We start from the raw sequence: 288,358 nt of genomic DNA, 5'->3' as shown, positions 1-288,358 counted from the left end.
CTCCATATAAGCAACTGCCATTACTGCTGCAAAGATGGTTTTGAAATACAAATGGAACCACTAATTGGAGATGAGGTAGTATGTTCCTGAAATAAAAAGTGTGGATATGAAAGGGTATGTCTCTAAGCGCATAGCTATAGCACACAAGGGAGCAGGCAACAAAGCCAGTAATAACTCACTACTGGAAGTAGCAGCACAGCCAATACAAGGTTGTATGGCTGCTGAAAGGAAGGCCCAGTGTGCCTCAGTACAGCACCACATGAAAGAGCCAGCACATCAACTGGTACCTTGTGTTTCTGTGTAAGATAGAGATACCACAAGTTGTGGTTCACAAACAAATTTGAAAAACAGTCTCAATTTTGCCAACAAAACAGACCTCACCCTAGGGAAATTGGAAAACAACCTGATGAGGGAAAGGATTGAAGCAGTAAGAGGGACCAGAAAAAGGTTTTCACGCTCAATCTGCAAGAACAAAAGAAGCAGCCCCAGCAGAAACTACATTTGCTCTAATCTACTGCCAAAAAGACAGCGTGAACACTAGAATGAAAAATATCCCAGATAAAAACTACAGTACAAAGGTAGAAGAAAAAAAAAGATTAAATTAGGCGGTCACAACTAACAAAATAAGGAGCAGCAGTACACAGAGTGACTGTGGATACGCAGACATCCAGTGAAAGGAGAGGATTCTCATGGTGTGGCTATACAAGGGGTAGGAAAATCTGCCCTAGTTTGACTTTAGATATTACCAGACACAAGACAAGATGGCATCCATCTCTGCACAGGTTGGAAATCATAACAAATATCCATAATCCCTGCAAAACCGAATACCAGCCTGCTACACCTTCACGGCTGTAAATACCTGTGCTAGCAAAGCAAAAGTTTACATATTTATGTAAGAGTCACTCTTTCCCGTGCATTCAGAATATACTCACTACAGCAAAGGCTGCTTGTTTGCAGTTACTCTGTTAGATCACTAGGTCGTTGTCAATTTTATCTGCAGTGCATGCCAAATACAGCATAATCCCAACACCTATCAGTAAGTAGCAATAACAGAGCAGAGAAATATGGCCAGATGCTTTTAAAAACCATTCTAAAGGAACATCTGTGTGAAGCGTAGGCTGTAAGTGCAACAGGAAAGTGAAAGGAAATGTTGCCACTTTGAGCCGGTGGCAATGGGTGGACGTGTAGGAGTTCCACCCACAGCTGGGCAGTGCAGGCAAGGTAATGCCGCAGAATACATTCAGGGTGAAAGAAGAGTAAGAATGGTCACTTCTCTGTCAAGCAGAAAAATAATTCAGATCAAAGATCTTGATTTGAATCAAGGACCCTCACTGAATGGGCAAAGTGGAGTCAGCAAGAGACCCTTCTGTCCTCCTCACAGAAGCACAAATATGCAGAAGTGCCAGAAGAGTCATTGCATAAAGAACCCTTACAGGGAGCTTTACAAGGATGGTGTGCAACAGACTCTGAAAAAAATAAACACCTTAAGTTATTGTGTAGCACCAAAAAAAGAAGAATTTAGTAAAGGCACTATTTTGTGAGAAGGGGAACAAGACATTCCCCTGGTACTCTAAGAGCAGACATCTCAAGATGTGTGTGCTTCCCACACATATTGAATCCTGCTCACAACAAGTAAGGGGGTATAGCTAGTAACCATCTGTAAGACCAGCTGTAAAGTGTAAGGAATGTATGGAGATGGGTATTAGAAAGACTGTAATAATAGAGGACAGAGCATTTCATTCAATCCAAACCAAATTTTAGGGATAGTCAATAGTAAAGGTGTTCTCATTTTCCCATCTTTCAAGCAGAGATAATACTGCCTTTTATCTATCTAACCCATTTATATTTTATGCTGTTTGGAGCATGGAATCTGCTTATATGAGAGAGAGAATCTAATATGAAAGATATATTTGTATTGCATAATACCATAAGACAACAACAAGAAAAAGAGAGAAAATGAAAATTAGGATGTGTTTATATCACAGACAGTATCTCCTCACACTGCCTAGCAAAAAAAATTTCTAAGATTAAACTAAAATTAACATACAAGTTAACTAAAAAAACCTTCTTACACTTAAGAAAAAAAAAAAAGAAAATAAAAGAAAGAAAGGTCTGCTCTTGACATTTAAAAACATATTCTAACATTCACACAACAGCACGATACAGATGGATAGCATCCTTTGTTACAGGAGGCCATGCAGCTTTCATAGAAAACTGGCATCGTTTGGGCATGAAATTTCAGCACTTGTTATCAGCTACTGACATCTGGCAGGAGCACAGTTCCAGCTTCAGAGACTTCAGGTCAGAGGTAAAGTATTAAAAAATAGTTTAAAAAGCCACGTTTCTACTTTGTTTAACCTTTCTCTTTTTTCGTCTTCTTGTTTTTTCAGTTAGTAGAATGAAGCAGATATTGTATTGTAGAAGGACTTTTAGACAGAACATTGTGTTCAAGTTCACATAGCAATTACATATTATATTTTTCTATTTTTATCTGCCAGAGTCTTGAGCTGTGAAGGGGTGGGGTTTTTATTATTATTATATACTATGTGTATCACAATAGTAACCACAATTTGATAATTCTTCTCCAGCATTATAATAGCCTATAACTGCTAAACTGACTGTGATCCATGAAGAATAGCCAGGTAACAGCTTTGAAGAAGCACTGGTTTTTCAGCTCAAGTGGTAAAATCCATCTAACTATGCAAAAGCATTTATGGATATACACTGCACAGCATGCTCCCATGCTGCCCAAAGCCTACTCCATACAAGCTAGCTTGGCTAGCCAGAGCCACATAGCTTGATTTGTGCTGTGTCTGTGCTACCAGGTGACAAGCTTGCTTGGGTATATTTCAATAGTGCTGATAAGAATTGAAAGTTTCTAAAACGTATTTTCTTTGTGCAGTGGATTATAGCCCACTATAAACAGATGCTAAACATGTTTCCTGTTAACAGAAAGAAAGGTGGTCTCTTTTAAAACAGGTTTAAGATGCTGCATCTAGAAAATTGATAAATGAGATTCATTAAAAAAAAAAAAAACAAAACCAAACCACAGCACAGTTATTAAACCTGTTATGAAGCATTGTAGTGACAATTGACAGGCAGTAAAAAGAAAACTTGTTAGTAAAAACAAATTGTTCAATAACCAAGGCTCATAATGGCAGTGGGAAAAAGCACAAGGGAGAATTGCTTGAGCTGTAGACGTTAATGCAATATAGGCGAAATCTCCCATTACTTGGCTCACAGGAGGAAGGAGACATGAAGAACAGGAAGTAAGTGTAAGTAATTGTAGAATTTAATCCTGGATATATACAGTTATCACATTCATCAACATTATGGAGCACTATATACATTGAGAGAACAGGTGGAAAGACTAAATGGTATAAAATCTTTGAATGACTGATAAAGACATATCCAGACACATTTCTAACCAAATTTCTTTATATGTGCAGATAAAAGTAAACTGCTATTAAAAACATCCTATATTTTATACTTGTTTTGCTTGAGGTTTGACCAAGGCTGTTTAAAATATTCATATTTCACATTATACATGCACATGTGCACAGATAGGAAGGAATGTACTGCAGTTACTACCTTTAGCTTTAACCTTATTCAGGTCACCCTATACCCTGTGGGTCTGTGCTGTTGTTTACTGTCTAGTAGCTCAGACATGATTTTCTCCGGAGATAGCTGCCCAGAAAGAGCCTTTCGACAGAATAAAAACTCTCTGCCAAGAAACCCTCAAGGGAACATTTCAAAGATCTCCATGCTAGCTGCTGAAAGGATAAAAATGTATAATAATAGAACAGTGGTCCACTCCTAATTGAACGCGTGAATTTGTTTGGTTTCAGTTTATTTGCTCATTTGTTTGCAATGCAAACTGGCATTCTTACAAAAGCAGTGAACACAGAAATTTCGGTTCAGAGATGCACAGCTTGATAGAATTGCATAGAGATCTTTTCTTCTCGTGCCCCTTTGCAGCTTCAGTCTAATTGCTGTATCAGCGGAAGAACAAAGAGCAGAAATATCCATACATATCCACAGTGTGCAGCTGCTTGCCCTTTAACATCTTGTAAATGGCACTGCAATGAAAAATAAAGCTCTCACATTGGAGGAGGTAAGACTGCAATGTAAAGTAAGGAGAGTATTGGGGTTGGTCGCTGAGGGAGTATTCAGCAGTGACAAGTAATGTAGTGTAATCAGTGAAGTTCAGAGGAAAAGAAATTTTAAAGCATTTACTTTACAGAATGCTACAAAGTTTTATACATGCTCGTGCTCACCTAGCCAAATCATAAAAGGTGTCCTAAAACACTAAAGGGGCTCTCACACTGCACTTACAGGCTGACAGGAGGAGTAATTTCTTTCTTAAACTGATTTATTGTTGTTATTCATGACCAACAGACTTTATAATAATTTAAACATTTATTTGAAATTTGAAAGCTTTTAAAAATCCTTCATGCTGATTTAGAGTGGAGGAACACAGTGTGGTTTGACTTACCAGCTGTGAAAAAATCTTACTAAAAGCCCATGCCTCCAGGGGTCTTTTTCTCAGGGTCACTATTCATAATAGTAGTCATAGAGTATCTTGTGTATCATATTCACCAAAATCACACTTTTTGTCTGCATTAGCATCAGGAATAGCTTTTTGTTTTAACTGTGCATAGACTCACTACTTTTGCTGCTTTTTTCCCCTTCACATGACTTTTCTTCCTATTACTTACTTGTTCTCCTGCAAGGGAAAATTAGAAAGGAGTAAGCACTAAATCATACCTTAGAATAACTTATTCCTATATAAATAAAAACACAAGCACCTCCACAGAATTTTTTTTTCTGGGGGTTCTAAGCAGCAATTTAACATTTTTCTCTTAAGTATGCAAAAAAAAGGATTCACCTCAGAGGTGAAAAAGCTTTCAAGTCAAATGTGGGGCGTGTACAATGAATGACAGAGAACAAGTAGTTCATGAAAATGTACTCAGACTGTAAGACAGGAACAAATAACTTCATGCAGCAAAAGCAGCTAAACACCGCTACAAGCTAAAAGTGAAAAGCATGATAGTTTCCACAAACTGAACAGTTCTAGCTACGGTGCCAGTCTCAAAAGGCTTATATACTGTCTGGACACATACTGTGTATATAGAACCTTACACACAGCTTTGAGAGAGAAATCTAAATGTAGGCTTTATCACCATTAAGGGAAACAACTGTACGTCAGCTTCAAAGAGTACAAAGGATTTGGTAGGGGGTATTCAAAGAAGCGAAGGTACCTTACAGGTGCAGTAAGAAGTCTTTCAACAAGTCAGCTTTAAATTTTCAGCCTTCTGGCCCCAGTAGCACCTCCACTTTCCTTTGGTGTCCCAGTATGTGAACAACAAACTGCTCTGGCTCCTTGTGCTGAAAGATCAAGTAAGTGTGAGGAGGAAGCAATTGTTAGTGGGCTTAATGTAGCAACTTCACTAGAGCCAGGCTTAGACCAACACGTTCCTCCATGATCTCTTTTTAATCAAATAGCTACTGGTGACAATTAAAGGAGTGCAGTAAATACGTGTGCAGCAGCTGCTGCATTGGCCAACAGACTGAATTGTCAGGATTAAAACCACGAAATATTGACTGGAGCTATTATAGCTTTGTATCTTTAGTGGATCAAGGGCAGAAAAGGCACCATGACACTGCCGCAGCCTTCAGTAACATGCATATGATTCACAAACCCAGATTAATGTGTTTTCTGTGCCACACATTGCTTCAGCCCACAGCAAAGATCAAATAGAAAAGGGAGAGGACAGACACCCAAACAAAACAAGGAAGCAAGACTACAGATGAGGAAAATAAATTAGAACAGCTCTTTGAAAAAAATTAATTTTAAGGGATTCAATGATTACTAGGACACATGGTGGATGCAGGGACCTAACCCAGGCAAAGGGACTGCATAAAAGAAAGTACTACCAAAGACTATCGGGAGACAAAAATGGGCATCAAAATGGATAGTGTCAGGAGCAGAGAGACACCAAGGAATAGAAGCAAAACAAAAGCAAAGGGAAAATTTGTAGAGTTCAGGGAAGCATGGTACAAGTGAAGTATAATGCCAGGGAAGACATACAAGAGGGTGGTGGGGTAGGCCAAGCTGCAGAATATAAGACCTTTAGCAAAGCTGCTGCCTCACATGGACTGCGAGAGCAAGGCTGACAGGAACGCAAAGTGAGCAAATAACTATTGCATGCACAGCAAAGACATCTTTAAATGTTTCAGGCAGAGATGGGGGAGGGGAACATCCTGTTTTGACAAATTCTTCTTGCTTGAGACAAACTATTATCTTTGTGTAATGGTGGATACCACTAAAACCTGAAGGTACTGGTAACCTAAAAAGCCTCTTCAAATATTCCTCTGTACAGCAACTCTGGAAAGATAGCCATTAAGACTGTAACCTATTTAACTTAAATAGGTTAGCTCACTGAAGTAGTGTCTCACAGAATGAATATTTGAATTCTGGTTTCATCTTCTAGATGACCTTGGAGTGTCAGTGTGAATACATGAAGCTGACAACAGGCTACATGCTGCAGAATGAAGTGTTGCAGCAAGCCTGGTAAAAGCATATGGCTTTTATAGGCCATTTTTCTAGCCATCTTTGTCTCCTGACACTCTTCGATAGCACCTTTATAATACTCTACACAGCAGTATTATTCCCAGTCATTCAGATCTTTAAATCATGTCTGTGTACACTTTTGCCTTCATTGCCTGTAGAGATCATTAGGAAATGCTTAACTGTGATACTTCAGCTCTACAGATTATCTCTGGTGCTACCTCAGGAGCTACCTGGTGCTACCTCTCAGAACAATGAGTTTGTGTTGTGTGTTTGTGTTGTGTGTCCCTCTCCTTGAGAGTGAAACACAAGATGATACCCTTTTAAACAAGTAAACAGAAGGGTGTGAAATGTTAAAGGGTTTCTATATCAGTCATGTCACTAGAAAGCTTTTCCTGCCCCCCGCAGAATTTTATACAAAATGCATTTCGCCAGACAGTGCAGTTGTACCTCTTCCTATACCTATATACCTATATAGGTATCTACCTATGCTAATACCTATTATTAAAGGCAGCAGAAAACAGCTGATCTGGGCTTAATATTAGAGCCAAAACCAAGCTAGTGAAATTCAACAAGAAAGCCATGTTATGCACTCTAGTGACAGGCAACATTTCACTTTACATCTTGTAAATAGAAATACTAGACTGCAATCAGGGACTACTCCTTACTCAACCTTTTTCAAAAGAAATCAGCACTAAAATCCCAAATGTTAAAGCACAGAGATTTTGATGGTGTCCTGCAGGGGAAACATCAGGGGCAGGAGAATGTGAAAGTAAAACTAGGTCAAAACCGCCTATCATTCATGCCCAATTCAAAAAGCAGGCAGCATTCCCTAGCCACTGAAAGTTTCTTGGGCTTCATGATCCATGCAGCTGACCTCATACTACAGGGCTACACTGTCTCTGTATGATTTCCAGCAGAACACTTGAGTGCAGGTCTCACTTATCAGTCTGGCAGCCACAGAAGAGAATTATGGGAAACGTACATAGAAAAAAATTTAATTACAGCCAAAAAATTCAAGGCAATTTGGCTCTTCCACAGTGTGTTGAAATCATCCTTGATTCCAAGACCTTTTCAAAGCCACTCCAGGTGCCTGCACTGGCCGCTGCAGGGACCCGCTGGCTGTGCTCAGCTTAGTGCTCCTGGCACCCCCAAGCCCAGCCAGGACTCTCGAGCTAATGGATCTTGCTGCTGATGTGGGGGCTAAAGCCTGTAGAACTGGGACTCCCCAGCCCCAACCTCACCCTTCTTCCCTGCAAATTAAATGAGTCATAACTAGTTTAGCTGAAGTGTCTCACCTTAGACTTGGATTTACAGCATTAGTAGATATATGAGAGACTAGAGGTTTTCCCTGTCAATATTCTTTAAGAGGAAATCTAAAATTTCCTTTCCTCTGAAACAAGGGATAACGTGATCTAGTTCAAGGCAGTATACTTTCTATACATGGCCCAGAAATATGTGACAGGTTTTAATGGTCTTCAAATCAGACACAATATATACTTACACTGACATCATTTTAATTCTGATTAAAAGTTTCCAACAATATTTCCTTTCCAACTTTGCCTTCCTTAGAGTGTACACAATGCACATATCATTCAAATATGACTATCATCTTAATTAATTTTCAGGTTGATTTTGTGTGTGTGTCTGTATTAAATTGATGAGGCAAGAAGCATGGAAGGAAACAAAATTGAGAATGGGAGAAGCTAAGCACCTCCTGTTTCAAAAAAGATCTTCAATTTACATAGCTCCTTATCACACCAAAATGCGTTTGTGCAACAGCATCATCAGTGATAACAGGAGCACAATGCATAACAGATTGGGGTTTTTTTGGCTCTACCGAGCTTATGGCCAGTACTTTTCTCTTGTTCAAGTTCTTGCTAAACAAGTAATGGCTATTTTAAAGATACATCTGGCAGACACTTAAAGCGAGGTTTTCAGAGTGCTGAATACCCACCCAAGGAAGAATCAACAGGGCCTGCAGGCACTCAGTCTCTCTAAACAGCAGAGCTGTAAATTTCAGTAGATTTTCCTCACTGTGCTATTGTAACAAGCAAAAGTAGGTCACAGGTTGTGCTTACATTGTCAGTGACCTTATGTGTTGTTTTTGGTCTTGGCATAACATTTTTTTAATCCAAAAAGCTGAATTTACTGCAGTTGACACAGAGAACATATATGCATATTGTATGTTTATGTATATATTGAATATATACACAAAATCATTAAAAAGAACCATAAATATTCTTTTTAATATATATAACCTTGCTGGAATATAAATATGTCTCATGGAGAGCTTAGTTATCATACACCCAAAATTTTATTTATTCTCATGGAATACAGAAAACTGATAATGAACTAAACACAGATCCTGACCAAATCTAGACTGGCTCTTTTCAAAATACAGCTCTTGTCTCTGTAGGTACAAATTCTATATAGTGGCTGAGATAAGCTGCTGTTAGTACAGCCTGTTCATCAGGGCACTTGCAACTGTGAAGTGTTGCTTTCTGTATGGAGAGATATCAGTACAAGTGTCACGAACAAATTCATTCAAATGCTGCCTCACTTATGCCTGAGGGACCAGAGATATTATAATGCAATGTGAGTTTCTCACAAAAACTGCCAAGCCTTGGTGCACTAGACAAGTATCAGCTGCCTGTGCAGACAATAAGCAGCAGATCTGAAGCCAAGACTGACAGTGAAACAAGATAGAATCATAAAATCCTAGAATCAACTAGGTTGGAAAATACCTTTAAGATCATCAAGTCCAACGGTTACCCCTTAAGTATATTACTTGTAAAAAGTATATATAAGCCACATCAATCTCACTTCTCACTCTTCAACGTCTCCCCTCAAAAAAGTCCTATTGTTTTTCAAGAGCCCAATAGGCGAGGATGTGTGTATCCCTGCACCTACACTGCCTCTTACTCCATCCAATGCACATAAACTGCATTTACATTCTGATCTGGTGACATTGTCACTGTCATCATGCACAGACAGGTATAACTAGGCAGGGTATTTGTCATTGGGAAGATGCCACAGCACCTCAAACTACCAAAGAGCTGCTGAGAGCTGATGTTAGACGGGAAAGAAAGAGAAGGAAAGCTCTGACCCTTTTATAAGTAGGTGAAGCTGCAGAATCCAGTATGGCCAAGTTGAGCTTTTGCTTTCAGGTCAGTTCCAAAAAGCTCAGCATGTAGTAGGGTCCAAGATAAGAGAAGGTTAGGAACATGGGAAGAATTAAAATCTGCAATGGAGAAATGTTATGGCAGAGCTGGAAAATGTTAGTGCCAGATCAGGATCAATAACAGAACCAGAGAGATGGAGAAAAACAATTTCATAGGGAGCACTGGTAGGCCAGAGTCAGACAAGGGAGGAGCAACGTCAGGACATGGTCAGTGGGTAAAGGAAAAAGTTCAGCCCATGCCACTGCAGCTACATGCACAGAGTTATGCAAGCTGATGTGAGAACAGGGTAACAGTAAATACCTTGTTCTGCAACACTAGATGCTGTTTTCATTCACAGGAATTAGAACACTACCAAAGTATGACAGTTTTTGATGGACCAGAACTTTATTTGCTGGTGCCCACAGCTCACTGATAGCTGAGGAACATCTAAGCAGAGCTCAAATGCCTTCACTAGTGATCTTAACCAGCCAAGAGCTTGCCCACTGCCAGCTTATACCATTTTGCTGTCAATCTCACAGCTACCATGTGGTCCAGCACATATCCCTCAAGTCACCATGTTCCCTGAGCAGAAGGGGATGCAATGTCACGAGTTACCTTCCTGTTGTCTCTCAATTAGGAGCACAGACAACAGAACTGCACTGTCAACACTTCCCACACACAGATTACGTGGTGAAGAGGTGCAGCAGGAACATCTTCCCTGCACCTAGAGAAGCTGTCAAGTTACCCTTCCTTACCATGCATCCCACCACCAAAGGCTGGCAGTGGCCTTCTCACGTTTGCACTGGGAGCAGGGAAGCTGTAACTGGTTAAACTGGCTGTTGCGGGCTACAGCTGTGTGCTTGCTTAGGCATTCAGGCACAGCATAGCAACACAGCTATGACGTCATGTAAAAAAACTATGTCCAGGGCACAAAAGCAAAGGACATGGCCCCTGGGTAGTGACTTCCTGTTTCTGCATGGAGAAAGGAGAAGATGTTAAATTCAATGGTAAATCTTCCTTCCATTTTAGACCAACAGAGAAAAGACTTCAGTTATGAAGACCACACTTCTGCACCTCATGGCACCTGACACTTACCTACCTGTGGTGTACTTTGAGACCAGAATTACGTATTGCAGGTCAGATAAAGCTTTCCACTCTTCTCTGCAGGTCTTCTATTTTGTACTTCTTTTTCTGTTTATTGTTATGCTTAAAGGCGGAAAAATCCTGGTATGTGTAAGAGCATAAGTTTGTGTGAAATCTATCTAATTAATTGCTTGAATAGCTGTAGGCAGAGTTGATGAGCACTAGCAGAATAGATAGGAATTAAATCCGGGGGTGAAGGGATTATGTTCTGAGGAAATCAGTGTTTTGTATTGATGTATCTTCAGGCTTTGCAGCTATTATTTGTGGAATGTATTTAAATCATTCACAATGTGTTCACATTTAACTCTCAAAGATTTCATGAAAACATTCAGCTCAGGAGACTGAACAGGTTGTAAGTTTCCTTTCCATGCAAATCACAGTTGTGTATTAGACCCAGACAGGCAGTGACTTTTGCCAAACCCTTCATTATTGCTAGCTGTTCTGAGATCAAAGTGAAGTGAAATCAGTTTTTCATGAACATTGTTCCTTTCTTTCATGACTGCAGTTCATGGTGCTCAAGGAATTATGCATGAAAAGGCAGGCTGAACAATCCCAGCCCCAAGGAACTGGCCTCTCCTGAATAAGACATTTTGAAATGTAGCATCACCTTTCTTGCAGACAGGTGAAGAAGAAAGATATTATTACGGCATATTGCTGGCCCATCCTAGTAGTGAACTAAACTAGTTTCTGCTCAGCTGTACTGCTCACTTGTACTCAGCAAGTGAGGAATAGAGCCCACAGTCCTTATGTTGCCAAATCACTGACTATGTTGCAGAGATCACAGTATGCCTGGCAACACACAGAGAAACAAAGACAATTCCTCTACCCCTTTATTCTGGCAACATAGAGTACTCGAACATACTTACACAAAGACTGTGTAGCAGTGTAAGTTTCACCCAGAAAATGTGACTTTCCCCTAATGAACAGTTTTTATTCTAAGATCTTTATCACACTGGTCTGAAAACATTCTGTTACAGGCAAATTAAGCAAAATATTTTGTGATTTTAACATCCATCTTTTAGATACACATTTTTCAGAACACAAAATATTTGCCATGTCCCAATTCTTGTGTCTTCTATCTTTCTCTGACGATTTATGGATTTCCCATTAAAATTGGCAACCAAACATCTCATGTTATGTTCTGAAATAGGAGGATGTTACACCTATTTTAGTAAAAACTTTGTGTTGAGTAATACATTTTTAAGTATTATGGGGAATATTTTAAAATAAAAATCACACCTGCTGTACTCAGTTCTCTAGGAGGGGCCATATCTGCAAATAAGTTTTCAGCTACAAAAGTGGAAAAATCTTTACAGATGTCAGTAGTTAACTCTAGGTTTGTTAGAACTAGATTTAGGACAAATTCTGCAGTGAAACGGTACATAAAACTCTTAGAGGTAAATGGACAATAATTTCTTATTTAATGTCAAGTGTCCCCGCACTAACAGCAAAACAGGCCAATAAAGAACTCTAAAATGCCAAGAAACACAGTGGAAAAGAGGAAAGTGCCCAGAGAAAGAGAAGAAATTAACTCCCAGGGAAGAGATCTCTTCCTTCATTTGCACTTTCATCCGAAGGGTTCAAGAAGGAAGAATGCTACTTTAATCTAGAATTCTCATTCCTCTTAAAAATAAAATGAAACAATACCAAAAAAAAAAACCCAAAACAAAACAAACCAAAAAAAAAAAAAAAAAAAAAAAAAAAAAAAAAAGGTGAACAGAGATGTAACAAGAAGAAAAGGAAAGAAGACTTCTCTTAGAAAACAACTCCCTGGACTGTTGAGAGCTAAGCTAAGAGCCCTGCAGGCTAGCTGAATCAACTGAGCAACTGAGGATGATTTTTTTTTTGTCTTAAATTATAACTACATTTCAGTTCTGTAAATTGAGAATTTAAGCCTTCTTGCTTTTTGTCAGAAGAAACTTGTTAACATCTTAAAGTAATATTTAGAGTATATTTAAGGGATTCCAAGGGGCACAAACACAGTTTTTAAAAGAGAAGAACTGCTGTTACGGAAAAACATTGTGAAGAAGAGGGGACAACTCCCATTAATGACCACCACAGGCAGCACCTTACTGAAGATTAAATACAATTTCACATCATCATATATTTGGAGGCTCTTAGACACAACTTCAAAACTATTAAAAAGGGACCCTATCTAAATGGAAAGAATTAATCATTTCTTCAAAGCATAGAATCACAGAATCACAGAATGGTTTGGGTTGGAAAAGACCTTAAGATCATCCAGTTCCAATCCCTCTGCCATGAGCAGGGATGCCTCATGCTAGAGCACGTCGCCCAAGGCTCTGTCCAACCTGGCCTTAAACACTGCCAGCAATGGAGCGTTCACAACTTCTTTGGGCAACCTGCTCCAGTGCCTCACCACCCTAACAGTAAAGAACTTCTTCCTTATATCTAACCTAAATCTCCCTTGTTTAAGCTTGAACCCATTGTCCCTTGTCCTACGACTACAGTCCCTAGCGAAGAGTCCCTTTCCAGCATTCTTGTAGGCCCCCTTCAGATAGCACCCCTTCAGACACTGGAAGGCTGCTATGAGGTCTCCACGCAGTATAACAATAGTTATTCCCTATATATATCATCATGATAGTCCTTCCCAGGTAAGATGCTTTGAAGTATTTTGTCCTTTTGAGAGCTTTATTCCTTCACATTTACTGTCATAGTCTGAAAAATATTATTTTTACAGTGGCTGTGTTTAGACACATTGTAGATACTAGCCAGACACTTCTCCATATTGTCTGAAAATTGATACAGCCCCAGTAGTTCAGGCCTCCTACATGTTCATCAAATAGAGAAATTGTAAGAGTTGACCTAACAACCTATGGAAGAAGTCCATTCTCTCAGCCACATTTAAATTTCTACATCTATCTTGGGTCTTTCCGTAATACATTTTATATTAAGGGTTTAGATCTTTTTCCTTACAAGATTACCTTCTCTGGGGAAGCAAAATTCAGATTGTAAGTGCATGCACTCCTATGTATGTGCCTGAATTCTTGCTTTTCAGCAGTCAGGACAGGTTCATTTGTATGCCAAATCTATATCTGCTAGTGTTAATGTTGGTCTGCTCCAGACCTCAAGCCCCAGAGTAGCTGACTACAAGGGTGATAATAAATCACCTGTAATAAATCAGAGATGAACCAGATTGTTAGGTCAGGAAGGCATCACATCTCTGTTTGGCGATAGAGCGATGATAAATTTCACAACCATTCAGGATGAAACAAATTAAACTACCTGAAAGGAGGTTGTAGAAAGGTGAGTGTTTGTCTCTTTCCCCAAGTAACAAGTGACAGGATGAGAGGAAATGGCCTCAAGCTGCACCAGGGGAGATTTAGATTGGATATTAGGAACAATTTCTTCTCCAAAAGGGAAGAAATTGGAACAGGCTGCCCAGGGCAGTGGTGGAATCACCGTCCCTGGAGGTATTTAAAAAACACGTAGATGTGGCATTTTACGGTTTAGTGATGGACTTGTCAGTTTATGGTTGCACTTCATGATCTTACAGGTTTTTTCCAACCTAAATGATCCAAGGATTCTAAATGCTGGGCAAAAGACAACAGCCCTAGACCTCAATCACACTGTGCGTGCACAAGAGCGATTCTAGGCTCCATAGACATATCCCAGTCTTTTCGACATGGCTGAAGGTTTCTGAGTACACACCTGCATCAACAGGAAAAACAAACTTATTTAACCTCAGAGCAAACATATTTAGTTGACTATTTTGGCTTTCCACTATTTTTTATTTATTTCTAATATACACAGCAGAAACAGGAAATTATAATCTGAATACAGAAAAGTATACAGCATGATAACAGATCAGTTTATCAAGAGATTAGTGAAGACAGTTCTACTGTATAGGAATTGTTTCAGCTGACCTAGAAAAAGATTTTTCAAGCAAACATTTAGTTTCCAAAATACTGTATGGATCTAACTATAAAAAGTACTTTAAACTTTCATCTGGATTTTAGAGTTTTTGATTAAAAAATTACATTAAAAAAAGTCTTTACATTTTAATTTTTTGTTTGAAAGTTCAGTATTTAATTTATAAAACATTTAAATGCTATCAAAAAATAGGAAATATTATCTGAGGTTAATATTTAATTCAACAATTTTTTTACAATTTTTTTTTTTTTTTTTGTCTGGTTTGTGAATGGTAAAGAAAAATAAAGAATAGCCCTCTACTCGAATGCTAGGAAGTGATTTATATCCAGCATATTCAGTACTCTATGAATCTCACACTCACCTTTCTGTTTACTAAAATCCAAGAATATGCCTGTAAGGTTGTATTTCAACTCTTCCTCTCACTAACTGCTCCACTTGACTTTGATTTAAATCAGATAGGAAAACTGCTGTTCTGCGGATCTGAATGAAAGCAGGAAATCCCTACCTAAACATTTACAGGCATAAAAGAATGACTAGCAAAAAGCTTCACATTAGTTTAACCTTACCCTAAATCATAACAAATATTCAAGATTTTTTGAAACAAACAAGTAAACTTTCTGAAGATGTGATTTTAAGTAGCTCCTGGCTTTCCACCTAAAGCCATAGCATATCTCAGCTTAGCTATAAACCTAGCATTCATTAGTATCTATCTTCTGCCTGCAGACCCACACTTTCCAGCTGTGATGTGAACAAGCGACTCGAGTGCTCTGTGTCCAGTGAAACTCAGGTTCACTGCACACCTTCAGGAGGCCTTTGCTTTTTCCTTTTCCAGATTCCCCATGAATCTTCCAGACACTTCCTTCTGTTTGTGGAAATACCCTGCAATTCTCACATGATGAGCTCCCCGCCAGGGTTCAAAGTTGGGGCTTAAAGTGCTCTTTTATCTCACTTTCATAAACCACTGTTCCCCATTTGACCCCCACTCCCATGCGACGGGCTCTGGATACTTCCTCATTCTTTCAAGCACAACTTACTCCTGCCCTGCTCACGTCCTCTCCTGTTGCCAGGACTGTATTTGCCCCTCTCTTTCTAACTATGCTATATGTTGTTCACATGTAAGTTTTCCATGTGTTTGCATTGCATATTTGCTGCCACACCAAACGTATCATTTTCTCCCACACCTCCCTTCTTGCTGTTCCCTGAGCCAGGACTCCCTGGGCACAGGACAACATGCTTCCTTCTCTGTGATAGATTTCCTGCTTTTTATTTTATATCTTATCTTTCTACTCGAGTGAAATTAACAGAGTTCTTCGTGGTGCCAACATTTCAGCGTGGTGTCAATGATCTTCTGGGCTGCAGATGACAACCAGAATGGGAGGAGGTGGGCTGGTCAGGCACAGCACACACCCCAGTGCTGTTTTCTGATTCCTGCCAGTCTGCTGCTACGTGACACACACATAAACAGCCAAAAAAAACCATTAGACTGACTGCACTGCAGGTCCTCAGCCCCTGGCCACAAAGCAGAACGTGGAAGCTGATATCTTATGCATTAGCAGATATTCTCAGCTAGTAGGTGAAATAATTCAAAGATCGCAACTGCATAATAATGTGTTTTCTTTATATGGCAGTGGCCTGGAGTAAACTCATTTTTCAATGTGACCTTTTTCCCTCGTTATCAGGAACAACTACATCCTGCCCAAAGACACCTCAACTTTCAGGCTCAATCCTGAGGTGTTTATTATCCTGGTAAGATGCAATTATGAACAATTTAACAGGAAACTCAAGTTATAATTATACAGAGAACTCTAGTAATTACATCTTTTGAGACATAATTGGCCTAAAAATAATAGTGATATTTCAGCTGTAAGAAATGCTAAAATTGAAGCAGCCAAATTAGTTGTGGTTTTACAGATGATTAGTTGTGAGAGAAGGAGTAAATTTGAGCATACCATTTTATGCAATGTATCTGGCAAAGACACTGTAACACTGAGTGTGAGTAATTACGCAGTGGTCTTAAGCAATAATTGATCAGGGAAATAATCTAAAAGAGTACTGTGCTGTGGGAGAGTGACATTTATTACAAGATGAAATCATTTCTTTTGGCTATTTTTAATTTAACTCACTTATTATTTACCATATGAGGATTTTAATTCTGTTCATGCATGTATCTTCGGTTTCTTAAAAAAGAAATCAAAAAAGAAGTGTCACAACTGAGATGAGAATGTGTTATTAGGAAGCTGTTGAAACCAAAAATTCTAATTTCTGATATCCAGGCCAAAATACTTCAGGCCTTTCTAGGGGAACAACTTTTCTTCACATCTAATCAATCAAAATAGTCTTGATCTTACTTGTATGTTTCCTGAATGCCCTGATTTCTAGATTGGACAAATAGAAGGGAAAGTTGAGAATCCACCTGTGATACGTAAGATGTTAAGAGAGTCAACTTCTTACTGTCTGGCCAGGCCACAGAGTCTGGGTTCCCCATTCCTCCATAGTTTTGAGAACAGAAATACATTCCTATTGGGGATTCTCCAGCCTTCACTAAATATGCTGCATTCAACCCCCAGTTTCCAGGAAAAACATTTCAGCTGGTGACCAGTGGTCCATCTAACAATCCCTCCACAGCACTAAACCAGCTACTAGGAAGAAAATTAACTCTATGCCAGCTAAAACCAGGACAAATTCCAATAATTCTTCATTGCCCTATATATGAAATTTGGATGCATGCAACATCCAAGACAGAGATTGTTTTAGTTGAGTTTAGATTCAACTGGGAAATAGCTATATTGTTCTGTTAATAGCCATACATTTGAATATACCCTTTCGATGTACAGCTCCTTCTTATTTTGATGCATGAATCCTATGATGTTCATTCCACAAAGAGAGCTGACATGGATTGTTAATAAAACTAAATATCACTACAACAGATAATTCTGACATTTCTGGTGAATGAAGTTGCCAAACCATTATCCGTCATATTTAAGAAGTCGTGGCAGTCAGGTGAATTTCCTGCTGACTGGAAAAGGGGAAATATAACCCCCATTTTTAAAAAGGAAGACCTGGGAAACACTACCAGACCAGGTAGTTTCCCTCAGCAGTCAGTTTCACCTCAGTGCCCAGCAAGATCATGGAGCAGATCCTTCCAGAAACTCTGCTAAGGCACATGGACAATAAAGGGGTGCTTGGTAACAGCCAACATGGCTTCACTAAGGGCAAATTGTGCCTGAAAATTTGGTGGCCTTCTGTGATGGTGGATAAGGGAAGAGGGACTGACGCCATCCACCTGGACTTGTGCAAAGCGTTTGACACTGTCCTGCATTATGTCCTTGTCTCTAAACTGGAGAGGCCTGGATGCGATGGATGGACCACTCACTGGATAAAGAATTGGCTGGATGGTCACATTCAAAGAGTTGAGGTCAATGGCTCGATGTCCAAGTGGAGATCAGTGGTGAGTGTTGTTCCTCCAGGATCGGTATTAGGACCAGGGCTGTTCAACATCTTTGTCAGTGGCATGGACAGTGGTACTGATGCACCCTCAGCAAGTTTGCCAACAAAGCCAAGCTGTGTGGTTCAGTTGACACACTGGAGGGAAGGGATGGGATCCAGAGGAACCTTGACACGCTTGAGATGTGGCCAATGCCAACCTCATGGAGTTCAACAAGGCCAAGCGCAAGGTCCTGCACCTGAGCTGGGGCAATCCCAAGCACAAATACAGGCTGGGTGGAGAATGGATTTAGAGCAGCCCTGATCTGAGGATTTGAGGGTGTTGGCTGAAGAGGACCAATTTGAGCATCTCAGTATGAGCTGGCAGTGTGCACTTACAGCCCACTGCCAGCCAACTGTATGCTGGGCTGCATCAAACAAAGCGTGACCAGCAGGTTGAGAGAGGTTCTCCCTCTCTATTCCAGGACTAAATTCTTCAATTTTCGTTCTGAGTTCAGTTCTGCTAGAAATTCTAAGGAAGAGGCAATTTTCCTCAGCCTGTGAGGCATGATTCCCTTTTTCTATGCCAGGGAGCTTTTGTTCTGTCCCTCGAAGTACCCTCACCATCAAAAACAAGAATGCTACAATTCTTACATAGAAAGAATGTAAAAACCCAAATATATAATCTCAGCACAGGAGTAAATTAGAAGAGTTGATTAACTGATTAACTAATTACACCACCTAAAAGGAACAACACAGACAAAAAAAAAAAAAAAAAAAAAGGAAAGAACAAATGAAATTAACTTGCTAGAAGCCTGAGAAGCCTGCAGCAGAAGAGATGCTGTACAAACGTGTGAAAAGAGATAAGCCCCTTAACCAAAACAGAGGTTATAACTCCAGTGAAAAAGAACAAAAAGTAAAGGAGAAATAAAGCCATGGAATATGCTGGCAGTGGACAAGAGAAGTGAATTGGCTCTGCTGACCTTTGTATGGACTAGATTTGCAATAAATAATTAACTACATGTGATCTCACTAAAGCTCAGAAAAATAGTATGGCTGTGTTCACCAGCTATGTTAGTAGGACTTGTTATTTCAAGCACAGAATTGGAACGAAGTGGTTAGGTTCACACTTGGTGTGCGTATCATAGTAATGTCTCCATCACACTTCTGTTTCACACCTCTCCTGCAACCAAGTGATATGATTTCTGCAAGACTATACAGGAGACAGGGTCATAGGCAGAAAAAGAATGCAGCTCTGCAAGATGCCTTCCCAGATCATTGCTAGTTAGCTCTAGAAATTCAGTTACATTCACACTCAGACTACACTTTTGGGGAAGTACCAAAGAAAACTTATGATTACCTTTCTTCATTGTGAGCCTCTTCATTTGTTGTGCTGACACCTGCTCCCTCTGAATACCATTTTAAAATTTAGAACACATATAGAAACATCACTTAAGAGCAATAGATTATTTTTTTTTTCTGTGCCTTAATAAGCTTAATGGAGCTGTTCAGTAGCTTGACAAAGCAAAAGGAACTTTCACAACAAGGTATGTGTTAGCCTGTATTATTGCAAAAAACAGGGAGGGATGATAACATCTAACAAAGAGACAAGTTTCATACCATCAAAGCAGAGAAATTATCCAACAAAATTCCAATTAACAGAAATCATGCCTGCTTTGGCCTACATTTTTGTAGCTATCCCTAGGCATTACTTGCTGTTAGTATCAAATTAATTTACAAATTTACTGGAACAACTGAACACACTATCTAAAGAAGGAAATGTTATCATAACTCTATGCCTTCTTATAAACCCTTCTACACAAAAACCCTAGGGTGCTTTTTTTATGCTAATAAAGCTCCCATTCTGTTGGTTGCTACAGTAAGTATGACACTAGTTCTTTAATTTATTTATTTTATAGATTTACTAGCGTTACTTAAATATAGCACTGAGAATCAAGTTACATTGTGAAGAATTTAAAATTCAGGCTCTGATCCTCCAAGATGACCTGTGCATGCACTTCCTGTCTCTCTTAAAGAACTTGTTAGTGGGTGAAAATGGAGCACTTCTTCCTTCATTTTTGTAAGAAAGAGATCACTTTCAGCAATGTTTTAATTTAAAACTGTTCGGTAAATTCAGGCTGAGCTCACAATTAGTTTGGAGAATGGCTAAAGGCAATTACCAATTGGTTCAAATCTTTCAAATAATCGTCTCTTGTCTTTAATTTCTCTTCAGAAATATGCCCTTTATTTCACAAGCATCAACTATCATGCCAAAAATCAAGGCAAAGAATACCTCCAGTGGGTGGGCTTGGGGTCATCTATATGGTTTCAAAACATAAGGAGAACCTGGGACTCCAACTCTGCTCTGAAAGATCAAAGTTTTTCAGCTTAAGTCAATCACAGTTTTCAGACATGAATGCCTAAAATCACCTAATTTGCACCCATGGTTTGCATTTGAACCTGCTAGCTTCAGTGGGAACAGAAGGTATTCATATCTTTTAATAAAGATCATTCACATTGAGGAGTAATGGCTAATTTCACATACATTTAAAATGCTGGCACTTAGCTTCAAAGAGCTTTTTTTTTTTTTTAGAGGATTTGGGGGAAATGACTGAAAGCAAAGCAATTATTTCAGCAATTATTTAAAGAAAGTGTTGTGACATTCAATTTTCACAGAAAGTAGAATAAATTGTAATATCCTCTGAAACCAAGTAGGTTGGTTGCTAAGGCTGTGCTGAAAATAGCAGGCTTTTTCAAGTTCCCTCTAAATTTACTTTTGTCAACCAAAAAAGTGCTGGTCTGCCAATAAAATTGTATCCAATAGCACATTTCTACAAGTTTCACAGTAAAAAATGTTTTGTTATTTTTTGTGAAAAATTATCATCAGTGAACATAATTTTTATTAAACAGATCAGAAATAGATATACCACTTTGAGCAGAAAATTCTTGCAAATGTGCTTTAAAATGAATAGTAGCCAGATGTCAAATAATAGAAAAAATTGAAAGCAAACTCATTGCATTGATTGTAGTCTCTCTTTCTTTTTTTACTATGAATAGGTGAAATATTGTATTCTTTCCATAGTTACTAGAGTGAAAATCTATGAAATTGTTATGTTTATACTCTTTTTGCAAATGCTGATTTTTTTTGCTTTGGATTTCTACGAAATCAGACTGAATTATAATGTGAAGCAGGATCACACAGCTCAACATTTTCCAGCTATTTTATTCTGCTTAAAGCATTTCTGCTGTCAGCAGGAGTAAAATTTACTGCCACAGAAAAGCACGGAAAAGTTAAACATGCTTTTCTAAGATTCAACATAACTTGCATGTAAATGAGGCCATACCTTGCGAAGGCCTCTCTCTGTTTGTGAAAGTAGGGGTCAAACACTCGTCATGCATTGTGTCCACAAAAAACGGGCTGGAAGTGGAGTGCCACTTTTCATCCCTTTGTTCAGCAAGAAAAAAAGGGAAGAAAGAAAGGAAGGAAGAAAAAACAAAAAAAAAATCCTGACTTAATAAATTCTTATACTCAGCATTCACATGATGCTAGTTACCCTAGCAACTGCCATATCATGTGGGACTCAGTTTGCCTCCAGGCTCCACAGCATATTACAGAAATTTACTGGCTTTTGATTTTGAGAAATAGTTTACATTCACACAACACAGACACACATATACACCAGAAGATTGATACTCATGCAAGGAGAGTGCTTATATTTTTAAGTAATGCTTCATGTACTTTCTAATTTTACTACTTAGTTCTGAAACCCTATCTGAGAGCTGACTGCATTATTTACTAACTCTGAATTTGAGATTAAGTTAGGGCTCTGTTGATGAAGAGAAAACCAGCACTAACTGAGACCATCAGGGTAATGGGAAAACAAGAATTTCAAATAAACAATGGAATAATATGTACAGGGCTATTGCAGAGTACAAGCATACGCGAGGGCCACTTGGTCCAAAAGAATTTATCCATAAATCGATGTTTCCCCAGATAGTTCCATCTAATTACTGTAAGTAATCAAGATTTTACAGTATAAAATCAATACCAGATTTTCACTAACTTTTTAAAAATAGTCCCTTTTATTTACAATTTTGTTGTTATTAAACTTACTGTGCAGGATTCTTCACTTATACGGTAATAGCTAAGACTGTACAGACATAACTTTACATCTATCTCGTCCACTCCTGCCTGGTAAAGCAAAATTTTTAAGGTACTTAACCACATTAGACAACTTTGAAAAAACTGCTTTTACTGATCTCCTTTCATCCATTTCTGCATTTGCCTTTCACGTGATACAGATGTATTGACAGTACTCTGAAATTATTAACTTACATTAGGTCATGTTCCATAGATACATTCACCAACTTTTTGTAGCGCATATATTGCTGATAAAGCAGTATGAAGTATCATTGTCTCTCTTCATCTAGGTATAACCTAATTGCAAAAGCTAATGAAACCAAAAGCAGAGCAATTCTAGAACCCGCAAAATTAATTTACACTTCTTTTTTTTACAAAAATTTGACACTAAATTTGAAATTTATAAAAACTGGTAACAGTTTAATGTTGTACATTGCATGTCCAGAATCTACTCTGAAATTAAAGGAAATGGTGACGGTGGTGAAATCTCCTATAATAAACTCACAAAACAATGACTACTTAATCTAAATATATGTTTGAATAAATATAAAATATATCTCAACTTCATTTGACTTTTTATTCAGTGCAATCACATGCTTCATTATTAACACATTTTTTCCTCTGTGTGTTAGAGATAACAAAATCAATTTATTTAATGATATGGGAGAAAATCTAGAGTTGATTACACTTACTTGCAGTCCAATATTAACCAAAATCACCTAGCATCTTTGCTAGTAGCATCTTTGCTATCAGTTGCATAACAAACTTTTCTGACCTTGTCTCATAAACTGTTTCCAAATTCTTTCTTCAGGGATTAAATATCAAAGCGAAAATAGCACTAAACCAGAAGTCATGACAGTCCCTCACAGCAAGGATTAAGTAATAGAAACACAGCTATTAAAGTACTAAAGGCGAAGTTTTTAAGGTCATCAAAGCGAAGAGTCAAGTGACAAATGAGGCGTCAGTACTGCAGCTTGGCAATGCAGCAACCACATGTAGCATCTGGCCATGAGTTGCAGAATCTGGAGTTCCTGGTACTAATTACTGTGCAGTGACATGGACAGCTGGGCTGACCTGACAGCTTGCTGCTGCTGAAAGCCCCTGCTTCCCCCTCCCAGCTCCCAGCTCCCTTTGTCTTTTCACCAACTCCAGTTGGACTCTACTATTAGCTGATCTAAGCCACCACAACCGCAGAAAATGTGCTATTTTTATTCCTAGATCTATTTTATGTCATCCTAGCAGGACACAGCAACTCATAGGTGATTGAGCAGTGTGATGGCTCACACAAAATGAGTAGTGGGAACATAATGGAAGGGGCAGTGAGTTCAAATCTTAGTCCATGAGACAGGGACTAATCCAAAGTAAATAGCAAAACTCACAATTTTCATCATTTTGGTAGCATAGAACACCAAAACTTTTGTGTTCTAACAATTTTCTTAAGCAGATGTGTGTTAAAAACCAACCAAACAAACAACTTTTTAAATTATTAATGTCAGCAATTAGTGCTGACTTTCATTTATAGGTATTCAGTCCAAATTTAAATTAACACAGAATATACAATGAAGCAGTATTTCACACAAGAAATTTTCTTTAAAATATTGCTGCCTCCTCCCAGTAAGCAGAATGGGAGCCTGGAAGTAATTATTACATGAGAATTAGCCAAAAGAGACTATCTTGAATCTTAAACTTCATCCTTAAGTCTATGCTGTAATAGTAGTTTCTACATAATAGGGAGGTTTTGAACATGGAACCATGTCTCTAGCAATTTAGCATGCAGACTGCATTTCCATGTAGCAAACTCTTGGCTACATCTTGTTCTCCATAAATATCAGCACAATGATTCAAAGAAAACTATTCAAGTAAACTAGACCATGTGCAGTCCCTTGTTCAGTCTATACTGTGCCAGTCTAAGAAGGCACAAGGGCACAATGGCTAAACAGCTGAACGTGCAGTTCAATCAGAAGTTATGGACCTGATACAGATATTACTGGGTGATATATTAATTTCAGAGTGGTCATTCTAGTGGTCTCTCATGTTCTGAGGTCTTTAAGCCTGAGAATTGGGAAACAGCAAATGCAATCTTGAAAGTTCACTTTCTAGGCTGTCTCAGAGAGATGGCACTGTAATATAAGACTTCAGTCATTTCTCACATCTTTATAAAAGCCTTCTCCTTTTTAGGATCATTCAATTGATTTTTAGGTTTTGCTTATTCTTTAAATATTGGGAAAATCAAAAAACACCCACAGTATTAACTTTCCAAAAACCTAACCATAGACTTTGCTTTCAATCAGCTTATGTTTACACTTAGCAGCCAAGTCACATACACCCTTCATGGATAGCTACCAAAAAAAAGTATTTGCTTCTAATAAGTACAGTTGAAAGTGGACAACTCTAGCTTAAAGTTTTCAGTCATAATTACTTTTGGACTGGTAACAGGACAAGATGGATTGCAGTACAAAAGAGAAACAATATAATTGGGAAAGAAAGAAAGAAAAGCAATCAGTCTTCATTAAAAACAGTTTCACCAACCCAAGGCTCAAGCCAACAGAAAACACATTTCAAACCACGAACACCTTTAAACCCAACCAAAATCATTATAAACTATTACAAACCATGGACCTAGTTTCAACAGGCCAGCTTGAATTAACATGTTTCATCCAATGTGTGTAATAACAATTATTGATTGCTCTCTCAAGAGTATTTCCTGCATCTTCATCCATCACCAGAGTTCAGGGTGCTAAGTGCAAATAAAATTTCAGGATGTTGAAATAATTTGAGTTGTTAAATCTGACATAAGAGAACAGGTACAGACTAAAAAGTTTCATTTGTCATTTTCCATCATAACTGCCAAAGAATGCACCTGACATCAATAATTACCTCTTTCTCATAAATTGTTATCATATTATCACAAACATCCCAAAAAAGATATTTTTTTTCAGCTATAGCATTTAGTCATGGTTCATGTTAATTAGATATGATCACAGAATTATAATAGGCAACCTTTTAGTTTTCCAATTTCAGGACCAAGTTTGCATTTTATAGTCAGCATTTAATCTTTCAGACATCTTATAGCATCCCAGTGATACCACCTTATCTGGATGATTAAGGACATATTTAATCTTCTGAACAGAGAAAACAGTCTCAATGGAAGCTTTAATTGGAATGATGACTGGCTGTGTTGAAATTGCCCAACTGAACAGCATTGCCGACCTTCCCTTTTGCAGGAAATTTAAGCTTCTATCAATTGATCAGCCAGAATTACTACCATTTCACCCCAGATGAGGATTAAATACCGGCTTCTCAGATCAAAGATACAAGAAAACTTCTCATTTGTGCAAGTAGAATACTACAGATAGCTACTCTTCTTGGTTTCTTTTCCTCAGTTGTCTTTGAAAGATACCTCGGGTATGTCCTGTAGTTTCAATTACTGTCTGGAGTCATTGCCATCTCTCCTCTGGTTAATCACGTACACAATTAGTGCATTTTTTTTTTCCTGGCAGAATGTTTATCAATTAGTATTAAGCACTAACTGCTGTCAGACTAAGGGCTTTGCCTTCTTTTTATGGCTCATTGTCCAATAAAAATAAAAAGCCACTAGCCCCCCCCAAATTAATTCCCCTGAGATAGGTAAATCTCAACCGAGAACGTTTTTTAAACACATTCGCCAAGTAAGACCTTTCCTCTTGAAAACTGCCCACTTGAGACAATCCCTTCATTCCAAAATTGTCTTGACTTCTGGTTGAAGTTCCCCTAAATTAACCAGTGAAAGCTCCACATAAGTGGAGATGGGGAAGCAGGCGACTGATTGAAGGTTTGACACCAAAATAGTGTTACAGCTTTGTTTTTCTGAAGTCCAGATCCTCTGTCATTAAAAACAGTGGCCATTATCCCATTGACTTGAAGGCTAAATCATACAAGTAGGGAACATGCCATCATTTAGATGCATTAAAAAAAAAAAATCTTTTTGAGGCCACTGCAACAGTGGTTTCAATACTGGTCAACATCTTGGATTACTCTGCAGTTGGCGATATAAAGCACTTACTGTATTTCAAGACTATGTAAGAATAAGGTTTTTTTCTCTTCAAGTTTTTCGAAGTCTAGATCTAAGAAGAGAGAAAAAGTCATATTAAGTGCATCACTGGTCTTCTAAAACTGGAAGGCAGATAAAAACATTCAAATATTGTAAAAATGAGACCAGCATTTTAATAATAGTTTGAATTGATAATGTCTGGTTTTCCTCAGACATTTTCTAACTTAGCCACATAATTGAGTACAACATGCATAACCCTGAAAAATACAGCATGGGGTCCTCAGTGAAATTTTTGTTATGATTTGCTAGTGGCATTTAGGTGCCAATGTCATCATTCAAGGGTGTAACCTGTGCCAATGGGAACACCTGTTTGCTTCACCATTGATAGTACTGCCTGCAAGACTTGGGCCTTCTCTGGAAGCCGACACAGAAAAACACAGACTTGGTTAGATTTGTAACATCCGTTTAAGAAAGAATAAATTCAGGCCTTCGCCTTTAGGTTTTTTTCATTCCATTACAATTCCAAATATTCATTCTGCAAAGTTACATTCCAAGATAAAGCATCCTAAAATTCATACCTCTGAGCAGTTGTTACAAATCCCATAGCTCACCATGAAAATTCCTCACTTACTATGCTCCTTTGCTTTCACAGCCAAATACTCACCCTTTGAAGATGTTTTAAGGAGGGCTATTTTTAGTTCACACCTGTGGCTGCTGAAACACCCCAGGCACCATCAGAATTCCTTGGGATATAAGCATGTGGCAACCAATCTAGCTGATTTCACAAGAAGAAATCTTGAAGGCGCAGAGCAGCCCATCCCTATGTTTTGAGAGATGAGCCAGCAAGGGAAAAGACTGGCCTTGTTGAGCAGAGAGCTTTGGCTGGAACTCAGGAAAAAATGTGAATTTACAACTTTGGAAGAAGAGGCAAGCTGCTGAGGAAGACTACAAGGATGTTGTGAAGTTATGCAGGGAGAAAATTAGAAGGCCTAAAGCCCAACTAGAATTAATCTGGCTACTGCCATAAAACAACAATAAAAAGTGTTTCTATAAATATATGAACAACAAAAGGAGGGCTTAGGAGAATCTCTACCCTAACCAGGGCAGTCCTGATTGACTGAACGTTAGCAAATGTGATGTCCATCTACAAGAATGGCCAGAAGGAGGATTGGGGAATTACAGGGCTGTCACTCTGTCCTCAGTGCAAGGGAAGATTATGGAGCAAATCATCTTGAGAGCAAACACATGGCATATACAGGACTACCAGGTGATCAGGTCCAGTGAGCATGGGTTTATGAAAGGCAGGTCCTGCTTGACTTACCTGATGTCCTTCTATGACAAGGTGACCCGCTTTTTGGATGGGGGAGAGGCTGTGGATGTTGTTTACCTGGCGTTTAGTAAAACCTTTGGCCCTTTTCCCACAGCAGTCTCCTGGAGACACTGGCTGCTCACAGCTTGGACAGGTGTATTCTTCACTGGATAAAAACCTGGCTGGATGGCCAGGCACAGAGAGTTGTGGTGAATGGAATTAAATCCACCTGGTGGCCAGTCACAAGTGGTGTTCCCCAGGGCTAAGCATTGGGGGTGTATAATATCTGTATCAATGATCTGGATGAGGGGATCGAGTGCACCCTCAGTAAATTTGCAGATGACACCAAGTTGGCTGGGAGTGTTGATCTGCTGGAGGATAGGAAGGCTCTGCAGAGGGATCTGGACAGGCTGGATTGAAGGGCCAAGGCCAATGCTTATGAGGTTCAACAAGGCAAAGTGCCAGGTCCTGCACTTGGGCCATGACAACCCCATGCAATTCTCCAGGCTTGGGGCAGAGTGGCTGGAAAGCTGCTCATGGAAAAGGACCTGGGGGTGCTGATTGATGGAGCTGAACATGAGCCAGCTTGTGCCCAGGTGGCCAAGAAGGCCAAAAGCGTCCTGGTCTGTATCAGCAACAGTGTGGCCAGCAGGACCAGGGCAGTGATCATCCCCCTGTACTGGGCACTGGTGAGGCTGCACCTTGAATCCTGCATTCAGTTCTGGGCCCCTCACTACAAGAGAGACATTGAGGTGCTGGAGCGGGTCCAGAGAAGGGCAACGGAGCTGGTGAGGGGCCTGGAGCACAAGTCTGATGAGGAGCGGCTGAGGGAGCTGGGGGTTTAGTCTGGAGAAGAGAAGGCTCAGGGGGACCTTATCGCTCTCTACAGCTACCTGAAAGGAGGTTGTAGTGAGGTAGAGATCAGTCTCTTCTGCCAAAGAACAAGCTATAGGATGAGAAGAAAGAGCCTCAAGTTGTGCCAGGGGAGGTTTAGACTGGGTATTATGGAAAATTTCTTCATGGAAAAATGTATCAAGCACTGGAACAGGCTGCCCAGGGATGTGGTAGAGTCACCATCCCTAGTGGTATTGAAAAGACGTATAGATCATAGAATTATTTGATCTTAAAGATCTTTTCCTTTAAGATCAAATAGAGACCTTTAAGATCATCAAGTCTTCGGGAGTGTCACATCCTTAAAAAAAAACATGTAGATGTGGTGCTGGGCATACGGTTTAGTGGTGGACCTCGCAATGCTGGTTATACTTGAAGGTCTTTCCCAGCCTAAATGACTCTGATTCTGTAAGAAGCAAGTAGTCCAGCCTTCTAAAAATCCCTCTGAAATGTTAAGATTAGTTTTTGTGAAACACTTGATCACCTCTGAAACGTGACTGCATCTCACAAAATTTACAGATAGAACAGTCTTTAGAGATCATCTTGTCCCACCTCTGCTCCGTGGAGCGATGAATTTTTTTGCTGTTTGCAGTTCTACTTCAAAGCTATTAAATCAATAGGTCTACTACTATTTACATGAAAGTTTATCTACTATTTTAGCTGATAACCCCCATCAGCATTTCTTCCTCTGATACTTTTTCCCAATTATCTCTTTACCAAAAGTAATTCTGAAATATCAGTTGTGCATTGAAGCACTGATAAAAATTAAAGATGATTAAATTCTACAGAAAACATTAATATAGATGGATAGGTAGATATCTTGCATACAGTCAGCTGCTTGAAGCTGTGGCTATTCTGAGTCTCTCTCAATTTCCCTTCATAACAATTGGAAAAATGTTTGCCCCAATTAAATTAAAAACTTGGAATCATTGAGCTAAGGCAGAAATTAAATAAATCCTACATTTAATGCATTCTTCTACCCACTGTATCCCATTCATTCAGCTTATAATGTTGGTGCTCTGCCATCCGATATTCCAGTGCACTACAGAGTAATCTCTCCCTCTGTAGTTTTATCCATTTTCAGACTGTAAGTCACACCATGAACTACACTGCAGTATTTCTGGCCCGAAATAGACTTCTAAAAGCATCTCAGTACCTAATGCTTTTCTTCGACATTTTTTGAGTTTCTGAAAAGTAGGTTAATGTAAAGCACTACAGCAAATCATGGCTTGCTCCATTTTTCATAGGGTTCAAGCTGTTGATGCTGTTCTCAAAGCTCTTGCATATTTTAGCGCTTCTGTCTCCTTCACCTTCACAGAAAGAACAGGTCATCAGGAGCTTCAGCAGGCAAAAATCTAGCAAAATGGCAAAAAGAAATGGGGCAATAATCCTATCAGACATCAAGACATCATAGTTGGTATTTATATCAGAATACATAAAGAAGCTTGAAGCTTTTTTTTTTTTAACTGAAAATAGCATTAAAGGAACATCACAGACAAAAGTTTTCTTCTTGCTCAGACAGCTTCTTAAGACTTTGCTTTGCCAAAAGAACTATGAAATTGCACCATCTACCTATTGTCACTGTGTAAAGCTGCAGAACATCACAGAAACACCATAGCATTTTATTCCCTTGGAACGCTCTTCTAAATTTCATCTAAGCTTAGGATTATGAAAGTGTACATAACCAGCCTCAAGCTCCTCCTTTCTACGTTCACTGCAGCCCAGCTCTGATCACGCATTTTCCTAAGATGTCCCATCACCCTCCCTAATTATTCAGAAATAAGGACAACTGCTTTCTAGAAAGATTTGAGACAGCACACCATCTCCTTCCATGACTTTTCTTGTTTTGACACTGAAACCATAAAATATTGCACTCTTCCTACTCTTGCAGCACTGCCCCTCTGGAGTTTTCCACTTATTTCTCCAGCCTTTTCTCTGATACATTCGGGTGAATTCTTTCTGCCCACTCTCCACAGAAATAAAAGCACTGTGGAAAGCCTTTCTTCTCTGTCCCCCCCACCTTTTTCACTCCAGACCAATTCTTTGATAGGTAAGATAAAGTATATGCAGAGAACAGTCTCCTAAAATCGGACGGAATGTGGTCAGTTAAGATTCTTACCTTCCCTTTTGAGTGGAAGCCATAGAATCACAGAATAGTTTGGGTTGGAAAGGACCTTAAGATCATCTAGTTCCAACCCCCCTGCCAAGGGCAGGGACACCTTGCACGAGACCATGTTGCCCAAGGCTCTGTCCAACCTGGCCTTGAACATTGCCAAGGATGGAGCATTCACAACTTCCTGGGGCAACCCATTCCAGTGCCTCACCATCCTCACTGTCAAGAACTTCTTCCTTATATCTAACCTAAACTTCCTCTGTTTAAGTTTGAAGCCATTACCCCTTGTCCTACCACTACAGTCCCTAACGAAGAGTCCTTCCCCAGCATCCTTATAGGCCCCCTTCAGATACTGGAAGGTTGCTAGGAGGTCTCCACGCAGCCTTCTCTTCTCCAGGCTGAACAGCCCCAACTTTCTCAGCCTGTCTTCATATGGGAGGTGCTCCAGCCCCCTGATCATCCTCATGGCCCTCCTCTGGACTCGCTCCAACAGCTCCATGTCCTTCTTATGTTGAGGACACCAGAACTGTACACAATACTCCAAGGGAGGTCTCACAAGAGCAGAGTAGAGGGGCAGGATCGCCTCCTTTGACCTGCTGGTCACACTCCTTTTGATGCAGCCCAGGATACGGTTGGCTTTCTGGGCTGCAAGCGCACACTGAGGCCGGGTCATGTTAAGCTTCTCATCAACCAACACCCCCAAGTCCTTCTCCGCAGGGCTGCTCTGAATCTCTTCTCTGCCCAACCTATAGCTATGCCTGGGATTGCCCTGACCGAGGTGTAGGACCTTGCACTTGGCTTGGGTAAACTTCATAAGGACTTTTTGCCACAGGCTGAGTCTTCTTTCCTCATCTCTTCTAATGTGGCATAGATAGTTCCTCTGTAGGTTTGCCTTGATGTTGTCCTCTACCACTAAACTACTAAAGCTAAGCCTAAGTTAAGGAGGATGTAGGACAGACTGGGTATTAAAACATCAGGGTAACATTTCCTCTCTTGAGGCATCCCACAGGAATGCACAAGATCAGGTTTAGCACTTAGCCCACTGGAGTAGTAGCACTGAATGTTGACTACTGCCAGCCAGAAGCAGTCAAATGCAGCAACCAAAGGCAACTTCTGAGGCAGTAGCAGCATTAAGAATGATCCCACATTACAGAGGAGGAAAGGACGGTGTCTTTAAAGTTATTAGCATTGTAATACATTTACCTTTTCAATTTTATATCTGCATTTTTCCTACAACAGTTTAACAACTTATACTTCTGCAATGTAGCTCCACTATAAAATTAGTGCTCCTCACAGAGTTTTTTCTTCCCTTTCTTTTTTTTTTTCCCCTGCTTATATTCTCACTGGAGATCCTTTCTTCCTATTGTTTGTTTTCAGCACACATTCCTCTTTAAGATGAAGTTTAACATTAATAACTGACTTCAGACAGACACCCTCCCAAACATCCACAACACCAAAATTTGATTACGTTGGATAATTTGTTTCAGGTTCTTTGGCACCACTGAAAGAGTTAGAAACAAGTTATGTTATCCATTAACAATTCTTTGCTTAGTCTGTTATAAATAGTATTGCATAGGTAGTATTTCCCATATGCTATGAGAGCTGCAAATGTGTATGAGTTAAGCACACAATATTACCATGTGTAAGCACCTTCACAAGCAAACCACCAAACAGATGAAGTACCAACACATTTTATGTTTGAACTTTGCTAGATACTTATCAATCTCTCTATTAGCTATTCAATTAAGAAACAGGATGACTTTAGAAACATGTACTAAATATTAGTAACTGCATGCCCCGTTTCTTGAAACAAAATAACAAACCTAAGCATCTATTTCACAGACATCCAAGATCTCCACTTTAAAGTTGTTTTTAAATGATGCCTGGTCTAGAGCTGTATTTTTTAAATGTCCTCTTTCTCCTACACAGCAAAAGATTCCACAACAACAGGTATTTATACCACCCTTTTTATTTTTCAGCCAGAAATACAGTTTCATAGGGTATTTCAATAAACATTGGTGTTTATTCCTTAAAGAAAATCCCCATCTCTTTGGCATCTGACCATAATCTGGTTTTCAAACTAAAGACTATATAAGAAGATTTTACTTTCAAGATCATTGTTCAATACATTAAGTTTACACTGGTGTAGTTAGCTTTTAAAAATACACATCGGTTTGTTGCAATGATTCTAATAAACTTTAAAAAAAAAGATAACCAAACCAGCAAAATGCAGACTACTGGGCTGCCTTCATTCACCAACTGTGGAGTGACAGAATGAGAACTCCACAGTGCATGCACTAAGTAGTGCTTTCTATTCATTCTGAACAATAAATAAACAAATATTAATTCTACCAGAAACAATTAATCAAATAATTTATGTTTCCAACAATGTGATCTTATTTTTAAGCTACTTCTGCAGAGGTCATCAGCCAAAAGTTGCACATGGATTCAAGTAAAAGATTGCATCTAAAATTAAAAACCCCTCTAAAAACTACTGTTCCTTTTTAAAGTTACTAAGATGTTTTAAATACATCTAAGAATACAGCTGCCAAACTGCATTTTACATCATGATTGGATAAAAAATTCATAAGTAACAAAAGTAAGCCAGTATATTCAATCTAATCTACTCCGTTGAATAATCCAGGATTATCTCTTCAATGCTGAACCTGCACTCCATCCAAAAAAAAAAAAAAAAAAAAAGTAAATCAAAATTGGCTTTCCAGATCTCAAGTATTCAGTGCTTCAAATCAACTGCACTTTCAAAGCAATGCTGAAGTTGTTTGACAGCTCCTGTTACTATGCATGATACTGAAATCACAAATTTAAAAATCAAAACCATTACTGACATACCAAAGTAGACATTCCAGTTTAACTGCAATCTGCAGTGAATCATTTTTTGTGCCAAGACAATGTAAAAAATAAATCCCACTTACAAAAAAGAATCTTCACTCTCCAAAAGACTTGATGTTAATGACCCAAATACTTACTTCGATGCAGAAACTTAAAAAAAAATAAAAAATAAATCGTTTAATAGGAATCAAGTAGCAAAGGTTTGCTTTGTGTTAATCTCACCCTCATCACCATTGTAAGTACAGTCTGAAAATGTTTGAACTCAACTGTTTAAACATAAGTGATCTTATTTAACCAAGCTCACTTTCCTCTCCTTGATATGAAAATAAAGAATACATATGTTTTACTGTATTATTCTATTACTGTTGAGTACAAGAACAGAAAATCAAACCAAAAAACCTCCTAAACTTAAGCACTTTTCCAAGAGCAGTTTCTAACATCAAGCCAAAATTAGCAACAACCAAGCAGACGTGACTATTTTTTCAGTGTTAAATTACTGGAAATACTAGCTCTAACTGTACAAAGAAAACCTATCCCAAACCCCAAAATCAAAAGGCGGGCTGGTTTTTTTTTTGTTAAAAGGTGTTCAAAGAAATATCCACCAGTTGAAGTTAAATTTGCATCAGAAGCTGTTTGCTCAGGAAAGACTTCTCCCTCCACATATTTTTAAACACATTGCACTGCCAAAATTCTATTCAAATAAATTACTTTCTGATAACATTTAGCTGATACAACCACCTACAATGTGGACAGTCATGTACACAGTACAATAGTGGATTTTTGCAGCAACAGAAATAATCAGAAATTGGTTCTAAATTCAAGTTGATGATAGCTCATGTGCTATTTCTTGCAAACATACGGTCCCCTCTGAGGGTGAGGTGTTGGAGCTGGTATTGTAGCACTTCCGTGTCAGCAGGTTCCTTAATGCTCATTTTGTCTAAATTGAGGTAGTCCAGTGATTTCGAATGAGCCCTTTTACCTTTTAAAAGGCAAAGAGGCAGGGGACCATGAAGTGCTTTGTAAGGTTCATATGGTAAAGCCTTAGTGCATTTATCCCCTGAGCTCGGCATCCTTCTCCTCCTCCTTCCATTTACTGCTGGGATCTCATATGGCTGATAGTACCTACTTCTAGTTTTGTACAAACGGGAGGAACGTGTAAGTCCTGAATCAAGCTGTTTGGAGCGCAAGTTCGGCCCAGATTCCCCTTTATTCTCTTCATTTCCTGTACACTTCTGGGCTAATTTTAGCAGCTCCTCTCCAGTTGTGAAGCCAACCAGGTAGTTAGAATCCATGTGCAGGATCTGATACCCTGCAACTGTCCGTCGCATTGGTGAGCAGGGGGTACTGGAACAGCGGGGCTTCTCTGCTTCCATCCTGCCCGCAGGAGTCACCTCTGCAAGAGGCACAGGGAGGGTGGATATGGTAGTTCTGGACTCTCCATTTATGTCAACTTCCATTTTAAACACAATGCTATCCTCCTAAAAATAAAACAGATCTTGATCAGAAATAGAGATTTTGTGCAACACAAGGACTTGAGAAAGGACTGCAGAAATTAGATTTTGTATCACCCAGAAGTTATGACTGGTACTTCTCTATCCAGCCTTGCCTTATGTTCTACAGGTTGATAACAAAACTGACAACAGCCTTTTATCTTGGGTGTCTTTTTAATAAAAGAAACCATAAATATGTTCCTGATATTCCCAAACATTAAAATTGTTCTTGAGTAGTACTGTATACAAAAAAACTTCCTTCCAGTCCACTTGATTCCTTATAGCCCCTCACTTCTGAGGCCATCTACCTCCATTAGCACATCCACAGCAATTTCTCCCCTATTCAACTGTGTGTTTTTGCTATTGACAATAGTCTCAGTAAACGGAGCTTTCAATGCAGGTGTCTAAAACCTACTACCTCAGTCAGGCACAACCACAGACCAGACCTGATGCTTCCCTCTTACAGATGTGAAGACAGCTTGCTTTAGATTCCAAGAATGGCATACTGGCTGTTCAACAGCTGACCTTGTAAGACATCAGCAAAATCCCCTTTCCCTTTCCCCCATCCTATTTTTTTATTTACAATCAACCAAATGCACACACACTATTTCATTCTAATGTATTTCTAACAAAGGAAACAGTATACTGGTGGTGTTTAAAGAATAGAGCATAATATTCTTATAAACATTTTAAGAATAAGCAGTCTTTTGAATTCTATGGTTTTCTATTTCTTTTGGAAGCAGACTATTCTGCCCTGACCTCGCAACTTTGTACTTCCTCACCACTATTCTAAATACATTGTTTTGTGCCTTTACAGATACAATGGTCTGCCACAAACCATTACCACCTCTAAATGGGAAAGGTAAGGTCACTATCACAGCAAGTATACACTAGTGGATGCCAGAACACAGAGAAGGCTTAATTATTTTCATTTCCTTGTTTTCAGCATCATCTACACCATCTCAGCGACATAGCTACATCACAAAAGAGTCATGGAGCAGGGTCATCATGGAGCAGGGTCATCACAGATAGAGCAGGGTCATCACAGATAGGTAGAGTGGGGTCATCATAGGATGGTCTGTGTTGGAAGAGACATTGAAGCTCATCTAGTTCCAACCCTCTGCCATGGGCAGGGACACAAAACACAAAACCAACAATCACCTGCCACAGCAAGGAAAGGGAGGGAGGAAAAGATGTCTTCATGCAGCTTATAAGTTAAAAAAGCCTTGAGAACTTGAAAGCAATACAAAGACTTTTCTCAGAACAGGGCTCTTCTCAGAAAATTCATTTACTTCAATTTGAAGTGTGTATGTGCCCTGGTAACAAAAAGCAATCAACTTTGAAGACTAACTACAATCAAGAGGGAAGGAGGCAGGAGTTCACTGCTGAACAATTACCTTCACTGACCAAAAACAGCACACAGGAAAATCAGAGAAGAAAAGCCCCCAAGTAGGCAAGATCCAGCCTCATTCTTCTTCCTGAAACTGTAAGCTTTCATTTTTGTGCTCCAGTGCAAAGAACAGCCCTCCAAACAACAATATGACAGACACTCTAAAGCAACGGTAGCATCAGAAGTTGGTGCCATAAACAGAAGCTCAAGGGAATAGCACTGCTAGCTGGTGACAGCAATGACTGGCCAGCTCCACAGGCAGAGCTCCAAAACACAGCAAAACTTTTAATGTGAGTTACTCAAGCTGCCATACACGGTATGCCCTGCATATCAGGGCTTTAACATGCCCTGTCTTCTTATTTGATAAAAAAGACACAGAAACATTATCTAGAAGACTTCTAGAAAAGAAAATAATTTGAGAGATTCACAGTAACTGTGAGTAGAGACAGCATGACCAACAAATACGTATTTAAAACTTTTAGACTGCATTTTTAGGCCATTTCTGTGGTTGCAGGGCATTAGATGACTACCATTATGTTCATTGCTGTGTAGTGGTTTAAGCTCATCAATAATTCTCTGCAATTATTAAACTGAAGAACTGTTTCTTCAGTATTAGAAGATTATTTCTTCAGATCACAGCTGCCTTGTCTTCTTGCTTCTCAAGGAGAATGACAGCAGAGTTATGCCAATTCAGGTCAATTTATAATTAAAGATTTACAGAATCAAGGAGAAGAGGAAAAAGATGGCACATCCTTTCCTTTGCTGCTGCTTCACATATTTAAAAACTATGGAAAATAACTGAAAATAATGTGTTACCAAGAGGACCCACTTGACAGTACACACCAGAAGTGCTTCCAGAATACAATTCACTTCAACAGGACATTACAAGGTCTTATTGATTCTCTTTATATTTATTATGAAGCAGGCTCTGCATATAAATCAATATGACCCAATCCAGTTAAACTGAGAAAATGGTCTAAAACACAGAGAAGAGGAACAATGAATATAAGTACTGGTTTAATTATTATTTATCATTGTTTTACCTCAAGGAGTACATTAAGATGCTTGGATAATTCTTCAAGAGTAAAAACATCAAAGCCTCCACATTTTGTGAATATAAAGGCTTTCTAATTACTAAATCTTTCACAATGCCAGATACCACTCAAAGATTAGCATGGGACAAAATAAGAGACATGTATGACCAATGTCTAACATCACACCATGCTAATACACACACTGTAAATCACTCTTACCATGTGCTTTTACTGCACTCAATGACCAGAATCACAGAATGGTTTGGGTTGGAAAGAATCTTCAGATCCTTTAGTTTCAACCCCCCTGCCATGGGCAGGGACACAATACACTAGACCAGGTTACGTCCATTCTGGCCTTGAACACTGCCAGGGATGGAGCACTCACAACTTCTTTGGGCAACTCATTCCAGTGCCTCACCGTTCTTGTAGTAAAGAATTTCCCCCTTATATACAACCTAAACCTCTCCTGTTTTAGTTTGAAGCCGCTACCCCTTGTCCTATCACTACAGTCCCTGACGTAGAGTCCCTCTCCAGCTTCCTTGTAGACCCCAATCAGATACTGGAAGGCTGCTATGAGGTCTCCATGCAGCTTCTCTTCTCCAGGCCAAACAGCCCCAACTTTCTCAGCCTGTCTTCATATAAGAATTACTCTTTTGCTTTGATTTCTTTCCCTGATCATTTGTTATTTTTTCTGTTAAATGTATTATTTACAGCTTTTCTGAGGAGAGAAATGTGACTCAAAAAAATGCCAACTTTAATTACCCAATATTTAAAGAAGGCAAAGAAAAATGAAAAGGGGTTTCCCTTGACACTCCTGCACTTTGTAGAAAGCCTGCATTATTTTGAAACCTCAGTAATTGCTCTCAGCTACTGGGTCTCTGTACATTGGTGTTCCCATTTTTACTTCTCAACCAGAATATGAACTCATTTGAGAAGATGCCATTTTCTTAGGATGACCATTTAATTTCTGTCCATCCAACTACTAATTTTATTTAAGAACAGATTTGTATTATTTTTCTAGATGCCAAGCCTACAGGTAGTACCATTTGAATGAAAGTACAATTTGAAGATCTGTCTCATTGATAAAATGCTTCTAATTGCAATAAGCAGATGGCAGAATGGAAAGATGGCAACAGACTCAGTGATAACTCTGTAAAAGAGTTAAACATACTAGACAGAGATTATCAAGCCAGTTTTGACACTTTCCCTTCTCTGTGCTGACAAAAGTTATTTCCGTCTGCAACTAAAACAAGTGGAATATTTAGTTAAAAGGGAAAAATCAAGCCAAAATTCAGCTATGTACGAGTACCCACAAAGGTGCCACATTTCTTTTTCTAGAGCTGGGGCAGCCAGACCATAGGCTCTGAGGTGTCTTGTAGGTTCTTGCAGTGCAAGCTAGTGATACTGCTGCATGTACTGCCAGAGCCAGATGATTGTTTTTAGCCATGCTCTTTACTTTCAGCTGAAGGGACTGAAGACTACTGTTGCTTCACAGTGCTCTCGAAGGCTCCCTATAATAGCTGTGTTATGTTTTACAGACTGATACTCTGTTTGTAGAGATGGCAAAGGTGGGGGAGAGGGGTGAGTGTAAAACAAAAATAAATAATCACAGAACAAGCTCAGTATCAGCAAATTACACACATTCTTCAACTCTTGCTGTTCCACAGGAGAAATTCCAAACTAAGCTAGAGAAAAAGAGAATGGAGGTAATATTAAACTGCTGCACCACATGAGACAATGTTCAGATGGAATAAGAATAAAGTTTAGCACAGATTTTTTCTCAAAATTACATGCAAGAAAATGCAACTATGCATACAGCAGACATTATGAACCTCCAGGCCTTAAGAAAACAGATGAATGGATATTACTGAATTAACAAAGCCCGTGCAGTAACTCCAGGATGTGATGCAAAACAACAGTCCACCAATCAACCAGTAAAAATGATAAGTATAGAGGGTGGTTGTGATTGTGATTGTGGAGGGTGGTTCTTGACAACCCTGAAGTTGAGAAGGTGAAGTATTTAGCCCTTCAGCAATCCAGTATACTGGACAACATATACCACATTTAAACCAAACAAAACAAAGAAGATCAAACAAATTTCTAAAAACATGTTCCCACCACAAGCAGCATGTTCCTACCACAAGAAGCAAGAACTATTTAATCAAGTTGTTAATTCTTGTTATTACTGCAGCTTTAAAAAGAAAACAATTATGATCTAGGAAACTACCTTTTAAAAATGAAAAGGATTATACAAAAGAATTGTTGAGGAATTTTAACTGGCAACTCCAGTGAGTATGTCAGACCAGATCAGCATGACAGAGCATACAATTAACGCAGTAGAGAGACAGATGGAATTTCAAGAGTCTGTCCAGGCTAATGAATTTTGCATGAGCAGACTTAGCAAGCAGGAAAAGTAAAAGAAAATGGTGGGAGGGAATGCCATTTAACTCTAACATCTCTCTGCCAAGCAATACTACATGGAAGCGTTTTACAGAGGGTAACTTTTCTGAAATACTTACTCCTTTAAATAAAAAATGCGACTTCCTTGCTGGATGGAATCACAGCTGAACCCTTCCCCACCACGCCATTAGTAAGCTGATGCTGCCGGCCAGCATATAGATAGGTTTTTACTATCGTTACTCATCAAGAGATGAAACAGAGAGACACATGTAAAGCAGCTGATGCATACTGTAAAACAAGTAATTTTTATTCTTTAGTTAGTTAATAAGTTAAAAGAATGCTTTCTTTATAACTGTGTTTTATTTCTCTGTATTTTTTAATTTCTTTTTCTCACCAATCAAAATCTAAATCTCACTTTCAAAGTTCTTTCCAGTTTCAGATTAGCCCACCCAGAATAAAAAAAATCAAAAAAACCAAAAAACCTACCACAACCCTGACTTGATGACAAAAACCAAATTGCCTTTTCAAAATAATAAAAGTAAACAGACTGGAAAAAAAAGTTTTAAAAGTATTACAGATTTCACTGACAAATACAGATTTTTGTCTTTAAAAAATAAAATGCTAATGGGAATAAGGTTCCCCCATTTCTATTTTGTCAGTCAAGAAATGCATGCTTGGTAGCATCCTATATTGCCATGTCTGAAAATACAGCTCTGCAGCTACTATTTTGAAACTATTAACCTGAACAATATTATATTCAGCCTTTGACTAAGGACAGCTATTAAAAGAAAGATACTGGTAAAAAAAAAAAAACCTACTCCAAGATATCAGGAAAAATAATCAATGCAACTTCAGTTTTTTGGGTTTCTTTTTTAACTGAAGCACTTTAAATGACTAGTTGTCTTAATGCAACCTGCAGCAGGTATTTAGGTGTTTGAAGGAAAGGTGTCTCATTCACTAACACTATCCACATTGCTAATGGTAACTTCCCCAAACTTACAAGAGTTACGCATATAATGGCGTTAAAGTTGTGTTCTCTGCCGCCTTCTCAAATGCTCCTTCCAATACCTAAATGCTAAAACAAGTGCTTGAGTGTAATGCAACTACGGAATGAAATTTATAAAAGCCAAACAGCACATGCAGGTACAGTAAAACTGAATTAAACTTACAACCAGTGCAAACAGGAAACTTTGTTCTGGAATATTCAACATACTGCATTTGCATGTGATTATGCATGCCTGGTGGCAAAGCCAACAGCATAAGGCTGGTCTAAGAAGAACAGATTATGAAGAAAACCATGCTACAAAGTCAGCACTGTTATGCAAGAACTTAATTTCAGTGATAGTGTTGCCACTGCCTTTGTTTCAAAGTCACTGTGAGAATCACTCTCCTCTGTCTTCATTATTCTAACAAGCTTTACTTTTTTCCCTTGAGAAAGAGTGCAAGCACAGCACGGCAGACAGAATATGGTTCAAAATACACCAACGGTAGCAGGGTGGTGGGAGGAGCAGCTTTCAGTAAGGGACATGACTGGGAAAAAGTAGGAAGGAGAATCAGTGCTGCTCATTTCTACTCCCTGTGGCAAAACAAAGCATCAATTCTGCAGTCCTCACTACACCCCTACTGGAAATGCTCCAAGGACTCTTACTGTATTCAGGACGAGCTCTATCAGAAGTCGGCCAATGACTAGCACAAGCAGCGAATACTCTTCCCCACCACAGACCCTCCTCCACCACTCCCACCGAGGTCCGTGCAACTGCAGGCTTCTGCCATCGATTCATTTCCACATGCAGCTATGCAGGCATATATGTATGTGCAGCGGCTTACTGCCCCACTCTAGTGAGCACACTAACAAGGGAAGACAGAATCATGTTCATAGGAAACATCTGCCAATGCATACAACTTGCTACTTTCTTTAAAATAGGTACGTACAGACTCATGCTTAGGCCAGCTAAAACCCCTGTGTAAAACAGCATGCATAACTTACATATAAAGAAGATAAGACCCAAGACTATTTTCCTATGCATCCATAGACTACTCAAAACAGCACCTCAACTGTTCAGAGCCACTCCCCCAAAATCTTAATATCCAGAGACAAAATTGGCAAAACACACTTGCTGATAAACCAAAGCAGCTTAGCAAGCACCTTACCCTGTAAAGTAACACTTTAATGCAGTCAACATGTATCATACATAGTACAATCTACATTTAAACAGAACCTTCAGCCTCTCTTTACCCTTCACTAAACACAAGATTTATTACAGAGAAATACAAAGCTACCCATATACAAAGCTGGGCAATAGTGCACTTTGTTACTATTAGACTGGGCAGTAAGATCATATTCACGTTTAGCACTTGCCTCAGAGTACTAAGAACGGTATGGCCGCTGTTGGTGATTATAACCTGCAAGTGAAGAGAGCTATGAACGGTTGTGCACCCACACAGGTGCTAACATGTGACCTCTTAACACCGTTACTAGCGGCTGGCACCGTAAGCGCCCTTGAGCAGCCCGCTGCAGGCCTTGCATGACAATACCCCAGGCTTCCTTCAGCGAGCGGGTACCGGCACCCGCGCCCCGAGTCCCTCCCGGCCCTGCCCGGACAGTTCCACCACCGTCCGCTTATCCGCACTGCCGCCTCCAGCCGCTTCCGGCCAAGGAGCCCGGCGCACCGCGAGCCGGGCGGGAGCTGTGCGCCAGAGCCTCCGCGGTGCGCTCGGGGGGAAGCCCCGTCCCACGCGCCCTGCCGCGGCCCCGGGCCCGCGGCCCAGGCGGCAACGGCTCCGCACCGCTGCGCGGGGTGGGGAAAAGCGCCGCCGCCTGCGGGAGGGCCGGCCCGGGCCGGCCGCTCCCCCTGACTCCCGACCCGGGCCTCGCCAACGGTGCCGGCCGCACCGCTCCAGCCGAGGCGCCAGGGCAGGCCCCGCTTCCCCGCCACCCCGCCCTACGGGCATCCCTGGGCCCACCCGCCGTCCCTGTTCTGGTGCCCGCTCCGTGAGGTGCAGGCGGGCCCGAGGCGCCATCCCCGACTCCTACCTGCGGCGCAGACGGATGAAGAAGACGCCGAGACCGGCCCTCCCCGCCTCGGCCCGGCCCGAGCGCTGGGCTGGGGCGGGTCCCAACAGCAGCGGCAGCCCCGTGCTCGCCGCAGCCCGGCCCCTCTCGGGTGGAACCGCCTCTCGCGTGATGGTGGCTGGGAGGAGAAAGCCGAGGCCGCGCTGGCGGCCGGGGGCGGGGGGGGGGCCGGGGCTGTGAGGAGCACCGTTGGGCGCAGCCCAGGCTGGAGCGGGGTTTAAACTTACTCGAGATGCCGGTGATCAGTGTTCGGTGGATGTTATGGGTTTTCCTCATTTCTCTTGTAATAGTTTCAAAGTTGTGGCTGTAGAACCAACATAGAACCACAGAACGGTTCGGGTTGGAAGGGATCTTAAAGCTCGTCCAGTTCCAACCCCCTGCCATGGGCAGGGGCACCTTCCACTAGACCACGTTGCTCCAAGCCCCTGTGTCCAACCTGGCCTTGAGCACTGTCAGGGATGGGGCAGCCACAGCTTCTCTGGGCAACCTGTGCCAGGGCCTCACCACTGTCACAGGGAAGACCTTCTGCCTGAGAGCTCATCTCAAACTACCTGATATCCTACCCAATACCTAATCTAACCCCCAGGAGCGGGACAGGGGCCTGGTGTCTCCACACATCTCTGCGTTTTCCTGTGGTTGGCTGGGGCCAGGGCTGTGCTGGAAGAGGCAGGAGACACCAGGTGTCAGGGGCAAGCAGTGGACATTGTCTACCTGGATTTCTCCAAGGCTTTTGAGTTTCTCACTGCCTCCTCCTAGAGAAGCTGACATGTCACAGTGTCGACAAGTGGTCTGTGTGGTGGTGGGGGAACTGGTGACCAGCAGCACCCCAAGGGCAACCTGTCACCAGTGGGTCCCCCAAGGATTGATATCGAGCCAAACACTGTTCAGAGTCTTCTTAAGTGATCTGGATGGTGGGATCAAACGTACCCTGATGAAGTTTGCAATGGTACCAGGCAGAGTGGGGAAGTGGACACTTTGGAAGGGAGAGCCAACCTGCAGGATGACCTGGATAGGCTGGAAGAGTGGAATAACAAGAACTTTCTGAAGTTCAACAAGTGTAGGATCTTGCAGCTGCATAAACACAATCCAGAAGTGAAACACAGGCTGGGACCTACTTGTCTGGGGATCAGCTCTGTGGAAAGGGGCATGCGGATCCTGGTGGACAGCAAACTCGATAGGAGTTAACAGTGTCCAGCTGCAGCAAAGCCAACAGGATGCTTCGGAACATCAACAAGGACATCACCAGCAGAGATAAAGGTGTCATTGTCCAACTCTGCTAATTGCTTTTCAGGCTGCACCTGGAATACTGTGTTCAGTTTTGGTCGCTGCTATACAAAAAAGATGTGGACAGGCTGAAGTGGGTCCAGAGAAGGGCCAAAAAGATGATCAAAGGACTGGGAAGCCTGCCATATGAGGAAAGCCTGAGAACTGGGTTTGTTCAGTCTTGAGAAAAGAACGCTCAGGGGAGATAAGGTCAGGGAGACCTTATCACCATGGTCCAGTATTTAAATGGTGGCTACAAAGAGGATGGAGACTCCCTTTTTACAAGGAGTTGTGGAAAAGACGAGGAGTAATGGCTACAAGTTAATCCTGAGGAGATTCCAACTGGACGTAAGAGGAAACGTTTTCACAATCAGAACAACCATCCACTGGAATATCCTCCTCAGGGAAGTGGTGGATTCCCCAGCATTGGATACTTTTAAGATTCAGCTGGACAGGGTGCTGGGACATCTCATCTAGGTCATGCTTTGCCAATAATGGTTGGACCAGATGATCCTTGAGGTCTCCTTCAACCTGGTGTTCACAGCTGCACCGTGAGAGTTGAAATGTCTTTCTGGATCCCTGTGCAGAGGTGACTTTCTGGAGTGCCAGGCAGTGAGCCTCGTTGGCACTAGTCTTGTCTAACAACCATTCCACCCAATCTGATAGTCTCTGGCTTAATAAAGTTTAGTGTCACATGTTTGCTCACTTTGTATGCAACTGTAAAAAGGGAACAAGTAATCATCTCTTGGTGACTTTCTCTGCACGGAAATACCACCCATCTCTATCTATAACTTCTGTGGCATTTCCACATCTACAAAGTTTGGACACTGACTAGATACAAACCTTTATGGTTTTGCCAACAACCAGTTAGATCACTTCCCTGTTTAATTTTGCTACTCAAAGATTGAGCAAAGGTGCTATTACTGCACCGAACCTTGCAAACAATTGCCTAACTTCCCTCCTGCAAGTAAAAATAAAAGGGAAGGAGAAGAGAAAGTGCAACATCATAGCCCCTGGTTTTTTCCTCTCTCAATAATAGTTTGTTGGGAGCTGAACCATACAGCTGGTATTTCTAATCCCTCTGCAGTAGAGTTGAGCCAGCTTTTGTTCCTAAAACTGAGTCTTTAAAGACTCATTCTTACATATATAGCTAAAGTTTATTACCTTCCTTGAGAGTGTGTAGATGTCCTCTATACAAAGGCCTCTATACTGGCCTCCCCCTGGTCCTAGTGCTCCAGAAGGCTGGACCTGGTCTTGACTTGCAGAAAAGGGTGTCAGCATTAGGTACGCACCCAGACTAGCTGCTCATTCTGCATCCAGATGCACCTGGATTTTGCATTTCTTGGAGATTCTCAGCCAGAACAGAAACAAAGAGCGAGGGCTGTGTAAGGAATTTTAACTAGTCTCTTTAGCTTTGCAAGCCCTTGAGAGTTACTGATTTTGCAAGTTCATGAAAGTGTTTTAAGAACTAAATTAGTAGATTTGGTACAGAATGTGGAGAATCTGGTCAAGCAGTAGTGTAGAAGAGAAATCTGGAGTGCAATTCAGAGTCATTATGATGCCCTATGTTGCTTAAAGTACACAAACTCTTTTGATTCATGTTGATACCTGCAATATAAGGTTTAGTCTGAGGCAGAAATCTCATCCTCCTGTTGTCCTGCAGTGTAAACGAGGCTATAAAATCCTGCGAATCAGTATATCACAATTTTCCATCAACAAACTTCCCCCCACAACTTCTTCACCTTGCTGTTAACTGACTTGTCAGTCAGTCTCTGAGATGGATTTCCAAGCTTGACCTTGACACGGGTAGAAGGGCAGGCAGCAGTGGTGAATAATTTCAGGAGGTAACAGATGCTTGAGAGTGAATATAATGTGTTCCAGCTAAGTAACTGGTTAAAACATACTAAAACATGGTTTACAGATTAGTGATTCCCCACTCACAAATTAGCTATTTTACATTTAATGAACTGTAATAATTTAATAAACTCTAATAAATTTATTGCACTGACAGAATTAACATGGTGCAAAATTGTCTTAAATTTCTATGCATCAAAAGAAAGGCAGATCCTGCAGACTCTTCCCAAAGATAGTATTCAAACTCCACAACAAATATTTGAAAATAAGCCTAGATCTTCCTAAAACCCTGCATATTTTCCATGCAATGAGTAATGTCATCAAGATTTTCCCAAAACTGACTACTGTATTTCACTATTTTTCACTGTGCTTTTAAAGTCATCCAAGATTTTACATGCAGAACAAAGATACTTTGAAGTGCTTGGAGTTTGTTTTCCCCAGTTAGGATATGGTTAACACTTTAGGGTTGCTTCAACACAAACACAGACCATTACAGACCATTTTCTTTGCATTATCATCCTGACCAGAACATGAAGTTCCTACATTTCGTGATGGCTGTGCTCATCAGTAGGTTCCTGCATCGATGATAGTCGATTAGAATGACAATATAACTCAATTTTTAAAAGTAAATATAGTATTAAAATATACAGAAAAATGTCTTTTTTTTTTTTTTTCCTCATCTGTAGAGACCTTTTTATCAAAAGACTTATTTCCCTTGGTTTTGTATATTCCAGGCTTGTACATTGGAAATTGCTATGGTAATTTAAGCATTAATGAAGTTATTAAATCACAAGGGCTGAAAGCTGAGCAATTTAAACATTCTTTATTCAGTGTGTTTAATTCTTCATTTTGTGACACGGATTTAATTCCAAAGACTAATGAGACCAAAAAAAAAAAAAAAAAAAATTTATTAAATACTCAGTTTCTTTTCCCTTATTAAGGATTAGAGCCATTATTCTGAAAATCTGGATTTTACTGCAAATCCGTAACCACATTCAGGATAAAATACAAAGTATGTATTGAGGTGGATGTATTGCTGAAGTAGCAGCATAACTTTTACACTGAAAAAACCCCAACTGTCATTAAAACTGAAATATTTTTATGTTAAAAGACAAAAGAAATTGCCATTCATCTTAGCAACTTTTGCCGCCCAAACCAAAAAGCTGTTATTTTTAACATATCTTTAAAAGCTATCTGGCTAAATGAAAATACAGTGAAAATTTACTTAAAACCTGAACAAAACGTTTGAAGTAGACCATTTACTAAAATCCCACCTTTATTTTTTATATAGCAAGTTAAAAAAAATTATTGAGTGCGGAAAGTAGCCCTTAATTTTCTTTTTGGGTCAAATTATTTTTTTTGTCTAATTAAGCTGATTTCAATAGGAATTACAGCTACTTAAGCAAGGCTGAATCTGTGTCCAGATAGAGGTGGTAAGCACAGGAAAGAATGTGAAAAGATGATGGGTTTAGAGCTTTGTGTGTTGTGCAGATGTTCAGTTAGTACCAACTCTGAGTCTGACCACCTTATTTTCTGTTGTTGATGACTTTTGTCCCTTTTGCTGAACAAAATGGAGATCTGCAAGTGGGGTGAAGGAAATAGCTTTGATGGTATTTCTATTCTACTTGGACATCAGATTATATAGATCAAGAATGATGCACAAGAAGTGGATTTCTCAAAACCACATTGGATAAAAGATGCATCCAGAAACAGCCTAAAATACCTCCTTGTCAGGCTAATCTTGAGATACTCACGTAAAATACCAGAATTTCCTTTCCTGCACTTCTCATTTATCACTTGATTAAAACCAAAGAATTTCTCAAACACACAATCCCGTTTAGATTAGAGCAATTATCATCAAATTAGGCTCTTTTAAGAGAATTCACCACTCGACATTGTCATTTCCACATAGAAGTTTCTCTTTTCCAGCAACTTTATGATAGAAAAAAATACCCTGGTCTCAGTATAGCTTGGAGGAAGACAAAGAATAATTTCTAGTCATGTTCAGTTTTATTTCAGAAAGCTGATTCTTCCACTGGTAGCAGATCACATGAAAGTTTATAACTCTTAGACCTTTAGACTACAAGCCTCTTTCCCTGCCTGTGGCAGGGAGTTGGAACTAGACAGTTTTAAAAGCCCTTGCCAACTCCAACCATTCTTTAAATCTATGATTCTGCATATTACATTCATACATTATGTGGAATGGTGACAAATTTTTTCATCCATTCTTTCTTTTTCCCAAGGCAAGTATGTGTTTGAAGTGTGGTTTTGTATCAATGCAAAGACTTCAAGCTTCTTGTAAGGTCTTTTCCGCACTAGCTTCTATCTCTATTTAGTGCATCCTCCTTCTCAAAGGCCCAAACTTGATGCCACTTACGCACACTTGGATCTCTTAAAATATTTTTCTACAGTGTGAACTGCAAATAGAATTTAGCTTATTTGTATATTAATGCCTTACTTATAAGTTGTTTTCCACTAAGATGACTGAGTCAACTACTCTGTACTTCACATATAAACTTAAAAGAAAACAAAATGGAGAGAAGCTGCCGGTGACCTTGTTTTTATTTAGGAGCACATAAAAAAAAAAGTTATGCCACAGCTTTGGTTGACTGGAATGATATGCATACTTAAATTTTTACGGTATTTTCTTAAAAACGGTAAACAAGTGTACATTCAGTTGTGTGCAAGACCAACACTGTCAATAACACAATTACACTACAGAAAATGAAATGTTTTAAGTATATAGCTGTGAAACCCTTCATATTTTTGGTATTTAACCAGCATTTTTAGAATTAGTCTGCTGAACCCATTTCACTTGTGGTAAACACTGAAAAACAAGCCCTGTGGCAAAGTAAGTGTAATTAAGAATTGCACTGGCTCTAGAGATGAGGAAGAGCCCTATTTAAAAATATTACTCAGAAGCTACGACTTCTGCAACTTACATGTGAAAGGAATTATATAACTTGTAGTTTATTACATCCATTACTAATAACCAGCCACTTGAACTTACAAAAGTGGACAATATTTTCATACATTTGGGATAATTATAATAATTCAGTATTTTTTCATGCCACGGATAACAACAAGAACTGCTGAGACTGGATGATTACTCTACATAACCCAGTAACTCAGAGTTCCACTGACTTACAAATGCTTCTCACAGCTCTTATAAAATCTTTAATATATTTTTTATATATATATATATTTTTTTTTTTTAAGGGAGCTGTTGTCAACCACCTAGCCTGCAAGGAGAGAAGTATGAAAATCCCCAGGCCATGATGAATCCTGAGTATATTGCAACAGTAAGCACTGAGGTCTGGTACACCATAGTCTCTCTCTACTCTGAAGGGATGATAACAGAGCATAGATGAAAGATTTACTATTTTTCATTATAAACTTACTAGAAGACCAGCTGTAGCCATTTCTCTTTTTACAAAACCTGCTTTTTAATATCGCTGCTTTGTAGAAACGTATGGCAAAGCAGATGAAACTGTCTTTTTAGTAAACAACAGAAGGACATGATAAAAACATGTAAAAGAAAGTTTTATCTGCTGGATGATATACAGGTACCTGTATACAAGCATGTATACTAAACAACCAAAGAGAAAGTATATTTGAATGTTACAGGTCTGATGTAAACACAGAACAAAAATAAGGAGAGTCAAAAGTGACAACACATTAACTCACTCCATCATGCCTAATTATTGCAGCATATATGATATAAAATAAGAAAATGCAGAAAACATCTGCTTGACTTCAAAACCAGGCAAAAGAGATCTCTTTGGAAACATAGTTAAATGAAAAAAAAAAGCTTCTAGCAAAGATGTGTGTTACATTTCAGTCTACAAAAGAAACTCAACAGGGAGATTATAAACTCCTGAAAATAGAAGTTTATAATGACAATAGGCAGTGCCTTTATTACAGTGACATCAACTGAGCCACTGTAACACATACCACTACATTGGTACTGTACAGGTTTACAGTAAATATTTGAAGACACTGAGAATGTTCATGTGCAGCATTTCCATTAAAGGTGTGCAGTTCAAACTGATAAATAAATATTCCTGAAATGTTTTGCAAAAAGAGAAAAGACATTTGACTTAAACATGTAGTGTGCACACTAGTTAACCATGTATAGATTCTTGGTGCACTATGAACTGCAGACATGACTGGCTTTTGAAAGCTCAGTAATTTAGTTGAACTCTCACTAAATAATTTCGTTTAAAAAGACGGTTCCAGTTTTGTCTTATCAACTTCATTTCTTCTCAAAAAGAGTTTCACCACTAAGTTCCAGATCTAGCGAGGTCTCTTCAGGAGTTAGCTTAACATTAGGTACATGAACAGAAGATCCAGAGGAAGCTGTGCAGATAAAGAAGAAAAGTTTTACACTTAAGAATACCCATGCTGAAAAGCATCAAAACCAAGAAAAATGCAAGTTACCTAACACAGGAGCCTACACAAAGCCACACTGTATCTAATGAAACAAGACATGCAATGGGATTTTGTTCTAGAGGCCCAGTGAACAGCATAAGCTTCCAAAAGCAGACAGTGTAGCTCACCAATATTATATTCATACTGAATATATGCTAGTGATTGAATTATGTGAACATCATTATGTTATTGGCAGCTTTAGTCAGAACCTGTTCACAGAGCTCTATGGTAAATGTTCAGAAAACATCTTAGAAAATTCTGAAATTTAAACAAATAAATTTCCTTTTCTTGATCTACTTGGAGACAGCTGGAAACACTGTCATTCAAAACAAAACAAAAACCCATGAATTTTCGGGCCACAGAAATTCTTTCGAACACTTCAGAGGATAAGAGAAAGTAACTATTAACACAGTTTTACTACTAAAACTAATTGTGCAACACTATTGACTTCTCAGTGACCCATAAAGTGATCTCATTTACACAGACAGGGAATTTTAAGAAATAGCTGCCCTAAGAAATTATGTAATATATATATTGTACATAATAGACAGTAACTATATATATATATTACATAATATATAAGAAAGAATCCTACTGCTGGAAATAATGTAATCAAGTTAGCCATTGTGCCTCTGACAGAAGTTACTTACATAAGGTCGGCTTCTCTATTGCTAGCCTTTCAGGCAAAGTTTCAAGTGGTGTTGGTTGAATTTTTGCAGGGGTGTATGTATTTAAAGGAATTTTTCTTCCTGAAACTGGAATCGTGAAAGTTGGAGAAGCTGAAATGGGGGGAAAAAAAAAAAATATTTATACACATCATTAATAATAAAAATATGCTCACCTGAGCAAAATGTCAAAAGATGGTAGCCACAGAACTGTGTATCTGTCCAGCAATACAGAAGCTACAGTTACACAACCTGCACCTCAGCCACTGATTTTTGACTCTAGTGTCAAAACTTCATAGCATGAAAGACAAATCTAAGTATCTCCTTTTTACCTCATAAAGTGACACAAGAAATTCATGCTGCTAAGGCAACTAAGCTGAATTTCAGTAACAGCTGGCAAAATCACTAGTGCTACTTCTCAACGGTTATGAGGGCTGCACTGGAATAGGTATTTAGTCCAAAATGCCTTTGAAAAGTGCACAGAATACATTATTCTCCAGCCAACTTCCAAACATTATAGGAAAGCAGGAGAGCAAAGCACTTATGGCCTCAATTCTATTAGGTCTAATTTCCAACCACTCCTTTGTAGAAAGGCGACAACCAGACCACCATAGAAGAATGAAGTATTTTTTTGTCTTGTGTTCTCAACTGCTTTGAAGAGACACAAGCTTCCTAACAAGTGTAACAAAGCATTTTAAATTTAAACTTCAAAATACCTGTAGGCCTCCCTGGTTTCTTTTTCATTAACATCAGTTTTCTTAAATTGCTTACCTTCCTTCTCATATATAGGAGTCCTGATTAAAATCTAAACCGTTTAAAACTAAAATAACAGAAAAAAGGAAAATCCTAACAGCTAGACAGATAACCTTTGTATCAGTACGATCAAGTACAAATTTTCTGATCAAAAATCACAATGGAAAGTCATCTTCCCAGAGACATGCCCATGGGTAGAACTCAGTTTGCATTTAATTTCAAGATCACTTAAACATTAACCATACAGCCCAAACTGCTAAGAAACTAAGTGACTGCAAGGTGAACAACACAAGGTGAAACCCCCGACTAATATGGCAAGAAACAGGAAATAAGAGTTTTAAGATGTAAAAGGCTTGTAAAAGGCAACACTACTATGCTGAGGCTACTGACAGTAAAATGGTACAGTATAAAGCAGGAAATACTGCATTCTCAGTAAGAAGCATTCCCTGCAATTCAGCTAACAGTGTGGACAGTACAGAGAAGTTCTTAATGTGAGGAAATAAATCAATTATGATTTCATTAAACCCTTAATTTACTACCCCAGTCAACAGAGACATTACTTCAATTAGTTATAACACTATCCAGGCCACAAAAATGAAAATTATGGTTTATGCACATATTTTATTTTTTTAAAGCAGTATTCTTAGTTTACGTGTTAGCTGAAAGATATTGGAAAGATTAACTAAACAATATTTAACAGTTTAAAATGAACATAATTACAAACTAAAATGAGTACATGTCTCCTGTAGATTTTCCCTTGATGGAGCAGCAACAGAGGCAAGAAATTCATCCACCTGCTTCAGAGACAAGGAGTTGTGTAGAGTTTCCAAAGGGCAAATAGAAGGCACCATGGAATATAATTCAAAGCCTGAAAGAAAAATAATAAAAAACAGGGATTTCCAAACATAAGACACAATTTAAGATATTGCACAGGCAAGTATCAATGTACAATAAAAAGTACTTATTTTAAATCAGCACATGCAGACATAGTACTCTTGAAATCATGGACACTAAATTATAGGAGTTGGAACAAGATGTGCCAATTTCCAGGGCATACTAAAATAAAGCTACTATGTAACATAAAATGGGATACAAATCCCATGTACACATGAAGTGGTCTTCAAACATTACAACTGTGCTCCTCTCCCAAATCAGTTTGCAGAAGATAACTTTCCTCTAACGCAGACTTAGTAAATTACTAAAAAAAGAATAGTCAAGAAATGGTAGTAATTCTTCCACTCATTCTCATATCTGGCACAGCACTAAATATGTAACTCATTCATGCAAGTAAAATAGGGTGGCTGTGTTGTCAACTGTTAGCAGACAAGAGCTAAAAATGCTACAATTTCCAAAAATGAATTTGTAGAATTCACGTTCTATCATCTTCAGTATTCTGTGAAAACAAACTGTTGCCTTCAGTATCAAAGGAAAACCACTGTTAGCACTTTTGTACCTTGATGTTACATGTTTTAACTTTGTAAGACAGATTTATACACCTACTTTTATGCATTTAAAAACAGTACTTACAAGACTAGAAGTTTCATATATTAGAACAGGTAAATATAGCAACCCAAAATCTAAAAACTTATTGGACTTCGCTTTTCTAAATTAGTACTGATCATACACCAACCATGCATATCCATGTTACTAACATACTAAAAAAGCATTTAAACATCTCAGCAAAAACCCCTGCAGATCTTTAAAGTGATGCAAGTTTCGTAACTCAGTGAATAATTCTTCATCCAATTGCATTTCAGAAGAGGAAAATATGCCCATTAGTGCTTTCAACATACAGCTGTAACATTACAAATCTGCAATTCAGTATTGTAAATTTACAGTTGCCACATTTCTTTTATGATATTTAAATGAAGAAACAATTGTGAATGAAATAAAGTTTAGAATTTCAGTTCAAGGCACATTTATTAGAGATAGCATTATGACTGTGAACTGTTCCCTCCCTAAAATTATAAGCATCAATATTCCTGGTGATAACCAGTATTCCCCATTCACTTCCCACTTAGTGCTTTGCACAGAGAAGTAACTCAACAAAATTTGAACCCCCAAATGTCTGCATTTATATTTGGATCCACGCTGGCCATACTCAAATGTGAGGGACAGTCACTTTAAATATAAAATCAACTGAAGTGTAGTTATGAGAGGTTCACTTATATTACAAATAAAACGTTGCATTTCATGGAAGCTTGTTTTCATGTACGAAAGAAACACCACCGCATACTTAATTTCTATTTTTCTATAAAGGCAGTTGCTAAGCTTCAGTGTAAGCACTAAGATGTTTGGCATACATATTAATACCCTAAATAAGTAAGCATGCATGCAAAACGCAAACCCTTTCTTTGCATTATAGTAAAATAAAAGACTTCTCTTTACCCTTACAGAGAAGTCACTATCATTTGAATGAGAATTTATTTCTTTAATTTTGCAAAGAACGTAGTGGGATAATGTCAGGTTACCTTTTTAATAACTATTACTCTTATAGTCTAGCATTACAGAAAACCAGAAATTTCAAAATACACCCATGCCCTTTTAAAGAAAAAAAAAAAAGGGGGGGGGGGTGGGAAGTTTTCTTCTTTCAGGAATTTCCCCTCCATAGGTTTTCATTCAGTTTTGACAATTCTGCTATCGGATAGCCATATCCCAGCATGTTGTTGTAGTATCGTTGCATCTAAAGGATATGACTTAAAAGATACCCTGGAAATCTATCTGTGACATTTTATTTGAATATTTTATGATAAATATTTTATGATCACGTATGAGAAATAAATTTGGATTTCAATGACGAAGCCGCCTGACAGTATCCCTTTAAAAAAAGCAATTTCCTGTAAACTAACAGCCTTTGAGCTTTGGCTGTGTTTATTCTTAAAGCACTGTTCCTATCAAAAGGGAAGACAATGAAAGGGTTAACGCAGCATCTCAAACAGCCACCCTGCTGTCTTACACTTAAAAGCTATAAAGACATACCACTGGAGCCTAGAACTTCCACAGAGGAAATGGACCAGCACCTAAAGAGGTGTGGGTGTTCTGCACAGAGGCCCAGAAAATAAGGTAAAGCACTGTCAGAAGATACTTGTTTCATCATGTTCCTTGAACTAAAGATGGGGGAAGTAGTCTGAAATGAGTTAAGAGGGTGTGATAATAACATAGAAATAAGAAAAAACAGAGTGAAAGGGACAAGGAGAATAAAAATGGTAGTCCAGAGGACAGACAAAACAACATCAGTATGTTCTTATGTTAGTAAGGAACTCTTGGAAACCTGCAGTATAATTAGGTTTTATCAGAGCTCATACGGCATGCATTAATCTTGTAAAAGATGTGTGGTAAAACTACTGTATTAAATGGATCAGAATAATCAATGCATTCATTAAAAGCAATTTTAAAGAATGCCGTCACAAACAGTGCTTAATGGAACAGAAAGTAATCCTTATTAGACACTGATACTCAAATGCAGTTCTTTCTTACTTTCTGACTTCGGATGTTTTGGAACTATTACTTGGTTTGAGTCTAAAGATAAAAAATGGACTCCTATCTTTCCTATTAGAAATAGGATACTAGAACTGGCCTTTTAGATCAAACATAGTCTTAACTCTATTAATTCAGCCTTACCATAGCAGTTTCCCTTCAAGAAACACTGCAGTGCAAAAAGTCACTATAGATTCCAAATGAACTTAAAAGGACTACTGTGTCTCTCAGTAAAGCCAAACAAAAAATTAGTGACTTTTTTTTAACCTTGTTTCTAAGCTAACATATTTTTAATCTAACATGAAAATACTGATGATTTCCACTGCAGTTTCAGTAATACCACTATCACTGTACTGAGCCCGCAGTCATGCACATTTTAAAACTGCCATTAAGAAATCTGGAAAAGCTACATTAAGATCTGGTGGATGCTGAAGACAGAGTGTAGTTTTCATGAACAGGCCTATTTAATCACATAGAAAGATAGGCATGAAATATTTTGCTGAGGAAGAGAAAGACATACCTCTGTCCTACATGTTAAATCAGACTTCTTTTTGCAACTATGGTAGACTAAAGACAAGTTAACTCTCACTCTTGAAGATCAAGAGGTCAATGTAAGCAAGAGGCAGCTCTCTTGCTGTGATTTTTTAGTGCAATATTTAAGTAATTTGCACATCTGATGAGCAGAAAAGTATGACAAGGTAAATTTTTGTCCGATGATAAATACAGGAATTTAGCAGGAATGGAACCAAAGCTTCTGCTTTAGTTTTTTAATTTAGCATCACTTTGAGAAGATAGTAATAAACTCCAGTTGTCAAGTCAGTGATTTATTTTAGAATCGGGAGGCTCAGGGAAACAGCTCAGCAGGAGAAAGACAAAGAAGCAGCAGCTATCAAGAAGTATATGCCCAATAAAGATCAAGTTTAATTCTCTTTTTATCTTGTACCATACAGTCTGATCACACAAGAAATTGGGGAGAATAATTACAGAGATCATGATTAACAGCAGCTCTTCAATTTTTTCAATGATTTTTTTAAGGCGTGATTTTTGATGTTGTATTTATACTAATGAATGGTAAAGAAGGGATTTAGGGTAGCTAATGATTACAAATATATTTGGAGTTGTGCTGGAAGTTAGGAACGACAGACGGCTGGATGATACTGTACACCCCATATTTGAAATAAAAATAAAAGGGATGAAGCAAGGAACCTTTTGATTTTGTTTTTGTTTTTAAAATAAAAGCAAAACGTACCATTGGTTGGGTGTCGAGCAAATGAGATAGAAAACCTTTTAACAGCAGAACCGCGTGTGGTGTCTGAGAAAGAGAAAAACAGGTACCTGAAATTTGTAACAACTACCAAAAGAAGGAGATTTCAAAAAAGGAAAGGAAGAAGAAAAAAAGATGAGAAGGTATTAGAACTGAGTGGCATGCAAAAAAGACCAAGGAAAAGGGCTAAAAATCTAAAAAGATGTTAAAAAGAAGAAAATCTGGATTGTTGGTAACTACAAGATGTGTAATGAAGTGTATGAAAACAAGCAGAATGAGCTGGTGATTCTGGCATACAAGGTTATATCAGGTTAAAGTCGAACACTGAGTAGTGAATTGGGGGGAAAACAGCATGAATACTGGAATACTGTTTCACCTCAGAGTTTTAAAGGTGTGCTTTGGCATCTTTACATTCTGAAATCTAATGAGAGAGTTTCTTCTCTACCCCAGATTATCCAAAACTGAAAATCTCCTGCTCCTCTGCAATCCAAACCCCACCAAAAAAAGATCAGGAATCCTAAAATTTTCACCATCAGTATTTAACTTACTAGTTTATCATTTCTTTCATTCCTTGTATATGCTCCAAGTAATTTCATTTCAAGATCAATAAGTAATGATAAAAACTGAAGTTTAAAATGAGAAAAGAATTTAAACCCCAAAATTTTAGTTTACTAAAGAAAAAAATGCACTTGCTGAAATCTCCTGGCACACATTACAAGTCTATGGGCTAGTGTTTAATTCAAGACAGAAACAAGAATAAACTATGCTATTAAGTTAAACATATGCAAGCTACGGGCAATAAAGAAGCAATAAAAACTCATACAATTAATATGAAGGCAAAGGATTCTAGGATTCCATTAAAAATCTTTAGAAGTTCAATACGGCACATGGGTTTGTGCGTGCATGTGCGAGAGTGTGCACATACCATCTATGAAGCCAGAAGAAGTCAGCTTTTTACGATGAGTACGAGCATAATCCTGTAGGTTAGGTGCACTTGAAGAACCCCCGAGCACTGAGGTGCTAAACAGGCCCGCACAGTGAGACCCTGATGGGAGTTAGAGAAAATACATACAACAACCAGGTGTTTTGTCCATTCACATTGGGGATGCATGCAGCATGCAAGCACACAGCTCTTACCACACAAAAGGCAGCTTTTGGCAGTGCCTTGGACAGGTTCACAATATGCTTGTAATGTCAGAGTGGTACTTGTAGGCTGAAACTATCATAATTTATTGTGCTTCTACTCATGACACAGCACCCTCTGCTATATGCTCAAAGAGTGGACTGGCTTTAACAAAGTGAGTTGTTGTCCTGTTTTCACTTTTGGTAAAGAAAAGTTACCAGTTAGCATCAATTGAAAAATAACCAAAACAACAAAAGAAAAACAAGATGATGATGATAATGATGATGATAATGTGAAAGTTGTTGTTTTTAAAGCTGACTTCTGAAACAAATATAAACTGGAAAAATACTGCTCATTGCTTTCATCCAAATCAATCTTTGAGATGAGAGGCTGCAATGAAGTCCTTATGCATTTTCACAGACTTAGCATGGAAATGTTTCCCTTCTACCCCCAGCAAAATGTTAACCAGTTTGGAAATAACCTATTCATATTTCAGCTATCATCACTGATAAAGTTGCAAACTGAAAATACCTAGAAGCTGATCAAGTTTAATTTGACTTCCTTTCCTATGAAGACTTGTGTACATCTCCATGTGAGTGAGTGTACTTTTGTTACAACTCATACGTTCCTTCCACTAGGATAGGAGTTTTAACAAATCACTGAAGGCCACAGACAGAAATATAAAAATAACTTTTATAATCATCAACCATAACTGAAATTTACATACAACGATGAACAAAATGGAAAAAAACATTCCAATTTTTTTCCTTCAGCTTCTACTGCTTGTTGAAAAGAGAAGTGGTTTTTTCACTCAGAACTTTTTACAATTTAATAAGTAGCAGCAGATTTTTTTTGAAAACCAACTATCTATCCAGTCATACTTCATTTCATTACTTTTAATGAGGAGAAACATTACCAGCACATGTGACCAATCACAGCCAAAATAAATTGGTGCCTGGTCTGTGGCAAATGCCTTTCACACCAAATGTAATACCTTAATCTATGCACAGAAATACATCAACTTCCACAAGCCATATTGTGTCACACATTGGCAAAAGAAAAGTTGTTTAACTTTAGCAAGCACACAACAAAAAAAAAAACATGACTTTGATAAACAAGAGCACCTGATGTATGCATTTTACTAAGGGAAAAATATAATAGGGAGAAAAGTATCACAAAGATTAGATGTACAAAAAATACAGATCTTTACAAAGAAAGGAAAAGCTACTTATAAGTTTATGTACATAGCTTATGCATTTTCTACACTTCATTTTTCCCCATGAAAAGACACACTTACAGAAAAAAATGCAATATTGATTTACAGTAGTGCATGATTTCACATTTTTGCATGAGTCATATGTATGCCTGTTTCAAAGAAGCAACAGAAAAGCACCACTTGAATTAGAAGAATTTTAAACAACTCATTCAATCATAGCATGATTCATTCTTATGCTGAAAGGAAGAAATTGATTTTAGGAGAGGGAATGTATGCACCCTCCTATTCCCTCCCCTCCCCGATATGATCAAGAAACTTGACGTTTGTTCCCCATCTCCTCCCCTCAATCAAACACCTTCAATTCCATCAATTACCCACAGCAGGAAACATTAGTTTTCAAGAAAAGTGTTTTAACTGTTTCCAGTGCAGGCCATTTCTATCCAAAAGATTCCTGCAAAACCCCAAAAATTATCCTGTGTACCTGTTGCGAGCAGTACAGTCAGTAGTGTGAACAGTCTTAAACAATTTGCTCTTTTCAGTTATAATTTTTTATAAAAAACTTTTGCTGCAGAAAAAATTGTCCAGTTCATAGGCAGACACTCAGCATATAACAAGTACTATTGGGTCCTGTTAACGAGAAAGCTGTTCAAAGAATGTACAACTGTACAGAACAACAAGCAGATGAAAAGCTGCTAACATCAAACAAACTTCAATTGTAGGCACATACCTAGACCACTCTCTCGCTTTTGTTCCAGAATAGTTCTTGGTGTTCGTAAGTTACTATTGCTTTCTGATAAGACCTGGATATAAAAAACAGAAAAATAAGGGAAAGTAGAACAGCAGTACGAAATATCCATTTAACTTGATACAGCAGCCTGTTTCAGACAGACAAGTGTTAATAAGCTGTATGATAAGTATTAGTAAAAATATGTAAAGGAAACATGAAGGATCATGCAATGTCCCCTTCTGAAGGGAGTCCATTTCACATATGAGTTCCTTGCAATGAAGTGGTGCAAAGCAAGCATTCAGAATGAGGAAAGGACACAGACCAAAACCAATATGAGAACAGACATTTGAGACATTTTATTTCATTTTACCAAATGCACTCTCCTAAACTGCGCCTGTACTGAAAAAAGGAGGGGAGGGAAGGAAAGACAGACAAGCCATTGAGGACACCATACAATCACTGATCCATGCATGGGCTCAATCAGCGTAATCTTCAGATGCTCACAGCCTTTACTGATACAAACTTTTCCTATGTAAATAATTTTAGAATCTTCCACAATAAAAAGAAATTATGAAAATTTTTGAAGAAAAAGGATACGGTTAACAGAACACCATCCATTGCATACATGTAAACAATATCTTGACATACTAAACAATCTTTAGATCTTCACTGATACTTCAAAGAAATTGAAGTTTCTCATTTTCCTGCCTTTCCCCCCAGCATTTAGAAAAAATCTTCAAAATATTGTTGAAGTCAATGGATGATGTACTGTGTTGGGAGTTTCAGATACCTCCGGATACAGAAGGCAAGAATTATTAGTGCTAGAGTTTTCTTCCTGCAATAGTTAATACCAGGCCACTGAAAATATGATATATGCAAAACAAGTTTTGAATAGCAACATGAAGTACCAAATTATTTTTAATGGTATTGGTTGCAATTATTAAAAAAAATTATTTTCAATTTACCTACCACCAAATTAAGCAATGCTGTTTTTAAAGTCTTAAAGGACAACTAAACCAAAGCAGAAATCCGTTTCATTAGGCAGCAGACTAAGTCTTTTTTACTGTGGTAACATTTGCCATTCCTATAAAGAAACCAAATTTTTAGGAAAACGTGACACATTCAGTGGAAAAACATGCACTTGCTCTTTTTCCCCCAAACATTCTCAGAAAGTAATTTTTTAAGAAGTGGAAGAATTTACTTCAAACATAATCCATAACAAGGGATTAGATGTCCTTAAAGACAGTTGGTTGTTGCTTGGAATGCATAATAATGTTTAATGAAGTAAAGTTTAAAAACCTGTTGCCATGAGCCAAAAATACTGGATGTGAAAGCCAATGATTTAGGGGAGACAGGGGAAGAAGTGATTTGTTCCCCTGATCTGCGTCTTCGACGCCCAGTACCCACACCACTGGTGTAATGCAGCCAGGTACCAATACACTCTGGGCTAGACACACTCAGGGGGCTCTCTTCCTGGAAGTGAGAAAGGGGGCAAAAAACAGCAAAGCATGCAAAGTTAGATTCAACAGAGCCAAATGAACAGAAAAGAAAAAAACCCAATCTGCTTGCACCCTTTTATATACTGCTTTGAAAACTATTAAACAGTGAATAGGGAAGAGTAGTATTACAATATTAGGAAGTTATTGGTTCTACTTACGTATTTTCATCCAATTATATCTTTCAATACAACATTTTAATCAAATTCCTGGTAGACTGATTATTAGATATGAGAGAAAAGTGTTATCAATAATTGATTCATAATTTTAAGAATTTCCCACATGTTGGAAACAGAACATCTGTTATCCTTGACATACTGTTTATCAGTTTCCCCCCCTCTAAGTACATTAAACTTTCCTATTTGTTATTTAATAGTTTTCATTTTTAGTCTATAACCTTATCTAGGAGATTTTGATTTTTAGAATTGCCTTTGAGACTCTATAGCTAACCCACTGGTAGTAGCGCCAACCTGACTCGTAGTAGTTTTCCAACATTAAAAGAGCCCTAAAAATTATCTGATGCTGGACACCTGTTGAAACTTCAAGGGAGGATATTGTCAGGCTGAGTTCCCCATACCCTACATCACTATGTATTGTTAGCAATCAACATCATAGCAATACAGAATTCGATTTCCAATGCTGATGAGCCTTACTCTCTTGTTTTTCTGTTACAACTCTGCTCTTTTTATATTTTCGTGAATCAATTCCAGTTGCAGTCCTTCTGTAAACATTGTTGGCTATACCCCAGATGAAAACTTCCATCTAATCTCACACCTGACAGTGTCCTTTCAAATTAACAGACATAGGTGAAGAGAGAATTGTCTTATAAGTAAAAAACGAAACAAAACAAAAACAAGCCAAAAGGTTCAAGGCAGTTGAAGATGCAATGACTTTTTTTTTTTAAACACTTCAAAATACCATTTGGTTTAAATATTCCAAATACTGGTTTTGCAGATTTCAGTAGGCCAGATGAAACCTCCAGTTTTACTTTTTTTCAAAACAAGTTTCATAGTTTATGTTTTACTTATATCAGCTATTTTCTTCCACCAAGTGAACGAGCACTGAATGCTGAAACATATTCCATCTGAACATGTATTATCTGAGCAGTCAAAATTTAGCAGTTTATGTTATTAGCACCTTCTGAAATTAACTTTAATATAATTTATAAAAATGGTTAAAAGTTTGAAGTAACAGACTATTAAGTTGTGTGTATGTGAACTCGTAACGAGGAGGGGAGTTTGCATGATCATAGGGAAAACAGCTTTTAAAAATCCAAGATTCTGATGTTGTGAGCATTTGTTTATGATAAAACTTGGAAATAGAAAATGTAAGACATTCACGTTTATTATCTCTGTTAATTTATGGAAGTCATGTCAGTTATACATATATCCTTACAGAAGGGAACCATGCAACTTTTTCTCTCCACACTACCAATAACCAAGTTACTTGCAAATCTATAATGCTTTCATTGCATACAAAGAGCCCATTCCCAGCACAGACATGAAAGGAAAAGCTTTTGGTGTGAATCTTCATTTCTGATGGTTTTAAGCAACTGAGAATGAGGCAATAAGAAGCTGTTAGTCTGCTTCTAGCATTAATATCACAGAAGTGCCACTATGCACCATGTGAAGCTTTGCCGCTCAATGTACAAATGGCATCAGTGATACTGCCATGTATCCCCACACCTCTGTGACATTAAAGCAGTATCTGTGAAGCACATCTAGATGTTATGGCCTTCAGGACAGGAATTTAGACTGTTATCTAAAGAATTTATGACACATAAACCCCACCCACTTAAAAAAAAAATGCTTCCCATTTATTCTCTTACCTTAAAATTCTTGACAAGTGGAGTCACTTTTACCCCACATGAAAGCAAATATGGCAGACATGTCTCACCCCCTGCACCTCCCTACCATCCCCAATCCCTTTGTTTTCCCTTTCAGCATGATCACCCTGAAGTTTTGCTTAATTCCTAATAGCAGCTGCCTTGTAAGGACGAATACAAAAGCAGTGTATGTTAGCCTGAAGATGTAGATTTAGACTGATAAAGTCTTCATTTTCAAATACCAACTTTTCTAAAATGGCTTAAAAAGAAAAAAGGAAATAAGTCTTCTTGCAAAACAATAATTCATTTTAAAAAATCCCTCATAAAAATTACTGCCATGGAGGATTTCCCATAGAATAAGAGTAACCCTTTTGTGAGACATTACATCATACTGGTTCTGTATAATCGAAAGCAGAATTACATTTGGTTTTGTTTTGTTAAAAATAAGCACAAGTTAATTTCTGTGAAAGAGATTATCTGGAACATAAATACTTACTTCAACAGAACCAATCTTCCTGGATCTTGGAAGGGGTGACTTTCTGTGTATGTGAATTGGGTCTGATACCATTGGCTTGAACATCACAACTGACCGATCTGCTTCATCTCTTTTAGGAGCATGTACTTCCTCATCACTATCGTTTTTATGAGAGGTTTTCTTCGAGCCTTCATTCTACAAGCAATACATAAATAATTTTCAATTTAGTTGGCACACTTTGCAACATGTATACACAAGTGGCTGTTAAATAAATCTTCTGTATAAACATAAAGCAAGCACATTTTAAAAATACAGAGTATAAACTACTTACTGTTGAACAAATTGTTCTAGACTTCAATAATCTATGTGTATTTGCTCCTAACCAGCCACTACATACGATAATGTGGTACTAATTAACCCCATTGTTCAGACAACATATTTCACTCCAATATTCTGTTGGCCTAGTAAGAAGAATTCCAGCCAAGCTTTGCTTTCAATTATTTCTCAAAAAGCAGGTGGTAACTCTACAGACTTGCCCATACATCTTTGAAAATATCAATCCTTCCTCAACAATCTGCATTCCTAAACATGCCAAACTACCTTACTTCATTAAATATTTCTTCTAGTTACCACCTGGTGTGACACTGATGTTGGCTTCACTTTTCTTACAATGAGTATTTTGTATTTCTAGCAAGAATTCTGGCAAAGCCGTGGAAGGTCCAAATTACCAGTGTCCATTACCTCAATGAACATTCAACATGCAGTAATACACTGGGACTGCCTACATTTTACTAGATATTTTTCTACAAAATAAAAAACAGATTTGTATTTTTCACCTAACAATCTCCCAGTGTTTATTTTAGGTATGTCTGCATCCAGAAAAACTAACTTTTGCTTTAAACAATGCTTAACTGTTACCTCTCTGGAGGCAGGTCTGTATCCATATCCAGCTGGTAAATTTTTATCTTCCTCACAGCCTTTGGCTCCTGGACTAAAGTGCAGCTCTACATGAAAACGTTCTTCTGAAGAAAGTTCCTGAAAGAAAATTATTAAATAGGTTTACAGTTTAATACTTAGCTTAGCACTACTTGTTTCTGAAGATATTTATCCATTTTAAATACCTTGTTTGGATCTTCATAAAGCATGATAACAATCTGTGTCATGTAATTGAGTTCATTGACAACATTTAAATAATCCATAGCTCGTTTCCATTGTTCATCTTTTGATTCCTTATGAAAGGGGAAAAAAAATGTTAACAAATTCTATGACAGTACAGGAAAGTAAGACAACCTACTGAACAGAAGAAACTTTGCACTACATGAGCATTCTTTAAGTCAGGTAGGGAGGTCTTGACAATATGCCAATGGTCAAAAATAATAAGCCAGTCCAAAAGTGATTTCAAGAGAACCCTGAATGATAACTTGAAGGAATTCATTGGAAGAATTATAGGTGCCGATACAAGACAAAAAAAAAAAAAAAAAGGTAATATCTGCCCTTTTCAAATCTCTTTGAGACCATAACACAGCCAATGGAACTCAGCATTACTTTAAAGGGCATGCTGATTTCCACCAATGAGCACAGTAGCAATTTGAAATGTCTCTGCATATATGATAGGAAACAAAATGTTTGAAAAAGCGTGATAAATTTCAAAGCCACTTAAGAAAATTAAGCTTTCAGGGGGTACAATCTTAGCAAGATTGAGTCCTTTTGGTTCCTCTCAAAATAGCAGAGCTTTAACAGAAAAAAAACGTTCAACTTACATCACATAAGGCACCGTAACGAAGGGTGGATAACAGGGAGTGGACATGACTCTCGCTGGTGAAATACAGCCGTGTACGAACATGGCGTTCAGGGGACATAACACCCCTGGAGTAACTTGAAAATAAAAAGAATCTTGTTAGATCATACTGAAGTGTGTCCCTGTTTTAGAAATAGCTATCAACAAATAAACAAGCAAACCATACTTCTTAAATTATGAGCTGGTAAGACGCTTCAAATATAAAAGCTATGGAGTATCTATATTAACTCTAATGGAAATTAATGTAACCATGTAAAAAAGACTTACAGAGGGTGAAGCTTATTTACAGTATCATCATCTTGAGTTCTCTGAAGGTCAGAACGGATTTTTCTGACTAGAGGAGTGCAGTAACCTTTGGCAATCTCTAGTTTCTCAGCCTTAGAAATGCCATATTCCTGTGTAAGAACGAACTGACTTTTAAAATTCAGTTAAAGATTAAAATGCCTTTCCAGTTCAAAGACTTGTATAATAAATATGATTAGTCATCTACTTGCCCTGGCTGCAAACTCTTTTGCTTAACATTTTTATTACATTTGATTACTGACACCCCTTCAAGTAACAAGCAGTTTGCCTTTTTGCTGTTTGATTTGACAGTTTTTTTATTAGACATAGAAACAGGTTTTTCATTCACTCGTTAAAACCACAAAAGTGGATTCACTTTCTGGTATGATGAAACTCTCTTTCTTAAGAAAAACATCTAGGGAATTATTCCTCCTCCCTGTGAGCTTCATGCTCTGTGCTGCACATGATATGAAAGTGCTCACAGCATTTTGATGGATCTTCTAGTTACCCTAGAAGGCAAAAGAAGTACTTTTCCTTTGCATTATGTAGGCTTATTAAGTTTTTTCTGTTTTTCTTCCTTCAGTATGTCCTCATTTTTACCCGCTCTAACATTCTATTCAAAATTTAATCTTAACAGGTCTGCATAACACGACACATACTTGACTTCATTATTCTTTTTGTCCTCTTTGCTGTCAGGGAGTTTGAGAGATAAGAGAGTTTGAGAGACGAGGAGAGGAAGAAGTTCCCTTACTTGCTGTGTAAAACACGGATAATATCTCTCTTACAACAGTGCTCTGTAACTACAGGGGCACCTAGGGAAAGCTTTAGTCTATTCCATCCTATTATCACAAAACAATTCCATGTCCTGCAGCCTACAACATTTTAGAGATAATCTGAGTTTAACGGCCTGTACTATATGGAAGTTTAACTTGACTGCTTCTGACCTGGAATTCTATGAAAATTAATGTGCACGCTTTTATCAAGGAGTGTTAGTATTGTGAAGCAGCAGAAAGGTCTTTTTAAATTCAAATTGCTTAAAACAAGCAAAATTAGATAGATTAGGATTAACAGTGTCATTTGCAAAGAGCCTGGAAATGAAATTTCTAAAACCAGGAAGAATGAAATTAAATGTATTTTCAGAATACACTATTTCTCACAGGGTCTCCACTTAAATCTATGAAGAATGGCTGAGATGAACCACTTTCTTCTAATACACTGCACTAAAGGAGGCAGATGTTTTCAGAGCTTAAAGTGCTAAAAAAACCACACCCCACTTGGAACACAGCTTATAAATTATGAATCAGATTTTTCTTAGAAAAATAATCAGCTTGCTACCGGAAAATAAGAGATAATGTTAAAGATTTCTATTACTGCAACATACACAAACCTTCGATAGAAAAGACAGAGTAGACATTTTCACAAAATTTGAAAATGCATTTATTCTACAATTTATTCTATTTAATAACTGAAAATGCTTACCTGAGGGATCACAATGTCAGCCAAAGCCTTTGAAAGCCTGTATAATTCCATTGTGTTTTCTAATTTCAAGGAGCCATTGTGCTGCACATCATATTTTATACAGTCATAAATATCAGGGATTTTGCTAATATCGTATCTTCCATTTTTTGTTTTAAAGTCTTTTTCCAGCTTGGACCACCTGCGCAGCATCAGTTCTAGTGTCTCACTGTGGTACAGCTGAATATCTGCATAGACACGTATCTCATAAATAAAGGCCATCAAACAAGAGGGAAATTTTACTCACATTTTAGTTATAGTTGAATACAGCATGATAAAAAGGATCAAACAGCTTTTTGAGAAGAGGGAACAGATGTGCATATGGTTAATTTTACTGCTGGAAGTGTCACAGTTACATGGCTACATCAAGATAGTGGAAAGCTTATCTGCAGAAATGCACCACTGCCCCTTTAAGCAGAGCTACAGCACAAAGAATAGGGTGTCCTACAGCACAGATAATATATATATTAAAAAGCAACCAAAAAAAGTTGCAAGAAAATTCTGGAAGGGAGGAAAAGGAGTAGGACAACATTTCTGTTTTGTAACAGACCACGCATCCCATTTGTTTCTCCCTCCTGCATGTGTCAACAGCAAAAGCCAAGAGATGGTAAAAAGAATGGATTATCCCCATCCCAGGACAGAGGATAAGATCAGATAGACAAAACTCACTGATACTATGTACAGGTGACACTTGTCCTGCTCAACCTCAGAAGAGAAGCTGTCTGCACGCTATAGACTGCAGACAACACTGGCAGCAAATATTCCAGTATTTAGCTAATACCAGAAAAGCACTGTGGTCACTTCCAGCTCTAGTTTTCCTGCATCACTGGTTCACCACAATTTATATTGAGCATCATTCCATGCAATACTGCTATACATCATACATCAAGCAACACATCTTCAGCAAAGATACTTAAATATAAAAATGTACCTATGTAATTTAGCTTTAGCACCATCTATTTTTCCTATTACTTTTGTGGATTGCTGAGTTTCAAATAATTAAGACAAGAATTTCTGCAAACATTTGAGGACTAGCTTGAACTTCTGAACAGCACGAAGAGCCCTTCCCTGCAATGAGACCACATGTTCCTCCTGCTTTTTACTTTAAAATTATGCATATGGAATCAGACTGTGAAAATTCCTAAGCCATTGTTGATTAAAGTTCTGCTAAGAGCGAGTTTAATGATGAAAGTTCTGCTAAGAGCGAGTTTAATGATGAAAAGTTACGTTACAATTCTCCCTCAGGTGTAAGCAAGAGAAACTAAGAACAACTACAAAAATGTTTAAGTACCTGCAGACTTTGGATCTTCCATTCTTTGCCTGATCTGAGAAGTCAAGCTCTGGATCAAGGAATAGACCGTGTCACATGTCTTTACAGGATTTTTAATAACCTGCATTGATTTTATCAGTGAGATGCTTCCAGATGGAGTAAGCTGGAATTTGAGATAAACACAAAATTATCTAAACAAACTATCTAGACTTGAAAGAACTGAGGAGAAAAGATGGAATGTATTAAAGATTCCGAGTATTGGAGAAAAAGTATTCAAGCAAGTTGTTATTAATTTCTGAATCCATCTCTGAATTAGCTACTTCCTTTAAAGCATTAAGGAAACAAACACAAACACAAAGAAACCCTTTAAATGTACATATATCAAGAACATACAGCTGACTTAATTTTAGAGCTATCAAGTTGGGTGTTACCAAAACAATACAGATAATATCCATGTAAGTGAGGCTTAGCCTTATTTTTGAAGAGACGTCTGCATAAACCAAAGTAAGAAAACAATTATAGTAAACAATAATTCATAGTAAACATATTTATTAAACAATAATTGTTTACTATGAATTTACATAACAAATACATATCTGCACTTTCCTCAGTTTCCTCAAATGCACAGGATAATTCGGATAAGGAAAACTTCTGCCCTTTACCTAACAGGAATCAGTTCCTACTTCCCTATTATGACCAAGTAAATAAATGGGAAGGGTGCTGTGGCACAGGGCAAAAAAAAAAAAAAAATATATATATATATATATACCCAAATTTCAAGTAAGTTAAAAAAAAAAAAGTTATTGTCACTATATAATCCCAAAGTTTAGTTACTTTCAGTAATGGTCTTCAGAGAGTATACTCTATTAGTTCCAGCCACATTTCAAACGCCATTATATTTATACAGCAAAAAGAAGGGGAGAAATAAATAAATCCTTGAAAACTTGCACTCTCTCACTTTTTCCAAGTACTGCTGAATCCCCTGCTGGCAGTGGTTTGGATGATACTTTGAATACACATGTTTAAACAAATCCACATACAGTTTACATGCAGGATAGTAAACTTATTTTTCAGTAATTTGCTTTGAATACATTTTCAGAAATAGCAGTTTAAGCTTAAACCTCATTTGAGGACTTGTATTTGGTTGTTGTATCAGACAGAGTAAGAGCAGCTGAAAGATGTTAAACAATAACAAACATTACTCACATTTCAAACCAGGAACAATCATGTATGTTCTGCACTAAGTCAGCATAAACTCTATTAATTTGCACTAATTTAGCATGTTAATGAGACATTTCCATTCACTGATTATAAAGTGTTCTACTGGTTTTCAGCATCTTAGTATTCCTTGAGTTAAAAAAAAAGGCTTTGTAGCAGATTAACCATTGAAACAACTGCAGTAGGCAGGCATTAATACATTTTGTAATACCACACACTGTCAAAATAAAAACCACAGAAAATGAAAAGAATATAGTCTCATTTCTTGAATAATTAAAATATTTTAATGGAAAAAAATAGGTTTTAATAATTAAAATAATTTTAATGAAAAATATTTATGAATGAGGTCTCTATCTACTCCTATTTCAAAGTTTGTAGCTATTCTGATTACTCAAATTGCAAGACAGCTCAAAATATGTAATGTCACAATTGGAACAGCTTCCTTTGTAGTTCAAACTATTTTCAAGCACACAAATATTTTTTCAAACTAGATACGCAATATCACTGCTCATTACTTTCACACAAGAATTCGCATGGCCATGCTAACCTTATCATAGTCATCAGCAGTAAATTCTCTGTCTCTCTGGAGAATTTCATGGAGTCTTGCTTTAACACGATGCTGACAGCTGCTTAAAGAATCACTGTCACTGTCCAGCAGGCCATTCATATTAGCACTTTTTACCATCTGGACAAGAATAGGGGTCAGCTCTCCCTCTAGGGCCAGTAGTCCCTGAAGCACATAATACAATTAATCAGGAAAACAGATAAAGATGAGAACATAACAGTATCTTTAAAAAATCACCACTGATTTAAATTCAAGGTCATCTAACCCACAGGCAAGTGATACAAACAGGGACTTGGCAGACAATGCAGACATTTGCATAGAAATGGCCTCCAAAACACTGCTTTGGTGTGCAGGATTGCTACAGTTGGTGAAACAGTCATGGTGACACGCCATAAAACATGCTCTCCAGCATATCAGCAGTGCCAACACTGCTCCTGCAAGGTGACAGCTGTTGAGGTTTTAGGTTGCTGGGTTCACACGGTGCCTTCTCCCTGAGGCTGGGAGCAGCAGCAGCCTGACTTGTAGGGGACATGCTCCTGCTCAAGGCACTGGGTCACCAGGTAGTAGCGATCAGAAGGGTCAGCAAACTGATCAGCATCTGGGAGGACAAATGGGAGATAGACAGGGTTTTTGCAGACCCTACAAAGGCAAAAGCCCAAACTCGGGGTGGCACAGAAAGACAAAGGCTGAGTTGAACAAGAGGTGAATGGAGACTTCCAAAATGGAGAAGGCTGGAAACTTTTGTGACTTTTCCGGCAACAGAAGGGCTCTGGGATAAGGAAGGAAATGGGGTGGTGTCTCCTCAAGCCTGCTGACCAGGACCAGCCACCTGTCCTCCAGCAGGACAGATGGCTGGATTACTTCTGCGCCTACACATGCAGCATGGAAACAAACAGAAAGAAATAAATCTGAACACTTGCAGAGCTTTAAATTTACTCAGATTACAGAGGTGTGGTTGAATAGTTAACACGAATGGAGCTTTGATTAGATACGGGGCCTTTTTATAAGAGCAAGTAGCAACAGGACAAGGAGGAATGTCTTTAAATTGACAGAGGGAAGACTGAGATAAGATCTTAGGAAGAAGTTCTTCCCTGTGAGAGTGCTGAGGTGCTGGCACAGGCTGCCCAGAGAAGCTGTGGCTGCCCCATCCCTGGCAGTGTTTAAGGCCAGGTTGGACACAGGGGCTTGGAGCAACCTGCTCTAGTGGAAGGTGTTGGAACTTGATGAGCTTTAAGGTCCCGTCCCTTCCAACCCAAACCAGTCTGTAATTCTGGAGGTTGTTACTGGAAAGGACTAAGGTATATTGCTAAGGCTGTATAATGAAAATCTGTCTGCATCTGCTCAAATAACTTACAATGCTTGACACATTGTCTACTTTTTCACACTGAATAAATACACTTTGAAAAGAAAAAAAAATACCCAAAACATTTCTTTTAAAACACAGCCTCATTATACATTGTGGACTCTAATAAACCATAAACCTCTCCTAGTCTTCAAAAGAGAAAAACTTGAGAAGATCAGAACTTTTAAAATTGAAAACACAATTTCACATTGTACCTTTGCGAAAGCTGCTGCAGTCATCTGGACTCGTCCCTCATCAGAAGCATAGATCTTGAGATCATGTCGGTAAGTGCTATGTAATCTCAGTAAACCACATCCAGGAAATCCAGCATAATCTCCTACCAAACAAACATTTTGCTCACTCTCATTTTGCACTTGATTATCTTCAAAGGTGTTTATGCCATTCTTTTTTTGTTTTTTTTTTTTTTTTTTTTACCTTGTCCACCTGGATACATACACCTGAAAGCCCTTCCAAGCTCCTCTGCTTGAACCCTGCCTGCAGGGGTCAATTCTCCTCCCCATTTTAAAACTAGAAGCAGGGATGGCTCATTTCTTCTGTTATCTAATTGTAGACAGAGAGAGGAGTTAAGTAGTAAAGTATATTCTACTTTTCTTTCTTGCAAATGACAAAAATATTCAAACTACGGGCTTCAGTAAAAGATTGTTTCAAGATTACGAATATTTAATAGCATTCTAACGTTAAGAAAATATTGAGCTGGAGAACTAAATGGGCACTTAAACAGAGAAACCTGAAGTAGTTAAACTACAGAAAAAATATAGTGAAATATATTTAGCATGAAGTCTGAAGCAAAAAGTAAATTGGGACAGGAACATTAAAACAAATTAGATGTTAAATACCCTACATTTATTTCAGTCAATAATCATGGGGCAAGGTTAAGAAAAGCTTATAAAAGTGTTAAAGACAGCAGTAAATGTTGAGTCGTACTTTCCCATCCCCGACCCAAACCACTGTTTTCTGGTGGATCACTGAAGCTTCTTTTCACCCTACTTTTCTGTTACAAAAAAGCAGTGTTAGAAGACAAATTTACTAGAGTTTTAGGTATACTATTCAGTGTACAATCAAGAGACTCTGAATTATCTGCCAATAAGAAAAAACATTAATTGAAAACATATTTCTTTTTCTTACCATCAAGACATGCTATACCACTAGTCCATGACTATTTAAATGCACATGATATTAAGTAATTAGGTACAAAAGTAATACAATACCTTCTTCTTCACTGGAAGTCTTCGGGCAGCCATGAGGAAGATATGTTAACTGAACTTTGCGATTTATTCCTGAAAAATGTCCATACCTGAAGTAGGAAAATGAGAAGAGAAGAGGGAGAGAAACATTTTATATATTTTCCTCCAGAACTGCTATGCTCCTGTAACTGGATATACTACATCTATGCTGGTCATGGATTTGTGCATTTGACCACCATTTACTGAAGCAGTGCTTAAAATAAACCTAACTCAACAAGCACAGTATGACTACAGAAGCATCCACCATTCTGTAATGAAACATTTAAAAATGCCATCTACTACTTTTTTCATGACACTGAACATCAAACTGGAAAAAGAAAGCAAAAGGAAAAAAAAAGATAAAAAGGGAGGAAAGAGAAAGGCAGGACAAAAAAGGAAAGGAGAGGGGAAGGAAAAGGAAAAGGAGAAAAAAGCACTTACAGATTACACAAGTAATTTATTCAGATCCACAACTACAGTAGCTGTGACTATCCAGAATCTGATCTGGCAGTACAGATGGCTACTATTTTGTCAGCCAATAACTAAGTTCTCAAGCAGAACTCATAAATTTCAATAACTGTCTTTGCCCTGATTTTTTTTTTTTAAAGTTATCTTCTACTTTTTGGAGCTCTGAGACCCCAGAGCTTTAACACACCTTCAAGCCTCAAGGTTTGGTGTTTTAATTATTAAGTATTTCCAGCTTAATATACAAAGCCTTATTTATTTGGAATCCATCAAGTCTGCTCTAAGCAGACAGTACACAGTGAAACTTCCTATTGGCTCCATCAGACTTCATTATGTCACACTCTGCAAGCAGCAGACCCTCCACTTAAATACTTTCATTTTAAAGACATGCAAGAAGATAAAATTTGAGATGAAAGAAAGTAACGTTTCATGCAGAATGAATACTGAGACACTACATAAAGCAATACATTCAATTAAGAAGATAAGGAGAAAAAACAGATGTTCCACTCCATAATGTCAAACATGACACCCTTTCTCTTCATAACCCTTGTGCTTGAATATATCATTGCATATTTGACAACCATTGCAGGCACTAATTGGTCTAACAGGTCAAAATAGCAGATACAACTTTGTTGCTATGAAGCCTGAAAAATTAACCACTTACATTTCTAACACGGTCTTTAGCTGTTCAAGTTTTGCTTTACTTTCTTCAATTTCAGAATCATTGTTCTGCCCAAGTTCTACAAGGAGTTGCCTTGCTATATCAAGCACTTCCTAAAGAAAGCAAACACAGGATTTACTTAAATAATTTTCTATTTATAAAATACCATAGCAAGAAAACAAAGACAAACTTGCCTGCAACTGTTTTGGTTTCTTCAGTTTTAGTTTTCCAGATTTATATCCATCACATTTTTCAAAGAGATCAAAAAACCTTTAAGATAAAGAATACTGATTTAAAAAACATGGCTAGCAAATGAAAATATTACTTGAACAAGTGGCTCTTGGCCTGAAATTAGCACCTTTATGCTATTTGAAAAGCATGCTAAAATCTGCCCTACAGGTCAAACCAACCTTTATTCACATCCCATTTCCCAATAAAGTCTTCAATACATTAGAGAAATAAGAGCACTAAAAAATGTTCTGTTACTGATCTGCTAAGTGCTGGGGAAAAAAAAAAGGGGGGGGGGGGATTCATTCTTCATAGCAAATGACATAATATTCTAATATACAGCCATGTAAATTCCTGATCTTCAAGAATGTTCCTGAACGGAACCAAAAATATCAGATAAGCAGTACTACACTTTTACAACATGTATCTCTGAATGCAAGAATCTAGTCCCAAGACAAGTAATTACTTTTTTATTGAAATTGCACCTAATTCCAGGACAATTATATTACGCACTTTATGAATCCTAACATAGAGATGCTATCTATCAGCAATTCAGAGCCATCAATCTTTGACAAAAGTGAAAGTCAAAAAGGTAGTACAGTAGATGGCAGCTCACACAAGCACAGTTGTGATAAAAAGAGAAAGGCAGAAGTCAATCAAATGATGAACCACAAATATTCTCTGCTGTATCTGTAGAGACAAATGCATTTTCATTAATAGCACAGAGGACTGTTCAGAAGGCACAGCATGTGATGAAGGAAGTCTGCATGAGTAATTTGTCAGTCCTGTTAGAAAGAGAGGTGCATACTTGTTAAGTAGCTGCAACATAAGCTAGATTTAAAACAAAACAAAAACCAACTTGTAAGATGCAATTCCTGCTCAATTCATTGCTTGCACACCCCCAAGAAGTGAGCTGGGCTCTAAAGCATCCAAACCAATTTTTACAAAGATGCTACTTACCTCTGATGTTTCACTTCCATTTTCATTTTTTGTTTCGGTGTTCGGTCCCCGTGGCGTATTACAGCTATAACACATCTAAGCTCCATCCTGCAATTTCAAGAGAGTTATATTTCACAGTTCTATACATGAGGGTCTTATATTTAGTACTAAAACCACCACGAATCAAGACAACTGACAAAGTCATAGTTATATGACATAACTACAGAAATGATGGAAGAATATGCAAGATTATAAGGTTAACTGAAAATGAGGTAAGGTATAAAATATAAATACCAATTTTAAGACTTGGGTAACTACAGAAATATCTATTTTAAGTAGTTTTCAAAACAACAATTTGAGGTTCATTAAATGAGAAAGCATGTTTATTAGGAGCACATATTAAGCTGGTGTTGGAACAATGGTTAGCAGTGAAGGAAGCTATGCATAAAAGACACTACACTTGAAAATCTGCTGTTCTATACTCAGCTTGACTAAGGGTCAGAAACTGATTGCTGGCATAGCAATTGTGATTCCTTCCTTGTTTTCATCACACAAAATAAGTGTTCATACGCCAAAGTCGGCACACCTTGTGAAGAGAAAAAAATTCACACAAGTTACATTAGAAGTTTGCACAATGCAGGCAGAGCGACTATTTTCTTACATTGTTCCAGAGGTGGTTGGCACAATAGGAATGTCTTCAGCTTCCAAAGGAATCGACCATGGTATCTGAAACTGGGGAGCAAGTTCTCTCATTATGATATTCCTAAAGGGGTTAAAAAAAGAAAGAAAAAAACAAGCCAAAGTTTAAAGCACAGCTTATACAACACATACAAACTCCAAACCAAATACATAATACAGACATGCATTTTTATCAATGTGCTTTTAGAGTACTAGCAGTCATGAATCTGTAAATGCATATTTTTCTTGTAACTGTACAGTAAAAACATACTTAAGCAACAATTTAAAGGTACTACAACTTCTGAAGAAAAAACATTAGCCTAATGGCTCTGGATTTGTAAGAAAATTGCTTTTGAACTCCAGTTCCTAAAATAGCTCCTTGGATATGATTCAGTCTTGTTCATTTAAATATTCAGACACCTGACTCCACTGTGTAACTAAAAGTCCCTGGTAATCAGTAAGCCATTCTTATAATGGAGTAACTGTTATCTTTAGTGGTAATTACTCAAACATTTCTGTGTTAGAACTGAAAAAATAGGTAAAATCTGGTCATAACTACAAAATGGTAACACTGCTTCCATCTACAGAAGGTTGCTAAATCTTGCTAATGTTCTGTTTCCCCAAGTATTTCATCAAAATATACTGAACCTCAGATGTGTGTGTATATATATATATATCTAAAAGAAGCAGTAATATGGAGAAAAAAAAATGTAACTCTCAAAGTAGCATAAGCTAAAATTTAATCTCTAAAAAGCTCAAAAAGAATTCTGCTGTTACTTCAAACTGCAATGTACAAAGCACATCGAAATAAAGCATTAAAAAAAAAGAGAACTTTTTTCAGAGAATTCAACAGCTATAATTGCCATAAAGAAAAATCAAAATGGGTATGAGAATTGTATCTAACTCAAAAAGTGGCATAAAACAACAGGAGTACACTTGTTATATCTAGGATTCCAGCTTAGCTCTTCCTCCAATAAGTAAGATCCCAGAGCATTTGATAATGCAGAAAGTCAGCTGTATCTCATCAGCATAATCTTACTGTAAAACCATTTAACTAGTCAAAATAGAATCAGCCTACTTTGAGGGCAACGTTTCATTGGCATAGAGTTCACTACCCAATTCTGTATGACCCCTTGTTACACCTTTTTTCCCTCCCAGTAGCAGAGAGAAGATGGTATGACAGAAGACACCTTGATACTGTATCAGTTTGGATTTACCAATATGAAATTCGCCAATATAGAAGCATATAGCAGCTTCAGATCAAGGACAATGTACACTAATTTGGGCACATATTAAACAGCAGCAAGCATAACCATCCAATGGTGCTTCTCTACTTGGGGTGAAAAAAAAAAGAAAGTTCTTAAAGCTCTACTTCAGGAATTAATCCAGCGTTTAAAATACTTATTCAGTTAGCTTTATGTGCTCACAAAACACTCAGATATTTTAGATGATTTTAGGAATAAGAAATTTATTTCGGATTTATTTGTTTATTATTCTTTTTAATATTTTATTAATTCCTTATTTTATGCGATATTTCATTTTAAAGAACTAATTTAGAAATAACGAATAAATACATTATATATACATATATATAATAGATATGTAAGTTAATAGTACATTAAGTACAGTCACATACAACAGAGTTAAAAGACAAAACTCCTCAAATAAATCAGTAAACTCTTACCCCAGTATCTTAGCACAATCATCGTAGTATTTCATAGAGTTTTTCACAAAACTGAAGCCATTCACATCACAGACGTAGGACTGTCCATTAGCACGCAGCAAATCAAAGCCACACACTGTTTGCTGGTTTTAAGAATAAAGTTTAAGTCATTGATCACCTTCCTTAGGACTGCTTATTCTAAATAAACTTTATATTTTAACACTGTATTAATCTGAAAATATGGAGAAATATGACAAATTTTATACTTAGTACCTTTTGCCAGTTCCACGTTAGGTTTGCTCATGCCATGCAGACATCTTCCTTTTTTAACTCTATCCCCAACGTTTTTACCATTCCTTCATATCCGTATTGAAAGTCAAGTTCACATGTGCCTAAACTTAACCTTTAAGATTGCATAAGCAATTATGGGCCTATAAATTCCCCATCTGACAGTGGCTTCCCCCTACACATATGGGAGACAGGCAGGAAATAACAAAATATTGATGAAAACATTTTTGTCCAAATTTAAATTTGACAGGATGGTTTTGACATTGACATAATATTGACATAGTTAGTACAAAATATTAGATGCCATTTCAGCAGATTACTTTTTTAGATCTCAAAGACGACTTTGCTAGATTACAGAGGTTCACACCCTCCAGGCTCTAGAATGCCATCATGGTTACACACAGGTAATGAGACAGACAGAAAGACAGCTTTTTAATAAGACAGGTGAAAGAAGAATAAGAGATTGAATGAAGTTTTGAACAAAGGAATCTTAAAACTATATAAAAGTCAAAACTATCAAACACTTCAAATAAGGACCTGGTCATGTCAGTACCAAACTAACATTTAACTGGGCCCAATGTAAATACTAGGTATCAAAAGTTACAAAAAATTAACTACTGAAATTGTGTTTCGCTGAGAAACCATTAACAAAATGTATGAATATATGAATAAAACAGACACACTGTGGGTTAGCAAAGCACAATACGAACATGTGAACTCGAGAAACTTATGCAACATAAGCAACGCATCCAGAACTTTTCAATGCATTAAAGGAAGAATCCTTCTAGATAAAAACAGATGTGGAAGTTCAACTTTTCACCTTCCCAGGAGTTCTGCAGCAATTATCACTGCTGACTCTGTGCACTAAAACCCTATAGAAGTTTCATGCAATAAACAATTAATTAATACTAAATGTTTGATCAGATAGGAAACTAATCAGCTTACTTTAAAGGCAAGGCATACTTTCCAAGCAATTAACTTCTCTCTTGCATTCAGGATGACTGGATACCTCACTTCTTTTCCTTCACTATCGCGTTCTACCTTGCCATCCAGAGCTGGAGACTTCCGGGCTTCAGCATGAGCATAGTCTGGTCCTACTGTGTACACCTTTATTGAAAAGCAGGAGCTCTCGGTTCCGTGTATTTCAATCACATTACATATACGCATACCTTTTGCCAAATTTATCTCAAATGTGGTAATGACTTCAAACGAAACTAGCTGCTTGAAAAGGTCACTCTAAAGTATCTTTTCCTCAATAGAGAGCACCTGTCATTTATTGACAACTTGGGATAAAGCAAGAGAAAACGGCTGGAGCACAACGAAAAATAAGAATTATAGAACTTGATTAATAAAACTGAATTTCTTAATTATGATGGTACAGAGATAAAAAATATTTTCCTCTGTAAACCATCTGCAGAACTTGGAGAGCACGTTAATCTGAGAATTATTTCAGTTTATTTGATTATGGAAATCTGGCTGCAGGACTAAGTCATTCTCTTCATTAAAAAATATTTTCACATTTTAGGGAGGACTAAATGAACAAATAAAAAGATGTGCCCACTTTAAGCATCACAAGGCAGAGGCTTGGGGCAACAACACAGAAGGGATGTGGAGCTGTTGGAGCAAGTCCAGAGGAGGCCACGGAGATGCTGCGAGGGCTGGAGCAGCTCTGCTCTGGAGACAGGCTGAGAGAGCTGGGCTGCTTCAGCCTGCAGAAGAGAAGGCTCTGGGGACACCTTAGAGCAGCTCCAGTGCCTAAAGGGGCTACAGGAAACCCAAAGAGGGGCTTTGGACAAGGGCCTGTAGGGACAGGACAAGAGGGAATGGCTTTAACCTGACTGAGATGAGACCTGAGGCATAAGTTCTTCCCTGTGAGGGTGGCGAGGCCCTGGCACAGGTTGCCCAGAGAAGCTGTGGCTGCCCCATCCCTGGCAGTGCTCAAGGCCAAGCTGGACAGGGCTTGGAGCAACGTGGTCTAGTGGAAGGTGTCCCTGCCTGTGGCAGGGGGCTGGAACTGGATGAGCTTTAAGGTCCCATCCAGCCGAAACCACTCAATGATTCTGTGATTCTATGTTTACACAGAAAAGTATATGCTGCTCAAAGAACTTAATACAATACAAAAAAAGAGAAACAATGTGTTGGGTAATAAGCCTCTACCCCTTAGACTCTAACAACATAAGCAAAGCTGCTCCACATTACAAGTACTGTGTTTAGTTAGAGTAAAAATTATGTTCTTTACTTATGAACTGTATCAAAACTTCATTAGAAGTAATCCTCAGCACAAAGCTATAATCTTTAAAACTGACAAGCTCTTGGAGCACTCAATTGTTCTAAATATAAAGAAGAACGCACAGTTGTCATACCTTCACATCAGTGCCATCTGTAGGCATGAATTCCTCATAAATATAGGAGCCTGTTTTTCTCACGCTGCTTTCAGGGGAATAAACACTACTTCTGCTGCCAATCTGAAATGAATATTTTTCTATTAATAAACTCATAGGCTTCTGCTTAACAAACTTTAAAACGCCTTAAAATTACACACTTGTACTGAGAAAACACTTCCTTTAACAAATAAAGCAAATATGCTTTGCTAGTTCCCAAACGATTTTTATAAGATTCTAAAAGTGCACTGATAGTGCACAGGCTTTTTACCTATAAGAATCTGCAGTGGCTGACAATCTGCTGCAAGGAACAAGGGTCTACATGTTCCCAACATGAATCTGATCTGCCACTGCTTCTACAAGCAGGACATGACAAAACAGGTCCCAGGTAACATATGGATAGGACAGAATTACTCTGCAATTCTGTTAGACATCTACAACTTTTCAATAGTTTAGCACAATAATCTCACCTTTCGAAAGAGCCTCTGGCTTCCACCTCCGGCAGATGTCGGATAATAAATGTAAACATTGTGGTCCTCAGCACTAACGGGCTTTTCTACAAAAGGCTTTTGGAAAATTTCTCCATTCACTTCCACATGATCTTCTCCTTCAATCAAGTTACATTCTGAAGAAACAGTGCAAACAACAGAGTTTATACTGATAGAATGAAATGATTAAGAGATTTGGGTTAATTTTGTAGGTTGAAATAAAGAGACCGTATTACATTTTTGTTTCACTGATTTGTTACTGACTGCACAAAGTCACGATCATGTGCTGAACATGTCTGCTGTACCATGCCTATATTATGTTCTAGCATTTCTCCTGATTTCTTCAGTGGCAGACAGGAAATCATCTCCTAATGATGATTACGCATAAGCTTGCATGAGTGGTATGCTTTTTCAAAATGTTTTGAAGACAGGGGGTAGGGCTGTTTGTCTCTTTCTTCAGTGCCTTTCTCTGAAACATCAGGGAGGTGGCAGATGGACAGTGAACATGGTTCAGTGCCAGATGCAACAGCACTTTTAATAGGTTGAGAACCGCCTCCTACTCTCTGATGGATGCACCTTGCACAGAGGACTAGGTCCTCTGGAATCAGGGGTCAGGATCTCTTCATTACCGGTTGGCTACATGTAGCAACTTTCATTTGACTTTTGTAGCATAAACGAGTCCTTTTCCCCCTAGATTATACAGACATTTTAACATAAATTCCCTACCTCTTATGAGCTACACCACAGTAATACTTCTATTTTCTTTAAATTTTCTTCTCTCTTTCTTTTGCGGCTTCACCTGTCATTGCAATCTTCTATTGTTGATGTAAGTTTTCAGTTTAGTAGAAAAACACATGAAGTTTCTTTTCAGGTACAGAAAAAATTAATTACCATTTATATTCAGAGCATATCATCTGCAGATCTGTCTAGACTAGGTTTCCCTTACATGCATGGTTGCTTGTACTTACAAGGGGAAGTATTTAATAGCCTAACTTGTTTCTGTTAATATTCCTTTCCTGAGTAAAATGACTACTTACTGTGGGTAATGCTGCTCTCTTTGGTGACATATTAGAATCCCAGTTTGAGTTTGGAGGCGCTAATATTCTAGTTGTTCTTTGATGGCTGTAAGAGGACTGTGACCCCGGGCTTTGAAGTCATGCTTTTCAGATGCACACTTGTATTACCTTTGGCTGGGATGGAGTTAATTTTCTTAACAGCAGCTGGCATGGTGCTATGTTTTGAATTTGTGACCAAAACAGTCTTGATGTTTAGTTATTGCTGAACAGCGCTTATACAGCTTCAAAGCCTTTTCTGTTTCACGTACTGCCTCCAAAGCCAGATATAGGAGCTAATCCACAATACTTTAAATGTTAGAGAAGAAAGCAACCTCTGCACAAATGAATTAATTGTGTAGCAGGTGAAATTTAGCTGCCTGCTATGTAGGTTCTCCAGTGAAAACAAGAATATGCTAGTTGTTGATATTTTAGTCATCATTTTTTACCTTGGGGATTGTTTGGATCACGGTTCAGAATTGCATAGCGAGGAAGTAAAATGCCTTCAGCTTTAAGAATACTGTAAACTTCTCTCCTATAAGAAAAGAACAAAGCTGGCACAGTAATACAAATCCTGCCAGTATTTGTATTTTGCAGCCCATGACTAAGAGAGGAGAAAAATACATACTTTTTTTTTTTTTTTTTTTAAATCACACAGGGTAAGATTACATACATAATACTCATATTAATATAAAGCTTTAAAGGTCACTGACACAGCTGTACCTTTGCAGTGATCTCATCAGCACCAATAAAAATGTAATTTGCTATGCCAGTCCTCTCCACTCTCCTAGTGCAACAGCAATTTACATAGAATAATTCTCTTGTTAAAGGAGGTTATGAACATGAAGGCACAGCAACTGAAGGCATTCAAAATAGCAAGTCTGCTCACTGTTCAGAAGGCTCCAATGTTTACGCATTTTGCTCGCTATTGTTTTGTTAATATTTACTATGCATGACTGCAGCTCCAAAAGAAACTTCACTTTGAATAAGCACATGATCTTTGCATACCAAGAACTTCTGTTAAGTATCACTTAACAGAAAAAAAGACCTTTAGCAAGCCACATGAATTCTACAATTATAGGAGGCTGTAGAGTTGCTACACATATTTTCAGAGTTTAAACTTTATTTGCTTAGCTTTAGGGAAATGTATCACCAAATTCCTACCTTGATAAATCTACAGACATATGAGTATAAAGGCAGTAAAAGAAAAAACACACATAAATACATATCCCAGGAAACTATGCATACATTAATGAAGTGTAACATTCACTATAATTTTATTTAGACTACTGTACTACACACTGCAACTATTGCTATGCAATAACAACAGATTTGTATAGTCTCCAACTTAAAAGTAATTTGCTGCAAGCAATTAGTGTTACTTACCTGTCTTGTATGTGATACTGCATATTCAAGTCATTGATTATGAATGGATTCCTGAGTTTTGCATAGGCAACTGCTTTGTCCAGTGGAAATCCTAAAGTATTTATTAAGACAAATTAATTAAAACTACGAGACACAACACCACTAAGTAGTTTGGAACCTTCATATCCAAGCCTTTTTTTTTTTAAGAGTACAACCAGAGGTATGGGTTAAGTGGGAGGATGCTCCCTCAGCTATAGACATAAGACATAACATCAGCTTAAGACAAGCATGAGACTACAGCCTAATTTCAGCATATGCTGCCAAAAGTAGTGGTCCTGCCTCCAATTCCCTCCTCCTCACTCCACATGCCCTCCAACTCCACAGGGCTAGAACTAAGGCTTTTATTGCCTCTGCCTAAAAGTATGGTTTTTAGCTTCAGCCTAATACATCTTTGCTTTATAGCCCAGCCCCACAAAACCTCCTAGATATTAGCAGAGATGCACAAACAAGTGGCCAGAGACCCAGCACTCCTACTGAGAAAGTAGCATGCCTTCAGATTTATTGGACCAAGTAAGTATTAGATCACCGTTTCCACTGGATCCACAAATATTTACCAATGGAATAGCTATTTTAAACACCACGTCAGACAGGACTTTCTCAAGCAACGAAAACAGTGTAATTTAAAAAGTTTGTATTTTAAAAGTAAACTGTATTATATCAAACAAATGAATCACTTCCTAACAAAATCCAATAAAACTACAAGACATAAAAAAAAAAAATTACCCTCAAAGTGGTTAAAGTATTTAGATGTCAAAAGAAATTATGATATTATTAGCAGATTTACCTTTAGAATGAAAAGAAATGAGACAGTCGCATAAAGGCCAGTTTTCTACTGGCTCATTCAAAATAACATCTTCTTCAAATATTACCACAGTTATGTACTTAAACATGGAGAGGCGTTCAAGAATTTCTTTCATTGGTTTGGACTTGGACTTCTTAGCCATTGAACATATCCCAACTGCGATTTGTCTTTCTGGTGGCTGAAGGCAGGAGGAAGGAAAGCAATTATTAAGTTTTCTCAGAACACAGCAGGGTTTTAGCAGCGCAATACTAGAGCAGATAGTTTCTGTTAAAATTCATGCACTACCTTTGATTTAGTGTTTAATCAGATAAATTGCTAGCAGGTAATAAAATGCAGCATGACAGCATGCCAAAGCGCATTCTTACGAAAACTACCTCAAAAAATGAAACTGTTCCATTGCTCTACACTACTTTTTGTGAGTATCGTATCAGGAACAAAAATACACAAGATCAAAATCTAAGTCAGAAATGTCAAATCTGAATACTTATGGCTTATTCTGAAATTATCCAGCAATTCATTTTTAACCTATTTAATTTTTCTACATCTACTTAGTAGCCAGGAGACTTTTCATCTTATTACATAGCATTACAAGTAAATTATGAAAAGGAAACTAGTAAACCAGAAAACACTAGATTTGAGCTATTTTTTGCATAGACAGTTTCACTTGTCTTTTGTAATGTCTTTCATGTTATAAGCCTTTAAAAATTTCTTCCTCTCAGTGGTATCTGTAAGTACAACAGCATTTGTTTAAAAAGAAACAAACCCACCTCCCCCAAGAATCCTTTATTTCATTTTACTGTTCTTTTTAAACACAGGCAATGCTAATTTTGCACTATTTCTCTGCATTTCCAATTTACTTTCAATCATGAAGTGTTTTACTAACGCTTGCATTTCATTTTTTTTAGACATGCTTGCCATCAGTAAAAATTTAATCTGACTATTCCCTAAAATGAAATGTTACAGACTAAAAGAAAGGCAAAACACATCTAAAAAACATACATGATGACTCATGCATAACTAAAAATTAGTAAACATAGTGCTAAAATACAATTCAGAACACTCTGCAATAATAAACTAAGGCATAAGTTAAGATTAATTTAGCATGCACTTCCTATACACCAAGACAGAAGAAGAATGAAAATACGTCAGATCTTAATGAAAACAACCGGAAGATGAAAAAAGAAATGTTAAGTTTGTTCAAACTGAAAAATCAAGTTAACTCTGCAGCAGTTGACAACACACACAAAAGAAAAACTCTTGACCATTTTTTGCTACTAATCATCCAAATAAATAAAATTAAGGCTTATGCCATCAAGTTTATTCCCAGAATCCAAATCAAGTCTGCAAAGCTGGCATGCCCTAAAACTCGGTATTAAGGTCAAGCACATCTACTTCAAAGTTCACACTATACTTACTTTTCAAATGTCCTGCATTTCCAAACATAACTGACAGATCATTATCTGAATATGAACAGTTTTCCAGTTTAGAACACCTTAGACTTTTGTGATTTAATTCCATTTCAAAAAAATGCTAAAATAATGCTAGACAACATACAGAATAGTACACACATGCTCCAACAGTACATACAGAGTCATATTCTTCCTCCTCTTCTTCCCCATGGTCATAGAACTGTTCATAATCTGACGATCTGCCTGAATCCAGTAATCCTTCCCCATCTTCTCCACCCACGAAGAATCTAGGAGGATCATTCTCTGTTGCGTGAACAGACATGGTTACAAGATCTATGGAGATCTATGTAGAAACTGCAGCCACTTTGGCAGCGGAGATACTATGGGGCATGTTTCCCACTGACTCGGGAACACAAAAGTCCCCTGCTCTTTGATGTTGCTTGTGCAGCTCCGCCACTGTGACGACGTTGTCTGTCAGACACTGTTTAACTGTTATCATCTGCTTATTATCAGTTCGACTTGCTGCCCAAGAAACCAACAACAGGCTACTGCTTCCCTGAGACGATAGAACTTTTCAACCTAAGACAAATATTAAAAAAAGAAAAAAGAAAAACCACACTTGGTAAAGGCACATAAAAATTACACTCTTCTCATTTAGAAAGTGTTTGCACATTTACATATCTCTGAGCAAAGCATCAGAAACAAAACCATGCATATTACACACAGTCTGCACTTTTACATGTATGCTTACAGCAGGTGGAATAATTTCAAAGTATTTTTAGAACTACTGATGCAGAGTTTTTAGAAATAGACAATATAACTCATGACAGTAAAATCTGTCAAATGCATTTTTTTCCTAACTTAAAAGAGTAAAGTGAAAGTGCAGAGTATATCATTTATACAAAACCCAACAAAACCTTTCTCTATGTGATATTTAGCTCACCATCTCTGTCATCAGCTATTTTTTCCCCAAAAGTTTCTGATCAAACGGCAATGGCAAGCAGACACAAATGCTAATGAAAACTATAAAGCCTCCATTAGGACTATTCTTATACAGAAACCTATTCTTTCAAAACCTGAGTGAATCCTCAGTGTGAAAGCAGAATGTGTGTGCCAGCTTAGTGTTTGCTCATTTATTTCTGTCAAAGCATTGCTTTATTTTCACACTGAAAAACTAGTATTTACAGAGATGTGCACTGGCACTGCATTCTGTCAAAACTACTTCTAAGCACTACTGTACCAGTGAAACATACAGTACCCTTTCAACCAGTGATGCGACCAAGTAACTTGTATACGGAAACAGAGACTCAGAGCTCAATCTTCTGTTGCTTTAACTAGGTAACCGCTCTTGCTGTACGTTGTGCATGGCTTTATACCTTTAATTATAATACATTATTGCTACTCAGAAAATTAATAAGCAGTTACTTGTTTAGAAGTTCATTTGATCGAACGCTTTTGGTTGCTTATTAGTCAGATCATTACGTAAGTGCTATTCAACAATGATGTCTCAGCAGAACTAAATTTGTCTTTAAATGCCTGTCAAAACAACTCTGGCTGTTCTGTGAACGAAGTGAAGCAATACTAAGTTCCCAATGGTGATTAACCATTCAGCTTACTGTGAAAGAGGATGGTAAACAGAACAAAAATTACCCAGAAAGAATCTGTCCTAAGTCAGAGAGCAGTATGTTAAGCATGGGTAAACAACAGAGCTGTTTCAGATCCAGAAGCTTGAGCTGAGGTCCAAACAACAGACACATAAGGATCCTGGAGTGACAGCAGAGGATTAAAAAGATTCATTTCTTAAACGTATTTGTTATGTATCTGCTCTCCTTCAATTTCACTAATGAAAAATTACTTTCCCTTAGAACATGAAACTGCAGCCATTTGTCCTTCAAGCAACAAGAACAAAAATGAAATTTCAAACACCTCATTCATCTTGCTCCCTTGAGAGTTAGAAATTCGGTATTGAGATAAATCTATCCTGTTTATGGCAGGGTGAAGAAAGCGAGCTTTACACATCCTATTTCTAGCAAGCTTCAGAAGGGCAGAGCTAACTGCCAACATATACTGGCAACTAATACAGAACTTTAAAATGGTATTAAAAAAAACCAAAACCAAACTAAAAGATAGTAAAGCCTGAAAATGAAGTTTAACAGTTCCTCTTGCATCAGCTTCCCCTCCCACTACCCAAATTCTGTAAACTGGAAACAAGTCTCTTAACAGCTTTTTAAAACCTAAAGTTTTTTCATAAAGAAGGAAAAGAAACCATTTGAAACAGGTAAGCAGGAGGCCATCAAAAGAGGTTTTTTTAGCCCTTTCCCATACCTATTCCTGTAGTGCACTTTGTAAGAGCAGCAGCAGTTGCGAAGCTTGTATGCTATTAATGTCTAGTTATGTCATGAGTATCTCTGGCACTACCTGAATCTCTCTAACCCCAAGTGATTGATTCTTAAAGCAAGTAGAAACCATACAACTAAAGACTGAAGAGAAAGCTCAACATACCTGTCTACAAATGACACAAAGATACAACCTGACAAACTTAATTCCCTAATAAACCTATCCAAAACGTAGTGGGTTTCTACCCTCCTAACTCAAGAATCTCTAGTGTGTTGGTATTATTGGTGGCAAGCAGACCTGTCAAGTGGAGCTTCACTTGCAGAAAACAGACCCTGAGTCACATAGTCGTCTTAGAGTTAACAGATTATTTTCTGCAAGATTACGTTGTTCACCCAGAGCTGCTAGACTGCAACTCTGCCATACTGTCACTGGGTCCCAGAGTTTACAGGCAGTTTGTAAAAACAAGACCAAAGACACAGGATCAAGAAAGATACTGACAATTTCCAAGCCTGTAAACCACTGCATGGACTCACTGAATTGCATATAAATCAGCATTCTGACTGCTGCTGGTGACCAGCTTATCTTACAGACAGCAGATGCTGTAAACTACTGTCATAAGCATAAATTTGAGTCAGGATATAACAAAATCATTTATTTTTTAGAATAAATGCTTTCAGAGATGGGAATTAGAATTCTTTCCCCCAAAATGCTTTGGCTACTATAAAAATTGAGGAATCCCCTTCTTTTTTGTGGTGTGTGAAATAAAAAAGAGTCCAAGAGACATAGAAAGAGAAATCTGAGAGTGACAGCAACTACAGTAAACAATTTACACAAGCCTCCTAAAATAATCTACAGTTATCTGACATCAAAAATGCAGTAAGACTGTGCTTGGATAAAAATGTGGTTCTCAACTTGTACAGCAAGGAGAAGTAATATATGGCAGAGCAAGAAGATGGAGCTGCCTTCCTACCCCAGAACTACTGTCAATGCTGATGGGATGCTAACACACTGTGCCGCATGCAGAATTCCATCTTGCTGCCCCGGCAGCCGTGAAGTCTTCCCAGTACCGTTTTTCTGTATTAAGAAGTAAGCATCAGCAGCAATACACAGCAGAGACTATGTTAGATCATACTTGGTGCATGAGTATAAGCCTCATCAGGCAGTGAAGATTAGAAGACAACATGCATGCCTCAACCATGGAAGACTGCAATGAAAACCCCAAAGCTTGGCGTTGGAATATACGCTGACCCATTTCCAAAGCGATAGCATCAAGAACATCCAGGCAACAATCTCCTCCCGTGCAATGACCTTTACAGGTTAAATTGATTAGACTATGTTCCCTTCAGACCTCAGCTGTTACACAAGGCTTCTGTTTTACAGCTTATACTGAAAAAAACCAAACCTCTGCTAATTTTGAAAAACGCAATTTAACCAACAGTGTCAATTCTTAAAAGGACTTTCAACCAAATAGTCTGTTCATTTCACTTGTCCTAAAGCTTCCTATCCATGACTACCACAAGCTACCAAAAGAAAAAAAAAAGTTTAGCAGATTTACTGTTTAATTTTACATTCTCATTTTGAAATAAACTCATCTGTGACACACAGGCAAACTCAATATTAACATACATGTAATGCTGTATTCAAATAACAGATTGTGGCAGCCTGCTAAGCACTCCAAGTCCAGTGTTCACTCCAGTGGCGCACTACAGACTGTCTTCCTAACACAGTATTTCTCCACTTCCACAAGTATATTCTGAAAGATTTCCACAAGAATATTCCAAAAGCATAAGCCAAAACATAGTCCTCACTAAGTGTTAATAGTTTTCCTGTCCTCATTTCACATGTTTCAGCAGCTCAGGAATCCAGCCCTGGCATTTCCCATATTTTCTCAGCTCATAAAGATTAGCATTCCAGTAACTGTCAGCAGCAGATCAGCTTAACATAGCAGCAGTGATCTGAATGGTTGTGTATAAGGGGCTCGAAGTTTTAACAGCCATGTTCTGAATACTAACAAAACCATATACATCTCCTGTATAAACAGAAGCATTTCACCAGATTTTCTTCTCTGTCACTACAGCTATCAGAAGAACAAATACACGCTGCCTCTACTGCACTCTAATGGAAACTAATGGAACAAAACTAGACAAAAATCGTTCCTCATCTATTATCTCAAGAAAAAAACCCAGCACATCATATATTAAACAGCTATAAAACATTTAAAAATCGTGAACTACTCAGGAAAACAACTTTTGTAAATGCCATTGTAACAAAATAACTACAAAACACAGTGACATTTACATTATGGAACAAACAGGTAGCTATACAAGAAGTGTAAGTGGTGCTTTAATGGCAATTTTTCAGGCAGTCTCAATGAGATGACACAGAGCTTTCAAGAACTTCCTGCTAGAACTGCTATACCAAACGTTTTCATTAACAGTACATTTAACAGCAGAAATATTTGATTCACTCCTGCTGAGGCATTTTACCCGTTTTAAAATTCCAGTTTTGCAACATGACTTAAGGTGTAACAAACCACCAAAGACAGCCAGTTCGCTGGGCTGCTGGTGGAGCAAGAAGTATGGGGACAGGACAAGGGGGAAGCAGAGGGGAGATAGGAAGAAGAAAGAACCAGCAGGGACTGAATTCAGAGAGCTGACGGCAGTGACAGTGACCCTGAGCACTCTTTGCGGATGTGTAACACCTTTCTACAGCAATTCAAAAACTTGATGATACTCCAGATTTAAATGTGAGATTCTAGAACTACTAACAAGGCTCATGCTCAAGAACAGCATCTCTTCAGGTCTGACAAATGGTCAGGAAGAGAAAGGAGACAGGAAAGGCAGAAAAAGAGAGAAAGGATGAGAAGACACAGAAGCTGCTGAACACAACACTGTGAGCAACTTGCACATGGCTTGTTATTGCTGTACCTCACATAGCAAGACACATATCTCCAATTTACTTTAGTATTCAATGTTTACTGAGTCATATAGTCAGCAATAGAAAACATTTATATTTACACACAGATGCTGTTCTACCACACTTGCTGAGAGGTGGTGAGCAGCAGCTGTCAGCCCATGAGATGGACTATATCTAAAAAAAGATGTAGAGCAGCTTCTGTCCCAAGAATATCCCTCAATCACAAATAATATCTACAGTTTTAGCCTGATAATATTTTGTGCACATCAATAAAAACAAAACAAATGAAAAGAAACAATGATCGCAGAAAATAAAGGGAAATAGAGGTTCCCAATAATTACTGGAATTTACAAGGTCCAGTGGTATAACAGGCTGATTAAGAAGCATGAAACTGAGAAAAGGCTTTGGCAGTTGTCATCTTACACAAACTTCAGCAAGAGCCTTGTGAAATTTATCGTGGTCTTCTGCAACTCAACTCTGCCAAATAACAAGGCAAGGAATTGTGCTGATGTACAAAGGAACAGACACAGGCTAAAAAAGGTAGCAAAGGAAAAAGATGCAATTATACAGGCTACAGCACACAGCATTACAGGAGCGAAGTCACCTGCTACAATCTTGCATTAAACTAACATCAAGCTCTAGATTTCATACGCTAACATCTTCCCCCATCATAAGTAACCTATGCATCAATACAGGCTTTTCCAAAGTTTCTTTCTCATCCTGTAAGTATTTTAACAGGAATCCAAATGCAAAACTTAGTCTGCTCCCCCTCCCTCTGCACCATTCAAGACAGGTAATCTGCAAAGCATCAGGGCAGACCATTGCACATTCCTCTCCACTGGCAGGCAGCGTGGTATGGGCAAAAACCGGTAGGCACCCACACAGGGATTCAGTAAGTTAAAACAATGCTTCTCTCTTCTTCTACTCCACTCAAAAGCAGCTGATTATCCACCCCAACCCGGAGGCTACATCCCACTCACTCTCCTCCCAGACTTTATTTACTACTTTTAGCCAGCCACTTGGTTGCGCCTGCAAACCAAGCACAGCTCTCAGACTGCCTGATGAGGAGCCATAATCTGTGCTCAATGACAACTGTGAACATGCGAAGTTCCTTCTGTTTGCAGAAACACTGTAAATATTTTGTACAGTGTTCCAAAAGCATTACCATGTGGTACTTCACGCACTACTCCACCAGAAAGATTACAGCAGTTCCCAATCCAAAACAGACTACCCACCTTTGAGTTTCACTCTACTGAGACCTGAAGAAACATCCCGAAGAACGAAGAGGAGCTTTCTTTGTAAGGTAAGTGTGTGTATTGGATTTACATGGCAAAGCTTTGGTAGCAGAGGGGCTGCAGGGGTGACCTCTGTGAGAAGACACCATAAGCCGCCTTCATGTCAGACAGAGCCAGTTCCAGCCAGCTCCAAGATGGACCCACTGCTGCCCAAAACTGAGGCCATCAGGAATACTGCTGGTGCCTCTGCATTAAGATATTTAAGATGGGTAAAAAACACTGCACAGCAGCTGAGAGAGGGGAGTGAGAAAATGTTAGAGACACAATCCTGTAGATACCAAGGTCTATGAAGGAGAGAGTTGGTGCTTCAGGCACTGGAGCAGAGATTCCTCTGGAGTCTGTGGTGCAAACCATAGTGAGGTAGGCTGCCTCCCTGCAGCCCATGGAGGTCCACAGTGGAGCAGATATCTCCCTACATCTCAGGGAGGGCCCCACACTAGAGCAGGGGGATGTGCCCTGAAGGAAGCTGCAGCCTGTGGAAAACCTGTGCCGGAGCTCCTGGCAGGAGCTGCAGCCTGTGGCAAGGATGCCATGCAGGAGCAGGCTTTCTGGAAAGACCTATGACTCCACAGGGATCCTATGCTGGAGCAATCTGTTCCTGAAGGACTGCACCCTGCGGAAAGAGCTCACACTGGTGCAGTTTGTGAAGAACTACTTGTAGTGGTATCATGCAAGATTTCCATTCTTGTGATTGAGGCAGTGGACAGGGAAGTGCTGAGCTCTTCTCTCTGGGATCCAGTGCCAGGACACCTGTGAATGGCTCAAAGCTGCATCCACCAGGGAAGGTTCAGACTGGACATTAGGAAGCATTTATTTACGAAAAGGGTGGTCAAACACTGGAACAGGCTTCCTAGAGAGGTGGCCAATGCCCCAGGCCTCTCAGTGTTGAAGAGGCATTTGGACAATGCCCTTCATACCATGCTTTAAGTTTTGGCCAGCCCTGAACTGGTCAGGCAATTGCAACAGATGGTTGTTGTAGGTCCCTTCCAACTGAAATACTGTATTGTATTGTAGTCTTGTCTAGCTAGTCTAAGAACTGCAGCCTATGGGAAAGACCCACTTGGAGCAGTTCACAAAGGACTGTCTCTCATGGGAGGGACCCCACGCTGGGGTAGGGGACAAGCATGAGGAGGAAGGAGTGGCAGAGACAAAGCACTATGAAGTGATCACAGTCTCCATTCCCCATCCCCCTGCACTGCTTGAGGGTATGAGGTAGAAGAGTTGAAAGTGAATTTGAGCCTGGGAAGAAAGAAGGGGTGGGGTAAAGGCGTTTGGGTTTTTTTTTTTTTCTTATTTCTCATTATCATATTCCAGTTAATTGGCAATAAGTTAAATTTATTTCCCCAAATTGAGTCTGCTTTGCATATGTCAGTAGTTGGTGAGTGATGTCCTTGTCCTGATCTAAACTGACAAGCTTTTTGTCATATTTTCTCCTCCTGCTCTGTCAAGGTAAGCGTGATAGAGTGGCATGATAGGCACTTGGTGACCAGCCAAGCTCAACATGCCACAGTGCTCCAAATGTGTTTCCTGGGCAAAAACCTACTGCACTGTTACCTGCACCCCACCTTCAGCAGTAAAGTATATACGTACAGGTGCTTTTACCCACACTTTTTTCAGCTTGGTGGTTAAAACATTTTTCTGATAATCAGAGACTTGAAGCCACTAAGACAGAAGGGAACAGAAACAATATTTATCTTGTTCCACTCAACTGCTCTAACTATCAGGCCATAATCCAACTTCACTTTCCCCACATACCACTAGTTTTCTTTAAAGATGGCCACTGGGTTTCTTTTTACAGGACAGGGCTCACTGCTCTGGATTCCAAGCAGAAGGCAGGCACCTAACGTGCAAAATCTACATTCTCAGCAACAGGAATCCAGAAATAGCCACCTTACTGCCATTTCCTACTGGAAACAGCTCTGGTGAGTGCTGCTTACAGGGCATTTACATTTCTTGAAATGCTATACAGCTAGGCTAGCCAACTAACTGCAGTTGCCTAAATCTTTTCCTGGGGACCTGAATTATTTTCCAAGAACTATGCCACCTAAATGTTTGTGCCTAAATACGATTTCTGTTTGACCCTCCGCATTACAGAAGTGTAGCTCAGGTGACTGAAAACTTAAGAGCTGAAAACATGCCACATCAACCATGATTCTGTTAAGAAGCCAGCTCTTCCGTGCCTTTTAGGTTGTTGATGAATGAGATTCACAGTCTTAAAGCACAACTGTTACAGTTTTCAAACAGTAATTACTTGGCTGATTTCCCCGTGTTTGCTTTCTTTCCTGGTAATTATACAGTTAGTTAAGCAAAATATTTCCAGTAATTTAGAATTACGAAACTTGAAGTGAAATAACTTTTCAATGCATCTTTCCCTTATCAAATTCTTTCCTCACAGAATTTATTTCTCCCCTTTCCCCCATAATATCTCACCAGTAGAAATGTGACTTTTCAGCACACACAATGACATCCCCAAACACTGCATTATCACAGGGCATCTTTCAACTCTTCAGCAGTTGAGCATAAACTGCAAAATGAGACATTACCATCCTTCAACAGAACTTTCAGAACAGAAAAACCTGCCTGGTAAATATCATGGTCTTCTCTTCAGTACAGAAAGGCAGTATTTTCTTTCAACTACAAACCCACATCTGGCATGTGCTACAAGTGTCTCCTGCACAGCCATAGAGCAGATAACCGTCACGTTCATTACCATCCAAGTTCTTTTCTACATCAAACCTTGTCAAACACATCACACAAAGATATTTATATTTGTGGAAAGCCCAAATGTTTAAAAAAAGGCCGGCTTCCAAACTTTTAGAGATCCCACTTAAACATATCCAAACAGCTTATCCATATTCTAACAAAGAATTTGTGACATCAGCTATGTAAAGATGAGAAAATCTTAGCAAAGATGAGAAAGCTTTTGCAAAAAAAATCTGTACCGAAGTGCCAGAAGAATGAAACTGTCTTCCACAGAAATAAAAATCAGCCAATCAAGACAAACCAGTAAAAAAAAAAAAAAAAATCATACTTCTCATATATTGAATCACAAAAGAGGCATATTACATCAGTCAAATCCTTATGCCAAAAACAGCTCTACATAGCAAGAATAGATTTGTTACTGGTTGAATCAAAACTTGTTCACCAAAACAAAGGATGATTCTATGGGAATTCTGATACTCTATGTGGAGGGGGGGAAAAAAAAAAGTTTGCCTTGCTACTAGAATAGAAAAATATGCAAAGAAATGCAGAAAATATGGAAATGGATCAGATTAAATAGATTAAGGGAAATAAAACACTTAGAAAGAAAGATGCTCTTGTGAAACCCCACTTGCAGTACTGTGTACAGTTCTGGTGTCCTCAACATAAGAAGGACATGGAGCTGCTGGAGCAAGTCCAGAGGAGGCCACAAGGATGATCAGGGGGCTGGAGCACCTCCTGTATGATGATGGGCTGAGAAAGTTGGGGCTGTTCAGCCTCGGGAAGAGAAGGCTGCGTGGAGACCTCATAGCAGCCTTCCAGTATCTGAAGGGGGCCTACAAGGATGCCAGAGAGAGACTCTTCATCAAGGACTGTAGTGACAGGACAAGGGGTAATGGGTTTAAACTTACACAGGGGAAGTTCAGGTTAGATATAAGTTCTTTACTGTGAGGGTGGTAATGCACTGGAACAGGTTGCCCAAAGAAGTGGTAAATGCTCCATCGCTGGCAGTGTTCAAGGCCAGGCTGGACACCAAGAGCCTTGCATGACATGGTCTAGTGTGTGTCCCTGCCCATGGCAGGGGGATAGAACTAGATGATCGTATGGTCCTTTCCAACCCTAACCGTTTTATGATTCTCTGAAACATAAAGCAGAAATAGTGTAACAAACAACTGCAAAGAGCAGCTTTCCAACTTAGAGCACTAGATACAGGTGGTATAGATGAGAAAGGAAACCACTTATCTCACTGTGGTTGCAATACCAGTCTTCCTGCTTGTGAGGAGAAATCAGCTACTACAGGGCAACAACAAGTGATAAATCCCAGCATATTCAAAGTTTACCAACACTCAGTGAAGCTCCTGGGTTCAGGAAAACATGACTAGAACAAAGGAAAGTGTTACACAGGCCACTCTGCCTATACATCTCTCCCATCTCAGCTCCCAACAGGTTAATTTCTGGTTACTACATGTAACTGATCCTCAGCTCTGGGACCACTGCACTTTTTTTCCTCCTAGCTTGATTTCAGTGTAGATAGCAGTCTCCCTTGCCCCAGCTAATTTTACACCGGGTATATCATTAGTTGTGGGACGTCAGCAGAGTGCCCGAACCCCAGTGGTTTGAGGTTATCACCCCACTCATTTATGAACGCTGCTTTTCACCCCGTGAAGCATTCCACCGGGTTTCTGATACCGCAGCACGCTGCGAACCCGAGTCATGGCTGCTGCAGAGAAATCGCTCCCGAGGACGGAAGGACCCACACAAGGCGCACAAAGCCCGGGGCGCTCACTGGCCGTGCCCGCCGTGCTTTACTGGTGATGCCGCCGACGCAGCACCACACACACGGAGCACGGGGCGCGTTCCGCCCACCCCGACACCAGGCACCGGAGCCGGGGCTCCCACCTCAGCCCGAGGACCCGGCTCTGCTTCTCACGGGGCTCGCTGCGGAGCGGCCACCGCCTCACTCAACTCCCCCCGCAACTCACACTGCCGCCCCATCACGACACCGTGGACCCCGGGCGCCGCCCCTCCGCTCACTGCCGAGGCAGCTCCGCACCACCTCCGGTGCGCAGGCCGCAGCCCGAGGGGATGACCCCCGGCCCCGCGCCGAAGGAGATCAATCAGTGCGGCAGGTGAGCAGCACCGAGGACAGCCCGCCGCACCTTCGCCCGCCGCCGCCGTGCCCCATTGAGGAGGCGCCACCGCCCCGCCCCCCGCCGCAGCCCGCCCCCACCGCCACTTCCGGGGGCGCCACATAGGTCCCGGGGCGCAAGGGCCGCCGTTGCGGTTAGCCGGTGGGAAGGGGTCAATGCTACAGGCGCTGGGGTGAGGCCGCGCCGGTACCTGTGGTGGAGCAGGTGCGTGCCGAGGGAGCCCCCGCGGCTCTCCCGCGGCGCTCAGGCCTCGCTGCGGAGCCGGGACGAGAGGGTGAGGTTCAGGGCGGGGAGAGAGAGGGGGGGAGGGAAAAAGATCTCGTCGACGTCGCTTCGCGCATGCGCAAGGCTGACAGCGCGGACCTGCGCGCAGAGTAGCGGCTGCTCGGGACTACCGCTCCCAGCGTGCCCTATGAGGGCAGCGGCCATGCGGGCGGCCGCGGCGGCGCGGTGCATGCTGGGGGCTGTAGTGTTGGCGGCAGGCGGGGGCGAGGCTCGGGCACGGCGGCATGGCCGCGCGGAGGGGTGCTGAGGGCAGGCAGGACGCTTCCCGGCAGGAAACGCTGCGGGAGGAGCAGCTGGTGCCGCTGTGGCCGTGAGCCCTCTCGGCACCGCTGTCGGGCTTTAGGCCCGCGGCTCTTCTGGTCTCTTGTGGCGGTCGCAGTAAGCGGTGCCGAGGTGTGTGCGAGGCGGCGGCCGGGGTGAGGGCGCTGTTTTAACGCGCTTCGCCGCGCTTCGGGCGGCGCTGGGCAGTGCAGGTCCTGGCCTGAGCCGGCTGAGCCCGTGCGGTCCGGTGTGCCGGCGGCCTGTTAGGGAGTGTGACGGTGGAGGTACCTCAAGAGTGAGGGTGTTGTGAAATGCAGAGGGCTCTGTCATCTGCCAGGAGCTAGGGAGGGGTGTATGTGAGTGTATCCGTAATAGAGTCGTTTGGGTTGGAAGGAACCTTCAGAGATCATCTAGTCCACCGCCCTTCAATGAGCAGGGATGTCTTCAACTAGATCAGGTTGCCCAGAAACACATCCCGCCTGGGCTCGAATGTCTTCAGGGATGGTGCAACCACCACCTCTCTGGGCAACCTGTGCCAGTGTTTTAACACCCTCAATGTACAGAATTTTTTCCTCACATCCAGCCTGAATCTCTCCTCTTTCAGTTTAAAACCATCACCCCTCATCCTATCGCAACAGGCCCTGCTAAAAAGTCCTTCCCCATCTTTCTTATAGGCCCCTTTTAAGAACTGGAAGGCTGCAGTAAGGTCTTCTCCCGGCTGAACAAGCCCAACTCTCTCAGCTTGTCTTCATACCAGAGGTGTTCCATCCCTCATCGTTTTTGTGCCCCTCCTCTGGACCCTCTTGTTTACAGGTTCCTGCAAGCACTTTGATTAGAAAAGATGTATTTGAGGCTCCATGGGGAATTTCTGTTTCTGGTAGGAATTGCAGATAGAGGTAGGGGAGGTACTCAAAAGCTGGACTAAAAAAAACCAAACTGTTGGGAGTGTGATGGGGGAGAGGGCATTAAAAAGTAAAATAGTAAAATGTTAGTAAGTGTAACTGTTTTGGCTAAGACAAACCAAAGAGTCCTGATTACATGGAAGTTTCATTATCTTTGCCAAATACTTTTCCTTGTAAAGCAGTGTATTCTTTTCCAGCTTCAAAGGAATTAAGATTCAGTTGCTAATTGTGAAAGTGTTTGATTTTTACATGCTGCCAGATTATGAGTTACCTGAATTCTGAATAACAAAATGTAATTTTCAGTTTGGGTTTTTTAAGATTAGGCTAAACAAAGTAAATTAGGTGTTGAGGGGTGGGGGGGAAGTGGAGGGAAGCAAGTAGGGACATAAATTAAATACCCAGGAAGGAAGCTCATTTGATGTTGTCCTTTTAGGCAGCAATCCAGCAGACTGTTAATGCACTCTTTGCTGGATCGGGATCCTGCTAGATACATCAAATGTATACTGTATGGATACTATAGAAGGCATTCGTTGTTGGCTTACGCATGCTATTCCAGTCTTCTGTAGTAGAAACTGCCATTGCAGGAATGAGGATAAAATTTCTGATATTTAGCTGATGTATAAGCAGTGGTCTTGCTCAGGGGTATCTTATTGCTGTGCAACTTGACTTTGTTAGAATCTATAACCATGTACTATGTGGGGATTATTCACTGTTTGTGACAAGGGTTTGACAAGCAAAAAGTACTGAAAGAATAAAGATTGTCCTGGAACATCTTTTCTTGCCGTCTGTGAAAGTCTGTTTCAAGCCAAAATGGTCCATCCTCCTAGTGGTTAAGTGACAAATCATACCTGGCTAGTTTTGATTTCTAGCCATGCTTGTGTAGCTGCAGCACTGGCTTCAGGAGAGCCCTGATTAAAGCTTGAATGCATGCCCCTGGCAGATTGGATATTTTGATTGCTCTTCACCAGCACTGTTTAACTGTCAGAAATGCTAGTTAATCGACTTCTCTGAAACAACAAAACCCCAAGATTACCATGGCAGCCTCACCTTCTTTTCTGCTGTTAACCAGTTTACCAGCTCGGTGGATTGCTTAGGCTTGTGCTGTCAGATGTAAATTTTCAAGGAACTGGTGTGCAAGCCAGGATCACTAGAAACATTACTATGTTCTGGCTCCACATCTTCCTTGTTCTGAAACACTCTCCTTCCTTGCAGGCAGGGTTGTAGTGGTGAAAAGTTCTCTCAGGCATGAGAATTTTATTGTGAAACACGAATGTTGTGTGACAGGAGAATTGGCTACTTTTGAAAGACAGCTCTAGGTTGTGCAACATGAAGTATATTCAGTGGGGCAAAGGTCTTGTCACTGAACATGAAGTTTCTGACATGCGTTTGAATTGATAACACAGCGATGTTTAGCCTACCTGTATATGTGGAATATAATATTGTATGAATAACATACCACATTTTAATTCCTGGGAGGAATGGAGTAAAAAGCAGGCATAATCCCTTTTTAGACCTCTTTACCTCCTTTTCACCCCCAGTGTAGTGAAGGTAGGTGAGAATCTCAAAATTGAAAAATCAACATCCTGACTTACACATTTGGCTTTCAAAGAGCATCACTGTATGCGATGACATAGATTCCGGAGTGACTGGATACTGTCACTTCCCCATAATTATATGACACTTAGCAGATGTGGCAGACAAACTGACTACTCTTTTTAGCTGGTGCTGTGTGTCCCAGCTGTAGTCTTGGGACACTGGCAGGATGAGGAAGAAATTTAGTTAATGCTGTGGGTGAGCAGCATTTGCTAAGAAATGGTGACATGGCAGACCCTGAACCTGATCCTGCTCTTGCAGACATCAATTAGAGCAGGATCAAACTGCCATTCCATGTACATCTTCATTGCTGCTGGAGCAGATTTGGGGAAAAAAACGCAACGAACCAAACCAAAACATTGAAATTGCGTAAAGCCTGCATGAATAATTCTGCCTGTGGATACTTCTGCTAGTCATTAATTGCTAATTATTTTGATGGTGTTCTTGCCAGACCAAAGCATTTCCTGTACCACTGATGCATTTTACTAATGACATTTCAGTTTTAATGTGATCAGGGAAGTCAGCCCGTATCAGGGAATAGATCGTTACCTTACATGCAGAGTCTGGTTTGGGACTTTAGACTCCAACTGTCAGATGAATTAATGAACAAAATAAATTTGCCAGTTTCTGTCTGAGAAGTTGTTTCCCCTTCCCCCCTCCTTGTCTATGTGGTGGTTTGGTTTTTTTCTTTTTTTCCAACTAGGGTGGCTTTTTGGATGTGCTTAACTTCCAGCACGCCTCCATTTGAGAGCTATCCAAATTTCTCTCTCTGGTCTCATTTCCTGTCCCATAAATACTAGTGGAAGTCCCCATTGTTTGGAAGTTTTAAAATGTAGGTTGACAAAACCAGCTTTGCATAGAACAAAATTAGCATGTCAGGCAGTGTTCTGTATTGCTTAATTTGGTAGCATGGAGATACTGGGAGCAGTGCAGGGGACGGAGTAACATCTCCTTAGATACTCTCTTATCAAGACACCTCTGAACTACAAGGAAACCAGTAAAAACTGAAGATGTGCTCCTGTGGCAGTTGCTTCACCTAACAAATAACGTGTATTTTGTTCAGGTTCACAATGGTCCGTAGTGGGAAAAATGGTGGGCTCCACCTGAAGCAGATTGCCTACTACAAGCGAACAGGGGAGTATCATCCCACAACGTTGTCGAGTGAAAGAAGTGGAATCAGGAGAGCAGCCAAAAAATTTGTCTTCAAAGGTAAAAATATTCTCTCAGACAACTTAGAAAATAGATTTTTAGGTGGAGATTTGCTGATACGAAAAAAGAAAGAAAGCAGTATCTTGCTTGGCAGCATACTGTGACTTTAGTATAGAAACTCTGCTCAACCCTGGTTAATATGTAACAGGATGTTCTCAAAAACGGAAAGTTAATCTGCTTTAGTCATTTCCAGGTGGGATTTATTTATCTAGCTAAAAGCCAAACGTTGTTCTAGATACTGCGGAAATACGTAGCCATTGCAATCCATAATTCAAAGGACTACAGAAAGGGAAATCCAGATCTGCAGTGCTTGGTCTGGTCTGAACGATGCCCTGTGGCTGGGCAAGGATGTGCAAGGATGACTTTGCCATCTGTCATCTTAGAGCCTCCTGGTGCTTCCCAGCTTTATTCTTCCGTGGGAGAAGGTATATGAACCTCTGTAGTCTACTGTGCCCTTTCAGGCCCATCAAACCTGCCAAGGCTATGTAGAGAGAAAGCAGGGAGGACTTAGAGCTGCGAATTGCAGTGTCAGATTGCTGGCAGGCAGACTGTAAATCTGGTAACAAGTCCTAGCTCTCCTTCCCACCCTTGGCACTAGCTTGTGTTTCAGTCAAACTTCCTGTGGGAACGTTGTTTGCGTTCTTACTTTCCCTTGTAATGCCTCGTGTCCAGGTTAATAAACATAGGTGAGGCTCTTTGGAGGAAATAATTAAAGTATTTCTAAACAAAAAGCTACTTTCACACAGAAGTGAATTGAAGTTGTTGATTTAATAAATTCTGTACCGAATCATCCCCAGTAGTTCAGTAAACCAAACGAAAGACAAAGCACTTGCATATAATTTGCTGGTACTTTTCTTCTTTCAGAAAATAAATTGTACTATGTTGGAAAAGACAGAAAACAAATGCGCCTGGTCATTATTTCAGATGAAGAGAAGAAAAAGGTGCTTGAGAAGTGCCATGAAAATGCTGCTGGCACTCATCATGGCATATCAAGGACACTAACTTTAGTGGAATCTAATTACTACTGGACCTCTGTAACAAATGACGTCAAGCAGTGGGTATGGTCTCATAGCTACAGGATATTTTTTAAATGTAGACTGTTAGGAATGTTTTGTAATCCTACGACTTGCGTACAGCAAGCACCTATACTGCTTCATGATGAGGAAATGTAAGCTTACAATCAGATTGTAAATGGTCTTGGCAGAGCAGTGTTTCCTTTCTCTTTTTTCTCTTACTACTGATCATGTGGCTTGCATATTGCTGTATGTTACCCAGTGGTGGGGAGCCATACTGCCTGTAAGTATGCAGGGCATATCTGGTCCTTGAGAAGGATTCAGCTTGCAAGGACTGTTACACATCTTTGTTAGGTTGCAGTGTACCATCCTAAGGATATGTGGCCAGAGTGGCTGCTGGCCCATAAGAATATGAAAATTTGTTCAGGAAACAGTTAAACGAATCACTGCTTGGGGAAGTTCCTTCTCCTACTTCACCCAAAGATACATGGACATGAGCCCCAGGCAGAATATGATCCTTGAGGAAACTCTATGTAAGTGTCCTTTACAGCCAAATTACTGTTGCTATCAGCTTGCTGCATCACCTGAATGCTTTGGGTTCATTCACAACTGCAACACAAACTGAAATGAGTCTTTGCTTTCCATTCAGACTTGGGCAAAGGGGCTCTGTCCTGTAGATAAAGCTGATCCATGTTATGCGTGGAAGATTATGTGTACTGCCAGTGTTTTCCAGTCACAGCATACACAGTAGAATCAAAAGGGCAATGATTGGGACTTTCTTTCGATCCCAGCTGCTTCAAACTTTCTTTAGTATTTACATGTAGTAATGGATATTAAAATTTATACTGTGGCCTTGAAAAGGCACGATGATTTCAGGATGGAGACGGTTCAGCTGTTTGTTCCTGCACATGTCCTTTTCCTGGCCTTCACTGTTGCTTGGCTTAGGTTAGTTTTGTTTTGGTGTTATGCTAGGCCTGAGAAATCTAAGGGTAAAAAATAAGAAAGATGTTAAAATTAATTTGTTTCAAATTGCCTGGTCTGACCCAACTTGCAGAGGAATAGTGGAGATTTATGATCCTGCTGATTGTCTTAAACCTCCACCATCGCTTTTTATTCATATCATCTTCCCTGATTTTTGCACTAGGTGTATGCTTGCCAGCATTGCCAAGTGGCAAAGAATACAACCACCGCAGCACCCAAAACACACCCTATCAAAGCAGAGGATCCATGGACAGCAGTCACTATAGACCTAATGGGACCTTTCAGTGTTACCAACAGAAGCCACAAGTACATCATAGTTATGACAGATTTGTTTACAAGATGGACTGTTATCTTTCCACTACATGACATTTCAGCAGCTGAAATTGCTAAGGCAATCACAAATGTGCTTTTCTTATATGGGCCACCTCAAAAAATGCCAATTGATCAAGGGAAGGAGCTTGTTCATCAGGTAATTATTTACATGGCTGGTTTCTCCCTCTCTTCTTTTTTTTCTTTTTTTTTTCTTTCTTCCAAAGAAAACATACATTGTCCCCTGTAGTAAATTCACATCATTCTTAAAAAGACTGTAAATATTTTTTCTTCAATTAAAAAAAAAAAAAAAAAATAAAGTTAGTACATACAGAAAATGACAAATCAATTATTTGCAATTGTAACATTATGCAGTGTTTCCCAGGACCTTATTCTTTGGATAAAGAACAAAGCAAAAAGATTTTCTGGTAGAATTAGTGCAGATTTTATTACTCGGTTGAATTGGCACAAGTTTCCACGCTCCAGCATGCTGCATTCATCCATATTGTCTGGTTTAGCAGATAGCTAGGGGTATTTTTGACATTGGCCTGTAGTGGTTATGAACTTTTCATACTTTTATCCACTCATAGATGATGAAATCATGAGACTATGATACAGAGGAAATGACAAATTGAGTTAGTAGTAGAAATGAGGTTAGAAACATCAATTACTGGCTCCTAAGCCATACTGATTCCTTTAGCTCTTACTTTTAACCCTGGACTGTTCGGTGGGAATATGTATAAGACTTTTGCTTAGACATATCACATCAACAAAAGGGGTGGAAGACTGAGTTTTTTTAGTTGAACTGTGGTACAGGAGAGGGAAACCTTCAGTAATTGTGTTCTTCTTCTTTTGAAGATAAATGAAGAACTGTTTGCACTGTTTGGAATGAAACAAATTGTGTTGTCTTATCCTCAGACAGATCATGTAAATGCAAGAACCAAGACAATCAAAGCTTTCCTTAACAAATACTGCATTGACTATCCAAATGATTGGGATGAGCATTTGTCTCCTATTGCCTATGCTTTCAATTTGACAAATTTGGTATGTCAAGGTTCTTCCTCTTTTGACTGAAGTCCCCCAAAATATCTGCAAAGCTCTGTGCTAAATTTGCTTGCTTTCTGCTCCCCATCTAAATAGGAGCCAAATCAAACCACCCCGTATTTCCAGATGTTTAATCGTAACCCACATGTTGCTGAGCCAATGAATATACGTGTGCAAGGAGAATACAGTGTGTTTGGCAAAATATTTGAAGCAACTAAAACAGCCAGTCAAGCTCTGGAAGAAGAGAAAACCTCAGATTGCCAGGTAAATGCTGTATGTTCAAATTCTGCTAGTAAGAAGCTAGAAGATAAAAGATGAAAAATATAAAGTATAACTAACCTTTAAAAGCAATGTGGGGGGTTGTGTGCTTTTTGATGTTTTGGTTTTGTGGGTTGGTGGTTTTTTTTTGTTATTTCTTTTTGCCTGTGATCCCTACATTCCAGTGTAACAATTCTCATATGTATTAGGAGGGAGTAACCTTAGAAGAGACCTCTTGCCAAGAGATTCATATCTGACTTAGAGGGCTGTGTATCTATAGAAGTTGAAAACCATTAGCTATGGACTATTGATTTATGAAGATGAATTCAATTTCTTCAGAATTCTCCAACCCTACATATTGAGTTACACACATCCAATCCACTTAGTGTACTACTTCTGCATTATTAACTAGTTCTATGAAAATACATTATTAGTTTTGGAAAAAGAAAATGTAATTCATATATATTTTTCTACAGGTGGAGAAAAACACTTCAGATGAACAGAAAGTCAGAAACAAAATCACTGTCAAAAGGAAGCCAAAGCAATTAAATACCCTGCGACTTAAAGTTGGTCATGAAGTCCTCAGGCAAAGAAAAAACTGGTGGAAAGATGGTCGTTTCCAGTCAGAATGGGTTGGTCCTTGTATTATAGATTATATCACAGATAATGGCTGTGCAATATTAAGAGATGTCACAGGATCCAGGTTGAAGAGACCCATCAAGATGTCTCACCTGAAGCCATACATAAGAGGGTCCAGTGAAAAAGGTATATGTATGTGTGTGTGTGTGTATTTCATATATATGGAGAGATTTAACATTTTGGTGGTGTTCGGTTGTGGGTTTCGTTTGTTTGGGCTTTTTTTTTTTAACTTTTCTGTCATGTCAGTTTTAAGAAGACACAAGTTGCTTTTCAGTTGAGGATCCTTGAAAAGTAAAACAAGTCCCACTCTATTGGCATGCGCGGTTAAGCTTTGATTCTTGAAAACGCATATAAACTGCATTAAAATAGTAATTTCTTCCATCACCCCTTAAAGCTGAGGTATTTGTAAAGCTGAGACTAATTTTGGAATTTCATGTGAGAAGGTGATACTTATGCCAGTCGTCAATTACAGATTTCATAACCAAGATACTGTTTTCATGTTGTGTCTCCAGGACACTACTTTTATTGTTGGACAGTCACTCTGTGGCTTCCACTTCCTCATTAAATTGGAGGAAGTCATATGCATGTCAAGCCTGCAGATAATCTCCAGCTGTTACAATGACTTTGGTAAATTATGTCACAGTATAAAAAGTAAAATGTAGTTGTCTTTGTAGGATTAGAGCATAGTATGTTTACCACTAAATACTGCAAAGCGGTATGCAAACATAGAGTCTCTTTCCTTTCCCAGCAAGTGACTAAAGATCTGTTGTCTGATACAGGCAAAAAATTCAATTATGAATGATTATGAATACTTAGAAATCTTAAAATTATAGACCGATATTCATGTATATTTACATTGTGTAGAAAGGCAAACAAGGTTTTTCCAAAATAATGGGTGGTCTTTATCAAACAGCCGAACAGCGACCAAGAATCAAGAGTATTATTTCAGTTGGATAAGAACAGTGAAACTGGGCAGTGAATGACATAAGTGGATGTCATCTGTTTTCGTCCATAAAGAAACGCATGTATCTTTGTAACAAAGGACTTCTCTTTATTAACTTCTTTTTAACTGCAGCTGCTGTGGTATTAGTCTGGTGGCAGATATCTTTCTTTAATTGTAACCTACACATTGCTGAGCCAATGAGTATATGTGTGGAAGGAGAATGCAGTGTGTTTGCTGTGGTGTAAGTCTGGTGGCTGCCCCTCAGGCGGGTGGCATAACCTTCATGGGAACAAGGCATTTGTAGTGTTCTCTGAAATCAAAGTGCCTCTTGGGTGAGGATGTTTGTGTCCTTGCTGCCCAACTTTGTAAGTGCTACTAAAGTGTTTTGTTTACCTTCCTCCAAAAATCTGAAGTGTGTCTTGCATGTATCACACTTCGAGTGTGTGAATTTGGGAGTTTTAAAGGTGAAAAGCAAAGCCTGAAAATGGGGTGCTAATTTTTTTATTTGAGGAAAAAAATCTTTTTCAGGTAAGAATGGGAAATCAGAAGCAAAGTATTTTTTTTCATAACCTTTTGTAAAACTCTTGGTCTAAATATAAATCCTGAGTCAGTGCAGTTTCACCTCCACAGTAGCTCCTGTCTGGACCTACATCTCTCAAAGGAATATATAGCCCCCTGTATAGAAATACTTGTGTTGAACAGCTCTTCTGACTTAACAGAACACTTAATTTCACACTAGGATTCTCATGTGTCGAGGTGAGTAACTTCAGAGAAGATGCCTTCAACACCAGAGCGTGGGGAAAGTGCAGTGTCTAGGAGTCTCAATCCTGTTTGGTCAGAGCCACCAAAGGAGCCTCAAGTCCTTGACAGGACTCGCTCAGGAGATGGCAGCTCTGCTGACATGAGCAGCTGACTCCTAGGGGGCAGTGCCAGGAGGAACAGCACCTTCCCTGAGTGGATAAAACACCGTCCTAGGGAGCGTGAGCGACCAAGCATGCAGCGAACAGGGGAGGCAAATGGGGCATTAACCCAGGAAGCTGGGAACTTCCAGCCAAAAATCCAACAAAAAAAGGGGGAAGAGGACAATTGAGAGCAAGGCGCTTCCTCCAAAATCTGATGTCCCCACCCAGAACCGCTTCACAGTTCTTCAGGGGGCTAAGGAGGAAACATCCACCACACCGAATGAACAGCCAGCTGCCACACCAGTAAAGAGGATCACTACTAGTGCCTCCAGGAAAAAGTTGCGGGTCATAGTAGTAGGTGACTCTATTTTGAAAGCCACAGAAGCACCATCTGTTGGCCTGATCCAGTCTCGAGGGAGGTGTGTTGCCTACCAGGGGCTCAGGTCAGGGGTGTTGCACAGAGGCTGCCTGGTCTAGTAAGTCCAGCTGACTATTACCCACTTCTAGTGGTCCGTGTGGGTGCTAGTTATATAGACAGCAGTAGCCTGGAGAACATTAAGAAGGACTGCAGAGCCCTGGGAGAGGTGGTTAGGGGCTCTGAGCTAAGATAGTTTTTTCATCAATACTCTGGGTTAAAGGGGAGGACCTTGAACAGGCCAGGCAGATTTGGCAGGTTAATAAATGGTTAGAATGGTGGTGCCATAGTCAGGGGTTCGGTTATTTAGAACATGGGACTCAATTTGGGAGGCCAGGTCTACTGGAGGCTCGTGGAGCTGGTCTGACAAAGCAGGGGAAGAGCTGCTTTGGTAGGAGGCTTGCCAGGCTGGTCAAGGCAGCTTTAAACCAGATGTGTTGGGGGAGGGGGGCATTGATCCTTCCCAACACTCCTGGTCAGTTGCCAGCACCTGTAATGGATGCTTGGAGTGATGCAGAGAGATTTCAGCTGCTCCAGCCAATGAGTCTTTAGGTTTTATTTGGAGCTCGGCTCAGATGCCTCTATACAAACACCCGTAGTATGGGGAACAAACGAGGAATTAGAGATGTGTGGACGGCTACAGGGATATGATATTATTGGCATCACAGAAACATGGTGGGATGGCTCCTGTGACTGGAGTGTTGGAATGGAAGGTTATAGGCTCTTTAGAAAAGGCAGGCCAGGCAGATGGGGAGGGGGAGTTGCTGTTTGTCAGTGATAGGCTGGAGAGTATGGAGCTCTGTCTGGGGACAGGTGATCAGTCAACAGAGAGCTTGTGGCTCAGGGTCAAAGGGAGAACAGCGATGGGGGACATTACTGTGGGAATCTGTTACAGATCGCCCGATCAGGAGGACTCTGTGGACAAAGCGCTCCGTGGACAGATAGGAGCAGCCTCATGCTCGCAGGCCCTTGTCCTCATGGGGGACTTCAACCATCCTGATATCTGTTGGAGGGACGGTACTGCCCAGCACAAGCAATCCAGGAGGTTCCTCGATTTTGCGGAAGACAACTTCCTCTTGCAAGTGACAGAGGAGCTGGCAAAGAGGGGTGCCATGCTTGACCTCGTGCTCACCAACAGGGAGGGGCTGGTTGGGAAGGTGACACTCCAAGGCAGCCTTGGCTGTAGCAACTGTGAGATGGTCGAGTTCGAGATCCTCAGGGCAGTGAGAAGAGCATGCAGCAAGCTCACTGCCCTGGACTTCAAGAGAACAGACTTTGGCCTCTTCAGGAACCTGCTTACTAAGGTTCCATGAGATAAAGCCCTAGAGGGCAGGGGGCCCAAGACTGCTGGTTGATATTCAAGGATCATCTGCTACGTGCTCAGGAGTGTTGTGTCCGAACTAGAAGGAAATGTGGCAGGAGGGCCAGGAGACCTCCATGGATGGATAAGGAGCTGTTGAGGAAACTTAGCGGGGAAAAAAGAAGCTTATAAAAGGTGGAAGGAAGGACAGGCAGCCTGGGAAGAATGCAGGGATATTGTCCAGGAAGCTAGGGGCCAGGTTAGGAAAGCTAAGGCCCAAATAGAATTGAGTCTGGCCAGGGATGTCAAGGGTAGCAGGAAGGGCTTCTATAGGTATGTTGCAAACAGAAGACAGATGGGATAATGTGGGCCCTCTCAGGAAGCTATCAGGAGAACTGGCTACCCTGGATTTGGAGAAGGCTGAGGTTCTCAATGACTTCTTTGCCTCAGTCTTCACTGGCAAATGCTCTGAGCACACTGCCCAAGTCTTGGAAGGCAGATGCAGGGACTGTGAGAATGAAGACCTTAGGCCCATGGTAGGAATGGATTAAGTTTGAGATCATCTTAGCAACCTGAATGTGCACGAGTCCATGGGACCTGGTGAAATCCATCTGTAGGTCCTGAAGGAGCTGGCAAATGAAGTTGCTAAGCCACTGTCCATATCTGAAAAGTCATGGCAGTCAGTTGAAGTTCCCGACGGCTGGAAGAAGGGTAACATAACCCCCATTTTCAAGATTAGGAAAATGGAAGACTCAGAGAACTACAGACCAGTCAGTCTCACCTCTGTGCCTGGCAAAATCTTGGAGCAGATTCTCCTGGAAAGCATGCTAAGGCACCTGAAAAACGACAAGGTGGTTGGTGACAGTCAACATGGCTTCACTAAGAGGAAACCCTGCCCAGAAAGCCAACCAAGTGCTGGGCTGCATCAAAAGAAGTGTGACCAGCAGGTCGAAGGAGGTCATTCTGCCCCTCCACTCCTGTGAGACCCCACTTGCAGTACTGTGTGCAGTTCTGGTGTCCGCAACATAAGAAGGACATGGAGCTGTTAGAGCAAGTCCAGAGGAGGCCACGAGGATGATCGGAGGAGCCTGTCCCATGTGAAGACAGGCTGAGAAAGTTGGGGCTGTTCAGCCTCGAGAAGAGAATCTGCATGGAGACCCCATAGCAGCCTTCCAGTATCTGGAGGGGGCCTACAAGGATGCCAGAGGGGGGCTCTTCATTAGGGACTGTAGTGATAGGACAAGGGGTAATGGCTTCAAACTTAAACAGGGGAAGTTCAGGTTAGATATAAGGAAGAAGTTCTTTACTGTGGGGGTGGTGAGGCACTGGAACAGGTTGCCCAAAGAAGTGGTAAATGCTCCATCGCTGGCAGTGTTCAAGGCCAGGTTGGACAGAGCCTTGGGCAACGTGATCTAATGTGAGGCATCCATTTCCAAGGCAGGGGGGTTGGAACTACATGATGTTAAGGTCCCTTCCAACCCTAACTATTCTATGATTCTATGTAAGCAAGATAGGCCCTAACCTCATCTTCCAAAACTGAAGTATTAATGCCATGTTGATAGTTACACTTCTAATTTTTCTGGTCAGACTGTTTTCATTTTGTTTGAACTTATTTGGAAAAGTCAAACACTGTAACCATATTGGATAAAAGAAAAGCTCAATAGTACTGTTACTGTAGCAGTTGCCATTATTACCTTTAAATTCTGTAAATCTTTTATTTCTGTTTTTACTGCTTAGAAAAGCCTTTTGTGTTGCATTAAGATTTCCCAGCAAGATCTTGGAGTAGCCATGTTTCTCTGTGTGGGTGCACAAAATGAAGGAATGTGCATATCCGTTTATTTAAGGTATTAGTTTGATAGGTAATTATGACAGATGTCAAGCTAGTCACTAACCTAGCAAAGAAAAGCTCTAAAAACTCTAAAAACATTGCAAGCATTGTTTTGTGGATGTAATGAGGCGCAGCCAAACATTTGATGCTCAGTGAAATCAGAAAATACACATTATCAGACTGCTGTCACTCAAACATTCTTGTCTTCTTACAGAAATTGTTTTAAAAGGTAAGTTACCACCTCACTAACATTTTAAGTATGGCTTGAAGGATCTGATTTGATGGCTGCTTTTCTTTTACAGACAACCATTACTTTTTACAAGGCGCAGTAGTTGTTGACCATGACTATATTGGCTTATCTGAAAGATCCTATAATCCAAGGCAACAAGGCTCTGTTGCGGAAGGGGAAATAAATACCTACACAAGAGATGTCATGTCTGCTGTACAAATGCCACCTGCAGGCTGCAAAGACCAGGAGTCAACAGATGGTAAACATCAGTCTGAGCTGACAGAAGATCATTGCATTGAATCAAACACTGCAAAGACAGAACAATGGCCTTCACCTTGTTGGACACTTCAAACCAAGATAGAGGTTACTTAAGCATGGTCTTAAGTTACATTTCATTGGTAAACAGCTTGGAACTTCTGTGGCAGACTGAAAAAAAAACAATAAATTCCTTAGCCAAATCCACTTTACTACCTTATGGATATAGAAGTTCTGCAGCTGCCAAGTGGTTAATTTGTATGGGCGTTAAGAAGGGATTGCTCTGTTACCAGAAACCTAGGCACATGTAAAAGCACATGTTCAGCTACTGTCTGAATTAAGAACATTGTAGGTGTCTAGTAGTTAGTGTATGTGGGTGTTGAGAAGCACACACTCAGTGACCAAAAGTACAAGCACAACCTAATAAAAGCACATGTTCTCATCATGTATTTGAATTTCAGATATGGTTGGTAGAATAGCCGCGTGGCTGTACGTGCCTGTTATCCTCACAATGCATCACAATCAGGATACAATTCATCATTTTACTGGAATAACCTTTTCATTAATCCTTAGATGATGCATTTCTAGTGCGTGGAGATGCTGTGGGATGAGTATAATCTAAGCAACTTGATGTAAATTTTACCTCCACTGTAGAGAAGCTTGTGTCCTCCTTTTCCTGTTATAAACCAGTTTCTTACACTGAGAAGCTGCAAACTCTGATTTCTGCAGCTTTTAATTTCTAGTCTAACCCACAACTCTGAGATTTCACAAAACGGTAAAGCTGCCAAAATCAAGTACATGTAGTGTTCTGCCCATGAAACAATGTGGCCCTTCAGCTGCTCCCACTTATCAAAATTCTGCTAGGGTGAGCAATTTGAATTTCTGAAAATCCTAAGAGTATTTAGCATTCATTTGTGCTCCCCCCCCCCCCCCCCAACCATCTGCTTTCCCTTATGGCTACATCTTCCCAGAGCCACTACAGGTTTGGAGATTTCCACTGACCATGATCAAGGGAAAGGTGAAGCACTGGTATTACCTGTTCTCTGAGCTCCTTGAGTAAATTGTTAAGGGTCTGGACTTCCTGCTGAGAAGATGGTATTTCAGCTGAACAGGAATTATTTCATGTGGAAAACTGATGAGTGCAAGTCAGTTCTTTTTATAGGGGATTGACACAAAGGAAGAAAAGTAGCAGAAAACTGAATTTAGAAATTCAGCAACTTCTGTCTGGTAGGGTTTGCTTATCTTGCTCTCTGAATGTGTGCATTCCATGTCATCTCTGTGCTGAATGTTGTGTGACTTGTAACAGGGGTGGAGGAAGGTGGTTATGAAGAGTTTTCGGTTAACCTTAAGTAGCAAGATGTGGTCCTCAAGACTGATTAGGTATGTAGCTCATGTCTTTAAAATGGACCACAGCTGTGTAAAAAAAGACCTCAGCACTATGACAGGATCCTATCTTAAGATTCAAGTGAAAAATACTTAAAGCATTTTGTGTCTTTTGAAAATCCAGTCCTGCATATAAACTTTTTCTCTACCGAGATGGTTCAGGAAGAGGTTACTGGGAGACAGCTGAGGATGCTGGCTTAATGAGCTCTTCCTCTATGCCAGCTCGAAGGCACACTTGGAGATGAACAAGCTTTGTGTTGGCATTGACAAATGTATGCAAGCTGAGAAGCCCATCTTTCTGTTAGCTGCTGTTACCCCCAAGCCATCCTCTCCCCTGAAGACAGTTGACCTTTATAGTGCAGACAAGGAAGTGGACTTGGTGAAATAATTTGTTTTGTTTAAAATAAACGCTAGGAAAGCCTGTCAAACTAGTTGCAACAGGAAAAAAACCAAACCCCACATGTAAATATGACATAACCAGTAATTGTTGATTTATTTTTTTCCCACAGTAATGAGCACTGTGGTTATACAGTATTTTTTCCCTGACTAGTAGTTAAAAGACAATTATCTGTTTGGGTGCTCTGTGCCTTGGGCCCTGGACGTTCATGTCATGATGATGATGTGACAGCCTAAATTGTTCCTATGCTAATCCTTAACAGAGGCCCAGGCTTTTTAAGCCAACCCCTCCTCCTCCGTATGTACCTTCGTTTCTTCCACTATGATTGACTAAAGTGACATCTTCTGCTAGGATGGATTTGTTATATTGTGGGTGTGCACCCATGAAATGCATCTATAGAGTGCAGTCAGGTAAAATGGGAGTATAAGGGAGTTCTCTACAAGATGGTTTTCTGGTTTGTTAGGTGTAAAAGAAAACCAGTCCCTCTTTTTTTCTTACCTCTACTGATCAGTTCGTTATTTGCACACTGCACAACAGAGCTGTTTTCTGGGGAAGCTCTGGGGCAATGCAAGTGCTGTGTGCTTGCTATAGCTATACTGGAGAGAAAGAAAATGCTGCAGTGACAGAGGAATGGGAAAGCCAGCAAACATTTGCCGTACTGTGTAATGCTGATCATTCAGGCTTCCTGGTAATTTTGATCTATTAGATTAACAAGCAGACATTAGTGCCTCTTCAGTGCACATAAGTGGGGCCTTCTCTGCATGTGAGAGGTTCATTGGAATAAAATACAGGGGTTTCAAGCTAATGGCATGAAAAACAGTCAATGGAAACTGTGAAAAATGCCCACCAGGAAACCTGAGATATTGCAAGCAGCATGCTGGGCTTGGGGAAGCTCAGAGAAACCACTTGCGCCCTTGCAATGGCAAAGCATTGTTCGGTGTATGCTTGTGACCATGGTGAGCTGTGACCTGCGTACATTTGGTTTGTATTTTAACCAATTTGGATACATATATGGATGTCCATCTCAACTCTTTTTCACTGGCACACAGGTTTGATTTATGATAGAACTATAGCAAAAGACTATTTCATAACAAAATTCTTAGAAATTCTGTTTTCTAATTGAGTGTGTGCCCCATTGTGGCAAGTTGTTTAGAGGGAAGGAGCAGAAGGAAGAACAGCATGAAAGAAAAGGTGCAGATGTCCTCATACCAGCCAGCGCAGAACTATGAATGTTTATGCTTTGGGTTTGCTGGTAGTGCTAACTACCAGCTCACTGTTTGATGCAAAACACCACAAAACCCACCTGCTAGTGGAAAGATGCTGTACAAACACTCAAAGTGTTTTACAGTGGAATGAAAACTTTTCACCTCTTGTTTGAATACTTCCTGAACTTTTATATAGCGTTTGCCCATTCCATGTTAAGATGTTCTTGCTTTCCACCTACAGCCACTTAAAAATTTTTACCTTCTCCCTAGAACAGAATGTTCCCTGGTGGAGGGCACCAATCAGTTACGATTTGCCTTTCACAGCAAGCAGTTAACAAATCTGGAAATACTACTTGTGAAAGCCACATGAATTTCTTTACTTATTTTGCTTGGGTACGACATCCCTATCAATGACCTTTTGCAGCAGACATCATTACTCTAATGACCTAGCGTCATAGTAACCTAGTGTTTTCCAAATGTGTAATGGAGTATTTTTTGGGACTACAGGGGAGTGGATGCTTTCAGTTTGCTTACTGGAGTACTTAAAAATAAAATGTGGGTTCTAGAGTCTCACGAGGTGGTGAACACACAGCAAGGCACATCAGCAGCAGTCGTTGTCTGTTGGCCTGAGAGTACACTGCCCACCTCTGAGTTCAACAGAAAGAAATGTCATGTTAGAAGTCACTGAGACCGGACACTTTTAAATTAGAAGGCTAAAATTGGCACAAATAAACAGAATTTAGCAGTGTCTTCAGGAAATGGGTATTATGCTCTTCTACACTTATTAGAAGACCTGCTAGCCTGCTGTGTAAATCTCGATAATCAAACTATGTGGATATTTGGAATGAAAAACAGTACACAGAAAGCTTTAAATTGGAAAGAAAGGCTCTCCTAGGTAGAAGTAACCAGACAGTAACTTAGGTTTAAAACATTTGATTCGGCAACTATTAACACTGAGAAATGTATTCCCCAGCCAGCTCCCCTTTCCTCCTCTCTACTTGTACACAAACAAGGACCAGATTTGCAAATACAAATTCAGGTTGTGTAATCTGCGTGCTTGTTTGACCTGTTGTGGTAGGCATTACTGCAGGCTCTGAGGATAGGTTCATAGGTTTATCTTCCCACAGGGTTCCTGGCTGCTGTTGTGTGCAGTCCATCTTACTGTGCAACAGTGACAAAGGGATCTGCAGGAACCTTGCTCCACTGGTAGCAGAAATAGGTATGCCAATAAACAAGGCAGGTTGTTTATTGGCATCATCCCTAGTCTGCCAGGCAGTGCTGCCCTGATACAGATTGCTAGTGCAGTGGTCCACAGATCACTTGGATGCAACTTTCCATTATTTACAAGTCATTACTCAGGTGGTCTTTTTCTGGGGACTTGACAGAAATCTCTGAGCTTTCATCAGCAGACCTGCAGTATTCAGAGCTGCAACTGGTGGCAAGTAGCAGGTCTTGAATATATAAAGTGGTATCTAAATAACTGGGTTAGAAGAGAATAAATCAGATTTCACAAATTCAGTATTTAAAGTTAGTTGATGTCTTTTGACAATTTATGCCTTTAATCTCTTCATGCCTCACATCTTCCTTCTGTACAAAGTGAATAGCACCATGTCAGTTCCCAGACATACAGAAAAATACTCATTATTCTTCCTGAAGCTGGCAGGCATAGTGATGAAAGCTCCAATAGGAGAGTCCACAAGAAAACGAATTCTGTATTTTGTGCAGAATTTCAGTGATATGCAGTATCATATACATGGGCTTCCCCACCAGACTGATTTTGAATGTTTATCTAGTCAGAGGTATCATGCATCACTCCCAGAGATTAAAGCCCTAGGAAAAGGAGAGCACACTGAACAGGAACAGGACGGGATTTAGCACGTGGTTATGGTATTGCACTGGCAAACTTAATTTGTTAGATTCTTAACTTGTGTAAATTCGAAGTTCGGCTTTAGGGATTTATTCGGGGCTTACATCTGAGCCCTGGCTTTCTGCAGTGCCTCCCTGCTGAGATGGTCGCACGGTGGCAGCCTGTCCCTGCAGGACTCCTCCTCTGCGGCACCGTGAATACATGATGCTCCTAGAAACTGCTGCCCAGTGGATTGTTTCTCAGAGTCTGTCCTTCCCAAACTATGTTCTCGGTAAAAATACCACTTGGTTACAGCTTTTGCTGTATGATGACAACTGTGGAAGCATAAATATATTTGAGAGCAGTGTGACCTGCAGCGTGTGAAGGCAGCATGACTGACTTGTCACATAAGTCAGTTGCAGTACAAAAGCAATCTGCTTGTGCTTTAGGCACTTTATACCATAGCTGCCAACTGTGGCAAACATTCAGCACAGCTTTACAGCTTCCTAAGAACTGGGCACCTTTCAGTACTCGTTAAACCTTGGTTGCTGTGAGCTGGATCTCACATACAAATACCGTCCTTCTAGTTTCTTGTGTGTTTGACCTGAGACACAGCTCAAGGAGACATGGCAGGCTTGTGGGATTCAGCCTTCTTTGGTGCAAGTAATTTTCTCTTGATCTGCAGTTTTAGGATGTGCCATTGCTGAAGAAAGCAGTAACAAACATGGTGGGGAGAGTATCAAAGCAGTGAGGAATGCAGAGGCCAGGGCAGGGTAGAACCCTGCAGAGCTCTTACAGCTTACATGATAAGTGGCACCAACTTTTTCTTATACAATTTAGCTTGAAAAATAAATGTAGCTGCTAATTAGTAACAGTTTCCCCAATTTGCTGAACCGTTACCCCTGACTGTTTACTGGAAACAAATTGCTCCAAAACATCTTTTAAAGTGGTACTTTTTGGCACAGTTCTGTGGAAAAAAATTTGCTCTACATCTTCTGTGTATTTTGTTAAAAGCTGTACAATGAAATCGTACCAAGGTTCACCTGCAGGATGTTGTGTGCTTCATGTGCAGCTAATTCATAGGAAACATAAGCGGATAGGAGTCACAGAAAGGAGTATTCAGCAAACATGCATTCATAACCTGTTGTATTTAGAAAATCCTAGTGCAGCTCCCACGTTGACGTCCATGTAGCTCTCCCATGTACTTCTCCAAGTGTGTGTAGAACAAAGCCAGCTGGATGCTTCTTTAGGTTTTCCAGCAACCATGTCCAGAAACAGCAAGAAGCTTGTAGGTTTTGCTTGGATAAGTATCTGCCACTGGAGATTAAGGAAAGTCTTCCCCTACACTGTTAGATATCATCTTTCCTTGAGCCAGAAATGCTTAGCTATGCAGATGGATCTACGTTTTTCAAAGCTATTGGAGAGGACTTTGAAGAGCACTTATAGTGTAAAATTTGCTAACAAATTTTGATAATTCTCAAAGGTGAAAAAACATTTTCACATTTAGGAATTAAAAAGACCAGGTAAAGCCATATCAGGGTGCTAAAACTTCAGGGTTTACTAGCATCTACTTTACATAGAAAAAGTAAATTTTCTAATTTCAGCTCTTAATTTTAATTGACATGGACATTTAGGTCTTTTTTGTTGTTGTTGTTTTTATTTGGGTTTTTTTATTAGTACATTACATGAATCCACACAAACTATGCACTGTATCATAACATGGTCTTTCAAATTTAAAAGGGTGTTCTAATGTGCAATTAGATAATAAACTTGCTTTTGAATTGCTCAGTCGTGATGTGATCCCCACAACTTTTATCGCTAATACATAAATGGTCTTTCAAAAGGGTTCTTGTGTGTTTGAATGGCAGGATAAAAATCAACAAACCCTTCTCTGTACCATGACTCACACTTAATCCTAAGCCTCTCTAGCATGACAGACATCAATGACCTAAAAGTTCTGATAAAACGTAAATAAATCTAGCTTTGGCAAGCAAGAAGGTGTTGCAGCTTACTGCGTTCATCTATAAATCCTCAGTAACTATTGCAGTGCACTGCTTAATTAGAAAACTCTACTTAATCAAGATGCTTCCCAAGGAATCAATTTACACCTAATGATACTTGTGGCAAGGACAGCTGCTTAATTGGGATGGTAATTTCACTTAATTGGGACACCTTCAGGTGACATGGGTGACAACCTGCATGTGTCAGTTCGGTACATCCTCCTTGTGCAGTTGTCCCTCTCTGCCCCCACTTACAGCTGGTTCAGTGCAAACCACCCAACACTGCTTCCTAGTGGATAGCAGCCACCTTCCCATTGCTCTGAAGGACTTCCAGCGTGACAGACTGTTCTAAACAGTGCTCCATACAGCACTACCACAGGGAAAGCCAGTTAGCTACTTCTTCAGCCTAATTTTAATGAAAATATTCAGCCCCTAAAGTAGCCAGGATTCTTCCCTCTTAAAAACGCTTAAGAAAAAATTAGTGTCATGTCTTTGAAGTCTTAAGATGTGCAATTTCATGTTGTTCATTAAAAAGCTTAGTCTTAACTGGGACAATTGCTGAAACTAAGTTAAACCCATGCACTCCAGGTCTGCTAGCTGAGATTGAACAACAGGTATTCAACATTTAGTACCTAAATAAAAATACTATCACATAGAACCTACAAGGATAGAGGATGGTCTGCTGGCCAAATCAAGAGCTATGATTATAGAAAGCTTGCGTCTTCCTTTTTACGTTAACTTTCTATTGCAGTATGAAGTCTCTAGTACATTGTTTTTGTAAGATGCAGCTTTAATAAGAGAGAGGGAACCTTCAGTGCCTTCAAGCAGGTTCAGATTTTCTGCCACTGTATCTATATGAAATTAGAGTATGCAGCTTGAGGTGCTGCAATTTGCTTGCTGCTAGGAAGTAGTTGGCTGTCTGTCGATGCAGTAATCGTAGAATCATAGAATGGTCTGGGTTGGAAGGAACCTTAAAGCTCACCTTTAAACCCATGGCCAGAGACACCTTCCACTAGACCAGGTTGCTCCAAGCCGCTGTGTCCAACCTGGCCTTGAACACTGCCAGGGATAGGGCAGCCACAGCTTCTCTGGGCACCCTGTGCCAGCGCCTCACCACCCTCACAGGGAAGAACTTCTGCCTAAGAGCTCATCTCAACCTCCCCTCTGTCAGGTTAAAGCCATTCCCCTTGTCCTGTCAATACAGGCCCTTGTCAAAAGCCCCTCTTCAGGTTTCTTATAGCCCCTTTAGGCACTGGAGCTGCTCTAAGGTCCTCCCTTAAGGAGCCTTCTCTTCTCCAGGCTGACCCAGCCCAGCTCTCTCAGCCTGTCTCCAGAGCAGAGCTGCTCCAGCTCTCGCAGCATCTCCGTGGCCTCCTCTGGACTCACTCCAAATCGCTCCAACAGCTCTACGTCCCTCTTGTGTTGTTGCCCCAGAGCTGGACACAGGACTGCAGGGGGTTGTCACAGAGCAAAGTAGAGGGGGAGAATCCCCTCCCTTGGCTTGTTCCTCTTTATGTAGCTCAGGATTACTGTAGAGACCAGAATTTCAGAGAGCAGAGATTATGACTGATGCTGAATTAATCTGTTTTAGCTTGTACTTGCAATTAAACTGTGTTTGGCTACTCCCCCCTTGACAGAGCTTTTTTTCTTTTTTTTTTTTTTTTTTTAATTGGAGATAAGGATCAAATAAAGGAAAGTAGGAAGGAGACAGCTACGTATTATCTTCATTGACCTAGCTGCAGAAGCAGAGAACACTCAACCTCAGTGTAGACATAATGTGAGCTAGAAAATGTTAGAAAAATTTACCAATTGCTTTTGAGAGAAGCTGTGATCTTTTAGAACTGATGTCACATCCACCAGCTATCATAGCAGCGGTGTATAGCACTGCTTTCTTATTGCCCTCATTGAAAACTTACTGTAAACTAGTGACTTGTCATATTTGCAGACAGCTTTAGAAGATCCTTCCCAGCTATCTTATGTGGTTTTATTCACATACAAGGGGATCAGTGTCACAGACAGATAAAAGTAACATTGCCTTGCTTTCAAAAGTGAGACAGAAACAGGCCATTCTCCTTGTAACATTAGGAAAACAGAGATTAGCAGAAGACGAAGCAACTTAGAGTATGCACTAAATACCTCTCACGTGAAACTGAGCCTGTGTCCCAGCATTTTAGAAAGCTATCCTGGAGATTCTACTTGAGAAAAAGCAGCCTATCAAGGATTTCAAGTTTTTGTTCCAGAAACAGGAGATTTATAAAATCTTGCTGGGGTAGAAAATCTTGTTACCCTTACTGCCTCAAACACCACCTTGCGAAACCTGCTGCCACAAGAAACCCAAAGCCTGCTTTTCAAGCTCACCGCCAGCAGCAGCTTATTACAACACCTGCAATGACGATAATGAAAGCCATCTCATAAACTCCTGTGGCAATTACAGCTGCGTGCACTGGGCTCGTAATGCAGCTGATTAATTAGCTCTGGTCCTTGAATGAGACCCATAAATCACCACGATGACATCACACAGTGATTCACACTTCAGGTGTGACTCATGCAGCTGGAATAATTGTGTGGCAGGTCATTCAGTGAGAGCGCGCATTACCAGATTGAGGGCTGCTGGCTTATGAATGAGTAAGGGAGCGTGGAGAAACAAGATAATCAGTACTAGAAATCAGGCACCTGCCCTGGCTAATTTGCATATTTAATGTGAGACACAGGTTTCCTCTCAGCTCTGACCAGGTTTTATTAAAGTAAATACCCTGCAATTTTATTATACAAGTAAAACTCCTCTTTAAGCTTGACTTTGTACATGTATGTAAATTATCAGTCTTTAAAAACAAAACCTTGTGACATAGCAGAATATTTTTTCAGCTTCCATACAAAATAGCACTTTTTTTAAACCCCACCCCCCCCCCGCAGAAGACATTGAATTTTTTACCGCACTAAGTGATCTCTGTAACTTTTACAAAAGTGGTATATAAAAAACCTGAAATATGCAAAAATTCCAAAGTACACTCCAACAGCTAATGCTTTGCAAATACTTTATTACACAAATTACATTCAGCTTCTGAAAATAGTGTTCTAACAGTGATACCATCTAAAAATTAGACATCCCAGAAACACATCAAGTTTGGAAGAAGAAAAAAAATTAAATAGAGACTTTTTCTTTCCTTCAATGCAATATAATGTTAGCAATTTTAAAAAAATAGAAGAAGATTTAGCAGCTTTATTTTCTTGTGGCACTGTATTTTCTCTGTACTGCAACAAGTTAAGGACATTGAAGAGGAAAGGCACAAAACAGAAATTGGCAACTGAATAGTTATAGGAAAAGTATTTTGATGAAGCAGATAGTATGACTTTTTTACAAGATCCCCAGTTTAAAATGAGAAAATACTACTGCTTTAAATCAGTGCTGTGATTAGACGACTTTGCTTTATTAAGATGCTCACATAAAAAACAACAGCACTGATATGGAACTTTCATACACTCCTCTACTTACTTAAAAAACAGAACTAAAACCAAACAAAAATTAAGGAACCAGTGTACAGCCCCACATAGACCAGTACAGTTTACAATTAAATACACAAAATCTTAAACGTGCTTAAGGGAAAAGGAATATGACTTTTTGGGTTGAATCATATAATGGAGAACTTAAAGGCTGGTTTCAGGAGGATGAAGGTGCTGGTGGGGGTGGAGGTGCTGAACACTCTTCCTCTGAATCTGTGCCTTCATCTTCATCTTTTTCTTGATCACTGCCTTCAGTGCTCACTCGGTCAAACCCTTTTCGACTGTAGCTCTTGTGACTTGCAAAAAAGTTCCCAAGGTTAAGGCCACCACTGCCTTTCCCTGTGGAAAAGAAAGGCTTGTTGTAAGGTTTGCTTTGCTCTACGGGGGAATAAAAATCTATCTGCTCATTCGACGGGATAATGGAGATTATTTTATGTGTCCTTACAGAAATTGTTCTTAAAGATCAGCACATTAGCCACAAAAGCTAAGTACAGAGATTATGAAAGAGAAAGGAAATTAATTTTTGAAGTAGATGTTTCAAACAGCATCCGTTGTTTCACTAATTCTTTAGGTAGCCTACTTGTGTTCCCAACAGTTTGCCCTTCATCTCAAAGTGCTTAATTTCCTTCACCAGATTTAGATAACCCATTATAACAAGTACTGCTCTCCCACTGGTAGTGACACATCCTCTTCAGTGGGCAGATAATGACGGATGAAAGGTGTCATAGAAGACATTTCCACAAAACACCTGAGGTTTGCCCCCATCCTTTCTCTGAGAACGTTCCATCAAATCTGTTATTCAACTAGAAGTGGATAGAAAAAAGCTTCCAGTTATTGTTCTTAAAAGATGCTGAGTGACTCAGACTTACCTCTGAGTCTGCCTAAAACTCTTCCTGAACTTGAATCAAGTTTGTGTTCCCCATCACCTGAAAAACAAAGTAGATTTCAAAAATAAGCTAAAAAAAAATTAAAATCATATATAAACCCACAAAATTAAATGTAATTAAATAATTATTTATGATACAAAGCACAGACATTCAACAAATTGATCAGCAGCTCTAAGAAGCAAAACTGATACTTTTCAGTTTCTTGATTAAGGTGAAATTATAAGTCCTAACAAAATCACCATACCACAGATGTAGAGTTTATGCCAATTCAACCATTAAGAAGATTCACATGCAAGATACTTCTGAGAATTTAATTCCCTCAACTATTCACCTATGTTACTGTGAAGAGTTTACAGGAAGGACAATAACCTTATTATTTATAATGTGCACAACTACACTGCAACGCAGTGCAAAATACAGCTTGACATTTGAAATGGTACAGTTTCCCTTGAGAGAAGACTGTTTTTCTAGAATACAGTGAATTTCTTCAGGTATTTTGGAGGAACTTTCTCTCCCCACCTCACACACTGCATCTGTCCTCCTCCCCAGTACCTCTTCCCATCCTTCACCTAAAGAAAAATTGAATGCCATGACCAATCTGTCTTTCCTTATATACTACGCAGTTTCCATAAATCTGTGCAAGAAGTTTACTTTTACCAGTGTAACTGTATCATGCTCTCTGACACAGTAAATTCAAACACTGCTTGAATCTATAAGGGGGTCTATAAGGATGCTGGGGAAAGACTCTTCCTTAGGGACTGTAATAGTAGGACAAGGGGTAATGGGTTCAAACTTAAACAGGGGAAGTTTAGATTAGATATAAGGAAGAAGTTCTTTACAGTGAGGGTGGTGAAGCACTGGAATGGGTTGCCCAGGGAGGTTGTGGATGCTCCATCCCTGGTGGTGTTCAAGGCCAGGTTGGACAGAGCCTTGGGCCACGTGGTTTAGGGTGAGGTGTCCCTACCCATGGCAGGGGGGTTGGAACTAGATGATCTTAAAGTCCTTTCCAACCCTTGCTATTCTATGATTCTATGATTCTATGATTCTATGAATCCAACTGGAATGCAAAGACACACCTATAGATCATATCTATTAATGGCAGTACTGCAGTAGTCTAGAGTGTTAGCGTATCTGATGTGCTAAACATGTTTGAACGCAAAGAGTTAGGAAGCTTTTATTTGAAATCTTCAAATAAAATACATCCAGTTCAGCTGCACAGCAATATAAGATTGCTGAATTACTGAATCTGCCATAGTATGTCCTAGACAGTAGCAGAACTATTTTATTTGTCTATTCCATGTACATTTTCTTTTCTTGATGAAACTATCTTGATAAAGCTATTTATGCAATACAGAGTGTCATGATCAAACTCCTACTGCAGTCTACCATTTTCTCAAAAATAATTTACTATATAGTATGAACTAACAGCAAATTTACATAGCATTGTAAGTACCGATTAAAGCTCTCACAGCAATGGGTAGAGGTCCATTATGGTATCTGACTCACAAAATGCACAAGGTAGTAATGAACAATAATATATAATCCCTTGTAAATGTTATCTGTTTGCTTTTTGCTTATACTTTTAGAGCCCCTTGTTCTCAAAAATTTAAAGATCCCAAACTGCAAATCAAACTATGCTCAGAGTATTAAAATTTATGTATTCTAGACATAAAGTTTATAACACGAGTATATTCTAATTATCTCATTTCTCAGATACAAATTTTTGGCTTGATACCAAGTTTTAGATACATGTTCTGAAAAGGTGGTGGCTTGAGATGTAATGTTAAAGGCATAGGGGGCTGCAGTTGCTGTGTGCATGCTGATTCTTGGTTTGCATGGAGAGTCACAGTAACTGTTCGGAAGGGTAAAGGGACAGTAAGCCTCTCTCTTCATACCCTCATGCCTCAGTATTCAGCAATGTTTTGAACTGCAATAATAAAAGCCTGTTCTCTAGAGTTACTCACGGTTACCTCCACAGACAGTTGTCTTCCTCCACCGAATAAATAATAAAATTGCCAGCAGGACAATAACAGGGATAATTAGAAGAGTTGTAATAAGAACAAATGAAACTCCACTGCTGGTGTGTTGTTGGACTAAATGTTGTTTTTCCTGCTTCTTTACAGGGTCTGTTGATTCTGGGTTGTTTTTCAATCTGCTTCCTACAATTTTTTCTGATTCTTTAAAGAGAAGACAATTTCAGTATGTAATCCATTTGCATCAAGCAACAGAACAAGGCATTAAAGAACAAGCTAGAATACCTGAGATGTATAACAAGAAGTAACAAGGAAACAAAGGAAAAACACTTACAGAGACATTTTTAGCTCTTGCTGATGTTATCCCAGTGTACGGCAGGGAGAGTCTGAATGATATCACTCACTAGCAAAGATGCCCTCCCTTTTTCTCAATGGGGAAAGGAGAGGTGTCAGGGAGAGTTTAGTCTTAAAAAGTGTCTATCATTTAAAATACAGGAAAATCCCCAAAAGATCTATTTTTGCAAGTAGGTGTGTGATGTAACATCAAATAAATATCTCATTCTGATAATAACAATTTGACAAGTAATGTAGAAATCCAGTATATGATGTACTGTCATAAAGAAAAAGGAAAGCATTTAAAGTTGTTTTTAATAAAACTTGTGACAAAGGGTTAGATTTTCCAAACTGCTACATCTTGTGAGAGAACTTTGGCTCTCAAAGTCTGGAGAATTTTTGAAAACTGCACCTAAGCATTCCTGACTAATTTATTACCTCTCCACCTACGAGGAGAAAACCAATTTCAGTAAAATCCTCTATACTGTTTTGTATGTGCATAAAGAATCACATGCTTTGTGCTAACTTTTAATGAGTAAATCCATCTAGCCATATATTTTAAAGTCTGATTTAACTGCTGTCCTGGCTTTGGCTGTAACAGTTATTTTTCTGCTTCCTAGTAGATGGTGCAGTGCTGCGTTTTTGCTTTAGTCTGAGAACAATGCTGATAACACACCAATGTTTTAGTTGTTGCTCAGTAACGCATTAAGGATTTTTCAGTCTCATGCTCTGCCACTGAGGAGGGGCACAGGAAGCCGGGAGGAAACAGAGACAGGACACCTGACCCAAACCAGCCAAAGGGATATTCCATACCACAGCACATCATGCCCAGTATAGAAAATGGGGGGAGTTACCTAGAAGGCCCAGATCACTGCTTGGGTCGGGCTGGGTATCGGTGGGTCGTGAGCAACTGTATCCTCTCCCTTTGTTATTTCCCTTATCATTATTATTATTGGCAGTAGCAGTAGTAGTTTTGTATTATACCTTAGTTACTGGGCTGTTCTTATCTCAACCTGTGGGGTTTACATTCTTTTGATTCTCCTCCCCATGCCGCCCAAAGGGGAGTGGGGAGGAAGAAGGAGGGAAGTGAGTGAGTGGCTGCGTGGTTCTGAGTTACCATGTGGGCTTAAACCATGACAGGTACATGTCTTAAGTAGCTGCGTCAGGAACACACTTTGAATCAACTCTCTTTTGATTCTGTATCAAACTTAAAATGATGTTTTATTCTGAAAAAATTGCAAATGCTTCAGTTGACACTGAACACACTAATAGAATGACAACAATGACAATGCTGTCTGTTCAAGTAGTAGTTACAGCCAAGAGCAACTTTCATCCACTGCCTTGCCCACCTCTGAGCAAAACTATAGTTACCCACATAAGAGAACTCATGAATCTCCACAGTCCCCCACTTCTCAGCAGCGCAAGCAATAGTAACAGCCTGCCACAAGGAGGTTGTGACAGTGCAGGCCACTCCTGCCCATTTATTAAGCAGAGGATGGCACAAAGTCCATTGGCTACCCGTTTTCTTCAAGTGGAGTTGAAAGATGTTAATTTCAGTAGAGGTATCCTAAACAGTTTTAGAGTTTGTTACTTAAAAACTGTTTTCTGGTGGTACTACTACAGTTTTCTCTATAGCATTAGGACTGTTAGCTAGCATACTATCTTCCTAAAGTAAGCCAAAATGCATTCTAATGTATCCCTTGATTTGTTGTAATGTGAATGCTGTATTGTGAACACTTCCCCTTTGACTGCCTCAGTAGAGCTGGTGTACCAACAGAGATAAAACAGAAGGATAACTGTTTTGGCAATAAGGATTTAATCGTTTTATAATCTCAGCCTCCTTTATTCTACTTTGTTCTATATGCTTGCAATTGCCAGATGGGATCTGTTGGTATTCTCCTCTGTCTGCATATACATGGGTAAAGCAAATCACACAAGCTCTGCTCTGATTCAACCAAACAAAAACATTTGAGAACGTGTGAACATTTTATAGAGATCTCTTGGCAGACTGGTACTGTTTTTCTGAAAGGGAAATGAACTTTTCCTCTTCAACATAAAGGACCTACATAACGATACAAATGGTTAAAACTATTTCTCATCTTCCGAAATTGCTATTTCACCCCATTTGATCTCCTCTACATGTATTTCTTTATCTCCTTATAGTAAGTTTTTACATGTTTTTATTTTCTTTTTGTTTGCCTTTTTCTTTTCATTTTCGTGAAGATAAATAATAAAAAAAACCAAACAGTAAATCTAGGGAAATAAATATAAATAGAAAAAATTGGGATTTTTGCCATATGGTATGACTGGCAAGCAGCCAGGCTTGTGTGCTGAAAGACTATGCAGAAAGATGAACCAATTGCCATTTTAAGTAAGTTTTTTGGTTGAGGGTTGTGGAGCAGGGGGAAGGGTGCTGAGGGGGGTAACTATCACAGTTACATTTCAGACCTGTTTCTGCATCTAAAGGGAGCTGACAGAGACACCAATCTGGACCATACCAGATGGTGGTACAGCATTAATCCACTAGTTAAATTTTTATCTTAGTGTCTGTGAAGCACTTGTCATCACCGAAAATGAAATGTTTGGATTGGCTGTAAAATAGCCTCTACTAGGTAACACTGCTACAAGCTGCTTTCTAGTGCTTCTTGTGCCAGCTCATTTTATTTGTATGAAATGATGGTGAAAAGTAACAGTCAAACTACATAGCGTTCTTGCCTCCAACTTGGCAGAAGCAGTCCTGGTCTATGTGAAAATACTGGCTTCATTTCCATTATGAATCAGACTAACCTTTTATTTCCTGTACCTCAATACCAGCCTTTTTAACTGACCGATGTTCCATTTCTGTAAAACAAAATTATTCTTCAGGACAACTGACATTTCAGAAAGACAGTGACATTTCCCTGCTAGCTTTCTCAAATGTTCAGTACAATCCTACAGTAAACAATCCCATCAGTTTCACCAAGAAGAGTCAATATAAATGATTCAATAGCTCACAAGGCCATGGAAATAAGAAAGAGCTTGATTCATGGAAGGTGTTTGCAATAATTAACTCTTATGCCACAGAGAGATTTTATGGGCACATGTAAAAGTTCAGGGAGTCCCACAAAAATAAGAATGTTCGTTATAATCAAAATCACAATGGATTAAAGGCTGGCTGAACCAGGGCTTCTTAGCTACTGCAGTTTTATATTGCAGATAAAGATAAAAAGAAAATTACATACAAGGACATTTCTCGTATAACCTTTAAGTGATGAATAATTCCATTATTATTTTATTCTCATGTTTCTTTAAATAAAAGCCCAGAATTTTTCTTGTTCAGGTTACTATAAGCACAAAAAGTCACATCCAGTCAGAATTACAATTTATGTGGTCCAGCCTCCTGTTACTAAGAGCAGCTGATACCAGATGCCCCAAAGGAAAATCCATGAATTATAACTGGACAAATACGGAATAACTAGCGTAGTCAGAAGTTCATTTATAACAGCAGAGTCTTACTGGTTGACTAACACCCTGAAGCCTGAGGCTTTATTTCTCTCATACATTTTTTATCCAGTATAATGTAACAGTGGATTATATTTTTATTCCTGTAAAATATCTAAACTCTCTCTGAATCCTACTAAATTGATGTCTGACTAACCAGGTCCCTCTCACTTGAAGTCAGGCTGCTTGCCTTGGGGGTTACTAGATTAGAACTGGAAAGTGTTTCCACTTCATGGAAATAGAACTTCAAATTATCCTAGATTCATTTTCTAATGATAAAGAGCCCCAATGAAATGAATATAAATTTTAAGTTGACTTGTGTTTTCACTTCAGCCCCTGGGAGTTTCCTGTCTGATAACCTCAAAGGAAGCAGTTGACTTCTCAGCAAATGATACATTAAAATTACTAAAATGCTGAAAAGTCGTGCTATTGTTTAAGTAGGTAGTGACATGACAAGGGAGAGACGTACCACAAGACAAATGCATTTTGATTCTTCCTGTGACAAACAAACTCATGCACTCAGGATGCTTGTTTGATAGGGCATGCAGCCATGCTAAGAATGGTCTTTTAATGCAAACAGAGCAGTAGCACGCAACTTCTGCAGGCAGAGCTTGTAGGGTACTTATATCATTGTCATTAAGCCAAAAAGTTTTTGGCCAGTGGTACCAGCTAAGTGGTACTGATTTGAAGATACAGAATGTGAACTTGTGACATTAAGAACAAAAAGGACATACTTTCTGTGGATGCAAACTTCCACACTGCTCTGGCACGAACATCTCCAACAAATACTGTTTTATCTTCTGAAGCAACAACATCATGTGGCATCTCAAAGCTCTGTGAAGATAAGCAGTCACAGATTATTCTTTAGTGTCTACATGTTCATGAGGCCTCCTTAATCCTGAACTTGAGACTGGTCATATTCAGTCCTTAGACTGGAAAATGCAGTAGGTGCTGGTGTGAAGGCCTAACATGAGCAAGGGAGAGGAATTCAATTTCTATGGTATGTTTGCCTTCTCCAAGGATAACAACATGGAGATTATTCAATGTATTCACACTAAACAATTTTTATATTTATAAATTTATAATATTTATAATAGTTATATCTATATTCCTGCATTCAATTTTATCCTGTGAAATATATATCTTCAAAAAATCATGAATCTTGGTCTCAAGTGCTCATATTTAGTTTTTGTCAGAGTTTGTATGCAACACAGCTATTTGCTATACTTGGGAATAAAACCCTCTCTGTAATATAATTTAAAACTCAACTGCAAACAACAGAGTATATGTGTAACCCAGAAATGGGAGTCTTCACATTCACTCTTTAGTCTAAGACAATCTATGGAAATTAATTTTTTTTTTTAATAAACATAATTTTTAATGTACAATTTTGTATGAATGACATTTAGCCTTAACTTCCAAACTAACCTTCTGTAAAGAAGGGATGTAACCATACAGTTGAATATTATTTCTGCTTAGAAATATACTGTATTTTTTGTCAATTTACTATCATCTAAATATATGAATATATCAAGCCATTCATTCTTCTCTTAAATTAGCTTTTAAGAATTGTCTGACAGCAATAAAGTAAACATTATCCTGACTGAAGGTATTATCTGTAGGAATCATCTTAAGGGTAGTATAATTTTCAAATGTGTACCACATGTAGTAACTAAGACTCAAAATTCTAGTGTCTTACTAAATTAATATGATAAAGAATTCCTTTTGAATACCTTACATTATAAAATATCTTATTTCCTATAACAGTTTTAAGAAAGTTGGAGAAGTAGATGCTATGGACATTTTCATATATATAATTATAGGCACCAGGCACTTTGGGCAGTACTCTACCTTTCTAAGCGGAATAAAAGTATCAATTATTTCTCCAGTAGAGAAGTTCATCACAAATCCTTGCACTGGTTCTGCCTCTCCAGGGTAAGGCATTCCATTAACTGCAAAGAGGAGACCTGCAACAACATCAGATTTGCTTTAACAACACAGTCAGATTTGCTTTAACATAACAAACTACAGTCAAGATGAACTGTAATAGTATAGATGAAAAAAGCATAGCTGAGAGAAAGAGAGACAGACTGAAACATCTGCCAACTCAATAGGAAACTAAATCACAAGAGGAAAGTTAAGCAAGGTATAGCAGGTGAAAGCTTGGCATTTAAAAGATACACATTTTGTTCAAATGAGAAGAACAAGCCAAGCAATATGTTACAGATGAGTTAAATGTAAAAAAAAGAACTTGAAAGCATTAAAAAAAAAAGTATCTGAAGAATGCTTTGCTAAGGATGCTTGATCTGATAACGGAAAGTTCTTTAAATGCATCAAAAGCAGAAAGGCAGCTAGGGAATCAGTGGGACCACAAAAGGAAAAGGTGTGAAAGGGCCACTCAGGTTGATGAGGGCCTGTGGCAGAGAAGCTCAGGTTTTGTCATTTTTTTCTGTTGAATGTGTTGGGGAGATTCTGACACTCGATTTTTTTGTAGCTAATAGGTCAGAGGAGCCAGCTCAACTGGAAGGAGATATGCAAAAGATGTTAGACAAGTTGGAGGTTAATAATTCACCAGGTTTGGATGGCATTCACTCAAGTTCAGAAGGAAGCCGAACGTGAAATTACAGACTACAGGCCAAGCTGAGTAACCTAGCACTGCAAACAGCCACTCCTCCAGAAGACTAGCAGACTGCCAAGGTAATGCCCTCCTACAAAAAGGGCTCAAAATGGTGCCTGGGAACTACACATCAGCAATTCTGGCCTCCATCCCCAGTAAGATGGTTGAAACCATAATGAAGAATAAGACATGTACCCATGTGGCCTGTTGGAAACAAGTTGGTATGTCTTTCTCTATGGGGAAATTGTGCCTCCCCTCTCAATGGGGAGAAAAAGCATACAGGTAAAGGAGATTCTGTAGACATACTTGGATTTTCAGAAAACCTTTGACAAGGTTGTGCATCAGAAGTTATTAAAGAATGTGAGTTGTCACAGGGTTGAATGAAAGACCCACTAATGAACAGGAAGCAAAGAACAGAGCTTAAGGGCAGAGCTTATAATTCTTCAGGATAGAGAAGTCTGAGTAGTGCAATCCTGCAGGGATCGCAAACAATCTCATTCAATAGACTTCATCAATGACCTGAATAATGGGGTGAACAGTGACATCTCCCAGTCTGAGAAAAGTACTGAGTCCTGCAGGGTAGTCGAAAGCTTGAGGATATTGAGAAAGTCTTGAGACTCTTTCACTCTGCCTCTCATGAAAGTCCTAATGAAGTTAAAGATGTTAGAAGAGCAAGGCAACCACAATAGTCAATGAGCTGAAACAATTTAATGGCTTTTAGGGAGAGATTAAGGTGGCTGGAGTTCTTTGGTTTGGAGAGGAGAAGCTAAGAGGCAACAGGTGTGGGGAGCGTGGAAGTGTTTTTCACCAACTCCCAAAATACTGGGACTGAGAATCACTCAATGAAACTGTGTCACTCTTTTAGATTAAAAAAATAAAGTGGGTAGTGAACTTCTGGAGCTGGTAACTGCAGGAGGTGAAGGGGGCAGACGGTACAAGCCAGTTCAAAATGGGATTAGGAAAACTCATGGGCAATAGGTCTGTAGAAAGATACTATGAAGAACAGGACAGGAGCTACCTCCTAACACCCTTAAATAAAATGATTGTGGATGCACGAGGAACAGGAGAGAAATGGACCACAAAATGCAGCCAGGCTTACACATTCTCCTTAGAATGCCTTTGGTGCTGCCACTGTCAGAGACACATCTATAGATAACAAGTATCTCACCCAGTAGAGCATTTCTTATGTTCTTGGCAGATGTAAGAAGGATAGCCCTGATATTACATTTCATACTAACTATAGTCAGCCTGACATGCCAAAATTCCTTGTCCAGTTCTTGACATTCACATTACCTTCAGTGTCAGTAGTAAAAATCTAACTCCAAAATTTATTCCAGTAGTTGTTAGCCAAATGTGATATTAAAAACCACAAATTTTTCAAACTGTTAAAGTTTTTTTATGAAACCTAAAACTTTTCTTGATAATTTGAAACCTCTTTGTTTTCCTCTCTTTAACAGAGCTTCAAATGTTTAAAATATTTTTAAAGCATTATTAACTAATTATTGACTGTGCAGTCACTAAGAAGCAAACAAGATCATCCACTTGTTGACATAATATTTAGGGAGTGTAATCAATCATTCCTCAGAAGCAGAGATTATATGCAAGCTTTCCTCATCTCAGAAGTAGGAAAACAGGATAGTGCTCCCACTTTACATCACATCAGCTCTACTTTGAAAGAGAATAAATAGCTGGCTTAAGATAACATAATAGCACTATGTATGAAGTAACACTGTACTGCGATACACTGGCATAAAGCAACTACTTGAAATCTGAAGAACAGGAAAAAAGATTACCTGGAACATAGGAAACTGCAAACAACTCTCTTCCAAATGATTTGTGCTTGATCTCTCTTATGAACTCCCCAGTCTCTAACCTGAAGCACTGAATTCGACCATTTTCCCTGTCAGCAACACATAGCTGACTGAAGTCGGGGACCAGGGCTAAGCTGTGAGGGATACGGAACTGTCCAGGTTTGGCTCTGCCTAAAGAAGTCTCTGCAATGTAAAATATCGAGATTTGTGTTAAAGTACATACTGAAACTATGGGGTTTGCTTAGAAACAGCAATATGTCACATAACGTAATATAATATTGGGAAAAGCATAAAATCAGTTTGCTCTCTTCTTCTAGCAGTTTTACTCATTTACATAGGTAAACTGTGGTAATCACTGTAAATCCTGAATTTATGAATTCGCTATTTCCCTGTAATATCTGGAGTAGTTTAATGCTTGATACATAAATCTGAGTCAGGCAGAAATGTAATTATTCATAAAAATTAAATTAGACGGGATCATGGCATAAATCTTGCGAAAATTGTAAAGGCTTATATTATTGATCAAGTGTTTAAAAACAAGTTTTTTTGTGAAAGGCCATTTTCTTGATAAGATAGGACACGCCAATACTTGTACTGAAAGCATGCTAACAAATTCCCATTTTTTATCTTTAGTGAATATGTAACTACTACAAGTAGCTGTATGAATAGAAGAGAGATAATTGGAATGCAATGACTAAGCTGGAATTCAGCTAGGGCCTGGAAGGTATTTCAGTAACATGCATTTATAAATAAAAGTAACAGTAACATCAGCAATCTCATGGTTCATGATGAGTTCATGATAACAGCAGTACCAAGAGCTCTGACCTGTACCTTCTCCCCACTGCCTCATGTACAATCCATTCGGAGAGAACTGAATGATTCGACTGTTACAGTAGCCATCAGAGACATAAATGCTGCCAGTGTTTGGATCCACAGCCACATCAGTTGGTTGACAGAAATGATTTTTGTCACTGCCCGGTTGCAAAGCGATTCCTAAGGTCAGTAACGGTTCTTTCTTATCTGGTTCCAGTTTGAAAACCTTTTTTTTTAGTCAATGGGAAAAGAGATGAGGTTTCCATTATAGAGGGTGAAATGTAAGAGGGATGACTGCCTTTGCTAAAGTATCTATTAGTGTGTGTAAAATAAACTTATATACCAAACATAATCTTCATATGTTAACTATGACATCCATTACCAGTTTTTCAGTAGTCTTGATTCTAGGAAATTTCTGCTTAAGTATAAATTTTCTGTGATTACAGCAAATAGAATTAGTTTCACATTTTGGATTTAAGTATAGAGACTTGATAAGCAAAGATGTAGCAGAAAAATCTGTTATTTCTCAAAAGAATCAATGTTTTAAAACAGATACTTTTATTTCTGAGTACTATGTCCAGTTAGCAAATAATTCAACACAACTATATTCCATGAAGGCCACAGGAGTTGGCATTTCGTAGGCATATTCCTAACGTTTATCTTAACAGGCCTAGAAAAATAATTTGTGTCAAGTGTCTAGGAAAACAAAAACATTTTTTGGCAAAATATTAAGATCCTAGTATTAAAGCTAATGTAAACGTACCTGATGGAGAGCTACATCAGTGACCCAATAGTTACCATTTTTATCTATGCTCAAACCATGTGGTAAATAAAATCTGGAAGCATAAATGTAGAAGAGTCAAGTTAAAAACATCTTTCAGGAAGAGTAATGTAGACGTGAAGATTTTACTTTTATCTACAGATCAACAAATACTGTATATACTAATTACTTGTAGTATTTAATGAAAAAGATAACTTCACAGAATAGAATATTCTTGACAAGAGAGTCTCAACTATGAAATTCAGTTCATGTCTGGCATTTCACTTAGGCTACTATCTGGCATCTTTAAGGACAACATAAAATACTCATGAGCTCTCTTTTTTTGTTAATCTGGGTGGCAGATGAAATTGTATGAATTGCTAGAAAACAGAGATGGAAAGATGGCAAATTACATTTATTAGCTGTTGATTTTGTAATAATTAATTTAATAAACTCAGAGGCTACAGTCACACGATGTAATATAAAATACATGAAAATGGCTTTGGGGACATTTATGGAGTAAAATACACAGAAATGTTAGTTTGATTAATAAAAGCAAAAATAACTTACAGGTTTTTGCCCAAGGAATGAAGGAGTTTTGCATTACTTGGATTCAGGACAAGAATTGTGTTCTGTTGAATTGGTCCAAGTCCTCTTTGTTGATAAACAAATGTGCTGTCAAAAGAACTGCACAAAAATATTGGAACAGAAAGCTACCATTAGAAGGTTACACTGATGAATAGTTCAGATGCAACTTAAAGCCAAGTTCTGTAGTTTAATTCCAGTGTAGGATTATTGCCTTCTTTTTTCTTTAAATAAGCCTTATTGCATTACTGTATAATTGTAAGAGTTAGTGTTGGGTGGCTGCATTTCCTGCTGAGGTTACAACTTCCAAACTAAAGGAGCACCAAATCAACACAACAACAATTAAGATAATCCTAAAGTAAACAAGCAAAAACCTCTTTTTTTTAAATCTTCTTTGCCATGGCAAATCAGAAATGGGAATTCAAATAATGTACTCTAAGTAAAAATACATCTATTCACCAGGGCATAATTCCCAGTAAAAACAAGTATACTCTGCACTGTCTCAGGCAGTCTGTGCATCTTTGCCTGTCTTTTTTTCTTTTTTCCCCAAACACAATTTAATATTTTGCTAAAGCTTACTAAAGATTCAGGTCTTAAGGTTCTTATCCTTTTCAGAGAGTGCTTGCAGGAGACTATTGGATATGATGTGTTTCTCTTCTACCCCACAACTCCACACTCAATTTTAAGGGTATGTGGAATACATTAAAATAAGCAACATTTAAACATTCAGATGTTAAGAACCAGGATTAATTGTCCAGAAGACATTTACTAGGCATAAAATATCCTATGCTTAACAAAGAATAAAAATACGGTTGTCTGTACCCCTCTGGGGAAGCTGGCTATTACTCTGACCTGTTGAAACACAGGTTGAGCAGTTAGTGAAGGTAAATAGAGTGTAAAATATTTCAAACAAAATGTAAGTGTAAATGTTAGAAAATGGTATTTCGCTGTGGATGAAAAATGTGTGAATATAAGTAATATCCCCCGCTCCCACCTTGTATTTTTAAATCCATTTGTTAATCCCAAGAGAAATCCAGCTATGGTTGATGCAACTCAGTAAACAAGAACATACTTTATAGTCACAGAGAGGGCTATGGATGAAGCTATTAAAACTTTATATTGTACAGTTCCAGCAGCCTCTCCTCTTCATAATATTAAATATTTATATGTCTAGAATTTTCAATGTGGAAAAGCAATACTGGCTTCATATATAACCAGAAAAATCGATGATGGGATGTGTTTAAGTTTCCGCATGGGCTATGATTAAAAAATAATACTTAGCTATTGCCACTATGTATGGTAACTATCTGTGAGTATTTATTTAATATCTGACAGAAAACAGTAATGACTATGAATGGTGAAGCACAAGGTGATAGTTACTAAAACTCTCTACTGAGCCCTCCTTAAAAACTCTGCCATGATGCTGTAGGGAGACAGGGAGATGCAGATATACTGGCACAAAATGGCCTACTGATGTGTACATGCTTTTGACCATGGTTCAGTAGGTGTGGTTTTATTCTTTATCATTACTGACAGTAATCATCTGTGACAAGTTCCTTTGGTTTTAAATAGTTTTATTTCAAAAGGAGTCTAATACTCTTAAAGACTTGCTCTAGGTATGGATGACCAGAACTGGAGAACCGACACTGAACAGACTGAACTGATGTTATTACTAATATTATTATTAATGAGCACAGCTAATCACAGAAAAGACTCTTAGTATCAGCAGGCATTGCACAAAAGACCAACCAACCAACCAACCAAAAACCAAGATAGTCTCTCTGGAGAAGTGACTATCTAGACAACTTAAAAAAACCCCAATTGGCTTTCCTTACTATGATTTTGGTTCTTAGTACCACTGCTGTTGAGACTTCTTAGTATTCCCTGTTAACAACTATCCAGCACTTCTGGGAACTGAGTGCTTTCAGTGTAAGTAAGAGATTGTACAGTATTTTATGCCAACGAAGCACAGTGAACTTTTTGAAATGAGGCTATGTGAGTTATTTTCCATGCCCCTTCTCCCTCTCAAATTTCCTTTTCTAGGGAGGAAGACTGGCATGCTACAGAATCACAGTCACTCTTTCCTTCCCAGCATTTGAGACCAATTTCCCAAGTAATCAATGTCCCTTTGTTTCAACTGATGAAAGAGGACAAATGAGAACACAAACTATGCTGACTACTGTTAGCTTAGAAGAAGCACGACCAAAACCCAAAGTAACTGAACACATTACTATAGTATGTCATATTGCCCTGCAGCATCGTTTTCTAGTAGGTCCTGCAATTTGATATCAAAGGACAACTAAAATCAAAGTTTTATATCAGTTTGATATTGAAGGACAAATAAACTGCATGTGTCACTACTTCTAATTGCAAACCCCAATGTAATTTCACAGATATTTTTCTACTTCTCAGCTGGCTAATTCACACTAATACAGTATATTGCTAAATCTAATGTCCTTCTGGTGAGCTACATATTAAATTCAGACAGACCACCTGATCGCATAACCCCTGAAGGCACAACCCTGAGCACTACTCTTTATCAATATCCATCACCGCTCTGGTACTGTGCTCAGCCTAAATGAACCTGCCTAGCTTGTTAAGAAGGCAGCAACAACAACGCCGTTTATATTCTTTATTCTATCTTCTATAAATTGCATGAATAGTATACAGTTTTTTCATCACAAAATGCAAAATATCTTCCAACTCATTTAGTGCTTAGCTAGCTGAATAGTTGCAATTTTTTCATTCTGAACAGCACATGCTGCACACAGCAGATTGTTCTGAAATTTAGGAGACAATGTGGTAGAAGAACCTGACTTATTTAAAAGGATTTGTTTCCTTTTTAAATCAAGCACAGAAGGAATGCTACAACCACTGAAAAGCTGCTACTGTATTATAGGGCTTGTCACTGCATAACTGCTTTTGTGTTCTAAAGCAGACTGAAGTTGCTTTGTAGAACAGCACAGACCATTCATCGAGCTGTATTTAGTTGAATGAGGATCCAGCTTTTAAGGCATATATTAATAATGCATTGGAAACATTTGTGCATCACCTAATAGCACAAAAATTTTTGTTTAATTGTATCTACATGATGCTGGAGAAGCATTGAAACCAGGAAAATAAAATAAATTCTGGGCTTTCAGGCTTGATTGATTCATCACATTTATGATTTGGTAAGGAATATTATACTCAATTAACTGTGTGTTTTCAGCTAATGATAAATGTTAACTTAAAAGTCTGATAATGTATTATCCCTCCACCATACAATAGTCACAATAAATCCCTATCAAATCTTCATTTTTTATTCCTTTTTACTGAAAAACGAGAACACTTATACTCCTTCCTTTTCAGCACAATCCATGAAAGGGTCCCCAGACTATTTCATATGCCCGTGATGTACCCAAAGATAAATAAGGAAAAGCTGACTGGCTGAGCACACCTCTGTGTATGCCTTCTCTGTGCCACAAAATATGGAACAACACCTTAACCACAGGCATGTTTTCCAAATACATTGTTTTAAAGTCACAATACTGTATACAAACAGGCCTAACAAAGTTTTAGCCTATCTGATATAAAGGGTTCCTGCCAGCAGTAGCTTTTCTATGTATTGATTAACCATCCTCCACAGGAATTAAAAAAACCCCACAAAACTGGTGTACAAAACCCCTTTGAAAGGAATTAGTATATCATGTGTAGTTATCTTTATGGAAGGGCCATAACCAGCTTCAGTTAACAGCAGCTTATCTCACATCTTGGTTACATATCTGGACCTAAATGCTTCTGATCATATATACAAGGCAGTTTCAGTTTGTTCCAACATCAGTCCCCACATGATGACAAATACAGCAACCTCCCAGACAGGACTGACGTGCATATCAACACTACTAAATATAAGATAAAGCATTCTTCTGGCAAGTCTGATAATCACTTGCTAGAAATACTCAGAGTATGACCAATGGCTGCTGCAAAGGACAGGGCTGAGTTAAGTGAACCTGTAGTGTCACCCAGCACAGCTGATAGGTATGTGGATTTCCAAAGTCCACACCAGAGTTCTGATCTTCTTCTGCACCCACACCATAAGAAAGCTGAAGTTCAATCTGTCTATCAACATGGTTGATTCATTATGCTCACATACTATTTATTTTAAGGACTGTTTTTGTTTTGTTTAAAATCTGTAGATTCTCCAAATACTGCTTGGTCTCAAACTCCAGCTGTGAGTGTATTTCTGTTGCCAGATACTCAAAAATACACATTTCAGAAGAAATGAATACACCTGCCAGCCTATTTTCAAATTTTTTTTCAATCTTTCTTTAATGACATGAAGAACAGCACTTATGTTCATGCATAGGAGGATGAAAAAAACCCCAATCAATATCAACATTTACTTGAAGCTTGAGTAATTCAAGTTGCAGCATGCGTCATTCTTCCAAATTTTGTACTGTCTATTTATATACCTGAGCTGGAGAGCTCACTGATGTAATGCTTGAGACATAAATAATTGCCTTATCTGCTATATTTAGCTAAAAACCCAATGAACTTACTTTGCTTCATAAAACAGTATTGTAAGCATAATTTGTTATCATAAGGTTGAGAAAGCTGCCCTTTCTAATCTTCAGAAACTATGTTATCTTAAAATGAATTCATCAGAGTTGAAAAAACCCCTACTCTTTAGCCTTATGGTTATATATATGGAGAACAGACACTTAGAAAGATGATGAAAAAGGCACATTTAAAAAGGGTACTACATAACATTCTGTTACAGACTACTATTTCCTCCCAGTATCCTATTACAATTTAATGGAATTTTTTCCAACGTGCTCATCTAAATATTTAGACATTTTTATGCTTAAAGACATAAGGACAATGTACAAATAAGGACACTATATTTTATTTGGAATGTTCTCTTCTTAAAATAATATACTTTGAAGTATATTACTTTACAAACACTACAAAAATGGCCATTATAAGTTTGGACTTCTGTTTGTTTGTTTCGAGTGACACTAAATGTAGTAAATTTTATCAATTGAGTAGAACAAAGCCTGTTTTGAGAGAGTGCCTTGTAACAATCCAATTTTGTTCAGTGGATACAAACAGAAAAACAAATGAAGATAAGCTACAACTAGCTTTTCATGAATCCATGTGCTAATAGTATTCTATCATACCATCATTCTCCCAGGCTAATTAGTCCTGCTAAAAAACACAGAGAAGCAGGGATAATTAATCTTGGTGAATAGCACATGAACATGGCCATACAGTTTAAGGACCTAATGTTCTATGTTCTTTTCCTCTGGAGACACATTCTTACTGTCTGAAGATCTAGTAACCCCATCATCTTGGACTCCATCAGTTCTCACTTCCGTTCTGAGTCTGCCAAAGAACTGAATTTTAAATGGGAAGAGAATTTCAATCTGTCTTGTCTTTCTTAAGAAGATATACAAACACAAATTTGACCTTCTAGCATGCTAGTTGGCAGAGTATCTACTTACTTTTCATCCCAAACATGGTCACCTCTGTGGAAGATAACTAGGTTATTTTCAGCATCCAGAGCCAACCCAGAAACTTGGCCAAGTTTGAGGTCTAACCCAGGCCACACCACAGCTTCTTCTATGTGGAAATCTGACCAAAGAAAAAAAAGACAGACATTCATGTAGCATATTTATAAATAAAACTGGTTTTAAAAGCATGGTTAACTGGCACTTCATACAGACTGTTGGGAATTATACGGACATTTTCTTATATGCATTATTTCCACTAATGCATTGCAACGTAATTCCAGGCATAGTTTTATTATAGTAAAGCATGCACAAGCACTGGCATCCTGCTACATACGAGATGACAGAAACTTCAAAACTGCTTTCGACTCCATTCTTTTTTTCATCTTGTAAGGATACAGGCACACTTACTCTAGAAGTTTTAGATGCTCTGTGAATACTTTCTACATCAAAAGATTACAGAAATATACAACTACTATCCAAAATCAGCAGGAAAATTTAAATATTAAATCATCAGTGTTTTATTAGAAAATGCATAACAAAAACTGAATCACTAAACCAATTACACATCAGAAGTGGTTGATTCATGACTTTATTATTTTTTAAAAAAAGCTTTTAACGCTAAGAAAAAAAAATACAGGGAAGGAAGAAAAACAGCAATGAGAAACAAATATAAGAGTAATTCTGTGAAGTTTGCCTATGACATTTCTTATGGCCAACATATGCACTAGTTCTGGACAGTGTTCATATCCTAATCCAAGCATTATAGGCACGAACATGAAATAGATGTCTAAATCTGATGAAAGAGATGAAAAATAAAATATCTGTCATTGTTTATGCTGTAGCACACTTTTTAAAAGAATAAATACTAGATAGTTTTTGAATAACACACATCTGATTTTCACACAAAGTCAACAGCACAGGATTTATCAAGTGAACCACTGCTAAAAAGTCAGTTATTTCTTGTGTTTTTCTTAAATCATGAAAATCCTGAATGGAGACAAATTTAGTTTTAACTTAAAGATTAAAATTAAAACCACAAAAAGACCTTTACTTTAACCTCTGTTTTATGTAAAAATAGACTTACACTGATTAAAGGCACAAAGAGCCCCAAATTTGAAAAGGTTGTAGAGTGTTGGCTACATGGATTAATTTCTCACAAATAGACTGCTTAGATACTATTTGGAAGAAGTTGATCTGGGTTGCTCTGGCAGTATTAAGAAACAATGGAACAATATTCCCCAAAATAAAAAAATGTAATGGCGAGGCAAATGTCACTAATTCTGATGAAAGAAAAAAACCAGATCCTAAAATGCTTTCTACATGTTAGGAAATCCATCACTCCTCCTTTTCAGAAATTAATTTGTTCAGCACAAGTCAAGTATTTCTGAAGTGCAGACCTTGTATGAGGGTATATAAAGTCAAGCTGAAGGTGAATAGAAAGCAATTTCTTTGCAGTTATGTGAGACTGGAGCTGTTTCACTAGTATTCGATGTGTTTGGCAGCATTGTGCTGCACTTTGCAGCTTGCAGTTCACCCAAAGTTTGTGTGTTTTGCTGTGATCTTAAACACCGACTCCTGGGGTACCATCCAGGCAGGTGAAATACATGTCTTCATTCACAAAATGCCAGGGTATTAGTGCTTGGAAACAAGGCAGATCACAGACCTCAACACACAGCACCCAGGGAGTTTGAGAGGGTTTAAATGGAAGTGATCTTCTAATTGAAAGGAAAGATAAAACAGGAAACAATGTTGAAAATCTTCAGGTCAACTCAGCTGTTCTGATAAGCGTCTTCCCCACCACTTCCACTTCACTTAGAAGAGATGTAGTCTGAGGGGTAACAGCAAGGATGGGGTCGAGGGGAAACCATTTTCTACAATCTACACAGGAGAAAGATAAAACCAGTACTGAAAACCTACTACAAGCTAGGAGATACTTTACCTTTGTAGTTTTAGATACCATAGCTGCAGTAGGTGATAGAGAAACTCTGTAGGCTAACACAAAAACACAAACCTAGGACTGTCAACTGCAGTGAATCCAAGACAGTAATCAGAAACTTCTAATGCAAGGAATCTACTCTGTAGCAATTTTAGCTGAACAGAAGTTCCAAGGTAAAAGAAAAGCTGCTAAGAAAAAGATTGTACGTGTTAATACTTCTGTACAGTTCAGTTGGTCACAACACCTGCAGTACCAGGTATATGCATGGACATTACGGTTCTGAAAGGAATAAAAGGATGGAAATCCAGCGCCCGCTTCCTCACTTGTTCATCTCAATCAGTCTAAGTTAACTTGCAGAAAACTTGTATAAGTTTAATGTTACAATGCCACTTGGCCTGTGAGCTTTTTCTGAAAAAAGCTAGAAAAATTAAAATGCTAAACACAGAAAGCCTAAATTTTGGCCTCTAAAAATTCAGTCTGTCAAAGGGCACGTACTATAAAATACAAAATGTATACATGTCCTGGGTTCAACTGCAACAGTTATTTTTCTCGCTCTTAGTAGATGGTGCAGTGCTGTGTTTTGGCTTTAGTCTAAGAACAATGCTGACAACACACCGATGTTTTACTTGTTGCTCAGTAACGCTTACTCCGACCAAGGACTTTTCAGTCTCATGCTCTGCCACTGAGGAGGGGCACAGGAAGCCGGGAGGAAGCAGAGACAGGACACCTGACCCAAACCAGCCAAAGGGGTATTCCATACCACAGCACGTCATGCCCAGTATAGAAAATGGGGGGAGTCACCTGGAAGGCCCAGATCGCTGCTTGGGTCAGGCTGCGTATCGGTTGGTGGGTGGTGAGCAATTGTATTCTCTTCCCTTGTTATTTCCCTTATCATTATTATCGTTGGTGGTAGCCGTAGTGGTTTTGTATTATGCCTTAGTTACTGGACTGTTCTTATCTCAACCCGTGGGAGTTACATTCTTTTTATTCTCCTCCCCATCCTGCCCAAAGGGGAGTGGGGAGGAAGAAGTGTGGGAGTGAGCGAGCAGCTGCGTTGTTCTGAGTTACCAGCTGGGCTTAAACCATGACAATATACTTAAAAGACTAAAAGATTTCTGATAGATCAAAACAATACAATGAATGGACAGTGAAGTACAGTCTAATCACAAGAACTCCAGCCCCTATACAACCTTCAGATTTTCTCACACTTTTCCAAAATTGGTTTATTATTGTTATCTTTTCTTTTCTGTTTGCAAGTCTCACTCTGAAATTACTTTGATATAGGTTTATGTGAAGGCAACTAGCTTCTTACAAAAATGTACTAAATTTCACTTCATTTATCTAAGAACGATTATTAATTACCTACAAAACTAAGTGGTCCACTGAACAGTTATACAAGACACCAAGGAAAATTACTTTTCGCCATTAAAATAACTTACAATTACTTAAAAGATAGATATAATCAGTAGTTTCACTGTAAATGAGATTTCTAAACAGATCTTCTACCTTGTGATTTAGAGTAATTCCTTCATCAGTAAAACTGTAAAGAATTACACAGATTTAGAACATGCAAATCAGCATCTAATCTCTCCACATGTGAAAGAATAAAGCCTTATTTATTGGCAAAACTGCAATTTTTCTGTGCAGAAATCCCTGGAAGCTCTTGCTAGCTTTTAGCATTACAAATTTCAGTCATGCTGCGTTTACTCTCTGACATCAGAGTAGTTATTTCAATCTTGATAAAACTCCTGCAGAAAGGAGTTTTAAAAACTGAAAAATTGCACTGTCTGCCTTAATTAGGAGGTACAATTGTACAGCTTGCAGTGATGTTGAACAACCTGACTGATTAGTGACCAGTCTCATGGTAGGAAGATATCAACAGTGCAGGAAGAGCAGTAGTAAAAGGCTGTAACATTTAAAACAACCTTACTTAACATATCACTTACTTGCTGTTTCAGGTCAGTTACATGTTTAAAATTGGAGTATTTGTAAGACTAAAGGTATTAAGCTATTTTAATTCCAGTAATTAAATAAACAGTTAAATGAAATTAATTTAACTAGTCTTGTTCTAAGAAATACTGAGAATTTTTTTAAATTCAATACAGTAAAGGATTTTTATGGAAGGTGCAAATGTTTTTATTAAATCAAGACAACTTAAAATACTTTAGGTTCCACTTCTTCCATTTGAAGAGGAAAATTCTGTTTTGGAAGGTTTTGTTCTTCTGATACGTAAATACTTCTGCAAACAGGAACTAAAGACGTTCTTAAAGATTTTATATAAAAGTTCTTCTGCCAAAAGATGGCGCTGAGGGCTTCTGCAGTTCAGAACTTCTGTAGTTAGCAGTATCACAAACATTAAAACCCCCCCAACCAAACAATGCTAATTAAGATAATTTCCGTTTTCCCTTTTGCTGCGACTCAAAACTGCATCATTTGAAAGTCCCTTAATTATTCATCCACCAACAAATTCCCCCCAAAACAAATATATAGCTACTAAAGCAGCCAAGCAAATTCTTTCTGTAGTTAGAATTCATGCCATACAGTGTGTCAACTAAGCCTTTTATTCAGTTTGCTGATGCTCCTGCCTTTGGACCAGTTACAACAGAAAGGAAATGTCTTCTTTCCCCTCTACACACCATATGCTCTTAGTCTGAACTGAGCAAACTGTTTTTGCAGGTATGTTACACACGTTCCTCTTCCAAGCATTTAATTCCAGTGTCACTTATGGAATTATTTATGATTTACAATCATGTCAGGCACATGGTAACATCCCACTTGTTTCTGCACCTTTGCCGGCAACTTGACAGGCTCTCATTTTACTGACTAGCATAACACAACATAACGTTGGGAAGTCCTCACCTTTGGTTTTCTGCTAAATATAAACCCAGAATTTTGCTGAATTTGAATACTATGACAGAATGTCACATAAGTAGAGACAATACATGTTAACATTTTGAACTGAAATAAAAATCAAATGGATGATATGTATTTGTGTATGACAGTACTTGGAAACATCAAACTGTCTGGTTACACCATAAAAGCAACTGTGCTGCTACAGCTTTCGCATACAGATGACTTTCATGCATACATACCAGTTTCTGAGATACCCGTCACATGCTGCATTATCTGTCTTTCCACATTAGCAAGTAAGACTAAGCACAATCAATATCACAGAGATCAAAACGCAAGTAAAACAAACACAATACATGGCTTCTGCTGTCATAGAAACCTGAAGGGAATGAATTACAATCTTATATAATAAAACAGCCTACCCAAGAATTTTTGGATAGCCAAGCCCCATTTATTGAAATAAATATGCAGAGAACTTACTTCTCAAGAATTTTTCAGGATTAACTACCACACTTTCTGAATGAGAGGAAAAACATCTGATAGAACTACATCAATAAGTTTTATTAAATCCTGAATCTGACAAAACGAGGTAATCAGAAAACTCATAAATCGCATTAATTATCCTAGGGATAATTTCATAGCAGTTATTTGTATTAAAAAAAAATCATTCATTCATTTCCCATGACTAATATATCCTGCGTTTACCTTGTTTTAGCACAATTGATACAAAACCATTAACTAAAAATCCTGAGAGTAGGAAAAAATATTCTATGGTCCAAAAAGTACTGGTATTGTGCCATGGGTTTTTCTTCACACACAGAAGGGAAAGAACTCCACTGAAATACCTCTAAAATAGAGGGAAAACATTTCCATAATTAGGAAAACTGTCATGTAAAATACTTCCAAGCATCAATTGATATTCCCTTCAGATTTTGCTAATGTGGATCACAGATCTTACATTGCATTTCATTGTATAAAATTAACCCCTAACCCACCTCCTATATGTTCTTTTTCCCAGCTTTCCTCACCATGTTCAGACCGAATTCTGCCTCTGACAAGATTAGTACTGTCCCCCTCGTCATGATTTGTGATCTCACTGGCAAGGTCCTTCTTTTGGACTACATTAGCAATCTCAGCTACAAGATCTGATTCTGCCTTTTCTGTAGGGTTATGCTTATACACATGCACAACATCTTCCCTTTCTCCTAGCAGCTTGGAAAGGAGTGAATAGAAATCACCTGTATAGGAAAGAGAAAAGATAAGAGGAAAGGAGGGAGAAAACAATTATAACAGATAGTGTAATTTTAGACAGCTTCAGCAAAGTATAATGTAACAAAGTTATTCAAACAGTCTTTGTCAAAAGTAGTATAAAAGGGAATTGTTTCAGCCTCGGGAATTGAGTGAGCCAAGTCTCTGGTATGAAAAGATAATGTCAAATCTTTATCAACTTTAATTTACATATAAACATCCACTTTTACCTCAAACTCTAGCATGAAAATATCATCACCTCTGCACAGATGTTCTTGGGAACAAGATAAAAAATAAAGGTATGCAAATTTCAGTACAAGAATATTTATGATGGAATTATCTGGATTTGCCAGGCTACTACAGACTTACTTTATTTTTATAAAACAAAGAGGTAAAAATTCTAGAGTTTTACTAATTTGTTAACTTATAAAGAAAACAATAGACCATCATGATGCATTTCAAAATAGATTTCTTTACAATCTGTCCTCACATAAGAAGCTTAGGCTGTGAGAAAACAAACCTTCACCTTTGCAAACAGATTCTATAGAGCATACAGTAAAAAGAAGACACAGTGGTATAATGGTGATCCATTAAATTTTCCAGTATTATCTGGCAATGCATGGAATAGTATTTTCTCAAGCTACTTGCTAGCAACACAGTTATGACTATAGCTTTCTTAGACACCAACATGCTTTTCAGTAAATTTCAGAACAGTAGCTCAAAGCAAACAACCAAACATTAGGCATGCAAATTCCAGAACCACAGCTTTCTTCACAAAACATTCAAACCACCCAAACAGGTTTTGATGAAGTCAAACGTTCAATTCTTTCTGCAGGATTAAATGAAGTGATGACATGATAAGTATACCCCTCTCCTGAGATTCTCTGCTAACCAACAGGTACCAAACTTATTAGAATTTATTCGCCAAAGATCTTGGCTGCCTGAAACTATTATCAACTCTTTCAAATACAACTGCACAATTTGAATGGAGACATCCAATATGCTTTAAGGTTTAATGCAGTAGGTTTTCTTCTATTTCATTTTAAGTACAAATCACTCATAATCAAGAGTTTGTATTATTTTATGACAGGCTATATAAAACATTTCTTAGAAAAGCAAAACTATAACTAGCCAGAACCAGATCCATCACTTGCAGCCTGAGACAGAGGAAATTAAGTCTTTTGGAAATGACCCTAAGAGGATCTGGCATATTTATAAACAGCCCTAATTCAATGATTTTGAGTTGGATTCCATTCCTTGCCCTTGAAAATTAAATATCCCAGATGAAATCTTCTGTCAGAAAATAATTACTGAAATAACAGAGCCAATTTCAATGAAATGAACAAAGCAAATTAGGTAAGAGAGAGAACTGTTAAGCTATATAACAAATATGAATTATTTGCTTCAAATACAGTTGTGAAGCTAGAATGCTTCATAATCCCATCATTCAACTACTCCAACTACCTGTTCAGAACAAATCCAAATATCAAAAAAGTATAATAGAAGTTTTGTATACAAAAAATAGTTATTCTAAGAAAGGTTTATAATTACATTAATCAGGTTCAGTAGCCCCTACTTAAAGCACCCAAGAATTGGTGCTGATGTAGAAACATAGCTAAAATTTCCTTTACTCAGGAAACATTTGGTATTAAAATACTCTCCATGGGCCTTAACTATACTTTGCGCCATTTTAAAAATTCAACAAAGTTCATATGTACAAATGTTTTGGTGGTATCCATGGCTGCAGACCTGCAGATGAGCCAAACCCACTGACTCCTCTACATGCAACGAGAGAGGTCTGAATGGTAAAAGCAGTATTCTGCCTAATGTAATGGTGAAAAGTCTCCCTAAATCAGAAAGCTTGATGCTATTTTAAACTGCAGACTTTTTAAAGCAAGTCCAGTGATCTTTGCCCAGTTTACTCTTTCCTAAGCCTGTATCAACAGTCTGATCAATTCTTTGTGACCAAGAATAATTCTTGGTCACAAAAGGAAAGCTGCAATTTATATAAAGGTTTCAGACCCCTAACTCACAACTCATATGCTCGTTCTATTTGAACAAAAAAAAAATAAAAAAAATTGCTAGCTTCCTGCTTCAGCCCAAACCACTGCATACTACCTCTGTTGTGCAATGGTTACCATGAATAATTAATTCACTCTCTACAACAGATATTGCTCCTTGATTTCAAAAAACAAACAAAGTAGTGGTTCATTTTACCTGTCTGAAAGCAGCTTCTCTTACTACACAAGAAACTGCTATGATATAGGACTCAGTGGAGAAGAAGAAGAAAAGAGAGCAGGGATATCCAACTTAAGAACAACAAAAGCCCTGGGAGCAACTTTTAGGACAAGGTGCTTTCACAGAAAATTCCAGGGACTCTTACAGGAGCTATTAATCAGGCACTTCACTCCAAGTAGATTGCCAGTTTTGATTTTCTCCTAGTACTCAGCCTATGATCATAAGATATACGAGGAACTTTCAGGAAGTGAAGTGATTTGAGTACACCACTGTCAATGGCTATAGATGACGCATTTTCCAGGTTCAGCTTGTCCTATTAGTGCTTTCATTAAGCAGGGGTGTTGTAACCACAACAGTTAAGAATATTTAAGAACTGAAAGTATGAAAAGTGGCGTGCCTCAGAGAGTGAAAGTGGTCTAAAGTGTAGCTGCTGTGAAACTGTGATCTTTACGTAAATGTGTTTGAGAAAATGAATATGAAATCTTTACACCTTAAGCTCAAAGACATCCATGAAGGCTACATATCTGCCCAGCATCTCCATATGCTTCGCACAAACAGTAGGCTGAAGTCTTCTGTCAATTTCTTGGCACCTTGTTACAACTCAGTATATTGAAAAAACAGAAAAGATGTGTGCAGATGTGAAAGGGAAGAACTCAAGTTTCCTAATTACTCAATATATGCAACTGCTCCCCAAACTCCACACAGTGAATGGAAGTCTCAGATTATCTAGGACCAACTTTTTTCAGCTTTGTTTGTGATCCCCAGGCATATTCCAATAAATCTGTAAGCTGTATGTTTTTAAAAAGTAGTTCAGAATTCACTACAAATAACTAGAAATACAGACTCCTTCTGTTTCTGATTAACAGTTGCTCTCTACAAAGCAATATCCAGCAAAGATCATAGCACAATCTCGTGTTGCTGCTTTACAGCTGTCTTGTACTAGATGGAACAGTTAAAAGATGTTGCTTGCCTGAAGATACTCAGTGGGAAAGCAAGATGCACCATGTTTGGTATTGTTTGAGATGAGACAACCTGGCCTTTAGAATGCCTGGGTATGATTAGAAGAAGACATGGGTGAATGAACAACTTGCTCTTATTGAAACAGGTGAAGTCTAGCAGTGTGGTCTTAGGGAAGCTAGCTGATTAGGTTAGTTTCAAAGAAGATACTTACAGGCACTTCTTATTTGTAAGCTATCAGGGCACTTCCTTCTATGTAATACACTAAAAGATGATTGGCTACAAATACCTATAGTTTTTTCTATTCTGGAGGAAGTGACAGCTGTCAAGACCAACATCTCCAGAATGAAACAATGCACAAGCATATTCCAGTAAATTTAAAACTTATAGAGCTACAATGGTGGCTCTATACTAGGAAAATTCTTTTACAGAACAGTGTTTTGGAAAACAGTCATACAAATAAGTAAAAACACTGGCAACTTTCACTGCAAACCATGAGATGAACCTCACCTGATCGCAGTAAAAGACCATTATTAGTTTCAGGTTAATAAAACAGTGCAGTATTTTGACCACCAAGTTCTGGGTAGAATCCCAGTGGTGTTGAACTATCCATGTCTAAAACCAATCCTCTTTTCCCAGCGTGAAAACACGATTTCCCCAACCTGCAGTGCATAGTCGCTGTCCGTGGTCCTTACCCAGCACACCACCATGTTCCTGGAAGCACCAGCTTCCAGCCTGGATGAAGTATTTAGCCATGGTGCTGCAGGATCAAGCTATCAGATAGACGGGAAGTTCAGCCATAGTGAGTCTGTCCAGAGAACTTGAATGTGCAGCTGTTAAGATATACATGTGAAAACTCGTTTTACTGCATTTTAGACAAAGAAGCAAGAACACTCTGGTGGTGCTGGGAATTGTCATCTCCAGAATATGTAGTTGTGTCATAATGCCTGTATAGTTTCACTGTGACAGTTCAGAGAGGCTCCCCAGTCTGGTCTTTCAGACTTTTGCAGGAATCAGACTGAACAGATTTGAAGCATGAAGGTGCTGCTGCAGCCTACTAACAAAATGATGTCTTACCAGGAAATAACCAAAACTGAGGGGTTAAGAGCAAAAATCTATCAAGCAGTCCTGTGTGTTGACAGGGGAGTGGTACTGCAAAGTTTATCTGTGTGTTGCTGCAGCTCAGCTGGTGTGGATGCTTGTACTGAAAGTCTCTTCTTGAACATGTCTGATCTGACATGGAGCCAGTATGTTGGTCATTCCAAATTTGTGTCTCAGTCCTGCTGTGATTGTAGCAAGACACAAGCTTTCATAGCTGACTTTGGGTTACCTAATTATCTCTGAATTAAGCGTACTATGAGACTGCATGTTTCTTTCTTACCAGGATGTGCTTCTGGCACACTCCTGTGTTCATATCGCAAAAACAGTCAGCACTTTGACTTTTCCTAAGTTCTAAAATCAGGGTCCAAATAATGTAGAATCCAACTATTTCACCTCATCTTAACTCTCACGTGACGACTGCGTAATATGTTAAGAGTCGTATCACAGAATTTGTATTTTAGCAGAAGAACTATCTTCCTGATGAAAATATGTAAATTTGGCTGCAAATATCACCTTCAAGACTGTGCTATCATAAATAAATGCCTTCAAAATAAACATTTATCAAAATCAATAGTTTCGTTTTCTTTGCCTGCTTTGGCTCCTAGATGAAGCTACTAAGCTCATTCTAACAGGCATACATAAGGTAACATTGCTGGTAGAAAAGTGAGGGAGAAAGGCATGGAAAGACATTGCAGAAGTGAATGAAATTTAATGCTTGTTTATTTGAAATGACATTGGACACGGTTTCATATAATAAGCCAAAATAACTTTCAAAATGGCTTCTAGTCTGCCATTATTTTTCGTTCAAGTCCTACCATACTGATTTAACCTGCTGCTTTGATGAAAGCATTGGAAAGATTCCTGAGAACTAAAATATAGTAAGTAAAGCTGTCTTCTTTTTAAAGGGATTTCAGGGGTTGGGGGAAGGAGGCATAGATATGAAGAAATGAAAAGAGTTAAGCTGCTCTAGAGATTCTTGGTCACCATCACTGTGCCCTAGGTGACGTGCACTTATAGCATAGCCAAGCTGACATATTTGAAGAACAAGAACTTTATCTGCTCTCAAGGCATTTCTAAGCAGCTTACAGAGATAAAAAGAAAAAAGATGGAAGCAAGTGTTAAAATCATTATATTTTTTCTTCTATGGCTGCATGTCCTAAAAACAGCCTTTATTACTATTGCTACGCAAATACACTTTCTTTGGTTTTAATTAATTCTTTCTTTCTTTTCCCCCAACTGTCAAAATGTTTTAATGTACAAATGTTTTAAGAGGCCAAGCATAGTTTATAAAATCACTAGGTCAAAGGAGTTTGTAACTGGGAAAGAGAGCATTAAAGATAAGAGAAAGAATGAAATAAGATAAAAGAATCTTTACTGAGGATTACATTTTGTTACAGATGCGTCTTCTTCATCAGCAAATCAGAACCTGAGGCTCAAAACCAAGCTGGCTGCAGCCCTATTCCTAATTGCCCTATTCTTTCCTTTCCTTCCTGACTAGTAACAAGTTCCTGACGAGCACCAATCATTTTTTTTACAATAAAATATATTTATTGGCTACTGCTAAATGACTAGCAATGAACATGATGGTTTTACTACATAGGACTTTGCTCTACTTATTCAGATATATTACACACATTTGTAATTCAGGCACACACAGTACACTAGTTCCACCTCAAATTTCTATTTGATGCAGGGCATACTTGTAAATACCTTTCTTCTCAGAAAACAACATATACCAAACTGTGTTTTTTAAAGAGTAGTTCTGCTATCTTCAATTTATTGCTTTTAAGCACCATCATGCTTTAGTTTAAAAAAAACACCAACCAAAACCATGAAAATTATAAAAAGGGAAAATATTTTGCCCATGATAATAATAGTAAAATAATTTTCAGTGTGCTTTATATTTCTCTGAACTCTTCCTGCACTAATACAATGTCCATTTTCCATTTCTGTGGCCATGTAAATGATATTATAAGGAGTTTTTGCAGTTGTTCACTGATAAACAGTTAGCTAAAATACCTCTATAATTTTAAAAGCCAGAGAACCTAAACCAGGTGTCAAACAGTGAAGACTGAAACATTCAATTTAAAATGGCTTCTTTCCATGCTTGTTAGTAGTGTTCTTCTGCTCAGGTATGCAACCTAAGCATCCCCATTTGCAATGTTTTTGCTTAGATCTGACGCTTCTTTCTTTACTGTGCTGAAGATGCGTTCGTAAAGATTATGAACAACCTTATTCTAACCACATTGAAGGCTCATCTTTTATTTACAACTTTGAGCAGGATCTTTTAGTGTTGAAACAAGAAGCAAATCATTTGCAATTTTGAATTTTCCTAATTATACTTCTCCAACTGTAAATATTGCTCTTAATACCTTTCAGTAGCATTTTTTCCCCAAGGTTTAATTCAGTCAATTTTCTGTTACTTTTGTACTCTATTCAAGGGACTTCATAAAATCTTCCAGCACCAAACATGCAATCTGATCCTGAAAACATCTGAAGATTTTCTCATATGTCTGGCCTTAATCTAAAAATGTCTGTAACACCTCATTCTAGGCACCCCACATCAATACTGGGAAGTGTATTTGTCTTCTGTTTCCAGCCTCATCCTTTCTCTGTCAACCTGAGAAATTTTAACCATTTATCAAATTGAACTTCTCTCTTTATGCACAAACTAGCAAAGGAAAATTATGAGAAATTTTAGAAATTTTAGAAATTTTGAAAATATTAGAAATTTGTGTAAAAATACATCAAGTCCTACTGTTTGACACTGCCGCCATGTATTTGCCATGTAATACTGTTGCAGAAATATACTTAAGTTTCTTAATCAAGGATCTGCCTGCATTCTGATTCTCCTTTTCTCTTCAACACCTATCGTGTAAGAAGTTGTAGGCCTTGTAGGCCTTTCTTCACATTTCCCCCTCCTTTTTTCTTTTTCTTTTTCCATTTTTTTTTTTTTTTTTAAGGAGGAAATAGAAGAGAGATGAGGCAAAGAGAACAAGGTATACCTCCTCCTTTCAGTTAAATCAATCAGGAATTTCTATCCCAAACACAGAAAGCCTTGTTCAGTACATTTTTATTGTAATGAGCTTTTCACAGGAATGCACAACAGCAAAATATGCAACACAGACATTTCAGTTTCTCAACTCACAGATTCAGCTACAGCCTAGCAAAATATTTCCAGTAGTGTAACAAATATGTTGTGCAAAATATTTATTTGTGTGGGTATTTGTGCACACACATGTGCAAATATAGCATACAACAACTGAAAATAATTAAAAGAAGGCTAGGCATCCAAGAGGTAATAAATAGCAGAATGATGTGTAACCCTAATTCAGCCTCCATTTTGTATGGATTATGATGTTAATTTTCCTTACAAAGAAACTTCCTCCCACAATCAATGGGCCATTGCTATATATTAATATTTAATCTCATTCAAATAAACCCCCTCCAAGCACTCCTGAAAAAATGTTTTAACTGAACAGAAAGACATCTCTCAACATTTCTATTCCATCATCTCTGTTTATGAAACACTTACTTACACTAAATTAGCTTCATTATTACAGCCTGTACAATGAAATTAAGGTCCATAATTACTGCTACTTTGCTAAAGATTATAGTCAGAATAGTCATTTAGCATCTATTCATTCTGGGTGTTCACCTAGAAATGTCTCAAAATGTGGTTTTACACGGTACTTAGCATTATATTTCACATCTTAAATTAAAGCCACATTTCCAGTCAATTTCAGCAGGAGCTGTGTGTATGCAAGACTTTCAGTTATTTGTTTTGTCCACCCTCAAAGACTAGGGAAACAGATCAGGAAATAAGACTTCTCAAAGGCACATGGCTACCAAGAACCATTCAACCACTCTGCTCAGAGTCTAGAGTAAAACACTTTAAACAGAGAGCATCAAATTGCCTTAGACCATTAAGTCATATTCTTTTCTTTTCTCTGTTTTCTATTTCACTCACTACATGGATTTGAATCTCTAGAACCAGAAGTTAGAAGCCCAGGGAGCTGTTTTTCTATTCAACATAATCTCACCACCAGGACAGCAATTTTATATTTCAGACTTAAAGCCCAACTTTAAAAAAGCTAACTTCTGAATGCTGGACTTAAGCTGTAATATTATTTTAAATGCAGGAGGTTGAAAGGGATTTCAGTTAAAACAATCAGTTGTGACACGAGTCTAGCTGGGACATTCAAAAAGAGAGTTCATTTGTATTGAACTTCACTATTCACTTTCCTGGAACTACTTCTGCTCATGGTAATCGTGAAATAATGGGGGATGAAAGGAGAAAAAACCATACTGGCTGTTCAACTGACTAATACTGAAAGCAAAAGAATCACTGTTTAGACTCTCACTTCAGATTCTACCATAAGAGGCAAAAATGTGTGTTACTTTTTTGCTACTAGCTTCCCTAAGCCGGACACAAGCAAAAATGTTCTTCTGTAAGTGCCACAGTAAACATTAATACCAGAAGACAAAACTCCCACCTCATTTCTCTCTCATGTATGTGTAAACATGTGTACACCTCTGCCCTTCTAAAACAAAAAATCAAATCTAATCTTCGATTTATAGTTTATATGCTGCAAGTGAATTTTCAATTCAAGCCAGCCTTGTTTTTTGTTTTTGTTTTAACAAATATTGCACATCTGATTAACCATCACCTGTATATTCCTTGTTTGTTATTAAGAACCTACCCCTGCCTATGGTATTTATACAGCTTCCAGCTACAGCAGCAGCTGATTTTCTCAATACTAGAGGCTGCTTCACTGTTTGCACAGCAAAACAGATCTTAAATGTATTATATTATGCCACAGACTACAGCCAGGGAAGTGTTGAACAAACAGAATGAAACACATTTAGGCCTTTTCTCCATAGGTACAGAACAGGCATCCAGCAGACATGGTGAGCGCTATGAACAGGTGATAGTGTTTTCACTACTGTATCTATTGAATGCAATTTAATCAAGCTTCTATCGACGAATAAAAAAATAAAACATAAATCATATTTGTTTTGCTAGGGACTTTGTGCTTCAGCAGGAATAGGAAACTCTCCAAGATGCACAAATGTCTAAATCAATTGCATTTCCTACAATAATTAACTTTCCATGAACAGTTTATCTTCACCAAACAGTGACTCTGTTTCAGAAACAGCGGAATAATGAGGTCAGTTTCATTTAGGTAAGCTCAGTTTAATTTTAACACTACAGAGATTTATCTTTGTCTTCATGATGAGTGGTGGGTCACTCTGTGATGGTTACTACTTATTCTGATATGTTTACATTGTTTATTAATGTGCCTCTGATAAGTGAAGGTGATGAAACTGAAAATTTAACATAAAAGCAATAACACCTGCAGGTGCCAGTATAATGAAATTGCCTGTGTGTAGCAGGAAGTACACCTTCTAAACCTATGCCCAGGCAATCGTGTGATAGACACATTATTAGCAGGCAGGAACTTTCACATGGTGGGCTTTTTTGTTCTCCTTTTTTGAGGCAAATGCTTAGATTTAATACTATTCACATCGGACTCCACCTCTGACCATGCCTCTACCCCCTAGATTTGTAAGGATGTCCAGGCTAATAGAACAAATTAACAACTATTTCAGTTTTAGTGAAATGACAGTGTTTACTACAGTTATCTGAAACAAAGGAGGGTAAAATTAAGTTGCTACAACATAGTGAGTCATCAAAGAAAAACCATGCAAGATAAAAGACAGAATTATAGAAAAATTGTTGAAGTATTATCTTCAGAGCAAATCAAAGTCTGGATTTACTGACCAACAGCTCAGCAGCAATAGAACTAATCAAAAGCCTGAGTTTTGGTGTATCTGTGTTTTGCAGATAAGCTTATCATACAGAGTATGTCCTGCCAGGACAAAAAAGGAAAAATTTATGTTTAACCTTTACCTCAGTGAAAGTATGTATTTGCTTCCATGCAACTCCCTCCAAACTGCACAAATCTTCCTGTCGTTGAGACCTTGTTCAAATTTCGTTGATATTGGCTAACTCGCTAAAATTACTTCAGGAGATGGACAAATTGGCAACACAATTACAGAAAAACACTTTGCCCCACAAAAATGGATTCCAATTTGTGTGTAATTTTCATAGGCACATTTTACCACACCACTTTCAGCTCTGGTATTCCCAGTGTATCTTACCACGTACTCATGCACTTGTAGGACCAAAACCCACCTAAACCAGCCACCCAGCTTTCCCTTTTGGAGACAAAAATAAAACCAAACCTGATTTAATTTTTCCATTTGCTTCGTTTGCTACACACCTATAATGCAACCGAAGTTAAGAGCTTTATCAACGTAAAATTGAAGCTAGGCTCCTGTAAATGATTGGAAAGTTTATCTTAAACTAACACTTAAGACATGAAATAAAACTCTCTCAAAGCAACTACTGTGTTTTAATATTTCACATAATGAACCCAAGTAATTTCAAATAGACAAAACAATGCAGTGTGTTTCCATAAAAACAGATTAGATGAGGTTGTATACCAAACAGTGGTCTTAACAAACAAGACTGCACTGTAGAAATGTGGCTTTGAAATACATTTCAAAGACAAATAAAAAAGTTTTTAAGAACAGGACCTTGTTTCAACATTTTGTTTCAAACATTAACAAATTCAGTAAGACTCACAGATAACAAGTTCGTCAACCAAATGCTAATGCACTTATTAGCAACAAAGGTGGAACAGCTTTTCAGCACAAATCTTGATCTTCATTTGCAAGCACCTAGCTTATTCTGTTCTAGAATAGGCTTAAAAAAATAGAATTGTATTTCTTTCTCAAAAAAATCCACCTTGAATTGACTAAGGTAGGTTTCAGATATGGAACTGTAAATACCGTCTCTAGTATCCTAAAGTACTTTCAGTCAAGACACAGTTACACCCCAGAAGCTAGTTTTTATGTAACAGTAACTTAATCATTTGAGTTAACTCTGCAAAATGGCATATAGAAAAGCTAACCCTTATGGAAGATGTTATAATAGAATAGAATAGAATAATAGAATCAATCGGGTTGGAAAAGACCTCTAAGATCATCAAGTCCAACCTTTACCCCAGCACTGCTGTGGCCACCACTAACCCATGTCACTGAGGGCCTCATCTACACAGTTTGTGAACACTTCCAGGTATGGTGATTCCACCACTGCCCTGGGCAGCCCATTCCAATGCCTGACCACTCTTTCAGGGAAGAAATTGTCCATAATATCCAGTCTAAACCTCCCCTGGTGCAGCTTGAGGCTGTTTCCTCCTGTGCTATCCCTTGTTCCCTGGGAGCAGAGACCTGCCACCTCCTGGCTCCATCCTCCTTTCAGGTAGTTGTAGTTATCAAAAACTCCAAACACTGTCCTAATCTTTTGCCTTATTAAAGGCAAAAGGAAATCTGCATTTAATTTATTTTAAATAAATTAAATGTCTGAACCATGTTTGAACCTCAACATGGTCTTCTCCTTTATATCAAGAAAAATCTTGATACTAAACGAATATTTATCAAATGGCATATGACCCACAAAAACTTTAAAGTACAGTCTTATTTTAACATATCTCTCAAACCTATATAACATTCATCATATTTCTAGCTTTATAAGTCATTTTTTCTTGTCCTGAAACTAAGTACTACACACATTTTTGCACAAGTTGTTATGTGTATATGCACGTATACGCAAATGTAGCGAAAAATAACTCAGTATTAAACATTAGCTGCACTCAATCCAGTGCATATACAACCAATATTAAACTGTAAAAACATACTATTGCCTAATACATACACAGTAATACAAACTAAGAAATAGGGGAAGAACTAATAGCAGATAGTTACATATAGAAACTAGAGTAGTTACATACTATAGGGCTACTTCTTTGTGTTCATCCTTTAGGATTGCACTTACAGGTAAACTACAACCTTCTTTAGCAAATTAAACCAAGAACAGGAAAACCTAATGAGATTAAAATGCTCTGAAAAATTTTGCCTACACAGCTAGAGATCAGTGGTAGACTAATTTTTTAAATTATTTCTTATATAGCATTCAGTCATATTAGCTGTACAGAACTTTGCAATTTGCATCAATTAAAGATAAACAATAAAACCTTCATAACTCATTAACAATCAGGATATAATTTACCAGTATTTTACATTAGTGTGTCCTGTACTTGACATAGAAATAAACAAGTACATACCCTGCTCCAAAATTTCTTCCTCTTCTTTTTTGGCTTGATGCAGCAAAGAACTTTCATCAGTATCTTTGGTTTCTGAAAAATGTATTTAGGATATGATGTTAACCCCTGTGTGTGAATGGAATTTAGCATCTTCCGACTGGGGAAAAAAAGCCCTTCTGAAATGAACATTTGATATTTTTATCTATTTACAATAGTTGTACCAAACAGTGCAGCAGTGAAAGAACTGGAATAAAAAAAAATAAGATTTGTATTTTGCTACACAGACACACCAGTCAGATTACTTCTGCTGCTAGAACTTAAATGCCTCCTAGTGTTCAATATAAACATTCAATTCCTTCCATAACAAGGCAGGGGATCCAGAAAACTATGGAAATGTTATGATTCAACTTTGTGGGAAACAGAAGATAAAGCAAATACTAACAAAGTGTTAATATAAAGTACTGATATTTGGCATAGGAAAGAGGTGTGTACCCAATCTTTTGGGTACACAGCTCATGTAACTATAAAACTATGTTGTAAATTGAAAGATGACAATAGAAAGAAATAGACAAAAGACTATGACAAGTATTTCCAACAAAACCAAGAGCAGAATCCCATGACGGTCTATAATTAACGACTTCAATTTCATTCAGAATTGTATCTCATTTTTTTAATGAAAATTTAGCATATCAAAGCAACATACACAAACACATCAGTGAGCACAAAAAGACTTGAATGGATTTTTTTCAAGTTTCGTAAGTTTTTTTCACCTTCATGGTGTCCATGTGTCATCTTTAGCATATCAGACACGATTGGAATAGGAACATTTGCCTCCTGTGGTATATTTCTGAACATCTCAGGGTTTGCATTCTGTGTGCAGGTCATATACGAGACTGCATGCTTGGCTTCCATATAGTACATAATGTAAAAATTACACATTTCGTCATTGGCTGTTCCCCTACATAACACAGAAAAGGTGTGGTAGTTAGGAAAAAAGGAGCTGGATAGAGCTGTTATTCAATTAATCTAACCAGCTTAACAGAGTGTTAAACAGAAGTGGCAATGACATGTTTAGTAGAAGTCCCACACTAAAACATTTAATAGCTTCACTGCATTGAATATCAAAAGTTTCTTTCAGTTTATACTAGACAATACCAGGTTGCACAAACTCCCCAAGTATCTCAGAAGTTCCTAACAATTTGGGTTTGATTCTACAGAAAATTGCATCAACTATTTGAATTGCTCTTCTTTCCATTTCCCCAGTATTATCCTCATAGTCCCCAGTGTGTCATCTACTATGTACATGTTCTGGTGAAATATGACAGAACTGCACTGTTCATCATGCCAGCATTCATACACTCCCCTCTCAATCTGGGGCAAATGTAATTTAAAATCCTTGCAAATAATGTCTATGTTTAATTTCAGCAGATATCTTTTATGACAGCTTTTCCCCCCATGTTCAAATGCATCCATTTATTGGCCAATCATACTAGTTCTAATGCAGCAGAACTTTATTTCATTACATATTAGGGCACCATAAATATCTCTTGAAGAGAAGACAGCACTGCAATCTTGAGAATAACTTGATCACAAGCTTTGTAAGGAAGACATGAGTGCAAGAGGAATGATTAAACACTAGAAAAATTCCGTTCTTTGATAAATGTTGTGCATGCACTTGAAACAGGAGAGGCTCTTCTGTACTGCTACATAATTCTGTCTTCAATAGAAAAAACAGCTGGTATGAGAAAAATTTTCTTCTGAAAAATATTACTTTGTGAGACAGACAACACAGGGTCTCTCTGCAACTGTGATCTGTTCCTGCTTTTTTCCTTTGCCTTATAGGTTGATATATTTTATGTACAGCTACAATTCTGACAATGGAATAAGCTAGAGCTGTAAAGAAAGGTTTGCAAAATAAAGGCTTTTACATTCAGATTTTTTAATTAGCTTTCACAATTACCAGTGAGACTGCATTCACAAAAAGTTACGGGGGTGGCCTATTAGCTGTTTGCAAAAGACGTCAGTGCTGACTTTTCCAGCAGCATCCCGCAGCATTCATTTATTCACCATAGCAACATTAATGACACCAGCCAGAGGGGAGATATGAGGAACATGGGAGAATAGACTATTTCAAAGGGAAATTGTTATTTTTCCATGCATTGAAAATTTAGCATCCCTTGGAGACTACAAAAATCAGACTCTGACTGGGCAAGCTCTGGTTAACCTTTTAGAAAGCATTAACTTCACTGTTGGCCTCCCAGTATCTGTTACTATAATTGCCTCCTCTTTAAAACTCTAGTAGAAAAGGGGATGTGGAACTCACATGAACTCTGGTTCACCTGACACGTTACTGTGTCTAAAGAATTCAAAGTTGGTCCTTTTAAATATTTACAGCAAAAAAAAAAAAAAACAAACAACAAACCAAACTCCATCAACAACAGTTTTAGTAAATTCACAGAAAACTCAGAATCCTTCTATTAGATATTTGAACTCCTGAGAAACCCTGTTTCATGAACAATTTTAATCTCGCTACTGAGATGCAATATTGGGGTGCTCAGTGCATTAAAGGTCTCATCCCTTGGGGTGCTGCAACACATACTTCCAGAACAGAGAGACTTCTGCAGGGTATCTTCATACATCTATATATGCAGTAAATTCCAGTGCAAAGAAATTGAGCCACTTAAGAGAATATTTTTTTGAATATTTTATCTATTTTCATAGTTCTATTTGTCAACTTGATCTTACAGAACTCTGTCTGTCATCTTCAACTGAATAGCATCCCTGACAAACACAGTTCAGATTTTCCTATTGATCATTATTAGTCATTTATGGCTTTGTTTTGATAAAAGCCTGTATATTTTTATATTGAAATAACGGTAACTCGTATATTATTCCAAATTTTTAAAGTCAGATTTTATGATAGCTCAAAATTAATCAGAATTTTATAACTTTCCATGAATTTTCTTTTGAAATAATCACGAGAAACTGTGACGCTTTATTATTTTGTTTTAAACAGTGACTAACTTCAACTTACTAAAAATAGATTTTTTTAGACTTGATGAATCCTTTAAGTGTACATCAGCCCAACATCTGAGTAAGGTGCTTGGCAGCACAGCTTCTGAACACTTCAGCAAAGTGAGGGCAATGAATGTTGTGTAGAGTTAAATATTTAGCAGACTAGACAGCAAAACAGAACATTCTGGCAGAATTTAACAATCAGAATTATCTTGAAGGGACACATGAAACAAATACATTTCTAAACATAACCAGTGACACGGAGCAAATAGAGAAAATTTACCCTATATGTGTCTCTGTAGTTCTGCCTTCACCACTGAACACACATCTAGCTGCTAGGATATCATCATAGCTAACATCCACAAGATGTTCTACGGGATAGAATGCCTGAAAGAGAAGATGATTCACCCTAATCAGTGAAAGCATCTCATATTATTTACATCAACACCCACACACAATAATAACTACTACACATCTGAAAAGTAATTTCAGGATGGTTTGTGCATCGTAATGTAACCATGATAATGTTTGGCAATATCCACTTTCCATCGGCACAACACGTACCAGTGGAAATACCATGAGGTATATCTATAGGTACATGACTGCCAATTCAGCTTCCCAGTTTTAAATAATCAAGATTTATAGTTAGAATTCAAAAAACAACCAACCTGTGGTAGTTGTGGACTCTGTCTACCAATCAATGTCCATTGACCATTTCTCACTCTGTAGCCACTCACTACTTTACCTATAACATACCAATATGTATGTGAACATGAGACATCTAAAAAAATATGCCGCAGTGTCAGCGTTTTTCTCTTAAGTATTTGACATTCCCACGTTGCAGTAAAACTCTTACCTAGTCTATGTGTATGAACTCTGTAGGCAAAAAGGTGCATTGGAAACCTTTTGTAATGGCAGGCAATGTCTGCATCAACCGCTGTTAAAATATAATGGCAATAAACAAAGAACACCACATTATTTATCAGAGAAAAGGTACACTACTGCAGTTCATTCAATATGGTTTACAAAAGGTATGCCTACACCGGACAACATATAATTTCAAATTATATTCCATAATACCTTATGTATCTGCCATGTCTATCTGAAGACATCAAGTCACTTGAAAATGACCTTCTGTGATGATGTACATAAAAAATGGGACTGAAAATTAGTACTACTTTTTCCAGCATATGCTACGGCTATTTAACAAAGTAATAGACTTGCTTGCAGACTATGTAACACGTAAAAAAAACTTAAAAGAGACACACTTAAACATAGCTACGGTAAGCAGTCTACTCAGGAGAAAATGAAAATAAACTGGTATCATTCTAAACTGATACAATTCACAATGAAGTCTTGATTATAAGATCTTGTAGTTCTAGGCCCAGCTTTAAAGATTTAGGGTTAGATGCAGACTTTGGCAGAGAAGTGCTATACTTAATACTATACTTGTGTTAGGAGCACTTTAACTTGTGTTAGAGAACAACTTCTGCTGATGCCTCTCTGAGGCTGGCTGAGACTGGCTGGCTGAGACAAATGCAGCCAGAGAGACTGGCTGCATTCTTCCTTTTATAACAAACTTCATGATTTTCTGAAGAACTGCAAATTTGATTGGACAGGCACAGAATCTTATTCCCCTTTCCCTTGTCCCTTGAAATTTCTGCAATGATCAATGATTGAAATGTAATGCAATGATTGAAAAAGTAAATTTCTGCAATGATCAATGATCTTTTGCGGGGGATAAGGAGAGTGGTTTCATTTGATGTCTTCATATTGAAGAGCAAATTCTGCTAAGTTTCAATTCAAATTAAAAAAGATTTCAAGTTGCTGAATTCACTGAATGGTTGAAGTCAGCTGAGCCTTTGACCACTTCATCCTATTTAGGCAGTTAACTGCAAATGGAAAAAATGGTGTTCTCACATATCTTATTTAGAATGCCAGTTTAGCATAGGAAAATATGAAGTCAGTGTTCAAACTCCATAGAACAGAACATTCCATTCTAGCTTGAAGAAATGATACTGGGACTATACAAGCTGAGTTTCAGATAAAATCCACTGAGTAGGATTCTGAATAGAAACTGTTTGGGAACTTTGTTGTACAATGTTTTTTCCGCATTTTGACCTTTAAACCATTTAGAAACATATGAATAAATTCTTTAAAGAACAGTTCCTTACTGGTAGAAATTAATTTATTAAAACTGAACTCTTGGTAAATCACAAATAGCATGATTGGCAAATACAGATGAAGTACAGTCCAAAAAATTTTATGTATTTTTTTGGTGGGAGGGAGGGAATAAGAAAACAAATAGGGCTTTTTTTGTAAACTACTAAGACAAAAATAAAATACTTGTAAGATTCCTAGAAATTTCAGTATTGCACTGATCACTATTGTTTTGCACACTGTCTTCTACAACACTGATCACTTTTGCTGATGTAGACATCAGGAAATATGATACAATTTTAAAATTATAAATATTTTTGTCATCATTTGTTTAATTTGTCCATCTACAATTCAGAGAGTGTCTGCTAAATTTTCTTCCCCAATAGGCAGTAAAAATAAACCAGATGCTGAAATTACATAATCACTTTGTAGAATTACAACTCACCTTTCTCGCCTGGTGGTATTACAGTGTTCACAGACATCATAAGATACATTCCGGCAATCAAAGGCTGCCTGCAATTCAAAACTCAAGCTGTGCTAATCAAGTCCTTTTCAAAACATGACTGCAAGTGACACGATATACAATACCATTTACCACCACTAATTTCTAAATGTTGGATTATGTCTGAAACTGGTCTACTGAGAAAGCAGATGATACACAGCACTTTCCTTTCCCTACTGTTTTTCATACAAGCTAAAATTTTTAAAGCATCTTCTTCAAAACATGTGAAAAACAACCTGATCATCTACATAATTCCTGTCCTTGTCCCAGATTTCTAAATATGAAGTTGTTAAACTGGATTAACTCAGTACCGACAGCATTGTTTCATCAAGTTTCTTAGCAGAAACAAAAATTTTTGCCAACAGATGACACATAACTTCAAAATTCTTAATATTGTGATGTATGGATTATTTTCATTTTACATGTTTTCAGAGGAATCTAAAGTAGGGGTTTCCATTCTGTTCTAATGAAAAAAAATTGCAGCATTTAAGTATTTTAAAGATACTTACTTCTGATGTGTCAGATGTAAAGTTACACCAGAGCAGTCCTTGTGTTTGTCTGTACAAATCACAAAATGGTTTAATCATTAACAGCTGAACTCATATAAAATTATTACATATTAATAACATTATTCTGCTGTGTAAAAAATACCAGAAGACAAAATAAGTTTTAATCTTATTGTTTGCAGTAGAACTTTCATACTATGGAAACATCACTCAAATTTGCAAAAATCTGAACACAATGCTGCATTTGTAGCAAAATCCTAATATAGAGCAAAACTAGTGGGTGAAAAACTAACTGCTTTTTTGGCATTAGATACTGTAGATCTTTATGAAATAGCATCTGTGAGATGAAACAGTGTCATTTTTACAAGAGCAGAAAAAGTTGGTGCGCTTCAAACAAACCTATATTTTGAAAAAAGCTAGAAAAATTAAAAATTTGTGGAAAAGTAATGGTTTCAGCCATTAATAATGAAACAGCCAGAAATACTTGCAATAAAGTCAACAGGTGAATTTGAGATATCAATACAGACAGCAGTTCTGTTTAACACTGGATATCCTAGAAGGACAGTAAAACAATTAATTTGTTAATGTACTGGACCAGCATTATCTAATGCATTTGACATTTTAATGTAAATACACTGAAGACTTGATAGTTACTCTATTTTAGTTGGTGATCTGGAAGTTCAATATTCTTTTTTTTTTTTCAAGAAGTTCTCTTCCTGATGTTCATACCTAAATAGCTCTAGTTAGAAGATGGATATAACTCCAAAGCAGGTAAACAGAAAATGCTGAAAAAATACCTTCTAACAATATTATGCTTCAGGTAAGAAAGAGAACCGAGTAGCTATGGATCTGCTGACAAGTGATAACTTGGGAGAGATTTTCTTCCCATCAATAGCTAGATTCAGAACTGAAAAAAACAATGCATTTCAACAGAAGAAAGGATAATGACTAGAGTGGGACAAAACAGAGAGACTTTCCAGCTTAAAAAATATCAGTTTAGTTTTTCAAACATTAGCTATTTTAGTCACACCACATTTCATTATTAAAGGATAATATTAAGTTTAGGTTTTACCACTATTAACACTAGAATTTAATTCCAATACGTTCACCGAGTAGAAAGTTACTATTTTTACAAAATGTACAAATTAGTGCATATGTTATGCAACTGAAAAAGTTGCTACCCCAGTTTCACTAGATTCTCACAGTGCTCACCATCATGGCATCTGAGAATTCTTAAGTTTCTCCAGCTCTGTGTGTCCCAACAAACACTTCGGTATTTAAAAATCTGAACCAATAAATCACAGCTCTACTTTTACAAATAACAACACAAAAGGAAAGTCTTCACTATATACGTGAAAGAAAAACTACAACAGTAGCCCTTTGACTCTACACTAGTGGGTAGACTACCCACTACTATAGATGCCCTGAATGTTTGGAAAGCATGTCTCATGAGAGTTCTTGAAACCAAGAGTGATGAATCAGAAGGAAAGTAGCTGAAAATTCAATTGGTAATAGAGAAAAAAAAGTATACCCATTCAATGCAGATGGGATTTCTGATGGTCTTTGTCAATGATACGTTATATTGCCTGAAACTCAGAGAGTTTGGTACCTATATTCTGTATAAAGCATTGAATATGGGTATGGCAGAGTACTGACAAATTCACTTGCAATTACACTAGAAGTATTTTAAGACTATGTACATAGGAACAAAAATCCAAAGCTAGTCAGTCAGCCAGTGTGCTGCTGTACCATCCACATTTTCTGTTTTACAAAAAAGCCAAATAAGCAATATATTGTAGAAGATATTCTCATTACAATAACATACAATCCTATGTATCATTTTTATGCAAACATGCATGTTTGTACAAAAAAATAGTAGCCACTGAAAAAGTAAAATTTAAGCTAAAAATTCTCCAATTTAAAGTGCAGTCACTAAAACAGATTTAAAAAATAGTCTTCAAATGTTTTTGGTTTTTTTTCGAGTTACTTGTTAAAAATAAGAAAAAAAAACAACCAAAAAACCCCCACATTCATCAGATGGTAAGTAAGGAGGGGGTGGCAGAGAGGTAAAGAATAAAAGAAGTTGAAAGAGAGAGAGAAGGGGCAGGACCACATAAAAGACTAAGTTATAGTAGATAAGGCAAAAATTACAAAGTCAAGATACAGTCAGCACTGGCTAAAGATAGGAAGAAAACCCGACATTATGACATGCCAGAATAAGCACTAATTTTCAATCACAGATAACACATGTTGCTTCCAAATGGCCAAGTCATGAATCCAAAAGCATGAATCCAAAATTTTTGGCTATTCACATAACACAGGTGATGCTGCAAAATTCAGCTTTATAAGTTTAACACTGTTGGAGAGTTTGCACTACATAAATTTTAATGGAAGTTGGGAAATGCTTGCTTCCTCAGAACATTTTACTTTATTACTTTACGTCATTTAAAATTTTAAAGTTTAAAATGCAATCAACAGTTTTGTGTCTCTCGGTTCTGCAATTTGCAGTTGAGAATATCACCACCCTATCTTTTAAACACTGCTGAAAAACTATCCCAAAACAACAAACCCAAACCCAACATATGCCAAACATTAGTCATGTTTGAAAAATCTAACCCTTACTGTGTCACTGAGTCTTTCTTTTAAAATAGCGCTGTGGGAGGAAGGAAATTACTCCAATATATTTCACTTTGCCAGTATTAAAGTGTTTTCACACTATTTAAATTTTCAGACTATTGAAAAAATTTTCATTCAGTATTTAAATCTAAATTGAGTAATTTCAAAATGAACTGAAGACAGTGGGAAATTTATTATTGCTACTATACAAGGCAATCATATTAATCATATTATCAGGAGAAACAAATCAACTTCTGGTGCAAGAATCTGATCTGCAGTGCTGTGTCAAGCGTAAATACTGGATAAATTGGTCTAGGCCCCTAAGAAATTCTTGCACCATGTTATAATTTTGTCTGTGGTTATATTTAGCCATGACTGAGCTAAACATTTTTCTAATAGTTACAGAGGTATGCTTGAAATGCTGTTTACTTGCTTCTTCCCTACAGCTGACCTCCTTGAAACACTGAAACCTGCTGAACCCTCCATCCAAGAATGAAATGAGGCTGTGCTTGTTCCCCTTGCAAACTCACTCCAAACTTTACTGTGTGACTGAAGCAAAAATATCCTTAATGCACAAACCAAACAGAAGGTGACCCACGTGGCTGAGGTGGGAAATGCAGCAGACATTGTCTATTTGAACTTTAGTAAAACATTTGACACTCTCCCACAGCATCCTCCTGGAGCAACTGGCTGCTCATGGCCTGGACAAGCATATTCTTCACTGAGTAAAGAAGTGGCTGGACGGCCAAGTGCAAAAAGTGATGGTAAACGGTGTCACATCTGGTTGCCAACTGGTCACTAGTGATGCCTCTCAGGGCTTGGTATTAGGGCCAGTGCTGCTTAATGTATTTACTGATGATATGGATGAGGGGATTGAGTGCACCATCAGTAAATTTGCAGATGACACCAACTTGGCTGGGAGTGTTGATCTGCTGGACGGTAGGAAAGCTCTGGAGAGGGATCTGGACAGGCTGGATCGATGGGCTGTGGCCAATGGCATGAGGTTCAACAAGGCAAAGTGCCAGGTCCTGCACTTGGACCACAACAACCTCATGCAATGCTCCAGGCTTGGGGCAGAGTGGCTGGAAAGCTGCTCGGCGGAAAAGGACCTGGGGGTGCTGTTTGCGGAGCTGAACATGAGCCAGCTTGCGCCCAGGCAGCCAAGAAGGCCAATGGCATCCAACCTAGTTGAGTCTATGATTCTACGAAAATCTCAAAGTCTCCTTTCAGGTCTGTCAGTCCAGCTGACTGGAATTACTTTGATTTGTTTCAGCTATTTAGCAAATACACACTGCTCTGGGACAAATAAGTTACTAGTTAATATTTGCCAGGTGGCAAAGACTGGAAAAAGCGTTTTTATATACCTCAGAAACAGGTTCAATGAAAGCCAATTTCAAGGCATTTTCCAACCCAAATGAAACTAGAAGCTGTGCTTATGACTGTATTTTGTGTGGTGTGCAAATATAACACAATCATATCAAATATTCCCTGCTTTTATTTACCTATGTAATCCAAAATCAATGCTGCATGTTAAACAGTTAAATTAGTTAGAAAGAATGACCTGTGCTACTCCTGCCAAATCGTGTTTTCTAGGAGAAGTATCTGAAATACTAGAAATACAGTTTGTCAAATGGAACACTCATAACTGAGAAGCCAAACTATCCTAAACAGAAATGCTCTCTTTCTGTAGACTGATTTTGATAAAACTTCCAATCCAAGTCCAACAGGCTTCCTCCCTGTCTGTCTATCACTTTAGTTACATGTATGATAATCTGCCATGGAAGCTGAGATTTCTAGGGCTTCCTAGATACTTAAAATTCTGTGGGTTTTTTTACTCAGAAAAACAAAGACTCTTCAAAAGCTATTTTCTTTCCACTCTGGGTACATGGATTAGAAATTATAGGCCACACTGTTCAAACTCTTTATTCATTTTTTTCAATGCTCTATTTTTAATATTTAACAGAAACAGTACAGTACTCATACATGGCTACTAGAATACCTAAAAGCTTTCACTGTAACAGAATGGTGCTTGGTTTTTTTTTATGAAGCTCCAAACCCCTTGTTATTTCAAAGTCAGCCCTTTGACTTGTACCAGAATCTTCACATATGGTCTCAGAATTGGCTTTGCTTCATTAAAATAAGAAGTAGCCTCAAAGCTGGAGCACAAGCTCTGAGCAAGGCAATTCCAAAGCTAATGCTCACTGGGAATTAGTTTTATACAAGTTATATTTAAAAAGGCAAAGACATACAGCACAAAATTTAACTTGAAGTCTTGGTAAAGAAAGAGACAAATTCAATACGCTGCTTTCAGTATTTGATACATAAAAGAACACTAGCTGAGCCAGGTTTTTTTCATGAGAGTCAAGGTGCTTGCTCCTGCTGATCTGTTCACTCATCCAGAATCTCAGCAAAATTGTTTTTAAAAGTCTACTAACATGAGAATGAAACTCTACCTTTATTCAGTCTGTGAAAAACAAAATGCAGGCACAGACTCCCTGGTGCCATTTTCACACCTTTCCAAATAGAAAAGAGGCAAACAGTTGTTGATCCTGATCTGGTATAAATTTTTTAGCAAATAAATACCTTGTACAGATCACAGATGACTGATTTCCTGAAAGGAAATCATAACATACCATAGGCATGAATATTCAGGAATATGCGGAATTAATTTTACTCAAGGCACCAATGTTAAGCCTTCTGGTTATCAAAGAGAAGCACATGGAATTCAGTGCTCAAAATAAGGTAGATTATTTTTCATTTTAAAAATAAGATATCAGACTACCAAGTAAAGCGCACTGAAATAAGACAGAAGGCATTCTGTCATACTCTTTAACCTTTGAAAGAGTACATGAAACTAGTATCTCTTAAATTACACTCCACACTTCTTAAACTTTCATAATTTTGCAGGTTTATATCTGCGACATTGATTATTCTAAGCCGTGCACAGATATTCTAGGCAAAACATAAGGAAAGTGTTGCTCTAAAATTAAGTTTTGACTACCAAGTTAATTTACTAATAAAACTTTCCATGTACATCCTCAACTAATATGCAACAGAGGGTACTGATATCATTTGTTTCTGGTTTTTTTTTTTTGCTGAAGAGTGACAATGAACAGTAAGAACTCTCACTGTCCCCAAGCAATAATGAAGAGCAGGCTCTCAACTATCATGCTCTCTTTAGAGGTTTTCAGCTTCAATTATTTGTAATTTTAGCAGGCAAAGAATCTCACTGGCTGCAGTGATCCATCTGAATTGTCCCATGAAAATAAAGTCTTTCAACTTCAGTTGCACACGTTTGCATATGTGCTCCATTTAAACAGTGCTGGCACCCTCGAGTTTATTCCTTCCTCATCCTCCTTCTCATTACCATTAATGTCTTCATGCTACATTTTATCTTTAAACCATGGTAGAAACCATACCGTCAGCTTCAGACAGTGCTGCTGAAAAATCTGAGTATTGCAGAAACCTTGCCAGTGGTATACGGAAGAAAGGCTGCATGGCACCGAGAAGCTACCAGCTACAGGCTAACTTCTTTGTCCAAACCAATTACAAGTTGTTGATCACTTACCATGGTACCACAGAAGGGTTCAGAGGCCATAAGTGTAGCTCAAACTACTGCTGTAAGGCATGTTCCTCCTTTATTTTTTTGCTATTACCCAGCTTACTTTTCCTTCCCTCTTTCAAGTCCAACTTGTTGATTATCACTTAGCCCATGAGGATCTTCACATTCTTGTTTAAATCCTACACAGTAATGTAACAGAACGAAGTTCCAAGAGAATGACGACCCACAGGTTTTTTTGCTCTTGAAGGTCAGACAGGCCTTAACCCAGAACCGCCACACAGGATGTGATTCACAGAGTGGAAATAAGAATTCATGCATCTCAAAGATGTCAAAACAAGACATTTTAGGTTTAAAGAACAACACACAACATTAAAGATAAATAAATAAGTAAATAAATAAATAAATACAATTAATCTTGTCCCCCAAGGTCACAGATAATCAATATCTCAATGTGTATTAATGAAATCCAAATTTCATTAAACCAATATTATAATGTATGGGCTGGATGAGCAGACAATGAGATGGACTGAAAATCTGCTGAATGGTTAGGCTCAGAGAGTGGTGATCAGTGGTGCAATGTCTACTTGGACGATGGTAACTAGCAGTGTACCCCAAAGGTCAATACTGTGTCCAGTCCTGTTTAATATCTTCATTAATGACCTGGATGACAGGACAGAGTTCACCCTCAGCAAGTTTGCCAGTGACACCAGACTGGGAGGAACAGCTGATACACCAAAGAGTCGTGCTGCCATCCAGAGGGACCTGAACGGGCTGGAGAAATGGGCCCGGAACCTCAGGCTGTCAACAAGGGGAAGTGCAAAGTCCTGCACCAGGGGAGGAACAACCCCAGGCACCAGAACATGCTGGGAGCAGTCCAGATGGAAAGCAGCCTGGCAGAAATGGATCTGGGGGTCCTGGTGGACACCAGGCTGAAGATGAGCCAGCGATGTGCCCTTGCTGCCAAGAAGCCTAGTAGTGTCCTCAGCCAAACTACTGCCAGCAGGTCAGGGGAGGTGATTCTTCCCCTCTACTCAGCACTGGTGAGGCCACACCTGCAGTGCTGGGTCCAAGGCTGGGCTCCCCAGTATGAGAGAGACATGGATGTCCTGGAGAGTCCAAGGAAGGGCCACCAAGATGGTGAGGGGACAGGAGCATCTCTCCTAAGAGGAGACAGCTGGAAATGTTAGGCCTGGAGAAAAGAAAGATTGGGGCGGAGAAGAATCTTATCCATGTACAAAAACACCTGCAGGGAGGGTGTAGAGAAGACATAGCCAGGCTCTTTTTAGTGGTGCCCAGTGACAGAATCAGAGGCCATGGGCACAAACTGAAACACGGGAGGTTCCTTCTGAACATCAGGAAATATTTTTTTACTGTGAGGGTGACTGAGGATGGGCACAGGCACTTCTAGAGATATCCAAAATCCACCTTCATATGGTCCCAGCAACTGGCTGTCATTTGCCCTTCTTGAGCAGGGAGTGGATGGACGCTCAAGAAGGTTTCACACAACCTTAGCCATTCTGTGGTTGTGTGAAACACTCACTGACAACATAAGCATATTGCCATGCTTAAAGTGAGTGCTTATTTCTTTTTTAATATGAAAAGACACCATCCACTAGTTACAACTTTTTCCAAACACAGATACAGTGATTGGCTGCTGCATGTCATCTTTCTCACCAGCTATTCAAGTAAGGTGACAGGTTAAGGGTGTTCACAGTACTGGTTTCAACTTTCTTAAAGAAAACCGAATTCAGAGAACTGAATTATACAGGGAAAACCAAGCTTCTCCCTACACTTCACATTATTGCTTCTTCCTTACTTTATGTCATTTGCTTTATATTTTTTGAAGAAAAAAAAATCTGTTCACCTTTTAAATATTTACAGAGATAGAGCAAGTTTATAAAGAAGTCAAGTTAATAGATGAACTTTATTATAAGTATGCTCACTGATCTTTACCTCTGTGATTGACCCTCACAAGAAAATTCTTTTCTACAGGTAATGTAAATATTTTCAATGCTTTAACTCATATAACTTCCAGAACAAATTTCCAAAATAACATACCTCTAAATGCACTAATATCCCCATAGTGCACCTGGAGCACAAAAAATCTGCCACCTGTTTCTCCTCCAACTCTGAATCCAACACCTAAGAGAAGGAAAATGCATTGTTTTCAGAAGCAATAAAGCATAAGACGGTTCACCACTGCTGAGCATATCTAAAAATATAAATCACTGTAATGGGTTAGAATGAAGTGGTAAAAAGTTTCACTGAGACAACAGTGAAGAAAACATGGTCCTGAAAACCAGGAAAACGACCGACACATGTTCCCAAATAGACTAAGAAGCTAAGACTATAACAGGTATTAATAAACAGATACCTGCTTTAAGCAAAGGATTCTCTCAATCCAAGAATATGAATACAGATAAACCACTATATATATATATTTATTTTTTTTTTAATTAAATTATCAAGCTTTGCCATCTTTGTAGGATTTGGCAGAACTCACTTCTCATGCTACCTCTTAATGGTACAAACTGATTAACACTGACTTACTAAGAACACACTGAGAATGAAAAGATATAAAGATCTGCAGTAAAATATTTTTCTACATTAATTACATAAATTAGTATTGTATGCAGAAAAAATCCGGAGGAAATTACAAAGCTATGTTACTTACTGACAGAAGTAAGCACAGGCACAGAAGAAAACAGAATTAAGAATTAACTTGAAATAATGAAATTGCGAAATATGACCAATAGGAATTTCTCTGAACTGATTCTAGAGTAAACACTCTTAAAAGAAGCAGAGAAAGAAATTTCTTCTTATTTGGTTACTGAATCCCACTGCCCATACCAAAGCCTGCTTTATAAATCGGACTGCAGCCTCTCTGCACACACATGTAGACTAACCCTTTCCACAAACCTTGTATTTATGGACAGTTTACAGACAAGAAAATTGTTACTAGTTGGTGTTTAACAGCAAAGCTTTCATAGAACCCTCCAAGCAAAATTATTTTCTTACTTGACATTCTGATCACCAAATCAAATAACATTTGTGCTGGTAAGTGTATAAACGGATTAGTAAAAATAAACCTTTTCATGAGGTGCACTGCTCCTAGTTATGAAAAGCGGCAGTAAAAGATCAAATAAAAAAATGTGTATAATTCAGAGTCTTTTCAGACCAAGGCTGTATAGATGATAGGTATTTCTAGGACCTTTAGCATTTATTAGAAAGAACCACTTCTCTATCTTCTAGACATACCACTACAACCAGCTTAAAAAATTCTGACAGAATTCAGCATAGTCATCTATCATACAACAAAATGGGTATGTAAACATGTTGCTCAAGCACATCAAAGCCTGAAGAAATGAAAAGTACATAAAGATGTCAAGCATACTTAAGACACAGAAAAAAATCAATATTGAGATTGAACTTGTTTGCTCTTTCCCAAAACACACAAAAATATTTTAATGCCGTGTGTGTGCTACTGAAAGATAAACAGTACCCTTCCAATAACATACTGTAGGAAATGCAAGATTAATGCTATATAAAAATGAAGCATTATATTATGACCATTATCTCTACCTTAGCCTTTTTCCCCCCTACTGAAACCCATAATGTTATAGCAAATAGGATGAAAAAAACCCCAAACCCAAGAATTTTAGCTAGTTTATTTATAGTATATGAGGTTGATGTTTATACAGTTTTGACTAGACATAATAAAAATATTATACAAGGTTCCTATATATGCCAGGTGCTTATTTCCACGTCCCTTTCTCTCCCTTGCCCCTGGCACACAAGAACTTCATATTAAAGGCACAGTACCTTTGGGTAGCCTGGTGGGTGGAGCATTTCTTGCCCAAGCATACAAAATATTAGATTTGTCTTTGCATGTTCCTTCATCACAGTCCCTAAAAACACGGGGGAAGAAAACAAAAGGGAATATGATTTTTTTAATTTTTAAATCAGAAAAGGGCAGGTGAATTACAGGCAAAACCACTAATTTTAAGATCTATGTGCTTTTGGATGTATGTTGATTAAGCTCTTTTAATGTAGACTCTTTTCCCAGCTATCATTAGATCCTTCATCTTCTTTTGTTTTTCCCCCCTCCGCCTTATGATACTGTTAGGCAAATAGGGTCAAAACCATAGAGAGTTCTGGTAGTCCCTATCAGACCAGTAGTCAGTGATGAAGTAAAAATAAACGAACCTTTTGTGAGAATGAATGATATGAAAATTTCTAGCACTGTTAGCTCAAGCGCCAAAAAAAGACAACGGCTGCCACTTTTACACAGAGGGACTGGACTTGTGTGCAAAGCAGAAAGAAACACGTAAGACATCACAGATTTAAGTCAAACTTGATATTTAAAACTAATTGAACAATCATCGACAAAAAAAAAGGAAACTATATATGGATCAGCTGGTAGGAGGCACTCATGCTCTTCTTCCCTGTACTTACTGCAAGCTCACTGCTTTAAGTTAATTTTATTCCACTGCACAACTTTTTGTTTTCCATAAACAGAAAAATCACACATACACACACACACAAACAAACAAAAAAGTTACAGACCACAAACAGGTCACAAATACTTACAATAACTGAGAGCTCCAGAGTTGTCCCTAGCCTCTGCAACACCTGGCAGGCAACACTAAGGGTGGAATGTTAAAAACTCCCAAAGACTCTTAAGCTCTAGATACCTTGAACCTGCAAAACCTAATAAACCTGAACTGCAGACACTACCAGATCTGCAAAAGGCCAGTCAGAAACAGTTGTACAGACAGCATAATGTACCTGGACCGCAGCCAAGACTGCTACATGTAGGTGTAGGTTACAGGATGATATAAACAAACAAGGATCCCTGAGAGGCTTTCCAAACACCCACGCAGAAGCACTTCTCAATCCTCTATTAGAGAAAAGGGCTATTTAGAGTGTATTTGTACCTTCTTCACTGGCAGAGCATCGTGCCACTGAGCACAGTGTGAAAGTAATTCCGCAGGTGCGGCACACATAGGTATGACATCTAGAAAGCCTCAACCTCAAACTATCCAGACTACATCAACTGATCCAAGCAGGCTGATACCCACGCAAAGACTTCAATCCAAAATAAAATGGTATAGCCCCTTCTCTATTTATTCTGCTGGTAAAACCTGGGAAATCTGGGTAAGACCTGGGAAAACGTTTTTACACATAAAGTGCAGTTTCAGTCACCTTAAATCCTGGGGAAAATAATCTCACACAGTGTGAGGAGGAGCATAAAAACATAAAAGACCACGACTTTTAGTGAATGCAGGTTCAGTAACATTTTTGTTGAGGATGCATGAGCCATATTTGCCACCTTCCAGAACAAGTGATGATGATGCTTTCCAGGCTGCTCTCCCAGGAATAATCAGTTCTTCTGGCACATGGAAAACCACCTCTGTGAAACATTATGCGTTTCTGGGATCCCAGGAAGCCTTACTGCAACATAGCTGCTGTGTTTTCCTCTTAACAGAAAGCGTTGCCATAATCATCAGACTACCAAGAGAAAAGGGAATGTGCCACTTTTTTCTTTTCATTAACGTTGCTCATAACATGTCTAGACCTTCACAGCTAGTAGTTTGGTCATCTTCCCCTTCAAACATGTCCCAGTGGACAAGCAAAACTCATTTAAAGATTAAGTGAAATGATTCGTGCAGCTGCAGGTAAAAATTGCACAGCTTTCAACTGCTACAATCTAAAAAAATCCCAAAGGGATCTAACCAGGTATTGAGCTACTTGGTTTGGAAATGTATCGAAGAGATTGGTTAGGAGGAACAACAGCAGAAACCACAAGCACAGCCACACTTTTACCACCACATTCTGGGCCAGCTAGCCTTCGTTTATACCACAGTAGTTTTTAGAACCACATAAGCTAGGCAAAAAAGTGCACAAGCCTGTTTTCCAAACTTTCCTGCTGAGATGCTGGCTGATGGAGGGGGAATACTTCAGTGAAGGAAGATGAAATACATTACTCTTTCACTATGCTTTAAAAATGGTCAACCCTCACATGTAGCCAACGACACTGTTCTTGAAACATCAAGCTTTCAGAAAAAAACCAAACCTAGAGGAGACTACAAAGAAGAGTTAAGATAACTGGTGAACAGATTTAAAAGCAGGAAGGTAGTAAAAAGTATACATTTACAAACAAAGAAAAAATAAACAATCACTGCAGTTCATAGCTTCTTTACATGGAAAAAATAACGAGCTTCTTAGCAGAATAAGCAGCAAGGAATACCTTAAAAATGGACTATAACTGCAAACTACACAGTATTGTACTAAAAACTTATTTTGACTGTGACCAAAATGTGGCGGTCAAGGGAGCAGGGAAAGTGTGGAAACAGAGATGGCTAACTGCTTCTCACATCTTTGCTTTTTTACAAACTCCCCTGGACTTTCCAAAGCCATTCTGCTCAATTTTGGGTAAGTTCAGGAGCTGGGTCTTTTAATGGCACTGGGGTTTTGACTGAAATATTTCACTATGTGAGCAAGACCAGTATTTGGCTATCCTTTTAGGACATTTGCATTGCTTAGGAAAACAAATAACTTTTTTTTTTTTTCTTCTTTGTCTATTATACTCAACTTCTTGATTCTAACCAAGAGCTGTAAAAAAAGATAATTGAGATGATTGAGCAAGAAAAATCATCATTTTTAGTTTTTGAGCTGAACAGTGCAGAACACTCTGAGGCAGTGACAGTGGTCAGAAACTACACTCGGAAACATAATTTTTTACAGTTTCCACTGTCCTCTAAGCAGTGAAATACAAGTATTTCACTGAACCAGTCTTGACATCTTTTGCAACTTTTACTGAACTACTGATGTCACAAGCTTCCAAAACCATGGTCTCCTGCCAGCAGAAGCAGAAGAATTATTGGGTGGTTACCTAAGACCTGTGCTTATACATTTATTTAGATTAGGTAACTATTTCAAGCTGCCCTGCCTAATCTCAAAATAAAGGCTGTGAAACATCTTATTCAAGAGAGCTCATTTCAGTGTTAGGTTTGATGCAGTGCGAGACCTGTCTTGCCAGAAGACTCAGAAGTTCTGAATAATTCAACATTTTCTTTTAAATCATTCAAGTGTATTCTTGCCTATCTATGGAGAATCCGAACTTCTGATGAATCGGGTCAGGCATGCTACTTTGATTTCAGCACGGTTTATCAGCTAAGGCAAAACTTCTTGTTGTAGCGGCTGAACTGTTCTTAGGGCTATTATGATCAAGAAACAGAAGCAGCTATACCATTTTTTTGGTGCACTGAGCACAACCTGAGCAAATGAGCCCTGGAATCCTGCTTTATTTCTGTGGAAAGGCCTGGGTATTTCAAGAAGGGAGAAGCACCTCTGTTCCCCATTAGACACCGTCAGACAGCCTTTCAGGTAGCAAGGGGTATTTGCATGAGTAGCATCAAGTCACCAGAAAACCCACCAGGCCAGAGTGGCACCTCAGATTCTGCCTCAGCACTGTTATGGGCACAGGGCAGCGAATCCCAACAGAGTTATCTGGATGCTGTATCTTCCCTCTCCCATTTTTCCACATTCAAAACTGGCCTGAATAAAACTTCACGCCTCAGGCAAATCAATTTTGCCCTTGCATTCTGATTGCTCCTAAAGGACTATTTTTCCATAATACACCTAGTCCATGATGGCATGAAAAATAGTTCTTGAGCTAGTACATTTCAATGCTCTTTCAACTGATTACAAACCATTTGAGTAATGTTGCCCAGAATTTCAATGAAGAAACTACAGTAAGGCAAAAAACCTAATATGGTATACCTTAATTGAATAAAAACTGGCTATGTAAAAATGTTCATCATGTAAACTGTAAGGGAATGATCCTTGCTAAACAAGATTTATAGTGGTGTCCTCAAATGTCAGTTCTCAAACAATCATTCTGTCCCTAGGAGATGGAAGACCAAGTGAAGTCACCACTTATTAGTCTGCAGGTAACAAAAATCACAAATAATCATAAAAAAACCCACTGAACACATCTCATCATTTATACACAGTCATTAGACCTACTTTAACAAAACTAGCGCTAGTGGCTGAAAGACTCTAGCATATGTAAACTAGTCGGAAAAGACTTGCTTTTAAATTATATGTACTCTTTGCAATGACTTGCAAACATATGCAACAGTTTCTACATACCTGAACATTTAAATGAACATGCTTACAACATAGACATTTATAGATGTACACATTTATATGTAAACACACACATATGTCTTCACACATACATACTACATTAATTATATACACACATGGATACATAGCAAAGGGGCATTTATGTGAGCTTATGTAAATATGTCAAACAGGCATAAATGCAGCTGTAGAACAGACATGATCATCATTCTAGCCTTGCAGATAGCCATGGGCAGAGCAAGATGAAATGCTCCAAACTCTTGCAGCAACAAGGATGTGAAATTATGAGACACTGCATGTAAAGCTTTTATTTTGAGAACGTAAAGCAAACACTGCAATTCAGGAACTACACACAAAAAAAAGGCAAGATTTTAATCAAAACCTGCACATGATAAACTGGAACGATCATATTTAAACACAACACTATTGTATTGGATCTGGCTGAGGTGGAGTTAATTCTTCCCCACAGCAGCCCTCAGAGTGACGTGTTTTGGTAGCTAGCAAGGTGTTGATTAACATGCCAGTGTTTTGGCTACTGCTGAGCAGTGCTTGAGCAGCATCAAGGCTGCCTGTCCGACATTTTCCCTTAACGGTAGGCTGGGGGTGGGCAAGATCTTGGGAGGGCACATAGCCAGGACAGCCGACCCAAGCTACCAAAGGGATATTCCGTATCACATGATGTCTGCTCAGCATAGAAAGCTAAGAGAAAGAGGGGCAGGGGGTCATTCATTATTACATTTGTCTTCTGGAGCAATCACTACACATACTGGAGCCCTACTTCCAGGGATGTGGCTGGAGATTGCCTGCTGAAGTAGAGAATAAATCTTTTGTTTTCCTTTGCTTCCTTGCACAACCTTTGCTTTTGCTTTATTAACCTGCCTTTATCATGACCCACAATTTTTTTTTCCATCTTATTTTTTGCCCCCGCCCCAGCTGAGGAGGGAAGAGATAGAGCAGCTCGGTGGGCACCTGACATCCAACCAATATCAAGCCACCACAACTAATTACATGCTTCATCATTTGACAGGTAGCTGTTAAGTACAGCAATCAAAACCAAAAGCAACATTAGCTGCCACACCACACAGACTGCCACTGGTGCTCTTCTGCTGGGCCATAGTTCCTCTCCAAGACGACAGATTATACAGTCTGACCAATCTATAACAATACTTTTCTATCACATATGGATTATTTCAAGGCTCCAACAAAACTACTTCCAGACGTATAAATCCAAGAAACTACAAGTAAAATCTACTCAGTTTTAATTGTGACTCGCAAGATGTAAACTGGTTTTAAAAGGCCACAATGGGATATTTTTGCCATATTTTTGCCATATTTTTCATATTAAACTATTCAAAAAGTACATTGTGACATTTAAGATACAATAAAAAGAACACAGAAAAAACTATCTGCTGGAAAAAGAAATTAATAGAAATTCTGTGCTTTCATAGTTTTACTTCTGTCTGAACTTTTTCAGCGTATATTTTTCTTGCAGGACAAGATTACAACATTTTCATTATTAAAATTGCTGGTTGACAGGTAGAAGGGAGATAAAACTTTTGATGAATGTTTGTTGTACGCTTAAAATATTGCTCAAATCATCTCTGAAAACATGCAGAGATTATCTGAAATGCTAAATTAATTTCTTTCTTTTTTTTTGTGGAAAATACATTGCACTATACTATTAGCTCTAACTTCCAGCACTAGTTACTTTTTTGGTAAATACTTAAAAGATAAATTGTGATTTGCAACAATTATGCAACCTGAGCAGAAAATCTAAATTAAAATTGTTCTACAGAGCAGAGTAAGTCATAGGCTTTGCAGGGTCAGCAAAATCTGCTCTTTATTGAAAACCTGGAGAAAACTTGCAAAATTACTGGACAGACCATTCATTTCCACCCACTTTCACATTCTCTTCACTCCAGTTCCCTACACCTATTTTAGTGGCATTGAGAGCTTCCCTCTGCCCTGATTTTGAAGAGCAAGTCAACTACCAAACCACTTAACAGAAAGAATATTCTTCAGCCTACCTGTTACTCAGTTTCCTTCCGGACACCTGATAGAACACTTCTTCATACACAAAAAAGCAGCCAACTATAGAAGAAACCTAGATTTATTGGTACCCAATTGCACTCTGCCTACTACAGCTCCTGTCTCCTCCTTGGAGACAGTCAGTTCATCACAAAGAATCAGAAATCACATCTTTTTCTCCACTTTACAGAGTAGTTAGTTAAAAAGAAAAATAAACACCTTTAAGTATGGAAAATCCAGAATGTTATACATTTCTTCTTCCTTCTAAATTTTTCTAATTTACCAAGAAATTGTGACACAGGAAAAGATTTATGTAGAAGCAAATAACACATGAAAAGTTAGCTAAAATAACAAAGGCAAACTGCAATTCTTACCAGTAATTTTCAGTAGAAGAGGGTTCATTACATCCAAAGAGTAACATGTGATGGACAGTGTCCATACTGGCATGAGGCTTAAAGTCAACTGAAAAACAAAATGTTAATAACAAATAATCTAACCTTACTTTCACCATAAGTTACATAAGCAAGAGCATTTTGTACCATTTTTTCTCTGTAATACTAGAAATAGGCATGTATGTGCCCACTCATTCATGTACCTTCTGCTTTCCACTTACAAGCTTTCCTTATATTCCCATTCAACAGCTTGTCTCCCAGGCTAAAACAGTAACAGTTTTGGTATTGATATCAATCTAAATAAAGTCTGATTTACTTTCCTGATCAAGTACTACTTTAAATTATGAACTCCAGGAGAAACATGAATGAAGAGAACATGACATCAGTTTAATATTAACAGTGTCTAGTTAAGCAATGTATTAAAAAGAATTAATTTCTAAGTTCATCTTCATAAATAACAATTCAGTGATATAAAGTTAATATTCTTTCTTTCCTATAAAGGAATGAACTTTGAAGAAATTTATCAACATATCAATGTCAACAGTTTGGCAGATTAAGGAGACATTAGAGGCCTTCAATACAGTGAAATCATCATTACTTGGTAATAGGGAAGTTAATATATGCCATATTAGAGTAACAAACCCATAGTGTCTCAGAGTCACGTATGGACAAAAAGTAATTAATCATCTAATTCTTTCAATTTGTGTTGCTGAACTTAATAGGATCCATCTTATTCATACAGCACAATCTGACAGACAGGGACTCACTATGAGTCAGTAAGAAAAAGACACATTTATTTACTAGTCACCCATGTGAATGAACATGAGGGTGAAGATGACAAACTGGGTGTTACACTTATAAACTTCACGTTTCTTGGCTGGGTGGCTTGCTGTCAGACTCAATTCTTGTGTCTGTAGAGCACTCTTTATCTTCTACTACAGCTCACCATAGTGAAAAAAAGAGTTTTATCAACATGCATATCATTAAAGATTCAATCTAGTTTCCAGTTTGGCTACTCATTCATAAACATTAATCAAACATAAGGTGGAAGAACAAAATCACAATATGTTTTTAAAATGTAACTGGAATGACATTTTCTTGAAAAATCATAAATTAATCTCACTCATCGAGATCATTTAAACATTAATCTCACAGCCATTTCATTTCATAGGAGCAAAAGGTACATTGCTAAAATTAACCTTGGGTTGTAAGCAATGCTATCATGGGCAAACTTTATGTTCACAGAACAAGTTTTGATTTTATTCTTTTTTTAATTCGCTCATCAAGCGATCAGACTTTATTATGCTTTCTAATGACAGGTACTCAAGCACAGTGATCACTGGAAAGGTCACCACATCCTATAAAAATCTGGTGCAGAACATGTAAACACCTAAACCCTAAACGTTTCTCAGTCTTCAGAGAAAAAAAATAGGCTGCCTTGCATGATTCACATTGAGACTCTGCATAAATACCACTTTTAGGCAAATTCTTTTAGTAGGTCCTTCTAAACATGTACACCACTGAAAATTTATGTGGCTTTAACACATGTAAACACCAAATGACAGAACTAAACGTGCAGGAATCTAATAAAGAATAGAACGATGCAAGTTTGCAACTCAGTGAAGCACTAAATAAAAACTGCTTATGCAGTGAGTTAGTAGTATGTCTTTCTGTGAATCACATGAAAGCAGAACAGTCTATTGCACACACTGCACAGCAACTATAGTCTATTAGACAGTGGACACTCATTCACTCACTCTCTTTTAATGCTCATGTTCCCTTCTGGGACCAAACTCACAGCCAAGATGTCAGGTCAGATTCTGACTTCTTTACAAAACAGATACAGAGGAAGCACTGAAGAAAATTTACTCAATTTTTTTAGTTACTATAATACATGAAAAACTAAACACAACATTCTGTTTCTGAAGGATTTCCACAAGGAAATCCATCGGGAACAATAGTCTCATAACATACTACAACAAAAACTACATAGGATTCCCATCAGATTTATTGTAAATGCAGATATTCTAGAACACAATAAGAGAGCAAAGGAGGAAAGATACAGACATTTTAACTCCTCATTGTTTTGTTTTATTTCGGTTTCTAGTGTGTTCTGCTGGTGAAGCTATGTTCAGCCAAACCAAAAAGCCTTCTCTCTATCTGAACAACTGTATGTTCACACGCAAGACAAAACACAAGTACCTTTGAGGTACTTTGACTTTTCAAACAGATGGTGTTGTTTGCTGATCTATATGATCACAGCATTTGCACGCTATTACGATAGCGTTTCCTTCTATTTGTCTGCCATGACATTAAAAAAAAGCCAATGGAGGGGAGAGGATTTGGCTGGTTTTGTTTTTTCCCTCAGATAAGTAAAATCCTACTGCAGCCAACACTGACTGTAAGTGCAAAGGATTTGAAGCCTGTACCAGCAGGTAAATAAACAGTCTGCTCACTGGAGCAGAATTAAGTATCCGGCTAGAGACAGAAAGCCAATATTTTACAAATGGGACTGTTTGGTACCAATTGCCAGAGGCATCTGCATGCAGTTTCTTAACTACTGTTACTCATGAATCTCTCCAGAAACATTGTGTTATCTTGACTCTAAGTAGGTGTCTCTAGTTTGTTTCTGCATTAGCCATGATGAACGCATTCTGGAAACTCGTGACAGCCAAAGATTAAGTCAATGTAATTCAAAGGAAAAAAAACCAGAACATGCTGAGGTTCTTTAAAATGGCTTGCTTAGGTTTCTCCAGTCAACCAAAACTTACCTACATAAGCTTCATCATCCATTGGCAGGGGTACTGACATGCAGAGGTAGGTATCGGACTATTAAAAGACAAAAGAACAGATATTACCTCTAAATTTGGAATATTTAGAATGAAAGTAATAGAAACAAAGCATCAAAATTCACTACACTTTCTGAAGATGAATGAGGGACTACTGAACAAACTAATACATAAAAATTATATATTTATAAGCCTTAGCACTGAATTAATCTGCAGTGATTTACAAACACTGCCCCCTCCCCACATGCTAAAGATTTCGGGTTTCTTTTCCCTCCTCCTCCTGTTTGGAAATGTGTACATGTTTCCTTCATGAACCAGGTATATATTTTACATAGTTTAAGATGTATGTTAGCTGTATGCCCCTACATTAAAAGAATTAAATGATTCCTACAGTAATCATTCCAAAACAACAATGTGAATGCTAATAATCTAGGTACAACCTTACTGGTATTACCAAAACTTCATCTCAATTTCATGGAATACATGCAGATACTTAGACTTCTTAGTACCCAAAGAGATTCATTTCCAGTATCTGTTTTCCACAAGAATTACCTGGGAAACCAAAGCATCGAGGACCTTGGTAAATTAAATTAAATACAATTGCCTACAGTGATGCTATGGAAGAACTCAACTCAGCAGCAGTACTATTTCAGAAGTTCCCTTTCCTTTTCTAGCTTGGAGACATTTTTGACTAAACAACCAATAGCTCCAGAGCCCCCAGAAAAATTCTTACATTAGATAAACCTTCTGATTGTACATCTACTGCAGGTCACACTGGTCATAAATTGTACAAAAAGACCTGGTTCGTTCCATTAGACATCTTTCTGTTAGCTTCCCATGACTCTAAATAAAAAATGTGATTGTCAGGTGAGCATACCACTAAGGAATCCGAAGTGACTGACCCCTTCATACCTGTTTCCTAGCTCTTCAAATAATGGCTCCTCAGGTAAAATCAATAAAACAATTACAAATGTGCACGTGGATGAACTGAGAGCACTTCTCACTCTTTCTGAATTATAAGTTTCATATTTTGCTGCAGACAAATAAGATCTAGTAGAAACTATATTTGTGTTTTACACTCATTGGAATGACACCACTTATTCTAAGTTACAAGTCCCAGAGGGGTGCTCCCCAAGAACTGAAATCCTCATTTTCCCTTCAGTATTTTAATTTAAAAGTGTTATCTGCAACAATGAATCACCATCTACTGCAGCACAACACCCTGGTCTTTACAAGCATCTGCAGCCCTCTAAAAGAGACACAGGGTTTTTAATGACATATATAATTCCCTGCATTGCCTTCCTGCAAAAAAACCCACTTTATTAATAATTGTTTATCTTGCTTAATGAAGCTACATGTGAAGATGACAGTAGAATTTCAGACTTTTACGTGAATCTTAAAAATGCTAATGTTAAAAATCTTAACTATTGTCTTCATTTTCACTCACTCAGCTCAGCAGAAGTTAAGCAACTTCAAACATGAGACAGTATACTATTATAATTTGTTTATAGTAACTTTCCTGGAGTATTTTAGGGTTTAAAATACTGGGTCAAAAGTATTACCCTTATGAAATGCTTTCTGGTTGTCTTCTGAGTTTGCCAAAGTTGCAGCAGTGCTAATCTTAACTGAACTCATTTCACTGCAGCCTCATTTGAGATTTGCTGTAAACTGCAACTCCAAATAAATGACTTACTAGCACAGCTGGAAATATTTCACTTTAATAAAACTCATATTCCTAGTTTTAATAAACTTCAGCTTTATTTTCTAAAATGGTAGAAATAATCTTTTTAGAAATAATCGCATGCAAAGATTTTTCTCTCATTTGAGATTACTTTTCTGTTTCCTACTTTTCTCAGGACATACATATATCTATAAAAGTTATCTTGCTGGTGGTTTTTTATTCATTTTATGTGAGTTATATTGTAGGCAAGGCTTTATTTCCCAAGGTTATATATATAAAAAAAAAGTAAGTACCAAAAAGAAAAACTGCATTTCTCTCACCTGCTTAGGTGTCACACCAGGCATGCGAATGTCCAATGCAAAATCTGACAGACCAAGTGAAATCACTGGCTGGTCGCTTCCAAGGCATTCACTGGAAAAAGATCTGGTAGTATCTTTGTACCTTAAAATGAAGGAGGAAAGACTTTTTAAAATACTTACTTTTGTTTTGTCTTTCTAAAAAGCAGGGTCTTGAGAACTAGTAAGGAAGCTTGACAATGCTGAGGAGCTCCAGGAGTGATCTCAAAATTTCACTCCTTCATGAGCTTAAGTTATCAAGAATTTACTGAGACAGTTCCCCTGAGCAATCACACAGACTAGTTTGGAAAACATTAGCTAAAATGTAACCTGTCATCTCATCTAAGTAGCTGTCTGAGGTACATGGATGTACAGATAGAGAATTAATTCACTAAAAAATTTCAAGTACTGTTAATCATTCACAAGTTTTGGGGTTTTTTTTAAGACTATGTGCCTGATGTGTATTTCAGTACAGATTAAATTACGTGTAAAGGGGAAATTTTTAATTCCAACACCACAACATACATAGCAACTCCTATCACAAGCAGTGAAGTAAAACAGTAAGTTTTACAACTTCACATGAATATCAAAGTCTGTATTGAATACAATGTATAAATAAATTGTAAAAAAAAAAAAAATCACAGTAGGGAATTAAATGGTAAGACATCTGAAACACGATGTAACATTGATATAAATTTGGAATATGTATATTCATGTATATATATACAAAAATACAGAAACGACATGGTAACTATAGTGCCCAATATACCTCACAAAGAGTAAAACACTTCTCTGGAGAGCTAAGAGACTACAACTTTTCTTGTCCACAGTATATTCAAGTTTACCTATGCAATTCTGCATACAACTCCCCCCCCCCCGCAACTTCCCAGGACTGCCCAGTTTTAACCTAGATGATGCTTTCTCATTAAAACATCATTTTATACTGCAAGCTAACTTGAGCAGTTGAAATATATTTACACCCTGTGTGGTCTCAAATACACCTGTGGTGTTACCTAAAAATTTTCATTAATTGTAGTTTTATCATCCTAAACTCGTATTTTATGAAGCAACCTATGAATAAAACAAGACTTTCTGTCTTCAATACCACAAAAGTGCTATTTCAAAACTGCAGAAAGTAAATTCAGAGCAAGCGAGCAAAACCAAACAAACACCATGCACGTTTTTATCTAGGACGTGCTTTTTCATATATCCATAATATGTTAAGTGACTGGATGCATTCAACACGTAAGGTCTTCCTGCATAACCCACCTCTTGAAGACAGAAAGTGGGCTTCTGAAACCCAGACAGATGTTTTGAAAAACAAAAAACAGTACTAGCAGGTTGTTAAAGAGGCCAGCCATGACCACCCTGCTGCTTTTGGCCTGAGTAAGCAAGCAGAAGAAGGGCAGTGCAGTTCTGTCGGCTGTGATTCTGACAATTAGGCTGCAGCAGCAGTATCAATTCACTACTTCATTATTATGTGCTCTGCGGGCATCCTCCAGCTTCTGACAGACCATCTGTCTTGGAAGGTGATACACAGTAAATCAGGAAGGTGGATGATGCTATGTTGTCTCTATTATTAGCTGTAAAAATCTGTTGAAGAATCTTCCCTTGCAGATAGATGACACTGCACTTCTGTCCACTTAGGGAGCTGAAAAGAAGTAGCACTCCTACTGCTTTCTCCCCAGGTTGTGCAATTAAATCTGCATGTTACTTATCAATCCACTGTGCTGCAATTGGCATCACAGAAACCAGCGTCAATCATCCTTCAGAACCTGTAAAAATAGAAGCAGACTTTTAAAGGATGACTAATGCATCATAGCATTAGTTCTCACCAAATCCCTGTTGAGGCATTTTAAATACATTAGAGTAAGTTGTTTCACAAGCTTTATTTAGCCTAACCTAGCAAAGATTGCACCAAGTCTGTTGATTCCTCCTCATCCATACAGGGTCAGAAACTGACACATTTCATATTGATATACAAAACACGCTCTCAAACACATGTTACATGATAGGAACAAATATAACCCCCCCAACCCCCTCAATATGTAAAAAGCAAAGCATGGAGTATTTCACACATACGAACACTAGCATAATGTGTTCTACAAGCAGCAAAAAAAGGCCAAATGCTGATGTGGCAATAATCAAGGTTTCTAAATTTTGTTAACTATCACTAAATGCTTCTGCACATACTGTGGGCTGGGAGAATATTTTACTGCTAATGCAACCTGTAATACACCATTATGTCATCTGTTTCCTATGTACTTCAGTTACTTTTCATATCCATTTCAGAAAATTGATTCTACAAATTATTTTTGGAACTGCTGCAACAAGAACTATTGAGATCAGACTGCTTTATATCCTTTCATAAATTCGGGTTATATCAGCATAAACTATTACTCTCCTCATCACTTTAACTTCAACTGTTCTTATACATTTCAGTTGACACAACATTTTAATTTCAAGATTTCGAGTGGTTTTGTAAGTATGCTGGAAAATCACACAGTGTGTTACTGAAGACATACACTAGTATTTTTATTGAGCATTCCAATTCCGGCAGAAGTAAAGTTTCAAGTCATACTAAAAATTAAAGTCTTTAAAATGTATTATGTAGTAATTCTTTTAAGATAAATATTAATAGGAAAAAAACACCCAAGCCCAACTATATTCCAGCCCCTGGAAGACATAGTCAAAATACTGCTGTAATGACAAAATAGAAAAGCAGGATTCTGACAGGAAACACAATTGAAATTCATGTGTTTTATGAAAGTTCCTTCTATCTCAGGGCACACATGCAAAAAAACTTCTTATAAAAAAAAAAAGGGCTTCTGCATAGACTAAGAAGCCATGCTGCCTGCTGTTTAGCAGCTACACTACATTTCCACTGAACTATTTGTAAGTTTTTAAAACCTGATTACATTAATCATCATTAAACTTGCATATTTTATTAACTGAAGGATAAGAAAAAGATTCAGTCATAAACAACTACAAACAGACTTCATCTTACTTTCAGCTTGCCAAAGACATGCCAGAGCTGTGCAGAACCATTCATGCAAGCTATGACACAAGCATAATTCTTTTTTTTTTTAATGTAAATTTCCATGTCTTCAGTTCTGTAGCCTAAATCATCTTCACCAGAAAACTATGGAAAGCCGCAACACGTATAAATGACTGTACTATGATGAAAACCAAAAATAATTAAAAAAATACAAAAAAGGCAAGTGTGATATGCTTCACAAAAAGCTAAGGCATCTATAAAAACAGAAGGCTTCATTACTTTTAGTCTTTTAGGTATAATTACACAAGAGTTAACTGTTAAGCATCTTTGTAATTTACCTTGTTGGAACTTCTAGTACTGTTTAAATTTGTATTACATAAGAAACTAGGCCATACTGTAAATACACTTGACAAGCAAGAACTCTGAAGAAGACATGCAGGAATGATACACTGGATCTTAACACAGACAGAATTACAATGTTTTGACCTTTTCTTTTTTTTTTGAATCTGCAAAGGTATTTTCCATGGATTAGTAATAAAACCAAACACTCAATTTTTGCAAGCTTCAGGAAGTCTGAGATTGGTAACATCAAACAAACATCTACCTGGTACATAAATTAATAAAAGGAAGCTACAGAGAAACCTGATTATCTGAAATATGAGAGTTTCTTTACAGCAGCATTCAATTCTCACTGCAGGTAATAGCAAAAATCAGCAGGACATGCCTTGTATCACCAAAACACGAGTCTTAATGCTACAAACGAATATATAATGATTCATGGCTCTTAGAATGCTGACCACAAGAAAGAAAAAGAGAAACAAATAACCTGGAATTATCTAAAAGAGCAAAGAAATTAAATATGTACTGAGATCAATACATGTATGTATAACATCTGTACATTCTACTTAAAAAATGGGCCAATTTCATTCACAAGCTTGGTTTTTAACTACAGTTTCATTGGCTGGATGGATATGAATAGGAAAAAGTGTAATGCACTTGATACTTAGTATTGGACCCCTGCACAACCAAATTTTACATTTGGAAGGAAATGAGGAAAAAAGAAAAAACAAACCAGGCAGCAATATCCTGAAGAGACTTCAATGTCATTTTAGATATGACGCAACATGCAAGAGTACTAGACAACAAGGGAATAAAGTGAGGATGAGAGATTCAATAATAAGATTACACAGTTACTTAGGTTCATTATGTAAGACATAATTACTGATAAAGAGTGAATGGAGAGAAATGGAGATGAAAATCAGATTGGGCAACGTAAGCGTGTTATTTATCCCACCCAGCCACACCAGAAAACAATATAAAACAGCGTAGTAAAGAAAAACAAAACAGTCAACAGCAACTAGCGTGAAGATGTCTTTCTGAATAGGCTGGGGGGGGGGGGGGGGGGAGAAAAAAACAAAAAAAGAAAAAAAGTGGCCAAGAAATTGGAACTCAAAATATAATTTGAAATAGTACACAAATACAGCAATGATATTTCAGTATGATGTTATCCAAACTGAATGATCAATTTCTACAAATTAATTACAATTACAGAAAAAGAAAGCTCTGTATTAACAAGTTCGTACAGCACATTATAATACTTTCTTGTTTCCAGTTTAGTCACTAAACATTTTATATATAGTACCAAGAGAACAAGCGAGATGCAAAAACCTCACATTCAACCACCAAAGAAAAAAAAAAGAATGATCAAAGCTTATGGCAATTGATATGAATGTCTATCACAGATAGGGTAATTTCTCGCAGTTGAATCACTTTTCTGGTTTCTTACACACTGAAATAATGGAATTAAACAAGGATTATTTGAGTTCTGTCTCCAGCTAGAGCACAGCATTTCATCTACGACAAAACTTGAAGCTTAAGCAACAACTGGGTATACAAACAACAGTCAGTTCCACAAATGAACTGCAGGTAGGCCTACAAGTTGAAGCACTTAGCTTCTAATAGCACACGAAAATCAATACGTTGTGGGATCAGCTTAAAGATTCATTAATGCGCTAAATACAGCCACTTACGACACTTTAGTCAAACACGCACACAAAAAGCATTTGGGCAAGAAGCTGTCATATTAGACAACCTCCTGAACCACAGCATCAATAAAAAACATCTCACAAACCAGTTAAGATATCTAGGAGTTGGTAGTGCAATTATGAGAAACACAGATGTGTAATTCTGATGACACCAAGCTGGTAAGAGAGGCTGATACACCAATGAGTTGTGCTGCCATTCAGAGGGACCTCGGCAGGAGGGATAAATGGGCTGACAGGAACCTCAGGCTGTCAACAAGGGGAAGTGCAAAGTCCTGCACCAGGGGAGGAACAACCCCAGGCACCAGAACATGCTGGGAGCAGTCCAGATGGAAAGCAGCCTGGCAGAAATGGATCTGGGGGTCCTGGTGGACACCAGGCTGAAGATGAGCCAGCGATGTGCCCTTGCTGCCAAGAAGCCTAGTAGTGTCCTCAGCCAAACTACTGCCAGCAGGTCAGGGGAGGTGATTCTTCCCCTCTACTCAGCACTGGTGAGGACACACCTGGAGTGCTGGGTCCAAGGCTGGGCTCCCCAGTACGAGAGAGACATGGATGTCCTGGAGAGTCCAAGGAACGGCCACCAAGATGGTGAGGGGACAGGAGCATCTCTCCAAGAGGAAAGAGTGAGGTAGCTGGAAATGTTCAGCCTGGAGAAGAAAAGGCTCAGGGGAAAATCTCATCAATGTATATGAACACCTGAAAGGAGGATGCAAAGAGGATGAAGCCAGGTGACAGGTTGTTTAATACCATTATCAATGATCTGGATGAGGGGATCGAGTGCGCCCTCAGTAAATTTGCAGATGACACCAAGTTGGCTGGGAGTGTTGATCTGCTGGAGGATAAGGCGGCTCTGCAGAGGGATCCAGACAGGCTGGATTGAAGGGCCAAGGCCAATGCTTATGAGGTTCAACAAGGCAAAGTGCCACAACAACCCCATGCAACACTGCAGGCTTGAGGAAGAGTGGCTGGAAAGCTACTCAGTGGAAAAGGACCTAGGGGTGCTGATTGATGGAGCTGAACATGAGCCAGCTTGTGCCCAGGTGGCCAAGAAGGCCAACAGCATCCTGGGCTGTATCAGCAACAGTGTGGCCAGCAGGACCAGGGCAGTGATCATCCCCCTGTACTGGGCACTGGTGAGGCTGCACCTTGAATCCTGTGTTCAGTTCTGAGCCCCTCACTGCAAGAGAGATACTGAGGTGCTGGAGCGGGTCCAGAGAAGGGCAATGGAGCTGGTGAAGGGCCTGGAGCATAAGTGTGATGAGGAATGACTCAGGGAACTGGGGCTTTAGTCTGGAGAATACAAGGCTCTCCCCTGGATTAAAAACCCTATCTACAACTACCTAAAAGGAGTTTGTAGCAAGGCGGGTATCAATCTCTTCTCCCAAGTAATGAATGAGACGAATAGCCTCAAGTTGTACCAGGGAAGGTTTAGACTTGATATTAGGAAAAATTTCTTCGCAGAAAGGTCTTTCAAGCATTCAAACAGGCTGCCGAGGGAGTGATTGAGTCACCATCGTTAGACGTACTTAAAAGACGTGTAGATGTGGTGGTTAGGGACATGGTATACCAATGGATTTCTTAGTATGAAGTCAATGGTTGGATTCGACGATTTTAAGGGTCTTTTCCAACCTAAAGAATTCTATGATTGTATTCTATGACAGGACCAGAGTCAATGAGCACAAGCTGAAACACAGGAGGCTCCATCTGGGTATCAAGAAACGCATTTTCATTGTAAGGGCGATTAAGCATCAGCACAGATTGCCTAGAGAGATTGTGAAGTCTCCATCCTTTGAGATATTGAAAGGCCAGCTGGACACAGTCCTGGGCACCACGGCACCAGGTGACCAGATGACCTTCAGAGGTTCCTTCCAACCTCAACCATTCTGTGACAATAAATTCTTTCAACCTTTAAGAATAACATGTAAGGCCCATTCAGTATCAGGTAAAAGTAGCAAAACAATTTAAGAGAAATTGATAGCAGGTGATCTGGGTAAGGGGTTATAACCATGCAACTTCTAATACCCTCCATGATATGGAGAAGATAAAAGATACCAAGGATACATGATACCAAGGATACATGATACCAAGGATTTTCTTTGGATTGTGGTGGCAGATGAAAAGAACTTTCTCGTTCCAAACTGAGGTCTCTTGGTTACTTTTACAACTGCACTGCCCATAAAAGGCTATCAACAGGTAAGAAAATGACAGAAAGACAAGAAAACTCTCCTCAGGTAGGCTTTTACAGCCTAAAATGCTTCGGACACCAATTAAACCATGATTACAGAAAACAGGGCCTACCTAACTTTTAATGCATAGTGTAGTCAAACAAATGTAGCCCTGAATTTAGAGCTTTGGTTTTTGTTTTTAAATAAGTATCAAAACATGTCATGACTTCTGTGTGATGTTTTTACCAAACTTTTTTGATTGAATAATACATTTATCACCTTAGAAAATTCTCTGTTGCATTGTTTGAAGAGAACTGTTTACTTTCCTTGAAGCTTTTTTTTTTTTTACATAGTTTTACAGGAAAACATTTAAAACATGATTATAAATAATCCAAAAATTAATGAGTTTCTTTTAGAGTAGAAGCAGCTGCTTCAAACTAGACTTGATTGGACTGCTGTACCTCCAAAAGAGTCAAAGATAAATTTTCAGCATATACCAAACACATTGTAACTGTAGGCTGGCTTTTATTTTCCTCCTTCTCTTGGCCTGCATTGGTTCAGGAATCTGATGCCCTCCCCTCTGTCTACACCAGCACTGTATTAATTTTCCATCAGATCGACTGGTCAATGTGCCAGAATCAGCTGCTATACTTCTACTACTAAAGAAATCATGTGAGCATGCAGCAGGGGTATAAAGGAACCCCTATTTGGCAGCAATCCACACTGAATTTAGTATAACATTAAAGATACTTCTTAAAAATGAGAATTGTAAGTTGACAAATATAGCTTGCCTCTTCATTTAATTTAGATTTAACAAATGTGTATCTTCTGCTGCCAAAACATTTTTCCAATATGAATATTAAAGGAGAAAGAGGAGAAATATGATTGCTCTTATTCTTGTTTTTTACGAACAACCTTCTGTAAAATTTCATCTGCTGAGCATAAGTATGGTGCATATTTTTAAAGGAAGTATCTCATTATGATGAAAAAACCATTTTCCACTCCGTCACAGGAAGCAAAGTATTTATACATTGACAAAATTCTTGTATGTATTACAGCAGTGAAATTGGATGCTTCCTAAATGGGTTTACTCTTCACATACTTTCAAATGTATCGAAATTGGACAATATGCATTCCTTTCTTCTATGACTAGAAGAATGTCCTGGGTTCAGCTATAGCAGTCATTTTTCTCCTGCTTAGTAGCTGGTGCAGTGCTGTGTTTTTTAACTTTCAGCCTGGGAACAACGCTGATAACACCGATGTTTTTAGTAGTTGCTAAGTAATGTTTATTCCAACCAAGGACTTTCTCAGTCTCATGCTTTGCCAGGGAGGAGGGGAAGCCGGGAGGAAGCAGAGACAGGACACCTGACCCAAACTAGCCAAAGGGGTATTCCATACCACAGCACGTCATGCCCAGTATATAAACCGGGGGGAGTTACCTGGAAGGCCCGGATCACTGCTGGGGTCGGGCTGGGTATCGGTCGGCGGGTGGTGAGCAATTGTATCCTCTCCCCTTGTTATTTCACTAATCGTTATTATCATTGGTGGTAGCAGTAGTGGTTTTGTGTTATACCTTAGTTGCGGGACTGCTCTTATCTCAACCCGTGGGAGTTACATTCTTCCCATTCTCCTCCCCATCCCTCCGGGAGCGGGGGGAGGAAGAAGGGGGGGGGGGGGGGAGTGAGCGAGCGGCTGTGTGGTTCTGAGTTGCCGGCTGGGCTCAAACCATGACAGTTTCTTTTTGGCGCCCAACGTGGGGCTCGAAAGGTTGAGATAACGACAGATCTGACCAGAGTGTGTTTAATTATATTTGTGATAAGCATTCATTGTTACTACTCGTCACAATGGTGATTATTTGGCTCTCAGACGTGTTGCGCTTGATCTCAGAGTTTCAGCATGTTGTACCTTACTTACAGCCACTATTTGCTGTTTTAGTGTTTATCGGCTGGGGGGCCTGGGCTAAGGTTCTTGTTTCACTGTACTTCATGGTAATGACTTGTAATACAATAGACTCATTGATCATGAAACTGGTCTGGTTTGTGCTTCCAGCGTGGCCATCACCACTATACACTGGGAGGTATATAATGAAATATTTTAGCAATTGCATATCTTTTTTTTTCTCCTCGGGGGGTAAACTTACGAAGGAAGCATTCTCTTTCACCCCCCGTTCCCCCACCAGCCTATTTGCAACAGCAGTTGAGAGTTCTGAAGGTTTTAGATGGCCTTTGAGTACCCTTGAAACCTGCCTGCTGATTGTGCTGGGGATCAGCATGTTGGCAAACATACGGAGTGTGTTTTACCCACGGCCATCCCGTCGTAGGAACATCCTATTTCGTTTAATGTCAAAAATTCAGCAGTATCAGGTTCGAATCTGGTCTAGGGTTAGACGACGATATAGGAGGACCACCAGGAGATTTTCCCTGAGGCTGGACAGTTATGAGTGGCAGGGTGTGTGGGATAGTATGGGCAAGTACCTAGGCCAGTGGGCCCCTCCAGTGCTTTGGAACTTCACCACTGAACAAGTGCAACATCCGGAAAAACTAGTAAAACACTTAAACGAGGTGTGCTGTCGTCCTGGTTATACCAGAGAGGGACAAATTTTGGCAACGTGCTGGAGCTTGGCCTATGCCTACAGAGCCCTGCTCAACACTATCCAGCACCTTCAAAGGGAAAAAAATGTCTCTGGATCTGATGGCAAAGCAACAGACAACGCAGCTATGCCAACTACAAGCACAGCAGCTACTCAGACCCTGACCACAACAGTCAACACAGCTACTCCAAGTACAGCAGCTACATCAACCCCAGTGACAAGCACAACAGCTACTCAAACCCTGACCACAACAGACAACGCAACTACTCCAACTTCAAATACAGCAGTTACACCAACCCCAGTGACAAGCACAACAGCTACTCAAACCCCGACAGCAACAGACAATGTGGCTACTCCAAGCACCGCAGCCACACCAACCCCAGTGACAAGCACAGTAGCTACTCAAACCCCGACAGCAACAGACAATATAGCTACTCCAAGCACCACAGCTACACCAACCCCAGTGACATGCACAGTAGCTATTCAAACCCCGACAGCAACAGACAATATGGCTACTCCAAGCACCGCAGCTACACCAACCCCAGTGACAAGCACAGTAGCTACTCAAACCCCGTCAGCAACAGATAATGCAGCTGTTGGTGTTACTCAACTCCCAAGCACGACAGTTGCACCAACCCCAGCAATAGACATTGCAACCACTCCAATCCTAGTGGCAGACACTGCAGCCACTCCAACCACAGTGACAAACACTGCAGCTAAACCAAATGTCCAGTTTGTGACAATGTCTGTTGCCCCTGTAAGCAAAAGCAGACGAAAGGCACAAAAAGCAACCCGCGAAGCGAAGAAAGATGAAGACCCAATGCCATTACTATATGCAACAGCACCTGAACAAGAGTTACTACTACGTGGGTCAGAGGAAGAGGAAGAAGAAGAAGAGGTCACTTCTCGAGCCCGGACCTCAACCGAACTACGGAATATGCGAAAAGATTTCACCCGTCTTCCAGGGGAGCACATTGTCACCTGGTTGCTCCGGTGCTGGGACAATGGGGCTGACGGTCACGAACTAGAAGGTAGGGAAGCCAAGCAGCTGGGATCACTTGCTAAGGAAGGAGGAATTGACAAAGCGATTGCAAGAGAGAAGCGAGCCCTCAGTCTTTGGAGGCGGCTCCTGGCAGCTGTGAAGGAAAGGTTTCCCTACAAAGACGATATTACGAATCGCTCAGCCAACTGGACCACGATAGAGAAAGGCATCCAGTCCCTGAGGGAATCAGCCATTATAGAGATGATCTATCGTAGGCCGGATTCCAGGAACACATCCGTAGATCCAGATGAAGTCGAATGTACAAGACCCATGTGGCGGAAACTTACACGGAGTGCGCCATCATCATATGCCCACACATTGGCATCAATGACCTGGAATGACGGAGTATCACCAACAGTGGATTGCCTGATTCGTCAACTCCGAGAGTTCGAAGACAATCTCACCCCTTCCATCATTTCAGCTGTGGAAAAGCTGTCCCAGGAGTTCAAACAATTGAGAGACGATTTATCCGATCTATCCAGCTCTCCACGCGTACCAGCCCATGTCTCAGCTATTAACAGAAGGCGCCCTACTGCTCGAGAAAGAAAATATACGAGGTACACGCCACGGGCCACCCTATGGTTTTACCTGCGGGATCATGGAGAAGACATGAGAAAGTGGGATGGAAATCCTACTTCAGCTCTGGAGCAACGGGTGCGTGAACTGCAGAGGAGAACAATGGTCAAGGATGATCCTCCCAGGAAAGCTGCTGCTCCAGTCTCTGGTGAGCAGTTTCCCAGATGGAGCGAAAGAGCTGATTTTACTCCAGCTCCTGTGATAAGGAATACTAATCCCTTTCTACAAGACAGAAGTGGAGAATTTTGTGATCACTATTAGAGGGGCCCTGCCTCCAGCCAGGTGGAGGAGAGGGATAATCGGGTTTACTGGACTGTGTGGATCAGATGGCCTGGCACATCAGTCCCACAGAAGTATAAGGCTCTAGTAGATACCGGTGCACAGTGTACTCTGATGCCATCAAGGTATCAAGGGGCGAAACCCATTTCTATTTCTGGAGTGACAGGAGGATCCCAAGCGTTAACTATGCTGGAAGCTGAAATCAGCCTGACTGGGAGGAAGTGGCAAAAGCACCCCATTGTGACTGCTCCAGGGGCTCCATGCATCCTTGGCATAGACTATCTCAGGAGAGGGTATTTCAAAGACCCAAAAGGGTATAGATGGGCTTTTGGTATCGCTGCCTTGGAGACAGAGGAAATTAAGCAGCTGTCCACCTTACCCGGTCTCTCAGAGGATCCTTCTGTTGTGGGGTTGCTGAAGGTCGAAGAACAACAAGTGCCAATTGCGACCACAACAGTGCACCGGCAGCAATATCGCACCAACCAAGACTCCTTGATTCCCATCCATAAGCTGATCCGCAGACTGGAGAGCCAAGGAGTGATCAGCAGGACCCGCTCACCCTTTAATAGCCCCATATGGCCAGTGCAAAAGTCTAATGGAGAGTGGAGATTAACAGTAGACTATCGTGGCCTGAACGAAGTCACACCACCATTGAGTGCTGCTGTACCGGACATGTTAGAACTTCAGTATGAACTGGAGTCAAAGGCAGCCAAGTGGTATGCCACAACTGACATTGCCAATGCATTTTTCTCAATCCCTTTGGCAGCAGAATGCAGGCCACAGTTTGCTTTCACTTGGAGGGGCGTCCAGTACACTTGGAACCGACTGCCCCAGGGGTGGAAACACAGCCCTACCATCTGCCATGGATTGATCCAGACTGCACTGGAACAGGGGCAAGCTCCAGAACACCTGCAATACATTGATGACATCATCGTGTGGGGTGATACAGCGGAAGAAGTTTTTGAGAAAGGGAGGAAGATAATCCAAATCCTGCTGAAGGCCGGTTTTGCCATAAAACGGAATAAGGTCAAGGGACCTGCACAGGAGATTCAATTTTTGGGAATAAAATGGCAAGATGGACGCCGCCAGATCCCCACAGACGTGATCAACAAGATAACAGCAATGTCTCCACCAACTAACAAGAAAGAAACACAAGCTTTCTTAGGTGTTGTGGGGTTCTGGAGAATGCACATCCCAAATTACAGTCTGATTGTAAGCCCTCTCTACCACATGACCCGGAAGAAGAATGATTTCAAATGGGGCCCTGAGCAACAACAAGCCTTTGAACAAATTAAACGAGAAATAGTTCATGCAGTAGCCCTTGGACCAGTCCGGGCCGGGCCAGATGTGAAAAATGTGCTCTATACCGCAGCTGGGGAGAATGGTCCTACCTGGAGCCTCTGGCAGAAAGCTCCAGGGGAGACTCGAGGTCGACCCCTTGGCTTTTGGAGTCAGGGATATAAAGGATCCGAGGCCAGCTACACTCCCACTGAAAAAGAGATACTGGCAGCCTATGAAGGGGTTCGAGCTCCCTCAGAAGTGATTGGAACTGAAGCGCAGCTCCTCCTGGCACCCCGGTTGCCTGTGCTGGGCTGGATGTTCAAAGGCAGGGTCTCCTCTACACATCATGCAACTGATGCTACATGGAGTAAGTGGGCCGCGCTAATTACACAACGAGCTCGAATAGGAAATCCCAGTCGTCCAGGAATTCTAGAAGTCATCATGGACTGGCCAGAGGGCAAAGATTTTGGGATGTCACCAGAAGAGGAGGTGACGCGTGCTGAAGAGGCCCCATCATATAATGAACTGTCAGAGAGTGAAAAGCAATATGCCGTTTACTGATGGGTCCTTCCCATCAGTATGTTTACTGATGGGAAAGCATCGGAGGTGGAAGGCAGCTGTGTGGAGTCCCCTGCGACAAGTTGCAGAAACTGCTGAGGGAGAGGGTGAATCGAGTCAATTTGCAGAGGTGAAAGCCATCCAGCTGGCCTTGGACATTGCTGAACGAGAAAAATGGCCAGTACTTTATCTCTATACTGACTCATGGATGGTGGCAAATGCCCTGTGGGGGTGGTTGCAGCAATGGAAGCAGAGCAACTGGCAAGGCATAAGTAAACCCATCTGGGCTGCTGCATTGTGGCAAGATATCGCTGCTCGGGTGCAGAACCTGGTGGTGAAGGTACGCCACGTAGATGCTCATGTACCCAAGAGTCGGGCCACTGAGGAACACCAGAATAACCAGCAAGTGGATAAAGCTGCTAAGATTAAAGTGGCTCAGATGGACTTGGATTGGCAACATAAGGGTGAATTATTTTTAGCCCGGTGGGCCCATGACACCTCAGGCCATCAAGGCAGAGATGCAACATATAGATGGGCTCGTGATCGAGGGGTGGACTTAACGATGGACACTATTGCCCAGGTTATTCACGAATGTGAAACATGTGCTGCAATTAAGCAAGCCAAGCGGTTAAAGCCTCTCTGGTATGGAGGACGATGGCTGAAGTACAAATATGGGGAGGCCTGGCAGATTGACTATATCACACTCCCACCAACCCGCCAGGGCAAGCGCTATGTGCTTACCATGGTGGAAGCAACCACCGGCTGGCTGGAAACATACGCTGTGTCCCACGCCACTGCCCGGAACACTATCCTGGGCCTTGAGAAACAAGTCTTGTGGCGACACGGCACCCCAGAGAGAATTGAGTCAGACAATGGGACTCATTTCCGGAACAACCTCATAGACACTTGGGCCAAAGAGCATGGCATTGAGTGGGTATACCACATCCCCTACCATGCACCAGCCTCTGGGAAAATCAAACGGTACAATGGGCTGTTAAAAACTACACTGAGAGCAATGGGTGGTGGGACTTTCAAACACTGGGATACACATTTACCAAAAGCCACCTGGTTGGTCAACACGAGGGGATCTGCCAACAGGGCTGGCCCAGCCCAATCAGAACTTTTACGTACTGTAGAGGGGGATAAAGTTCCTGTGGTGCACATAAAGAATTTGTTGGGGAAGACAGTCTGGGTTATTCCTGCTTCAGATAAAGGCAAACCCACTCGTGGGGTTGCTTTTGCTCAGGGACCTGGATATACTTGGTGGGTAATGCGGGAAGATGGGGAAGTCCGATGTGTACCTCAAGGGGATTTGATTTTAGGGGAAAACAGCCAATGAACTCAATTGTACACTGTTGCCTGCTCTATAACACTTTTGTAGCCCACCAGCTAGATATCTTCAGGTCGCCAGCCATTGACCCTGACTTCCCTCCGATCATCACCTCAACAAAGAATGAATTTTGAGGAAACCAGACGAGCTCAGCAGTGACCAGATGAGTTTGGTGGTATCATCAGCAGGCAACAACCCAACACTACGTACCGTCCCTCCTGACCTGAAAGACTATTACAAGAGATGGAGCCTGACATCATGGACTGGATGAGTTCAGCAATTTTACAGGGATTGGTCCATGGACTAGGGAATGATATCTTTCTCTGTGTGTGGGTGTGGGTGTATATATATGTGTATATATGGGACAGGGGTGATGGTGTGCTGAGAGATGTGGGATCTGAGCATGACGTGAATGGTATGGAATAAGGGGTGGATACTGTCCTGGGTTCAGCTATAGCAGTCATTTTTCTCCTGCTTAGTAGCTGGTGCAGTGCTGTGTTTTTTAACTTTCAGCCTGGGAACAACGCTGATAACACCGATGTTTTTAGTAGTTGCTAAGTAATGTTTATTCCAACCAAGGACTTTCTCAGTCTCATGCTTTGCCAGGGAGGAGGGGAAGCCGGGAGGAAGCAGAGACAGGACACCTGACCCAAACTAGCCAAAGGGGTATTCCATACCACAACACGTCATGCCCAGTATATAAACCGGGGGGAGTTACCTGGAAGGCCCGGATCACTGCTCGGGTTGGGCTGGGTATCGGTCGGCGGGTGGTGAGCAATTGTATCCTCTCCCCTTGTTATTTCACTAATCGTTATTATCATTGGTGGTAGCAGTAGTGGTTTTGTGTTATACCCTAGTTGCGGGACTGCTCTTATCTCAACCCGTGGGAGTTACATTCTTCCCATTCTCCTCCCCATCCCTCCGGGAGCGGGGGGAGGAAGAAGGGGGGGGGGGGGGGAGTGAGCGAGCGGCTGTGTGGTTCTGAGTTGCCGGCTGGGCTCAAACCACGACAAAGAATTAAGAAATAACTAATTTTTAAGCAGTGCTTAATAGGAAGGTTGATAAGTACAACAGAATTTATGAAGAAAGTTGAATAGCTGACTATTTAAACTCATTTTGAGGGATTTTGATGACCTGCTAATCATTTATGTGCTCTTTGTTACATGGAGCACTCTTCATGGGTTTCCTGCTGGGAGTAAGTTCTACTTACTATCTGAAGAGAGGCTATCTGTATTGAGAAAAATCAATAAAGCAAAATCCTTCAAAATCTCTGTCAATTCAGAAGGTATGGGGAGTTTTACCTACTAGACAGCTTTATTTTGAAATTAATTGAAGTTTTACACGGTAAAGAAACACAGGATGAAGAACTGTCATTTACACACTGCCTTTCTCTTTGGAGATCAACAGGTTCACAACACGACTTGCAGGTTCCTAACTGCTAGAAAGAATAAGAATTGCAAAGATATCATAAACCCTGTCACCCCAAGCCAAAAGCAAACCCTATTCACTGCGCAATAAAGGAAACACTTGAATCATACTTATGATGATACTTCTGAGTAGGCCACTCATACAGCAATAGCTGTCATGGAATTCAGAAACAAAAGGATGTAAGAAAGCAGACTGTAAGATGTGTTTATGCAAAGAAAGGACAAAGACGCTATTTCCAGGGGGATTAGGCAAAAAATAATTATCCTCTCCTAATTTATAGAATAAAGAGAAATTAAAACTAGCCTCAAAATTATTTTGAGAGCATCAGGAAGTGCATGAGGAAAAACAGAAGAACCAAGAGAAGCAAGAAAAGCACAGCTCACAGTGTCAGAATCACTGTCACCCTGGCCTACATGCTCTGCCCACAGCTGCTGTCCTCAGCACCTCCAAGATGACTCAAAGGGCCAAACTTCAAAGCCTAAGTTGACCTGATTTTGTCAGATCAACTTCTAGAATAGCTATTTTAACAAACAGTGAAAACTTAATGAAAGCAGAAGAAAATGCGTAAGAAAATAGATGCAAAAAGGTTTAACTGCTACTTCACAATGTGATCTTATGGTGCAACCTTTGATTAAGACTTGCTTATCTGCCAACAAGTAGAGCTGTCCTAGGACTATCTTTCAAGTCACATTTTCCCCCCTTTCCCCAAATAAATATGACAAATAGCACTCCTCTAAACAATGCACACTAAGATGTGAGACAAAGAAATACCTCAAAAGGAAGAAAATTTAATACTACATACATGCTGGTGTGTTTCAGGCCAAAATAAAACTAATTTTCTTGGAAATTCTGGAAACTTAAATCAATTTGTGAATTCTAAGCTAAGATTTTCAAAATGTGACACATGAATCAAGATTTATATTCATTTTCTCCATCACGGTGCTTGTTTAAGAATGATGAATTGTACTACTTTTTATAGTACAGAAATGTAGCAAACCACCACATAAATTCCTTTCCTGCTTATACTAATATAAATGTGCTTGCATTACTAAGATGTTAGAAGATCTGAAGCAGAAATTCACTTCTATAACCTAGTTTTTCATTCTTACACATCAATCTTTAATAATTGTGAAACAAACTCATGGAACTGCTTGAAACACTCCCTATTAAAGCAGTAAAATGCAAATCCTCCTTTTCTTCTTGCAAGAATCACAGACATTTTTCAAAAGTCTGAAGACCAGAGAGAGATTCTGTTAGTTCTCCCATTCTGCATTTTAGTAGGTCTTGAAAAGCATTTTATTCACATTGAATCACCTCGTAATCCTTTTGCTTTGACGACGTATCAAAACAGGTAAAATTCTCTCATCAAGGAAGATCAACATTTTTTGTTGAAAGAAATGAACATTGTAACTGCTAATTTAATATTCTGAAAAACATGAACAACTTGGATGGTACTAATTACTTGCTTAAAAGGGAAAATAAACGAGAAACCTCCCCTTTCATTTTAATATCCAGATGACTATCACTTACACAGTGTAATAAGGCTAAAGCTTCACTGAAGTGCCCTTTGTTTTCCCTTTGTTATGCAAAAAATAGAAAATACTAAAGGGAGAATGTTTTACAGAGTTAGGATCAGCCTTCAAGGATAAAATAAGAGACAATTTAGAATATTTAAGTCCAATTACACATTACATATGAACTATGAACTAAATTAATTGCATGTTCCTTCACTAAGGAAGACTTGAGATCAGGTTCCCTAAATTCACTGTGCACAAGGTATACACTTAAGCAAGAGCAAAGCACCATTTTTTTCAGTCAAAACGTGCAGAACTTTGTTAATACGTTGTATTGTATTTACGTAGAAAGGTTTTGGTAGCAAAGGGGCTGCAGGGGTGGCTTCTCTGAGAAGACACCCTAAGCTATCCCCATGTCAGACAGAGCCAGTTCCAGCCAGCTCCAAGACAGACCCACTGCTGCCGGAAACTGAGCCCATCTGCGATGCTGGTGGTACTTTTGTGAGAACATATTTAAGATGGTTAAAAAACACTGCACAGCAGCTGAGAGAATGAGAAAATGTTAGAGAAACAATCCTGCAGACACCAAGGTCTATGAAACAGAGAGTTGGTGCTCCAGGCACTGGAGCAGAGATTCCCCTCGAGTCTGTGGTGCAAACCATGGTGAGGCAGGCTGTGTCCCTACAGCACATGAAGGTCCACGGTGGAGCAGACATCCATGTGCAGCCCAGGGAGGACCCCAAGCTGGAGCAGGCAGATGGACTTTGAAGTAAGGTACAGTTCCTGAAGAGCCCAGACTGGAGTCGGCTCCTAGCAGGAGCTGTAGCCCATGGGGACCCATGCTGGAGCAGTCCATGCCTAAAGAACTAAACCCTGGAAGAGGACCCACACTGCAGCAGTGATGTTCCTGTCCTTCTCTTGACCCATGAGCTTTTTGCTGTATTTTTGCGCCATGCCTCGTTGATGGAGGAGAAGTGATAGAAGGGCTTGGTGAGCACTTGGTGGACAGCCAAGATCAACCCACCACATATGGCTATTAGTCTGTTTTAGACTGGTTCATTCTAAGCAAAATACATTAATTAGGGAACAGTTAGGTGAGCAGCTGAACTCACAGAGCACAGAAAACAGGTGATGGAGCACAGCTCTACTGTGTCATTGATGGAGAGTGTGGAGCCACACAAGGTGCTCACTGTCATCAAATAGGATGTTCCTTTCTCTCCTCTTTTCCTGTCCCTGGCCACTGTATGGGGATTAAACCTAGGCCAGTTTTCTGTCAGATTAGTGAGTTGAACTGGTTTCCAAAGGTATGGGATGAACATAAGCACTGGAAAATAGAAAGAAACAGAATTATGTAGCTAGGAGTTAGGAGAGCAGTAGAGGTGCTTCTAATGCTATCAAGCTTCTAGCTCCACTTGGCCATAGGAATGTAATGCACATTTATGTATAGTGTTCAGCAAATGTGTTCCCTGGTTCAATACAACATACTTTTAAGTAGCTGCAATGATTACTTCTGCAGTTCCTGTTTGCTTAACACCTGAACGGGATGCTGCAATGCCCTGTCAATCTAAACATGATCCAAGGCCATCCTACCACCCCACCTAAATAAATTTTCTTCAAGAAGGGCATACCATTAGATGGATGAGATAAAGGGAACTATTTTCAATAAAGGAAAAAAAAAGTAGAATTACTGTTATTTGCAAATATAATTTGAAAATAAGTTAACCTTGCTAGATAACAAAATGTATGGGTGCTAGGAAAAAAAAGAAAAATGTTTGTTATCAGTGAAAAAGTTATGTTCTAGTTTTGTTACAAGTGGCCAATCTTCTAGCAGAGTATTTCATAAGATAGAAATGTAGGGGAGAGGGCTGTTGGCATTCCATCCCCTCCAATACAGAACATTTTTTTCTGTTGGACTGTACGCAGTAGGACACTCTTAACAGCCATTCCAGATTAAAATCTGGAATATTCTCCCAGAGATCCAGCCAAGGGGATGTAGTTGAACTGAGATTTACAGCACTGGAGCTTCATAAAAATCTCAAGCAACTTCGTTTAATGAAAATAATTCAGTAGAAGTTAAAGTTCATTACAAAACTAATGTTCTAGCCTTCCTTGTTCCAAATGGCTCAGATAATAATACCTCTTAATTAAAGAAAAGATACTGATTGGAAGACAAGAACCAAATCATTGAATCTAATTTCATTTAGCATTAGTTAACAACTGAGCAATATAAAACCTGTACTAAGAGCAGACAAATGAATTATCAACTATTCCAGTTCTTTTTATGTCAAACTTTTTTCTAGCTGAATATTTTATTTTTTCAAAACTAGCATCCATGAAAGTAATAATTCTGTAAACATCAGAAAAATGCTAGAAATCTGGCATCTCTAGAAAGAGATCCAGACTTTCAGTATCACAAAATACAATAACACTAATACTAAGGTAACTGAACGTAATAAAATATACCAGTATTTCAGCAGAACAAGTCTTAATATTAACTGGAAGTTTTAAAAAGATACATATAACACAATTGCCTGCGATTACACTGGCACAAGGGTTTTCTAGAAAGTGTAATATTCAGAGTATATAGAACATAGATGGATAATCAAGAAGAAGCCAGAGTTTCTTTACTGGAGGTCACCACTACATATGGGAAAATGAGCGTAGTTCACAGGATAAAATGGAAGTGCTAGAAGGAAGCTGCAGCCTTTGGAAGGCCCCCACCAGAGCAGGCTTCCAGCAGGACCTGTGGCCCATGGAGAGGTACCACTATGATGGATGCACTCGACCACTTAATTAAATTAGCAATAGTTAGGTACAAGCTCCAAAGGGGTAAAGTCCCAACTGTAGCCAGGCCAGCAACTCCTTGAGTTTCAATCTATTCTCTGAGGACCCACAAAGGAGCAGAGTGACACAGTGAGCATCAGTGCATATGATCTTGGAACATGGACCATGCGATTAACATATGAATAGGGGGTGGCTTTTCCAAGACTCATTTATCAAGGAACAAAGAAAGTTGTGGGTACAAGAAGTCTCATGCATACCTTTTCCATACCATGTAATTTGACTATGAGCCAACCACCTTATTCTATAAATATGACCGCCTAAGTGAGTCTTGTTTGAGCTCTCCCTGCTAAGCAGTGTGGCTATATGGTGGTGATCTCTCCTTGAGATGGGCATGCACCTCAAGGTTGCTCCTCAAGGCAGAGAGATATTTTACCAACGGATCTTTGGTAAGCAATTGATGTTGTACATAAGCTTGTAGTATGGAAACTTTGATTTGTGCCTTGGGAGCTTTGAATCACTTTTAAATGATTGTGCCATACAGTAATGAATGTTGCCATCGAGCTTTAAGTCACACTTTTACACCAATCATATCAAAATCTCTTTGGCTAATATTTTTGCTATTGTTTCTTCAAGTGACCTAAATCACCCATTTGTGACAGCCATGTAAGAGCAGGTTTTCTGGAAGGACATGGGGCCCTGCAGGCGACTTGCACTGGAGCAGCCTGTTCCTGTAGGACTGAACCCCACGAAGAGGACCACATTAGACCACTTCTTGAAGGATTATATCCAATGGGAGAGACTCCGTGGGAGCACGGCAAGGGTAGGAGTTCACTGCAACATTAAACCCTATAAACTGGCCCAAAGGGGCTGATGTGGAGATTGTCATGGCTACAGTTTACACTGTAGTAACCCATGCTTTGAGTTGTATGCTGTAGGTAGTTCAGATGATATTTAACCTCCTTTTCCACACACTGCAGGGGCAGAAAAACTTTTGAATTGAAGATTTTTCAGTAACTCTGTTGTCTGTGTTGGCTCATACAACAGCAGCGTTTGACTTACGAGGACGAACAACTTTAATTCACATTTCTTTTACTCCATTTGTTTGTCAAGACAAAAGTATGTATGAGTAGCAGGGGAGATGTGTGTAAAATCTACAGTACCTTCTCCCTCAGCATGATATATCAAATTATTTAAACAGTTATTAGAGACTTGTGAGATCAATGACGTGCAATTTAAGAAAAAGCTTACTGACATACCAGTTACTCCTGTTTGTGAGTAACATGTGGCTTTATTCATGCTGAAAATCTTGGCTGGCATTAAACAAAAAAGTAGTTAGAACTTTTGCCAACAGCCATGGGTCACACACATTTTTTCTCTTCCAGGGTCTGTTCAGCAATTTCAAAGACTACAAGTTCCCTTAATTTTAGGTTACTTTAAATAAAGCCAATTCATTATTGTCAGCAATACTCTCAGCATGCCGTTTAAAAGCAGACCTATCCATGATGGAAATTAACAGAAATCAAATACCACTGAACACAAGAGGTGGAAGGAGAGGCTGCTACTGAAGTAAACCTTCCATGCTATAAGAAGTGGTCCTTATATGTGCCAAAATTAAAGATATACTCTGTCTTTTAAAGATCTGACATCTATTAGACAGATGAACTGTGGAAGCTCTATGTAAGAAAATACTCTAAACTTATAAAATGCACTAGTTTCCTTGTTGCAAAAATAAACATTTTAACAACTCTGTTGATAAAGACACATTCATTCTGTCAAATTAGGAAACATAAGAAAAATTATCATGACTGTTTAATTCTGAATTGATACATGTTAAGAAACAAGATCTTTCTGTCTGACATACAAATGCACACATTTGAGAGTACAGAACTGCAGCAAGCAGGGGGAACAAATCCAGAACACTCACAGTTGTACTGTGCACTCCTGTTCAACAATGTTCAAGACTGACTTAATTTCACACAACCCTACAATTCAGCTTTTTTATACACATAGACATACTAGTTCATAGCACCAACAATGAAATAACAATCAAGTTTAAAGAAATTTCACTGTTCACAAAAGTTGTACAGCACTGGATAAAATTAGATCCCATGTCAGCTCAATTCAGTTTTAGTGTTTATAACAATTTAAAGCCACATGCAAAACATACCTTGTATGTAGCTGATAGGTCATAGAATCATAGAATCAATCGGGTTGGAAAAGACCTTTAAGATCATCAAGTCCAACCTTTACCCCAGCACTGCAAAGGCCACCACTAACCCGTGTCACTAAGGGCCTCATATACACGGTTTGTGAACACTTCCAGGGACAGTGACTCCACCACTGTCCTGGGCAGCCTGTTCCAATGCCTGAACACCCTTTGGGTGGTCTAAACCTCCCCGGCACAGCTTGAGACCGTTTCCACTTGTCCTGTCACTTGTTCCTTGGGAACAGAGACCAGCCACCTCCTGGCTCCATCCTCCTTTCAGGTAGTTGTATAAAATAAGGACCATATTGCTGCATGAAACATGGACCATATTTCAAGCATGGTTCAATGAAGGTAAACAGCAGTACCAGCAGCTCCCTGCCGAACAGTCACCCAGATGTCCTGGGTACGCGTTGGAGGGCAATAAAGGTGAGCGAACCCTTCCAACCCAAACTATTCCATGACTCTATGACTCTCTGCAATACTGTCCTCACTGTGTGAGGCACTGCTTGCATGAACAGAGGGACAAAAATCATACATGGCTGCTGCCAGCACCACACACCCATGGGTGGCCAGCACAGGAACCCTGAAGAGGAACTCAAGCCCAGGCGCACTCGCAGGTGACATGCTCAGAACAGGTCACGTCAGAAAGATCTGAAAGATCATCTGTGCTCATCCCTAACACAACAGTACACTTCGCCCACTCACCTTTGTATTAAACTTAGCAACAGCATTCAGTGAGACTATTTTCTTACGATGTTTTGAACACGAATTTGAATGGGCACCTGCACAGAATCATAGAATGGTCTGGATTGGAAGGGACCTTAAAGATCACTTCATTCCACCCCCCCCTGCCATGGCCAGGGGCATCTTCCACTAAACTAGGTTGCTCCAAGCCCCATCCAACCTGGTCTTGAACACTGCCAAGTATGGGTGTCCTGCCTTCAGCTGAAACAGTTGGTTTTCTCCCTTGTAGTAGCTGGCAGAGTGCTGTGTTTGGGCTTTAGTCTGACAACAACGCTGATAACACACTGATGGTTTAGTTGTTGACCAGTAGCACTTACCCTGATCAAGGACTTTTCAGTCTCATGCTCTGCCAGTGAGGAGCAGCACAGGAAGCCAGGAGGAAGCAGAGACAGGACAGCTGACCCAAACTAGCCAAAGGGGTATTCCATACCACAGCACAACATGCCCAGTACAGAAACTGGGAGGTGTTACCTGCAAGGCCCAGATTGCTGCTTGGGTCGGGCTGGGTATTGGTCAGCGGGTGGTGAGCAATTGTATTGTGTATTTGTGTGTGTTGTTTTCCTTTCCTTTTCCGCTTTTAGTGTTATATTCTCTTCCCTTGTTATTTCCCTTATCATTATTATTAGTGGTGGTAGTAATAGTGGTTTTGTATTATATCTTAGTTACTGGACTGTTCTTATCTCAACCCATGGGAGTTACATTCTTTCGATTCTTCTCGCCATCCTGCCCAAAGGGGAGCAGGGAGAAAGAAGGGAGTGAGCAAGCGAGCAGCTGCGTGGTTCTGAGTTACGGCTGGGATTAAACCATGACAATGGGGCAGTCACAGCTTCTCTGGGCAACCTGTGCCAGGTTCCTTCCTCATAGAAAGAAATTTTTTCTTAATGTACAATCTCAGTCTCCCCTCTGTCAGGTTAAAGCTATTCCCCCTTATCCTGTCCCTACAGGCCCTTGTCAAAAGCCCCTCTCCAGGTCTCTTGTCAGCCCCTTTAGGCACTGGAAGCTGCTCTAAGGTCTCCTGAAGCCTTCTCTTCCCCAGGCTAAACAAGCCCAGCTCTCTCAGCCTGTCTGCAGAGCGGAGCAGCTCCAGCGCTCTGAGCATCTTCGTGGCCTCCTCTGGACTCGCTCCAACAGCTTCACGTCTCTCTTGTGTTGTTGCCCCAGAGCTGGACCAGGACTGCAGGGGGGGTCTCCCCAGAGCACAGCAGAGGGGGAGAATCCCCTCCCTCGACCTGCAGCTCATGCTCTGGGGGTGCAGCCCGGCACACAGCTGGGTTGTGGACTGCATCTGCACATTGCGGGTCATGGGGATCTTCTTGTCACCAGACACCCCCAAGTCCTTCTCCGCAGGGCTGCTGTCAATCCACTCTCCACCCAACCTGTAGCAGTGCCTGGGATTGCCCTCACCCAGGTGTAGGACCTTGCACTTGGCCTTGACGAACTTCATGAGGTTGGCACTGGCCCACCTCTCAAGCATGCCATCTGGATGGCACCTCTTCCCTCCAGTGTATCAACTGAACCACACAGCTTAGTGCCATCGGCAAACTTGCTGAGGGTGCATCAATCCCACTGTCCATGTTGCTGAACAGAGACGTTGAACAGGATCAGTCCCAACACTAACGCCCGAGGGACACCACTCATTACCCATCTCCAATTGGACATTGAGCCGTTGACCGCAACTGTCTGCGTGCAGCCACCCAGCTAATTCTTCATCCACCTAGTGGTCCATCCATCAGATTTATGTCCCTCCAGTTTAGAGACAAGGATGTCGTGCGGGACAGCGTTGAACGCTTTGCACAAGTCCAGGCAGACGATGACAACTGCTCTGCCCTATCCATCAGTTCTGTAGCACCATCACAGGCGGCCACCAAATTGGTCAGGCAGGATTTCCCCTTAGTGAAGCCATGTTGGCTGTCACCAACCAACACATTGTTTTTCATGCTCCCTAACATGGTTTGCAGGAGAATCTGCCCCAAGATTTTGCCAGGCACAGAGGTGAGATTGACTGGTCTGTAGTTCCCTGGGTCTTCCATTTTCCCCTTTTTAATAATGGGTTTTATATTTCCCTTTTTCCTGTTGTCAAATAATACAGAATAAAATACAAATATAAATACAGCATAAAAGTAGGAAGACAGGAACCTACACTTCAGGATCTTTTGCCAACCTTTCTACTAGTTTATGTAACTATTCTACTATTTATTTAACAATAATATCTTCATCCAATCAGATAAACCATAAACTAACCTTTTAGGGAAAGAGAGAAAGAGGGGTATCTTCAAAGAAGATTGGCCTTTGCTAGAATACGACACCATCTATAAAAAATAGAAATAATAAAAAAAAAAACCCAAAAAAAAAAACAAAAAAGAAAAAAACAACCCAAACCAAAACCCAACAAAAACCAAATAAACAAAAAAACAAACCCCAACAAAACAAACCAACAGCACCCTGAGCTCCAGGCTTTCAAAGTCTTTTACTGTACCCGGTTTTGACTTATTTTGCTACTCCAACAAATTCTAGTAGTAACGAAAAGCTTGCTGAGACATAACAAAGTATACTTGAATATCATACTTGAAACAGTGCAGGGACACAACTAAGAAACTTCCACCCTCAACTCCCCCCAAAACAGACTCAACAGAATCAAGCAAAACGGCAAGCCAAGCAACACTTAAAATTTTCCTGTTTGTATATCATTTAGAAAGGTCAATGTAAGAAAGCTTATTTTTACAGCACATATTGGCATTGATTTAAGCTTTTAGAAAAATATTGAGATTACAAGGTTACAAGGTCAAACACTTAAAAAAATCAGGGTGTGAGCAGAAGAACATTTGACTGCAAGCTTAATGTAACTCCTTTTTCGTGTATGCTTTAAAACATGGCCTTTTGTCCAGACAAAAGATACAGAAATTAAATCAAAACCACAGAAGAATCCCATAAATGCGAACAAGTGAATTCTGGTTTTATAGTGCAGAGCAGACTTCAGACAGTGCAAACCCCAGCAGAAAACACACCTCAAAGAAACTGCTTTGCATTTTCAAGCAAAAGCCTACCCTCTGTCCTTCATCAATTCCTTCAAACCCCTCAGAAGATTTCCTCAGGTACACTCTACAAAGCCACACTTATTGCTGTTCCATGTGTTATGGCATTATTTTACTAATGATCCAAACAAAATGGCAAATAATACACAATCAGAACAACGCTTCAACGCAGCACCTTTTGTAGAAATGTAGTAAAAGTATAGAAAAGAGCAAATTATTTTATAATAGGCCTTTAGCATTTACTCTGGTAATTGAACAAAATAGGTATGATTCTGGAAACCACTAAATAAATAAATAATACCTCATGACACTTAAGTTACAATCCCTGAAGGGGAATGAATGACAGAGTAATTACAGATTGTTTAATGGGTCTATTTTGCAGGAACATACTTAGGTTGAAATCATTCAGCACACAATAAATTGCCAGTGCACACAGCAACAGTCCAAACCCGTAGCTTTAAATATACCAATGCAACTATAAGATGTTGGAGCTGTAATAATATGGCTTTACTAATTCGAAGTAAACAATTCTATAAGATGAAAAGGCAGCAGATAAAAGCCATGCCAAACCTCTTCCCAAATAAAATTAATTCTGAATATTCACCACCTGTCAATCAACAACACCATGCTTTAAAACTAGAGGTGTAAGTAAAAGAGAACAGACTATTTCCACCTACCTATCCCCCCCACTACCTTTGAGTATTACATAAATTCAAAGCATGATTACCTATGACTAAAATCAATACTTACTACTTCTAAATACCAGGCCATAATGTTTGAGGTTTGAACAACTCATTAAAGATAACTAAAGATTGCTTAATTAGATAATTGTCTAGCATTACAGAAGAACCCTGGAGTAAAAGTTCACCTCAGACTTTGCCACAGAGCAGTAATAAAACTATAGCAAGAACAGCAGATAATTGAAAAATCAAAGGAGAACAATGGATACAAAGAATCGATTTATATATTCCATTTCAGCATTTCTTGTATTTTAAGGTCGAGTTTTACAGCCTCAGTGATACTGCAAACACTCCCAGAAGCTAAAGTTAGAACTTGCTGGTAACCAACACTTGAACTCTAAGTTACACAGGTTACTCTGATTAAGAGCAAGGTTTATGCTGTAGCATTGTGCATCCTTTTCTCAACCCACTCCCAAGTTTGTTTGAAATTGGCCAAACTGGAAGTAGCTTCAAAATTCTCCAGTATGGCCAATGATGAGGAGGAGAGCCAGTTTCAGTCCTTTTTCCCAGTAGATCTGGGACTCTGGTGGAGGCTTTTTGGGGAAAGGAAAATGAAGGCACTGAGCAGGTAGAAGAGCAATCAAAATTAGAAAAGTTTGGTAGGCAAGGGAAGATACAAATTTGGAGAAAGCCAGTGCATGCTATGCTGCTGCTTACAGCTATAGATTTGGCTTAAAAGTTTTGGACACATGCTAGCAGAAAATGAGAGACATTCACAAAAGGGGGACATGAAAGCTGGTGAACAGTTCAGAAGTTTTCTTTTCTCAAGAAGGTTATTTGCATAGAAAGCAGTCATCAAATACCATCCCCTCCCTCCCCTGTCTTTTTTTCAATTACAACTAGCTTTAACAGAATCTCAAGGACAGTGTCACAGTCTGACAAGTATCAGAAAGGCAGCATTCCTTTACCTGGACATTTACTTGCACTATTTTGCAAGTCTAGTCTGTTTCTAACGCTCATACAGAGACATGCAGCATGGCAGGGAACACTTGACATACTCCAAACTCACTTTAGTGTACAGTGCTTTCCTGACCTTACCCTTTCAAATTAAATTTGTAATTTCTGCAGTTACAAACGCACCATAAATTTGCTGGGTTTACACAAACCACCTTCTGGGAATACAGGCTTGAAATCAAGGTTCTGAAGAACACAGCATAATGAAGTGAAGATCAAGCTCCAACCCAAAGATGGAAGCCAGCTGACCAAATAACAAACAAACAAACAAACAAACAAACAAAGACAGTAATCCCTTATTAAACAATATAATTGGCATGGCCTTTTCCAGAGGGAATCAAGACATTCTAAGTATTAGAAATGAGGGCGTAACTCATACAGCATAACCTCTGCACCAGCAGGAACACAGATTTGTCTTTTACCCAGGTTCAAAGAGCATCCTATGTTTATGTTCCCTCTTTTTATTTAATGAGTTGTTTCTGACTCTTCCACTATATAGGACTTCAGCAGTGGGAAAGGACAATATTGATACCTTTGACATTCAGAACACTTTTAGCAGGGTTTTTAACTGAACCTGTAAAATCTTACTGTCACAAAAATACAGATGACAAACCTGGATTTTAGACTGCCTTTCAGATCACCTTCTCAGCAAAATCTTTTTGCAATGTTAGGGACATCTGTCTTTGTATCAAGACACAACCTGGTACAGCAACCCATGAAAGTGCCAGTACATGCTGGCAGCACACCTATTCAAGAGGGCTGCGCTCCCAGCGCCATTAGCACGGACATACCCATTCTTCTGTCTTAGGTCTAGGGGATTCACCAATGCCATGGCAAACTTAAATTTGGATGTTTTAACCTAAGGAAAGGAAAGTTGGAGTGGGAATTGCTGTGTGATAAAATACAAATCATGGAGAAACATAAATTACCAATGATATGAGGGAAGTTGGAAAGTGGAACACAGGAAATTTCACTATTGAAAACTTCATGGTATAAACTGCACTTTAACTAAACTGTAAACTAAACTAAACTGTATCCAATGATCAGACAATCAGCAGTTTAGTTTTAACTGTGGAAATTGCAATCTGTTTGCAAACTAAAAATAAGAATATTGCTTTCAGATACACGCAGTCTTCTGAAAATTAGGCTTGAGAATTCAATGCTTATTTTCTCTACTCAAAGCAGATCTACTCTAACAGCTACTCGTGCCAACCCAGTGAGCACTCCCAGTTTCCTTTGGCAACACATTTTTACATTCACCTTTGTATGGCTAGGTAATGCTTTATTTAAAGTCACACTGTTTGTGAGGAATACAGAATTATCAAAGAGCACTGCTTCTCTGTAGTTAATAAATACCATTTATAGCTAAAGCCTTCAAAGGAAAATGGTGTGCTATATCATTAGCAAAGACCCCACATCGGTCATTGCTTTACAAAAAATAACCTAAAACATGCAACTTTTTCTTCAAGATGTGGAGGTGCACTATGTAAAGAGGTATCAGTTCCAAAACCTTCTTCCTCCCCAGTGCAACAGAAGTGATTGCTTTAACAAAAACAGTGATGTTACTCTTCTGCTGAAGACAGCTACACAAATGAAAAAAGCTCCCACTAGAAAATTAATTGCCTTAAAGTTTGCACACCTTATTTATTCCTTGAGGAAGCCTGCAGAAACAGTAAATGAAATTAATGCTTACTCATGGAGAAATACAACCATCCTTACCATTCAATCCCATAGTGACACGTGTGTAGATCCATCATAGCACACCTAGAATTCAGCTCCCAATTCAGGTCTGTATGCACTGCTTGCTCCCTCCACGTGAGCTACCTGAAACAACAGGAGTGATAAAAGGTTTTTTGTAACTGCACAGCAGCGTGTACACAAGATCCATAAGCACCACAAGACAAACTGCGGCAGGCAGCCAGGAGCCTGAGCTGCACAGCTGAGCTGTATTTGCATGGGATTTCAATCACAGATAAAGGCTTTATTTATTCGTGCTGTAACTGTGCAGAATACATCAACAGAATCTCAGTGTGTCACACAGCTAGTTTCCTACAGGCAACCTGCTGAAGTATAACAAACAACCTGGACCAAGTGCAAAGATGGAAGTTTGAAGCAGCAGGCACCAGAGTCACTATTATGCCTGGAACCAGATGCCTCAGAGAGGCCACAGGCTGCTTTATTGTCTACTCAGGCTCCATGCTCCTTTTAAAGGCAGTTAAATAGGTAGATGGCTGCAAACAGAGCTTAACTTCTACAGAAGCAAAGGAGGTGGGCAGTACAGAGGAAGAGCATGCAGGCAGAATAAAGGTGGCACTGCAGAAGAGTACATCCTCTTTAGCTGCACATACTCCTCACGCATTTTTAACATAACTGCTAGATGGAAGGTGATCTTTATTTCCTTGCCACATGGAAGAACTTTCCAGAAGCTTACGGCTAGCAGCTGAGTCATCTCAAATTTGTTTTCAAGCTGTTTTAAAGGATTCCAATATGTACGAACAAATTGCCATTGAGGTTTTAAAGTGGAAGACAAACACAGGATGCTGCAAGCATTCATTCTCTAGTAAGAACAGGTAGAATTGATTCTAATATCATTTCTTGCTTTCACCACACGTTTGAATTTTCCCATTCATCCCTTTCTCATAACAGGCAATTCTATTTAATCTCTAATTACTTATCCATACCATCACAGGTCTTTTGTATCAGATGACAAAACAGCTGCATCATTTATCAGTTTTGGTGCTGTACTTTGGCTACAGAGAATCACATCATGTTCTGCATTAAGCTGCAAAGAAAAACATTTTTCTATATTCTTATTTAGCAGTCAGAGGGGCCTGATGTAATTGGATGATCACTGTGCTGCTTTTGGGAAGAAAAAAAACCCAACAAAACAAAAAACCACCACCATCAAAACCAAAAAAAATGACAGCTGTGTTAATACAAGCTATATTTAGCACTGCACGAATAAAAGAATAAAAGCCAGTACTGCTCTCCCACCATGCTACTGGCAGTACCAAACAGAATGCCTGACAGCTTTCCAGGGGGCTTCAGCAGCTACCACTACAGCTGACATGCTGCAGACAACAGATTTACACTGAAGCATATTTGTGCCATGTGCCTTCTCACCATCCAGTTTCAGAAAGTTAAGCAAAAAGACATAAACTACAACTGCCCTTCCAAGATACTGCTCTGAAAAGAGATGCAGTGTGTATCTGAAGCTTGCTTTCCTGTGAAGCATTTGTTGGTATTAACAACAGGAAACAAAGTAGTCCTAAAAATACATTATAAAACACAGCAGGAAACAAGGTATTCAGTTGCAGCCCTAAATCCAGTTTTGTCAGTCATAATGTTGTACAAACTAAGAATCAGAAAACAAATAATGCCCAGAAAACAAATAACACCCATAAAATGCAAATTAAAATGACAACTTTCTTTTGAAAAAGTAAATTCATAAAGCAAATCTGCCAGTTATTCAAAAAAGTTGATCTATTTACACACATACAAAGACATCTTTTAAAATTATGATCAAAAAAGGTTGTTTTCTTGCTCAAAATAATCTTACAATTTTGGAAATGTTCTGGTACTTCACTGATAGCTATAACTATTCCCATTAAAACTCAGAAATCTCAGCGTTCTTTTTCCATACCCAGCTGTACTTCACCCATAACAAATGAAAACGCTTGTCTGTGTACAGTGCCTCTCTTCATCCTTGCAACAGCTACCTAAATTCATTGAAGATGTTTTTTGCTTGTTTATTTTTAAGTAGCAGCTTTTTCAAACTTAGGCAAGTTCCTTCCCAATTCCGCACAGAGCTCTTGGTCTACCTTGGGAGGCAGGCCCTACCTCTCTACCCTGGGAGAGAGGTAAGGTCCAGCCAGGCACCTTTGTGCTGGCTGAAATAAGAAAACGCAGATCACATCTAAATAGAGCAGTCTGCTAGCAGACTCAAGCCCAAATTAAAGAGAGAAAAAAAAAAAAAAAAGTGCAGCATTTTTAATTTTAAAGAAGTCACTTAATCTTTATAGCACAGAGCGGAGGATTTTCCCAGTTAAATATGTCACTATTTTAAGTTCAGCTGATTCTGAAAACTGCAGTAGACTGTAAGAAAGAATAGTAGTAATAGTAAAAACCAATTTAATTTCCACAGCTTGTGATGGTCATGAACATGCTCTGAGTTGAGAAACATCAAGCTGCCTGAGCAAGCAGATCCAGCCCAGATAGCAGACTACTCTTACTTGTAAGCTGAAATCCATAAAACCAACTGCATTTCCAATGGGGAAACTGCATCCCAACTGCTCAAACTCTCCCTACAGCAAATATGTTGTGTCTGCTTTGATCAGCAAGGAAATGGTTACTTCTGAATTTGAAACCATTATATGTCAGAGTTAATTCTGTATTGAATTGAAATGAAAAGCATGAACACTTCACCGCTGTCTTTGATCTTTTGTCTCAGGCTGTCAGCTCTAATAGACATGATTGAATTGTTTCTACTTAACACCAGTTTTTAAGGATGTTCAGGAAAGCACAAAAGGGACAGAAAGGTTTTATATCACATAATAATACAAAACTTGAGGTCTGACTACATGAGAGATTAAGAAAAAATGACAAGGAGTAAGTTTAAAGGCAACTAAGAAAGTTCCCTACAGGGGTGGGAAAAAGGGAAATGTTAATACATATTTTTTCCTCAGTCTAAACCTGATCTTAAATTATCTCAAAAACCCAAAAAAGTTCTCATCTGTAGATAAATTCTGAATTTTAAAATGTATTACCTGAAAAACAAATTTATTTTTTTACGATGTACAAAAGTATTGCCTAAAACTGTAAAAACTCTCATCTCTATTGTATTAAAAACATTTCTTAGATGCAACAGTGGACACTAAATGTTCAAAAAAAAAATCTAGTGATCAATGACAGCACTAATAATGGTCACTCAGTAGATAGTACAAGCCTAAAATTTCTGCCTTACTCAACAGTATAGATTTGTTTTCAATTATTTTTAGTACCTTCAGGCAAGAGACAGATATTTTGCTAAGCAACAAAGTTAAAATTACCTCATCATGTCACAAAAAAAAAAAAAAAAAAAAACAACCACAAAACAAAAAAAAAAAAAAAAAAAACAAAAAACCTAAGTACACCCTTTTTTCCATCAGGCCACAGGCAGACAGTCCTCATGTTCAGCACCAAGTAACATTGACTCCCACTCAAGTACACTTCAGCTATGAGCTCCATCTGTGCTTTAATTACTATAGCGAACCCATCCATTATACCTCAAATGGCTTCACAATTCTGTAACATTGAAAGATAAACTCTTAACTGCAGGTTACTCATGAGTAGCCATTGTGCACTGTCTGCAGAGAAGGTTGCAATATCGAACATAGATAAAGCTTAATAGCTTCCTGAAAGAAAAATATTTTTCTGTTAAAGTGTATGTTGGAAGTATCTACAAAAATAAATTCTCATTCATTCATAAAATACAAATGCAAGTTTTAGGCTTATTCTTTGCACTCAAGTACAGGATATAGTATTATGTTTGGGTATTTGTTTTCCTTCCCATTTTTGCAGCATTCTTCTCTAAACCCAGCATAAGCCTCTTCTCTCCCAGGATACAGAATTTTCTATTTGACACAAACATACAGGAAACCAGATAGTCTTCTTCCCAAGATTTCCTAAAATCACAAGTTAGGGACTAAGTGTCTTTCTCACTTTATGTCTGTTATAGAACTGATGGCATGCTTAGCTGTTTGGGTTCCCCAGTTTTTCTTTGAGGATGGCAGATGACCCCTTCAGACAAAAGAGGAAACCAAATCAGTCTTCTCTCTCCTCTGTCAGCCCAATGCTCCTTAAGAAAATGGTCAATTTAGAACAACTACTCTTATTAGCAGTTTTGCAAATCTGTGTATTTTTTTTGTGCCAAATTGATGAATTGTTTCATGATTATTTTGTAAATTCACCTGCATGGGAATGTGGGGGGACAAGGGTGAGCATTTAAAAAAAAAATTAATAAAAAAAATAAATATATATATATATATGAATGAAAAAAAAGACCCACCCCACTCTGGTCATTTCTTAAACATCCAAAAGGTCTATAGCAGAGGTAAGCGAGGAGACAGTGAGGCCACCCTCTTTCCCCATCCCACCCTGAGGCATCCCTGCTTCCAGGTAGGGTCTTTCCAAGTAGGAAAGGGAAGGATGGCATACTGCTAAATGGAGTACTTCACAACTCTTCAGATGCATGTTAGGGTACTCCAGAGGAACCTCAAAGATACTCTGTACTGTCATGTTCCTTCTGATTGACTATAAAGCCTACTTTAAACACAAAGTCGCTGCAACACTGAAGCCCTATGCAACTACTTTTCTGAAGAACCTACTCCTTTCCTGCCCTTCAAATCATGTGTCACTTCCCTAAGAGGGTTTCTGAAAGAAAGCACTATAGAATAAACTAAAACCCTCTTTTCATAGATGTCTTCACTGATAAAGCAAAGCCCTCAAAGCCTTCAAGTTAACTTTTTTTAATTATACAAAAAAAAAAACAAAAACCAAACCACCCACCAAAAAAAACCGCAAACCAAAAAACCACCCAAAACCTGAAAGCAGTAGTGATTAACAGAATTGTTTTCACTGTAGCAATCCAATCCTTCTTCACTAGCCCACCAGCGGTATTTCTCTGCTTCTCTGAAGCATTTAAGGAACAAGAGTGACAGACCCACTGTGCTCCTCATGCACTAAAGCTTCTTTCAGGTGTGTTGCAAGGATAATAACAGTTGGCAAGACACTGTTTACATACCATCAAGGAGAAAGAAAAACAGAAGTCTCATCAGCCTAATTCTATCACTCAACTCTATAAAAAGAAATAAGCTACTGGACTTGCTCAGTAAATAAGAGACATCAGACACAAAAGATCTTGCAGAAAGGTGCAAGACTTTCATTCCTATAGAAACCCAGACTGTCTAGTTCAGTTCTGGACATACAGCTCCCTTCTGACTCCCACTCTTTTTCTGTTGTAAAAAAAATTTACATTTTTTTACGTTTAAAAATACTTACATTCAGAAAACTGAAAATCAAATTCATTCCCAGTATAAACTATGCAGCTTTCACTAAAGTCAACAAGTTTATTCTCAGCCAAGATTCTTGCTGCACATCCAAATGAAATCCTTTTACTTTTATATTAATTCTAGTACATAGCAAATAATAACACTGGTTTAAAAAAAGGAGAAAAAAAAAGACAAAAACCTCTCTGAGGTAACACAAGATGGAACTGCAGGAACAGTGGTACTTAACTGAATCACAAATTAATGCCTCTGATAGATGCACAGCACTGCTTCTATTCTGAGGTTAAATGGTCAAATGATTGAGAGCAAGAGGCGAAATAATTGTGTAGCTTCATAATTTTGACTGTTATTCAGAAAAAAACCCCAAAACAAAACAACCAACAACTCCACAAAACCAACAATACTGCTACTGAGGAAGTACGGAAGAGGGGGCTTGAAAATCAAAGCACAAACAAAAATTATAAAAGCCCAAAATGAAATTCTGAGGGGGGAGGAATCAGTGAAGTTTTACTTCCCCCTCATGCAGAACAAGCTATACACTGTCAAGAAATTCTTTTAGTTTTTAAAAAGTTCTCCAGAATTAGGTGTTGTAGAGAAACACAGAAGACAAGCAGACACAGAACAGTCAGTTCACGATAACACAAGCACTACAGAATACTGTTTATGTTAGAATACAGAATCAGTGTTTATCTTAGTACACTACTATTTTTGTTGTATATTTGCCTTTATGGTTTTTACCTCCTAAAGAATCATCACCTAAACCACCTGTCAGTGCAAAATAATCATATTTATGGGAAATCACAATATTTGCAAGACCAGAAAGCATTATTTTCTGAACAGGAGAGTATCAGTTTGGAAATCACTGCACTAGAGGAATGAAAACATGTTACCACTCAATATGGAATGGAAGTATTGATAAAAACCCAAGAACTTTAGGAATCCATTCAGGAGAACACCAGTTCTAACTACAAGTTCTGCCTGGTTTTTATTATTTTGTTACACACATTTAGACAAACATGTACAAGTGGTTCTAGATAAAAGAAAGGCACTTGAAAGACAGTTTAAAGAATGTTATGCAGTTACATCTCAGGGGCACAGCGGAAGGGAGATTTTTGGAATAATGAAAAAAAAAACTGTGGCATATGGATTTTTCTACATTTGTAGTCTTCCTGATTAAGTGATCCAATCTTGCAGAATTATGTGAGTGCTTATCTCTAAGGACTTCCATTTCTTTGATAGGACTAAAAATATTACATACATCTTGTCAGCAAATTGTAGCAAGACTGGGGCACAATTTTTCTTCTATTGACTAAAATGCAAGCTACATGGCCTTCATCTCCCCATTCCACATACAGATGTATAAAAAAAGTTGTAAGAGACAGGCAGCAATTGAGTAAACATCACTGATTGATTCCGAAAGATTACGCATTTCCTCCATTATAATTAACTTATGTAGAAAAAAGGCAGAAGCTCAATGCTTTAAAGATGTAAACACGCAAAATAGCTTAAAACTTTGCCTTATGGAAAATCTGGCCAGATCAAGCAGACCAAGAAAGGCAAGGCAGCCACAGCTCCATGTCCCCAAGTCCAACGACAGTGAAGTTAAGTGTGTATTCCCACTAAGCACGTGCGCATAAAGCACATGTGTATACCAGACACAGTTACACACACGGCCAGCCCCACACCCCAGCTGAAATCAAATGCGCATGTTTGAGTAGAAAATACAATCATAAAAAAAGGTAACTAATACAATGGTGTCTTTCGGGACAAGAAATGCAATCAGACAATCAGCCACAAAGAGTGCCAGCAGCCTCATCCCACTCCCCTCTGATGTAAAGGATGGAGGCCCACTGATGAGAAGATTCACTGCATGCAGTGTGAGTCCCTCCAGCAGCAGCTGAGCTCAGACACTTGGTCTGCCAGTAGCTGGTGCCTGGGTCCCAGTCCTGTCCTTAGAGATACGCACATCTAGCTCCCAGGCCACTTCACCTACTTACCAGCTAGTCTGGCTTCACCTTCATTGGCCATCATACTCTGACTTGCACAACACTTCCTCTAGTTGTTGGTGCCAGAGACACACAAGCCTGGCAAGGTCCCATTCCAGCTACAAGCACTTCAACTCACTCTGGTCTCCCCAGTCACTGCACCATTGACATGTGGTCCCTACAACCTGTGGTGTGACCCCAGCGCCTGCACTCAGACCCTGTGCACACACATGCACACAGAACAGAGCCCTCGCCAGGGAAAGAGAAAGGAATTTAACAAGTAGACACCACTTACTGCACTGACCAGGCACAGGGCATGGCCAGACGCGTACTAACCAGCACACTACCTGCACATGACTGGCCCTGTTTTAAGCCCTCACCTCTCTATTTTCCCACCCATTTTCATCCTCACCTCACACCATCCCTTCCCCTGCCTACCCTATACATCCTGTAAGTAGCCTTGTGCAAACCCAAAATGCTTGCATTCCATAATGTGTCTCATACCCCTGGGGCAGCAACTTTACTCAGTCCAAAAGGTTCTCTCACATTGATTCATCTTGATGGGTTTCAAAGCTGGACACTGGCGTTGAGACTCCAAGATCAAAAACTTCTGAGATTTCTATCCAATTATTAACCTCCCTAAAATTTGGGGAGAATGTTCAGAAACTGTCCATTTAAGTCAACTGAATGAATGAAGTAAAATCTCCCGTGTCAACCAGCTCTTCTACTTCACAGTTTGCGTTGAGATTCTAAAAGCCATAAAGCCCCACCACAATTTTAGGTTATGGTTGTACCTTATGGCTAAGCTAATAACATGGGGTGCACTCAGAGCTCATGCTCCCCAGGGCAGTGGTCCTGTCTTCTCTACCGTGACAGACTTTGCGAGTGCATAGCTTCAAGTGGACTTCTAAGCTTGCTAATTTGGCGGAAAAGCCATTTGTTTTGTAACAGATTAGGTTTCTGTTGTAGCGGCCAGCTCAACGAACTCAGGTTATGACTGCTGTGGGGAAAAGTAGCACTGGTAGAGCGAGCCCAAGGAAAACAAGAGCAAGACTACTCTCTTCAGCAGTAGCCAGACATTGAATTGACTTATCATCAAAATATATTAGCATTAGGTTACATAATCTTGTACTCATTATATAATACAAACAGAAAGGGCTCCCAATTCACCCTGTTCTAGCCTTTCTTTTCTTTATTTCTTTTCCTTTAATAATTCCTCCCTCAATCCTTTTTTAAGCTAATTGTCTCCAACTCTTCATTCTCAATATCCTTTTGAAACTCCCTCTAATTCTGTAACGTCCTTCTGTATGGCTGGTACCACAGACTTCAGGAAAAAAAGCACGTTTCTTTTTTTAAAGTAGTTTTTATCCTCTCCCTCAGACCTTAATCCTGCTTGTTTTCTGCAAAGAATGGAGAAAACGCTCCAATGATTAATGACACCACATCAAAAGAGGATCTCAAGTACCTCTACAAGTATTACAATACAAATAGAGTACACTCAAACACGCACCCCTATAAACGACCTGACAATTATAGTGGAAGAACAAATGGAAGTCCTGTTTCTGTAATGAATTGTGCAAATGTGAAGTCTGAGCATAGAGTCAAAAGCTCTGATAGGGAAAAAACACCCAACTATAAATGCAGACCAAAATAGAAGCCTCAAACAGCAAACTACTGCTATGTCATTAGACAGAAAGAGTCATTAAAGGACCAGCTGTGCCTTGGACAATCACTTTTCCATTGCTACATGTGTTGATTACTGGACGGTTGCATCTGATGTACAAAAGCAAAAAAAAAAAAAAAAAAAAAAAATAAAAAAAATAAATTCTTACAACTGCTCCTGAAAACCAGTTCTAGTTTTCACTTGGTACAGAATTTCATTCCTTTCTCATATGCCAGGATACAAAGCAGGAAAAACACCTGAGGAGAATAAAAACACAGAGATTAAAAAAAAAAAAAAAAAAAAAAAAAAAAAAAAATAAAACCTGGCTTCCTCCCATGCAGGAATTGCCAGATGTCTGCCGCTAGCTGAACACAATTTACTTTTTCTTGCTTTTATAATGTCACTTAAAGAACAGCTCGGCATGTAATTATGCAGAATTAAAATTAACTACAACTGAAACTCAGTCTCTACCTATGAATGCTGATCATCACCACACTGTCAATGTGATCTCTGGTTGTTAACATAAGCTTTTGTGGTAGCAATTCTTCAACAAATTCTCTCTAATGGCCAAAACGATTGTTTGTACATTGTTTGTACCCACAAATAAGACCATCAAAGCAGTTTAAAAGCAAATTTAAGAAGTGACAATCAACACCAAACTGTTATTTTAACAACTTCAAGATGATCTGTAGTATGCTGCTTTCAATTGGGACCATAGTTGAAATCAAATGCGCATGTTTGAGAGAAAATACAATCATAAAAAAAGGTAAATAATACAATGGTGTCTTTTGGGACAAGAAATGCAATCCTAGAGATCACAAAACTGTCATTGCTGCTAGCATATTAAAAAACATTAACATTTGAAACTACTAACTGGATTTAAGGGGCTAAATATGCTACAACAGTAATTATTAATATCTAGATTCAATAGGGTAGAATTATTAATTCTATTTATATCTAAGTAAGATATTTTGAATTAATAACTCAATTTAATTGCTTTCAAAAATGTTGTTATACTCAACTTCAACTTGAGGCTGGAACAGAGTCCCTTTATATCTAAATAAAGATGGTATCCACTGTTAATGAGTAACTGTACAGGCAAAGATGGAAGCATTTATGTTTGTGTGTAAAGCTTTTATTTACTTTTCTTGAATAAGCACATTTAATGTGCTTATTCAAGAAAGACGAACAGGTTGCACTTTCTATGGTTAAGTTTCACCTTTAAAGTGACAGTTACAGTGACATAATAAATCTTGTTTTGAATACTTCCTCTTTTCAAAGCATTTGGTTTGTTCTTTTGTATATGTAACAACTTGCAAATTACCTATGTAACTATAGGTTCACTTCGGCCCATTGAAAAAAGTCAAAATGTAAACAGAAAATTGTTTAATGAAAACAATTTACAAACACATGAAAACTGTACACCTCTATACACAGGCGTAAACTCCACTTACACATAAACCAGACAAGCTCCTCCCCCTCCCCCACCCTTTAAATCTTCACCTGTCTTCTAAAACAGTTTCTGGCTCAAATACTGTTTGTATTCCTAATATTTAGGTTCATAATATTGTTTGCATTTAAGCTCACCATTAACCTTCTCAACTTCATGAAAAGCTACATGAGACAACCAACATATATACGCAACTTGAAATATCTCTCTTTATTCACATACTATGGAACTAAGCAAATGAATTTCAACAGAAAAATGACAAAATCCTCAGAATTGGGTCTTTTGTGAGAGCTTTCAGGAGGAGAAATTATGAGTGGATCTTTGGTCTTAATTTCTTCTGCACAAATTATGTAAAACTTCTGACATTGAGCCAAAGCAGTTTCAGAGCTCTGACTATAGAACCCTCCAGGTTGTTTGGGGTTTTTTTTCCCCAAAATCTTGGAAAGCAACTTTAAAATAATTCAAATTCTAAATAGTTCAATATAGTTAATATAGTTAAATACTCTACTCCTGAACATTTTATGCATCCGGTCCTTACTTACTAGGTAACCATCCAGATTAAAACTGAAAAGATGCACAACACCTAAAGCCATAAGATAGGGGCGTACACTGTGACCAATACACGATTGCATTTAGAACACTAAACAGATTTTTTTTTTTTTTTTTTTAATCTAATGTGAAAGTTAATAGGTATTAGCACTGGGAAGGGAGTTGGCTTCTTGAGTTTACCTAAAATATTCATCTTCTCTGTATCAACATCCAAACTAATAGCTAGGCAGTCAAGTAGAGAAAAACACAGCACAAATTTTTGTACTACGAAGTAAAAAATTCTCAGTCTACATGAACTTAAAAATATCCAAATAAACCATAATACTGTTACTAAACTGTCATCTTCATGCTTCTAATTCACCAAGTCTGTTGTGATTAGTAGCATTTCCACATCTCATGTGTAGCATTACACTGCTTAAGAGTCTTATCCATCAGTGCATACTAAGCAATTTGCTTATGAAATGTCAATAGAGGACCCCATTCCCAAAAAAGACTTAACAAACTCTAAATAAACCAATGGGCATTATGGTCAGAAAACATCAAACAGGTAAGGGAAAAGAAAAATTATTTGCATTTCTGCCTCCCTTAAGTGTGTACTTAAGGGGGGGTACAAAACATAACATCTTAAAGTAGAATTTCCTGCAACACCAAACTCCCTTTTACATATTTGTTTCCAGTTACACTCAGAGTTCTTTCCCCATTCCTGAACCCTATCTCCCAAGATTGTTCTACTCTTTGGTACTAAATCCATGGATTGCTTTATAAAAAGAACCGTGCAGAGTTTTCAGCATGGAGAAGTTAAAATACAGTAAACCCAAAACAAAGCTACAAGGCATTAAAAGACGACTTTAAAAAGGACACCTATCATAGTTCTGCAGGGTTCTTAGCTTCTGCAGGGTTGGCGTCACTGGTTTGAGGTGTTCTTTTATTGGGGGTTTTTTTTGGTAAAAGACAGAATCAGACACTTTATATACTGGGCATAGCCATAACTAATGCAGAAAATAGACAGGGAGAAGGAAAAAAAAAATCCAACTGCAAAACCAAACAGTTAACAGCTCAGTACCTCAGGCTTACAAATAAACTTAGATTTCAAGGCCAGAATGTGCAGGAGTCCTCTGAGTTTCTCATAATATCAGTTCTTTCAGTGTTTTATTATGTTTTTCCACTGCTTAAGATAAATAAGAGAACCTCTGCTTTCTGTAAGTGTAACGGTAGATTACAGTCAGAATTTACACTTCCTTGTACAAACAAAATTGTGTGCACAATAGCTGCATGACTGTTCATTCATCCACCATTCTACTATTCACATAAAGAAGAAAAGAAAAGGTAATGTGAGTTGGAGGTTAATTTTTGTTGCTGTTTTAATAAAAAAAAAAAAAACCACCACAAAAAAACAAAACTTGAACATTTTTCTCTTAGATAATGCTCTCTTCTTATAATTAAAGAAAAGCTGTGGGAATTTTAATTGGTAAAATATCCCTCTAATTACTTAATAGACCGATTTTTAACTTCAGGAATTTTTAGTTTGCCTTCTTTTCATATTTCTGAAGATGAGCTACACTTATCCAAGTTTAAATTACAGAGGCTATGCAATTGGTTCAGCTAAAAACCACTTTAGTGAACAATGCAACAGAGGATAAAAAAAGCAACACTGATGCCTCACAGTGTAAGGATACATAAAAATTATTAAATGTGAAGCCAAAGCCACTTACCTTCCAGCCTCTTGAATTCCTAAGATTACTATAGATAATAGAGCATATGGAGAGATGCTCATGATCTTTAGAGAGGGATGAATCATCTTCATGTAGACGCTGTGAATAGCCCCTGTATGCATACTGACATCATCAGTAAAGACTTAGAGGCAGAGGATACTATGGTAACCACGCAATGTGCTGAGAGAGAGAAGCCTTTAATTGCTTTAACAACTTCCTAAGGCTCCTGCTACTGGGTTTCCATTCGCTCAGAGGGAAATCAAGACTGTCACAGAGCTAATGAATGTGACACTGCGCAAAAGAAAACCCACTGAATCCATTAATTATGATGTGACTTTCTAAATGACAAGTGTCATAGCCTGACTCCATTACCGAAATTTTTTGACATCTGCAAGATCTACCAGGAACCACAGGTCAAGAAGTAACACTGTAAGGTAGCAATTTTATAAGCATTTGTTTTCTCTATTTGCATACTTTGATACCACCACAGAGATGTTATCTTCTTCAAGTCATTGCATAGCTGTAAGTATAAAGTGTTCTTCCGCACCAGAGGGCCAAAAACTGATCAAAACACGGCATCAGCTGACATACTGTGAGAACAGGTATTTATCCTCTTACCACAACTCTCCGAACTTCAATACTATTTGCCATAAGTGATATATTTGCCAATATATCACTTATGAAGGACAAAGCTCAAGTAAGTATTACCAGAAGTGACATGATATGGCCAACAGATAGCTGGATAAGAAGTTTTGACTAAGCTTTCCAGAAAACTGCAGTATTGTATCTTCATTTTACATACACACAGATCAGCTAGGGTTTATGATTGGTTTGCTGGTTTTTTTTTTCCCTTTTCAAAACTAAAGAATAACCACATGACTAATGACCTAATCAGAATTACACAAAACCAAAACAGAAGCACAGGGGATGGAAGGGAAAAAGGACAAAAGAAATCTCCAAGTCACTTTGGTTTTAGTTTTTAGTTCCAACAAGCTTGGGTTTTTAATTCTTATGGGCATGCGGGAGAGGGGGGGCTTATTGTTGTTGTGAAATCAGTTTCAGAGCTGTATGACAAATATGATACAAATTAGAGAACAACACTGCAGACACTCCAGTTTTGAACTCTCTAGGCACTGAAGTTCCCCTTAGTGGTCACTTCCCCAGGTAATGATCTGGCTGAGCAGTATGTCCAATTAACAGTCCTTCTTTTAGAATTGTACTGTTGCTGCAGAAAAGACAAGAGTCAATTGTTTTAGGTACTGGGTTTGCAAGTTAGAATCTTGAAATTAATTTTATTTTTCCCTTAAAGATCAGATTATTGGGTAATCTTTGACAGTTTCTATTCCTAACCTCCCCCTTCCCCACAACTGTTAAGATATTTAAAAAACAAAGCAAAACAAAACCACAGACCAACAACCAAAAAAAACCCAAACCAAACAAAACCGAAAGGTGGTCATCACGTATCAATACGTCAAATTTTGCAACAGTAATGCTACAGTGCTTTCATTTATCTCTATGATACTCAGAAGTCTAAAAGCTTCATTGGGAAACCCATTCCAAAGTAAAAAAAAAACAAACCCATTCATACGATGTTTCATTACACAAATTCTTTAACATCATAGCTGAGACAGTTCTGTATCTGTGAGAAAAGAGCATCGCATACCAGACTGAACTGTAGAGTCAGCAACCTGACCTCCTTATGAACCACTGTATCGAGCACAAGGGGCTGATTAAAATGAGCACAGTTCTGTTCAGACTGCAGCCTGCCGATGCAGAAATATCTATTTCCTTCTAATCCTTCTACGCAGGAGTCTGATGTCAGCTTCCTACCAATACACAAAGAACCTTGACCCACAGTTAGTCAGGATTCCCACAATTTGGAGTATCTAGAAGAGCTGCTGTGAACTGTTTGATTAATACATGAAACAATCAAACCTTGCAAAGAACCTGTGCTTTCCAGTTTGGTTGAAAATTCTGATGATGAGATGGGAGATTAAGAACACTACTGGACCAGCCACTTCTACAGTTAGTTGCCATTCAACATGACAAATCATCCAGACTTAAGTTTTGCACCTTTCAGGTGTTTTGTTTGGTTTGTTTTGGTTTCTGTTTCGTTTTTTAAAGCAGACTTTATGGCCCCCTTTTTAAATACTAGTGCAAAATGCTTCAGATACTTGACATACATAGACTGCTGTTCATAGCTAACTTTCTGCACGTACACCTGGTTTCAAAACCATTGACCTGCTTTGCTTTCCATGACAATTTCTGTTGCTTTATTCATATAACGCTATGCACACTTTAGGGAATAGAAAAGGTAGAGAACAGAAGTAAAAAACTATTGGAGAATTGTCTTTATGATAAAGTTATATATACAACCCAACTAAATTCCCTCTTTACTGCAAAAATCTAGAAAGCCGTAACTAGGGGTTTGGGTTTTTTTTGTTTCTTCTCTGTTGAGACAGGTATTAGGTCTCTAGAGGACACTAACAGCACTCATCTACGTGGATGTGTAGATAAAGGGGTAAATAGCCGGTCAACAAAAGCAGAGAATTGTAGCCACTGTATTCCTCCCAACTCCACCGTTAGAGATTGACATAACAAGCTATACAGTCCTTGTTAGGAAGCCCAAAAGCCAAAAGGGCCACAGCAATATGAACAGCGAAACTTCTTCTAAAGCCAGGGTGTGAAAGATACAAAGGTGTTTACCACCTCCAATTCATTCTCAAGTGAATTAAGAAAAAAATAATTAAAAACCCCCAAACTTAAATAGATCAGCCTGAAGTCAAACACAAAAATGTTGTTCTAGAACTGCAACACTAATCTCTTGACTACAAAGTTAAAAATGTAGTTAAAAAGCATAAAAATCAAACTGTATACAATCTTAAATTGCTAGATGACACATACAGCTTTTAAAGTGGCATTTATCCAAAACACCTTTCCCACAATCTTCTTTCTGCTTTGGGAAGAGGAGGAACAGACGGCATCTGGCATGTCAAGCAAATTATAACCATCCCCTCAGAGAATGCAATAATAAATAAATCTAATAAATCCATCACCTCAGACATCTTGATTTAGTAGCTAAATGCCTGCCTCAGTTTTTTCCAACTAGAATTTCATATGAAAATATTTCTTTGGGCAAATTCAACAACTTCCTCTTTCATCTCAAGCTAACTTGCTTGCCTGCTTTAAAAACTAAGTGAAAAATAAAGGCTAGCTTGTTCATTCCTTGAACAGTAACTTAATTTGGTACGGAAAGTTGATAATGTCAGCCAAGGGGGTTTGTATATACAATGTGCCTTTTGGAATCCCCACAGAAATCCAACCAATTTAGATCAGATATAAGTATCAATAAGGGTGGGAAGGGGGTAGGAAATGCCAAATGACAATTTTGTGTGCTTCTTAGAGTCTTCATTTGAGTTGGATAAAGGTTTCAAGAGGATGAGGGGGAAACAAGAAAACATCAGCATACATTAGAATGGAACTGCAAATAACAATGCAAGCACAGCACACATTCTTTTCTGAGCTCAAAACATCTCAAGTACTAAAAAAAAAAAAAAAATAGATGTTGGTATCCAGAAGAGCAATCTTGACTTCATTTTTACAGACACATGTAATGGTTTAATCACATGCCTAAGCTGCTAAAACTATCAGGCTAAGACTCCTTAATCTTTTAAGAATCTCATTCCTACAGAAACAGAAAGAATGAAAGACAGTAGCTCCAGCAATCATGACAATATATTCTGAATTCCTGCTCTTATAAAGAGACATGCCAAGCTACTTACTCCCATGTCTTCCTCAGATCTCTTTCTCCACCCACAATTTCTGTAAATGAGATCAAGAACACACACACAGAATTCACCAGTTTCCCAGAACATTTTCAGGAACTTTTACCCCAACTTTTACCCATGTTGAAATCTGGGCACAAGCCATTTATGTCGGTAGTGGTTAAAACAAGTAGGTACAGGACAAGCTTTATAAGAGGTACCACCTCATAAAGTAACGATCATCTACCACATTCAGAATATTGCTGAAAATAACCAGATGATTATTTGTCAAAGCAGAAAATGGTAAATTGGTATTACACACAAAAACACACTATTAGTATGATGGAATATGAGGGACAATGAATACCAAATGCAATTAGAAAATATTTTTGTTAGGAGGTCATTGCGGTTTATTTCATATATGTACATATCCAACTGAAGGGTCTCTCTAATTTTCTGAAGTGATATATTGCCAGAACAGAGCTACAGTTCTTATCACCACCAACACTAGTGTTAAAATTAAGGGAAAGTACTCTCGAGCAGCAACTCCTTCCACTATAGCATCAGATCCTGAATGCGATCATATGACAAAGCTACACACATAAATAATATATAGCTAATACAAGCCAAGCAAAGTATTTAAACCACTTCATGTGGTTCTATTATCAAACCTATGCAAATCTGGCTCTTATCTGGCACCAGTCCTTCTTCAGGCATATTACAGACTGAGTAGTGCTACAAGGCTTCCAGAGAAGCAGCACTAATAGCAGAGTGCTAAGACAACTGTCTTCTTTCAGATGTTGTTTACTCCTGCACATATCTGCATGACAAACATCTTCTGAGACGTCGTAATGCTGGGGGAGGGGCCCAACATGTGCACATACTTCTGGAATTCTGGAATGACCACCACCAACCTCTTCAGGGACAGTCTTCAAGGAAAAGGGAGGAGAGGAGGACGCTGCACAGCTCTGCTCTCAACAGGTAATTCTGCCTGTCTTCAGATACACAAATCTCTTCCCCTTACTCACCTGAAACACATCTTGATTTTCAAAGCCTGTGCATCACTTTAATTAGGGTTTGGAACAGAGGATCTCCTGCCTGGGCAAATTTGCTTTATGTAATACACATGGATTAACTACAACAATGAAAATCCGAAAGAGACAGGACTAATGCTACTGCTTCTAAAATAGTTACCATGTAATGCATTTACAAACAGCATGTACCTAGGCACCTACATTGATTTGTTCACATTTGAAAAAATGTAAGAAAGATACTCAGTACATCATTTCTACAGTTCAAGCACAGCTCTGAAGATAAAGGTCTACATACAGCACTGTACCACAATATCCACATGCTTGTAAATATGGATCTTTGAAACACACAAGCAGGTTTTTTTGCAGAAAACAAGACTTCTCCTAACTCTACTTCTTTAAAGGGACATCACTGCACACAAGAATATCTACTTGTACTTGTAAGGGTGGAACAGTTCATCCTTTTTGAGAGCAAAAAATGAGGCACTTGCAAAGACTGCTGTCTCTACTGTTCAAACTTCACTTGATTTTACATTCTGCATTCCGAAGTAAATCCCAACTTTCCATCATCGAAAATTAGTCTTGCTCTGTCCAACTGCTCCTCACAGACACGCTGAAAGACACATCAACCTCCTTCCGCCCCCTTAGCTTTATATATCCATGTTTAATTATCAAATTATCTTCTGCGGCTCTGCCAACTGAACAACAGAGCTTTTAATTCAATTCCTACAGCAAAAATTCCCTGCTTTGCTCTAAAACAGGGTTATCCCTCACTCCTTGACTGCAACCATTTCTTTAGTGCTTTGCTGGCATGAGAGCTGACTTGAAGTGCACCAGAGGTCAGCTAACTGCTTGAGAGAACCAAATGCTGATCCTTTTAAATTCCTCATTCCACTTCACTGTCTTGCAGCAATTTTAACACCACTTCAAGAAACATAGTGAGTTTACACTCCTTCCTATGTCTGAAAGACCCCAGTGACACATGCATACCTTGTTTTCTCGACTCAGGAATTCATCTCTAGAAGAATCCTTCCACAATCACCACGTTTTAAGATGCTTCTAGCTTTTACTATAGCAAAATCAGTTATGAAACAACCTCAGCCTGCTCATGGCACAAGACGAAATTACTTGTCATAGATGTTCCCAGCCTCAAACTCTACCACTGTTAGACAAATACAAGAGCCACAGTCCCAAATTAAATGAGGTATTTTTCCAGATAAGCAATTCCCAACTGAATAGAAAAATGAGAAAATTCAACATTGTGGCTACAATCTCTCTCCTGCAACCGCAAAAAGTCTGAGAGAGGGGTATGTAAGACGGATTAGAATACTTGACTTTGTTTTCATTCTGAAGTTATTTACAGTTTCACAGCACTTTACAACTGCAAAACCTCCACACCGAATATTTTGCCAATGGAGTGTATTATTTCTGTGTCTTCCACTAGCTCCTGCCTAGCTTTTACCCAGAAATATAAAAGGTAAATTTTGACCCAGGAACATTTAATATTTAATTAAGACAAGAGAACACCTTGCAGAACATCTGGTAAGCAAGCTGAGCAACGCAAGCTGAGCTCACTGAATCAGCTCAGCTGAGACAGACTTCGTAGTGAAATGAGCACCTGACACAGCTGCTTGTTCTTCAATCTTGGTCCTACAGGTGAGCAAATACAGATTATGGTGGAAGGCTTATTTTTATTTCAAGATGAAGTGGACAAATTTATTACAAGACAACAGACATGCTTGATTTAGTCAATGAAAAAACAGGATTTGTACCATGAATAGAGGAATGAGAGGCATAGAAATAATCTTTGCAAAAATAAAATAATGAATTTGCATCATGGATAGTGAAATTCGAGTTATAGAAATGATATTTGCCAAACAATTAAAAGAACAATATCTAGAGCTGTAATGTTTTCTCCAAGAAGTTTTCACATAAAACCAAGGAAAGCATAGATGTGAAGAAAAAAAAAAAAAACCACAAACCCCCCAAACCAAAAAACAACAGAATCCATTGCTACTGCATCACGTTTTATTACTGATTTATTTCTTTGTCCTATGCATAAGACACGTACACAGGCATAAAGAATGCAAATTTGTAACTCCTTGCCAGAGTACAAAACATGTAGGAAATTGCTTCTGATGAGGATCTGTCATTTAAGTGGAACTTGCTTTGCCAATATGCAGAAAACAAAAAGTAAACATAATCAGAGAAAAGCTTTTCTTTAGAGTAAATTGGAAAGACCTAAGAGAAGCAGGGCTTTAACAGGCATTCAAACAAAGCACCTTTTTGCTTATTTGCATGTAAATCTATTAAAAGATCCCTCTCATGTATTAGCTTTCCTTTAAACCCAACAACAAAACTCCTACACAGTTATATCCTAAACCTGTATCTAGTGGTAATTTATGCAACTCTTGTCCTTAACACCAGTATAAATAGAAACAAAATACTCCTTGTAACAATCAGTTTGATTCTCACCAACAAAGAACAAAGAGCTCTAACAAAACTGTAAGCAACAGATATGACCCTACTGCTCCTAAAGATTATCAAGAATCACTGACTGCTTGGAAAAGAAAACAATCAGCTAACTACACATACAACAAGAGCTAGAAGATCTAATGGAGTAAATTGTATTTTGATTTTGGTTTAGAGAAGAGTAGCACTGTCGGGTAGCAACTGATGAACTCTTTCCATAATGCCTAAGCAGAGACAGAACTTCACAGAACACACTTTCATTAGCTCCTAGTGATGAAAATGCTTGAGGCTTTCCTTCAAGCAGCATGTACCACACTCACACCCAAATATCTCACACCAGGAAGTTAGAGCATTTATATTTGAGAGCCAACGCTGCCGTGACAACACACCACTTAAGGCAGGCCCAAAACCACAGGGTACTTTCTGTGTAGCTGGTATACTTGGTCTAAAAAATGAAACCAAAGAAAAACTACACACATATATGCATTAAAATTTCAGCAAAATCAGAGGAATTCAGGACAGTTTGACACAGATCACCATAACTTACAGAAGACAAACTGACTTAGAATTTGATACAAATGAAAAATTCGTGTCATGCTGCTACTAGGTGTACCGTTCTTCACGACCATAGTGCAGCATGATTGCTTTGTATTTTACCTTAAGTGTTGAAGTTCCACTATCCTGCCAATCAGTAAGTTATTCTTCTAAATGCAGATACACGACGGGCTTCGCTTATAAAAGAAAGCTGTGGCTTGCAAGTGAGTTAATGACAGTTACAGATCTGCCAGGCCTAATCCTATCTGGTATTATGTGATTAAGGTGAAACAATCTAATTTTCCCTAATCCTTTAATCCTCCGTTGAAAGAAGGAAGTAACTAGGGAATAGTACACTGAAAGTTATAACTGTGTGTATTTAAGATCTACTACAGACACCTCAAAGATTAACAGCAAGGAAAATAAAATAAAAACCAGTGACTGCTCATGCATAGCAAGGGAAATGGCCTTCAAAAATTTAGATATGCAAGATAAGAGAATTGCTGTTAAAATGAGAGTTAGTTTGCTCTTTACAAAGCCTGTGCTACCATTCCTTTTCAGGAAGCTATGTTAAATCAAAGACAGAATTCCTGACTGCAATAGCATTTGTTCTAATTGGGCTCAGAGGACATCCTTTAAGTATGGTACAAGCAAAGCTCATGTTTGAAACCAAAGAGCAGGCAAGTAGCCTGCTTACAGAGGTATCAGTGCCAAAATGCAGCTGACGGAGCTGCAGAGGTTGAAGTAACTGCCCATCCACCTGCCTAGTGCACGTGCCTTCGCCTAAACATCACATTTTCATTAGAAGCATATTCTTTGCTTGTAGATCAGCACTAGACTGAGACACAGAACAGACCGCTCCAAGGCAGACGGCTGACTGCAGCTGCACTCTCCCACATACTAGATGAAAGCTAATGCAGAGCAGGAACTGATACTGCTAACAGCAGCAGCAACCACCACTGAAATAAACAAAACCCATTGAATTACTGCATAAAATGCTTTATGTTGGCATAGAGGCAAATAACGAGCCTTACGTGAACCAATCTCTTGGCCTCTTTTTATGTTAGAAAATGAGAGGACATATACTAAGGATCACCAGATTATCACATTCCAGGTAAAGACACCAGGGGGCAAGTCTAGACCAAGGAAGACATACCCTTGATCACATCAGGGAATGAGTAAAAAACCTGGACATACATAAATCCATGGGCCCAGATGGGACGCACCCATGAATGCTGAGGAAGCATGCATGGTCCTTGGCAAGCTGCTCTCAGTGGTCCTGGCTGAGTAGGGCAGCTGGACAAAATGACAGAGTAAGGTCAGGAAGTGCTAATTTCTGCTCTTGGCAACTACTATCCCTTCACTAAACAAAAAATTCCCCACAACATTCCCCAACTTCAAATAAAACTAATAACCAGATATTGTAAAGCTTGACAAAGATCTTGCCTCATTGATCTATTTCAAGGACACAAGTCTAAGCATTAACTAATTACTAGTAACCAAATATATGCTATTATAATTGAAAATAGATTATATATTCAAGTAATATACATATGCATACAGAGTAACTCAAAAAACTTTTCTTAAGAAAACTACCGTGGTTGTATGTCAGTCAAGTTGTCTTGACAGATATGAAGTAAAATGAAATAAGACACAGATGGTGATATTCACGATTTGAACATCATCCAAGAAAAAGCTTTAGCACTTACCGAAAACCACAATAACTATAGAGAGACAGAGCCCTGTTGTGAACATACAGCTTCTCAGCACTGACCAACAGAATAAATCTCACATCACAAGAAAATAAATTCCATTATTTGGAAATATTTGCTCTTGAAAGCACCTAGTAAGAACACAAATTCAAACATTCAAGTCAGTCTGAATAAAGAAGATTTCAACAGTGGCCTTCTAAATTGCAATAAAGCACTAACTCCATATTGATTTTCCCAGCTCAGTTCCTTCAGGAAAAAAGGTACTCAATATTAAATGAAAATACTGCATGACAGAAGTAAATCAAGCTCAAATGAGGGCACAAATTAATGACTTATAAACAGAATAGAAATATGAGACAACAAAAACTACAGAAAAAAGCCAAGTATAGGTAAACAACTTTTAAATTAGTATGTTAAGACATAACTATGAAGCTAAGAGTTAAATATAGAATTTTCCAACAATGAAAGCGAGGGGGGAAAAAAGGGGTGGGGGAAGAAAGGAAAACGTGGCAAACATGTAAGATTATCCTCCAGTAATAGTATTTGTTGATAAACAGTTATTCTAAATCGGACTGGAACAAAATAAACCCAAGAAGACCACAAGTACCAACTATAACAGCTCTAATATTCCTGCACTTGTGGGCAGTGTTGTCAAAATAGTACTCCTACCCTCCCCAGACATAAAAGGTTTTGACACAAGAAGGTCAGGTTACAGAACCAGTTATCTGAACTAAAAGTAGGAAATTTATCTTTCCCTTAATTTCCCTCCTCCCCCAACTTTCTTGCCACTGTAACAGAAGAAATGCCCAAATTTCAAATCAGAGACTGCCTGACTAGGGTGAGGGAGAAAGAAATTAATGGGAACAATTTTGAGGAAATTATGGTCTACGCTGAAAGTCAATTAGTTGATGAAAGGAAAAATCGAGACCGGCTAAACAGAGTGACAGAACAAGATAGAGTAGAAGTCATCCTGGGGAAAAGCCAACAGAGAGGATGGATCTGGAGCCACAGGGACAAGAAATAACATGAGTGGCAGACAGTTCTGCCCACAGCCAGAAGGGTCCATTAACTTGCATCCAGAAAATCTCAGCAGCACCAAGAACTTCGACAAACGCAGCCTTAATCCATAGTTACCCTTTTTACGGCACACACGTTTGTCGATCAAGATCACCAACAAACCTACAGATAGTATCTTATAGCTGAAACTGCCAACAACCAAAGGGACACAAACCCTGAGAAGCTTCCATATTGTATTTCACAGTGAATACAAATCCTTCAAAAAGCACTTAAAAATAACAAGATTATAATTTACATATTTTGCAAATGTATTTAGTACAAATGCATCCATTAAATGGATAGTCAGCACAGAATCTGAATAGAAGAGGTCAAACAGAGTAGCTAAATAATGAGAACACTATTTATAGCAGCAAAAAACAGCAAATTGCCTGAAGATGACAGGAAACTGCACTTACGCAAATAAAGAGACTTGGGTTTGAGATTAATTAAATCATTAATCCTTTTTGTTTGCCAGTTATTTTCAGAGAACACTTCAGCTTGACATTACGAAAGCACTGTATGTGCAACATTTTACACAAGCCATCTTCAACACTTTGACATTGCTTCTGCATTCATAAGAAAAATAATTAGTTTGCAGTTTGTGAAGCTTTTTTCTTTTTGTTAAAGCTTATTTTCCAATGTGAACTCATTTCAAAATCTTCTTGACACCACCTTATTCTTTTACTCCTTACTGTCATACAGGATCCTGAAAAAAAGCAAAGGTGTTAGGCTGTGATGCACTAGAAGGAAGGTCTCCCAAGACTAATAAAATCAATGGATTATGCTTACCCAAGGCCAGCTGCTTCCAATTCAGTTATTAGGCTCTAACACAAGATACTACAGAACACTGATAACCTCATCTAGTGGTACTTTCCTCATTCAAAACCAATACTTTGGCTCTCCGCGGGGAACGTGACATGGCAACTGTAAAAGCCCCAGTGCAGATTTAAAGCCCCAGTGCAGATTTTCTAAGATGTCTAAGCACCAATGCTGGCTTGAGAGCACTTGCTTAATACTGGTATACTATGCTGAAGCCTTATTTCACTTTATCTTTGTGTTATAACACCAGTGCTACTGTTCTTACACTAGTAAAGTATTTTTTAAATTTTAGTTTTACATGATTCAAGTGCCAGACATGGCAATACAAGAAGCACTTGTAATGAAAATTGACTTCCCAAAGACAAGGAATTCTACTGGGTCTGTTACATCAGTTTCCTACCTAGTCACAGTTTCTGGATCTAGAGCTAGGCCATTTCAAAAATAAACTCAGAAGTGAAAAAGTAACACATAAAAGTTAATGTTTTAGACATCTTACTGAAGCTTAAGGCTGCAGAACGCAGTATGGTAAGAATAAAACATTCACATAATGAATCTACTGAGAACACCAGCAAGTTTTCTCCTACTTTATTATATAACAAGTGAGAGGACTGGTGTAGTAATTATTTACTCCCAGACAGCAAAACAGGATGAAGACAAAACTCAGTACAAGCCAGAGCATAGCCTCGGGGCGACCAAAGAACCAAACATTTCCACAGATCAAAGATCCTCTCCCATAATCAAGCAGTCGTCTGAGAATAAGCATAGACATCTGAGGAAAGCTATGTGACTTCAAAGCACATTTTCCAAAATAGCATTGTTTCTGATCAATCCAAATCATGTGTGCAGTTAATTTCTGAACCAGCAGCTACTGCAAGAAATAGTCACAAGTGATCAAATGATCAGACAGCTCCTTGCCACATTAGCTAACTATGGAATACCTTCACCAGCAGGCAGAAAGACCATATCAAAAAGAGTCATTGCCATAACTCACAAACGAGACCCACAAGGTATCACAATGGTAGAAGTATATCCAAGCAAGCTGATATGAGTTTTGCAAGCATCCAAAAACTATTCCAATTCCGTAACACACTGCTGATTTGAATGAACAAGTATGCAATTTTGCTTCCAGTCTGACTAGATTAAAAAAAAAACAACTAAGGCAAGTGGAAGAACTGAATTGATCACCAATTCACAACACATGCCCACTGTTTCCACTGGTACATGTATCACGAGTGCAACAACAATACATGAATCAATACAATATAGATAACGTATTACTGCATTATCTGTATTATCCTCTCACATCCTTAGGAATAAAAGGCCAAGTGTCACATGACACAGAGACTACTGTTAGAAGACCAACCTCCACATCAGCGACGTCTTTTGAAGACCACATAAAAACAGTAATAGGCCTCTAAATGCAGCTCTCTAGAAAAGTTTTTCTTTGCCACAAGCAAAACAGAAGAAGATTTGGTAGCTATTCACGTTGTTCCATTTCTTCAGAAGATGAAACAGATCACATTAGATAAAAGCAGTTAAAAAGAAGCAATAAGCATTCTATATCCCACAGAGGGAGAAAAAGCTGATATCAAACTTTTCGGTATTGAAACAGAACATGGTCTGAAACTAAGGCAGACAAATAAAATGTCCTTTTGTTCAATTAACTCTTTTCAGAAAGAAAGGTGAGAAAGTTTCACTGCAACATGCTCTTTTTCATGATACCTGGTCATTACTGATTTTGCTTCAGGTCAGATACAGTCTCAGCTTTATCACCATACAACAGCACTGTACAAATACCCATTATCTGCGCTTCTGCTTTCAAAAAGTGGTATGACTATGAGCCTGAAAACGACCTCTTTTTTTATACTAAAAAGAGGTCTGCTCCAAAATGTTTTGTTCACATATCTCCTCGTTAAACTCTGTCCCAGTCATTTCAAATTCAACAAACCCTAATGTGTACTGGCAGCCCTGCCGAAGACACTGCATTTGAGGGCTTGGTGATCTTGGACAAGCCATGTCTGCTGTATTAGGCCTTGTACTTCAGACTTGGGAAGCCCCAGTGTCAGTATGGGCAGCTGCTGCAAGAGAATCTGCTGGAGCGTCCCCTGCCAGACTATGTTGCATGATGATGAGCATGATGAAACAGACAACTCTCCTCCTTGTCAGGGAAAGATACACTGCATACACTCTGTGGATATACTGTCTACAACAGGAAAAGAAGTTACCCAAAAGTAGACATTTTTACTTTTACGCCACCCTGGAGTCTCAAAAGACAAAATTGACAGGAAATTGCCTTCTATTTATGGGAAAAATATAAACAAGAAAAAAAATAGACCACAAAAAGAAGTCAGGACTGTGGATGGACTGATTACACACTCTGCTCCCCCATTCAACAGTGAAGGAGAAAGTACACCAGGACCAACAAATCACCCCAGTCTGGTGGCTCACATACAAGCCCCATATCAATTGAAATAGATCTGGATCTCCACCCAAAGGTGCAGTGGGTGGCTGGGGTCCTATAGGGAGGAAACAAACTTTACATTACACTGACAGCACACTGGAGCAGTCATAACTGTCCGCAGGTGATGTCTCTAATGATTACAGGACCCATCTCTATATATGAAAAAAACCGCAAACTGATTAAAATTAATCCATGAGGGGAGGAAACATGCTTGTTAAATATCTTTATTATTACAACTGGGTTCCTATGTGCTTTCTATGGCAAATGTGCAGGTAGCTAATGTACATGAATACATTATTGGGCATGACTTGTTGGCAGGCAACACTTTGGTAATAGGTAGCAAATATTCTTTTAAGGTTCATATATCACTGTGGGAAAAGTGGTTACATTTTCTGCCTTTGGAGCTTCCCTCAAAACAGGTTACATCCAAACAATACAGGCTGCCCAGAGGCTACATAGAGATCACCCAGATGATTACAGCTGTTAGAAGCTGGAGTTATTCCGAGCCCATTCTCCCCCTTCAACAGCCCCAGTGAAAATGCCTAACAGTTCCCAGAAAATGACAGCTAGTTAATGATCACTACACAAGGCTACCCCACACTCAGAGCTGCAGTGCCCCGGTGCTGTCACTCTCCTCTAGCAAGCTCTATCTGAAGTTGTGGCATTCTGCATCAGATGCAGTGAAGGCTTTCTTTAGCATTCCAGCTGCTAATGAAGCACAGGAGCAACCTGCACACTCATGCTGGGATCAGCAGTACACCTTCACAGTACTGCCTCAGAGGCATTCACACAGACCCAGAATCTGCCATGGGCTGGCAGACCAGTGTTTGGAAGATTTTAATACTTCCCCACACCGTAAATTGATCAGTTACGCTGATGATATTATGTGCGCATCGTTGGTGGGACTGGTGGTCCCATTGAACCAGAAAGTGAGAAAAGCACAAAGTAACATTACTGAGAGAACACAAATTCATGGTTGGGAAATTAACCCCAAGAAGGTTCAGAGAGCTGCCACAGAACTGAAATTTGAAAGGATAATCTGGCAGGAAATTTGCAGAATGATACAAAAATAAGCTAAACAAACCTCTATATGGCAGAAATGCAGAGCAAAGCAGAAACACTGAAGATTACTAGTCTTTGCATGTTCCTAAGGGAATTTATACTTGGCCCAGATATTAAGATCATTATGTAATACAGTAAGAAAACCAAAAAAGACCAGTTCTTTCCAGAAGAAAATGCAAGTACTGCCTTTGAACAAGCAAAGAAAGCAGTTCCCCATGCAGCAGTTTAGGCTAAAAATCAGCCAATAATCCTTTTAAGCTTGAAGCCCTAGTACTGGATGAGAACACAGATTTTGGAGCCTCTGGCAGCAAGGGGACAGGTAGCACATCCTGTGAGGCTTCTGGTCTTAGATGTTGCCTCCATCAACACAAAACTACAACAGCTTTGGGCTGCTTATTCAGCCCTAGCTGAAACAAAGAATTACCCATGAAACCAAGGTTACTGACAGCAGGGCTTCCAATTTTACAATGGGTACTGTCAAACAACAGTTAGACTTGATGATCTTAAAGATCTTTTCCAACCTAGTTGATTCTGTGATTCTGTTCTACGAAACTACTCGGGAAGGTGCAACAGACTAGCACAGTGAAATTGAAATGGTACATTTCTATGCTTACATTCGCCAGCACAAATAAAGAAAGAGCCTTAGAAAAGAAAACAGCACAAATGGGCCTGGTTAACGCAGTGTACTTCCACCACCGGATCTGTCTGCATCTTGGGCACAGCAGGCCCCACCATATGAAAAATTAACCCAAGAGCTGAATGGGTGGTTCACTGATGGGTCAACAAGATACGTGAAAGAAAAACCGCAGTAGAAGCAGCTGCCTTTGAAAGAGATGGGCAAACCTTCCTAATCTATCACGGGAAGGCAGGAGCAAGCAATATGTCAAACTGGTGGCTGCAGCTATGGTGCTGGAAGAGCCATCAGCTTCAGAAATCTTTATACTGACTCCTGGGTGGTATCCAAGGGTCTTACACTGTGGGCTGGTAAAATGACAAGCAGATGACTGGATGATACATGGTAAGCCTCTTTGGCAGCAAGATTTGGTAAAAACCATACAGCGAGTACAAAACCAACATGCTCTGGTGAGACATGCAGATGTCTCATGTGTGCCAGAGCAGGAATACGATGCTGTTGCTGATCAGTTTGTTAAGGCACATTATTTCCCAAACATCCTCCAATAAGGGAGTGTTAGTCAAGTGGGCTCATAAGAAGCCAGGTTATTCAGGGATAGTTCCTACCTATAAATGGGGACAAAATAGATGTGTTCCTTGCTCCAAAAGGCCATTCAAAACGCATTTTAGGAATACCAGATCTTCAACTTAATAGAAGCAAGAAAACTGCCACAACAGCATTGTAGAAAGACGAAGCACTGGACGGCCCCAAGCCACACCTCACAGCACCGCACTGGGCCACTTAAAAGAGGCCAGAGTTTGCAGTAAATACCAGTGATGGCAGATACATTTACGACCATCTGGCTGTACTGCCTACTTCACATGCCAACCAGAAGGCCAGTAGGAAAGACCTTCACTTTGTAAGCCAATGGTTAGGTGTCTCCATTTGTATTACACCAGATAATGGCTGTCATTTCCAGGACAAAGGGTCCAGCAGTAGGCTGGTGAAAACCAGGTAGCATGGGTTTATTTTGCATCTCATCAACCTTGTGGAAGCAGTTTAGTAAAGCATTCTAATGCCTTACTATACAATTGTGAATTTTTCCACCCACACTGTGGCGCAATTGGCCAACAGCGCTGGCACCAGTGTTAATAAATCCGAATAGCAGGGCAGGAGTCCAAGGTTACACCACTGACAAACGATTGTTAGCCCATCACCATATAGGAACATCATCAGACAGGAACACCATCACCAGGTTCCCATCTGAAACTGAAAAGGGGTGCATCTGAGCACTGGGTGGACAATCTTGCTTATAGTTATTCCTGCCAAGATATCAGCCCAGGTTCTGGGGACTACATTCTTAATTTCAAGATCCTTAGGCGACACTCCTTAATACATTCTGCAGCATATATTTCATAAAAAGCTGTGGTTTCCATCTGTTCTGCTGAAAGCAGATGGGGCATCCTCCCCAGGGAGTCTCAGCACAGCACCAGTCTGCAGAGACATGTCAGCAGCCTGCGCACCACAGCGATGCGCAGAGTCCCACCTGCCTGGCCTGTTTTGGGAGACAACATAAGCTCTGCTGGGAATTAAAAGGCAAATTTTTAGGAGATGCCAGTGTGTGGGAAATTGGTGTGTGAGAAGATCCCCCCATGCCATGGATTTTTTGCAATAGGACGAGGGGTGACGGTTTTAAACTAAAAGAGGGGAGATTCAGGCTGGAAGTGAGGAAAAAGTCTTTTACATTGAGAGTGGCAAAACACTGGCACAGGTTGCCCAGAAAGGTGGTGGATGCACCATCCCTGGCAACATTCGAGCCCAGGCGGGATGTGGTTCTGGGCAACCTGATCTAGTTGAAGATGTCCCTGCTCATTGCAGGGGGGCTGGACTGAACGACCTTTGAAGGTCCCTTCCAACCCAAACTATTCTATGATTCTATGACCACCCTTGCAGAGATTGCTTTATAACCACTGCTACATACTACTGACCTCTTAAAGACAGTAGTACAGCTTATTCTTATTAGCAAGAGTTACTACCTCTCTTTCACACAAACTATAATGTTAAAACATCTTTGGCATAAAAGAGTTATTAAGGTCCACTCCACAAAAGAAAGATCATAATAACTCACTGCCACTACCTTCACAGCTTGTGAACTTAGGGAAAATATGAAAGATAATTGTCCTTCTTGAGTAAATTATATGGGCAATTTCTCATGGGAATCAGAAGGCATTTTCACATAAATCACTTTGTCTTATTAACTAACAATTTAAGCCCACTTCAGATATTGAGATCACATCTTAAAGAAACACATTTTCAGGCCTTCAGAGCTACTGCAGCAAAATCGACCTCAAACCATAAGCTGGACCCTTACCATGGAGCAGCAAGTAGACTCAGAATGCCCAGATAAGCTTTCTCCTTCTCTGTGAACTTCAAGAATAGCCATTTAACACACCGGTTTGGAGAAGTGTTATTTTAACTAAACAGACTTAGTCTCCCAAGCATGTGTATTTTACACAGTCTCTCATAACACCGTCACAGAGAAACTGGTGAAATATAGTCCAGAAAAACAGACAGTTAAGTGGACTGGCTGAACTGCCAGGCTCAAAGGGCTGTAATGATCAGTAACACAAAGTCCTCCTGTAGGCCAGTCACTAGCAGTGTATCCCAGGAGTGAATACCAGCTCCAGTCCTGTTGAACACCTACTGATGACCTGGAGCAGTAACACCAAGCTGAGAGGAGTGGCCAATACACCAGAGAGTCATGCAGCCACCTAGAGGGACCCTGACAAGCTGGAGAAAGGGGCTGACACAGACCTCATCGAGTTGAATCAAGGCAAACACAACGTTCTGCATCTAGGATGGGACAACCCCATGCACTAGTACAGGATGGGGGATGGCCAGCTGGGAAGTAGTTTTGTAGTAAAGGCCCTGGTGGAAAAGGTGAACAGGAGCCAGCAGCGTGGACTCATGGCAAAGACAGCCAGGGGCATCCTTGAGGAACAGCATCACCAGCAGGTTGAGAGATGTGATCCCTCAGCTTCCAGTCAGGAATGATGAGGCCACACTTGGAGTTCTGTGTCCAGTTCTGGACAACCCAGTACAAGAGAGACACAGACACACTGGTGCAAGTCACAAAAATGACTGAAGGACTAGACCATCTGCCATATGAGGAGAGGTGGGACTTTTTATAGACTGAAGAGGAGGAAGCTTGCTGGGGAGCAGGTAGAACCTTATCAGTATGTGTGAGATTGATTGGCATGGGGTGAAAGCAGAGAAGAGCGCCACGCTCAGTGGTGTCCACTGACAGGATAAAAGGCAATGGGCATAAACTGAATCACAAGAAACTCTGTCCGAACAAAAGAAAACACTTGCTTGATCATGAGGGTGGTCAAACATGGGAAAAGCCAGGCAGGAGAAGCTGTGGAGTACCTCCATGGAGGTACTCAAAAGCTGACTTGATCAGGCTGTCCCAGGCACCCTGATCTAGCTGACTCTGCTTAACTACAGGGGTGGGTTACACTACATGATCTCCAAAGGCTGCTTCCCACCTCATCCGTCCTGTGATTCTATATTAATCTCACAGGAAGAAAGCTGAGTGAGACAGTCAAAGAAAAAAAAAAAAAAAAAAGTAATCATGTTTTTACTGTCAAAAAGAAATCACTGTTTAATTAATATTCTCATAACTGTCACATGTAATAAAAGCTATATTATATACGAATAACTTTTATAGAAATAGCTAGGTTCTCTGAAATTAGGTATCACAGAAAGTGATTAATTAACATACTTAATCATTTTGTGATCAAAATACATTAATACTGTTGCAATACATGTCAGTAAACAAGCAGAGGAAAAAAAAAAAAAGGCTATTTTAAGTCAGGATAAAAAAGATGCATTAAAATCCACCAGAAATCCTTAATCTCTTCTAAAAGGAGATTGAGATTCTTAGTACCATGCAATCCAGCTCCTTAACCCGAGCTGAGGGTACACCACGCTTGCAAAAGGAATTAAAAGCAACTGAATTTAACCAGTCTGAATATAAATAATCCATGGAAAACTAAAGAATACAGCACAGAAGTCTGCAAGAGAGCACCTCTGATTTAAAAAAAATGCTAGCTTTCATAATTTTTTCTCCTCTTTAAATGGACTGCTGTAAGCCTGCAAGGCTGACCTAATCAGTTTTCAAGTTCCTTTTCTTTACTCCTGAAAACACCTAGCTTTATGGCACACAAGCATGGTTCAAGAAGAACTCTATTAAAGGAAGCCAACTTGTAAAGCAAATTAATCACTAGCACTCCGGAACCAAAAGAAGTCCCAAAGCAATAGTACTGGTTTTGTAGATAAAACACTGGACTGCAACTGACTTCAGCACCTGCACAGATGTAACGGTGTAGTTTTACATAGAGTTGACTCAACTGAGAAGGGTACACAGAGGAATCATAGACGAAAGACGGGAATCTGCTTCTAAAACAAAAGGCTATGGCTTCCTGGAAAGATGTGGATGAAGAATTTAAGTATAATCACGTATCACTGAGGCTAGATTATGAATGCATATTAATGGACCTCACAGAACAATGCAACTATACTCAATTATTCTTGATGTAGTCTTTAAATACCTATTAACAGAGACATGAGAAGTAACACATTTGCTGCATCGCAGGTTAGATACATGACCATTCCAGTCTGTCTCTCCCGACTCCTTCTCTTTCTACCCCACTTCACATTAGCCTGATCTTCAATTTTCCATTTCTTCCTTTTAAGTTTTTTGGTCAATAGTTCACATAAGCTGCCCTCCTCCTATCCCAGTTTTCGAGTTCCTTACCCATCCACATCCTTGTCAGATCATCCCCAGACTTCACAGGATTTCTCTCTCCTAGCTGTACATCCCCACTGGGTCATGGTCCCAACAGTATCTACAGATGCCACATTTTCTCTACCTACTGGCTTTCTTCAGCAGACTTACCTTCTCCTCTTCTCCTTGGTTCACCTACTTTTTCTCAAGTTCTCTTTTAATCTCAGCTGCTTGATTCTCTATTGTCTTCACAGCAAAGCAACACCTCAACCCTGACACAGAAGAGTTCACCACCAACACTTAATAATTTGTCAACATTATAAGCTACAGACCTCAGAAACTTACTGTGGGAAGTATCAGACAGCTTTTTTAAGATATAACAAAGAAGTTCTTTACTGTGAGGGTGGTGAGGCACTGGAACAGGTTGCCCAAAGAAGTGATAAATACTCCATCCCTGACAGTGTTCAAGGCCAGGTTGCACAGAGCAGTAGGCAACATGGTCTAGTGTGAGGCATCTCTGTCCATGGCAGGGAGATTGGAACTAGATGATCTAAAAGTCCTTTCCAACCCTAACCACTCTGATTCTACAATCAACATCTTGTAGTTTAGAAATGTACCTTGGAGTTACTTCTACTTAACATCTATGTACCTGTACATGAATTCATTTTAGTTTCACTGAAAGTGCTTTTAATAAAACAGAATCAGAGAGGAGAAATGGAACAGATTCTGAAATAAAGAATAATTAAGAGACAAAGGGAAATGAAAAATTGAGTGACAGAAGAAATGAAATATGAATTTACTTACACTATCTTGGCAGATTACACCATCTTTCTTTGATGAAATAGAAAATCCTTTCACCAGACAAAAGAAAATGCAGCAGAGATGTTGGGGGGGCAGAATTTGGTATATTTTCATCCATACTACAGCATGGAAAATTACTAAACGTGAAAGAAACTGGACTAGAAGATGTTAAAAAAAGAAAAAAAATGTATATGAGTGATTAAACAAAGACAAATGCAACCAGCATTGAAACAAGAGTGAAGTGACAGTTTCATTAACTAGGAGTGTTTCAAAAATATAGCCTTAGTATTTGCATAAAGGAAACTGGCACAAAATATAGGAGAGAACCTACAGAATCTGCTGAAGCAAGGCTGAAGAAGTGCTACTCATTCACAGGAAGATCACAGTGCCATAAAAAAAGAAATGGTTCATTTTAACAATCAAAGCAACAAAAGTAACTTTTTTTTTTTTTAATTTCTGCTTTTATGTCAAGCACTTCAGGACTGTCTGCTCTTAGCTATCAGTTTATCAGCTGGAAAGAACAGATCTATTAGGTGATTACATGACCACAGCTACTGTAATGTGCTCAAATTTCAACTTTCCTCCATTACAGGTCTGCTTTTACCAGTGTCACTGTCTCAATGTGCAACATCAAGTACAGTCCCAGTCAACATGTACAAGAAAGATTTGTTCAAACTGTAAGCAGTAGGAGAAAGCAGTAGGAGAAAGTGCTACTGGAGTCATAGAAAGATCTCAAGCTGGAAGGGATCCGTAAGGATCCTCAAGTCCAACTCCCTGCTCCTCGCAGGACTACCTAAAACTAAACCATGTGACTTAGGAAGGTTGTTCAGATGCTCCTTGAACTCTGAAGGGCTTGGTGCTGGGACCACTTCCCTGGGGAGCCTGTTCAGTGACCACCCTCTCAGTGAAGAACCTTTTCCTGATGCCTAGTCTGAGCTTCCTCTGACTCAGCTTCATTCCATTTCCTTGTGTCCTGCCACTGGTCATCAGAGAGAGCAGATCAGCACCTCCCACCCCACTGACCCCCCTTGAGGAAGCTGTAGACTGCCATGACGTCATCCCTCAGCCTTCTCTTAATTTTCCAAGTATGTAATGAGACAAAGACAGGCTGGATTGTTCAGCCTAGCAACACAAAGTCTAAAAGCAAACATTATTGCTCTCTATAAACAAACCGAAGTATATACACCAATCACAGGGAAAGAACACAGAATTAAGCTACTGAATGATACTAAACAAGAATGAGTGTATAAAGGCCATGAATAATTTATGCTGGAAATTAGACGGACATTTTTTAAATAAGCCAGAAAGAGTATGCTGTGGATCATCATTTTTAAGATGCATAATTGTTTTATCGTATGGATTGAAAGACATTCTTTACAGGCCTGCAACAGAAAGCAAATGTACAGCTAATAAAATACTCGTTAACATACTTGGGTGGAAGGGATAAAAGTGAAACAAATCTTCTACAGTTTTACAGTGGTCCTATAGGGTTAATCTAGCTCTGTACCTAAAATAAACAAAAAAAAAAAAAAAAAAGGAAAAAAAAAGAAAAAGGTTTCACAAATCTTAAGTTTAGTGTAAACATTTCTTCATAATCCCTTTTTGTTTCTAAGTATGAAAGACTAATACTGCATTTTTGTTCCCAAGTATGAAAGACCTGAGGCATACGCAAACACAGAAGACTCTGAAAATTAGTAGGCCTCTTGCAACATCCAGTGGGAGTGTCAGAAGCAAACTTCTAGTGTTTTATTTAAGCTCTGCTTAACCCTACACACTAGCAATCATGACAGAGAGATACATTATTTTAAAACACACTATACGCCTTTGATATGTGTATAGCTTGTTTTACAGTCATCTGAAATACCTGTCTGTTGTAGAGATTCATATAGCAAATATTGTATCATGACACTAGGACCGTGAATGTAAACAGCACAGAGTAAAGCAGCAGAGATGGAGTAATCAGAATGGCAAGCCTGCTGCAAATAAAGAGATCAAGTATATGGAACTGAAAACACGCGATATGACCGAACATTACCCTTGGCATTCATTCTCAAAAGGAAACATAAACACAACAAAGATTATGCAACATCATTACCAGTCAAGAATAACCCAAAAGACTTGAGAGCCAGCATCTCTCGCTCCCCTTGTCACTGCAAGTAATCCTGGGCAGACTGATGGGATACCCATCTGTCCTGGTCTGCATAAATGTAGGACTGCAAAAGCATGAGTATGAAAGGATGGAAGAAAAATATGAGGTAACAAATATGAGTTAATGAAAATGACTTTCCTCAAAATAAAAGCCATGTTTCCTTCTATCCAGTGATCCACTGTGAGCTGCTGCACTTTAAACTCTTCCACTTCATCTGGTTGCACATCCTGTTTGGCTGTTGCAGAACCATGGTATCTTAAAACAGACCATTTGCCAAGTGACATCTGTTGCATAAAATGTAGGAAGTTCACCACTGCAGCAGGAACAGCCTAGGTTATCATTTATTGTCTTCTGGTTTCAGCAAAACACACTTTGTCTTAAACGGTAGATTCCTCTAACTGAATTATCTAATTGATAACACATTGAAGGGTGAAGGGCAAGTGACAAAACCCCTTTCTCTAAGAAGTCCGGCAAGTGCTCACAGTTCATGGAGTGCTGTTACAACAGAGCTCTTCCAACTAATGACCGCTAAGTGTCTCAGACGAAGGTCAGGCACCTTGTTTCTATGAAGTAAATAAGAAAAGCTTGCTTTCTTTTGGCATCTCTTCACATATAATCTGCACACATTCTTTTAGAAGCTAATTTTACATTTCGTTCACATTCACACATCAAGATGAAAAGAGAGTCTCTATGCAACTCGTGTTTCTCAAAACCAGTAATAATAAAACCAAACATTTTAAGATGTATATCTGCAGAACAGCAAGTTTCAAAAGCCAGCACTAACCATGAATTTTGCTTCCCATTTATACCTACGCTACTTCTGTCAGTACTTGTTCTTTGCTTACATGGTCACAAGCTGTATCTCATATTCTTGATTTCACCTTATGCTTCCAGTAGTTTATCATAATCTTAACACACAAAGTACTCCACACTTTAATTTCCACATACTCCTCATAGCAAATTTACCAAATTGCATTGAAATGTATGTTTTAACACAAATTATAGAAGTAATCATAAAAACGAAGAGATACTAAATCTAAATATTTATCAAGTAAAACTTTAGATCTTTCTTTAGGAACATGTTGAGTAATTATTTTAGAAAGGCTTTTATTTTGAGTCAACACCCCTGGGCAGTGTATAAGTAACAGTCTCTCCTCCTTACTTTGACCAACTGGAAGAAACTGAATCTGAGTACAGGCAAGACCAGCAGGACGCTAGAAAAGAGTCCTCCACTTATCCCAGAGAAATGAAGGGGGTTATTCACTAAGGAGCATATTGTAAATCCTCACTATCTTTCAGCATCCCAAAGCACTTCAATTTTACATGTTCTCACTGCCTTACAAAAAGCAAAAAAAGGGGGAGGGGAGAGAGAGAGAGAAAGGAAGGGACAGCAATGCCAAACAGAGATGAAAGAAAGGTGCCATGCACTATCCTACAAATATGAAGTGTTTCAATAGTTCCATCTCCTTTCAAACTAGTTTTATGTAGCCAGAAAATACTTAGTTGTGCCCTGGGAAAACATTCTGTATTTATTTGATTAATCGATCCAAGTTCTGCAGCATGAAAAAAACAGAACTTCAGCTAGGCTCACTAGTTAGAGCAAGTCCAATGTTTCCTTCAGTCACTTTAATGTTAGACTGAACTACGATGCCTCAAGTAAAGATTCTTTAAAAGAATATTCTGAATATTTTGACTATACAAACTGTGATTCTAGACCAGACTGGTAAACCATTCTAGCAACAATTTGTGCAGAGCAGCCAGCACCAGATATTGTTCTCTAGATACAGGAAGACTAATGTGGTATAACCTACCATATAGAATATAGCTGATATGATATAACCTACTTCATAAAGTGTTTAATCCTAACTGTTACAAATTGTTTTCAGGTATAAAGCAGAAATACTTTTTCTAGCTTGTTCAACTTGATTTGTGGTACTTTTCAAATCTTTGTTTTTACTAATAGCTATGATTTTAGACAATACTATTATACATGTAAGCATCACAGGATATTTACTCCTCTTAATTATCACCACTGATGGTCATATCCAATTAAGTGTGAAATGGAAACCTGACAAGTTATAAAATGACTTTTAAATATCATCTTCATTTCATTGTACATGCCATCATTCTTGAGTGTGCAACATGGATGCTTCTGTCAATCTGTAAAATGAGGACTCCGGAACAAATCCCAATCTCCTGGCTACCTTTAAACCATGACTACATGTAAAATGGAAGCAATATGCTAAGAATAAGTTTGTCTTCAATATGTTTGCATTTTACACCACAGTTCCTCAGGATTCATATGTAAGTAATCAAGAAGAATACTCCTCTCAAACTGAACATTTTGTGGTATCAGCCATATACAGAGAAATAATTTCCAGAAGAACAGATTCAATCATATCTTCTTTTATTTGACACTCAGCAGCCCAGAGGTTCTCTCACTTGACAAAGCAGCAGATAAAGCAACGAAATGGTGGGTTTCTATTTTGGATCAGATCTCTGAGATTACTTTGTGCCTGCCTGCACACATGCTTGTGCAGACCTCTGCCTCCATCTGTGAAAGGAAGAGCTGTGTGTTCTGTATCTGCTTTCAACTACTTGCTACCTTTTACCTCCAGACCTACCATTTTCACCTGCACCAGTGATGGGATCCCTACATCAAAGAAACTAGCTGAGTACACGAGGATTAAATTCAACCTGCTTTCCATTTTTTTCTGTTAGCAAACATACATCAATCTTCCAGCACAGTTATTTCAAAAACTATCTCCCGATTTGAGATCTACAGTACATAACAGACACCTGAGTTCACATCTACAGAACAAGACAAAAATATAAATAAGAGTCTAAAATACAAATAATCTAAAAAATGTCTGATTAAGATTTTGGGATTGAACTGTACTTTTCTGAAAGCTACATTCATTACTGGTGCTTTTAATGCTGGAACACCTGTAAAGACACAGGAGTGCCCCCAATCAAAAAAAGGAAACAAAAGGCCTTACTCATATCAAATGAAATATCGCAAAGAGAACTGAGATACTAAAATGCTTGTCTTCTTGTAAGAAGACTTCCATTTCCATGCCAAACATTTAATAAGTAGCTTAAGATTTCTAATTAGCAGCAGTGATCTCTCTTTTTTTATTGGAACCTGCAAAAGCACTCACCTGCAAGCCTACAGCACGCCACCTGAGCACAATCTATGGTAAAACATACCCACTTGCCAACACCACACCTGGCATCCCACCACAAGACAGTCTGAGCACTGACTGGTTTTACTGCTTCAGAAGGGCTTGAGACCCTCCAATCTATCATCAGTCCCCACAGCTAAGCCCCAGGCTGGCAGGTGAATAGTTATCCGGTGTGATCAAAAACACGCGCAAATCAAAAATGTGGGAGACCGGCATACATCCTTCAAAACTAATGCAACTTCACACAAGGTCTAACACGGGGTTTTTAAAGGAATTAACAGAAAGAGCAGTGAAGGCTTAAAAAGGAAAAAGCAAAAGGGGGAAAAAAAAAAAAAATACAATAGCCACTCCCAAGGACTAATGGGAAACACCACCACAGCTCAGAACAGCTGGAAGTCAAGACTAACAGAATATCAACGCTTGGCCGCTTTCCCTGGCTGGACATCTAGAGGTGAAGACATGCTAGCACCGGTGTCCGGCGGGGCTCCGTGCCCCCCACCATCAGCCATCTTCCCCATTCCGGGCGCGCCGCTCCCCAGCCGCCGCTGTCCCTTTAAGCCGGACCCTACGACAAGAGGGAGGCAGCGGCCCCCGGGACGGCCGCCTCGCTCCTCCGCCCCCGGCCCGCAGCAGAGCCGGCCGTGCTTCCCTCCGCGGCAAACTTTGCCGGGAGGGTAGCCCGTCCTTCCCGCCCGCTTTCACAGGACACAAAGCCCCGGCGGGGAGAAGGAGGGGCTCGGTAAAGACCTCGACGCGCCCACCCCCTCAGGCGGCGGCAGGACAAGGGCTCCCCTCAGGCCCGCCGCACACCGGCGGGGTTGAGCCAAACCCGGGTGTCCTGCCGCAGGCACCCGCCTCGGGCAGCCCGGCCCGCCTGCCCGGCGGGGAGCGGGGCCGTGGAACGTGTGCTCGGGAACGGACAACGCACCCGGACGGGCGCGGGGCCCCTCCGCCCGCCACGGGACCGGCACCGGGACCGGCACTGGCTCCCACCGCGGGGCTGAGGCGAATCGCCGCAACTCCAACTCCCTCCTCCCGCAGCCCCGCACGTGAAACTCACGGGAGGGAGCCGAGCCGTGCCGAGCTCAGCCGAGCCGTACTGCCGGCTCCCGACCGAGCTGCCTCTGCTCTGCTGGCGACGGCGGTAGAGACACCGGGGTCTGCCTCGAACTGCGGCCGCGAACCCCCCTTCCTGCCGCCGCGGAGGCACCGCCTACCCGGGCCGCCCGTCCCCATCGCCCCGCCCCCCGGCCGAGGAACCGCCCGACCCGCCGCGCCCGGCGCGGGGACGAGGCGCCGCTCACGTCTGCCTGCGCCGGGCTGCGGGCGGGGCGGGCAAGGGGTTTGGGGTCCGGTGTCGGTCTCGGTTTGCGTCCTAGGGCCGCGTCCCGGCGTCTCAAGGCGCGGCAGGAGCCGGCCGCTCGTTGTGCTGCGGGCTTCCGGCGGGTGAGCCCCTTGGTGCGGGAGTGGGGTGTGGGAAGCGCTTTGCAGCCCGCGCCGCTCCGGCAGGAAGGGGTTTCAGCGCCCACCCGCCAGGCCCTGGGGCTTATGCGCTCTCTGACTCGGGGAAGAGTAACGGAGCCCGTCAGGCACAGGGTTTTGCTAGGATGGGAAAGTTTGTCCCGACTAGAGCCGGGGGAGTTTCGGCGGTGGAGCGGTGCCCCGGGAGGTACTGACCGAAGATAGTGGGAAGCCAGAGTAAGGTAACCTCCGAGGGGTGGGTGCGAAAAAGCACGAGCGGTTACTGGTGAAGGGCAAGGCAAGGCGGGCACGCTGATCGCTGTTGGAAGCTGGTTGAGCTGCGGTGCGCTTGGGTGAGATTCCAGTGGAAGTCATGCTGAAGCTTGGGCATGTCTTACGATGAGCTGAGTCTTACAGCACATACCCACTGCATGTGAACATTGCTCAGCGTCTCTGGCTGAGCAGGTTCGTGCAGGAGACCTTTAGGTTATCCATCTGCACGGGTCAGCTGGGGGAGTTGTAGAATCATAGAACCATTGAGGTTGGAAAAGGTGTTTGAGATCATCAGGTCCAACCATAAACCCAGTACCGCCAAGGCTACCGTGACACTGCATCCTTAGGTGCCACATCTGCATGTCTGCGCTGTATTTTGGGGGCATTATAGTGAAGCATTCATTTGTTAAGCAGGACTCTCTTAACGCTGCTTCGGAATACAAAAATACGTATGGTAAAACATGATTCTGCCACCTTCAGGCTAAAGGAATACCTTGTTTTACAAGTAGAGCTACCGACTTCTTTATGAAAACAAATGTGGGAAATTGGGCCTTTGATGGGTGTTTCAGTACTTCTACACAGGCTAGATGTGTTATGATGAACAATTTTCCTTATTCATATAAAATGCAAGAAACACAGACGTCATGAATTAATTATTTGGTAGCCTTTTAATATTTCCCAAATTAAAGCACATCAGTGATTTTTTTGTTTGATTTTAAATGCCTGGAGGTGAATACTTGCCTTTATAGGGGTATGGGACATAGCAAGCAATTAGTGGTTAATGTGTCCCAAAGCTGTTTTTGTTCTTTGAGGACAGGAAATCCTATGCTCTGTGAACAGAAAGGATGACTTACTGGCTCCAGCTGATGTGCAGAGTCACGCCAGCGTTTCTCTGTAGAGGTCTGTTGTGCCATGCGCTTGTGTATGTTTGTGCCAGACTTCCCTTATGTTATCGATCTGGCTCATGAAACCGAATGCTGTAATTACAAAGGCCTGGTCTAAGGATTTCAGACCTCACCCTGAGCAAAGTGATTCAGTGCTGCTTTTGTGAAATGACAAGCTGAGAGACCCATCTGTTGCCTAGGCAGGAGCATCCCAAAGGTCTGTTGCCCTCCCTCTTGCATTCCAGCTAGGATGGTGTGGCATACAGAAAAGGGTGCAGCTTCGCAGTCTCTCACTCCCAGGGGGTCTCATCCTCTTCTAGTAATGTTTCCCCTGCTAGCTGCTTTTACACAAATTCTGTAATTGGTGTAGATTAATTTATATTCTCACAACAATCTCTGTTAAAGAAAGTATGGACAGTAATTTCATAGAACCATAGAATCTTAGAATAGTTAGGGTTGGAAGGGACCTTAAGATCATCTAGTTCCAAGCCCCCTGCCATGGGCAAGGACACCTCAGACTAAACCAAGACACCGTCCAGCCTGGCCTTGAACAGTGCCAGGGAAGGATCATTTTGGAGGAGGCCTTAGCGTGTTCCATGAATTAGAAGGTTCTGTTTTAAGAGAATATCAGGGCCCTGCAGACCTTTTTGTAAGTGCAGAACATCTGTCTTAGGGGTATTCATAAAAGGACTCAAAGTATTTGAAAAAAACCCAAAACAAAGAGAGGAAAGCATGGAAGAATTTATATGATCAACTCTTTGAAAAGTAATTAGGGAGTAGAGGAAACTTACGGCCTACTAAAAGGATATTCTTTAAAGTTTCATTTCTGATTTTTAAAAGTTTTTTCTTCAAAATTAGAGAAAAGATATTTAAATCTTGGGTTGCTTTAGGGGTTTTTTAATACGTTTGTATTGAAGTAATTAATTTGAATAGAATCTGCCAAGTCTTACTTTTCATTATGGTAAGCATATGGCAATCTACCTTAGACTTCACATTTAATGGCTCTCTAAATAATTCTACTGTATTTACCTCCATTTGCTCATATTACTTTCATTACTTTGAGTGTTGTTTGAATGCTTTTTAACTTTAATTTCATTTATATTACCCATCTGGTGATCTCTGTGCCAAGTGATTTTTGTATTGCTTCACAAAGGCAATAAAAAGTAATACATCAACATGTGGTGTTTAACTTTTGCCTCCTCCTTTTCTGAAATCCGAGACTAGGCTTACGGTGTCTTTTTCTTAGAATATGATATTTCCTAGCATAGAAAAATAAAACAACTTTTAAACTTGATTTTGTGACTTATGCTGTGACCTCCTAGTGTGAAGTGCAGAAAAATAAATAAACCACACACTACGTCCTGTAAAGTACAAAGCTTCCTGTAAGACTGGCTTAACTGAGTTGAAAAAGTATTTCTCATCTTACATGATTTGATGTCTACTTTAATGACTTCTTCATTCAAACCAAAGTATTCTGAATGTTCTTTTTATTTTTTTTTATTTTTTTTTCCCTTAAAAGATCACTTCTTGTAGAATTTCTGTGGGAAATAAAACAGTCTGAGGTTTTATTTAGCTTCAGAATCCTTCCTTTAAATCTACAGATTTCTTCATTAGGTCCCAATTCAGAAAGGACTAAGCATTTGGGAATGAGGTACATGCTAAAGCAACTAAATTCAGACCTCTTACATGAAAGTTATATCAAGAGATTTGTTTGGTTATGGTTATGATCTCATGGTAATATACTTGGACTTCCTTGTATGCAGGAATAAACTTAATTTAGTGACCTGAGCTCTTGCATTGTGGCAAATGTATCTTTAAGATTTTCATTATCCGTGTCTGAGCCATGCAGGCAATTGCTACCTGCCATTTATAGATTCATGAGAATGCACTGTTTAAATGTGTTCGGAAAGCTTTTGAGTCATACAGTCCTCTTGCTTGTAGTTCCATAACATAATAATATTGTTACTGGCAAATAGCCGTAATAAATATTAAATCATAAAGGTCAGTAGCATATATCTTGATGAAGTATTTTAGAGAGATTGATTGATTGATTACAGGCTTTGACCTCTGTTCTTTGAGCACTGTTTATTTTTGCCACAGATACTTTTTTCCTTTTTTCCTTTTTTTTTTTTTCTTAGGCAAAACAAAATGCCACCCTTCCTTTTATTCTCTAACATGTATAAAAGCACAGACCGCATCAGACACTGGAGAGCTGCATGGAGATTTTACTTTGCAAATGGAGCAGCATGCTGGCAGCATAAAGGATGAAAGTCTTTGAAGAGCTCTTTTGAGGATAGAAATCAGCCCACGATCTCCTTCAGGCTGCATTCTTATTCATTGTTATTTCCAACGTTTTTTTTTCTCAAACACTCACCAAGATAAATTCCAATCTTAAAGTGTCCCAGTGAGCTGAGTATGTATTATATAGACATGTAACACAGCTAGAGTTAATGCACTTTTTATACATCAGTATAATGCAGAAATACAACAAAACAAATACCTTTACATTGGAGGCTTAATTTTATCCAGGCAAATGGAAATATGCCACAATTCCAATTACCTCAGCTAGCACCCTTAGCAAAACCTTAACTCCAGTGTGCAGTAAATGGTCTCTGCAGACTGCAGATGAGGTGAGCTTTTGGGGGCACTGCTGCTTATATAATGTCTTTCCCATGAAGGAAAGATGCACATCTCTAGCTCTGTTAGGCCAGTAGTTAAAAAAATAAAATAGTAAGTCTTATCAATTTTTGGAGACAAATTATTTATAACAGTGTATTACCTAGAGTAATGCCATATTTTACATACCATTGAGAATGGTTTCTAATAAAACATAGTTTCAGAAAATAAAATATTTCTATCTATGTCATGTATTTGTGTGGTGTTATCCTACATGCACACCAACGTTTGGGTCTTAAAGTGTGAGAGAAATCTGTCGTAGCTGAATATATGTACGAGTGATTACTGGTGCTCCGGTGCAGGTAATTCAGTTAGTTGTCATTAATCTGAATGTGCCAACTGAAATAACCTTCCTTGGAAAATTATGTACATTTCTCCCAAGGTTTTTTGTATGTCATTAAATTATCTTACTTTTGCCCCTTTGCCTCCAGGATCTCTACATAGGTCTCACTGAAAGATTGTGGTTTTTTTCATGTGCTTACCATTTTTTCCCGTGTTTTCGGGGGGGGGGGGGGGAATATTGTCAGATGTCTATGGTGATAATGAAAAAAGACTCACAAAACATGTTAAGTATATTTGAACTAGACCTTAGACTCCCATCTTGAAATTGTCTCCTAAAAATTTGGTGTAGGAAAACAGTGGTTTGATGTTTATCGTTTGTACTTAATTGTGTTAAACTGTGAGTGATGGTAGGTACCAGCTCACCACTAAATTCTGCCATATTTACTGAGAGAATCGTAGAATCACAGACTGGTTTGGGCTGGAAGGGATCTTAAAGTTCATCCAGTTCCAACCCCTTGCCACGGGCAGGGACACCTTCCTCTAGACCAGATTGCTCCAAGCCCCGTCCAACCTGGCCTTGAGCACTGCCAGGGATGGGGCAGCCACAGCTTCTCTGGGCAACCTGTGCCAGGGCCTCAACACCCTCACAGGGAAGAACTTCCTAATACCTAATCTAAATCTACCATTACTCGTTGTCCTGTCACTGCTTGCTTTTATGAAAAGCCCCTCTCCAGGTTTCTTGTGCCCTTTAGGCACTGGAGCTGCTCTAAGGTCTCCCCTTTAGGAGCCTTCTCTTCTCCAGGCTGAAGCAGCCCAGCTCTCTCAGCCTGTCTCCAGAGCAGAGCTGCTCCAGCCCTTGCAGCATCTCCGTGGCCTCCTCTGGACTCGCTCCAACAAGGGAGACCTTATGACTAAGCTGCAAATATGGTCTCTAGTGAGATATATCACTCTAAAAGGTCAGTATTTCCTAGTGCAAGAATACTTCTTTACAGAAAGAGAAGTAACAGTAAACTTTAAAATGTTTTGAGAAATCTAGCAGTAGTCCTTTCTGCTTGTTGGAAGATTGTGCTGCTGCTACATTCTAAGTATGTAAGAAGTACTTCCATTACTCAATTTCAAGATAAAACTACAAAATAATCTCAGATTTCAGAAAACTAACCACAGCCACACTGAAAAGAAGGGAGATCAGGTGTTTTGTTTGTTATGAAACCTTGAAAAAAGAATACCTAGAGACAGAGGTAAAGGGAGAAGAGTAGTGATGCCAAATTGTCCTTTGTATATACATCCCTAATTGACTATACATGTAAATGATTGTTTGCCTAGAATAAGACAAAATCTGCCAGCAAAGTTTACTAAACAAACAACAATTATTTAACAAACTTTTAGAGGCTATTTATTCTGTGCTAAGATTGTTTTTTAAAACTGCATCCAGGAACACACAGGCAATTCTTGAAGCCAGAGCAAATCATGCTGTGGCAGCTGTGTATAAATAAGCAGATGTATGTGTTAAAATGTGGGAAACAAATACTGAAAAATAAACAATTGAAAAAGTGGCCACATTTAGCCATGTTTTTTCTACAGGTAAACTTGCCAGTGTTGTGCCAGGCTTAAAGCACTATTTTATGGGCTGAGTCATGCATCCACACCTTTTAAAAATGCAGATAGCTGGATTTGTCATAGGCTAACTCATGGTGAGTTCCTTACAAGCTAATCATTACATTCAGGCAATGTAGAATATCACATAATTTAATACTCTAGATGAGAATGTAGCCTCAAAATGAACACTGGAGAGATTGTTCAGCCACAAATACAGAACATGACCAAGCAACAGTGTGTGTGCTGCAACAAGCTGTGGTGGGATGTGGAATGGATGCCAGCGCTTGCTTTGCTTCACTCAATAAAATCAATCATCTGTTCAAAATTAATGAGAAAGAATGAAGTTACAACACCAGTAAGAGAGACAGTGAAAGAAATGAAATGGTTCTATTTAATATTTACTTAGTACTTTAGGTTTATTACTGAGTATTTAGATACTAACTGAGCTTCCCCATTTCTACCATGTTCCACAGAATCTGGTAAAATCTGGATGCCGTCCAGAAGGACCTGGACAGGCTGGAGAGGTGGGCTCATGCAAACCTCATGAAGTTCAACAAGGCCAAGTGCAAGGTTCTGCACCTGGGTCGGGGCAATTCCAAATGCAAATACAGGCTGGGCAGAGACTGGATTGAGAACAGGCCTGAGGAGAAGGACTTAGGAATACTGGTGGATGAAAAATTGGACATGAGTCAGTAGTGTGCACTGGCAGCCCAGAAACCAACCACGTGCTGGGCTGCATAAAAAGGAGCGTGACCAGCAGGTTGAGGCAGGTGATTCTGTCCCTCTGCTCTGCTCTCTTGAGGTCCCACTTGGAGTACTGAGCCCAGCTTTGTGGTCCCTAATACAAGAAAGACATGGACCTCTTGTTGTGGGTCCAGAGCAGGCCCTCAAAAAATGTTCAGGGGCTGGAACACCTCTCCTGCAAAGGAAGGCTGAGGGAGTTGGGGTTGTTCAGCCTGGAGAAGAGAAGGCTCCAGGGAGGGGTTATTGTGGCTTTTCAGTTCTTAAGGGGGGCTTATAAGAAAGTCATCAAAAGGTGTTTTAAACAAGGCCTGTAGTGACAGGACACAGGGCAACTGTTTTAAGTTGAAAGAGGAGAGATTTAGATAGATATAAGGAGGAAATTTTTTACAATGGGGGTGGTGAGACATGGGAACAGGTTGTCCGGAGAAGTTCTGGATGCCCCATCCCTGGAACTGTTCAAGGTCAAGTTGGATGGGGCTTTTGAGCAACCTGATCTAGTGGAAGGTGTCCCCGCTCATGGCAGAGTGTGGAGTAGGTTGCAACTAGATGATCTTTGAAGGTTACTTCCTACGCAAACCATTCTGTGATTTTATGATTCCATGATTCTATGATTCAATTATTTTAAGACTTGGTTAACTTATTTTCCTTATTCCTCTTTAACCCAGAATTTATTTGTCCCTTAGAGCAAAAGAGTCATTTGGAAGCATGTCAGAAAGCAGAGGTCTCAAACTATTCCCCTTTTCCAGGCAGACAAGGCAGGATCCCAGCAATGTGAAATGTTTGAGGATGGTGTGCAAATTGCTGTTTCTTAAAAAGAGAGCAAACAGTTCAGACATCTGCTTTCACTCTGTCATCTAATGAAGGAACCCATCCATTGTTTGTGGTCACTAAAAACCAGAGATCTAACCAACTTTTTTCAGTGAGATTTATTCCACCCTCTCTAAACAGAGTATTAGAAATGCATTTAATCCTTAAAACTGGAATACATCTTTCCCTTTCTTGTAACCTATTTACTAATTTTCTGGTTCACTTCCTTTATATCTCATTGATATTTGCCTCCCTGAAGATTCTTCCAGGTAGCACCTCCAACCAGATTAAGAAAACAGCAGGAGAAAGTGCTGAAATCTGGCAGATGGCCTTTAGGTTAATGGCTAGATATTTCTTTGGAGAGGTCATTGTCCCTCAGTGAACAATGATCATCTACAGAGAATGACAGCAAGCCGTGGAGTGAATTTGTAATATGTCAGGAACGTGACTTCAGCAGCCTGCCACCAAAACCAGTTTTTTCTTGGCTAACATGCAGAAAGCTGAGCAAAATGTGTGAGCCTACCTGAGATGGCCTCATACGTGATGTCCTTGTTTCTGTGGCCAGTGAACTCAGGATTCCAGAAACGGAATCCTTTCTCCTGATTGTGCAACAGCAGGTAATAATGTATGAGACTAGATTTTTACCTTTATATATGATTCTTCTGAAATAATTGATGCTAGAGCTGGGTTGGTTTTAATCCATTTTAATTTCTAACATTGTAGCAGATGAGCCGTTCGTATTACAAATCTGAAGTCCTCTCAATGTAAACAAAAAGGTTTAACTCCATTCTGCAATCCATTTTAACTCTAAACATAAAACCTGATTATGAATTACCTGTTTCCATGGGGAAATGCTGGAGTAAATAGTAACAAAAATGTAGTTAGTGCTTTTAGCGCCTGTCAGAGTCAAAGATGCAGGGTAGTTTTTCAACCACAATCAAAATGAGGTTTTGTTTTTGTTTTGTTTTACATAACATGAAATCAAAGTACCTATCCCTTGTGAGATACCTATCCTTGTCTTGTAGATTGCAATTTTTTCCCCTTCTGTTTTTTTCTAATCCTCCTGGAAAAGTAATATTTCCTTTTTTTGTAAGATTTGCTATCAGTGTACATTCCTTATAGTTTATAAATCAAGAAATTATATCAAATTCATTCACTAGCTGGTGAAAGATCTGCTATATTGTATGAGAATATTCACATGGCAATGAAGGTTTGTAACATCTATCCAAAGATAACTGCCATTTGAAGTACCGCATTATTTCAATTACTTGAAATTCCTTTGGCATTTGGTGCAAATTCCTGAAAGTGAATGAACAATGCAAATGTGGGAATGTTTCAGCAGTGTTATTATATGTAAATATTCTGTTCATTCAGAGCAATGTTTGTATAAATGCTTGTACTGAATTCCTCAGTCTCTGTGTCAAAATGGTATTTGTTTGCATTCAAACAAAACCACATCTTCAGTCAACCTAATGCAGCTGAGATTTAATGACTTCCATCATGGTAGCTACGTATTATGTAAAGTTCTAGCAGGAGCCACAGTTCCTTATTTCTTATACAACGAAAGTGTAGGTAGCAAGTGTAGGTAGACTGCTGATGACAGGCTATAGTTGCATTGGTGAGAAATATTTGCCACAGTCTTATTAAATTTTTCCATGCCATGAACTGTTTCAGGAGGAGACTAGGTGCTTCCTCCACAGCCAGCCAAGTCAGTCCTCTTTTGCCAATTGTCTACTGTTTGTACTGAGGTATTGAAAAGTGTGCTGAGGGATGGGTCTGCCCTGTTTCTGGGCCACTCTGACTGTGGAAGGTACGGTGATGCTTGCTCAGTCCCCCAGAGAAAAACAGTAGAGAAGACAAAGCGAGACCAATAGCCCTGAGTGAAAAGTTAGTGAAACATGCAACACTAGATCAATAGAAGAATTGTGTGTACTTAAGCAGAACTTTTGGACCTTATGGAAGCCAATGGAGGGGGAGAAAAAAATGGCTGTGGATGAAAACTGCTGTTTTACTATTTCAGTATGATTTTTTTGGGACACCTAACTCTTTCCCCACATTATTAATGGAGCCAGGAAGCTAACCCTAATCCCGAGTTTCTAATTCCACTAAGAGAAGTGCTGCGCTTAGCTGCTAGGTCTTGTCCTAAACCTGTAAAATATTGCATTTGTAAAAGTTAATTTCAGCCAGCCTTCCCTTACTTGAACTTTCCTTCATACCACAGATATAATCACAGTTTTAGGAAAGAAAATATTAGTTCTATGAAACAGTTTCTAATAGTGGACCTCTTGTTTGGGATGGCACAGTGACAAAACACTAACACAGTCAGTCTCTTTGTGAACTTTATATTGTAGATCATAAAATGAAGTAGCTACATTTCCATTAAACTCCTATTAACAGCAGGGGTGGGGTTGCATAATTCAGACAACCTACCATTAAACTCTTTATTTAACCATAGGGGAGAGGGCACTGGAAAATAACAGTGTAGAAGGTTGTTCTGTTCATAACTGTGAATTAGTGTGGCTATTAGTATGGCCTTTGTGTAAGAAATAAGAGGGAAGTGTTGCAAGCATGGTGTTGCCCATAGTATACAATGCGCAGGCTTCATTGAATAAGAAAGCAAATACTGATTTTCCAAAGCGTCATTCATATTGATAAAATTGCTGATTGATTTGTCAAAAAAACCCAACCCAAACAAGACAAAATCAGATGAAACGCTGTAAGGACTGAGAAATGCTTTAACATTTTGTCAAATACTCTGAAAATATATTTGAAGACTTCTAAACAGTCCCTAATGGGTGGCCACTTATATTTTCTATAGATTTCTGGGAGAAAAAAACTCCTGAACAAATTGTGTCTGTGTTTCCTATTTTCTTATAATGGATTTTCCGTAATGTGAAATAAGTAGTTCTGTTCTCACATTGCAAAGATTTGAAGTAAGCCTGGTGTATCTCCCTGAAAACACACAAGTATTACACTTGATGTATTAGGAATCAGGACTTATTTCTGCCCACAAGTTTTCCATGATAAAGACTCTTAAAACAGAGAAAGAGTTTGTGAAAATATAGCTGCTTTCAACACTATGAATGCAAATGAAAAGCCATGATTTTGCAGATTACCATCCAGTCACTTCCATGTCTTTGTCCCCTAGACTGTACTGTCAGTGCTAACTTCTATTCATTTTTTTGGGGGAAAAAAAAAGCTTATGTTTGCTTTTATGAAATTAAAAGTTCATAGAAATATGTCTCATTTCAATGGCATGTCTGTTGCTTGGAAGTTCCTTGGAACACTAAGCATGATCTTGTTAATGAGAAGCGGAATGTCTCACGTTTGTTCATGTCACATTGCCAGGTCCCTTCATTAAAGTAATTTGAAAACTCTTTTAATTAAATTACATTAATAGACTACTGAATATGCAGGATAAAGAGCCAGGTTTTCCTAAAGCTTGGAAGAAACTGAAGTGTGGCTGAGGCCAGCTCAGACTTCCATTAGTGAGTTATCCACAATGTCAGCTATGGTCAGCTGAAACAAACTGCCTTGAAAGAACACATCACTGGAACAAGAGGATTCACTATTACAGGCTTTGGATCAAATTTTTAAGGTTAACAACATACCTAAAACATGTATGCCCACCCTCACTCAGTTTTTCTATGTTACCACAGGTATAAGCCATGCTGGTGAATTTAATTCCAGAATCCTATTGCAAAATTCTGTGTAAATCTGTGTGGATATACTACTGTGCTGTATTGAATTTAAACTGTAATTTTTACTTTCTCTGTAAATCAGCTAGACAGATTTCTTCAAGCGTCCCTCTGATGCCATAGGATGAAGACAGTCAACAAAAATAAAATCTGTCAGGTTCCAAATGCATTTTTAAACCATATTCTTTTCATGGGTTTTTTTGCATTTGCAACTGAAGTATTGAGCAGAGAGTCCTGATGTTATGTATATCCTACAGAAACATCTGTCAGTACAGCCTATTCAACACAAAGTAGTATAAAGATAACAAAATTATAATCAAGAACAGTAATTCCTCAGTAAAATCTTAATGTCTTTGTTGTGAAACCTTTATTCACATAGATTTACCCAGTGAAATAGAGCCCAGAAAACCACGAGTTTCATTACATTACCTCAGAGCAGGGTCACTATGCCTAACATGAGCATTTTTTCATTTAAATACTTCTGAAGATTATAACCAGTATAGTTTCATAAGTAAATAGTGTTCAAACATCATGCTTTAATACTCCAAATTTCACAAAAATTTACAACTCATAAAGGAAACTGTATTGATTTAGGATAATCCTAAAATATCAAATATAAACTGGCTTAAGTCCACTGATATTGGCAGATGTACATCACAATCTACCATAGGGTGCTTCCACCTAGAAAGAAAGAAAAACAATCATGAAATTTGAATGCTTACAAGCAGCAGCTGGCAAAGCCAGACAAACAGAAAATAAAATTTTCAGTTCATTATATTGGTTTCTCTTCACTGAAGGGGAAAAATGAAAGTACTAGCTATTTCTTGAATAAATATTCATACCCAAAACGATGCAGAACAGCAGCATCTGGATTACCTGCTGGGAAGCCTTGTGGTTCATCCTAAGGTTCCTCCATGCTCCCTGAGAATGGAGACCTGTCTGCAGTACCACGGTTCCCAGTGGTAGATCTTCTTACATCAAACCAAGGTTAACATTTGGGAAGTTGTGCACAAAGCTAAGCTTTTAGATCAAAAATCAGGGAGCAAGTCCAAGCTGCTTAATGTGTGGATTGCTGTAGAAACATACAGCAATGAAAAGTTAGAATTATTGTAAGAAGTTAAATTATGTGATGAAATCCCTAGCAAAATGTCATTAGAAGTGATAGTGTCTCAAACTCACATGATTTTTCAAGAGGAAAAATGCGGTTCTGCCATAATCTTTGTCAGCAGAGAAAAATGAACCTGTTGGAGATATTTTGTAACTGCTTCTTATTTTCCAAGCTATTTTACCTTTAAATACCAATTTTTTTATGTCTGTTTTTTCTGTTATGCTCAGCCCTGGACTGAAGTCCCCCTCTGAGACAGTGTAGGAAACATGTAGGAGAATTTCAGGCAGATTCATCTGCTAGTTAAAACTTTATTTATCTACCCATATAGCTATTTATTTATTTATTTATTTAATTAATTAATTTATAAGAGAGAAGACTGAGTGAAACAGTTTTTGTCACCCTTGTCATACTGACAGGCTGCAAGACTAACATAATACCTAATACGCAAGTATAGGAAGTCAGAGACTTGCCTACCTGGAAAGAGTTAAAACTTCAACAGTTGCTGGGTTGAAGTAGGTGACAGCAACAGGAATGGACAGTGACTTTTCTTAGGGGAGAGAAATGAGCTATAGCAAACACGCACCTCCCTTCTACCTTGACTGACGCTTGTTCCAAAGGCCCTGAAGTTTAACCCTAATAGCTATAGTGTGAAATCAGCTTTATCGATAAAGACCACTGTACAAAGACCACCATTTCCAATTCTGTTTGCGTGGCTAGAAAGTATTATCTATTATCTCCTGGTCTATATATGTATATATACACACACATATACACACACATATACATGTTTATATATATATTTATTTGGGAGGCTGAATTTGCTAGGAAAGAAGATTCCAAAAAATGAACATGGCTGAAAGTTTCTTTGGCTGGTTAGATTCACTGCAGCTTTTAAGAAAATGAATGTTTCTTGATTAAGGCAATATATTTTGTGTGCAAGTCCAAAATTCAGACTATTTAGGAGTATGAACTATGTGACTTAAAAACGGAGAACGTTTCTGCTTTGGGGGCTCTGCCAGTTTCATACACAGACAGTTCTGTTAGCCAAGAAGTAACTCCCACTATGCAGTGCCTGACTGGATGAATATCTGTACAAAAATACTTTGTAGTTTTTTACTGATTTTCAACTTACTGCAGTTGTGCTTGACAGTGGATATCTACCGGGGATCTTGCACATTTTGTTTTGAAAAGTGTATATTTATCTTCTGTTACCTACACATAGCAACTACCAGAACATGAAAATAGCCATTTTCAGCTTCCTTCAAAAGGTAAAAAGCCCTTTAGGTAAATTATTATGACTGTAATACAGATTTATTAGTGATTCCATTAACATTTTTGGTTGACAGTATACCAAAAGGTAATGTATAAAACATGTTCCATTTATTGCTTTTTTTTGTTTGTTTTTTTGTTTTTTAATGTCTCAGAGGCTAGAAGTAAACTGTATTCTATGCTGGTGTAGAACTGCAGTGTTGGAGCCTGAACATTATACACTACTACATATATTCTTTCCTTTTTTTTTTTTTTTTTTTGTCATAGGACATAACAAATCAGGCACTAAAATAGCCCTTTGCACATTTTTGACCTCAGGTAGGACATACTGAAAATCACATACCGTGTTTCTAAAAGCAGATTATCTGAATTTCTTTACTAATGATTCTGAATTTTTTTGCTAACGATTCTTTATTAAGGATCCTGTGCTTATCTCTGATGCCTGAAACAGTGCATTCCTGCTTCTGATCCAAGTGTAAGGGTGACAGTTACAACATGTGGCCTCCCCTTCAGCAAAGGGCATATAGCTGAAATGAAAGCATCTTAACTGTGCAACCACTAGTAGTGATATTTCCTTAATGAAAAATCTTCATTGAAAACAATAGTTCTACTGGAAATATACTACTCAGTCATAGCTACTTGTATGGACAAAACACAGAATGGTGTTCTTCTTTGATAATCTACTTGATGCATCTCTGCATAACTCTAGAGATGGAATCATAGAGTCGTCCACCGCCAGCGTTAACTCCATCCCTGGCAGCGCTCAAGGCCAGGTTGGACAGGGCCTTGAGCAACCTAGTCTAGTGGCAGGTGTCCCTGCCTGTGGCAGGGGGCTGGAACTGGATGAGCTTTAAGGTCCCTTCCAACACAAACCACTCTGTGATTCTATGTAGAACAGTGGAGCATGTCTGAAGATCTATAAAATAACTTAATGCCAGAGCTGTCTACCCACTGTACTTGAAATATATCACATCTCTGTGAAGTTCATAAACTGAATCATAACCAGTGTTTTGTAGTGGTCTGATCTGCGTCTACAGGCTAAGAAAAAGAAAATGCAACCTTAGACAATATTTTCCTTCATAACTGACTCTTCATCATATTTCATGCTAAAAGGCATCACGAATTTTGGAGATTAATCAGACATATTAGGAAAATTCAGGAGATTTTAGTATCCTCCAAAATGGCCTGTGTTTGTGCTGGTGTTAGCATAGTGCTTGTACGAATCCTGGTGTTCCACAGTTAAAACGGAGAACTGTGTTACCTGACATACGAAGTGTGCCAGGTTTCCCAGCGAAAGCTGATAGGAAAGCTATATCCTGTAGGTACCTCTCTAAGTGCTTGTAGCTTGTTTCAGGATGTGGTTAGGCATACTGCCTCAAATTAACGGAATTTTGACATAGCTGTTTGCACTGGTGATGTATTTTATAGCTTGGATGTTATAATAACACATGTTCACCAGCTCAGGAGAATATAGCAGTTCAGGAAAAACAACTACCATTGTTGGTCAGTCTAGCAGATGTGCATGCTGTGTATTTCCTGTTGATGTAAGGCAGAAGAGAATGTGAGGACACATTTAAAATGAATACTGGCATAGCAATGTGATTCTTGATGCTTTGGAAATTTGTAGTGCAACTTAACAAACATTCTGTTAACACCAATTTAAAGGGCAATGTGTTTTCAACTGTAATGATATAATCACAAGGTTATTTGCCTTGGAATATATAAATACCCGGCAGATTTACTCATTTAGGATTTTGGTTCATTTAACAGATTAGGCAGTAGTTCAGTAATTATATTACATAATTTACTACATGGGGTTTCTAGTTATATAAAAATGTAATTGTTTTTGTTTCATATTTGTTTAAGAGGCTTTTGTAGCTGGAACATAACTTTAATAATCTAGAAAAGTTCCTTGTGTAACAAGCATTTTTTCAGTAATTATTTCTCTGTTATATACTGCTGGCATGCTTACTCATGAAAAGCAACTGCAGATCATAAAAATCTCTGATACCCTCTCAATCTCTATGATTGAGAGCTAAATTCAACCTTGTCATTTAAACTACCCTGCATAGGCTGATGCTGAAGAGCAAATTAATTGCTCGCTTCATCAGTCAAATAGATTTTCTCTTGGAGGGGCAGAGCCCCTGATGGCAACCAAGCCAGAGCTTGTGGCCAAAATGAGAAAGCATGCCCTCAAGAGCATTGCAAATATCTCTCCACTGAGCAATCAGGCATCTTTCTTCCTTTTGGAAGCTGTCAGTGAGACTCAGACTGGTACATTGCTTCCAGGGATCAGGCTTAACCACATGCTGTTATGAACAAAGCGCAGATCATTCAAAAGGGAAGAAAGGAGAGGAACTAAAGGACACAAAGCATGAAGAATAGTAACACAGAAGGGAAGTTTGATAAAAGGAAAGAGAAATAGGTAGGAGTGCTTACAGGATAGGTATGAAATGGAGAATAAAGTGTCAGCTGGCAGTCATAAGTTTATTCTCAAGGTTGTGGAGCTGGTACTGTTTTGTTTTTCCCCACTCCCTGCACATAAATGTGTAAAGCTGTAATGCAGTGTCTCTGGTGTGACTACCCTGCAGTGCAGAGCTGTGTCATCCCAAGAGGAGGCTGAGGAAATGGTTGTATCAGTGATGCCCAATGGGTGTCCATACCCTGGGGAGATGTGGCCAGGATGGTGAGCTTGCCCAGTCATTTGGGACAGAGGCAAGGCCCCTCTGTGACCTCAGCAGGGCGCTGCAGCCTGGATCACACTCTGGGGATTCTGACTTGCAGCACCACTTCCAGGAGGGGAGAGCAATGCTCTAGGGAGACCACGTTCATATTTTTATTTTTCTTTCCCTCTTTCCCTCACCCTGTTACAATAAAGCATCCTCACTGACATTCTTTAAAGCGCGAGGGATTTACGCAAGCTGGTTTGTTCATATTTGAGATCCTGGATGGAATAATGTTCAGATATTGAGGGATACTCCAGGATAAAGGTTATTTCCTGTGATGGACATAGAAAATCAAGTGGATGAGATTTTCTGTGGAAATACTTCTGATGCTTGCATTTCATGGTGTATATTGGTGTGTGTGTATATGAATAAACTGTACCTAAAGGTATAAACTTAAAAAATATTTATTTGATTATGTAGCCATTCCAGGGTTGAAGGCTTCTCCTAACAACCTGCAATTGTGTATGCAGCCAGGTACAGCAACCAAATTATACATTCAGAGAATAAATTACATTTCTGTGTGTAGATGGAGCCCTAACTCTAAAATTAGTCAGCTGGCCAATGAAGTGGCAATAGTGCATTTAATTGTCTCAAAATGGAGTCTTTTGCTGTGCATGAAGCTGATAAATTAACCTTACAGTTATGCCTTCCATTTTAATAATAATAGCAGGAAAATCTTGCTTTATTTTCAAAATTGGAAGTCAATAGAAAATTCTAAAGCTGCGTACAAATTAGACCACCAACTACCATTGAGAAAAAGATTTAAGGAGAATATAGCTTGACATTACCCTAGTTACAGATGCAGTGTATATGATATTTCATCAAAATTAAAGTCAAGCTCAGAGATAAGACTGATTTTTCAGAACCAGAATATTCTTAATTTGTCACTTACAGGGCTTAGGCTTCTACTACTTTCTCTCTTGTTTTCGTGATATGCTGTAAGCACTGCGTCTATTCCCATATCCATAATTAAAATTTATTATTTTCTGAGAGAGTAAGTGAAAATACAGAGGCCTGCAGAAAGCCCATGCCACCACAGCTGAACAAAAATATTTTAGTGGGAGGCCAGGTCTACAAAAGAAGGATATCCCCAGGGGTTCTTGCTTTATTCACAGCTTGAGTGACCTAAAAATAACGTATTACTGCGTAGAATCACAGTTCTATTATTCCCCTTGCAGTTTAACCAACATTTCAAACTAAATGAAAGAAACCATTCTGAGTTTAGTTTTCTGAACCTGTTTTCAAGCTCATCTTCCCATCTTCTCTGACTTCTGCTTTGTAATCTACCCTCTTTTTTTTTTTTTCTTCCTGTTTAATTAAGGAAATACCACTTTATTCCCCATATCTGTCCTAATAATGAAATAAATATTTTTCCATACTTCCAAATCAGAAGAGCTCTTCCACGCACACCCTCTCCTGTTTCCAGAAATCCACAAGATTTTTCTAGGATCTAGATAAGAGTTCAGTATTTTTCTCATCTTTGTGCAGTTAGTGAAGGAAGTAACTTGAAACATATCAAAAGCATTTCAAAGGATCATTGGGATTTATTATAACATAGAGTAGGTTTTTCAGACCAGATAGATTTTCTTCTATTTTGATTCCTAGGATTGTTTCATTTACTGAAAAGAACACAGAAAGATGACACTGTGCACCCCTTTGTTAAAGGTCAAAATTGTTTTATAATAAACCATTATCATATGGATTTTGCTGCTAGTCAACAATGCTAATGGTAGGTAGAAAGAAGTATGTACATGTGCATGAATGTTAACTGGGTTGTTTCTAAAAGTGTAGTCTCTTACTTCCAATTTGCATTATATAATGCTCATCAATCAGTGTCAGGAACTGTATGTGTGGCAGAGCATTTTCTGCAACGTCAGTTGCCATATTCATACAGTGTATGAAGGCTAGTAATCCTCTGTTAGGAAATGGCAAGGATGCACTGTTAGGTTGCAGTAGCATCCTCACTTGTACTACAGTGTTGGCTATGAAGGGTTCTTATCAACACGTGTAACTAATGAAAAGTATGTGTTTTTCAGAAGTACAGAGTTAAGAAAGAAGTAAGAGTTTCTGCAGTACTCACAGCTTTTCTCTCAATGCTATTTGTGCATTCGTGTTCACTTCTGATAAAAAGAGCTTGTAAGAGCTTAAAGAAGACCCCTGAAGAGGAAGGGTATAGACTTTTCCTCTAGCTAGCAAAAACCTCCCCAGTGTCTCCCAAAATGCAAACCGTGCTTCTACAGAAGAAATAGAGACAGGTTTGGGCAAGACTGGTGGGGCAAGTGTAGAACTCTTTCAGGTTCTGCACAGTAATCTGTCTGAACAAGTTGCCTGAAATAAGAAATGATCAAACTTGGAGGATACAGTAGAGCTATAGCTATTTGTGTAGTGTGGACTTTGTATACTATAACAACTTGCCGTTCCTTCAAGTTACTACCATTCCTATGTCCAGTGTTGCAAAGTGCTTCTTTTTTGGGTAGGGAGAGGAAACATGATGGCATTCCCCCACAAAACCAGCTGCTTCTTGGTCTAGAGTGAGGCATCAATCACCAAGAAAAAATTGACAGTGCAAAAGCTAATAATGTCAATATTTAAATAATCATCACTAAGCATGTGCATTAATTCGTCATGGAGACAAATGAAATACATTGCCCCATTTCCTGCTAGTGTTCCACATTCATCCCTTATTTGGTCTTATTTGTAATCTGAATTGTTGCAATTTAGGAGGAAGAGAGAGAGAGAGGAGAGAATAAAGATGATACTGGAGTCTGGAACAATAATTTCTTATAAAATGCCTGTACAGCATATATTAATTGTATCAAAACTCAGCCTATTGCAAGGCTGAAGTGTGAGCTGAGACCCCGTATGGCAAAGATGCCATCAAGCTTGACATTTCTAGCACTGTCTGGAGTCGGGATTAATTTGTGCCCTGACACTCTGATTGCATTGGTGTGGGTTGAAAGAAAAGAGTAGTTAGTTAAAAAAAAAGAGGAAGAGAGGGATTGTGCCAGATATGGCACATCAAGATGATCAGCTTTTTCTTCAGATGCAAAGTGTGCAGAAATTTGCTAGAACCAACTCATTGCACTGCTGTGTGTGGATATGAGGGAGATATTACACAAGTTTTCAGAGGCAGACTTTCAGTCTTGTGAAATTATTTCTACAAACCCCTCTTCAGTTTTCATTACTTGGTTACTCTGTGTTAGGACTCCAGAGGACAAAGCTGTAGTTTTTCCTCTTTGAAACAAGAATCTACAAGCACCTCCATCATAACCCTGTTGTTTATTTAACTTACTGCACTTACAGTGTTTCTCTTGCTGGTTGTTTTTTTTTTTTTTTGCAGCAGAAATGTACCTCTAACCTCTGTCTCAGCAGTTTATAAGAGTTTCTGCAGGCTATGAAAGAAACTGAGCTCATCTCTTCTAGGCTCTTTCCCCATAATCACAGTTAGTTTCTACCAGTCTCCCTTTTTCCTGAGCAGATTAGTAGTTCATTCCACATGTTGTCTTTAAACAGTTCATTTAAAAATGTAAAATGCTTCATTTAAAAATGTATTAAAACTGCTATCAAAAGCAACCACCTTATCCTTTCATACGCTTTGCCATGCAAGCCAAATAATTTTTCTTCATAATTCACTTCCAGCACAATCCATGCAGGTTCAGGGTTCACTCAGCCTGAGTATTATCTTGGATGTGGGTCTTCATTTGTGGGCAGATGCAAAGAATTCTGTTTTTCTTCTCCTTTTTCCAAACATTTAAACATCCATCCTAAACACATGTCTTTTGGACTTCTTCACAAGGGTAGACATTTGATTTGAAGAAGTCTGGTGACTTCATGAAGAGAATCTGAATCCTTGAAAGCTGTTTTTCTTACACTACTCTCACTGTTGCTCTATTTTATGTAGGATGTTATAACCAGGCACAGAACCTGGAGGAGACAAGATACGTTGTAGAAACCTCATGCAAACTTGAGGAACGTAGGAATCTTATTTGTAGATGCTAGTAGGAGTTGTTTCAGTAAAGTCTGAACACAGTGTGTTAGAAGACTATTAAATATTGCCCACTGTACTAAACTGTAATGCAATTACATATTTCCAATATTTAACACATACTTTACAGGGGAACATGGTATACATCACAGAAACTATTAGATTTCAGCTTTATAATATGCAGAAAGCAAATCTGGCATATATTAGAAATAACATAACAAAATATATCTAGAACAGCAGAAATGTAGAACTTATCCATTAAATTAGTTTGCAATATGAGAAGATAACATACTGATAAAACCACTCCACACTCCAGCAGGTTGAAGGAGGTCATCGTGCTTCTCTGCTCTGCTCTCATGAGACCCCTACTGTGTGCATTTCTGGTGTCATCAACATAAGAAGGACATGGAGCTGTTGGAGCAAGCCCAGAGTAGGGCCACCAGGATGATAAGGGGGCTGGAGCACTTCTTGTATGAAGACAGGCTGAAAGAGTTGGGGCTGTTCAGCCTGGAGAAGAGAAGCTGTGTGGACACTTCATAGCAACCTTCCAATATCTGAAGGGTGCCTGCAAGGATGCTGGAGAGTGGCTCTTCATCAGGGACTGCAGCCATAGGACAAGGGGGAATGGGTTCAAACTTAAACAGGAAGTTCAGGTTAGATATAAGGAAGAAGTTCTTTACTGTGAGGGTGGTGAGGCACTGGCACAGGTTGTCCAAAGAAGTGGTAAATGCTCCATCGCTGGCAGTGTTCAAGGCCAGGTTGGACAGGGCCTTGGGTGACAGGGTCCAGTGTGAGGTGTCTCTGCCCATGGCAGGGTTGATCTTAAGGTCCTTTCCAACCCTACCCAGTCTGTGATTCTATTCTGTGATAATTTCAAGACATAAAGCTGGTGACCAGTAAGGAATTTAACAGGGTGTTTTCAACAGTGTCACTCTGCTTTAGAAAAAAAAAAATACTATAACATGAATATTCTAGTTTTCCTTCTCAGTGGCAGAGCAATCCCCCAAACTTGTAAGATACCAAGCACCCAGTAGGCATAAAATGGCTACTGAAGAAGAAATGAAAGCATGTCCTTTTTAGAACATAAGCAAAAGACTCATGAAATCAGAAAAGCATATTAAATACCAACTGAAATTAAACACGAGCAAATTTTGAAGCTGAATCATAACTGTGCTCAGTGAGAACACTTACGTACTTCCAGCAGACAGTTTTCCATTGAAAACTCATACCTACTCATTTTAGTCCCAAAGAAGCTCCTAAACAGAGAATAGAGACATTTGATCTAGTTCCATTTTAAAGGTAGTGAATGAAGAAAATGAGCCTTTTTCACAAGCATGTAACTCAGTGAAAATGCAATGTCTAAAGCAGATTGATCCTTCTGTCTTCTCAGTATGTTTGCTCCAGTACATGCCATCTATACGTTAATTTTTTCAGGTTTTGGTATCTTGTGTCATTTAAACTCAGAGAAAATTGTTGTTATTTAGCTAATAAAAACATTAAAAAATGAGGTACTCTGATTTTTTTTTAATTATTATTATTACCTCTTAAGATGTATCAATTCTTATCTAGAAATAAATTGTAAGTTCTGATATTTCTTTCCTTCATTCTTTCACAGCTCTGTTTACAAGCACTGTGATTTTCTTTGTAGGACAATCAACACACCCGCAGGTCAAGCACAGCAATACAGATTCCTCTTAAAAACACAAACATCAGTCTGAATCTCTTCTCTCTACCCCCTGTATAATCAAAAGGGCATGAAGAACAAGCAGGACTAGATTTATCCAAGGTATTAATGGTGCTATTGTTTTGTGTGCCCTGCCTCCTGGTACAATACATGTACCTGATTATCTGTCAGCACAGCAGATTACTTGCAGCCTTTCTCATCCCATACAGAGTGAGACAACCCTGTATGACAAGTACCTAATATGTTGTCATAGTGTTTTTTAACTTTGAATCTAATATTTGTTTTCAAAAAATTCCTTGATTTACACATACAGCTAGAGCAATAGTTTTTAAGAATAAAGGCTTTTGGGCGTTGCCTGTTGCAGCTCTCATATTCACAAATTATTTCAAAATGGATATCTGAGGCTTACACAGAAGTAAAATCAATGTGCAGGAGAAGAGCAATCAACTCCTTCTGTGGAGCAAGATACTTTGCATGCATCCACTTGTACACAAGGCTTCCTGTTTTTTACGTTGGGCTGGTTAGAGAAAAAACAGTGCACAGCACATGTACCTCTATATATACCTCTGTGCTACCTTTCGAATGTTATCCTCGAAAGATTTAATCAAAGGATTAAAGAAACCACAGGGCCACTTCAAATTGATACCAGACAGTTTATAAGCAGGAGATGCTGTAACAGTGGCAGCATTTTTAAACACTTTGCAGCTCTCTTTACAGAGAAACACAGGAGGAGATCAGTTCAAGCTAGAGATCAGTTTACAAGTAATGTCAGTGAATGAACTAGATCATGTAGAGATTAGAGAATTGCTTCTTAAAAGCTTAAGTCCACTTAGTGCAGATAAAGAATGCTGCAATGATGTTACGAATCTATAACTCTTAGAGTTTACAAGCGAAGAAATAAGCAAAGCAATAGCTGAATTTTTCTCTTACTTTGGGATTTATTTCAATACCCTAAAATAAATCCCAAAGTGGAAAAACAGATCTCAAACATAACAATAAGAATTAAGAATGATTTGTTTCACTTTGGAGGGGGTTCTGGGTACTACCTTAAGGAATACAAAGAAAAGCAAGGAGGTAAGAAAAGGAATCAACTATCAAAAATCACTGAGAGAAATTTAACTTAAAAACATGCTACACTGCTCTGAATGTGAAAAAAATCATGGAATCACAGACTGGTTTGGGCTGGAATGGACCTTAAAGCTCATCCAGTTCCAACCCCCTGCCACGGGCAGGGACACCTTCCACTAGACCAGGTTGCTCCAAGCCCCATCCAACCTGGCCTTGAGCACTGCCAGGGATGGGGCAGCCACAGCTTCTCTGGGCAACCTGTGCCAGGGCCTCACCACCCTCATGGGGAAGAACTTCTTCCTAAGAGCTCATCTCAATCTCCCTTCTGTCAGGTTAAAGCCATTCCCCCTTGTCCTGTCCCTACATGCCCTTGTCAAAAGCCCCTCTCCAGATTTCTTGTAGCCCCTGTAGGCGCTGGAGCTGCTCTACGGTCTCCCCTTAAGGAGCCTTCTTTTCTCCAGCCTCAACCAGCCCAGCTCTCTCAGCCTGTCTCCAGAGCAGAGCTGCTCTAACCCTCGCAGCATCTCTGTGACCTCCTCTGGACTCATTTGAGCAGCTCCGCGTCCCTCTTGCGTTACGGACCCCAGAGCTGGATGACAAGTGTTTGAACATCAATGAGCATGTTAGACAGCAGACAATTAAAAGCAAATCTGACTATTCTGATTTCCTATTTTGTGTAAGTACATGTCCACCCTCTGTATGGCATCAGTGTGAGCCCATTACCTGATATGCCAGCTGTTGGTCCTTTTTTGAGAGGTCATCCTGGTACCCACTCTATGAGGTCAAGTGTTCATGACATTATACTGGTAGTGGTGGAGAGGAAATCTCTGGCAGGCAGGATAATCAGCTTTCACATTTTGAAAAATCAATTAAATGCAAAAGTAAGAATCTTAGTGCTGAACTCCTTTGCATTAGAGTGGGTGAAGAGGGCTGGTGCGGGCTTAGGCCTCATCTCCCTGCAATCACAACAGGTTTGCAGCTGGCCTGACAGTCCTACTGGAAGTGTGGTACAAAGCAGAGAGATAACCAACCCATCTAATTTAAAGGCATTTAGAGACACAGGTGAATGAGTCATGGGGGAAAGCACATTTCTCACTAAATGACCAGATTTTGCATGTGTGCATTCATACCCGCTCTTATTATGTTCTCATTTTCATTTTATTGTCACAATTGCATTCTCAGTACTTTGTTGTGACGCCTTGATGCTTTGCTGAAATTGAGGAGGAAATGACTCAGGAGTGTTATGAAAATATGAGTTGGTCTGTTTCTATCCAGTACTTGTTTCACTTCCAAGTTGTTCTGTTCAGTTTAAGAATGGCAGGGGAAAAAGCAATGCTCCAATTAATAATTTTTCAGAACTTGCAATTTACACAACACAGTGAAAATTGTAGCTTCAGTTTTTTCTGAAGCTGTGACAATACCAGGAGAAATTATAAAAGAGCTAGTAAGCTGTTCTACATAAAAGAGAGCTAATAGATTTTGTTTAAGATGACATGATTGTATAAGAATATGAAGAACTCAGTAACAGGTGTGAACATACCACAGTTAATGAAACCCACCTCCAGAATTTCTTTGTTTTAGACAATCCAGGGAAATACCTAAAGGCTGTATCTCTGGGTTGATGAAAGATGACATATTTGATTGGATCTGTAGGTCATCCACTTAGTCTAGTCACAAAGGCTAACAATGCAAAACATCACTCGTGATGGATAATGGAATAGGAACCTATTTTATATTTCCATCACAGTCCTAGATCCATTCTGTATGGAGGGACCTCACATAGACGCATATGGATAAACCAACCCACTGGGCCAAAACTAGGAAGAGCACTTTTTTTGGTTAGCCTTCTGCCTTGCTCGCTTCTCTCGCACCCTTTCTCTCTGTTCATCCTTCCACAGTCACACCTACTCCCTCTCCCATGTGCGGTGCGGGTCATAAGCAGAATGTGTTCACAATTCCCATGTCCACATGGCTCTTATCAGTGCAGCTGTCTTGAATAGTATCATTTGGTAGCTCATGAGATTCACAATGAAGCTCTCACATAGACCTGGAACTCTGTCCTACCACTTTGAATATAGCAGAAGAATGGTCAGGTTATCAAAACTGTTGCATAATTGTATATTAATTACATGATTCAGGGTGAATAAGCCTCCTAAGAAGGTGCTGCAGTAAATTAACAATTTATTCTGTTGTGTCCTGTTTAATTTCTTATTTTCTTTCTTTCCTTGCATTGCTTTCCCGCCTCTTACTTCTGCAATCTCACAACAAACTCACTTCAGTATGATGGATTGAAATAAGCATGTATGTTCACAACCCTTTAAGCTTTCCTCTGCAACTGGCATTCCTAACATGCCAGGCAAATGCAAAAAATTAACTGCTGTTGATCCAGCTTCCTTCACCAGTGATGTTTGTTGTATACATGGAAATTGAGTAATATACTAGTACTGAAGGCAATATCTTACTCCCTCATCTTTCAAAAGGTGCTGTCCACACAGGCATGTCTTATTAAAGACAAGTTATGCCATGGTATAAAGGGTAAAAAAAAAAAGGTAAACCCTTTTATATGTTGAGTTTGGGTTTTTTTTTTGGGGGGGGGGGATATTAATTATTTATCATGTGTTTTAAGATGTTATTACTAACATGGGGAGTGTTCTCATCCATTGTCTCTCCATTTTTGCAACTCCTCATCAAATATACAGAAGTTTGCTGTAGCCAAAAGCTACATCAGGGGAGGTAGACCTCTGAGTGTGACCAGATCTTACAACCTAGAGAAATGACCCACAAAGACAGAGTTAATAAAAATCCTGTTGGTGGATTTTTGACAATGTTTGCAATCTGTAATTTTAAACATGAAATCTACAATTTTTTTAAACCGTATGCCTCAAGTAGAAAACACTAAAGAAAAAAGACCTACTTTCTGATTGTTCAACAGTTTTTAAAGCAGTAAAAATAACTAGACCCAGTTTAGTTAACACTAAATGTAATAAGAGTTTTAATTTATTTTATACCTTCTTACAGTTATTTTGTGTATACTGGACTGTCGGGGTTTGAGTAGCTGTTGTGCTTGTCACTGGGGTTGGTGTAACTGCTGTATTTGAAGTTGGAGTAGTTGCGTTGTCTGTTGTGGTCAGGGTTTGAGTAGCTGTTGTGCTTGTCACTGGGGTTGATGTAGCTGCTGTACTTGGAGTAGCTGTGTTGACTGTTGTGGTCAGGGTCTGAGTAGCTGCTGTGCTTGTAGTTGGCATAGCTGCGTTGTCTGTTGCTTTGCCATCAGATCCAGAGACATTTTTTTCCCTTTGAAGGTGCTGGATAGTGTTGAGCAGGGCTCTGTAGGCATAGGCCAAGCCCCAGCACGTTGCCAAAATTTGTCCCTCTCTGGTATAACCAGGACGACAGCACACCTCGTTTAAGTGTTTTACTAGTTTTTCCGGATGTTGCACTTGTTCAGTGGTGAAGTTCCAAAGCACTGGAGGGGCCCACTGGCCTAGGTACTTGCCCATACTATCCCACACACCCTGCCACTCATAACTGTCCAGCCTCAGGGAAAATCTCCTGGTGGTCCTCCTATATCGTCGTCTAACCCTAGACCAGATTCGAACCTGATACTGCTGAATTTTTGACATTAAACGAAATAGGATGTTCCTACGACGGGATGGCCGTGGGTAAAACACACTCCGTATGTTTGCCAACATGCTGATCCCCAGCACAATCAGCAGGCAGGTTTCAAGGGTACTCAAAGGCCATCTAAAACCTTCAGAACTCTCAATTGCTGTTGCAAATAGGCTGGTGGGGGAACGGGGGGTGAAAGAGAATGCTTCCTTCGTAAGTTTACCCCCCGAGGAGAAAAAAAAAGATATGCAATTGCTAAAATATTTCATTATATACCTCCCAATGTATAGTGGTGATGGCCACGCTGGAAGCACAAACCAGACCAGTTTCATGATCAATGAGTCTATTGTATTACAAGTCATTACCATGAAGTACAGTGAAACAAGAACCTTAGCCCAGGCCCCCCAGCCGATAAACGCTAAAACAGCAAATAGTGGCTGTGAGTAAGGTACAACATGCTGAAACTCTGAGATCAAGCGCAACACGTCTGAGAGCCAAATAATCACCATTGTGACGAGTAGTAACAATGAATGCTTATCACAAATATGATTAAACACACTCTGGTCAGATCTGTCGTTATCTCAACCTTTCGTGCCCCACGTTGGGCGCCAAAAAGAACTGTCATGGTTTGAGCCCAGCCGGTAACTCAGAACCACACAGCCGCTCGCTCACTCCCCCCCCCCCCCCTTCTTCCTCCCCCCGCTCCCGGAGGGATGGGGAGGAGAATGGGAAGAATGTAACTCCCACGGGTTGAGATAAGAGCAGTCCCGCAACTAAGGTATAACACAAAACCACTACTGCTACCACCAATGATAATAACGATTAGTGAAATAACAAGGGGAGAGGATACAATTGCTCACCACCCGCCGACCGATACCCAGCCCGACCCGAGCAGTGATCTGGGCCTTCCGGGTAACTCCCCCCCGGTTTATATACTGGGCATGACGTGCTGTGGTATGGAATACCCCTTTGGCTAGTTTGGGTCAGGTGTCCTGTCTCTGCTTCCTCCCGGCTTCCCCTCCTCCCTGGCAAAGCATGAGACTGAGAAAGTCCTTGGTTGGAATAAACATTACTTAGCAACTACTAAAAACATCGGTGTTATCAGCGTTGTTCCCAGGCTGAAAGTTAAAAAACACAGCACTGCACCAGCTACTAAGCAGGAGAAAAATGACTGCTATAGCTGAACCCAGGACATGGACAAAAATTGGAAAGGACAGTGTTGATACCTACAGCCCGTAATTACTACAATAATATTCAGGAAAACAAAAATATCAGATGTGCTGTTATAAAATTCACTCAGCTGCATTTTCCATCTGAGCAAGTAATTTGACAGCTGGCTAAAGCAGTTTGTGCCTCAGTAGAATAAATGAAAAGCTAAAATTGGATTCACAAGGGAAAAGGCATGGGAGTAGGCACATGTGCACACGTGTACACACAAAGAGACACACACGTATCAGACATTACATTATTATCTGAAGGAAAAAGACAAAATTGCAAAGCTGCCTTGAAGAGCAGCACCTAACTGGGTTAAGATATTTGATCCGGCTTTGCTGTCTGTATCATGAGCTTACATGGATAAAGATCTGTTAAGCCACTGACTCCTGGCTTAATGAGGTCTGTGTTCTAGAAGCAAGCCCAAAACACCATCTGGTCACTCTCACCAGTGTAGAAAAAGTCAACCATGGTACCAGAGGAAACAGAGGGTTGAATTTAAAGAGTTGAGACAGAGGAGAAAGAAGGAAAAGACATGAGGGTTGCAGATGAATGTATCAGCAGGACAGTGCAAATTTAAATATACTGCCAAGTACTTTCAAAGAAATAGTGAAAAATGAAATAATAGTATTGCAGCAGACACTGTAGTCACATTCCTATTTGAATGAAATAAATATTTTAAACCAAATAATTGAAAACTACCCTCAGTAGCTCATCTGGAAACAACATTTTTGTTTGCTTTTCCTGGCAGCCCCTAGCAGGTCAGTGCAGAAAATGTGGAGTTCTGGCTGCCCTGCACAGAACCCTGTTTTCCAGTACACATTCCACTGATAAAGGCTTTTAGGTTGAAATGAAAGTCTTTAGATGGAAGTTAAGATCTTATTAGTGGCTTATCTCCACTTTCTGCTCAGGAAAAGGGATCATGAGGTGTCAGTATTAATGTAATACAAAACTGAACTTCCGTCCTTTAAACTAGACAAAGTAGGGGAAAAAAAAAAATATTGTTATGCACTGAAGTGGAAATAAAGGAGAAGCGTGGGAACATATACAATGGCTGTATGTTTTTCCAGTTCTGTGTGTTTTGGAACAGTTGTTATTGGAAGGCCATACTAGGCTTCACCAGTCCCAAAACCAGTCGCACTCCAGCGGTCCAGGAGATGACAGAGCCCCAGGCTCATAAGCAGCCACATCACTTCACTAAAACATCCTAGCAAACTCAAAGAGCCCCAGGCTTGCTCGGACAATGGTGCAATTCAATTTGTGGCTTTTTGGAAGGCAGAATTAATAAGACTGTGTGAAATCTGGTGATGTTTCCACTTCTGTAGACATGAACCTCTCACAATTCCTGAAATACTTTTATCTTGGTGACCAGTGCAGCACTTTGTAATGTGGTGCACTTAGCCAATATGTTTAAGGAAGGAAGTGTTTTGTGGTAAAGGCATGGGGCTAACTTTTCATTTCTAGCTCTACTAAAGACTTCATGTGTGACCTTGAACAGGAATTTTACTCCTCCAGTACAACTTGTCATACATTTTCTAGGGGTATTCCTTCAATCTGCAATACCAGAAGCAGAGCTTCATGAAAGAAAATGTAAATGCAGTGGTCAGCAATTTATGTTAATCCAGAATATTAGGTAGGTTATTTTATATGAAAAAGGGGAGTAACAATTACTGTTTTTCTTGTTTGAAATCAGGAAAGTTTTGACAGGAACTGCTTTCCAAATTCCTGGAATTTCTCCTTTCTCTTGCATTTGCTTTTTTTTTTTTTTCCCCAGGGAAGAGAAGCTGCTTTCTCACATGGTCTGCGTTCAACAAACCTGCCTAGTTTAGTTCCTACAACGAAGTTAGCAGTACAGAGAAAGAGCTGTTTTTCTTTTCACTTTAATGTGAAAAATATCGGAGAAAGCTGCTGCTGTGTGTAACCCATATACTGCTATTGTTACCCAAGCTACTGCTCCACATTATAGAATGCACTTGAACTCACTGAGCCATATGAAGCAAATTTTTAATATGCCAAATCCTGTAGTGCAGGATCGCTGGAGACAGAGAGGGTGACATTTGTGCTGCTGTGCTAGTGTTATCTGCCCAGGAAGAGGAATATATCCAGCATCACATTTGGACTGATAAATATGACGATAATAGGGAAAAAATTCCTTAAGCATTGATAGCATGTATTTACTGCTCCAAACCCATCAAGGCTGTCATGTCACATAAAGGAAGCAGAAACAGAAGAGTTGCAGGGAATAGGCTATGTAAGAAGATTAGAGAAATGAAAGTCTGGCATCCAACTATGTCCTTTAGGAGTGCAAATTGGCTCCTTATCCATAGGATTCTTCCCCCTCCCCTTTAAATATATACTATATCACCTACAGCTACTGCAAAGCTGCATGAATGCAAGGATAAAATCACAGCAGTCCCAGGCTCTGCAGCACAAACCACAGTGGATTTCTTGAGGTAAATCTGCAAATAAAGGACGACTGTGCTATTGTCTCTCCTTCCTGGCATTTACAAAAACCATCAGCAAAAATATGAACATTTAATGTTTGAAACAGAAAAGTACTCAGCTAATGGAGGGTTTGGGAACTGATGAAGCAGGAAAACTGCTAATTGCAAATGAGGAGAGCTTCTGTGGCATTAGTTTGATAATTTCACATAACAGAGGCTATTGTACCTTGTAGCAGATCTCTGCTTAGGGTGATATGCTAAGATTTCCATTACCCACCACGTTTTTCAGGGGTCAGCACTTTCAGGCAGAGATTTGCTTTAGATACTTCCAGTTCAGGAGAGTATTTTTGTTAGCCAGAAGTCATAAAATGCAAAGCACCAGTAACCTTTGCCAACATGTGGTTCAAAAAACCCCCAATCAATCAACCTTGGTTCAAATCCTGCCCAGTATTAATAGTAGTAAGCACTTTGACAGTAATTTCCTCTGTCTGAAATATGGAATTATTTCACAGAGATTAAGGGCAACATTTTCAAAAGCTTATCTGAAGGTAAACAATCAGGTAGCCTGCCAGCTAGGGACATAAACAGGGATTTTCAAAGTAGGTGAATAGATACACTTTCATTGCACGTGTGCTTGTGCTTGGGCATTCAATCTCAAGGAAGGATGAGATGAGTCTGGGAGACACAGGCAAGTTAATTTATGTTTATATCTCTGTTCTCCTAATTGTGGTCAGAGCTCTGATGTGTATGCCTTGTTAAAATGTTTTACCAGAATCCTGGGTAAAGCAAGTTTGAGGTGGTTTGGGTTTATTTGGGGTTATTTTCTCCTTCATAACAAATAATTCCTCTGCATGGTGATTTGTAGTGACAGGTTTATAGCCTTCGCAGTCAGCTCCATCGAACGCTTTGGAGTCCTGATGCTGTGGCTGGGCGGCTTAGTTTTCCTGCCTTGAGCTGAATTGTGTTGTCTAGCAACAGACAGCTCTTTTTGCCACCCTAGGAGAAATATGACGCTTATCTCACCTGTTGTCTGTTCTCCATTTTTCTACCTGCCAAAAGAGAAAAAAATGGGCTAAGTGTAGGGAAGTTTAGTGGAGAATGTTTTATGTACTGAGTCACAGACACTGATGCAAGAATTCTAGCTGTGTTGAGACTACACAGTCTTGCAGTAACAATTTAGGTCAATCTGAATGAAATGTTTCTTTTTACCAGAAGATAAAATCTTAGAAGGAAGTAGTCTGTGAAGGAATTTAAACAAACCCCTTTTTCTCCTATACTTAGGGTTGCTTTTCAGGAGTGATGCATATTTTCATGGTAGTTACCCGGGGTAAGAACACATGGACCATGCAGCTGTCCAAGAAAAGTCTTGTGATGGCAGCAGAAGCAGTCTACAATACAGGGTGAATACAGACTTCCTACCTCCACACCTG

The 288,358-nt window shown here is 39.2% G+C and overlaps 4 protein-coding genes across 28 annotated transcripts; 1 reads left to right on the top strand and 3 right to left on the bottom strand.

The window, feature by feature from the left end:
- Positions 1-32,632: 32,632 nt before the first annotated feature.
- On the bottom strand, positions 32,633-43,009 carry MACIR (macrophage immunometabolism regulator). Of its 2 annotated transcripts, none has more exons than XM_030512817.1 (2): positions 42,878-43,009; positions 32,633-35,007 (listed from the first exon to the last, which is right to left on the bottom strand). In XM_030512817.1, exon 2 carries the CDS (start codon positions 34,984-34,986, stop codon positions 34,363-34,365), a length of 624 nt encoding a protein of 207 aa, XP_030368677.1. In that variant the 5' UTR covers positions 34,987-35,007; positions 42,878-43,009; the 3' UTR covers positions 32,633-34,362. The 2 variants fall into 2 exon arrangements, with proteins under 2 accessions (XP_030368677.1, XP_030368678.1); XM_030512818.1 differs by lacking the exon at positions 42,878-43,009 and adding an exon at positions 39,963-40,131.
- A 5,015-nt stretch (positions 43,010-48,024) lies between these two features.
- PPIP5K2 (diphosphoinositol pentakisphosphate kinase 2) lies at positions 48,025-96,928 on the bottom strand. 10 transcript variants are annotated; one of them, XM_030511397.1, is made up of 31 exons: positions 96,787-96,928; positions 85,377-85,777; positions 83,772-83,967; positions 82,949-83,039; positions 82,012-82,097; positions 80,493-80,647; positions 80,005-80,106; positions 78,587-78,748; positions 77,375-77,496; positions 75,674-75,775; positions 75,034-75,120; positions 74,040-74,115; positions 73,849-73,958; positions 72,705-72,790; positions 71,911-72,036; positions 71,691-71,812; positions 70,116-70,298; positions 68,372-68,513; positions 67,045-67,268; positions 65,551-65,678; positions 65,246-65,360; positions 64,607-64,714; positions 64,404-64,520; positions 63,507-63,680; positions 60,989-61,162; positions 59,690-59,762; positions 57,549-57,668; positions 56,609-56,671; positions 52,619-52,750; positions 51,115-51,243; positions 48,025-50,392 (listed from the first exon to the last, which is right to left on the bottom strand). In XM_030511397.1, exons 2-31 carry the CDS (start codon positions 85,518-85,520, stop codon positions 50,289-50,291), a joined length of 3,753 nt encoding a protein of 1,250 aa, XP_030367257.1. In that variant the 5' UTR covers positions 85,521-85,777; positions 96,787-96,928; the 3' UTR covers positions 48,025-50,288. The 10 variants fall into 10 exon arrangements, with proteins under 10 accessions (XP_030367257.1, XP_030367258.1, XP_030367260.1 ...); XM_030511398.1 differs by lacking the exon at positions 96,787-96,928 and adding an exon at positions 96,429-96,651; XM_030511400.1 differs by lacking the exon at positions 56,609-56,671.
- On the top strand, positions 96,795-113,542 carry GIN1 (gypsy retrotransposon integrase 1). Of its 6 annotated transcripts, XR_003994984.1 has the most exons (9): positions 96,795-96,870; positions 100,702-100,846; positions 101,711-101,904; positions 103,004-103,309; positions 104,008-104,193; positions 104,290-104,457; positions 104,928-105,216; positions 110,381-110,494; positions 110,781-110,860. XR_003994984.1 is itself a non-coding variant. In XM_030511409.1 (8 exons), exons 2-8 carry the CDS (start codon positions 100,708-100,710, stop codon positions 111,077-111,079), a joined length of 1,521 nt encoding a protein of 506 aa, XP_030367269.1. In that variant the 5' UTR covers positions 96,795-96,870; positions 100,702-100,707; the 3' UTR covers positions 111,080-113,542. The 6 variants fall into 6 exon arrangements, 5 of the variants coding, with proteins under 5 accessions (XP_030367269.1, XP_030367272.1, XP_030367271.1 ...); XM_030511409.1 differs by lacking the exon at positions 110,381-110,494 and having other exon boundaries at positions 104,068-104,193; positions 110,781-113,542; XM_030511412.1 differs by lacking the exon at positions 110,381-110,494 and having other exon boundaries at positions 110,781-113,542.
- A 6,963-nt stretch (positions 113,543-120,505) lies between these two features.
- Positions 120,506-256,599, bottom strand: PAM (peptidylglycine alpha-amidating monooxygenase). 10 transcript variants are annotated; one of them, XM_030511385.1, is made up of 27 exons: positions 256,463-256,599; positions 216,269-216,373; positions 187,556-188,061; positions 186,272-186,392; positions 184,253-184,310; positions 181,464-181,551; positions 174,733-174,818; positions 172,969-173,052; positions 164,736-164,784; positions 164,170-164,237; positions 162,421-162,501; positions 162,233-162,309; positions 161,848-161,951; positions 159,320-159,507; positions 158,571-158,642; positions 145,830-146,072; positions 140,040-140,169; positions 134,539-134,655; positions 133,972-134,044; positions 133,221-133,434; positions 132,378-132,578; positions 129,819-129,934; positions 128,702-128,801; positions 127,275-127,328; positions 124,152-124,358; positions 122,164-122,220; positions 120,506-121,633 (listed from the first exon to the last, which is right to left on the bottom strand). In XM_030511385.1, exons 3-27 carry the CDS (start codon positions 187,645-187,647, stop codon positions 121,452-121,454), a joined length of 2,862 nt encoding a protein of 953 aa, XP_030367245.1. In that variant the 5' UTR covers positions 187,648-188,061; positions 216,269-216,373; positions 256,463-256,599; the 3' UTR covers positions 120,506-121,451. The 10 variants fall into 10 exon arrangements, with proteins under 10 accessions (XP_030367245.1, XP_030367251.1, XP_030367252.1 ...); XM_030511391.1 differs by having other exon boundaries at positions 133,227-133,434; XM_030511392.1 differs by having other exon boundaries at positions 145,863-146,072.
- Positions 256,600-288,358: the final 31,759 nt, after the last annotated feature.

Source organism: Strigops habroptila, chromosome Z (genome assembly GCF_004027225.2).
Source record: "Strigops habroptila isolate Jane chromosome Z, bStrHab1.2.pri, whole genome shotgun sequence".
NCBI lineage: Eukaryota > Metazoa > Chordata > Aves > Psittaciformes > Psittacidae > Strigops > Strigops habroptila.
The sequence above is the reverse complement of the archived record's forward strand: the minus strand, read 5'-3'. Positions and strand labels throughout refer to the sequence as shown.

Bases quoted from the DNA above. Each gene is read 5' to 3' on its own strand.
- PAM (XM_030511385.1), bottom strand. From the start codon at position 187,647: ATGGCTGGCCTCTTTAACAACCTGCTAGTACTGTTTTTTGTTTTTCAA. The intron at 164,238-164,735 runs GTAAGTATCTTT...TTTGAATTGCAG, and splicing joins TTACATCTGACACATCAGAA to GCAGCCTTTGATTGCCGGAA. The intron at 133,435-133,971 runs GTACGTTTACAT...CTAAAAAAAAAG, and splicing joins CTGATGTAGCTCTCCATCAG to GTTTTCAAACTGGAACCAGA.
- PPIP5K2 (XM_030511397.1), bottom strand. From the start codon at position 85,520: ATGTCTGTTCACGCAACAGAGAATGATCCTCCTAGATTCTTCGTGGGT. The intron at 75,121-75,673 runs GTAAGAAAATAG...TTGAAATTGCAG, and splicing joins CCAACCACCTCTGGAACAAT to GATGGAGCTTAGATGTGTTA. The intron at 72,037-72,704 runs GTATTGTATTAC...GTCTACAATTAG, and splicing joins GACTTCCAGTGAAGAAGAAG to ATAACAGAAGAAATGAGCCA.
- MACIR (XM_030512817.1), bottom strand. From the start codon at position 34,986: ATGGAAGTTGACATAAATGGAGAGTCCAGAACTACCATATCCACCCTC.
- GIN1 (XM_030511412.1), top strand. From the start codon at position 100,708: ATGGTCCGTAGTGGGAAAAATGGTGGGCTCCACCTGAAGCAGATTGCC. The intron at 100,847-101,710 runs GTAAAAATATTC...TTCTTCTTTCAG, and splicing joins CAAAAAATTTGTCTTCAAAG to AAAATAAATTGTACTATGTT. The intron at 103,310-104,007 runs GTAATTATTTAC...CTTCTTTTGAAG, and splicing joins GGAAGGAGCTTGTTCATCAG to ATAAATGAAGAACTGTTTGC.